This window comes from Chelonia mydas, chromosome 10 (genome assembly GCF_015237465.2).
Source record: "Chelonia mydas isolate rCheMyd1 chromosome 10, rCheMyd1.pri.v2, whole genome shotgun sequence".
In the NCBI taxonomy this organism is placed as follows: domain Eukaryota; kingdom Metazoa; phylum Chordata; order Testudines; family Cheloniidae; genus Chelonia; species Chelonia mydas.
The window spans coordinates 30,036,927-30,318,515 of NC_051250.2; the positions used below are offsets into that span (position 1 = coordinate 30,036,927).

Consider the following 281,589-nt stretch of genomic DNA (forward strand, 5'->3'; position numbering starts at 1 on the left):
CATCTCACTATCGCGATGCTGCAGGACCTGAAGTCATTGCTCCTGTTTTCTGATGGGACAATGTTTTTTTCGAGGTCAGGAGTGTCATTAACACCATTTTACTGGCCAAATTCCACCTAAGTGACTTCATTCTCCATACCTACGTCCCCCTTGCAGTTTCAGTGGGATACTGCTCATTCTCACTTCCCGCCCGAGACGCCTGAATACTGTAGCCACTTTTGTGGGGGAACGTAGCAGCCGGCTACCTTTCTGCCTACATGATGGTCCAGACCTGGGTCCAATTCCAGCTCTACCCTGGACTTTGTTGCATAGACCCTGATCCACAAAGGGATTTAAGGGCCTCCAGTCCTTTGAGGATCTGGGCCTCAATGCCCTCTCTCTAAAATGGAGAAAATAACCCTTCTAATTCACAGCGGTGTTGTGAGGATAAATACACTCGAGATGTGGGGCGCTCAGGTGCTGTAGCACTGGGGCCATATAAATCGAAGAGGTTGGCTTTTGACACAGCACTCCTGGAGGTGGGATACCCCAGCTTGGGAAGCCAGGGTTTTTCATTGTATGTCCTAGGTCCCAGATTTTGGATGCAAATGTCTGTCTGGTGGGAGCTTGAGCCAAGTGTTTCATTCCATGGGAAGGATGAGGGAAGGAGTGTTCCTGTGGCAGCTGGCCCTGCCTACCGTTGAAACACACGGCAGAAAGGTCACACGTGTTAACATGCTCAATACGGCGCACGTTGGGAGTGTGTTAATGCACCAGGTCTACCTCCCACTGGACCGAACGACATGGTTCATTGGGGTCATATTCTCCTCTCGCCATTCAGTCTGTGCCAGTGCCCTGCCCCCTCGTCCGATTGCCCGTCTGGCACTGCTCAGGTGGGGAACGGTACTAGGAAGTTCTCCCGGCAGTGATATTTTCTGGCTATGTTTTAATAGTCGCCATTTAAAAGGGAAATCTGCCTGTGCCTAAGACATCGGACTCCTTTCCCCTTGTAAGCCAGGCAGCAGTTTGTGCTGCCAAAGAGCTCAGAACAAAACCTGCTAGCCCAGGGCTCCGTGATGGCTTTGGCTGCTGTGCATGGTGGCGGTGCGCGGCTCCACTAGTCGTGACTGGAGTCACGGTGCCCGTGCAGGCTGGGAACTGCTCTTTGCAGCAGTTGTCCCAGGGCCAGTGAGCAGGTAGGGGGATTGCCGGGTTCCCCTTGGGGTGTGTAGTGCCCCAGGCAGCACTGTGGTCTCTGTGCATCTTGCACTTAAAGGGCATGTGAAGAAACATTCCGACCGCCCGTGGCACAAGCGCACAGGAATTAGGGGGCTGGGCTTTACCCCAGTCTTCGTCCTCTGTGCTCGGGGTGCCAGTGGGGTGTGATATGGGCATCTTTATATCGGGCACAAGCCGAGACCACACAACACAGGGAAGCTTTTAGAACTGACTGTCCATTTGTTTACACTGGCATAAATCAGGAATGACTCCACTGAACTCTATGGGCCTGATTCTCCCCCTGTAACTCGGTTGGGTTTGGTGGAGCCACTCCTGAGTTACACCCAGGTAAGTGAAAGGAGAATCAGACCCATGGCATTTACTATATTGGCACCTCCATGTCATAAAGTCAGAGACATCCACTGCACACAAATGCTGGTATATTTCCCTGGCTGCATTTCGGCCTCCTGTGCAGCCAGTGTCTTGTGTAGCATGGGGCTGATGGAAGACACCTTGCAGTGCACACAGCTCCAGTGTCCTGTGTTATCCCACAAGCTGGTTAGATTTACTACACTCCTGTTTGGTAGAACGAGACCAGTCCTAATGTGCGTCTCCTCGGTCTGCTGCTCCCACAGTACAATATGATCATAAATGACACGAAACCCACACGCCAGTGAAAGAGCTCAGGGCTGCTTCTGTATTTTTCTATCCAGGCAGAATTACTGTTGGGCCCAGATGGAGCCCACTTTCTCTGTCAGCCACGAATGATCTCTGTGTCACAAACAGGGCACTGGAGGGATTGTTTTCCCGACTGGTTACTCTCTCTTCCCCTAAGCTTCCAGAGCCTGCTTCTCAGTTATGTCAAAGACCCTTTACCTCACCCTGGCAGCATAAAGGGGCCTCAGATTGAGGGGGAAATGGGACCCTGAGAATACCATGTGCAGAAGGCCTCTCAGGCCAATGTAAAACTGGCCTAAGGAGTTTACCATGGCCCATCTGCTCTCACAGTACTGCACTACAGCTAACCCTTTTAAGAGGCAGCAGGTTTAAAACAAATAAAAGGAAGTATTTCTTCACACAACGCATAGTCAACCTGTGGAACTCCTTGCCAGAGGATGTTGTGAAGACCAAGACCAGGGTTCAAAAAAGAACTAGATAAATTCATGGAGGATAGGTCCATCAATAGCTATTGGACAGGATGGGCAGGAATGGTGTCCCTAGCCTCTGTCTGCCAGAAGCTGGGAATGAGTGACAGGGGATGGATCACATGATGATTCCCTGTTCTCTTCATTCCCTCTGGGGCACCTGGCATTGGCCTCTGTCAGTAGACAGGATACTGGGCTAGATGGACCTTTGGTCTGACCCAGTAGGGCCATTCTTATGTTCTTATTCTCTGCTCCCCACAGCCTGCAGGGGACCATGAGAAGCAGGGTGTGAATTAGAGCAGCTGGAGCCTGGGGCGGGCTCTGTTTGGCCCCAGAATACCAGGAGCACAAAGGTGACTTAAAGTTTGCCCCCTAGTTCCTGCCCCCAGTGCAGTTACTGAGGGTCAGGACCTGTGTCCTCCCAGTATCCATGTCAGGTTTGAAATCCAGGACAGCTAAAACACAGTCACCACAGATCCCTTCATCCACTCCAATGGGGACTCTTGCACCATGGCTGCAGGGGGGTTCTTAACTCTTTGCTCACATAAGGCTTATCTACGCTAGAACGTCTCACTGGCAAAAGTCCTGCCAGCGGACTGCTACTGACAGCTCTTTTGGCTGAGGGCTTTCACGTCTGGCTGCCATCTTGCAGTGTCAGGTTGTACCGGCAAAAGACTGTGTGGCATGGTGGCTAGGCATCCCCGCATCCCCCACACCACGCTCCAGTGCATTGCCTTGAGGGAGATTTTTTTGCCATGCATTGTGGGAGACCAGCGCCGTTCTTGGTTTGGGATCAAATTCCCACCATTCCCTCTGGTCAGTCCCATAATCTGCTTGTTTCCACACCGTTTTGCAACCTCTCCACCATCTTGCCATTGGAAACAGGGATGCTGAATGGCTCAGCAGAGCTCTCTTGTCTGTTTTAGAGACAGGGCAACTCCTGCTTTTGTATTTGCGGAACCATCATCCTGGCTACCGAGGCAGCAGGGAAATGGTGAATGCTGAGGAGGTGTGAATGTTACAGACATGAATGACAGTGGCCAGGCACTGTAGGCATTCACTGACCAGATGCATGCAATGGACAGGGGGCCTTGAGGGTGAGCGATGCGGGGGGGACAAGGGGCGGAGAGGAGCGAGCAGTGGGCCAGGCCTCAGGGGGAAGAGGCAGAGTAGGGGTGGGAAGAGGCAGAGTGAGGCCAGGGCCTCAGGGGAAGAGGCAGAATGGAGGCAGGAAGAGGCTGAGTTAGGGCGGGGCCTCAGGGAAGAGGCTGAGTGGGGGCTGGGCCATGGTCCATGTGCTGGTGGCCCCTCCTTCTAGAGAGCTTCTGGTACTCCTGACAATGGAGTGATGGTTCGGGCCCATGAAATGAGTGACAAATGTTGGCACTGGATCACTAAGCAAATCTGGGTTGATGAGCAGAAGTTTTGTCTACGGAGGCCACGTTTCTGGCGTTGAGTGCAGCACAAGGACACCAACATAAAAGCTACTCTGACTGGAGAAATAGATGGCCATCACGCTCTGGAAGCTGGCAACCCCAGATTGCTATTGGTCAGTGGGCAACCAGTTTGGCATGGGAAAGTCTGCAGTGGGGGCAGTCATCATCCAGGTGTACAAGGGCACCGAGCACCTCCTGCTGCACAGCACTGTGACTGGACAGTGTGCAGGAGATAATAGGTGGAGTCACTGAACTGGGCTTCCTGACTCGGATGGGACAACAGATGGGAAACCCGCCTCCCCACCTTGCCTCTGAGCACATAAACAGAAGGGGAGACCTCTCCCTTTTTATGTAAGTGTTGGAAGCTCATGGGGGGCCATTTCACTACTCTTAGCATTAGGTGGTCAGGAAAGGTCCGGGATGCTGATGTATTTAGGAACACAGGACTTTCTGACAAGCCGCATGCAGGGACATTCTTCCTGGACCAACACATTCCTATCTGTGGGGTTTCTTTCAATGCCTACTGTGATTCCCAGGGAGCCAGCCTCCCCTTTGCTTCCCTGGCTCATGAAGCCATCCACCGGGCACCTGGACAGCAGCGAGTAAAGATGTAACTACCACCTGAACAGGGGCAGGGTGACTGTGGAGAGTGCCTCTGGCAGACTGTAGGGTCGGTGGAGATGCCTCATGAGTAGCCTGGATTTCAGTGAGCCAAATGGTCCTGTTGTTACCGCCACATGTTGTATTTTGCACAACACCTGGTAGTGGGATCCTCCCTCCATGTGGCATTTAGCTCCACATGATAGCAGCAGGTCTGGGAAATGGTATCAGACTTTTTGTCACTGTTCTTTGCCCTTTGATAAGCCTGATGTAGCTCCTTCTCCTTTGCCGAGCAGCAGGACTCATCCTGTCGTACCCCTGCTTCTGCATCTCCTTTGCAATATCGCAATAGACATCTTTATTCCTGTGAGAATCCCGCATCTGGGTCTGCACTGCTCCTTCCCCCCCACAGGATGAAAACATCCAGGGCTGCAGAATGAGGTTGAGCTGGAGTTTTGCCTGGAACCGTATGTGTGCAGTAACAAAGGTGGGCTAGCACTGGCAGGAAAAGAGGTGTTTCCAAAACACACTGGGGGGGGGCGGGGGGGACTTCCAGGCACTGTGACTCCTGGGCAGCCGAATTCAAACATTTGACCAGTGGTCCCTGCCATGGGGACAGCAGTGGGATTGTTGCTGGAGGACTGCTTGTCGTTGTACCTGTACTTCGGTATCCACACAGGCATCGTACTGGGAGAACGGTAGTGGTAAAGGGCTTATGTTGCTTGGGGAACTGGTCTGAATTCACCAGCAGAAGGGCAGGGTTTTATTGGCAGGACTTGTAATTGAGAGTGGATGCAGGCAAGGCTGTCCGGCAAGGCAAGTTTTGCTGGCAAGACTTTGTAGTGTAGCCCAGGCCCTAGGGGAAGGGTGGTGGGAGCCAGGCAAGGAAGGGGTTAACAGCTGCACAGCAAGGGAGAGCACCTGACCTGGAGAAATTAGGGAGGGCCAGTCTTTCAGGTGGGGCTTGTTGTCCTGGGCTGGAGGGAGAGCTGTGGAGCCCAGCTGGCTGCAGGACACTGTGAGTTAAAGGCTTAGATCTAGAAGCTTTTCCTACGGCCCCCGTCCTGCTTTCTCTCCTCTGGGTTTGGGCGGAGGGGGTCCTGGAAGGCTGTGGGTACTGACCAGGCTGGGGAAGGAAGGCTGCCAGGGGGCCGCTCCCACATTCACCAGTGGTTGGAGGGAGGCACCTGGCCAATCCAAGCCCTGATAAACAGGTTGGTTATCTGTTAGCTGCCTGCCAAGAGCTCTTCGGGTGGCTGCACGTAGCTGTGGAAGATTGTCTGCAAAAATGTCTCCTGGGACCGCAGCTAATCCCCCCTTCTCCAGAACAGCAGCGCTGCAGCTGAGCTGTTGTGTGCGGTCCTCAAAGGCAGAGAGGAAAGCTCTATGCCCACGTGCATGGAAATGCAAGATCTGGACCCTCTGGGGTGGCAGGCCTGACTCAAGGGGTGGCAGCCCTCTGGATTTGTACCAGCTGGGAGGATCCAAGCTCTTCGGGGAGTTAGGTCAGTAATTCTACACTTGGCCTACATGGTGCTAGGTGCTGTACATACACATAGTAAGAGCTAGGACTACCCCAAAGAGCTTACAATAGACAAAGGGAGGGGAAACTGAGACACAGAGCTACCAAGGGCCAGATTCACAAAGATACTTTGGCACCTAAAATCTAACATTTTGGCGCTACTGAAATTCTCAAACACCACTGCCCCGCCACTGGCTGACCCCAGAGACACCCAAGACCCCATGGGGTCCAAGTTTCTGCTAGTGGGCATGCACAATGCTGCCTAAATCCTGCTGCTACCACTAATGAGCTGCTCAGTGCCCCAGCATAAGCTGCAGCCCAAACGCCGTGGCCCTAGCCTGTCTCATCAGCGGGGCCCAATCCTGCAGACATGTTCTGAGCACACCTATGGCAGGAGGCCTGATGCGGGTTGCAGAGAGATGGAGGGGCAATGGAGTGCCCCGCTCAGCTTACCGGCTTCTGAGGATCCCATTCTTAGGTACCAAACTCTGCCCAGTCATTGTTTGGGGCACTTAACTTGGCACTGAGACTTCCCCTGGGTGCCCAGGGGTCAGATGTTGCCATGTCTATGTCAGGGGTCGGCAACCTTTCAGAAGTGGTGTGCCAAGGCTTCATTTATTCACTGTAATTTAAGGTTTTGAGTGCCAGTAATACATTTTTATTTACAGGGGCCAGTGGACGGAACCCCAGATGGGCAGTGGGCTAAGCGGGTCCAGCGGACGGAACCCCAGACCAGCAGTGGGCTGAGCCACTCGGCCCGCTGCTGGTCTGGGGTCCCAGCCGCCAGCCCCGCTCAGTCCACTGCCAGTCTGGGGTTCTGTCCGCCGGCCCCTGCCAGCTGCAGTCCTGGCCACCAGCCCTGCTCAGCCTGCTGCTAGCCCGGGGTTCCATCCATCTGCTGGCAGCAGGCTGAGCTGGGCTGGCGGCTGGGACCCCAGGCTGGCAGCAGAGTGCCACTGTAAATCAGCTCGCGTGCTGCCTTTGGCACGTGTGCCATAGGTTGCCGACCCCTGGTCTATGTCTGTTGTGAATCTGGCCCACAAGTGACTTGGCCAAGGTCACCCAGGGAGTCTGTGGCAGAGCCGGAATTGACCCCAGATCTCTGGCCAATACCTTAATTGCAATGCCATCCCTTCTCTCCACTCCCAACAGCCTCTCCAACCCCAGGTGGGAAGGGTAGGAAAGGCTCCCCCTTCCAAGGACCAATCCAGTCTCCCCAACACAGTCTTTCGGTCGGGGAGGAAGACTGGAGCATCCCCATAAGGGCTAATGAAGATTGTGTCACTCCAGCCCGAACTGGAGATCTCTATCACTGTGTGAGGGGGGAAAAAACTTTTAACACCCCCCATCCCCTGCTCTTTGATCTCATTACTGAGGGAGACAAATGAGTTCTCAAAGCCACTCCAGTTCTGGCTGCGGCAGAGCTGTCCTCATCAGCTAACTGCCTTATGCAGCCTCGCTAATGGGGACTTGCTGGTCATTTCAGCTTGTTAAAATTATCTCCCCGTCATTGTGCATGCAATATGGTTACTTTGCTGGGGACACAAGGGCTCACTGATTCCCTCTGTCATAGCCGGGGGCCAGGAATGGTGCGATCTGCTGGAATCACGGGAGCAAGGAGGAACGCTGAGAGCAGCTGGCAATGCACATGAAGGTCCGAGCTGGTCCCAGGGCTGGGACATGGGGATAAAAGCCATCCCTCCCTGTTGGTCAGACCGCTGTCCTGGGGGGCAGGTGCCAGCAGGTTTTAGTCTTTATTGGCTCAGGTTTGCAATGGCAAGAGGCAGGTTTATGGTTGCTACGCAGCTATTTATACTGAACGCTCCTGTCCTTCTGATTCATGGCCCATTGCCACCAGTTGAAGCAAAGTGGCCCTCAAGGTAAAAAGGCCTAAAATGAAAGCCGGGGAGTCTGACCCCGCCTATCTTTGCTGGAAACATGCTCCCAATCTTGCTTTTAAAATATCGGGGAGGGCCCCTGCCTTACTTTAATTTGAAATAATCTGTTTCAGCAGTGGGCCCAGCCTTCCCACAACCGGGGGCACCAAGGAGAGCACACTGGTTCTCCACAAAGTGCCAGGGAGCTAAGGTGAAGGTCAGGAGTTCTGGGTTCAGTTCCTGACTCTGCCACAGACTCCCTGTGTGACCTTGGCCAAGTCACTTTTGGTCTCTCAGTGCTCCAGGTGGGTAGTGGGGGTGGGAATTTGGCCTTGGTTGGGTAGGATGTAAGCTGTCCGGGGCAGGACCCGTATCTTGGAGGGTGTGTGTGTGCAGTGCCCATTGGGGCAATTGTAATTTGTTTTAATCTTTAATATGGGAGGTTAATACAGGAAGCACATGGAGGCAGGTGTCTCAAAGCAGGAGAAAAGGGCTTGGCTGTCTCTAATTCTGGGGGAATCTGTCTATGTGGGAGCCTTGGTATCTCATGCTTGGGAGAGGGCATCGGTGTCTCCAGTTGTTGGGGAGCCCTCTCCTTCAGCACCCCCTACACATGATCCTCCTGTTCCCCCAGGGGGGAGAGTCCACCCATCCTTCAATGGCCCACATCATTACTTTGGGGGGCTGGCAGCGAGGCCCACTTTCCTGCCCTAGACAGTCTCGGGTCTCAGACAGGGCAGCTCCTCCCCGATCCCCCAGCATGCAGCGGAGTTTGCTTTACCCCCACTGGCCCGAAACGGGCAGCTTGGTAGAATCCTAGGCATTCTCGAACAGCCGAAGCCCTGGCTGGGTAGCGAGTGGGATGGACGCAGCGGCTGCCCAATGGGTTGGACTGGAGCATACCTGGGCTCACTTGCGTACCGTGAGCGGTGATGCTCACCAAGCTGGAACTTCTCCCTCAACTGTTTATCTAACTAAGGCTAAGGACTTGCTAGGCATTGCTAAATAGTCACTGACCTGAACCTCCGCGCTGGCTCCTGGCCTGTCTCTGTTAGCCGGCCTGGAGGGATTGCAGAAAAACCACACGTTCGCTGGGATGTACGTTTGACCTAATAATCTACCTGACTGGACTTCAGTGGAGCAGTGCTGCTTTACACCAGGGTCTAGCCCTATAATTTTATTTTCCGGTAACTGATACAAACTGTCAAGTGCTTGTCTGTCTGCTGCAGGAGTGAAATTCACATTGCTGACAGCAACCTGCCTGCAGCAAACACTCGGCTTATCTCTGCACACAGCACAGCTGAGCTTGTGCCAGACTTTTTATTGGTAGAGGCATGGCTCAGTTGCTCCAAAGTCCCAGCCTGGATTCTACCCAGGATATCTTGGCCACGCTGTGAGATAGTTTATAGCCTCTTGCACCTTTTTTCATTGTTCATTATATCCCTGCCATGTGCCCCTTGTGCATTCAGCATTATGAGCGTCTTGTAGAGATTTTCAAAGTAGCTTATTTTAGCCACCCAGCAGCCTTGAGGGTCAAGGCTCCTTTCTCAGCGCTCAGTGGAGCCTGGAAACCCTCGGAAGTAGAAGCAGCGTTCACTCCCTGCAGCAGTCAGAAAGCTGAGAGCCCTTCAGCATCACCTACAAGGACATATCCCTCGAGATGAATCGGTTTCTAGGCATTTGTTTAACCCTCTGCCTGTAGCTGCTTTTTCTTTTTGCCTCTAACCAGAAGTCCAGTTTTTCATTGTGATCTGGCCCCTCTGCGCTACTCAGGGGGTGCAAAGAGGGTGGCCCCCTTCTGGTGGAGGGGAACTTTCTCCATCAAGCTCAGAGAGCTACCACCTATGCCATCTGCCCCATACCCACACGCCCACTAGTGCAGAGAGTGTGTCCGAGCTTTGCTATGCTGATCCTCCACTGCTGTAGGATCTCTTAGGAACCTTAAACCAGTGACATAAATTAGAGCAGCCCATAGACTGCTGTAACTTGTGCCTGATCTGAGCCCGGCCCAGATGGGCCCCCAGGATCATGGAGCAGCAGCTGGCTCCCTGTTGCCATCCTGCCCATCCCGCTGGGCTGAGCAGAGCTCAGATGGAGTGGAGAGCTTAGCCAAAGGCTGTTCCCCAAGAGAACATGCCAAAGAACTGGGGAGAAGGAAGCGTAATCTCTAGCTTTCACGCACTCAGCACCTTCGGTTCCCGAAGCGCTGCACAAGTGCTGGGATTGGTTTGCTTTGGAGGGTGGCAGGGTCCCTCTCTGTGTCACAGTCCGCCCCTCGCTGTGCCCCTCAGGGACGTGTGCCCAGGAGAGAACTCTAGGGAGCAAAGGAGGAGCCGAGCCTTTGAGTAGCAAATATGCCAATGCAAGGCAGCACTTGCCTGGTCGAACTTGTGCTTTCTCTGCCCCTCCCTCCCCAGCCCCCATACGAACGCTCCATCCAGCCCTGTCCTTGTGAACCACAACAGCCCCTGCTTCTGCTGTCCTGCTTCCCAGCCCAGTGTGGTTAATGCATCTGGGTCCTTATCTAGAGACTCCCACTACCCCCGTCCTGCCCCTTCCCCGAGCTGTGCTGCCAGTGCCCCTCAGTCCTGACCGCAGCACCCCCTGCCATTCCAGTCCTCCCCTAGCCCAGCCAATGCGCCTTCCTCTTCTCCTGCAGCTGCCCCTGCTCCCATGGCACGTGTTGCACCAGGAGGGTTTTCAGTGCTTAATTTGTGCCAGTTTGTAGACCCGGCACCTCTGGGACTGGCAGTTCGTAGCCCTGGCACCTCTAGGCTTGCTGCATCAGTTATGAATATTAAAAAAAATTCCTTGAGCCCCGGCACCTCTTTATTACAAATTAAACACTTCTTGGGCCAACTTCTAATTCTTCCCTCATGCAGGAGCCTGGCTGCTGTCAGTTCCCAGGCCAGCATGGCCCTCTGAGCAGGGCATGCCCTGTGCCCTCCAGAGACGCCCCACAGTGGGCCATTTGTTATTGAAAGGTGAGAGTGAGCACCCTGGTCATACACGGCCCCCCGGGGCTGCCTGCCTGCTCCCAGTGGGGGCTGGGAGGGCCCTGCAGAGGTGTGAGGGGAGGGCAGGCTTCCATGCCCTCCAGAGGCTGCATCTCCACCTCCCCTGAGTCAGAGAGAGGGAGCGGGAGACCAGCCCAGGGCTGAGCCCCTCCATCACCCTGCTGAGCCCCATCGGCAGCCTTCGCTGGGGCAGTGGTTTCCATATCCCATTAATGCTGCTGGAGTTTGGCCTCAGCTGGGCTTCCCAAACCTGCCATGGAGCAGTGGGGGGTCCGGGGGACTCTGCTCAAGGGAGCAGGGGCCTGACCCAACACAACACTAATCACTGGGGGCCCCAGTGGAGGAAAGTAGTTCCGGTGCCTCCCCAGCCAGTCAGCTGTCTTGCAGTGCCACTTCCTGGCTTCCCTGGGAACTACAGGGCGAATGCCGTGGTGAGAGAGCCCCACCGGTGTATCTGATGAGCTGCAGTTTTATGGGAAATAACAGGGCTTATTTTCATGTGTGTGTGGGGGCGGCTCTCAGTCTCCAGGATCTATGGATGGAGCAAGTCTCCTCGCCTTCCCCTGGAAACTCCCCCGTGGCAGGGTCCCTCTCTGTGTCGCAATCCGCCCCTCTGTGCCCCAGTGACGTGTGCCCAGGAAAGAGCCCCACGCTGGTGGCATGGTTGACAGACTGGCTATAGAGGGTTGTTACCAGCTGTCCCTGTGCCCCTGTTCATGGCTGTGTCCATAACCCAGCAGGGGCAGGGTGGCCTCGGTGCAGACATGTGGTGTCAAATGGTGGGGAGCTGGTGGCTGTGCGTGGGCTGGGGGAGGTGTCCAGAGGCTCTGCGGTGGCAGAAGGCACTCCCTGGAGAGAGCCCCTGGCTTTGGAGGCAGAGGCTGCTGAGTGTGGCTCTCTGCGTCAGACACGGCATTGGCAGGAGCACAGCAGCCACCTGGCACTAGGGCGTGGGACGCTGCACTAGCCACTGAGGAGCAGGGCAGGGGGCCTCCAGGAGTGTCGCCCCAGGACACCTCAGAGCCCCCTAACTCCCCAAAGGCCCAGTCCCAGGAGAGGTGTCATGCACACTGCCAGGCTGCGGAAAAGCATCCTGCCTCCTGCAGCGATTCAGTGGAAGAGGCCCATGCGGTGCTGGCAAAGGTGCCAGCCTGGAGCCCAGAGCTGCCTAGCTCCCCACCAAACTGCTACCAGGCCCTGCTGCAGAGGCCAGCTGGAAGGACCCACCTCTTGGGACAGGGTTGTTTAGGCCTTGTGGCCCACTTGGTCCTTGGCCTCTGGGAGGTGGAGAATAGGAACATGAAGACCTCTCCTCTGTAACTGGACTGAGCTCCCTCTGTGACTGCCAGACTCTTCCCACCAACCCCGCTGGGCTAGGGGTGCTTTATGGGGCCTGCAGATGGTAGCAGCTTTCTGGCACAGATGGCCTGAGCTGGCCAAACTGATGCTCTAAATGGGAACTGTTCTCTATCCAGAGAGCAATCCCCCAAACCATCCAGATGTTCAGCTGGCCCATGCTAGTACAGCTCCCTTGACTTGCTGAAGGCGTCTGTGGGTGGTGTGGCTCTGTCCCGGTCGGCAGCAGTCTGAAACCTTGGGTGCAGCTCCATTTCCGCACTCTGGCCTTGCCATCCTCTAGGAGGTCCCTGCTGGCCTTAGGATAAGGCAACAGCCTGGGCTCTGATGTCAGGGGAGTTGACAAAGGAGGGTGGGGAGTCACCCTGTATTTAATGTGCTTACACCAGCAGAGGGTGGGATCTGGGATCAATCGACCAGGGTATCTCTACCACCCTTCCCCATGTGCCTTGTGGGCCTGAGCTCTACTCCCCGGTGAGATCACTACACACCTCCTGCTCCACACCAAAGGGAGAAGGAGGGTCGAGTGAGAGGACTTTCCAGTTCAAAGCTCCCCTGGGATGAAGGGGATCCCAAGCCATCTTTCCATGCTGCTTCCCAACTTCTCTCTGCATGGTAGCGCTTCAGGAGTGCAGGACAAAGCCGACCCAGGCATCGGCTCGTAATGAGCAGGGCACTTGGCTGGTGCCACTTTCGTGAGCTCTCCCCCTCTGCATGAACACGGCCTGGGTATTCCTGTCAGCGAGCGGGGTGGGCAGCTGCTGCCTCTCCTGAGGAATGCACCGGAGCAGGACATCCCTCGCAAAGTGCGCTGCTGGGCAGCTGCCAGGCCATTCACCCCCACTGCAAACGGGGCCCTGGCTGAATCTCCTGAAAGTTCTACCTGTTGGAAAGTTCTCACTTCTGCCAACAGGGGGCAATGCGATCTAAGTAGCAGTTCCCCCTGCTGTCCTTTGGCTTCCCGCGGCTGGTGCAGCTCCCATCCCCTGGAGCTGGGCGTGTTAACAGATACCAAGGGAGAAACCTGGCTTAATTCCTTCACCCTCCGACCCTTCCCAGGGGCAGGGGGGAGGAGGGGAACACAGTCTCAGTGACTTAGAGCCTGGTGGCCTTTGGAGCCCATGGAACAGGGCTTCACCAGCCATGGTTAATGGTGGGGCTGGCGTGCGGAGTGGCCAGGAGTTCCCCAGGATGATAAGAGTCCCTGGCTCCAGACCCACAGTGCAGAAGCCTGGTGGGGGACTCAGTCAACGAGTCAGTGGGGCTGTGCTGGCTTCCGGCCGGCGTGCTTCAGGGCTGTCACGCAGGCCTCTTTCAACTGTATGGAGTCAACACCAGCGTGTTTTCCCCTTAAAGTTGGTGGGGAGGGGGAATCACCAGAGATCAGCTCAGAGAGGCCTTCCGGGCTTTTCCAGTCCAAGTTGGGGCTTCGGGGAACCCGCTCAGTTAGCATTTGGGGCCCAGGCCTTCACACTGCTGCTCTACCTCCTTGCTCACAGTGACGGAGCCTTCCTTCTCCTCAGCCCTGAGCCAGCCTGCCACTAGTCTGAGACTCTCCTGCCAACGGGATGATGAGCTCAACAGACTCTTCCTATCCAAACGGGAGTGTGCAGCCTCTGGTCCCTCTGATGCTGGGCCCTGAGCTGCTCCTCCCCCTCCTCACTCAGTGCTCGATGCTTCCCTCTGCTCCTGGTCTCTGCTGCTGAGGGATCAAGACAAGAGGAAGGCTGGGATGGCATTAAATGCTTGCAGATGGGCTGGTCTCTTCTCTCCTAGCTGTGGGAATATGGCCACTGACGCTCCGCCATTCAGCTCGGAGTGCAGGTGTGCTGGTAGTTTTCTTCTGCCCTGAGGGTAGGGGTGTATTTCAGCCCCAGGACCTGCAAAGGGGGAAGCGTTTGGGTTGAGCTGTGTGGAACCTACTAGCACACCTGAACCCGGGCAGGTGTCGCCTGGCTCTGGAGCTGGTTCTGAAGCTGCGATGACTAGATTGGCAACGTGATCCAATGGGCTGGGAACCAGGAGACCTGGCTTCTAGTCCCACGTTGGCCAAATCACTTCCCCTCCCTGTGCCTCTGTTCCTGCGTCTGTAAAGCGAGGGCAACGATACATGCCCATCATGGAGACCTACTGATGGGATGAAGGTCTAGATCTTCAAAGATAGCTCGGTGCCTAACTCCCATTGATTTGAGAAGCTGGGCCTGTGCACGTATGGTCTGGGGTGGAAGCCATTGCCGACGCTGGTAGCTTCAGTGGAGTTGTCCCTCCGAGGTGCGGAGTCTGCAAGTCAAAGCAAAATGCAAATAGAATGAACCCAGACAAACGGCTGGTCCATCACCTCTCCCACTTCATTTGAGCCCCGCCCCGGGGCATCTCACGTCTCTAGCTTTATCTAGACTTTTCAGCCTACCCCTCGTGCGTTAACATCAGGGATGGTTTTGCTATTGATCTGTAACTGGTTTCCTGCAGAGAAATCCTCTACTATTGATGGGGCAGAAGGGGAAGGAGATCTTTAGCCAATGAGCCCCTATTTTCTCTTCTGTGTGAGAGGGGCATGTCTAGCTGGCCCTGCTCTTTGAGTGGCAGGAGCTATATAGGAAATTCCTGGCTGGCCTGTGCTGGCAGCTGGAGGAGAGACACCTCGTTCTGAGGCTGGCTTGTCTGGCCATTGGAAATGCTCCCTGCAGGCAGACAGATGGCTATGCTGGGGTTGTGTTGCCCAAGACAATCCTTCCTGGCCTTGATGCAGAGCCTTTCTCCTTTGAACAGGCGATTGCGTGGGAGCATGAAGCAAAGGAATTGGGAATGAAGCACTGTTGGTAAAGAGGACAAATCTTCCCAGTCTGAAAGGTATTTGGTGACGGGCCATGGAAGGACAAAACAGGGCTGAAAATCAAAGCAGTCGGGGAAAGTGGCTTATTAAAAAGACTTTGCAGGATTCTCCCCTCCCTCAGTGAGGCCCAGACAATGGGCTGCAGCTTATGAGGCGAAAGACGCTGCCAACTCCACCTGGGATGGAAAAATCGGGCTGTGTTTCTGCCTCTTGCATCGTGGCCAGTAGCAAACTGTCTGCAAAGAATTTTGGGGGGAAGATGCCCAAGGCTGAGTAAGGATCCAGCTTCCTGCTGGCTTGGTAAGGCTAGCAGGAGGAGCCATGGTTTAGTTAGGAAAGAAGCAGATGGGCCTTGAAAACAACCAGGAAAGAGTAAAGTCCAAACCACAGTTGCCCTCCCAGCGGAAGGCAGTGGGCATCTGTTGGGGCTGTAATGCTGGTGGAAAAAGCGAGGGTGGGATTGAGGAAATTTACTCTTCCTGGTCTTCAGACCTTGCCCCATTAATGGTCCTGCTCCTATCTATGCGATAGCTGAGCTGAATTGCCCCTCCTCGCTGAGTCTATGTTCCTTTGTTCCACCCTTTTTCCAAACAGTCTTCCATCAGTGCAGGACTGCCTCTAACCTGTTTATCATTGAGAATTAGCTGCCGAACAAGATCAGTGACCAGAGACTGAGCATCTATCTAGAAGTGGCGTGTGAGCAGCCGATACGTGAGCTGTTCTGGCTGGGCTCGTGGGTCATGTGGTGTGTTGTTTACACCCTGTTCTCTGGTGCTGATACTCACGCTGGAGTCCGAAATCATCTGTCTGGGACTGTTTGCTGATGTTTCTGTAGCATTTCTGCCAGAACGCTGGTTTGCTAGAAAGCTGGCAGGAGGTAAATGCAAATGTGGCTGTGCAGCCAGCCAAAGCCAATGGGCATTTCTTTGGATTCGAATGAATATCCTGGGAAATGGTTAAAGACAGAAAGTCCTGGCACCCCTTAGAAGAAAAGGGTATGTTGTTCTGATCCCTGATACAAGATCTTCTGTCCCCTGTGACTGACCTTCCCTCTGTCGTTCTACCAACCACCCAAAATCTGCCTTAGAGGGAACACTGCCTAGTGTGGGTTTCCCCAGACTGCTCTTCCATCATGACGTGAAGAGAGGCCCGCTCCTCTAGAAACTCAAATCAAAACTCCCCCCTGCTGTCCCTTGTCTCAGCCTAAACGTACAGGTCCAAATCCTGCTCTTGATTGCATTACCATGGCTTGCTGCCAGGGCTAGAGTGGAATTTGCCTCACGAGTTGCAGTTCTTGCTGAGCGGGTGGCAGAGGCCATGTTACCAGGCAGAGCTACTTCAGAGAGTGACTTGGGGGGTTGTCTGCTGCTCCATGGCAGGTGTCCCTGGGCCTCTCCTACACGCCCTCAGAGGACATCTGCTCTGCTACCTTACCCTGGCTCAGGTGGGGAAGCAGCGTCTGCGCTGAGAGAATGGGCTGCTTTGTTCCTGCCAACAAAAGCCACGGTGACCAGACAGGAATAGGGCTGAAGGCTGCAGTCCCATAGCAACCAGTGCTCCTGGCCATCCAGGGCTGGGCAGGCCCTATGCTAATGAAGGAGACTGGAGACTTAAATCCTGATCTATACTTTCCTGTTGATTGTGGGCTCTTTAAACGCTGTAAATGTCCTTTGCAGAGACCACCAGAGAGCAGCGCAGCATTGCAGTGAGTTGTAATGAGGTGAAATATACAACTCGACCAGATGTAAACAGCACCTTGTGGGACAGATCCCACTTATTGAGAGAGGGACTGTGGTGCACATCGGTGCCCAGCAAAACCTACAGCCAGAGTTCGCTGACCCTTTAGCTTGGTAACAGAAGACTTCTCAGGAACCCACCTCTGTCCCCCAGTGTTTCATGCTGAGACCACAGTTGCAGAGTCTGCTCACCTTACCCACCAAGCCATCCTCCTTATCTCACTCAGATCCCTCCAATGATCTCTGCATCAGCTGCAAGGAGCGAGTCTCCTGTGCTTGAACAAATCCAAACAAGCAGCAAGTCATTCGTCCTCCTTGTGCTTCCTGATCCCTCTGCATCCACCTCCTAGGTCCTACCAAGATCTCACGTTCCCATGTAAGCTCCTTGGGGTGGAGACTGTCTGTATCATACATACAGGGCCGAGCACACTGCTGGTGCTTAACAAATTAGAACCGTAGTCAGCCACAGCAAAAGGGAATGCTGCATCTGGCCAGAGGCCACATTTCTGTGAGCGCCGTTGTACTGCTCTGGGGGTCCTTTGAGTCCTTGTTACTTCATCAATGCACAGCTGGCTGGGGCCGTCCCTACCTGCCCCCTCGCCCTTTCCTGGGGCATTAGCTGTGTTCTCACAGTCACATTCTCCAGTCTTTTCAGGCAAGAAAAAATCAAGTTAATTATCTATTGGATTAGAGGAGATGAGGATGGAGGGAAAACCAGGAAGCCCCCCAACAGAGCACACTGCTGAGAACTGGCAGCTCATGAGACGAGTGTCCTGAAGACCCTCAAGGGCTTAGACACCTCTGGAGTTAACAAGAGGTTCTGGGTATCTGGACTTCACCCTATCACAGGAGCAGGCTGGATGCATGACAACAGTGTGAGCCTGGAATCAGTGTGTTCGCTGAGCTGGGAGGTGCTCAGTGAGAAGGTGGCCCAGCCAGCAGATCTGTTCGGGGGGCAGGCCGTAGGAGGGCTCACAGCCTCCACTCGGAGGAAGAGTGGGGCATTGCTCTCCAGACAGAGCTTTCCTTGGATTCTGGGGGCAAGACCCTTTTAAATTGCGAGATGAAAAGTCATTTCACATAGGAAACCCAGACTTTTTTGTGTACAAAAGGGTCAGTTTTGACAAGTTTGAAGCTTTTTCCCTCTCTACAAAAAGCCCCCGGTCCCACGGCTCCACTCCCCGTGGAATGGGGCCTCACCTCCCCACCCCAGTGTGGGAGGGGCCCCAGAATCCATTTAAGCCCCTGGCTGTTTACTTTCAGCTGAGCCGCTAGATTAAAAGGTGTCAAGCTGGGTAGTTTGGGGAAAGCCTCTGCAGGGGGATCTTGTGTTTGGAGAAGGGATTTCGCTGCCCCTCCCACATTGGCTGTGAACCCCCTCACCAACAGACACCGCACAAGCCACAAGCCGGCAGGAGAGCTAACCCTTTCCCTGCCGGACACACACTCACTGTGCCTTTGCTGTAGCTCTGGGGAGCAGCGGGAGGCCGGCACTGATTCCTGCTTGCAGTAGCAGCCCTAGTTAGCCTAGTGTGGGCCATCTCACTTGAGCCCGGTGTGGAGTCGTGTGCTAGGGTCCCTGGCGGACCTGGCCAGGCTTCAGCTTTTTGTGGTCGATGGCAATATTCCTCTGGCTAATCGAAGGGAGAGGGAGCCCTTCCGGGGCTCTGAGAGAGACCGGTCCACAGGCAAAGAGAGAGAAGGAGAACGATGCGCCCGCCTGTAGGCCTGTGCTAGCGCCACCTCCTTGAGCCAGCAACTCTCCAGAACTGCCCCACGCTGCAGATGTGGGGGCTGTCGGGCAGAAGAATCCGACGTATCTCTGCTGGGAAGCGCGCTGCTGAGGCCCACCCAGGCAAAGCCAAGCCCCAGGAGCCCAGCAGATCCTGGAAGGGCGGCCAAGACCCAGTGAAGAAGAGCTACGCCCAAGGAGCCCAGCAGGGTGGAGTGATGCTGTGGAGCCCCCTCCCCTCCCCCCCCCGGCCAAAGGGTAGCTGTGCCCGGGAAGCCTGGTAGAGCACAATCAATCCTATTTTGAGCACCTTCACAATCTACTGTGGGGGGAGCTTTGTTCGTGGGGGGAGCATGGAAGAATGCCCCTGCTGTTCCCCACCCCACTGCACCCCATGCTCTGTGCAGTGAGAGGCTAGTGGGGTGTTGTAAATCCTCAGGGAGTGGCAAAAGCTTGTCACCCCGACATCCCTCATTTCTGGTTTGCTGTCAGCTCCTGCAGCAGCTATGCTGGGAGGAGGATTCCCAAACTGCCGGTTACCCCAAAAATCCCCCTTCGGGATTCCAGAGAGGGGGATGTTGGGAATCCCTGATTAACATCTCTCTTCCCATGGCTGCCCCCAGGTCAGGCCCTGTAACTGAGTCTGGCTCTGGGGCGGTAAGGCCAGTCCTACTCCAGTCTGGCTGCAGAGGATGGGCCCGAGCTGAGAACGGGCCCCTCCCTGATGGGGGTGGAGAAGGTCAAGAAACGCTAGGTGATCTTTGACCTGTGGGCTCTGGAGCTGGAAAATACCTGCCTTGTCGAGCCGAGCCTGTCTTCTCTCTCCCTATTGCACCCGATCTCTGCTCCCCCTAAGCCCCTCTGGGACAGTGCACCATGGGGGCCGATTCACCTCGGAGACAGGGCGGCCTGCGTCCTCCGCTATCAGCGCAGGTGGGCGTGCATTGTTGGCAGCCTCCCCAGGAAGGGCTCCAGGAGCTGACCCCCTGGGACGGAAGGGAACATGGGCAGACCGCGCCCCTGTAGCCAGACTGGGCTGGGGGCAGCCATGGGTTGAGCTGGAGCAGAACTCACCCCCCATCCCCCGCTGCTGGAGCGCTCTGCAGAGCCTCCCCCGCCCCTTCTCCCTCTCTCTGACTTCTCTGTGTGCCAAGAGCTGCTCTGACTCTGGGCCCCCCACCCCTCCTTTCTCCTGCTTTCTCCTCCTCTTTGCTTTCCCCTCCTCTCCCTGCACAGGGCAGGGACAGGCAATCCAGTGCAGCCAATGTGATCCCAGCAAGGGCTTAGCTGGGGGTGGGCTGTATGGTGCGGGGATGGAGGGGGGGGTGTCTGTCATTCTTTCTCTGGGCAAGGGGGAGGGGATCTTCTCTCTTCCCCTTTGGTCTCCTCTGCTGCCACTCGTCCCAGAGAGCAGAAGCCCTCTGGGTTCTGGAGGGGGCTGGCTGGCTTGGGGGTGGAAGGCAGTTGGGTCAGACTCCCCCCTTTTCCCTTCCCTAGAGTCTCTCCTCTCCCTCTGGCATGGCGAGGTTCTGCCCAAGCTAGAAGACGTGGAGGGGCATCCCAGGAGCAGAGCAACAGCTGGAGGCAGAGAGGCACCCACCCACCCACACTGCTGTCAGGGTGAAGTGAGCCAGGATGTCCCAGCTGTCTGTCAACGATCACCTGGAGGGGATCCTCTCGGACTTCGAAGGTAGGGCTGGGATGGGGCGCCTGGGCTTTCGACGGCCGGCTCCTGCTTTGTCCAGGCTGGGCACCTTGTCCCACGCAGCATGAGCTACCTACCCCGCTTTGCTCTCTTACATCCCATTTACCCGCCCGGAGCATACATGTTGTGCAGCACACACAAGCCGTGGGGCCAACTACCTCCCCGCTGGCAACAGCAGGCACAGCCACTGAGCTTCACCCCCTCCTGCCAGTGGGGAGCGCCATCCTAGGTCCTTGCCCAAGGGCCTATGGAAACCAGGAAACCATGCCCAGGAGAAGTGACTCCTGGCGTGTGACATAAAACAATAGCCAGAGGAGGGGGGGAGAGGACCGCCCCAAGCCAGGCTGCTCTCTCTAGATTTGGGAGCCCTGGCTCAAGCTTCCTTTGGGACTTGGACCCAACCTGCATGAAGAGGAAATATTATAACACATGTAAATGGCATTGATCGCACGCCTGGGCTGGGCTGGAACGGTGCCTGGGCCTTGTGTGTGCAGAATATAGTGTGCGTGTGTGTGCAGCTGTGCATGTAGTGCAATGCACTTGTGTCAGGGAGTGTGCGTAGGTGTGGTGTATGCAGCACAGCTGTGTGGAGATGGGGGTGGGGGGGGGATGGCAGGGGGTTTGGTCTGGGATTTGAGGCTGTCTGGAGGCCTGAAAGCACTAAGCAGTGCTCAGTGGCCAGGCTGGCTCAGGCATTAGACTGAATGCGGGTAATTAAACCCAACCCGCAGTAGGAGTCAGATACAACTTGAGTTTGGAAAAACTCTGGATCTGGGAGGAAAGCCTGGGAGGCGGGGTTGGGGGGGGAGACTCCTCTAACCAGCTTGCGTCTGTTGAGACTGGAAGGGGAGCAGGGAAAAAGCTTCCAGTTACCAGCTGTTGCTGTGGCATTGATTCCGCTTCAGCATTTCACAGACTGTAATTAAGGAAGAGCTCTCGCCAGCCTGCAGAGTGCCTGTGAGGCAGGGCTCTTCTCCTTGTTTAGATTACAAGGCAAATGTGCAGCCCAGCAAGCCTGAGAACAATCTCCCCTTTGAGAGCACACCCAGGGGCTGGGATTGGGGCCCAGGCCATCACCGCGCTGTCTGTAGTTTCTGTTCGAGGGGGCGGAGAAGGGGCCAGTGCATTGTGGGATTGGAAAAACTTGCCCCAAGCTTTTGAGCCCAGTGGCCAAGTGCTTTTGTAACTCTTGGGGTGATGTGGGGCTCGCTCAGTGCTCCGGGAGCAGCTTGTAAGGGGTTCATGGGGTGTGTGTGGGGGGAATTCTGCATGCTGCAGCAAACAGCAGCTCCAATCCTAAAAGCAATCTGGTAGCTGGCAGAGCTCTCGGGGGGGAATTGGGGAGAAAAGAGGTAAAAAAAGTCAAATATGAGCTTGCTTGGCTTTATTATCTGTATTAGGGTAGTACTCAGGGGCCCTGTTGCACTAGGTGCAACACAAAAATGTGGCCCAAAGAGCCTGCAATCTTGAGAGAAAAATTATGGGAGAAAGGAAGGACTGTTATCCCCTGCTTTGGGGAAACTGAGGCACCAAGACTAATCCCAAAGTCACCCAGGGAGACTGTGGCAGAGCTGGGAGCTGCCAGTAAATGGGAGCCAGTTAGCTCCTAAGGGCTCGTCTACATGGGAAAGTTATACTGGCATAAGGTAGGGTGTGAATTTCAACCAGTGTGATATCAGTGTAGCCCCTGTCCCATGTGTACAAGCTGTGCTCCAAACCTCTGCTGGCACAGCTGTGTAGTCAGGGGGGTGAAGAGGTGACAGAGCTGTCCCAGCAAAAGCCCCGAGTGTAGTGTCCTGACACCACTGCCAGTGCCCTGTGACCTGCCCCCCTTTCAGCTGGGTCCGTGCCAGGATCGCTGGGCCAGTGCGGTGGTGTAGTTACACTGGCCCAGCCCTCCTAGGGGAGACCTGGCTCCTCCTGGTCCAGGAGAGCCTTGTTTGGTGGAGCTTGTGTCCCTTGGGAAGTGGTTTAAACCATGCTGCAAGAAGCCATTCTTAGTCTGGAACAAGAGTGGCCCTGGGGGGGTTATTCCGGGAGAACTAGAGTGGTTCAGTGATAATGGTGTAACCGGAAAAGTCTCCCGTGTAGACAAGCTCTAAGCAGAATCGGTGCAAATCGCCGGACTGCAGCATCTCAGCACCTCCTCACTAGGTCAGGACCAGCCTTTGCACTTTCCTTTTGCTGCAGCCTCCTAGGGGAAGGGACTGGGGCAGTGGTAGATGCAGAAGGCACGGATAGCGGGGGCAGGGGAATGCCACTCCTGCAGAGGATACCCCGGGGAGGAGAGAAAACAGGGCCTAGGACTCCCACTGGCGCCCTTCCCCTACAAGAAACGGAAACTGCCCCCTTCTTATCAGTTCTCTGTTGCTCCCTCTGGCTCTCATGGAAATTCTGAGGACGGCTGGGGACGCAGGAGGTGGAAGAGAAAGCGGGACCCATCCTGAGTCAGGGGTGTGGGAGTTTCACACCACTGCCCCCTCTGGATGGGGATCTGCAGCATCCTACAGGTTCCCTCTGTGCTCTTGGAGAGGATCCAAGGCTGTGCTGCTGAGGGATGAGCCAGGGAACTTCGTTCACGGAGCAGCATTGCTAGTCCATAGGAGAAGCCACTGAACTGAGAGCAAAGCTTCTCCCTTCCCTTCAGCTCTGCTTTGTTCAGGGGGGATGTGGGGGGCTGGTCTCGAAGATCTGACAGTCCCTGGCCACCAATCTGCGCCTAAGAGTGGTGAGGGAACCTGAGAATCAGGAGCCCTGGGTTTGATTTCTGGCTCTGTCCCTGACCCTAGGCAAGTGACTTAGGGCTTCTTTCCATGGGGCAATTGTCTGGAGTGACTACTCCAGAATAGCTCCCCGTGGGGACACTGTTCCTAAATAAAGGTCACTGCCCTCTGGTATAATTAGTGCTCTTTGGAAGCTGAGTAATTACTCTGAAACAAAATCATTTTTATTCTGGAACAGAGGGACCCCATGGGCAGCTATTCCAGGAGAGCTGTCCTGGGCAACTTCCCCCTGTGGACAAGCCCTTGGTGTCTCTGTAAAATGGGGATGCTGGTGCTGATTTACCTACCTCATGGGGGTACCGGCTTAATCCACTGGTGTTTGTGATGTGCTTTGAGATCCGTACGTGGGAGGCGCAAAAGCAGTGCCACGCTTTCACTCACGGTCTCGCTTTCTTGCAGAGGGTTGTTGCTGTGTTTGCAGATGCTGGGAACATTCTAGGAGACAATTCACAGCAGGGTTGCCAGTGCACAATTTCCAGCATGAGTCCTGTGATATTTGGGGATGATCTTAAGGCTCCAGCTCCTGGAGTCAGTTTAATATGGGAGGTTTCAGAGTAGCAGCCGTGTTAGTCTGTATTCGCAAAAAGAAAAGGAGTACTTGTGGCACCTTGGAGACTAACCAATTTATTTGAGCATAAGCTTCCATGAATGCATCCAATGAAGTGAGCTGTAGCTCACAAAAGCTTATGCTCAAATAAATTGGTTAGTCTCTAAGGTGCCACAAGTACTCCTTTTCTTTTTTTGTTAATATGTGAGACTCTCGGCTTCTATTTCTTTGAAGACAGTTTCTGACCCTTCTGGTTAGAGAGAAAAGCGAGGAGCAGCTAGTGCAGTCTGTACAGTGCTCCATGGGGTGAGCACTGTAGTACCTAATCTCTTTGGGATAGGTGTCCAAAGAGGGGTTGGAGGCTGGCATCTATGGGGCTGACATAGGGGCTGGCAGTTCAGGTGGTGTTCAGTGCCTCTCCCCCTTGGGTCCCCGAAGTCCCTCCCCTGGTGGGGATCACATGACCTGGCCTTGCTGAGAGTGGAAATGGAGCATCAGGCTGGAGGGGTTGTATCTGCTTGGCCGCTGCAGGCAGCCAGTGGGTGGGAGGTGGAGGATTTCCCCCCTCTAATTATCCTTCGCTCTTTCCTGGAGCCAGTGGCCTCTGGGATCCTGGAGGTGGCTTGGGAGTGAGGCAGGGCAGGTAAGATCAGAGAGTAACCTGATGCCAGGCTCCTGGAAAGCCGTAGCCTGTTATTGCCTGGAAAAGAATGTGCATACCTAGGATGGCCTGCATTAACCCTTCTGCTCCCAGGGAGCCCCTAGCCCAGAGGGACATGGTCCTGCCATGGGCATCTGGTAATGGGTACAGATTGCAGTCTGGGCCCAGCTCAGCGTGGCAGGATTGGTCCAATCTCTGCTAATAATGCAAAGTAAGCAGTACCCAGAGGCAGAGCCCAGGTTGCAAGCTCTCTCCTGTCCCCCATACCTCCATCTCCTGCCACCCTCCACCTCCTCCTCTCTCCCCCCTTCCTCACCATGTGTCTTCATCCCCATTCCTCACCCCTTTCCTCTCCAGCCTTCCGATTCGTGCCATTGACCTCATGCTCCCCTGCCCACAGCCCTAACCTTTGACCCTTGCTCTTTGCTGGCCCTGCTGCCCCTGCCAAGGTGCCATGGCGGCTCCTTCCCCAGCCTGCTCATTAATTGCTGCGGGACTCTGATCTCTTCTGTCCTTGCGTGTGCAATGCTGCCCGCTAGTCTCTGAGTGCGCAGGCTCGCCTCTGCCTCCTGGAGAACTATCTGCGTGGGCATCGCTTAGAGCAACGTAACATTTTGCTCCTCTGTCGGAAGTCGGAAGCTCTCCGAGCGCTGTGTACACACTGGCTAGGTCTCCTGCTATCCCTCTGGGAGGGGAAAGTAGTGTGTCCTTACTTCACCCCTGGGGAAAGTGAGGCACAGAGAGGCCAAAGATGACACCACAAGTCTGAGCCAGGAAGAGAGGAGAGCTCCCCATGCCTGCCGATCCATGGTGATCACCACTGGACCATGCTGTGGGTCAGTGGCATGGGTACGGACTGTGCCCGTGGGCTCCATATGTGCTCTATCCCTCGTGTGTGTGTGTGTACTTGGGACTGGTTTTAGCCTGTGGGCTCACCCTGCTCCCTGAAGTTCTATTGGAAGGTGTCCCAACCCCACCCCATCCCCTCCGCATTTGATTCCTCACGTGATGCAGCCTCATCAAGTACTGACCCGATCCCCGTATGCCACGGTACCAAAAACCCTCCGTGCACTCAGGCCTTTTTGAAGAAGGCAGCAGCATGGCCTAGTGTGTCGATCAAGGGGTGGAGCTGGGAGAACTGAGTTCTATTTCTCACCCTGCCACTTTCCAGCTATGTGACCTTGGCTGAGTCCCTTTACCCCTCAGTGTATCTGTTACATCGTTTGTTATATGTGAATAATGAAGGTTGCTCACCTTTAATGCAGGGCTTTGCAATCCTCCACTGAAAGGTGTCCACAAGAGCAAAACATTAATACTTCATGTCATTCGTTGCCTGGGGAGTTTCTGGTTATGTGCAACCCAGTCCTAGCTCTGGTGGATCTGTGGGTGCAGAGGACATGCGTAAAGCCAGCCCTGAGGGTGCTGCATGCCCCCAATGAATTGAAGGAGATATGTGAGTGCCCCATGCCCTGGGTCTGTGAAGCTGTAGAATCCCATAGGATGCCTGGAAAAGGGGGCAAGCCATCCACCTGCTGACCCTGATAAATCCCTGCCCTGCTAGAGAGCGTGTAATAAATGAGCTGGGTCCGCGGGCCCCTGACCTCAGTTGTGCACTGGGTGGAGCTAACGGAAGTTGACAGACCAGGTTCTCCAGGGCTGAGAGCAAAGAGTGACCACGACAAGGGAATTAATGTCAGGTGCCCACCTCTGGGCTGGCTGGGGAGCATATCTCCTGCATGGGGAGGCCTCCTGCTCCCATCTCTACTCCACTGCTGGAAGACTTCCTCCTGGTGTACACCCCCCACCAGCTTGGCTCTTTAGGGCTGGCCAAGATTGGACATGACCTAAGTAGAGTGGACCCACGAGTTAACCATATGGGTTTAGCACGTTCTCCCTCCCCCAGTGCTGCTGCTCGGAGAGGGGCCTCTTTGTCGCAGGTGTGCAGGGTGTCTCTGCTGTCCTTGTTCTTACCGCAGCTGGCCAGCAGGGGCCGCTGTGGTAGTAGCGCTGCTGCCTCCACCCATGGGCCTGGGGCAGCACCCAGCCGGGCCATAGAGGAAAAGGCCGAGGTGGGGAGCTCAGACCCAGCTTGGTAGTACTGTGCAGCGGAACACCAGGCCGGCCTCCAAGCAGCGCCCAGGGGAGTTCACTGACCTCCCTGTTAACACAGCGCACCTCAGAGGCTGTGAAATAACAGATAAGGCGCGGAGAGGTGGGAATTTGGGCCTGTGAAGGGGCAGCCAGCAGCCGGTGTGGCTGGGCGGAGAGCGGAGGAGAACTGGGGTCTGCAATGCGGGGTGGATCACCTCATTCTGACAGCACGGCAACCAGGAACCTCCGCCAGCAAGGCCCAGCTGAGTGAGCTTTGCTATGCTACAGCACCGTGTGTGGGGACCTCCAACCCGGAGGCACAACTGGGTCATCTCCTCTTAGAGCATCTCCTCTAGCCTTAAGCTACAACAGCGTCCCCTCGGACATACTGAATGCCCTCAGGGCCGGCCACCTTGCAATACCAGTGTATCACCTTCCCTATAGCCCATCCCCAAGACATGACTGCATCGTCTCCGCCCTAGCACTCAGGAGCCCTCTGCACCCAGAGATCTGCCTGCTTCACCTGCCCTCTATCGCAGGACAGCATCTGCTGTGCTGGGACCTAATCTGCATCACCTCTGCTCTACTATAGCCCTCCCCGGGCTCTGCATGGCTTCCTGCTGGAAATGCTGTTCGCTTCTGACTCAGCAACATCAGACATAGATGCTCCCTCTGCCCTGACGGTGGCTTTAGTTTGGTCCTTCTGTTAGGATCCCAAAAGTCCCTCTCCCCTCTTCTTCCGCAGAAAGAGCAAGTATTCTAACCAGGGTTCATGTACGGAGCACACAGCTGCAAGAGCCTCTGCGCTTCAGAGCCATGATCATCCCCAGGCAGATCTCCCTTCTATACCGACAATAATCATTATTTCCAAGCCTCCAGCCATCTCAGGGAGCAGCACCCGGGTCTTGGAGGACCTCTGGTGGCGGAAGAGCTGTCCTAGTGGTTCAGAGCGGAACTCAGAAGGAGGGGGAGGAGATGAGTCTAATTTCTGTCTTCCCCCAGGAGATCATAGTCCTTCAAGCTAGGGTTATGGTCTGCGTTCAAGCACTGAGGTGCTCAATGAACCAACACTGTGTTCCCAGCCCCTTCTGGGGAACAGCTGATTAGAATACTGTGGGGTTTCTCTAGCACCGCTTGCCTTCCAGATATCCCGTCTGTTGGGGTTTCTCTAGCACCGTGCCTGGGAGCAGGGTGAGGGCGAAGCCATGTAGGCAGCCGTCGCAGCTCCGCTGTGTTCAGCACATGCTGGCTTGCAGCATTGGACGGGAGGAGATGTGTTATTGGAGGCTGGCTGACTCTGATAAGCATTAATATGAGCTGGCGCCGTTCATCTCCTAAGTCACTGATCAGCTGTGCACAGGTTAGCAGTAAGGGGAATTACATTTCAGGGGCCTATGTGAAATGAACTGGTGGTTCAGGCTGGTTCCTTATCCAAAGGTGGCCACATCGTGATAACCACCCTGGCACCCTTGTGGGCATTCTCTGTGCCTGCAAGTGTTGCCACCAGATCAGACTTGAGACTCATTGGCATGGCACTGTCAGGGGAAGGAGATTGCCCTATGTCACTCCAAGTTTTGGCATCTGGATACCTACTAGAGTAGGCAGAAGAGACTTCAGTGTAAAATCTCATGCAGGCGGACTAGCCCCTCTAAAAAAGCAGCAGTTGCCTGAGCATGGGCGAATGGCAAAAGGTGAAACAACCGAAGGTTTGGAAGCCGATTGAAATGATTCTCTGAGCTGTGCGAGTCTGCAGAACTGGGCTGTCGGTTTCAGGAGCACAGACTGCCTGCTACTGCTTGCTCCACGTACCATGGGTGAAATCCTGCCCCACTGAAATCAACAGCAAAACTCCCCTTGACTTTCTCGGGGCCAGGATTTCACCCCGTGTGAAGAGCCTTCCGTCCCCTGTCTTACAAGTTCTGCAGCTGCCCTAGCTGGAATGGGAGGGCAGTGGCCTTGGTCAGGCAGCTTCTCATGCGTGGGTGGTTTCAAGGGGAAACCCCTCTCGCTTCCATCCTTCTGAGTTTAGTCTCCTCTGGTTTCCTAGGACCCTCTGAGAGTCAGGAGCTGGGGAGGTGAAGGGTGAACCCCCTTTCCCACACCTGTCTGCATCTCTGGGACCCTTATTTGGCAGCTAGCGTGAACCATCACGCAGCATTGAACCTGAAGGGTTCTCAGGGAGGGCACTCTGTCCCCTTGCTCCGAGTGGGTACACAGCATGACGCCAGGATGGGGGCTGGCAGTGCACCTGCCCCTCTTGCCCAGCTAGGGTGACCAAATGTCCTGATTTTATAAGGACAGTCCCAATTTTTGGGTCTTTTTCTTATATAGGCTCCTTCCCCTCTCCCCCCCCCGCCACCCTGATCTTTCACACTTGCTGTCTGGTCACCCTATGCTCAGCACTGGGCCATGCACAGCTGGGAATCCTGGGGCACAACCTCACCAAGCCCCATGGGTCCATGGTTTGCCAAGATCTTCACAGACTGTCCAGCTGGGGAAGAGGTTGGATCTCCTTTGTAACCCATGGCACCATGCTTCTGTCCCGTGATTCCCTGCTCTGCATTATCCATTACAGGGCTGGAGGAGGTCACGCTCGCCCAGCTTATACCAGTGCCTGGGCCTTGTGCTGAGCACCGGGAGAGAGCCTGGGAGGAGCGCAAGACCCAGTTCTAGTGAATCCTCGAAAGTGCTGCTCCAGAGCAATGACACTGGTTCAGAATGTGGAGCCAGGAGCACTGCCCCATGCTCACCCGCCCACCCAGTCTTCCCTCGCTGGGCTTGAGCACAGGCCTCCTGCAGCTTGGCCCTTCACAGGAAGGAGGCCCAGGCCCCAGCGCTGTGAAACCTTTTAAGTCAGTGGGAGCTTTGCCATGTGGGCACAGATAGCGCTAAACCCAGCACGTGGTTTGACACAGTAATGCGGATAGTCACCAATACCAGCAAGCAGAGCCGTCTGGGCCCTTCCGAGGGTCAGTCACTGCCTGTGCTCCCTCATCCCTGCAGGGCTGAGAATGGGGCTATTGGCAGATCTGTGGGAAGGGAGAAATGAGAGCCAAAGAGCCCTTTGGTCTAATCACAGAAACAGCTCAACCCCCCAGAGGTGTGTGAAGTGGGGCGCGGGAGGGGGGAATGGGGAAATAGCAAATGGCAAGCAACATGCTGTGGAGTGCTGAGATCAGGGCACCAAATGGATCTGTGCTCAGCAGAGCATGTGTGTGTGTTGGGGGATGGGGGGAGAGCTGATGAGCCTGTATCTCGGGGAGGCCCCCTCGGAGCAGCTCCATTTGGCGTCGTGGGAGGCTGAGGCTTGGCTAATGTGTTTCCTGACCAGATGTGTTTACGAAGGGGTTCCAGCTGTGCGTGCCCACAGCAGTTTGTCTGCCAAGACAGAGACAACCCTGTGACCAGTGCCTTGGGCTGATCATCACACTCTTTACTGTGCAAGTGCCCCGAAGGGCCTTGATTCTGATCTGAAGGGAATCGCCCTCTTCTGCTAGAGACTGGAATTCAGCCCCCTGCCCTGTTTTTCTGATGACGTGCAATGACTGCAAATAACCTCCCCCTCGCAGCTATTCTAACAAGAAGTTTACGCGCTAGCAGACATCTTCCAGCCCTCCCAAATCTCCAGCATCTCAGTGCCTTCAGCTGTTAAACAATCAGGATGTTTTCTCTAGCCCTCTGGCAGCGAGGGAGAATGTCCTTTGGGGAGGGAAGGGATTTACCTGCCAACCGATTCTCCAATTTTCACAACACTCAAAGAATTAAAAATGAACAGCAGGTTCGCTGGGTAGTCGGAGAGGATGTAAATCCATGTCTTGCCTGTGAAAGAATGAGCTAATTTTAGGATAATAACTGTCTCTCTCAATAGCAGAGCAGTCTCTGGAGGCTCAATATAAGCATGTGTCCATTATTCTTATTATTACTTTCTATTCACGAGCACCTAATGCGCTCAGCTAGGATCACACCGCCTTTGTGCTAGGCACTGTCCAAACACACAGCAGAAGACGGTCCCTGCCTCAAAAAAGTTACTGTCTAAAAACAACACAGATGACCAGATATAGACATCAAATAGCGTTTTTTTTCAGAATACAAAAGTTGTAAGTTACAATTGGAATTGGCTGGAGAGCAGAATGTTAATTTCACAAAAAAGAAATCTTTGCGATTGGTTTCATTCCAAACCAGAATGAAAGGGCAAGAGTTGGACACTGTCCATGCAATAACAATTTGAGTGTTTCCGATCTAATCCTGTTGACAGGAAAATGTCGACATTTTAAAAATCAAAACAAACTACATTTTGCAAGTGTGTGAGAGCAAGTGGGGGGTTTCCATTTTTCTTGCTGTTGCGGAAAAAGAGAATTGCAAAGAAAGCTAAATGTTTTCACGAAACAGTCTGCATTCTTTGAAATGCCCCTTTTTGTCAAAATTCGCTGTCTCTGGAAATATTTCGCCCAGTTCTGGTTGCAATGTCTCCTGACTTTGCTCTTCACATAACAGCCTCCAGCATCTCCTCCATCAGCTGTCCTAGCCAGTGTCCTCTGCCATGATGCACCCTCAATGCCCTACTTCCACTCTACTCCAAGAGGAAATAGTAAGCCCCTGCCTTTAGTGGCCCTCATGTCAGTTACAGTCCAATAGCTCCTGGGTGGAGCAGGGCATCTTAGCCACATCTGCTGAGTTGTTCCCAGACCACGCTGCTTTTAGGGACATGAGCAAGCACAGTCCCCGTGTGGATATAGATCTCTGTCCATTAGGTCAGAACAGCTCACCTTCCTGGGCATCAAGCAGAGTAGGAAACCAAGCAGGGTGTCTCTTCCCATGGGCAGTGCAAATCATGAGAAAATGCTCCGGGCCATCACTAAGGAAGTGGTAGTTGTGGTTCTCCTCTGTGGTAGCTGGGCATAGAGCTGAGGTCAGTTGTGTACATATGCCACCCACACCTCTTTCCTGGACTTTGCTGAGAAGCCATCTTCGTATCTAGCAGTTTGTTACACCTGCTTGTTGTATCTCCTCTTAAATTAATGGCAAGCTCTTTGGGGCAAGGATTGTCTCTTACTATGTATTTGTAGAGTGCCTAGCACAAATGGGTCCCCACTGCAGTGACATTGTAATACAAACAATAAGATTTCTGCTGGAATGATCTGCAAAGTCGTTTAAGACATTGACCCTGCGCTGTCATCTTTAGGTTTCAGAGTTAACGACCCAGTAATACAAATGGGGCAGTCAACATCTCTCGAAGCTATTGTTTCAGGCTCTCTGCAGACTCAAGCAGACATCCCTGCATTAGTTATATTCGGGTCATCTTTTCAAGTTTGTCTTCATGTCCATGAGGCTTGGAAACATTTTTTTAAATGAAAGTTTAGATGTGGGGGAAGGGAAGAAGTCTGTGCTGCTGTGGAGTTGGAGAATACAGAGGGTCTTGCTTATCTGGGTCTTTCTGTGTGATTGTAACAGCACCTGGACCAATGGGAGCGGATTCTGATTGGGGCAGCTGCATGTTTCTGTAATAGAGCTATGAACAGTATTCTACACAGCAGTGTTCAAACCAGCCGTGCTCTCCCCCCCTCTTGTCAAATGCTTCTTCTGAAAACATTCCCCATGACTGAACTGGAATAAAGCACGTGCAATGGACTATATTCCTGCCGGGTGGGAATTCACTGGGGCTGGCCAAAGAAGGGAGAGAATCTGGCCCATTGTGACTGTGTGGTCCGTGTATTTGTTGACTTACGTGTGCTCTTCTTCGAGAGGGAACCAGACCAAACCCCCCCGCCACCCAAACATGCGCACTTCGGAACATTGTGGCTTTCTCACTCCAACCCATCTCCTTCACATTTTTACATCTGTTGGAAGTACCTGCCAGCGGAGAGAGTTCTAGCTGCATTCCCCCCAGCCCCTGTGGAAGATGCCCTGCCACACTCTGAGGGGCTAATTTTGCTCTGTGGGTAGCTTTGTCCTCTTCAGCCGTTAGTTAGGCAGAGCAATCGCTGCCCCCTGCCTCAAACAGCTGCAGCACATCCCCCACCAGCTCCTCCTTTTGCTAGGACTTCACACAGCCCAGCAGTGAGGCCATCTCATTTCACAAGCTGTCAGTGGTGGTGACTGATGGCTGGCTCACTACAGGACTCTGCCCTCAGCTTGTCTGGGGTTCCAGTCCCAGGCTCTGCCAGCAGGGGGTGCTGTAAGGAATGGGGTAGGAGCGCTGGCTCTAGGGGAACTCCCCTCTACCCCAGTCCCAGGCTCTGCCAGCAGGGGGTGCTGTAGGGAATGGGGTAGGAGCGCTGGCTGTAGGGGAGCTCCCCTCTACCCCAGTCCCAGGCTCTGCCAGCAGGGGGTGCTGTAAGGAATGGGGTAGGAGCGCTGGCTGTAGGGGAGATCCCCTCTACCCCAGTCCCAGGCTCTGCCAGCAGGGGGTGCTGTAAGGAATGGGGTAGGAGCGCTGGCTGTAGGGGAGCTCCCCTCTACTCCAGTCCCAGGCTCTGTCAGCAGGGAGTGCTGTAAGGAATGGGGTAGGAGCGCTGGCTGTAGGGGAGCTCCCCTCTACCCCAGTCCCAGGCTCTGCCAGCAGGGGGTGCTGTAAGGAATGGGGTAGGAGCGCTGGCTGTAGGAGAGCTCCCCTCTACTCCAGTCCCAGGCTCTGCCAGCAGGGGGTGCTGTAAGGAATGGGGTAGGAGCGCTGGCTGTAGGGGAGATCCCCTCTACCCCAGTCCCAGGCTCTGCCAGCAGGGGGTGCTGTAGGGAATGGGGTAGGAGGGCTGGCTGTAGGGGAGCTCCCCTCTACTCCAGTCCCAGGCTCTGCCAGCAGGGGGTGCTGTAAGGAATGGGGTAGGAGCTCTGGCTGTAGGGGAGCTCCCCTCTACCCCGGTCCCAGGCTCTGCCAGCAGGGGGTGCTGTAGGGAATGGGGTAGGAGCGCTGGCTGTAGGGGAACTCCCCTCTACTCCAGTCCCAGGCTGTGCCAGCAGGAGGTGCTGTAAGGAATGGGGTAGGAGCTCTGGCTGTAGGAGAGCTCTCCTCTACTCCAGTCCCAGGCTCTGCCAGCAGGGGGTGCTGTAGGGAATGGGGTAGGAGAGCTGGCTGTAGGGGAGCTCCCCTCTACTCCAGTCCCAGGCTCTGCCAGCAGGGGGTGCTGTAGGGAATGGGGTAGGAGAGCTGGCTGTAGGGGAGCTCCCCTCTACTCCAGTCCCAGGCTCTGCCAGCAGGGGGTGCTGTAAGGAATGGGGTAGGAGCGCTGGCTGTAGGGGAGCTCCCCTCTACTCCAGTCCCAGGCTCTGCCAGCAGGGGATGCTGTAGGGAATGGGGTAGGAGCGCTGGCTGTAGGAGAGCTCCCCTCTACTCCAGTCTCAGGCTCTGCCAGCAGGGGGTGTTGTAAGGAATGGGGTAGGAGAGCTGGCTGTAGGGGAGCTCCCCTCTACTCCAGTCCCAGGCTCTGCCAGCAGGGGGTGCTGTAGGGAATGGGGTAGGAGCGCTGGCTGTAGGGGAGCTCCCCTCTACCCCAGTTCCAGGCTCTGCCAGCAGGGGGTGTTGTAAGGAATGGGGTAGGAGCGCTGGCTGTAGGGGAGCTCCCCTCTACTCCAGTCCCAGGCTCTGCCAGCAGGGGGTGCTGTAGGGAATGTGCCAGCAGCTGTGGAACTCGTGGCGAATTCAGCCCTGAACTCCCTTTGCAATATTTGATTTGAGCTGGGTGACTCTGTTAGGGTTTGCAATGCCCTGCATTCTCCATGCCGTAGCCCAGACGTAGCCTGTTGAAGCAAAGGGGGGTGCAGGGGCGGCGCAGGGAGCAGATCTGATTACCCAGGGTGCCCCAGGCAGGATCCTTTACATGTGCTGGTTGGAGGCGAAGAAGCAGTTAGCGTGCTGCTCCCGAGGGGCATGTTTGGAGCTCATGACACTGGTACAATCCAGCAAAGAGAGAGATGTGAGAGATTATAGGCCTCAGGAAGGGAGCCAAGAGCACGGCTCCAGTTTCCCATTGGGGAACAGCTAACAAAACCCTCTGTTCCATGCAGGCTGCAAAGAGGGAGCCCGGCCGATCGTCTGCCTCCCCAGCCCAGGCCTAGCCCCTCCACCCCACTAAGTTCAGAGCTGGGGAGCGCTTTGGCTGTGCTCTGCCTCATGGGGGGGCTTGCTGGGCAGAGGATTTGAAAGGCAACGCAGCGGAATGCACCATGTAGCTAGCACGGATGCTGTGGGGAGCAGTGCTGGGTTGATTTCTCAGACCGGGGGTCGTGCCAATCTTTCCCCATTTGGGTCCAGGTGGGTTTCATACCCTCGGAGTTCCACTTTGGATCTGGGCTTCAAATCTACCATATTTCCCCTGGTGCCAGCTCAGAGCCAGATGGGGACCAGACCATAAACTTGGGTCTGGCTCTGCCCAAAGCTGATCCAAGGCTTCTCCAAAACCCAGAGGCTGTTTGTGTGAATGCAGCCCCAGCTTGTACGGCGGGCGAGTTTCCTGTGCTTCCAGCTCTTGTTGGGACGCAGAGATGGTCCCAGACCTGATCCCCAAGGGCCCCAAAGTTCAGGGGAGGGTTTGAGCCCAAGGGGAGTCGTGTGGGCCTTTTGCTTTGATTTCATTGCACAACTCTAGACCCTGCTAGAAGGGCAGGTGGGACTGAACGGGAGGAGGCTGCATGGCCACCGTTGGGGGCAGGAGTCGGCCTGTGAGGAAGGTTCCCGTGGGAGCCACGTGCTGGGTTTGCATGGTGCGGTGTGCGCCCTGGTGTGTATGGGCTGGGGGGTCCTGCTCTAACTCTCCCACCCCTCTCCTCTCTCCCTGCAGCGCTGAAGAGGTCGTTTGATATGGAGGATGCTGAAGAGGCTCCAGCTGTTCCTCCTTCCTGTCCGTTCAGCCCCAGCACGCCTGCAGACAGCCTAGCTGCGGGCAATAGGGAGAGTGGGCAGCTGGCCAGCCTCACACCTCCCACCTATCAATCCCGCATCAGCCTCAGCTCGAGCCCCAGCCCAGCCCAAAGCCCTGTGCTGAAGACCAGGATTAGCACCAGCTTCTCCTTCAACAGAGGAACCATCCACCTGGCCAGGGCCAACGGCGCCGTGAGCTCCAGCCTGACCCGTGTCGCCTCTTTCCAAGCCAGGCTCGATCCCAACGGCTTCTCCTCCTCCTTGGGCCCAGGCAGCGAAAGCCTCCACAGCTCCTCCTCCAGCTTGGAGTGCCCGCCACCCCCCAGCACACCCCAGAGCGCTGCCCGGCAGCCGGAGCCTCGGGGGCTCAAGGCCGCCCCGGTCACCAGCCCGGCACTGAAGAAATTCTCTTCCCACAGTAATGTCTTCCATTCCGAGGCGGAACAGCCCGTCCAGCTGGTGTCCAAGGCCGGAGTGAACCATGGCTCGCTGCCCTCTCTGGACCTGCACATTGCCGAAGATCAGGGCTCCCCCATCCCACTCACTCCTGCCCTGGCTTTTCACTCTGCTGGAGCCTGGAGCAGCAACAGCCAGAACTGTGCCTTGCTCCGAGGGAAGAGCAGCACACCCATTAGTAGGGAGCCTTCCTTCTCTTCCTCTTCCTCCTCTTCTTCCTCCTCCCCACTCTCCGATGCAGCCCAGCGGCCCAGTCTGAGCCCCGCTCCTCCACCCTCCAGGCGGCCACCGAAGCTGCAGAAATTCCCCATCAGCCTGGATGGTTTGATGGGGAAGCCTCTGGATGGCTCTGATCCAGCGCCGAGTGCTGACTCTGTGTCCAGACTGCTGCCAAGGACGCAGCTCCAGCTCAGCCTCAGCACCAGCCCCAGCCTGTCCCGGCAGCCCCCGGGTAGGGCCAAGGAGGATGCAGTCGCAGCCGCTGTGAGTGGTGTCTCTGCAGTGCCCTCTCCAGGGAAGTGCCCAGGTGCCCAGGTCAATGAGAGCCCTTGGCCACCGTCTCTGTCTCCTGCTCAAGCTGCTCCTTTCAGGCTCATGTCTCGGCCTCAGATAATGCAAGTGACTTCTCAACCCTCCTTTCTTGGGGGCCCAGCAGCACCCAACCCAAGGGAACATGTCAGATCCGTGGCTGAAAGAGTCAACTCCTTCTCCAGCTCCGAGGTCTCAGGCCTCGGGGCTCCTGCTCCCAGTTCCTGCTCAAGGGAAACCCCTTACATGGGCCCGGCAGGTTCTCCCAGGGTCTTTTCTATGAGCGAGGAGATGCACGGCCGAGAGAAGACAAAGGAAGGTAGGACTTTTCTCTTTCTTATCTCTCCGGTTGTACTCTGCCCAACACTGCTTGAGGTCAATGAGAGCTGAGCATGAGCATCCAGGGCACAGCATTGTCCTGTGTGTTCAAGGCTGCCCTGTCAGATGTCTCTTCTCCTAACTCTGCTGGTGTTGATGAAAGAAACGGACACCGCATGAGCTGGGATCTGCAGCTGGGAAGCACTGCCAGGCTTGCCAGTCCCAAACAGTCGCTCTCTCTCTTTCCCCGCTTTCTCCAGCTGATGGGAACCTCTGTGCTCGGAGGTAGCAGGCATGAGAAGGGCCTCAGCCAGAGACGTTGCCAAGGCATTTGCCATGCTGGGGCTGTCGTACTCTTTGAGCCAGCCCTCACATCCCTGGATCAGCTGTTCCTCTGGCTTTGGGGGCCAGTTCCGGGGGAGAGCTAGATGTGGAGCCAGATGAAGGAGCGCAGAAGGGGTTACACATGGATGAGTGGGAGTCTGAGTGGGTGTAAGTTACTATCACATTCTGGGGTGCAATCCAGACCAGTAAGAGGCTGTGTCACCCCTCCCATATCCTGGGGTGCCTCCCAATGCCTTGCTGTGGTAGCTCCCCTGGGGGCCGCTTACAAGCAGCCTGCCAGCATTCAAGTCATGCCCTGAGCACCTGTGTGCAGCTGAAACCTGCCAGCCACACTGTGGCTTTCACCAGCCTTGGTTACCACATGCAGGGTGACCCCAACATACTCCCAGTCCTGGATTCTCCCCCAGAAATGTGTGTTCTGTACTGCACTGTCCAGCCCTTTCCTGGACAGTTCAGATAACAAAGGTCCATTGTCTATGTAAGGGAACAATATACAGTAACTTGAGACCTTAAATAGAGTTACCCACACAGTTCACAACACTGGATTAATTTTGATTATAGAACAAAAAATGTTTATTTCCTACAAAGAGAGAGGTTTAGAGTGAGAATAAATCGTAGGACATTAACGTTAGAAATGGTTACAAGGAAAATAACGATGCAACGCTTTCTAAACTTAACAAACTAGACTTGGTTGAAGGTGAAGGTCTTACCGCAGGTTGCCAGTATCATTGCTGACCAAGTTTCAGGTCAGGATCTGCAGTCAGAATCCACAGGCCGTCTTCTTTGGTGGAAAAGAGAGAAATGGCCAGGGAGAGAGAACTTGGGGTGTTTAGTTCAGTCGCCCTTTGAAATGCATTTCCCTGAGAGTGACCCCTCGGTAAAGTTCTTTCCAGCGGAGAGCAAGCAAGGAGACATGGAGTCTTGTGGGGGGAGAGGTTTGCTAAATTGTTTGCTAAGCTGCAGATCTGTTCCTTCCTGGCCAAAGAATGGTCACTTGATAGGTGATTGCCCATCAGCTTCAACCCCTGGCCAGGCGTCAATTTGTCCTTTGTCTTTGAGAAATAGGTACTCTGCTCCAGACTTGTCTAGTAAACACACTTCAGTCATTATTTTAGCTTCTGTTCATAACTTTCCATGTAAATGTTGCTGCGTACATTTTACTATGACATTGCTGGCCAGTGAGTTACTCGTTTTCCAATGAGGCCTCACAAGGCATATTTTGCACAAAGATTATTCCACTAGTGTGCGGGGTGTGAATACAGGGGTGTGTTCCATTGCACTTACACACCGCAGAACTAGGAGGAGGTGTGGCCGAGAGTATGGCTGCACACAGTGATGGCTCGCAGCCATGTTCTGATTGGCCGATCGGGCTTTTCTGGTGTGACAGCTCCCAGCACTGCCTGCTGGGTCCTCATCATGAGTCACAAAAGCAGTTCAAATGGCTGCTGGGCCACCAAGAGCTGGTGAACATGAGGCTGGGGAGAGTGACTGGGGCACTTTACCTTGATGCTGGCCTCCTGGTTAGTCCCTTCAGCCTCCAAGATCTCAGGCCTCGGGGCTCCTGCTCCTGGGCTCCGCCTCGCCCAGACTCAGGGGGCCCGGTTGGGAGGCTAAAGGAGGCATGGTTCTGTTGTGTCTCGGTAAGGGGATGCAAGCCCAAGGGCGTCTGTAAGTGGTGTTATGAGGGGTGATTGTCCAATGGCTCTTATTGCTGGGACTGGGAAGAGGGCCCCGTGAAAGTCCAACAGGTTAGAAAACTGCAGTAGGCCGGAGGTGATGGGGGCCTGAGAGGAGAATGTGCCTGCTGCATATACCCCTGATCCCACACGCTGCAGGGAATTAGACCCTGGGTTTCACACTAGGGGCTCTGTTGAACTATAGCCAGCCTCTTGTCAATAACTCTGTTCTGGGAACCAGAGCAGACTTAATCTAGACAGGCATCCCTGAACTGGATCTGGAGTCAGAGCTGAGCTGGGCCCCATCTCCAGGATGAGCCAAACTAGCCCCTCTGACCCACATCCTCCAACGTTCTGAGGAGCTCACCCCAGATCTTGGTGCATATCGTGGAGACCCCAGTCAGGGTTCCACCTCGCTGGGCGCGTTCTGCACCCCAAACGAAAGACAGCCCTGGCCCCAAGGACCTTACAGCCTGGGTATATAACAAGAGACAACCAGTGGGTACAACAGACAGACAGGGAGCACAAGGCGACCACGAGACCATTGAGATTCAAATAAGTGTTGGGGAAAGGGGTGGGGGAAGATCGAGAGCTCTGTTTGGGCCATGTTGGTCTGGTCTGCCCTGACCTGGTCACAGATATCCCAGCTGGCCCCCATTTCCCTTCTCTCTGCCCCTGGTGATGGGCAGGCCTCCTAGGGCCATTTCTGCTGAGAAGGCAGGTCAAGACACATGGCAGAACCCACGCCAGGGCCATATTTGTAATTTAACACAGGGAACTCGCACCGAAGCCCTGCTCCTTTCTTTGACACAAGGACAGGTGCTGAACTCCAGCATCGTTACCTCATTTTCCTCCTCGGCCCAGGGGCTGGAGAAGGTGGCAGTTGGCCAAGTGCCTTGCCATCTTTCACCTCCCCGAGCAAGCAGGGCGCAGCTGGCAGGGTTGCGGGGAGCTGGGGCCGAACAGTTCTCTTGGCAGTGGTCTCTTTCAAACAGATCCCTGAAGTGGGACCCTCGGTGAAGACTACGTCCTGCAGAGGCCCCCCATCCCTAGGCACTCCCTACTCTGCAGTGCCATTGGCTCTGTAGACCTGCTCACCGCTTCTGCTGATCCCACTTGCCCCCGCTTTATATCGCACTGTACACTTACAAGCTAGTGAGTTTGCTGGAAAAGCGTTTTGGGGCCCTGTGTGACACTAAGTATCTATCCTGCAGTGATGACGGTTTCTGTCTTTCCATCCTGTAGTGTCCTATCTATCCATTTAGGGGAATATCTGGCTACCATTACCCCTCGGGTCAAAGTGCCTGACAATCATATAAGGTATCCAACACGCCTGCAAGAGAGGGCAGTGATAATATCCCCATTTTACAGCTGGGAAACTGAGGCCCAGATCCTCAAAGGCATTTAGGCGCCTAACTCCTCTGGATTTCAGTGGAAGTTAGGCACCTAAATACCTCTGAGGATTTGCGCCTAAGTGACTTGCCCAAGGGCATGCAGGGAGTGTGTGGTGGAGCCGGGAATTGAACCTACGTCTCCTGAGTCTGGCTCCTTCACTGCAAAGATCCTCTTCATCTCGGCTGTTGTCTCCTCCTGACATGGGGCCTGAGCAGTAAGAGTATAACACAAGGATCCCCCCCGCAGGGAAAGCTTTTAAATGTGCCAACCCTACACCCACGGTGGCTTTCTAGCCACGCCCCCCATGACATGTTCCAAGCAAGACCAGTGATGGGCACCATATCCGGGTTTAAAAGAGCTGGCAAATCTCAGCCCACGCCCTTGTCACCAGCAAGGTCAGAGTTCTCCATTACCTGGAGCCTTCCACCCCCTTTGCTTATCACTGTTCATAAACCTGCCACTTACTCTTATCAGCCAGAGACTGGGAACGTTTGTGGTTCCCACTGGAGAGCTCGGCTCTGCTGGGACAAATCCTGAGCAAATCGACCCAGCAAAGCAGAGTGGTTCCTAGGACCTCTGCATCCCCACTGGAAATGGAGCCTGCCCTCTCCCCTCCCTGTGGCAGTAACCAGATCTCAGTCTGCAGAGCGCAGTGTTTGCTCAGGGTAAGGAACGGACTAGGCCTGAAAGTGGCTGATAACACTGTGCGGTTTGAGCTCATCTCTAAGCCTGCATGCCCTGAGAAAGCTCCCTCTGGGAACAGGGGGCATGGGGAACGTGCACAGGCTGCGTGCTCGCTGTTTGGAGCGACAAGCGCTGCACAGCGCTGAGTGTGAACTCCAGTGGACAGGCCGTGGGGCGGAGGAAGAGCCCTGTGGGTATCCCAGAGCTCCCGTGGCTGGCGTCCCAGCTGGCACTGACAGGGCAGTCCTGTGGGAAGCTCACACTGCCAAGGGCCTGGCTAGCACTGGGGATCAGACCCCCGGGGTATGTGGCTGAAGGGTCCCATCTCCCAGGAGCGGACACAGAAGTGGGCAGAATGAGCAGGTTTGCAGGGTGTTCCACTCATCCCTTCTGCTGGCTTTCAGCATAACAGACTATCTTGCAGAGAGTCCCGCTGTAAGTCTGAGCCCAGTAGATGTGTCTGGGGCACAATCCCACAGCCCGCACTCACTCACTCATAGACCTTACTCCGCAGGTCGCTTACTGAAGGCAGTAGGACTATGTGCTGAGTATAAGCAAAGCCGGAGTTTATGGGGGAACTGGCTGAGGCTGATGAGCAGTCCTGGCTGGCTGCCTGCCTTTATATTAAACCAGTTCTTTACCCCACACTTTGGCAAGGGAAGATTTGATACCAGACCCCAGTTCTCTCCGTTCCGTTTATTTCCTTCTGGACAGTTTTTTGGCCCCTGGGAAAAGATCCCGATTCAGCAAGGTGCTTAAGTCACGAACAGCCCACTGCCTGCAACACGATCCCTTGCTGAGTTCAGCAGAACCACTCCGGTGATTTGTGTCAGGGCCTTGCTGAAGCGGGGTCTGTAGCCATTGTCCTGTCTTTATTGTACTGAAGATTCCATTAAAGCTGGTTCTTCGAACAGCTGATTTCAAAGGCAGCAGGTCCCTGGCAGGGGAGAAAGTAAGTTAGAGGACTTACTGGTACGCCCGAGTCCTGAGCAGGGGGCGTGGCCTCAACCAGAAGAGGCATGGCCTCAACTGGAAGAGGCAGGGCCTTAAATCCCCAGACCCTTTAAATCTTGATTTAAAGGGCCAGGGCTCCAGCTGCAGTAGTGGCAGCTGGGAGCCCAGGGCCCTTTAAATAACCCCTTAGCTACCAGCTGCAGAGGCGGCTGGAAGCCCCGGGGCTCGGGGGCGATTTAAAGGGCCCAGGGCTCCAGCTGCCGCTACCGCAGCCGACCCCAGGCCCTTTAAATCACTGAGGAGCCCTGGGGGCTCCCGGCTGCCACTGCTACCCCGGGGCTCTGGGCTCTGGCAGAGCTTTAAAGGGCCTGGGGCTCCGCTGTGGTAGCAGCTGCCAGAGCCCCGAGCCCTTTAAATCCCAGCCTGAGCCCTGCTGCCCGAGTCCTGGGGTAGCAGTGGGCGGCCTCCATCGGGGATTTAAAGGGCCCCAGGGCTCCAGCCGCCGCTACCGCCCAGGCCCTTTAAATGCCCGCCAGAGCCCCGCTGCCGCTACCCCAGGGCTTTGCCAGCGGGGCTCCAGCGGGGATTTAAAGGGCCAGGGCGGTAGCGGTGGCTGGAGCTCTGGGGCTCTTTAAATCCCCGCCAGAGCCCCCCCACCCCTACCCCAGGACTCGGGCAGCAGGGCTCAGGCGGGGATTTAAAGGGCTTGGGGCTCCAGCCGCTGCTACCACCCCGGCCCTTTAAATCCCCTCCGGAGCCCCACGGCCGCTACCCCAGGGCTTGGGCAGCAGGGCTCAGGCCGTGATTTAAAGGGCCCCAGGGCGGTAGCAGCGGCTGGAGCTCTGGGGCCCTTTAAATCCCCGCCAGAGCCCTGCCATTGCTACCCCAGGGCTTTAAATTGCCCTCTGGGAAAGCCAGTCCTGGTACGGCACACTGGCTCTTACCGGTATGCCGTACCGGGGCGTACCGGCTTACTTTCACCTCTGGTCCCTGCGCTCCTCTGGAGGCTGTGAAACTCTTTAAATAAATTCCTGATAAGGGACAACCCCTGATTTTGAAGAAAGGCAAATCCCAGCTGCCTGAACCCTGGAGATAAACAAACCCGCACAATGACAGATGGGCCACATTGGCTCTACAGCAGATTCCTTAGACGCATGCCTGGGTCCAATTCAAATTAGGAATAAGCTTGTTCCTCCCGCGCCAGCCCTCCTAGTCCCTGAGCATACCTGTTCCTGCCCTCTCCCAAACACAGGGCTCACCACAGGACTTTCCAGAGGGAGAGCCTCCAGGCATGGCTCAGTGCATACATTGGGACTGCCTCCTCCCGATTCCTCTGGGACTGGAACAAGCCGGCTTTGAGCTTCAGCAGGAACCTTAGCCCTTCTTTGCATGCACGGGGAACCTCCAGCTGTCCAGCTTAGGTATTGGTAAAACGTCCATGAATTTGGCAAGATGTTTTGGTGTCACTGAATCTGCAATTTTTTATTTTTTTGCCAAAAAAGATTTGTCCTTTCGCCCAGCTGTCTGGGAGTGTGTGGGGCTGGAAGTGTGTCCACTCCGTTTGGGCCAGGTTTGGGATTTCCTGCCCTGGTGCTGCCCATTGACCTTTGTGATGGCTGATTGACACATCCATTGCTGCTAACACATCTCAGCGTTGTTCCTGGGTTTCTTTGATCAGTTGTTGATGAATAACAATTATCTTCCATCCCCTCTTGGTCCTCCAAGCAGGGGAAGCCAGCATTGCAAGCTCCTTACACTTCCTTTCCAAGGTGCCTCAGACCTACCCCAGAGGGCCCTCCTCTATGAGAGAGAGGATAGTGCAGTCTCCATGGCCCATTCCACCCTTAGCCTCCCCCCAATTAGTGACAATGAGGATGGTTTTTGTCATATGGACACATGTCTGCTGAGAATTGGAAGGAAGCAAACAAGCTTATGACAGGTTTCAGAGTAACAGCCGTGTTAATCTGTATTCGCAAAAAGAAAAGGAGTACTTGTGGCACCTTAAGGAGCTGTAGCTCACGAAAGCTCATGCTCAAATAAATTGGTTAGTCTCTAAGGTGCCACAAGTACTCCTTTTCTTTAAACAAGCTTATGTCATCCAGGCCACCAGACAGCCACCACATGAAAGCAACTGTCAGTGACTCTCCCACCTGGATCCCATCCGGGCCAAGCTAGCGTCCTAGAGGAGAGAGACTCTCCAGTCCATTCTGATCCTCCAGGCCACTCAGGTTTCCTGGGCCTTTCAGTTCCCCTGAGACAGACGAAGGAATTTCGTTTCCCAGTAGCCAAGTTCTAGGCACGAGAAAGCTGCTCAGGATGCAGGCTTGGGCCTGCTCATCTCCCCGGGAAGGTAGCACACCGAGCAATGGGGCAGCAGGCTATGTTTCGCTTCCACTTCTTGTGTCAGGGTCGCCCACAAAGATCCTGGGGCTCCCGCGATAGCGGGGGAAGAGGACAAGCGGCTCAGGGCTGGAATTTCCGCTCCCCTCTTGGGAAAACATCTTGTTGGCCAAAGCCCCCATTTTACCCAGTTGACATGAAAGCCCTAACTGCTGAGATCGGAGCTCATGGGCTGTCTGAGGTAGAGGACGATGCCTGCTTCTGCAGTGAGGTGGGGCTATGCTGAGCAGTGGGGGCGGGTCTGTGTTCTTGGAAGGGGGCGATAAAATGATGATGGGACCGAAGGGTTATTTTTATGTCGTTCTTCGGTTCTCCAGTACCGATTCCAACCTCGGATCTTCAGTCTGCCCCCCACCGATAGCAGGGTCTGGAATTGGATTGCTAATGGCTTGCATCCCATTAAGCTGAAGTCTCTCCTGGCCGTCTGAGGTAGCTATCCCATTGGAAGGGGGGAAATCTCTGGGCAAGAAAGGGGATGGTACAGGAGCCTGGTACTTGACTCCCGTGAGTTTTCTCATGGTCCTGCCAGGCCAGCACTGCTTCAAGTGTGGCAGTTTTCTTGGCAGTTTTCACTTCTGCTTTTGCTCCCATCCAGTCCTGCAAAGAGCAGAGTTGCTCAGCTGTGAAAATGGGTGGTGGGGAAGCGAGGGAGTGTGAGCTAAAAACTTTATCAAACCTCCCAAGAGTTCTCCATTTCTCCCGCTGCATACAGAGAGCCATGGGTCTAATACCTCTGTGTATACCAGTGCTTGGAGCATCTATTACCCTGCATTGCCTCTGCACTACCAAAAAATCTTCCTCTCGTGCCAAACTGCTGAGCTGGTCACCATTTTCCTTCTAAACATACGGGAGTTGTCAGCCGCTTTCCTCTGGCTCAGGTTACAAAACCAGGAAAGGCCCAAATATTCCTGGGCTGATGTGGGTGGCTTTGTCCAGCTCCTCATATGCATAAACTGACACCGCCGTCAGAGTGAGAACAGACTAGAAGTGACCAGCAGGCATGGAGCAGGCCCTGCCCCAGTGCGAGTGGGATGATAGAAGGGAGGTGGCTGTTGGCACAGATCACGCCCGGTGGGGTGTGTAAAGGGGACCCCTCCTCTTGATTTACTTAGGCTTGACTGAAGTGGTTTAGGAATGCTTTCTGCTCCTTAGAGGCACCGAGAGGAAGTGGACCCTCAGAGGAGAAGTGTACTTAGCTATTTTGGTGTTTCTTCTTTCTCTTCCTTGCCTCTCTGCTCTGCCTTTCTACCTCTAACCTTCCACTGGCCTCACTTATGGAGCTGGGTGAGCCCTTCTGAAAATGCTGCCCTCTGCCTCCTGGATTCTGAACCAGGCCATGTGGGATGGCTGGATTCTGTGCCAGGCCACATTGGATGATTGGCATCTGTGCCAGGCCGTGCAGGGTGGCTGGTTTCTGACTTATTGATCCTATATAAATAACGTACAAAGCATCTCACCTTCTCAAAGTGCTTTACAAACAGCATGTGATAAAAGTTAATACAATGAGAAGAAAAGAGACTTCATCTAACTGGAAAGTAGCTTGATTGCTGTGATCGTCTCCGCCATTGTTATTAATTAGTAGTATTGCAGTACCACCTAGCCCGTCCTGGACACCGTTGTGCTAGGTGCTGTACAAACAGTTCCTTGCCCCAAAGACCTCACAGTGACAACAGATGGATACAGTCGGGGAGCACAAGGAAACAATGAGACAACACAGGTCAGCATGACAGGCAGGGGTATTGGCGCCTAAGCAGTGGCCAGTTTTGTGTTGGCATCATGGCAAAGGAGAGTTTTAAGGAGGGATTTGCAGGAGGCCAAACGAGGGAGCTCTGTGGAGGCTTACGGTGAGCTCCTCAAAGTGCTTTGGACACACTTGTGGAGCAGTCAGGTCCTGTGGCGCTGCTGGGGAAGGAGTCGTCTTCTCATTTTACAGAGAATGAAACTGATGTCCCAGTGCTGAGGGGCTGACTGGCAGAGGAGCTGAGTTTCTGCAGCACATATTGACTTTAATTGGTGCCATGGATGCTTAGCACTTCTGAGGATCAGGCCCTCGGGGAAGGTCACCCAAGGTGAGCCAGATCTCCTAGCTCCCTGTCCTGTGCTCGGATCACTAGACACTGGATATGGAACAGTGATAAGGATGGCTGGGCTAAACACCCATTTGTGTTCCTATAATCTTAGGGCTTCTGTAGATCACACGCTGATTAAACCTTCATCAGTGATTAAATCATTGTAATAGAATGTGGCCCTGGGATTACTCACCTCCTGCCTGGAAAATAAAACAGCTCGAATGAGTCCCTGAACGGGTCTGTCCATAGGGAACCATTATTTTGCGACATTAGCTCTTAATGAGCAGCTTTTGGATGGATTTGTGTGGGTTCCACAGCTGTTACTCCTTAGTCGCGGTGCTTGCACTAATCAGTTGGGGCTTGGTTTTCTGAGCAGCGACTCTCATGGCGAGCTGGGAGGGCGAGTGGAGAGGTCGGCTGTGGTGGAATAACTAGCCATGTGTTTAGAGCCGGGGTGGGCTGGGCAGAAGCAGGAGTACGTGGCACTAGCTGCAACCAGGGAAAGAGAGTCACCAGTGATGGCCTCAATTTTGCTCCCCTATTAGTCAGCAGGAGTTCTTCCGCGGATTTACAACACCCGTGGAGAACTAATTCACCCCCCAGCAGCAGGGTGACAGGGGGCTGAGGCTGTGATCAGCTCTGGCATCCCATGTTCCCCTCTGAGCCGCGGCTGCTCCTTGCCCCAACCCGGCAGCTTGTGCGTCAGCTTGCTTAAAACAGCCGCTCTCCAGCCTAGTGGGGCGGGGGGCAAAGGAGAACATGCAGCACCCTCCTTAGCCCCATGGCTCCCTTCGTTCTGAGCTCCACTGCCTTTAAGACGGCATTGCCGGAGCGCCGCTGCTCCTGAAGGGTCACCCCACGGTCCATCTGGTCTCAGACGTGCACCGTTATACGAACTAATGTTCCTTTTTTGCCATGGCTCAGCCTTCCCGACAGGCCCCGCCTGCAGTAAAGGGCGGAGCCCCCTATGGTGCCACCTCATGCGGCTGTGGCTTCCCACCTGGCACACCGACAAAGGGGACGCTCTTCTCATTTTCCAGACTCCCGTGTGATTGGCCCAGGTTGCCACCTGGCCAGTCCTGGGAGTTCTTTTCCCAAGTGACCTGGTTTCAGGGGGATCCAGACAGCCTTTTGGCAAGGGCCAGCCTTCAGGGGAGGATGCCAAAAGGCTGTCTGGATCCCCCTGCTTGGTAAAGTTATAGGCACAGCGTTTAAGGCCGTCATCTAGTCTGACCGTCTGTCCATCACAGCCCTCTGAACCCCACACGCAAGCCCAGCAACCAGACGTAGACCAGAGTATTACAGCCCCCAGCAGACTGCACTGTTGTGTTCGAATAACAAGCTGGGGGTGGGGGGTAAAAGAAGCTGACCTTGGCCCTTAGGGGATGTGGTGGTCTGGATGGCCAATGACGATCGGGTGAGTGGGCTATGAACACTGACTCCCCTTCTCACCCCAACACAAAGTGGTCCCTATGGGCCAGGCTCGAAGGCTGCTGGGCAATATGTGGAAACCCAGGGCAGAGTGGATGGAAAGGGCCTCAAATTCCCCTCCCACGCTCTGAGAAGTGGAAGAAGGTCATGATGGAATTCACCAGCGCAGCAGGGAACTCCCTGCTCCGCCAGCCCCTCTGGCTAGTTCTCGTCACCTCGGACTTGTCAGCAGGAGGAGGCTGTTTCTGTGCTGGGATTTACCTGACCAGGGGAAGTTTGGTTGGAGAATTTAGAGCTATGAGTAGCATCGAATGAGAATTCAGCACAGCCCAGTGAGGCGGGGCGAGTGACTCCGAGGCCTGGAATGTAGACCTGGGCACACCTGTGCCAAGCACAGACCTACGCAGCCCCTGTCTGGCTCCTTCCGTTGCCTGAGACCCTGCCCTAAAACACCTCCCTATGCCAGCTTCAGAGCCCAGCGCCCAATTTCCAGTGGTGGTCCTGAATGGGCACCCATCCCACTAGGGGAGCCAGATGAGGCAGAGAAGATCCACCCCAGGGGTGCTCTCCCTAGAGGGATAACGTGAGAGGACTGCGCGAAATGCCAGCTTCTCACACCACTTTTACACCTGTCTCATTCCATGGTCTGCAATGGAGTCACTCCTGAATTGCACCAGTTTGAAGATCCCCCAAGACACACAGAGCTACACACACACACACACAGCTACAGACACACACACAAGCACACAAAGCTGTACTAACGCACCCAGCATACACACAGTTACACACATGCACACAGTTACACACACAACACACACACAGCAACACACACACGCGGCACACACCTCATTTCCTGGCCAAATTGGGCACTTTCAGGACTTTCCCCTGAGCCATGTCTGCAGAGTGCTTAGATGTGAAGCGCCATTAGATGCGAAGGGTCACTATCATCTGTCTGTGTTCAGAGCGTGCCCAGATCCTCTCTCCTCTACACAAAACTGACCAAAGCAGGGTACTTTCTTTGTGGAACGTAGTGAATGAAAGCGGGATTATCCACGCAGGTCTTGCAGGACCGGGTGACACTTATGGGGCTGACCAGAAGATTTTGTTACCTATAATAACCTTCCTGCCTTTGCTCCCATTTCTCACCTCACCCTTCAGACCGAGCTTCCCTGCACAGTGGAGCTGCCTGTGTCTGCCATGTGCTGGATACTCACAATGGGTCAATCTCTAGAAGCTCAGAAACTGCTTCCTCTCAGGTTTCTGCCATTGACCATTGCTGAAGACAGGTTACAGCACTAGGTAACTGGACTGAGCTGATATGGTAATTGCTATATTCCCACATATGGCCCCAACCCATGGGCCGGGATCCAAAATTGGGTCCCCAGAATGCTTCAAAGGGTCGCATGCCAGCTCCTGAGGCTCCTGTCCCACAGGGCTGACTGGGCTCGCCTCCCTGCTCCAGGCACTGCAACCTCCGGGTTCCCAGCACCACGCAGGTTTGGCCCAGCCGTCATGACAACAGGGGTCCAAGTAGGCCAAATCTGAGTGAGTGGCACTGCAACCCTGAGAGCCAGGACACAACTCCACTCTCACAAATTTGGTCCAGTCGGGGGGGCTGGGCCAAACCTGAGCAGTGCTGCAACCCCAGAGTTGCACTATCCAGAGTGGAGAGCCAAGCCCAGCCACACAGCATAGAAGCTGCCACTGTGGGGTGAGTGCTGGGCATGACCCGACCGAAACCCCTGACTATTTACGGGGTCACGACAGGCCATAACAATTTACAAATGGGTTCGGAGCCCAGAAGGGTTGAGAACCATTGGTCTAGAGCAGGGGTGAGCAAACTTTTTGGCCTGAGGGCCACATTGGGGTTCTGAAACTGTATGGAGGGCTGGGTAGGGATGGCTGTGCCTCCCCAAACAGCCTCCCCACCCCCTATCTGCCCCCTTCTCCCACTTCCCACCCCCTGACTGCACCCCTCAGAACCTCCAACCCATCCAACCCCCTCTGCTCCTTGTCCCCTGACCACCCTCTCCCAGGACCCTCCACCCCTAACTGCCCCCCCAGGACCCCACCTCCTATCCAACCCCCCTGCTCCCTGTCCCCTGACTGCCCCAACCCCTATCCACACCCCAGCCCCTTGACAGCCCCCCCCCAGGAGTCCCACACCTATCCAACCGCCCCCTACTCCTTGTCCCCTGACTGCCCCCCAGGATCCCCTGCCCCTTATCCAACCCCCTTGCTCCCCACCCCCTTACCATGCCGCTCAGAGCAGCAGGATTGGCGCCACCCGGCAGGAGCTCGCAACCCCACCGCCCAGAGCGCTGGCAACATGGCGAGCTGAGGCTGTGGGAGAGGGGGGACAGCGGGGGAGGGGCCAGGGTCTAGCCTCCCCGGCCGGGAGCTCAAGGGCCGGGCAGGACGGTCCCGCGGGCAGTAGTTTGCCCACCTCTGGTCTAGAAGATAAGCAAAGAGGCGTATGTAAAGATTTACAGTTGTCTCAAGTTGAGCACCCAAAATTAACATCCACATCTGACTTGCCTGTGGTCACAAAGCAAGCGGCTGGGCTGAGAACCCACATCTCCTACTTCCCACCCCTGTGTTCGTGTATTATTAACCACAGAGCCATGCTACCCCGAGTAGGCATAGCCACTGCTTTTGTCAGGGAGAGGGCGGGGCAGGTAGCCAGTGTTTCCCCTTTCTAAACAGATTGGAATAGAAAGAGACTAACCAGCTTGAGAGTGAGAATTGCTGTTTACTCAGCCCTGGCTCAGATAAAGAGGCTTGCCAGAGCATGTCCTGCTTGCAGAGCAACCCTCCACTACCTGCAATCAACACTTAGCCGATGGAGACCAAACAGCAAGTGGGGCACTAAATTCCTGATGCCAGCATGGTACCCCGTGCCCGCCAAATCCTGCCTGTGCACCAGACCCAAGAAGCAAGAACCTCTAACAGTCACACAGTTCTGGGCAGTGTCAGTTACACTGGCACGTACCTGACTTTTACCCTGATCGCAGCCCCCTTGCAGCCAGTGGGCCCGGTCAAGGCATTTGGAAACTGAAATGGCAACTAAAAGAGGCATCAGTACAATGGCAGAAAAAGGAAGGTGGCTATTCCTTTCTTGCACCCACACCCACACATGCGTGCGTGCTTTTAATGATCCCATTGCTGCAGCTGCAGGACTCCTGCATTTTTACTTCTCAGTCAATCCCGCAAGTTTTTGAACACCCTTACACGTTTGCAAGGTGGTGTCTCCCTTCCCCTGTGCGTGGTTGTTTTGTCACATTGGTGGTGGCGGGTGCTTGGATGCAGCAGAGGTACTGGAGAGGGAGAGAGAGGAGTCCCCTGTGGCACTTGCCGTACAAAGCGTTGCACACGGGCCCTGGGTGGGACTGTTGTGCTTGCAGCTTCTTGGGACTTGGCAGTATCCCTTTAAGAGAGGCCAATGTGACTTCACTGCTTCTTAGCAACCGTTGCATCACCTGTGCTCTGGTCCCGCCCCGGCACCATCTCCAGTCTCCCTGAGTTCAGTTAGTACCAGCTGGGCCCGAGGTTCCATGGCTGTTTGGGCAAGGAAAGAGTGCCACGCTTGGCTTGTGACATAACGTAAGAGAGCGGGGGGTGGGGAGCAGCCGTCTGGTCCTGGGAGCGAGTGTGGGGAAGGCGGGCTTGGGGGAGACAGGGGCAGGGACACACATCCCTGTGGGGGAGAGGGGAGTGAGAGGGGGCATGGGCACCCCTCCCAGCTGGGGGCAGAGGGGCTCAGGGGGAGAGAGGGGCTCGGGGGGACAGACAGGCAGGGAGACAATTCCCCCAGGTAGGATAGAGGGGGACTCTGAAGGATAATCTGCCCTGGTGTGATTGAGGGGTTCTCAGGGGATTAGAGACAAGTTGCCCCTCCCCAGGCTGGGACGAGGGGACCCCGGAGACCACCCGTCCCCTCCCCGTGGGGCCCTGCAGGGGTTCCCATTCAGCTGCTGGTGTTTGGAGCCGGCCTCGCCCCAATACTCCATTTGAACAGTGATTAACCACCTTTGGGACTGAGCAAAGGGTGGGGGTTTTCCCATCCCCATGCCCGCCTCCTCTAAGGTCACAGCCCAGAGGAGTGTGCTGCTCTCCCCTGCTGATGGGCTCAGGTGTCTCCCTGCTGACTCACTGCAGCAGAGGAGATGTGTCCCACACCCGAGACCCCAGCAGACCGAAGGGGCTAATTAAGCCCCTTACTGGGGTGGTGCGTTCAGAAAGGATCCGTGACCTTTAGCTCCGCCATCCCCTCCTCCTCATGCTCTAGGCGAGACTGGGAGCTGCTCTTTGTCTGGATTCTCTCCCTCCCTCCCTTATTGCTGACACCTGTAAGAGTTTGGGGCTGGGTTGTTTTGTTGCCAGCAGTGATCGGCTGTTGGGGGCAAAGGGTGTTGTGGCATGCACAGGCGCTGCAATCTGCGAGCTCCTTGGGTGAGCTGCTCCATGGGTATGAGCGAGTGGGAACGGTTGGGCTCAGTGTCTTTCCCCCTTCATCATCCCCCCCGCATCCTTTGCCCTCTCCCAGTCTTTTCCCCACCTCTGATTTCTCTGCCCTTCTCTCGTCACCCCCCTCCCTGACTTTCTCTCCTTGTGACCATTTAGTCCATCCCAGGACTCGGAAATATGTGCGGTGGTGCTGGGCAGTGGAATAGGTGGGAAGTCTAGGAGAACCACCCGGGGTAAAAAGTAGGGCTGTCAAGCGATTAAAAAAAGTAATTGCGATTAATCGCACTGTTAAACAATAATAGAATACCATTTATTTAAATATTTTTTATGTTTTCTACATTTTCAAATATATTGATTTCAATTACAACACAATACAAGGTGTACAGTGCTCACTTTATATTTATTTTTGATTACAAGTGTTTGCACTGTAAAAAGACAAATAGTATTTTTCAGTTCACCTAATACAATCTCTTTATCATGAAAGTTGAACTTCCAAATATAGGATTAGGTACAAAAATACTGCATTCAGAAATAAAACAATATAAAATTTTAGAGCTTGCAAGTCCACTCAGTCCTACTTCTTGTTCAGCCAATCGCTCAGACAAACAAGTTTGTTTACATTTATGGGAGATACTGCTGCCTGCTTCTTGTTTACAGTGTCACCAGAAAGTGAGAACAAGTGTTCTCATGGCACTGTTGTAGCCGGCCTTGCAAGATATTTATGTGCCAGATGTGCATGCTTCAGCCACCATTCCAGGGGACATGCGTCCATGTTGATGACGGCTTCTGCTCGAAAACCATCCAAAGCAGTGAGGACTGACGCACTTTTGTTTTCATTATCTGAGTCAGATGCCACCAACAGAGGTATCTGTTGGTGGTTTGGGTTCTGTAATTTCCACATCAGAGTGTTGCTCTTTTAAGACTTCAGAAAGCATGCTCCCTACCTTGTCCCTCTCAGATTTTGAAAGGCACTTCAGATTCTTAAATCTTGGGTAGAGTGCTGTAGCTCTCTTTAGAAATCTCACACTGGTACCTTCTTTGCGTTTTGTGAAATCTGCAGTGAAAGTGTTCTTAAAATGAACAACATGTGCTGGGTCATCATCCGAGAGTGCTATAACATGAAATATATGGCAAAATGCAGGAAAACAGAGCAAGGGACATACAATTCTCCGCCAAGGAGTTCAGTCACAAATTTAATTAACACATTATTTTTTTAACGTCACCATGGAAGCATGTCCTCTGGAATGGTGGCCAAAGCATAAAGAGGCATATCAATGTTTAGCATATCTGACACGTAAATACCTTGCAATGCCGGCTACAACAGTGCCATGCGAACACCTGTTCTCACTTTCTGGTGACATTGTAAATAAGAAGAGGGCAGAATTATCTCCTGTAAATGTAAACAAATTTGTTTGTCTTGGCGATTGGCTGAACAAGAAGTAGGACTGAGTGGACTTGTAGCCTCTGAAGTTTTACTTTGTTGTGTTTTTGAGTGCAGTTATATAACAAAAAAAAAATCTACATTTGTAAGTTGCACTTTCAGGACAAAGAGATTGCACTACAGTACTTGCATGAGGTGAATTGAAAAATACTATTTCTTCTGTGTATCGTTTTTACAGGACAAATATTTGTAATCAAAATATACATTTTTGATTTCAATTATAACACAGCATACAAGATATATATGAAAATGTAGAAAAAATCCAAAATATTTAATAAATTTCAATTGGTAGTCTCTTGTTTAACAATGCAATTAAAACTGAAATTAATCGTGATTAATTTTTTTAATCGCGATTAATTTTTTTTAGTTAATCGTGTGAGTTAACTGCTATTAATCGATAGCCCTAGTATAAAGACTCCCCTTGGTGTTCCTTCCAGGTTCCATCGTCCTTGTACCAACAGGGTCACTACTCCTCTGCCCTCATTCCTTCCCCATCTGGCTCCTGGGGTGGTTGACTCTGGCTGCTGTATTGATGAAGCAGGAGTGGGTAGGGGAGTGCGGTTTAGACAGTCCCGGTCTCCTTCAGTGTTGTCACAGCTGGTAGCAGTTACTGCCTGAAGGCACTGGTGTTGAAACTTCCTTCCTGGAAAGGCCACCTTATCCTATCAAGAAGACAGAGGGCACAGGCTTGCTGGATGTATCCTGCATGCACGTGGATGTGTGTGAAATATTCACAACAGCATTCCATTTGGCTTCCAGTTTGTGAAAATGGCCAGATGATTAGTAACCCAGTCCTAATTTTGAGGGAAATCCCTCTTTCTCTGAGCGACAGTGGGAAAGTTTCCCCCACTCAACCATTGCCTTGGCTTCATCTTTGAGTGTCAGCATTAGAAATTACACTTGCCCAAAGATTGCCATCTGCATCGAAATATGGTGTCTTTGCACGTGATGGTGCAAAATCCCCTTCCCTCCCTCCTGTTCGTGGTCATTATGTGAACAGTGACACAGCCTCTGGCAGTGCAGAGACGGAACTTCTCGCACAACACTACTCCGTGCACACACGCTGAGGCTACCCACTGGCCGTGCTCTACAGCCTGCTACCTTTAGCTTGTTTGCTGTCATACTGCATACATGGCTGTCCCTGTAGCCAGTCAGAGACCAGTGTCTTGCACTGTACTTCTGCTCTTACTGCTTTTCCAAGTCTAATGAGGGAAAAAGCCCCTGAATCTACAGGAGGGGGGCGGGTGAGGACTGGGAGATTGGGGCACCTGCAATCCAGGGTAAATACCCATCAACATGATGCCTGTCTGAAGTGCTCTGCAATGAGCTTCACCTGCTTTGTGTCCCAGGGTTGTAATGTTTACTTGGAGCTGTGAGAAAGTGGAGAACTGGAAGCCTTGAGCAAACAGGCCCTTGGCGGAGTGGAATTCCCCTCCTCATGGCCGGGTCTCTCAGCACCCATGGCACAATGGCAGGAATGCAGCCCGTTCCTCTGTTGCGCCTTCCATGCCAGGAGACGCCAGAGGGTGGCTGAACTTGCCTGCCACTTGTTCGCCAGCTCCCCGCCCCCCATCCCCAGCGCTGCCTCTCTTTCTTTAAACCTTTTCCTTGCTCTTTTCTTTCCTTGCCCCTCCCATAAGGCCCTTCTGCACGCTCCCTCCCTTTGCCGCTGCTCACGAAGATGTGTGGCAGGGTCCAAAGTGGGGTGAGCTGAGGTTTAGAGGTTCAGAGGCAGGATGGTTTGGGTTGCAGCTGCAGGGTTTCTGCGGGTGGGGGGGTTAGTGGCTTATCGTTGGCTGAAAAAGTCACCGCGTCTGAGCCCAGCCAGGCAAATGTCAAGCTATAAACACATTCTACAGAAAGCTTCCTGCGCAGAGACCAAACCCGGGCTCTCCCTGCTGTTGTGGTGGGAAGGAAAGGGCCTCTGAAGTCTGACAGAGCAGCTGGGAGAGGCCTAGTGTCCGCCTAGGAGAGGACTTGCCGTCTGCAGAGTGTGCCATCTTCCCCCGGGAGCTGATCCTGAAGAGCTCAGCAGCCTGTTTTCAAACGCAGCTGCCATGGCACGTCGGCGTGCCAAGCTCCAAGTCAGGCTCTTCGGGCTGGAGAAGAGGCTCCTGGTGGGATGATCTCGGAAGCACCTCGGTTGGCCGCAGGCTTGGTGCTGGTCTCTCGCCCTGCCCTGCCTAGCCCTATCCTTGCACCCCTCGCTGCCCTGCCGCTTCCACCGTTCTCCAGCCCCCGTTGGAACCCCTCCTGGTGCCAGTGACGTTCCCCTCCACCCTCGGCTCTCGTTCCCATGACAACGAGCTCAGTACAGCTCAGCACTCTTGATAGGAAGCCGAAACCACCAAGCAGGAAGCGCAGCATCGGTTTTGCCACCACCCGCTCTGGCCTGAGCGTCATACGCACGAGAAGCGGACGGCTCTGCCCCTGGAGCAGCCCACGCGTGCACAGGGGGCTGGAGACACGGCCCTGCTCTGCCTAGGAGGTAACTGTCCTCTCCCTCTTTTTAACCCCGCTGCCTCGGGGGGGGTCGGGGTGGAGGCGGTTGTGGACCACGTGAAACTGGGCTTACGAATAAGTGCATTGGGCTCCCCCCTGAGGCCTCTGCGGGGCTCTGGGGGTTTGGCCCATCTCTGTTTGTGGCATTTCTCCCTCGTGCGGTGGCAAGCTGAAAATGTGGTCTAGGCTACCCCAGCCAAGAAGGCTCTGAGGCATGAAGCCAGTCAGCGAAGAGACCCATTGACTGTGGGTTGCTGCTCGCTGCCTGCCGCCCTGGCTGGTGTGTACAGTGTGATTTCAGTGTGGTCTGAGATCCCTGTAGGACTGTATAGGTAATTCAGGCCTGTTGTTACCTAGCGGTGAACCCGTGCCCTTCGTTCTCCTCTGGGGTCTGGGTAGTTACCAGATCCATCTGCTCTCCACTGTGGTCATGCAGCCAGTTGTGCCTTACTGGGTCTGCACAGGTGCAGTGCATCTTACCTGGCATGGTACTTCCTGGCACATGCAATGTCCAGGTGCAATGAGCCTGCCACGCAGCTGAGGGAGACGGTGTACCCAGGTGCAGTTTGCCTGCTGCACTGCCAGGCGCATAGAGATGCGGCACACCCATCACGCGGTCTGTCCTACCATACTCCACACACCCAGCTGCCACGTGCTCCTGGATGAAGCAGGCGTGTCCTAACATTGCATTCGCTCCAGTGAAACGTGGCAGCCATTGGCAGAGCAACAGGGCAAGTGGCATTCTAGAACTGTCTGGAGGTAGTCGGGGTGGTGGAGGACCAGCGGTGACGGGTTAAACAAGTGCCGCTTTGGGGTGAAGGTGGCACTTGTTGGGGTTTCCTGTTTCCTCAAGTCACTAGAGAGCAGCTCAGCCTTTGATTCTCCAAGTTCCCGCAGCCGGGCCAGCCCAGCTGTGTGCTGTTCTCTGGCGGGGCTGGGGGACTCTCTGGCAGGTGTGATTTCCTTGTTCTTACCTCTTTCACAGTGTCACTTCTCTGGTGTGTCCTCGTCAGTCGCATGTCCTGCTCATGCCCTGTATTTCCGGGATGTGGCTGGGATTGGGGAGTGGTTGGTTGCACAGAAGGTTCATGCTGTTGGAACCAACTGCAAATAGAGGTCCTTAACATCAGCTGCTGGGCACATGCTCCCCTCCCCCATGCCACCACCAGCCCTACCAGCACTGGGGGGAGGCTGGGATAAAGGCAGCTTGCTGGGTGTTTGGAGGTGGGAGAAGTGCTGCTGGCTGCCAGCTGCTCCGGGGATGCTAACAGTGAGCCATCAGAGTCGTGCACCCTTATTAAAAGGGATCAGAGAACTTGGGCTGGTGCAGGGGGAGCTGATGCAGCAGGGAAGGGGTAGAGCAGGACTCTGACTTTCCCCAGCGGCCCCACACGGGACCCTGGAGCCGAAGCATCCGAAGCAGGTGAGGAGCTGAATCTCAGCTAGTCAGCCGTCGAAGTGCCCTGCAGCCTGAGCTCCGCAGTAGGAGACCGACGTGGTCCACGGGCTTCTTTGTTGTGGCACCAAAACTACAAGGCAGCACAGGGGCTGTTTTCTAGTCCAAAGCTCACCTGTCGACATCCTGTATCAGAGAGAATTGGAAGCCACGGAGACTGCATTTCCCCTTGGGAGGAAGGGGGTGGCTGGAAACTTGTGCTCTGCATGGACAGACCAGGCTTGCCTCCCTGTGAGCAGTCATGCCAGGAGCAGGCCCTCGCTGGAGTGGCTGTGACCAATAATACTGGTCAGCTCTTCTCTAAGCCCAGCCGCGCTGCTGCTCCCAGCCAGGCTGGCTCGCGACACTGAGCATGCCTGGGCAGTTGGGCAAACTTCTTGAATGGGTTTGTTGCTGAAGGAGGGAATCCCAGATGGGGGGGAGGAGGGGAGGATTATTACCATGCGGATCATGTGTGACAGCCTTGATCCCTGTGGGGGAGCTGGCGGAGGGGAGGGGACTGTTCTGTGTACTGACAGACCAGATTGGGAGCCCTGCTGCATTCCCAAACCCGCAGAAGAGGGACTGTCCATGCTCCACACACTGCCCATGGAGCTGGGGAGCGGAGAGCGCCCTGCACTGGCTGCCTTGTAGCCCTGGGCTGGGGATCTCGGCACCTCACAGACAGGTAGGACTCAGACAGTGGAAATGTTGGGGGAGGAACTATGGAGGTGGTAGACAAAGAGCTCAGGGAGGAGGAAAGATGCTGAATCTTCTCTCCGTGCTGCTCACCAGCCCCTTTGTCTCTGCCTCCAAGCAGGCAGGGGTACTGGGCCGATCCCTGCTGGGGACGAGGAGCAGCCCTGCTCCATGGGGTGATGGGTTCTAATGGACAGCCCTTGAATAGCTCTGGAGCCGTGATCTCCCGCATGCTGCTACCCTTGGAGTCACAGCTGGGAGACGGGTCCAGTGGGGGAGAGGGGCGGTCTGAAGCTCAGCTTGTAGAGGGGATTACGTTGTGGAAATCTCTGTGCCCCTGTGTGCATACCCAAACAGGTGCCTATGCGGGGTGTGCATTGTGCACAGGTGGCTGATTACAGGCTGGGGATGCTCCCCTGGCAGGCCTTGGAACCGTAGAGCAGCCTAGCAGGGGCACTGCTCTTCTTAGCCCCATGCTGCCTGCCATCTGGTGTCCACAGTGTCCTCTCGGGGCTGTCAGGTCTCTGAATCCCGTGATTGGTGTCAAGGTACAGGGAACGTGTCTGCTCACTCCTGCTGCAGCATGGTTCCCAGCCTCCCCCAGGACCTGGGACACTGGCCTCTCTCCCTTTGGAGATGCTCATTTAAGATGGCTCCACACCTCGGTTCTTATTGCTCTGAATGCCCATCTGTCCTTCTACTGCCTTAAGATCCATGGGGGCGGGGGGGGAGGCAGAACAAGTCCCGCCTGATCTGCAGGTGCGAGCAGATGAGCAGGAGCATCCTGTAGCCTCCCTACAGCCACCTGGCATCCTAGTAATCTAGCCTGCCCCTGGAGACTATGCATTGAGATGGATGCTTTGAATTTTGGTATATGGGTCTTAAGATGAGGACGGGGGCAACATGTTTAGGTAGAGCAAGAAACCCAGACCCTGGGCTGGAATTCCCACCTGGACTGATGGCCTGTGCTGGTCTGCCATACTGGTACTATGGAGCCACCAGGCATTGTGGGCTGGCCTGGTCCTTATTGTCCTTAACCCAAAACTCAGCAACCCTTTAGGTAGCCCCTCTAGCAGCACTGTTTGGCTGAGATCAGAGTATTGGGTGAATGGCGGCTGGGGCTGGTGTGAGGCCCCCAGGAGGGGAGCTGGGCACTCATGGGGGTGAGAGACCAGCAGGTTGCCTGGGTGCAGGTTGGGATGGATGGATTATTTCGTTATTTCTGCTTCTTATCCATGATGGTGAGTGAGGGGCCGTGCTGGGCGCTGGTCTGCATGGAGGGGGTTGGGCAGGACAGTTGTGGGACTGGTGGTTGCTTATGATAGACATTGTTACCTGCCCTGGGGGTTCTTATTCAGGCCCCTAGCTGCCACCCCCCAGTGAGCACCTTTGGGCAACGGAGAAGGCTGAACAAGGCTGCTGTGCACCGGCATATGGAGGACCCAAGGGAATAGTTGGTGTGATGGCTTGTGCCCCTCACTGCTGCGGTGTGCAGGGGAGGGGAGACAGGAAGAAACCATCACACTTGTCAGTGCAAGAGGTGTAAATCAAAGGCAAGATGTTTGGACTCAATTCCTTTGGGGTATCAATTCCCAGAAGTGCAAGGTGCTAGCGAGCAAGGCTCTGGTTCACTGTTCGGGCTGTTGAATGCTGAGTTGCTGGCTAGCACAGTTAATGCCATCCTTGATTTGATAACGGATGAGGCCCCGACTTTGTGTGCATAATCAAGATGACCCTGCAGATGCCTCGTTGGGACGGTAGTCTCTGGCTGGCTACTACGGTAGTGATTAAATAGCCAAGGGCTAGCAGTGCTAGATGATCGTAATGTCCAGGTAGATGGCAATCCGGGCATGGTTCAGATTTCCGTGACTGCCAGGACAGCAATTGGACTGCTTTGAGTGGCTGTCAGCTCCCTTGAAAGACTGTCTGTGTTGGGTCTGGTTTTGAATTGGGAGCGCATGTTGGAGGAGGCATTGATGCTACCCTCCGGCATGGACCATCCGTGGTCTCTTAGTTTTGAGGTTGGGGCACACCACTCCTTACAAAGCCAATGGCCTGTTTTGATGGCCCACCTTGAGAGGTTGAGGACACCATTGAGGACACCATTGACACCACAGATAAGGCTGTTCAATCAGGCCACTCTGTTGATGGTTTAGGATTTCATCATCTGTCTTTCATCCCTCCCCTCGTTGCTCCAGTGGCCCTGAAATACCCTCTGTGCTGGCCTTGCCCTCACAGTCACCATGGTTTCCTGATGAGCTGTAAGAGGGGAGACAGCTAGCACGCTGGTGGCAGCGGTCCTGTGCTAAGTCCAATGGAACATGTGCCCTATGGCTGTACAGGAAGCAATGGCTTCTTCACTTCCATCATAGCAGCCACACAACTGTCCCGAGTGGCAGACAGCTTGGCGAATCCTCGCTGTGTCCACTGGGTTACCCGACTGAGTTTTCCCACCAAGAAAAATTTTGCAGAGAAATGTGTTTGAGTCCAGCTGTCTACGCCGTGGAAACAGCGCTGTGCGTTGAGGGAAGTAAAAGTGCATCGTCTTCTGCCGCGGGTGTCGCTCACTGGGGTGGCGAAAGTGCCAGCATTACAAGTCGTGAGCTGGAGCCTTGTCCTTCCTGCCGGTGAAGGCTCGCGGGGAAGTACGGGATCCACTGTGGGTCAAGGCTGTCAACAAGTGCCCGTAGTTCTTAAGGAATCGACGATGAGGGCCATGCTCAAGAAACCAACTTTTGACACTGACAATCTGGCTGACTACTGACCTATGGCACGTCTCCTACGTTTAGACAAGGAGATGTGTGCGCTGGGGCAACTCTGGTGGCTTCTTGGTATCTCAGACTTGCTAGCCTCAGTTAATCAAGGTATGGGATTGGAACTGTACCAGCTGAATTCATTGATGATCTCCTCCTAGCGATGGAGGAAAACAAGTTGTCTGTGCCAGTTCTCTCAGACTTGTTGTCAGCCTTTGATGCCATTCATAATGAGGTTTTTGCTGACATACTTGCAGACCTGGGGGAGAGGATCCATCATTACCTTTCAGAATAGCAGTGGGAAGTCATTCCTCTGCCCAAGGCGTTCTCTTGTGAGGGATCCCGGTGACCAACGTTGTCACTGCTTCTGCTCCATGTGTATATGAGGCTGCTGGGAGAGTTAATGAACAGGCCTTGGATTGCTGTTGACCCCTAGCTCTGCATCTCTCACCTCTGACCTGAGCAGAAGAATGAAATACCCAATGGCTAGATGAGCTTTTCTTAGAGCTTTTCTAAATACAGAAATTGTTCTGACTTAAACTAAAGTTGTGATGATACACTGAGTTAGTTAAATGTACAGGTGCAAGCTAACCCAATGTAAACCAGGTGTAGACTAACATGAGTGTCCACACACAATGAGGTACCCATTGAAAGTAGCGCCTAGTAGTTAAACCAAAGCAACCCTTCTGTAGGCCAGGCCTTTGATGAGGGCTTACCGGCTGTGACGCAGTCCAGAGAAGAGAAGGCTGGCTTGAGTGAGGCACCGTGTCTGTCAAACAGGTGCCTGAGTTTCGCGCGGTGTTAGATCCTGAGCCCCTCCTGGATGTGCCTTTGGCCAACAGTTCTGGTATTTTCCTCTGCACCTGGCGAAGTGAATGCGACCTCTTGTCTCTGAAGCAGGGTCCTTGCCACTAGTATCCACACCCTTGTCACCTGGAGGCTAGACTGCTGTAATGTGCTCTGCATTGGGCTGCACCTCTAGACCATCCAGAACCTGAAATTAGTGCAGAATCCCACAGCCTGCTCCATACTTTCATTAAATCAGTGCTCTGGGAGGTGTACCGGCTTCCAGGTGGGATTCAAGGCATTGGGTTTAACCTCGGAAGCGCTCTATGGTCTCGGACCTGGAAACCACGCCATGATGTACTGCCACAGTTGAGATCTGCTGTGGTGCTTGAACACTGCCAGTATAAACGAGGGAGCTACCAACAGGATGTTGTCCAAGAGGTGTCCTCAGGTTTGGAATCCGCTCCTTCGATCTGCCAGAGCAAGCCCATCTTTGTTTTGGGAGGGCGTGGGCTGAGGTTTGGAGCGGCTTCATGGCTGCATATGTCTGGCCAGCATTTGTACTGTGCGGCTTGACTTGTGGTAGGCACCCAGAATGTAGGCTGAGATTCAAAGGTCTTAATTCTCTGGCAGGTGAGTGCTCCCAGCACAAAGTGCCATCCATGATGCTGGGTTAAGTGCTCTTGTTGGCACAGGGGCTGACTGGCCCAGAGTTGAGGCCCATCAGTGAGATGGTGGGGGGGAAGCGTGCACTGCTTTTGCCCATGCTGTGTCTTTTCTGAAGGTTATAGATGGGTTCAGAGCTGTTAATTTAGCCTGTTCCATGGAGCTCCCTATGCTCCATGCCAACTTCTTAGAAGTTTGGTGACTCCTGTGCATATGTTTCCCTTCCCCACATGCCAGCCATCTGGTTTCAGTATGACTCTGAAATCCAGTGCAAAGAGCTTTTCACGCAGCATTTGCATCTGAGCCTGAACCGAGCTGTTTAAAAAATCCTGACCCTGCCTCAGTGTGAAATCTCTCCTGACTCCTGCACCAGAGTGCCTGGGCTAAGTTTGCAAGCTTCTCGGCGTGCCCCAAGCCCCTAGCCAGATCTTGCGAGCTTGTCACTACTCAAGAAGCATGTGTTGATGAACTCTGAGCCATTGTCCCAGCCTTGGCTGTGTCTGAGAGGTTGCCAGGGCAGCTGGAAAGAGGCGCTTCTCTCTCCACATCCCCTCTTTCTCCCAGTGTGTACAACCCATCATCTGGGAGGGAGCCAGATCCCACGCTACATCTGGATAACAGTGCAAAGGCTCAGGAGTAAAACTGCAGACGCCGCTCGATCAACCCCATCCCTTCCCCCTCTGCTGCAGCAAACAGCAAAAACTGTGCAAAGTAACTGGGGCCACCGCTGTCCTGTGACATGATCCCTTTGCTGCATTGTCAGTGATCATGCCACATTTGTGCGATGGCTGTTACTCTCTCACCCTATTCTGTATCTGACCCATGCATCATTGTAGACAGAAGGGAGTGAGAAGCACAAGCTGCATCTAAGGGCCACCAAGAAGATAGTCCAAAACAGGAGGCACAGGGCCCTAGGGGGCAGGAGAACACCCAGGTATTATGTGTCCCAGTGATTATCCTTGAGACTCTCCTAGTGGCTCTGGGCGTGAGTGTCAGTCATCTGTGCTGTGCACCAACAAGGAAATATCCTGCCAAAGCGATCTGGTTATTGGTCAGGCAGAGGCTGGCCCAGAAGGCGTTCAGCAGTCTTGCCTCATGCCTGTCTCTGTTGACTTGTAAAAATCTCAGGTCCAGAGCTGGAGACTTGAGCGCTCAGGCATCCTGTCTCCAGGGTACCTTGTGACCTCACCTGCCACCTACAGGAGGAGGCTGCAGCATGAGGGTTTCTTGGCGTATGGGCGGGATCTGGGTCCTGTTGTGCTCTCTCTCTCTCTGCCAGGCAGCGTTTGTAGAATAAAATGTTCACTTGCTATGGCCTGGCATCCTGGGTATAAATTAAAGCTGGGGGGTGTCTTCTAATTCAGCAAAGGCAGGGACTGTCTCTCTGAGTGTGCGAAGTGGGGAGGGGAAGGATGGGCCCGGGGTTAGGGTGCTAGCCCAGCAGTTGGCAGACGGGATTCAATTTTGTGTTCTGCCACAGGCTCCCTGTGTGACCTCGGTCAAGTCCCTTGGCCTCTCTGTGAAAGTTTCCCCATCTGTTGAATGGGGATAATAGCAGTGCCCTATTACCTACACAGGGTAATACATTAACGATTGTGTGGGGCTCAGATACTATGGTGAGGGGGGCATATTAGTGCCTTTGGTAGTCAGACACAGCACCAAGCAAAATGTGAGTGTATTGGAGGCTTCTCAGTACTACTGTAATACAAGTAATATAAGCTCCTCCTCAATCCAATGGTGGCATGTTGTAAAGGTTAATTTGCTTTGCTAGGCGCATTCCTGTGTGCCATTGATGGGAAACCTTTATTGGTCCTGCCACCAACCATCACCGCCCTTCTGCTGGTCACAGAGCCACAGGGGTCTGAGATTGAGCCAGGGTGGGGGAGGTGTGCTCTCTAGTCCGTCGTCTAGCACCAGAGGAACTAGATGCTGCCTATGTTTCTGCTTGGACTTGACGGTAGTGTCTGGGATATTCGCCCTCCCGCTTTGTGTGCGTCACAATGGCACTTCCATGGGACTCTCCGTTATCCTTCATGTGGCTGGAATCCTCAATCTGCGAACCCAGCTGTGGCTGTGTGGCCAGCTGGCCATGTGCCCTGGCAGGGTGAACTCATTCAGACCCTGACCTCCTTGTGTTTGTACAGCACCAAGCGCAGCAGGGCTCCAAGCTTGGTTGGCAGCCCCTACATGCTACCATAAGGCATGTAATAAATGAGTCAGGTTGTGCTTGCTACCTGGTAGCAACGGCCAGGCCCCGGTGAGAATACCAGTCTCCCATGTCGATGTCGGGGCAATCTGTGCTGGGATCCTCAGCCCCCTTCCACCCGTTAACCCAGTCTGCTCCCCGCGCAGTAGCCATTCGGGTTCCACTGCTGACACCCCGTTATCGCCGAGTTGCAAAGTGGGTTCCTGTGGCTTTTGCATCCCCTGGAGAATCTGCCCTTGAGAAACTGCTGCTGCACACAGTGGGCTGGGCTGCTTGCACGTACTGTGGAGGCCTGTCAGGGTAATCACACCAAATCCCAGCCCTGCCCACGGGTTGGAACAATCGGGTACCATGCGCCCAGGCACTTTGGGGTGCAGCCTGTGGTGGGACCGTTGGAACTAGACTGAGCACAGCCCTAGTACGTCACAGCGGGGAGGATGGTCGAGGTGCCGCGCACAACGGAAAGGGTTTACGGCAGGGCGTATTTTGGGACCTTTTGTGGGGGTGGTGACAGAAACAGAGCCTCGTGATTTAAGGCAGTTCTCACTCCAAGCCTCAGCCCCCAACCTCTAGATTTACCTGCTAACCCCCTGCTGTTAGCTCCAGATATGTAAATACATGCTGGCCTCCAGAGACTGTCTCCAACCAGCCACGCCCTGCAGAAAGCGTAAACGGGACCGGGGGAGTTTCACTTCCTCAGCCATTTTTGCAAAATGAATGTTTTCAGACTCCTGAGCTGCAAGCTGGAGCAAGGCCTGACCCGGGGCAGTCTCTGAGCCTCTGCACTTACAGGGCTCTTTGTGATGCCCGTTGGTTCTAGCGTGCCAGTGACAGGGCACGGTGTGTGGAACTGGGAGGATCCTGCCAGACACTGCTGCCCTTCCTGTTTCTCTGCCTGTGGCTGAGCTCAGGTGGATTCCGAGCAGGTGGGAGACTGACAGAGCAAACACACAGGCTGCAGTCAGACCTGTGCTCCCTTCCGGGTGGGTATCTCCTGGAAGCCTTCTGCAGTTTTGGCCTTCTCTTCAGAGGCCTCTTTGCTGTCCTGTAGAATCCCAGATGGTGCAGCACAGCCCCCCTGCTCTGCCATCCTCTCCTTTGCTCTTGGAAGCATGGTAGATGGGGGCCAGATGTACAGCTCCTGGAGGACAGACTGGGAAACTAGCTGCAAAGCTGCAGAGGGGTCCAGGTCATGAGCTCATCAAGAGAGGTGCCCATGGAATTCCCTTCTCCAGTGGTGCTAGACCAGGGTGAATTTCACAACCTAGGCCAGGAGAATGGCTGTGACTTTGAGCTCCCCATACAGTCTGGAAGCCTGATGGCTTTCTTTATTTAGGGAACTGAAATATATTTGCAGCTGAGCATGCTCTAGAACAGTGGTTCTCAACCTTTCCAGACTACTGTACCCCTGAAGCCTGAGCCCGGGGCTAAAGCATGTAACTTAGCTTTGCGGGGCCCCTCGTGGTGTGGGGCCCAGGGCAATTGCCCTGCATGCCACCCCCTAATGCCAGCCCTGCACTTGCAACCCCCTAAACCCATCCTATGACCCTCCCCCAGGTTGAGAAACACTGATCTAGATGAGTTGAGTCCCCCCGGAAGACCTGCCTACCCCCAGGGATACGTGTGCCCCTGGGTGAGAAGCACTGCTCTAGAATCCTTATTAACAAATTTATTTTTGGGCACAGGGGTTGGCTCTAATGATTTTTAGATTATTCCTAACCTCAACGCATTTGTGTGTTTTTGTTTGTATCACTTGGTGAAGCCGCCAAGTATCTAACTCAGGAATCTCCTTCCCCTACCAGGGAGTAGCCCGGAGCCAGGGTGTATCAGCATGGAGGGGCAGCCCGTCCAGCCAGTGCCCGAGGAGACGCCCCGCAATGCTAACCCGGCCAATGTGGGGCTGGAGCTCTTTGGCTACGTGGGCATCGAGGCGGTGCTGGATCAGATGAGGATCAAGACCATGAAAACAGGCTTCGAATTCAACCTCATGGTTGTAGGTGAGCGCTGGGTTTAACTCCCATGGTGAACTGCTCCCCCTCTCCCTGGGCTTTGCAGAGGGATGCTGATGGGGGCGCTGTGGTGGGGAAACCCGCACTGCTGGAGTCCCAGCTGGTCCTGTCACCTGGCCAGGATCTAACAGCATTGCTGTGCTCTGTGAACATGAACCATGGCTCTGTTCTCACCTTGGTCACAGCAGGCCCCTGGCAGAGGGAGGGAGGCACAGGCAGCTGACAGGCATTCCTGGCCTGTGTCACATGGTGCCATGCAGCCCCCAGCTTAGGGCAGCAGTTCTGATGATCCTGCAAAGCTGGCAAAGGGCAGAGAGGATGCCTGGGATGTGGTGTTAACACCTTCTCGGTAAATAAAGGGCCCTGTCCCAGCTCAGGTGCTTCCTCCTGGAGTGAAGGCTGCAGTTTTGCGTGTGGTGGGGCGAGCATTCTTCTCTCTCTGCTGGGAGATGTGTATGTCCCTCGCGCCCGCTGTCTGTGGGGGTCATCCTCTCTGCTGTCTCCCTCTTTCAGCTGCTGGGATGTTGCGTGCTAGCTACCCTCTCCCTCTGCATCCATCACAGCATGACATCCTCTGTCCCTTTCCACCTAGCAGGGACACTTCCTACTAGTTCCTACCCCAGTCCAGGACTTCAGGGTTCCCAGAGCCTTTTCTGGACTCACTAGGCTGATAAAAACACCCAGCACTGTGCCAGGCCCTGCTCAGCTGTTGTCTCATTGTCAGCTGAGCCATGTTCATGTGGTCTTACTTCAGCTTGCATCAATATTGGAAGGGGAGCAAAGGCGTAGGAGAGGAATGATCAGTTTCTTCAGAGATGCAGAGAAATTGGAGCTCAGGGGGTTGGGAGGGGAGAGGAACCTAGACATGGCGCTGGGGTCGTGGTAACCAGGTTGCAGCAGCCTTCCCAGGACAGCAAGTTGTATTTGCAACTTGTTTCCTTAATACTGAGGTGGGGTTGGGGTGCTGGGCAGGAGTGGGGGAGGGGAGAGAGGGAGGGCTTGAGTAAGCGAAGATGTCTATCTCGAGAGGAAAACCCCAATGTGAAATGCTCGCTTTCACTCAGCCTGCCCCCTGCTTCCTTAAAGCCCGGCTCGCAGACAGAGAACCGAGAAGAAACAAGCTGGGATTGCTGAGTTACTGTCTCGGCTCGGATAGTCACGAATGTGCACGTGGTGCTCCGAACCGAATGCCCAGCTCCAGGGAGACTGGCCGTTTTGCATGCACGGCGAGGCCTGTTCAGACTGGTCCGGGGAACTGCCCGGCCCGCTGGCAATGGCGCAGTGTGCGGGAGGCCAATGAACTTGGGGCCAGTAATGTGGTGGTGTCAGAATGAAAGACGTAGCTGAAATCCTGGTGCCTAAATTCAAACCCAGCGTGAGCACCAACGGCTTGGCCTGGCTGGCTCTGGTATTTCAGGGTTTGCTCTCTGCCTATGACAGGCCATGAAAAAGGGAAGCAAGAGTGGGCAGAGTGAAAGCAAATACACAGCGTGGGGAAGATGGCAGAGGGGTGGTCTGATCGGATCTGTCCCATTTCCTGGATTATGAACTCTGGGGGGTTGTGCAACACCTAGCCCAGAAGACCCTGATCTGGCCTGGGACCTTTGGGTCCCAGTGCAATACAAATTAATAGCTTTTGGGAGCTTCTGGCCCAGAGCTTCTGCACTACAATGATTTCAGCCTAGCTTTGACTTAACTTGCTGTAGCTCCATTGATTTCAGAGGAGACAGTGAGTCACTGTCGCTTTACCCCGGCTGAGGATCTTGCCCTCTATGAAGAGAACCCTGGGTGTGCTCCGCAGCTGGAAAAAACATGTCAAGAAAGAATCAGCTGGGGGAAGGGCTGGGATTGGTTAGATAACAGAAGTGTGTGCGCACAGCGGGGTGGGGGAGAAGGGCTGGGAACCTGAGCTACCTCTGGGAACCCAAAAAACAGTTCAAAGAGTTCTCAAAGCTACGAAATTCCATGCGGATTTCTTCTCCGGGAGAGAAGGGCACTTGTATGGAATTCCTGTGGTGCCTGCGTACTCGGAGAGAGACTGCCAGGGGCCAGAGGGGAAGCCAGAAGCATTCACATATCATGGGCTTAAACCAAGGTCAGCGGGCTGCACTTTCCAAGGAGGCGTCTGGATGAAATGGAGCCGGGGATGAGCAGGCTGGGAGCCAGAACAGCTCTCTCTGAGTGGGGCGGAGGGAGTGTTACAGCTCTGCAATGGATCCTAATAACCGGGGGAGTGTGACCATCTGGCTAGAGAGATAGTGAGGCTGGAAATGAGAAGGAAGGGCTGTGAACAGAGCAAGCAATGAGAGAGTCAGATCCCAGGATGGGCGCTGGGACACTGCATCAAGGATGGCTGTAGAAAGTCCAGCTACGGGCTAACTGCAGCCGACACTGCTTGTCTTTAATCCAAAGCTGAGGTCTATAGAGGGTACTGGTCTGAGCGGGCATTGCTTCCTCAACCCACCTAGACGCACTGTATGCTAATCGGGAGTCTGGGCAGGCCACGCCTCTGGAGTAAAGATGAGGTGACTGCAACATGCTGTCATGGGAATGAGGCGCAGCCCTCACGCTCCTTGCAAGGTGTCAGTTTGCCCCTCAGCTGGCCGAAGGTTGACTCTGACTTTAGGTGGAAGGACTAAAAGGCTTCCCCCTGCCAGGTGCTGAGCATCCTTCCTTCCCCTACCATCAGCGAGAGCATCCGGCACAAGGCTGTGGTAATGTCGGGCCCAGACGATAGACTATTAATACTTAATATCTGTATTGTACTAGCACTCAAAGGGCCCAGATTGGCCCTGTTGTGCTTGGCGCTAGATTTGAGGACTTGGGATAGACACACTCTGGCTTTTCTCTGCATGACCTGTAACAGGGAGAGGCAGAGTAGAAACAGGTCAGCCCCACATGCCAAAATCATGAGTCAGGCCTCGAAAATCATGAGATTTCAAAATAATACATTTAGGGAGAGTATTTGCCATCTGGCTTTTGAGTCTTTAGGGGTCACTTTTGCAAGCTTTTCTCTGCCACCCTGAGGTCTAGGAACTTAGTGTTTAATGACAGCTGGGATTCCCATGTGATCCCATGGCTCCAGGAGCTGGAGCTTTAAGAAAAATGAGACTTGTGACAAAATCATGTGTGTTGGCAACACAGGGCCATGGCTGTTGATTTTTGAGACCTGGGAGGAGGCAGAGGCAGTGACCGTAATCCACAGATGTGTGTACTCAGCACCCGAGTGAGACCAGTCAAGGGCCTGATCATTAGGATTCAGCAGAGCCGGTTTTGGACGAATGTGGGGAAATGCAGAGTGAAATACAACTAGATAAAGCAGCAGAATGGGGAGCACGGAGATGAGGCCAGAGAATTGTGTTCAGATACATTCTGTCAGTCCGTGGTATGGAACTGCTTTAAGCTTCTAGAGTTCGGCACATGGAACAGTTGTTTGACAGCTTGTGAAATCTGTATTTAAAGGGGAAAGAACATTAAAATGACCATACTTTAAAAACTAAACCTCTTCACTCTGTTACTATTAACACCTTAGATAATTCTAAGGGCAGCAATTGACAAACCCCTGTTTATTCTTCATGTAGTTTCCTTCTTGCGTTCTACTCACCTCTGGCAATTGAACGAATCCCTTTCACTCTCAGGCAGTGGGGAATGCAACTGGATGCTGCAGTATCTCTATAAGGCATGTTTAAATCCACCCCTAGCGTTTAATGAAAATGCAACAACCACGAAGCAGTTCAGTTTTATATCACCTTGTGTTTACAAAACCTAAACGTTGACCTGAGTGGCCCTTAAAATAACAGGTCCAGATCCCCAGCCGGTGTAAATCAGCAGAGCTCCGTTGACTTTAGTGAAGCCACATTAGCTTAAATCATCTGCTGAGCTGGCCTGAAATATCTATTTTCATTGGAGTTAGAGTTTTGAAAATCTGTTCTTTTAATTTAAAACAACCTCTATTGGTGGGCTACAGTTAGTCAGATTCATCTAACTTTAAACTTACCATCAGTCCTCTTGGCTCTTTCATCTCTGCACCATATTTCACTGATTGTTTTCCTCCAATGGCACAGTTTTGGACCAGCTCCAGCCTCCAGATCCAAACTTCCCCAAAGCTCTGAGGCATTTGGATCTGGAGTCTTGCTTTGCCCACTTTGCTGCCAACCCTTTGCAGTGCTTCATTTCCATTCCCACCCCCAACATATTTAGAATCTTTTCTCTTTGGCCCCGGCTTGGCACTGTACCTCACCAAATCTTTATGGAGCTTTTTCTAAAGCCTTGGGTATGTGCTCTGTCCAGCAATAAATACTCCCAGATCAAGAGAAACAAGCCAACATGGAGATGTCAGAAAGTAATCCAGGGGAAGAAAGATGGCTCTGTGGAGCATAAACTATCAGCTAGAGAGGAGGACGGGGAAGATTACAGGATAATGGTTTTAAAAGAGCTAAGCAATGATAAGAAAAGCAAAGAGAACCAAACCCAAGGGAGTCAGATAAATCACTAAGGATTCCTCCACGCACTGGAGGAGCCAAGAGGCAGGTGAAGGAGACAGTGATAGCTTCAGGAGAATTTAACAGGCAATTTACTTTTTAGCAAAAGAGCTGGGCCCTCACGCGGTGACCTCAGCCGGGCAGAGGAGAGTGAGAGAGAGACATGCTGCCATAGGATCTCTGCATCCCAGTCACTGGAGGGGATAATATTGCTGGGCTTCATCTGATACTCTGGAGGGGGAGGGGGAGGGGAAGGGGGCCCACCGAGCCCACCTCGGCGTCGAATCCCATGCATCCCAGAGACCCCCCTCTGCAGGCCTGGGCCATGTTCCCCTCAGCGGGGAGGGGAGGGCGGAAGCAGATGCAGAGGGCAGATCCCGAAGGAGCTGGAGAGTGAAATCGGAGCAGTGAATGGAAAGGGGGTGGGGCTCCTCGCCAGAGGAGAGGCAGGTTTGCACTCTCCCCCACATCAAACAGCCCCTGCTCTTAGCTCCCCGCCCCCGGTCTGAGGGGCCCCAGGGCTATTGGAGGTGCCAGAAGAGGGAGCAATCTGCCCTCTCTCCCAGCGAGAGAGCCACCCCCGGCCTCTAACCACGAGGGCTCTGTGGCCCGCAGCTGAATGGCGAGCCAGTGTGCATCTGCTAGCATGCCCTGGCTTGCCCAGGAGGGCAGCAGCATCAGGGCCCAGCAGGGCATGTAGAGGGACCCAGGAGGCCAGGCCAAGCCAGCCAATTGCAAATGCGAACATTCAAGCTAAGGGCTTCCAGCTGTGTGCCGGGGCTCTGCACATCTGCTTCTCATCAGCCCAGGGAATTTTTCATATGGACAAATTTGACATTTTGATTTAAAAGGGAGAGGGAGGGAGATTGGAGCTGCCTGGGACAGGGAGAGGAAACCCCCTCCTGCCAGATAAACCCTACCTCGAGAGAGCATGTGCTGAACTAGCAGGCGGCCGGGGGGCGAGGGGGAAGATCTCTATCACCAGGCCCCATGGCTGTCCCATGACCATAGAGCTACTGCATAGCAAGGCTGACTCCATGCCTGCTTCCCCTTGCTCAGTTGCCTGTGACTGCTGCCTCCCCCTCGCAAAGGAAGGGGCATTTTCAAGTGAACTGCAGCTGGCCAGCTTCCAGCGCTGAGTATCTGCAGCCCCCCCAAACCTACTCTAATAAAACAAGCACCTCCAAGTTCCTGGGCGCTGCAGAGTGCTGGACTCTTTAATTAAAACACTTTTGATGATGCCCAGAGCCGGAGAGCATGGGTGGGTTCCCTCTCTGCCTATTTGCATCTGACTGGGGGCCTCCTGTCAGCCCCAAGCTTTCTGGGATGCTCCCAAAGGGCTGTTCCACTCTTTCCTCCTCATTGTATCTGTTTTTTGTTGGTTGTTTCTAACTCCTTCCTCTGAAACATCAGAGATGGCTACGGGTGGTGTGGTGAGTTTGGCAGTCAGATTGGCAGTGACCTTGGGGGATTTTTGCCTTCCCCTGCAAAAGGCAAAAGACAGGTTACTTGCCAGGAGTATCTGGGTCTAGCTCACTCAATCAATTCCCTGCCATTGCCTCAGGGGCCTCAGGCACTGCGCCTCAGTCCCTCTTGTTCTCTGCCTGTGACACACCGTCGTTTAGCCTCCCGAGGGTCAGAGTGCCTTGGCCTGATTCCAGTAGTTGGGTTTTGCGGGTGGGTGCTGGAGGTTGGTGGTGGCCTGTGGTAGCCAGGAGGTCAAGCAAGGTGATCTGGTGGCCCCTTCTGGCCTTGGACTCTGTGGCTACACTGGTTTCATTAAAGTGGTGTCACCTACCTGTATGGGTGCTGTTATTGGATAAAGGTGCTTACACCAGTGTGGCTGTTCCCCACCAGGAAGGGAATAAGCTCTACAGGTATAAGGCTCCTCTTCTCACTGCATGCACACTAGTGGCCGTTCTGGCATAAAATCAACAGCTGTGTGGGGAGCAGGCTCCAGGCCCTGCCCCTCTCAGTGGCTTGCCTCTCCACCTGGGAGAGCTCTGCCATCCCTCTCCCGTCTCTGGCTCCCTCTCTCCACAGAAGCCAGTGGAGAGCCCTATATCGCAGCTGCCCCTCCTGCCTGCCAATCCGCCCTCCCCGTGTCAGGGCCACACTAGCCTTCTCCCTGCCCTGCTCTGCTGCTGCTGCCCTTTCATTGCTGGGAGGCTCAGCACAGCGGGGGAAGCTGAGGCCCATGTGCTCTGGTGCTGCCAGCGCGCACCGAAGCAATTTCACTGCAGGCCCTGCCGCAGCAGCAGGGCGACCGGTGCCGCTGCTTGTCTGCCACGCTGCTGGGAGGGGCCCGGGCGCAGTCAGACTGCTGGGGAATAACTCCCAATAACTCCCATTGACTGTCCCTGGTACTTGCTGCAGGGCTGTAATGCCTCCGAGGCTGGACTTAGGCGGGGTTATTCCTCTCGCCCCTCCCTCACGTGACACCCGTCTGCATTCGCTTTCTCCCAGAGCCAGGTTTAGCGTGGCACCTCGGCCCATGCCCGGCTAGCTCAGGCAGGGAGCTGAGGAGCATTGACAGATGAGCACATACTCTTTCAGCCGTGGAGTAGGTATTAGTGACTCGGGTGCCAGTGATATAGGCACATTGCTTTGGTGGGCAGGCGCTGCCTTTGCCAGTGGCATTGCACCCGGGCGCGGATATGGCCACACGCTTCAGTCTTCGGTGCCGCCGTCTGCTGCTCGTCTGCAGGGGCCGCGCCTGCTGGCGACCCCCAGAGGGAGCGAGTGGAGAGGCCAGCTGCCCACTGAGAGGAAGCTGGGGGTGGGAGAAGAAAGGCTGCTTTGTTCTGGATCTGGGAATCCTGCTTCGGGCTGACCAGTGCGCTGCCTCCTGCAGAGGGAAGGGGACACCCATCTCGCTCTCAGAGCTGGAGGCTGAAATTCCCCGTGGCTTGTGGTGATGTAAAACTGGCCCCTGCCCCCAGCTTTGTGAGCTTTGATCCCCACCCTCGAGCGGCACCGACCCCGCCCCAAATGGTGCTGCTACGACCTCACTGCGGGCAGAGGTCAAGAGGTGACCTGCCCGGAGGAAGGTGATCTCCTCCTAGCACAGATCTGGGGCTGGGAAGCGGAGCTCAAAGCATTCTCGAGCCAGAAGTGCCTCAGAATCCCAGCGTGGACATGGGGGTTTCATTGCAAACTTGCCCTGTTTGCACTCAGCGGTGGAGCCACTTTAGTGCGGAGAGACCTCGGATTGCCGTCGAACCCAGCCATGTAGCACCTTACAAAATGGGGTGGCTATTTCACCCTCCTCCAAAACTGCCCCACTTTTGTGGCTGGGTGGAGAGTTCAATGTCCTCACAGAGTCTGAGTTCCTTGCCTAGGTAGATGACCCAGCATTGTATATCCGTCTTCAAGATCTCGCCATTTCCCTGTGTGGCTCAACTGGCTTTGAGTTATTCACATGGAAATGAAGTGTTCCCACAGGCCCCAATCTGAACTGCTGCTGTGAGCACCACAGACCAGGCACGGCCAGTTCAGGGGACGGGCCAGCTGCATGGCCAGAGGTGGTGTCTTTGCAAAAAAAAAACTCCATGTCAGTGCAAATCAGGACCTTCAAATCTCCAGAACTCCCCTGTGTTAAGGCTGTTCCTGCAATGTTAGCCAAGCCTGGTTGCGCATCCCACATGATTTACTCCCTGATGGCCCATAGGGGGCACTGTGTGGCAGATAGGAGCAAACCGAACCTGTGGACCTTTCCCCTTGCATTGTGCTGCAGTAGCTTTATCCCAGTGGAGTGTGTGGCATGCCTAGGGTCCAGCCCAGACCCCATCAGGAGTGTTAATACTGCCTTCCCCTCCAGTTCTTCTCGAGGAGAGCGTTTCCTTTGCTCTCAGAAGCAGCACTTGCTGGCACGAGACTCACAAGTCCATGTAATGCTGGCTTGAGCCTGCTTGGGATGGAGGCAGGCTAATGCAATAGCTTAGGCAGGAGAGGGGAGGGCCTGGAGGTCTGATCCTCAGGGTGAAATAGCTAAACTCCCTGCAGGCCTGGGTTAGGTAGCAGCAGAGGGACCAGAGTGCATCTGCATTAGCAACAGGAGCTGCTGCAAACTGAATGGTGGCTGGCCCTGGCGTAAGTGTCCCCAGGGCTGCCCGAGCTCTCCAGGGAGCTTTGCCCTGCATTTGTGCTGCACTGCTCCGTTGCAGTTGCCCTCTCTCTAGGTACTGTCCCATAGCTCCCAGCCCAGCCCCCCGAAGGGATGGCTCGAAGGTGATTTGGCAAAGCTTTGGGGGGAGGGGAGCATTGGGGAGCTGTGGGAGAAGAGGCCAAGCTCCTCAGAACACACTTTGGCGAAACAGCCCCCACCCAGGCTCCCCGGGGCTACATAGAACAGTCAGAGGCAGCTGCCAACCTTGCCCCCTGTGCAGCACAATAGTCGACTAAGCTGGCCCTGTCCGTGGTGACCTGAGGAGTATTTGCACCATGGGGGCTATTGCACCAGTGCTTCCTGCCCACGCTCCAGGGGTCCTTGGCACTGCTGAAGGCCTGGGAGTTAGCCTGGTCTGAAGCACATCTAACCGAGCCCGTGCTGTGCCTGACCAGCACCTTGGGAGAGCACGTGTGTACAGACACTAGGTGTGTTACCGGCACGGGGAGGCAAGGTTACCACTTCAGCTATCTGCAGCCCACTGTCAGCACAGCTCAGCATGGAATGGGTGTGGTTTGGGCAGAGGGGAGGGTGCCACTGTTTCACGCCAGCTACTAGGCTTTGTCTTTTGGCTACTAGCTGTCAACTAATCAAGTCAAGCCCTGGTCAACTTGATATGGTACCAGCCTGACCCTGGCTTGGAGACCGATCAGCAACGCACTCTGTACAGGACAGATTTCAGAGTAGCAGCCATGTTAGTCTGTATTCGCAAAAAGAAAAGGAGTACTTGTGGCACCTTAGAGACTAACAAATTTATTTGAGCATAAGCTTTCGTGAGCTACAGCTCACTTCATCGGATGCATTCAGTGGAAAATACAGTGGGGAGATTTATATACAAAGAGAACATGAAACAATGGGTGTTACCATACACACTGTAACGAAAGTGATCACTTGAGGTGAGCTATTACCAGCAGGAGAGCTGGGGGGGACACCTTTTGTAGTGATAATCAAGGTGGGCCATTTCCAGCAGTTGACAAGAACATCTGAGGAACAGCAGGGTGGTGGGGGGGGAATAAACAAGGAGAAATAAGAAAAGGAGTACTTGTGGCACCTTAGAGACTAAACAATTTATTTGAGCATAAGCTTTCGTGAGCTACAGCTCACTTCAGCGGATGCATACTGTGGAAACTGCAGAAGACATTATATACACAGAGACCATGAAACAATACCTCCTGCCACCCCACTCTCCTGCTGGTAATAGCTTATCTAAAGTGATCACTCTCCTTACAATGTGTATGATAATCAAGTTGGGCCATTTCCAGCACAAATCCAAGTTTTCTCACCCTGCGCACCCCCCCACACAAACTCACTCTCCTGCTGGTAATAGCCCATCCAAAGTGACCACTCTCTTTACAATGTGTATGATAATCAAGTTGGGCCATTTCCAGCACAAATCCAGGTGTTCTCACCCCCCCCCTCCAAAAACCACACACACAAACTCACTCTCCTGCTGGTAATAGCTTATCCAAAGTGACCACTCTCCTTACAATGTGTATGAAAATCAAGGTGGGCCATTTCCAGCACAAATCCAGGTTTTCTCACACACACACCCCCAAAACACACACACACACACAAACTCACTCTCCTGCTGGTAATAGCTTATCCAAAGTGACCACTCTCCTTACAATGTGTATGAAAATCAAGGTGGGCCATTTCCAGCACAAATCCAGGTTTTCTCACACACACACCCCCAAAACACACACACACACACAAACTCACTCTCCTGCTGGTAATAGCTTATCCAAAGTGACCACTCTCCTTACAATGTGTATGAAAATCAAGGTGGGCCATTTCCAACACAAATCCAGGTTTTCTCACACACACCCCCCCAAAACACACACACACACAAACTCACTCTCCTGCTGGTAATAGCTTATCCAAAGTGACCACTCTCCCTACAATGTGGATTTCCTACAAAGGGGAAATAGTTTTACTTTGTGTAATGACCCATCCACTCCCAGTCTCTATTCAAGCCTAAGTTAGTTGTATCCAGTTTGCAAATTAATTCCAATTCAGCAGTCTCTCGTTGGAGTCCGTTTTGGAAGTTTTTTTGGTGAAGAATTGCAACTTTTAGGTCTGTAATCGAGTGACCAAAGAGATTGAAGTGTTCTCCAACTGGTTTTTGAATGTTATAATTCTTGACGTCTGATTTGTGTCCATTTATTCTTTTACGTAGAGACTGTCCAGTTTGCAGGTGAACGAGCCTCTGATAGTGTGGCTGATGTGATTAGGCCCTATGATGGTGTCCCCTGAATAGATATGTGGACACAGTTGGCTCGTTCACCTGCACATCTACCAATGTGATATATGCCATCATGTGCTAGCAATGCCCCTCTGCCATGTACATTGGTCAAACTGGACAGTCTCTACGTAAAAGAATAAATGGACACAAATCAGACGTCAAGAATTATAACATTCAAAAACCAGTTGGAGAACACTTCAATCCCTCTGGTCACTCAATTACAGACTTAAAAGTTGCAATTCTTCAACAAAAAAACTTCAAAAACAGACTCCAATGAGAGACTGCTGAATTGGAATTAATTTGCAAACTGGATACAATTAACTTAGGCTTGAATAGAGACTGGAAGTGGATGAGTCATTACACAAAGTAAAACTATTTCCCCTTGTTTATTCCCCACCACCACCCCGCTGTTCCTCAGATGTTCTTGTCAACTGCTGGAAATGGCCCACCTTGATTATCACTACAAAAGGTGTCCCCCCGTACCCCACACTCTCCTGCTGGTAATAGCTCACCTTAAGTGATCACTCTTGTTACAGTGTGTATGGTAACATCCATTGTTTCATGTTCTCTATGTATATAAATCTCCCCACTGTATTTTCCATTGAATGCATCCTATGAAGTGAGCTGTAGCTCACGAAAGCTTATGCTCAAATAAATTTGTTAGTCTCTAAGGTGCCACAAGTTCTCCTTTTCTTTTTGTACAGGACAGAGTGACTCAAGACTGGACTAGTGGGGGGAGTTGCAGGTCTCTGTTCCTTGGCCAAGCTGGGAGAGTCACAGAGCTGGGATGGCAGGGGCTGCTGGACAAGGTGGAGGTGCATTGTCCGAGCTGGGGGAGTCGCAGCTGGGATGGCAGGGGCTGCTGGACAAGGTGGAGGTGCATTGGCCGAGCTGGGGGAGTCGCAGCTGGGATGGCAGGGGCTGCTGGACAAGGTGGAGGTGCATTGGCCGAGCTGGGGGAGTCGCAGCTGGGATGGCAGGGGGCTGCTGGACAAGGCAGAGGTGCATTGGCCAAGCTGGAGGAGTTGCAGGGCTGGGCTAGCAGGTGGGGCTGCAGATCAGGCTTGAGGGGCTTTGGCAGAGGCATGTGGAGGAAGCTTGTTCGTTCCACGCAGAGCCCTTGTCTCAGACACCACCATCCGGATCCATTAGCAGCTTCCTTGCCGGCAGGGCTGTCTCAGCTGGAGCCAGTGTGTCTTGACAAGGGAAGGTAAATCATGCTGAGGAACTTCTGCGCTCCCCAGCTCCGTGCAGCAGGCTGAGGGTTGCGTTCAGCAGGTGTGAAGCTGCTTTGCTCGCTGAAGGGAGCTGTGCAGGGCAAAGCCGCCTCATGCCAGGAAGGTCTAGAAAGGCAGGAAAGTCTCCAACATTCCTGCTGTCCTGGCAGAGGCCTGGGAGTGTCAGGGAGCCAGGGGCTTATTATGGGCCTGGGGGAGACAGGAGCTCGGCCTGGGCGATCACGGTGGGCCCATCTGGCCTGGGAGTCTGCGACTCATCCCCCGCCCCCTGGTTTCCTTTGACAAAGCAGGGGTGGAAGTGACCCTGGTCAGTCGGGCTGTGTCAAGTCCTGGGCCAGCGCGCAATAGCCCTGCAGGGCCTGCATTTTAAGGGCTGGCGTCCCACACCCCTCCAGAGCTCGAAATGGAGACCAGTCAGAGAGGTGGGTGCTCCAGTTAGCTACCAGTGTGTAGCACGTGTGTCCGGGCCTGGGGGGGCCCATCACATCACAGCTCTCTGAGCGCTGTTCGGCCTCCCATCCGCATTGTGCTGCCTGGAGCTAGAACAGACGCTCTGCCCTGTCTGAGAGCAGCTTTAAATCCGCCCACTCACCTGAGTGCAAACACCTGCCCTGCATGCACACCCATCCTCTCCTCCATCTGCAGACCCCACCTGTACACCCTCCCCCCTTCCTCCCTGTGCAAACGCCCGCCCTGCGTGCACACCCACCTCTCCTCCATCTGCCACCCTGTACACACCCCCGCCCCTTCGTCCCTGTGCAAACGCCCGCCCTGCGTGCACACCCACCCTCTCCTCCATCTGCAGACCCCACGTGTACACCCTCCTGCCCCTTCCTCCCTGTGCAAACACCCGCCTTGCGTGCACACCCACCCTCTCCTCCATCTGCAGACCCCACCTGTACACCCTCCCGCCCCTTCCTCCCTGTGCAAACGCCCGCCCTGCGTGCACACCTGCCCCTCCTCCATCTGCAGACCCCACCTATACACCCTCTCGCCCCTTCCTCCCTGTGCAAATGCCCGCTCTGTGTGCACACCCACCCCTCCTCCATCTGCCACCCTGTACACACCCCCACCCCTTCCTCCCTGTGCAAATAAATGCCTGCCCTGCATGCACACCCATGCCCTCTCCATCTGCAGACCCCACTGTGTACGAAACCTACCCCTTCCTCCTTGTGCAAATGCCCACCCTGCATGCACACCCACCCCCTCCTCCATCTGCAGACCCCACCTGTACACAGCCCCACCCCTTCCTGTGTGCAAACTCCACCATGGGCGAATACCATCTGTTGTCCCATGCGTGCAAACTCCATCCTGTGCAAACCCTCCCCTGTATGTGCATACATGTCCCATGCATACAAATCCCACCTTATGTGCATGCCTGCCCCCTGTGTGTGCCAGTCCCAACTCGTGCACAGCCCTCCGCTGTCTGTACAAACCCCACCCATGTGCAGGCTCATCCCTGCTCTCCTCCTTGTGTCAAGTGCCCCTAGCAAAGCACATCAGTGTTGGAATCCCCCTCCCATCTGCACACAGCTGCGGCGGGGGAGGGGGAGGAACCCCTGCAGTTGCATCCTGGGGGTGAGATGTGATGGCAGCGCAGTGTTCCCCACCATGCCCTCTGGCCGCAGTGTTACCCCTGCGTAAGGGCTGAGCCAGCTGGGACAGGGGCCCGGCCGGGTTGGCCGCGGGTTCAGGTGGTGCCGGGGGCTAAGAGAGCACTGGGGCTGGCACGCTGATTTCCTGTGCCAGTAGTGTTTGTTTATGGTGAACAACCAGCCCTGGAAGAAGCAGCCCCACCGCTCATGTGGGCTTCAGTCCCTTCAGGCTAATTCCCCCTGCACCTGCAATCCAACAGCTGCCCCAGCACCGCCTCCTTCTCTGGACACATGACTGACTCCAGCCCCCTCCTTGGCCCACACCCTGGCAGGGTCACAAAGACGAGCCTCTGGGGAAAGCTGTAGCCCGGGAAAGAGGGGAGTGCAGGGCTGCTCGAAGGGTCCTGCATGGGGAGGCAATGGGGAGGTCTAGGATGGGGACTGGACACCTGCTGAGCTGTCCTAAGCCCTGGGAGGAACATACAGAGGGCCCAAGAGTCGAGAGGACAGGTGGGTGGGTGGCCAGCAAGGGCACTGGGAACACCAGCTCCTGCCATTCTCAGGACCCCAACCACAGAAGCAGAAGAGTGGGAGGTGGATACAATGTTCGGGGCTAGACGGACTCTTGCAATGACTCCCCCTCTGTATGCTGGTCACTTTCACTTCTCCTTCCCAGGGGTCTGGCTGCCAGCCCCTCCCTCCAGTGCAGAATCCCCAGGCCTGCTCCCTCCTGCTCTGTGTTACTGACGCTCCGGGGAAGAATCTTCTTTAAAGCACCAGTGACTCCGAGAGCGGCAGGATCCGGGCACTGGGGCTGTGCCAGCCCAGCCTCCCAGGGCAGCAGGGACTGTCCGCTAGCCATCTCCCCAGGTTAGGTTTCCCAGCTGAGGTGACATAAGGGGCCAGCGGAGGTCACTGGTCACCCCATGAGAGTCTCCAGCAGGGAAGAGATCCTAGACCGCAGTGATGGTGGAAGGGGGAGTGGCATACCTGCCATATGCATTTGCTAACACATGGGGAGTCTAAGAAGACAGCAGTAAAATCCCTAGTCCCAAGCCCAGGTGGGAGTGCTGGGACATGTGGGGTATCCGGATTTTTGGATGCCTGGGGGCATGTGGGGCTATCGAGGGAGGTGGGGGCTAGACACCAGGACATCTTGGGGTACATGGGACTATCAGGGGTTCTGCTAAGCTAATGGCTGAAGGGCTGCAGCAGAAAGCCAAGCAGGGGAAGAGAGGAGGGGAAGTGAGCAGTGGCCAGTGCTTTCTGACCCGGGACCTGGGGAGGGGATGGGGGCAGGCTGGTTGTGGTGTCCTCCCATTAGTGAGTGAACCAAGCTTGTGCCCTGCCGATCCTGCACCCCCATGTCTGGGGACCAGAGGCCCCGCCATCTCCCCTGCCTGCTGTCCATTGCTTCCTCTGCGGCTCAGCAATGCTCTGCCGGCCGTGTCCAGGAGCTCAGCGGAGAGATGGGGTGGGGAAGAAGGAGTGGCCAGTTTGGCGAGACAGGGGAGTGTGTCCTGGATCCCACATGCCCATCTGCTGCCTCTGGGCATGGTGGGAGCACAGCTCACACGGCCCTCTCTCTCTATCCCCATGCAGGGCAGAGCGGCCTGGGGAAGTCGACAATGGTGAACACCCTCTTCAAGTCGAAGGTGAGTCGGAAACCTACAGGCCCCGGCTATGAGGAGCACGTCCCAAAGACAGTGCAGCTGCAGTCCGTCACCCACGGTAAGGTCCCCTGCTCCTCAGCCCTCCAGGAGCCGCGGGAAGGACCCCTTCCTCTCCCACCATGTCTTTTCCTCTGGGAGCCCCCATGACATCTGTCTCTCATGCAGCCCCCCCTCCTGCCAGATGCCCCACCCTGACCCCCTCCCCCATCCCTCTGGCAGTTCTGGCATAGCCTTGGACCCTTCCCCCCATAAGTGGCAGAGTGGACTCTTTGGGCCCAGCAAGGCCTTGCCCTTGCCCCATGGGCCCCAGCCCACCCTGCCATCCCCGGCCGGCTGGCACTCGCTAGTCTCTTCCTGACAATTTCAGAAGTGCCTGCTGCCCTGGGAAACAGAGGCTCCTTTGCGAGTCTCCGGCTTGGCCGCTGCCTGTCCAGAGAGCGACCCCCCCAGGGGAAGGCCTGCCTGCCCGTGACTCCTGCCTCTCTGCTCCAGGCAGGGGAGTGAGAGCTCAGCAGGCATGGGGGCACTTCCCTGGCCACGGCAGAGCTCCCATTGACTTCACTGGGGCAGGATCTGGCCCCACAGTCCCCGTCCTCCCAGCCCGGCCTGCCAGGGTGCCCCCAGGGCCGTTGCTGCTGCGCCCTGGCCTGGTCAAGCCTAGTGGATGGGATTCACCACACTGTGCCCCAGGTGCTAGACAGTCACCAAGGTCCCTCTCCAGCCCCCACAGCTGCTAGTTCCAGGCCTGGATGGCTTTGCTGCATGTGTCCGGGGAAATGCCCGAGCGGAGTGTGCCCAGAGAGCAGTGGGAAGCCAGCGGGAGCTGGGGAGGGGCTCTGTGCAAGGGATGCCCAGTGCGGGGTCAGGGGACTCCTAGAGCCAGCCCGTGACCTTGCACCCTCTGCCTCCGCCAGTTATTGAAGAGAAGGGCGTGAAGATGAAGCTGACTGTGACAGACACGCCGGGGTTCGGTGACCAGATCAACAATGAAAACTGGTAGGTTCCACCCGGTTCTGGGGACCCCAAGGGCAACGTGAGCTGGGTGGGAGAGAGCCCAGCATTGCTGGCCAGGGGTGGGCCATAGAAGGAGGGGCACCAGGAAAGGCTTAGTCTGAGCAGCTGGTTGGTAATAACATGACACCCTGGCACCAAAGGGTCATACCCTGGCACTGTGGACTCTGCCTTTCAGCTGTGTGAACTAGATCCATTGAGCTCCGGGCAGTTACTATGGGGGGTTTCAGAGGAGACCCTAAAATCCAGCTCTACTCTGCTCTGCAGGGACACCAAAGTTCTTGGGACACTTCTGTAAGAGTTAGGGATTTGGTTAAAACACCACCCCCTTCCTCCAGCCCCACCTCGCCAAAGGCTTTGTGCCACACTGTCAGATCTGAGCACCTTCTGCTGTGTGCCGGTGCTGCTCTCTGCCCCAGAGGTGGCTGCCTTTCAGTGGTGGGTGGGACAGTTCCTGTGTGTGCAGTGCACACAGTGCCTAGGGGTTGCGGGTGATCAATCTCTTGCCTCCTTTCCCATTGCCCAGCTGGGACCCCATCATCAAGTACATCAACGAGCAGTACGAGAAGTACCTGAGAGAGGAGATCCTCATCAGCCGCAAACAGAAGATCCCAGACACCAGAGTCCACAGCTGTGTGTACTTCGTGCCACCCACTGGCCACTGGTGAGCCGTGATCAGTCTCTGCCTGCTCCTGAGTGTCCAGTGCCCTGCCTGGCTAACCAAATGCCCTGCTGGGCTGACCTCTCCCTAGGGGGGCAGCCTGAGCCCTTTGCAAGGGATTGGCTGGCTCATGGAGCTGCTAGTAGGATGAGGAAGCCGGCTTGTCTCCGGCCGGGGCAGTAACCAGCTCAGCTGGCTGGGGGCCAGTGTGCAGCGTGTGACTCTGTCTTTGGCCAGTTCCTAGCGAAGGAGAGTCCACGTCCTGGCTGGCCTCCTGCTGCCCATCTCAGCGGGCCCCTCAGGGTCAGCCCCACTGCTAGGGCTGTGTGGGTGAACTCACCTCGCTGCTGCTGCTGTCAGTCGCTGGAGGCCTTGGCTCTCCATTCCCATTGGCCTCTCTGCTCTGGATACCTGGTGATGCCACTGGTCTGAGGACAGTGGCTGGCCGTCTCTGCCCCAGTCCGCCAGGGTGGGGCCCATGTCTGGGGGGAGGCGGGGAAAGCAGCCTGAGCATGGAGCGTCTCCAATCTTGTTGCGCCAGTGCCCCCCCCCCGGCCATGCTGAACAGCCAGGGCTTTCCCTCCCAGGCTGCGTCCCTTGGATCTGGAGTTCATGAGGCGGCTGAGTAAGATCGTCAACATGGTGCCAGTGATCGCCAAGGCGGATACCCTGACCCTGGAGGAACGGGCCGAGTTCAAGCAAAGGGTGAGGGGCCTTGTAAGGGAGAGATGGAGCTCTTACCTCCCCTGGGAGGAGGGCAGGCCAGCACAGCTGTGCACGGGAACCCCAGAGCCCTTGGGGCAAGGCTGGGCATAGGCAGCATGGCTTGAGGTGCCTCTCAGGGTGGGTTGGGGGCTGAGCGATGTTAAAGGGACTGGCCAGGACCACAGCACCGAGGGCTGGCCTGGGTAAGATTGCCTCAAACAGCTGGGTGGCCTCCAATAGGGCCAGGGCAACCCAAAAGCCCATGGGTCTCTTGCGGTAAGACAGAGGCGTCTGTGTGTCTCTTCTCACCCCAGCTGAGCAGAGGCACATCAGGGACAGAGAGGAAAGCAGGAGGAGGCCGCAGCTCATGGTCATGGCATCTGACACCCAAGTAAGGGGGTTAACCTGAGTGTCCCAGCCAAATATCAGCTTGTGCAATGACACCCTGCCCACCTGAAATCCCCTCATGCGAGTCAATTGGATACAGGGTTCTAAGCACATAGGTAGTGTTGCTGCGTGCTGTTTAACAAGTTCCCACTCCACCCCAGAGGTGGCCACATTTCAGTGGTAGGAGAGATTATATGCTCTCATGAGGGCTTTAGGATGAACGGTAGCCAACTCCATTGCTAGCACAGAGCAATTTCACAGGCGCTGTCTCCTGCAGATCCAGAAGGACTTGAAGGCCCACGGCATCAGTGTCTATCCCCAGGAGGATTTTGATGACAACCCAGACGACAGGATATTGAATAATAAAATTCGCGTGAGTGCTGGGAGGCTGCGTGTGGGGGGGGAAGAGCTGAGCTGGGCGGTGATTGGCTGTGGTGGGGTACTCTGTGTCCCTCTCTGGCTGGGATAGGCGGACGGGCAGCTGTGCTGGGCAGTGACAGCAGCCCTGAGGAAGGAGCCTGCCCCTAAGTGGCAGTGCCAGGGATCACTGATCAGAGAGGTGGGCCTGTCCCAGTTCTACAGTGACTCTGCCCCCCTCTTCCTATCCAGGACAAAATCCCCTTCGCAGTGGTTGGAGCGGACAAGGAGCATCAGGTGAACGGGAAGAGGGTCCTGGGCCGCAAGACCAAGTGGGGGATCATTGAAGGTAATGGGTCCCTCGAATGTGGGTGGGGCACAGCTCCTAGCGTTGAGATGGATCTGTCCCCCAGCTCCCAGTGGATCCCCGCTAACACTGGCTCTGTCCCCCTGTCATGGCTGGTCTGTGGACGGAGGGTTTGGAGGGCTCCTGAGCCTTGGGCTGGTAGATCCACTGTCCCTCGCAGATGCGACCCAGCCAGGGGCCTGGTTACACCCCGGTGAAGTTGGGTTCTCCGGCATATCGCTCCTCTTGCATCTGCACTCCCAGCCCCTGCTGTTTTCGGCAGGCTTCTGGAGCCCTGTGCCCAATGGTGCCTTTGTGTCCAAAGCCAGCTCCAGCTGTCCTCCCAGCTCCTTCCCAGGCCCACTGAATGGGCCGCCTTTCCAGGCCAGCTCCTCCTGCAGGCCAGAAGGTTTCCTTTGGCCCTGAGAGTAGGCTGCGACCCAGCAGTGAGCAAGGGCTCAGGTAGAGGGCACTCAGCAGCAACAAGCCTGGCTCTTGGTATTGAGGGTTTCTGGTCCTGCCCTGACCCCTGAGGCTGGCTTTGGGGCGGAAGGAGTGGATGAGGGTTAAGGAAAGGTGCCCAAACTTCTTAGAGTGGGGCAAAGGTTCAGACTGGCCCATCCTGCCCGTACATCCCTAGTCTGGCCCTTCAGCCCCCGTCCTGGGGCCTGTGTGTGTGAGTGTTGGGGCAGTGGGCAGAGTGCCAAGCGGCCGGGACCCTCCCCAGAGCTCCGACACGCCGCGCTTGCTCTAGGAACTCTCCTGTGCTGAGCCCCCTTCCGCTCCTGTAACGCTGCCCAGCATCTGTGGGATGCAGCTGTGATCGCGCCACTGCCTTCACCTCTCGCTCCCAGCGATCTGCCAGGCTGCTGTGATACCTGGCACCTGCAGCAAGCGCCCCTCCCAGCATCACACCTGGGCTGCAGTAAACTTGACACGCAGGGCCTCGGCCCCCACCCAGGGAAGTGCAGCAAGCAGGTATCCTCCCAAGCACTGACGCAGCCAGGGCAGCGGGGAGCTCCGCCCCAAGAGACCCGTGGGGTGCAGAGGGGCCCAGTGGGGAGCTGGGGCAGCTGGAGCCTGTCTGGGCCCTGCCCACTCCACTCTGGAGCTGTGCTGCTCCCTGGCGCCAGGGATCCGCAGTCTCTGCTGAGAGCCTGTTGGCAGAGCTGGGGTGAAGCGTGTGCAGCACCAAGCCCATCCCTCGCAGCCAGCACAGACAGGACATACGCTGCCCTCGGGTCACCCTGGGGGCAGCCTCCTGAGCTGGTCACAATGACGCCAGCGGGAACGTGGCCCGTTATATCTGCCAGAGGGCCCTGAGCTTTCCGCCACCCTCCAGCACTGTGTGTGTAGGGCGTGCTGGGCTCCATGGGCCTCATCCCCAGGCAGGGACGCTGTGGTGCTCTGCCATGCCTGTGCTCCTGCAGTCTGAGCGACGGGACCACCCGTCCTCCCCCCTCATCCCAAGCAGTTGCTGTAGCCTCAAGCCCTTTCCCCTTGTGAGCCCTTGCACCTGCGCCTGGCTGGTGCTGGGGGTCAGCTGGGGCCTGGGAAGAGCTTCTCTGGAGTGCGTTACCAAGGGCCTCTTCATTTATCAAAGGCAGCTGGAACCGTGCGGCCACGGCGCTGCCAGGTAACCCGTCAGAACGCTGGCTGAAGGCTCCCAGCTGCTGCTCCGTGCCAGAGGGAGAGCTCGCCAGCGTCTCGCCGTGCGTGGAGGGGACTGGCACGGCTGCAAGGGGGAGCTGGCCTGGCGCTCCCACACCCATGCAAAGCCAGGCTGACACACATGAACCCCTAAGCACGCGCTGTGTGTGTGGAACTGCGCCGGGGGACACACGTAATATGACAGGCATGGGCTGGAAGGGACCTCGAGCGGCCGATTAGTCCAGCCCCCTGCGCTGAGGCAGGACCAAGTAAACCTAGACCCTCCCCGACAGGTGTTTGTCAGCGGGCAGTCCAAGCCTGTATACCCATGTGCAGCCATCATACGTGTGCTACTGTGTATTTATTTGTATTATCGCAGGGCTCCCCCACCTCCCCCCGTGTTCACAACCCCTGTACGTGCACGCACGGTGAGTGCTCCCTGTCACTCACATACCCAGACTCTCACTGCACATGCAAAGTCTCTGAACACCGCTGGACACATAGCTACCCCCAGGAGCAGCCCCACAGACACACGCCTCCACGTACGAACACACGTGCAACCCTCAGACATGACTAGATCCCCAACAGAGACGTGCAAACCAGGGCTGTTCCTGGGTCCCCCTGCAGTGCTTGTTGGGGTCCCGTTGCTGTGCCCAGTTCATCTGGGCAGGCCTCATGGAGCACCATGCTTTGGCCGCTGCCTGGACCTGGCACCCTGGAGTTGGGCTGCTCTTTTGAACACAGGGATGCTGCTGTTCTGTTGAGATTGCAGCTGCCTGGATGTCGCCCCTGCCTTCCCGCCCTCCCCCACCCCTTGCCATTTACCCAGTGCACATACATAGGAGCCTGCTGCCCCCTAGTGACCACCTGCCTCCTTGCAGTTCCCCAGCAGGAGTGAAGGGCTCCGAGGTTCCTCCGAGGGCAGGATCTAGTCTCCCAGTAAGGGACAGAGCGGACAAGATGCAGCTAAAAGACAAGGCGGGGGATGGGATGGTGGCAGGACATGGGGTGCTGCTCTGACCAGGGTGGCTTTGAATGGATTCCTTGGGCATCTGAGTCACTCCCGTTCTCCACCAGGGTGGTAGGGTCTACAGCTAGTCTGTGTCTTGTTTTTCAGTGGAGAACCCAGCGCACTGCGAATTCCCCCTGCTCCGAGACCTGCTCATCCGGTGAGATGCCCGGCTGGGCCCACCCCCCTAACGCACTGGGAGAGGGGTACAGCCCCAGGCACGCAGGGTAGGGTTGGGGAGGGCCTGGCCCCAGCTGGGAGCCCATCCCTGTGCGGGGCTCAGCACTCTCCGCTACCAGGGAAAGCCGTTGGGGTTGGGTCACTCAGCAGGGAGTGGAGGATTGGGCTGGGGTCCTGGAGGGGAAGCCATGGGACAGTGAGGGCAGCCCTTGGGGGACTGGCAGAGGGGGTGGTGCTACTGGAAGGAGAGGGAGGGGGCTGGAGCCCCTCATAGTGGGATGGCTTTTAAAGCACAAGCTTAGCCTATTTGGGGGCCTCTGGCTGCAGGGCCTAGGGCCTGGCTGGAGCTGTTCTTCCTGCCCCTTTACCCCCTAACTCTCACTTTCCACCCGTCACAGTTCCCACCTGCAGGATCTCAAGGACATCACCCACAATGTGCATTATGAGAGCTACCGCGTGCAGCGGCTCAACGAGAGCAACCAGCTGGCGCTGAGCCCCGTCAACGGGCTGCTGGGGAAGGACGAGGTGGAGAGCAACCTCTGAGCAGTGAGAGCAGGGCGTCCTCCTCCCAGACAGCGCCCACAGACTGGCTGAAGGGGGGAGGAGATGAGATCCCCACCCCCTGGACAGAGCTCCTCTGTTCTCACTGCCCTGCCCAAGTGCCCTAGTGCTGGGCCAGACACCGACTCTGCCGATGCACCAACACCTTCCGGCCGTGCAACAGCCTTAAGCAAGGAGCGACTCCTGGGGGGCCTCAAGGGCCCCACTGCTCCCCATCCGTTCCTCCTGCTTCCCCCACGCCTGTCCCCCTTGGCGACTTTGCGTGGAGCTCGTAGGTTTCTGGCACACGCACCCCCTGCACCTCTGCCCCGACAAGCATGCCCCAGTTCTGGAGGGAGCCCTGTCCTACCAAAGAGGCACAGCCTGGAGCCAGTGGGCCTGACCCCCTGCGACGCACCCACAGGAAGGTGTGTTGGCACAGGGCCTTTCCCACCTCATGCCGTTGCCCCCAGGACTGGGGCAGACTCAGGCCTGCGCTGCTGAGAACAGCCTCCCCTCCTGATCTTCCCCACGTGGGCTGCTGCCCTGAGCCTCCAGCTCCTTCGGGAGTCCCTGCGCCTGCATCCCCCAACGAGGGGGGACTGGAGTAGAACACTGCCCCGCATGCTGTGGGGCAGAGGGGGCCTGGGGTGAGAGGGGCAGAGCTAGTCCTTCCTGCTGTGGGGTAGAGGGAGCCCTGGGGCTGGGGAGGCAGAGCCAGCCCTTCCTGCTGGGGACGAGCAAAGCTCTGGGAGATGGAGGTGCCCGGCCAGCCAGCCTCTCCCATGCCCTTAGGGGACAGCCCCGTGGAATCCCTCTGGGGGTTCTGACCCATCCTACAGAGGGCTAGAGCCTGTAGCTGCCCCACAGGGTTAGGGAAAAGGTGGGGTGGGCAGTGCTAAGGTTTGGGGAATAGCAGAGAGGGACGGAGGCCCAACCGACTGCCCACTGGGCAGAGTCACCAGCACTGTGTGTTCAAAACACATGTGGGCTGGGAAAAGCCGGGGGGGGTGGGGTGGGGAGATGGATGCAGGCTGTCCCAGCCAGGGGGAGAGGCATTGGTGGGAGGGCCAGGGCTGGGGCTGAGCTCCAGGCAGCAGGAGGAGCGAGGGGTATCACAGGGGAATCCCCCCAGCCCGCAGGGCGGGCGGTGCTTGGCCATTTACTCTCCTCTGTACAGCTGGGGCTGGGGCTCGTTCTCTCGCTGGAGGCTCTGGTCACACATTAAAGATCCCCCTGCAACCTTGGCCTGGTGTCCCCCCTGTTCATCCCCCCACAGGGAAGGGGGCCATGCAGAGTTGTTCCCACCCCGGCCCCACGTAAAGTACTTCAGCCAGGGTCCCTTTCCTGCCGCCTGATGCGTCTATGCCTGACCCATCCCTGTTTGGACCCCCTTCCCCGCCGGGACCCTTGGCCTTTTCCCAGAGGGGAGCTAGAGGTTAAAAAGGCATGGGTGCCCTGAGCCGTTGCCACTGAGAGGGAATGAGCAGCGGGGCTCTTGAGACTCCTTCCAGTCAGAGAGTCCCCTCTCCCCCCATCCCAACCCAGCTGTGCTCTGCCTGGGGCGTCAGCCAGACTAAGCTCCCCGAGAGGCCAAGTGCCTCTAGCCCGACAGGGAAGGCTGCAGCCAGCCCCTCACAGGGACAGAGGAATAAGCAGTGGTCAGCTGGGGCTATGCCCTGGCCATCCTGGAGCGGCCCACGCTGCCAGCCGCCTTCTCCACAGGGCCCTCCAGCCAGCTCCCCTGGGCCATTCCCCCACCCTGCTCCCTAGCCCCATCCTCCTAGAGGTCTGCTCGGGCACAGATGACCCCACCCAGCCCAAGAGTGAGTCGAGTCCTTTTCACCCCTGCCCCTGTCCCTTGTCCTTGGGGCTCAGCCCCGAGGGGGCTCCCCACACCGCATGCCCATGAACCATCTCCAGCTGCCTTGCCTGTGGGGTCAACACAGCAGGCTGCTGCATGCCCCATTCCTGCCAGCCCCAACCCCCCGCTGCACTGTGGGTGCTGTGGGCTCCTCAGCACGCTCACTCCGCAGGGCATCGGCACAGTGAGTTGGTGGCAGCTGGCAGGAGCAGGACACACGGCTGCTGCCTCCGTGACCCCCTGGGCAGGAAGAGTGAGCAGACCCAATCCGAACCCAACCCTTGCCGGCTGGTCCCTCGGGCTGCAAGGCTCTGCTCCCCACCTCCTGCCAGCAGGGGCCAATGCACCTGTAAGGGCAGCTGGCCGAAAGTATTGGGTCTGGGATAATTGCCCTAGAGTCCCCAGCTGAGAGCAGAGCCCTTGTGGTGGGTACTGTCCAGCTGGCACGGTTGGCCCCAGCTATATGTGCAAGCCGCCAATGCAGAGCTCCACGCAGGACCTGTTTGTCTAGGGGTGGGAAGGAGGGCAGCTCCCTGCATTGCCTGGCAGCTCTTAATACGCTCCCATGGGGCTCTGCAGAGCCTGCCTCCAACCCCAACCCCCCTGCCCGTTTAGGGCTGGCCAGGAGCTGGGGCTGAATGGTGCTGCTGGGAACTCCCCAAATGGTCCCACCACTCCTTTGCCAGCGTGCTGCAGGCCCATTTCACTGCCCATCACTGGTTGCTAAAGAGAGTATAAAATACTGCAGACTGGTTGCCAGGGCATAAAAACACCAGCTCCCACTAGCCCAGCCCCTGCCGCTCCCCCTGAGTACAAGGGCTGCACAGGGTCACCAGGAGCATGCTAGGGGCTCTCCAGCCCCAGCCACTGCGCTGCCTGCCCTGGGGAACAGGCTAGGCTTCCAGGCTAGAGGAGATCCCCAGGAAGGAGGGCATAAGATCCTGCACCACTATTCTCGGGTGAATCCCTGCTCTGGGCTGGGTCCCAATGTGGGGCTGGCCCGCAATTCTGGTAGGTAAGTTAATGCGCGGATGGTGCGAAGTCTGTCCCTGCAAAGCTTGTTTGCTCACTGTGGAGAGGAAACCCCAGGGGTCTGGCACCAAGCAACGGTCCCTGGCTTGGCGACCTTAGCAAGGGGCTTCGTCCCCTCCTTGGACCTAGGCTGTCTATCTGGAAAATGGGGCTACCTCTTCCCAGAGGCTGAATCCACTAGCAAGCGGGAGGTAATATGGGGACAGGGACAAGCCAGGCCTAGCCCTGCCATTCCCTTCATCCAGAGCAGTGGGGCCCTTTACAGAGCTGGATTCCTCCCCATTCCCAGCTCTGGGGGTAGCACCGGCCTCTTCTCTCCAATCACTGCACTGTCCTGCTGGCAGGCCCTGTTAATCATTCGCAAACAGCAGAGAAGGAGTCTGGCCCTGCCCCAGCCTGCGCCCCCACCTGGCTTGCTCCTCATTCCCAGCAGTGTGCCAGCGGGGACGAGCACTGCTTATCACGTCTGCCCTAGCTCTGCGGGCAAGGAGAGGTGCTATGAGCCAGTGGGCCCCTCCACTCACTGGCTGTCTCCATCTCCCCTAGCCAGAGAGAGCTCCCACCCAGGAATGCTACAGCCACTGATTTCATAGAATCATAGAATATCAGGGTTGGAAGGGACCTCAGGAGGTCATCTAGTCCAGCCCCCTGCTCAAAGCAGGACCAATCCCCAGTTTTTGCCCCAGATCCCAAATGGCCCCCTCAAGAATTGAACTCACAACCCTGGGTTTAGCAGGCCAATGCTCAAACCACTGAGCTATCCCTCCCCCCGAGGCCAACCTGTGACCCCCTGTGCCTGGTTTTCAGTGGGGCTGAGTACCTTACCTGCAGCTTGATAGCAAGGTGAGCCACAGCCACACGGCCCCGCCTCTGGAAATCAGGCCCCAGGTGCCCAAGCTGGTCACCCAAGCGCTGAGTTCCCAGGATCGGGGGCATTTTACATGCAATTGCCTGTGCCAGAAGCATGCTGCTCTCCTCCTCCTCTGCCTCCTTTCACCACCCTCCACCCCTCAGGAACCCAAACACAATAACCTCGCACATTCTGGAGCCCTGCCCCCACCAAGGCATGTGCAAACACCACCTGATTCCCGTCATCCAGCAGTGAAATGCAGCCACCTCGGGGTGGAATGCAACAGGTGTTTGACAGAGCCCAGCAATGTTATAATGCACCAGCTGGGAACTCCCAGGATGTGGATGGGGTGGAGGGCAGGCAGGTGGAACCCAGGAGTCCTGCACCCAGGCTTGTGCTTCAATCTCAAGAGCTAGTCTCTTCTCCACTGGGATGCAGGGAGCAGCCAAGAGGACCTTGCTCTGCTGTGAGGAACAAAATTCATCAAGTAGCACGGAGCAAACCAAACCCACAGACAGAGTGCGCCAAAGGGCAGCCTCCTACAGCTTTCCCCCGCAAGGGGCTGGCATGTCAGGTTCTCAGGCCAGCATCCAAAGGAGCGTGAAGCACTAGGTTATGCAAAGAGCCGTTCCCACCAGCTCAGCTCAGGCCAGGTTTCCTTTCACATCACCTGCCAAAGCTGCTGCTGAAGGATGAATGAGGTCCTCACCCAACTCACAGCCTCTGCCCAGTAGCTGAGGCAATAGGCCTCATCCTGCTAGTTCTTACTACATGGGATTACAAGTTGTGGGGGAGAAGGGGTTAATAGTTCCTGATGTGCAATACCCCAGCAGCCCTAGGCCTAGCCCTACAATGAAAGTGCAGGAGGAAGAGAGCCAAGGAGATCTCCCAAGGGTGATAAAGGGGGGCCAGTCAGCACCAACTCAGCCTGGATCGCTCCAGAGCTGAATCCCCTAGGCCACTCCTCCACCCGAACCTCCTCAGTCTCACCTGGAACAGCTACTGCATCATCCAGCCTCCTGCCACATGCACCCCAGGGCCTCGCTCCTGCACCCACAACCCCTGGCACCTACATGGAACCAGCTGCAGGCTCAGGACCTGGCTTGGTAGCACCTCTAGCCTCAAGCACATCCAGCTGCAAAGAACACCAGCTATCTTCACATTCCTGGATGGCACCTCCCGTTCTCTGGGGGCCACAGGCTTTAACGCAGCCTCACCCTGTCTCCACCCCCCTTCAGCGCAGGTGGGAACCTCCTGGCATGCACCCCCCCCTTTGCTTTACAGAGAGAAGGTAAGCACGTGGGCTGCCAGCTGCTAGCCCAGCTCAGGGGAACCGGCTCGCGGGGGAAGCACTGAGGTGAGTAGCCATTATGAACGCATGGCACCTTGTACCACTGACACTTGCTACCAGGTACTAGGGCCTGATTCTCCCTGGCCCCAGCTGTGCAGTGGTGTAGCCCTGTTGACTTCATTGCAGTGCCTCCTCATTTACACCAGCGTGGGTGAAATCTGAATCAGCCCTGTGAGCCCCGCACACACACACGCGCACCTCACCCAGGTGTGAAGGACCCCATGGGGCCGGGGGGCAGCAGGCTCAGGGAGGTGTGAGTCTGTGTGGACAGAAGCTTTGGAGCATGGCCGTGTGAGTGGAGGGGCAGGCGATCTAGTTACACAGAATTCCCAGGAACCAGCCAGCTGCAGCGACACCGCAAGTTGCTCTTTAACCAGCTCCCCTGTGAATGATCTACTCTGCTGCTGCCCTGCCCTGAGCCGAGAGGGAGCACGGGGGCACCTCCTGGAATTCAGCTCCAGGAGCAAGCCAGGCAGCCATTCCCCGCCATGCCACAGAAGCCCTTCACCAGCCAGCACAGTGCAAGGCAGAGCGCCGGGGAGCAGTGCTGTGAGCGGGACCCTCCTGCTCACTCCAGGCTGGGCTCAGGCGGAGCGTCAGATAATCGGCCATTTTATTAAGTGTTTCCTCCCTAGCTCCATCTCCCTGGACCAGGGTCCCACCCCCTTTGCCCAGATAAGAGCAAACTCCAATTGCATCCGCTCTCCCTGGTGCTCCACTTGGTCGGTGCTGCAAGCCGGGCAGGTAGGCTGTGCCCAAGCTTGGCAGCGCACACTCTGTTCTAACAATACAGCCTTCCAGACCCGCTCCAGCCCTTCACATCCAGTGCATGCCAGCCTGGGCCAAGCTTCGTGGGCGAGGGTGCCTGAATTTCTTGCCTTCCCACCTGGCTCTGCAGTTTGAGAGGCAGAGGCCACTGCAGTTGGCACAGGCTGCTGGGGTTCTCTCATGCCCAGAGCATCATGCCAGTCGTCGAGCTGAATTTCCGCTCCTTGATCACCCCTGTGGGGATTGTCCGGTTCTTTGAGATCTTCCTGTCCTGCACGGCCTTCAGTCTGGCGGCTGCTTCCGGCCACTTCCAAGGAACCTATGGGACCTGGTGCATGTTTACCTGGTGCTTCTGCTTCTTGGTGACCATGCTGATCGTGGTGCTGGAGCTGTTTGGCTTTTCTGAGAAGCTGCCGCTGTCCTGGGATGACTTCACCAGCGCCTTCGCCATGCTGGCGGTGCTCATGATCTTCACCTCTTCCATCATATACCCTTCCACCTTCATCACCGACACTTGCTCTGGCAACAAATGTGCTTATCAGGCAGCAACTACAGCCATGTCCTGCGTCTGTTTCATTGCCTACACCATTGAGGTTGGACTGACCCGAGCCAGGCCTGGAGATAGGAGCAGCTTCCTCACCACTGTCCCTGGCCTCCTGAAGGTGTTTGAAGCCTACGTGGCTTGTCTTATCTTCTCCTTGGTGAGTGAACCCATGACATATAAAACCGAACCCGGCCAGCTATGGTGCATAGCTGTCTACAGCATCTGCTTCATTGTCACGCTGTTCATCATCATTCTCACCATCGGCCGGTGTCTCACCTACATTCCCTTCCCTTTGGAGAAAGTCCTGGTGGGTTACAACGCCTTGGCTGTACTCCTGTACCTGACGGCTGCCATCATCTGGCCCGTCTTCAACTTCAGAGGGAACCCCAGACCCAGTTCAGGTGACAAACTTCGCATTTGGAACAGACTGCTGGGCGTGACCTTCCTCACCTTCTTCAACCTCATCGCCTACATCGTCGACCTGGTGTACTCCTCCAAGATGGTCTTCGTGACCAGTGCGGCCTAACAGAGTGTGATCAGCCACGCGCACCCGGGGGGTACGGTGGGAACCATCAGCACTGAAGTGGTTGGAAGGGACCGGGGCCGCCCGTCGTGCAGGGGGGAGCTGCTTTGGCCTCAGCTGTTTTGCATTTCTTCCCCCACATCCTAGCCTTCTTGGCATGTCCATGCAACAGGGGGTTCTGTGTGTATTTGATCTGGCTGCTGCTCCAGGAGCTGCAGGTGGCTACCGCTGGGGCCCATATGCTGCTGCAGGGAATCAGGGCATTCCTTGCAGGACATGTTGGGAGGGGAAGGGACAGAAGGTGCTGCCTGTTGCCCGGGTGTACAGCAACCTGTGAGTGAGCCACAGAAGGGCGGGGAGGTCAGGAATGGGGGGATCCCAATCCAAAGCCCACTGAAGTGAATGGGAGACTTTGCATTGATTTCAGCCTGTGTTGGATTGGGCCCTGGAAGCCCAAGGAGCATCAGGGGGCTGGGGCTGAGGCTGGGTTACTGAGTCCTGGCTAGTTAGTGTGTTATGATGCTGCGACTCGGAGAAACTTTCCTGTGCCACAAACTCTGGTCTGAAGGCAGGTAAACAGCGCACAGGGCTCCCACCCTCCCTCCAGGAAATGAACTTTCAAAGGCTGTGGCTATGCAAACAGAGGTGTGTGTGCTTAGAGGGCTGGGTACCGGGCCGGGGAGGGGAGCATGCCAGGGTCTGCAGCAAGCAGGGTGTGGCAGGTAGGAATGGCTGACTGCAGAGGGGTGACATCGGCATGGCCAGCCCCAAGGTTGTGGAGCTATTTTATGATCAGTCAGGCTAGTGTTCATAGACCTACTATCTGAGGGTCTCACCTTTCCGGGAAAGCTCCCCCCTCACCGGCCCCATTAGGGCTAAAATCCAACCTGCAACACATGACCCCATAAGACACCCTCCATGCACAGCTGGGCCTCCACTTCCCCTCCCGATCCCTGGGGCGTGGGAGCTGCCATTCTATCCTCCTCCCTACCTAATGGGCAGCTTCCGCATTCGTGCTCCCCTCTACTTCCTCACATTCGCCTGATCCACACCCCACCTCAGTCTGGAACCGCACCGTTCCCTCCCTGTTCCCTTTGGCAGCCCCATTCCCGGGTCGCCACATTCTCCAGCCTGACCCTCACATGGCCACTCCCACTCCTGCGGGCAGCTTGGCTTCTTCCCCGCTGGGAGCAATGGGAGGTGGTGGCCATTCCTGCTGGGGGAACTGAAGGCATTTGTTCACCTGCAGTGTCAAAGGGACATGGCAGCCACCTTGCTGAGGGCAGCCTGTGGCTTTGGCCCTGCTGACAGTGATGGGAGATGGCCGCCATTTAGAACAGGGCTAAACTGGAAGGCAAAAATGAAACAAAATTTGTGCAAACCCGTACATGTGTATACAGAACATTGCAAGGCTTGCTGTCAAACCAGGGGGGCTGGCACCGGGCCTGGCTTTAAGCTCTTTGTGTGCACATGTCTATGCACAGCTATATGTGAATCCACCCATATGTTTCTTCCCATTCTTTTTCAGTAAGCAAAAAGTGCATCAGCATGCACGCAGTGTGAGTGCCCCCTGCCAAAGCAGTGCATTGTCTCCAGGGGCAGCTTCACGTTCCAGCTTTATAGTCTTCCTGTAACCTGAGCGAGCTGTCCTCGTTCCCCAGGACAGAAGTTTAAAGATGACGCGCAAAGGAAGTTTTTTAAATGGAGCTTTTGCTCTTTTTTTGGCTGCTTTATGATTGCAAAAAGGGAGAGCGAGAGAGCGAGTTTTCCTGCTTGTTTTGTACTTTAGAAATCTCAGGACGATCATATCTGGTCTCCCTGGTTTTGTTGACAGGTGCGGGGGGCCTCAGGGATATATAGTGTGAGCTCCCACAGCAGAAGTGAAGGGTTGGGTGTGTTGATCTTTAGCAGCAAAGGCAGCCTTTCTTCAGAATGCTAATTTGTCATTGGAGTTAAATATGCCTGAAAACCACCCCCATCCTCCCATCAAACCCCCCCAAAACAATCTGATTAGACATTCCTTCGTCTCACCCGCTCAGGAACTCAGCTTTCACTCTCTTGGCTTTTGCGATCTCATCATTTCGCAAGTTCTCCTGTCACCATCAAATCTTTCCAAGCTAGACAGGACTTGAATTGAATTGTGAAAAGCAGAATTTTTTTTTTTCAATGACAAACCCTTTCAGACCGTCTTTCTCCATCATAAAGAAACAGTAAAAGAACACAAGGCTAATGTATTGTACTCTTTGCCAGGTCACCTTTGGGCTGTGACCTGGAGAGAGGCTGGGGAAGGCTCAGTTCATGGTTTCTCCTTTGGCTAGTATCAGTCCGTCCAAGAAAAACTGAGTCAACATGATGGGGAAAGGGTTACAGAAGTTTCGCCAGGAAACAGTATCCCACCTCTAGTGATTAAACTGATTAAACTCTGTCCAAGCCAAGTGGAGTGAGATCATGAAGACTGCAAACCCCTGGATGGAAAACCCTTCCCTGCCTGCAGCATTCTCAAGGTTCTAGCACAGTCCCGAGCCTTGGACTAAGCCAGCAATCCCAGGCAGCGCGCAGGAAGGGCTCAATCGCAGTGGGATCCTTACCGTGTATGGAGCCGTAACTAGGCCTGGGACGAGCAAGCCTATTTGTGCCCTGTATCGTTTTGTTTTGTCATTTTTCTGACACATTTTTCTGGCCCCACCCTGGCTTTGCACCCTGGGCAGCTGCCCCACTTGGCCCGCCCTGGTTACGGCCCAGACCGTGCACATCACATGTGTGTGTGGATTGTTTCTGGGGTCAGGTGCACACTGTAAATAAAGTTTACTAGCACGGACTGACAGTTTTAATGTCTTGCTTTGTTTTTTGTCTGAGCATGTGTTTCAGCCCAAGCTGTTACGGAATCCCTGGGCCCACAGCACTTTAAAGAGGACATTGTGCTTACGGTACTCAAGTGGGCTGAGTTCAATTCCTGGCTCTGCTACAGACGTCCTGGGAGATGTTGGGCAAGTCATTTAACCTCTCAGTGCCTCAATTCACCAGCTGTAAAATGGGGATAATACCAGATTTCTCCCACCCTCTGTCTCATTTATTCCCATTGTAAGGTCTGTGGGGCAGCGTTTGTCTTTCACTATGAGTACACAGAGTGCTTAGCACAAAGATATCCTGTTCTTGGCTGAGGCCTCCAGGTGCTACTGCCAATTTATAATTGTTGCCTTCTTAGTGTGTCCAGAACAATGGCTCTAAGACTGAAACTTCCTGTTTCTCTAATGCCATCACAACTAACAGGCATTCTCCCATTTCAGTCTGGCTGAGCAGAGTGGTGGGTTTAGTGATGTCTGAACTGTAAATTATCTATGGCGATGAGTCCCAGCATGCAGGGATTTCTGTGTTTGTTCCCAAAGGAGACCGATTCAGGGAAACAGGGACATCGGGTCTTGCTGCCGAACTGCAGACCCTGTCCCCGCCGCTGCTGTCACAAGTTCCCCTCATTTCCCATCGGCTGCTGGGTTTAGTGGGTGGGTGTTGGTGGCCTGTGATAGATCCCATGGGATGATCTGGGGGTACCTTCTGGCCTTACGCTCTATGACTATGAGTTGGAATTCAGTGGCCAGAATTGGAGAGGACCCTGCATTCACCACTTCGGGGGAGATGTCGCTCATCCATTGGCTCTCCCATTAGGAGAGATGCTGGGGCTCTGCCTTGAATTACCCCGTGACCGGGACTCCAGTGTGGGGCAATGCCTGCCCAGGGTAGTCTAGTCCCAAGGAGTCACCTGCCCCCAGCCAGCCCTTGTGTGTGGGGCAGCGAAGCAGAACATCCTGGGGGTGGAGCAAGACCTTGGGAGTAGTATGGAGTGGGACTTCTCCAGCGACAGCTGGGACTGGGAGCTGCAGCAATGGGCCAGGAAGAGGCTCCAAATTGCAGATCATGGCAGATACTGTCAGGTCCCCAGAGCACATGGCATGCTATTGGAGAGATACTGTGTATGCTGGGAATGGGAGCTCCCTAGAGGTCTGGTTGGGAGAGTCCAGCAGGGCGTAGGTCGGGTAGGTGTCTCTGGAAGGCACAGGGGCTCCGTAATGGTGCCCTTGAAATGGTAGGCAGCTTTTACTGGACTAACCGATCTGGCTTTGCACTTTACTTTCAGACCCTCATGAGGCGTTATTCCCATTCATCAGATGGGGAAACCGAGGCACAGATGAATGACATGACCTGCCCAAGCTGAAGGTGGGAGCTAGTGGGAAAGTTGGGATCAGAGTTCAGCAGTCCTTGCTTTAGCCCAGCGGTTCTCAAACTGTGGGTCAGGACCCCATTTTAATGGGGTCACCAGGGCTGGCTTAGACTTGCTGGGGCCCAGGGCTGAAGCCCAAGCTGCACCGCTTGGGGCCCAAGCCCAAGCCCGAGGGCTTCAGTCCTGGGTGGCAGAATTCAAGTTACAGCCCCCCTGCCTGGGGCTGAAGCCCTTGGGCTTCAGCTTTGGCACCCCTGCCCGGAGTGGTGGGGCTCAGGCTCCCTCCCCCCAAGGGCAGCAGGGTTTAAGTAGGTGGCTCAGGCTTCTTTCCCCCCTCCTCTAGTAATTTTTGTTGTCAGAAGGAGGTCTTGGTGCAATGAAGTCTGAGAACCCCTGCTCTAGCCAATAGATGCAAACACCAGTAATAAAAGCCCCAGGCAGGCTTTCCAGAACTTTCTTTATCAGTGTGTGGGAAGCAAAGCAAAGTGCTGCCAATGCACTGGAAGGGCGGCAGGTGGCATAGTGCAAAGAGGTACAGATCAAAGGAAGGAGGAGCCAGGAATGGGTCAGGGCTGGAGTGTCTTGAAGATCTCTCCATTGCAGTGTGAGAGGAAGGGAATGCTGAGTACACCGTGTGCGTTGGCAGCTTCCCAAGTTCCCACCTAGTTCGCATGAAATAGAGGATGTTGTTTAAGGATGTGTGAGCGTCAGCCGTACAATGAAGGTGCAGCCTGTGAAGACTACAAGTCCCAGAATGCAATGCTACATGTGCTCCACGCCCTTGCAGGATACATTGCAGAAGTCTGTCAGCTGCAGTTTGGCCAGGCCCTCATTTGGACTTAAATGGTAAGAGCTTTGGGGCAGGGAGTCTGTACGTACAGCGCCTAGCACAGCGGGGTCCTGATTTATGGGTGGCATCTAGTAGTACAGTACAAATAATTGCTCTTGAGCTGCCATCTAGTGGTAAAACTTGGGGATATCAGTACAGACCAGGCCAAAAATGTGTCCTGGCTTGACCCTGCAAGTATCTGATTTATAATGCCAGCCTGTTCCAGCCCTGCCTGTTCTGGGAGTTGTGGTGGTACAGCATGGAAGGGGGCACTTGCATTGTGAACACCAGCTCAGATCCAACGTGGGTCATTGTGACCTGCTGGCTGGTCTGTAGAAAGTATGTGTGTGTTGTGTTATGTACCGGGAGGTGTCAGCCCAGTCCCTAATGCAGAAGTGTCCACACTGGCCAATCACAGCTGACCCGTGGCCTGGTTGGGTTTGCAGAGGGCTCCCCTAGGGCCATGTGGGGAAGTCTGCCCTGCCTGCGCTGGGCCTGTCCTGTGGATAAACACTGCGATTCGCTCTCCAGGGCTGTGTGCCCCGTGCCTCTCAGCAGCACAAGGGGTGAAACCCCTCTCTGGGCAGAGGGGCCTGCCCAGGCCCTGTTCTCTGGAAAGGGAAGACCAGCGTGAGGAATAGAGAGCTGCTCCGTGATAATCTGTTTGCACCATATGTTGGCCTGGTGTTTTCTGTAGCTCAGTGCCTCTCCCTAGGGGAGCCGTGGGGCAGGATGGAGCTGGCTCAAGCGGTGGTATGGGGATCGTGCTGCCAGCACTTAGTTCTGGGGACTCTTGCTCCATCACTTGCTGAGCCTACAAAACTGGTTTGACCAGGCAGGACAAAGCCTGCTGAGACTAACAAAGAACGGGGCAGGATTTAAAAGCTGCTCTCGGGACAGTGCAGGGGGAGGGGGAAGCAGATGGAAAAGACATGCAGACACAGGAGCCTGGGGGAGGGCTGGCTGGAGAAGCTGGGCTGTCTAGCTCCAGCTGGGGACGGTTACAGTAGGGCTCTAGGTCAGACACGTGCACGTACACTAGTTGTTCGAAAATCCTTCTCCCTCTAGTTCTTTGTCCCTGCTGTTAGACAATCTGCTGTTTGCAGAAAGCACCGTATTCCTGGTCACAAGTTCCCATAGGGAAGAAATGCAGGTGCCCCAAGTGCCCCCGCTCTGTCAGAGTTACAGGGCCAGCTGCACCTTTGGCCCCTTTCCGGGCTCAGGCCCCCTGCCCCTCTCCGGGCTGGGAACGTGTTTGTAACAGCGACAGACCCCAGTTGTCAGTGGGCAGGATTGAACCTGGGGTCTCTGGAGCCTGGGGTCTTTGGAGCTTGGTGCATGAGCCTCTACCGCAAGAATTAAAAGCCAGCTGGCTGTTAGCTAAGGCTGTAGAGCAGACTCATTAATCTCTCTCTCTAAGTTGTCTCGGTGCCACGAGATGGGACAGAACACCACACCCTGAAGGTGTTTGGGTCACAAACGCACCCCTCAGGGATCAGGCCCCCTCCCCTTCTCTGGCCTAGGCACGCACCCCTCTGGCGTCAGGCCCCCTCCCCCTCTCCGGCTTGGGAATGCACCCCTCAGGCATCAGGCCCCCTGCCCTTCTCTGGGCTGGAAATGCACCCCTTGGGCATCAGGCCCTCTGCCCCTCTTCAGCCTGGACACGCACCCCTCCAGTGTCAGGCCCCCTTCCCCTCTCTGGGCTGGGAATGCAGCCCTCGTGGGTCAGGCCCCCTGCCCCTCACCGGGCTGGGAACGCACCCCTCCGGCATAAGGCCCCTTGCCCCTCTCCGGCCTGGGAAGCATCCCTTGGGCATCATGTCCCCTGCCCCTCTCCAGCCTGGGCACTCACTCCTCCTGCATCAGGCCCCCTGCCCCTCTCCAGCCTGGGAATGCACCCCTCCGGGGTCAGGCCCCCTGCCCCTCGATGGGGCTCAGGCAACCCTCTGAGAGCAGGAGCCTTTGCTACCACCTGCGTGTCACCCTGCAGGGCCGATGGGGGTTTGGACTCCGCAGACAACCCAGCCAGAGGTGTCAGAACTCCTTGCCTGAGGAGGTTGTGAAGGCTTGGACTATAACAGTGTTTAAAAGAGCATTGGATAAATTCATGGAGGTTAAGTCCATGAATGGCTCTTAGCCGGGACAGGTAAGGAATGGTATCCCTAGCCTCTGTTTGTCAGAGGGTGGAGATGGATGGCAGGAGAGAGATCACTTGATCATTACCTGTTAGGTTCACTCCCTCTGGGGCACCTGGCATTGGCCACTGTTGGCAGACAGGATCCTGGGCTGGATGGACCTTTGGTCTGACCCAGTATGGCCGTTTTTATGTTCTAACCGTCCCAGCACTTCCCTTAAGGCCTATGAAGGGGAAGCTGCCTGCTGGCCATCGTGCATCTCCGACCAACCCCAAACAGCCCCCTAGTGTGATGGCGTCTGCAGCCCCCCTCTGGCCAGGAAGGGGTTCGGGAGAGCTTGCGGGCTCAATCAGCCATGCCCCGTTACACCTGTGAGCGGTGCCAAGTCTGGAGAGAGGAGTTCAAAGAGGAAAAGCCCAGCTCAGTGGGGGGAAGGGGTAGATCTACTGGAGGGAGGCCAGGGCAAGCCTGAGACTGCGGGATGCCAGAGCCTCCTTGAGGTAGGTGGGCCTGGCATAGGCTTTGTCCCCTGTGACTAATCCACCCTCCTTCGGGGATCTGTGGAGGAGTGAGCATTGGAAGGGGCTGAGAGGGAGGCCTAGAGACAGGCTGAGCTAGGAGGTAGCCAAGGGAGGAAGCAGTGGGGTTGAATAGACAGAGTTTAGCTGCTTGCTACAGGGTCCTGGGTTCCCTGTTGGCTCCCAGGGGATGGGGGCATGAAGGCCCCCGGTGACAAGGGCTGGAGAGCCAATAAATTTTGAGGTGAGGCTGAAGGCCCAGCGAGAAGCCAGGAGGCTGCTGTTGAGCTGGACTCAGTTTACGCCCAGAGAGGTGGGACTCGCTGGCCAAGTCGTAAGAAGCAATGAATGACTGTAGGGCTGGAGCAGCCGTTGGCTGGGGGCACCCATAGAGAAGACCCTCCTATGCCACACTCAGCCAGGAAGGTGCACGTCCATGGTAAGTTCCTCTTCTACACTGTGTGAGAGGCACATACACAGATATCCAGACAGAAAACACCGGCTCAAAGGCAGGCCAATGGACAGGAGTAAATCCTGTGAGAGCAGCGCCACATTTGTCCCGGGGAGCGCTGGCTGGGTGTGTTCTGGGTGTCACAACTTCTGGCAGGCCCCAGCCATGCCTTCGGCTCCACTCTTAGAGCCCTGCGTGGCCACAGGCGAGTGGAAGTCCGGTACCAGCGTTTGTGGGGACAGCAGTACAGACAGGGCCTCTGCCAGGGATCTGCCCAGTGCCCACGCTACAAATGCAGCCCTGGCAGGGACCCTGCTCTCACCATGGGCTAACCTGGCCCCACCTGTAGGACAATCCAGAACGTATCTGTGTCTCAGAGCAAGACTCCATCCTGGTTCTGGATCTGGCCTGAGAACTGCATCCCTGCTCCAGACTGGAACTGCTTCGAGCTGGTTCCCCAGTGGGGTTGCATTTGTAGCCTAGTCAAGCTGGGGTGGAGGGATGGACCACAGGGAGCCACCACCCCCACGAGCTGGGACTCAGCCTGCAATGCCAGCCACATGCCCACAGATCTCCTGGCATAGGCAGGGGATTCTGAATACTTAAACAGTTAGGGGTTGGGCGCGTGCACGAAAGGAACACCGGTACTGGAGCCAGCACAGAATGACTCCAGCGTGCGGGGTACCAGAGAGGACCAAAAGCTGCAGTTTCATGCAGGGACGTACACGGCCCCGGGCCAGGTGGGGAGATGGGAGACATATCTGTATCCCAGGGGGATCCTGCCCCCTGCAGCCAGCAGAAGGAAATTGGGAGGCACAGGGATGTAGCTGGACAACACGCCCGTGTCCAGCAGGGCAGCCCCCACTCCCTCTCCCCCCTCCTGCCAGGCACACAGGCAGCCCCCGCCAAAAAAGCAGCAGGACAGGCACCGCTGCAGGAAGTGGGAGACATCCTGCTGGAGGGGGCCCTGTTCGGAGGCCAGGCCACCAGGGCGAAGCGCAGGAGGCCAGCACCCGTCTGGACACAAGCTGTGAACCTCAGTGGGGGCTCTGCCCCCTGGGCTCCCCCTCCTGCTGCATTATGGCCTCCACTGCCGCCTTTTCCTCCTCCAGGGAACCAGCCTCCTGCTCTGCGTCCAGCTGGGGGCCGCCTAGGTGCCACCCCCGGTGCCACTCAGCGCCCCTGCAGCTCTCGCTCTCCTCCTCCTCTGGTGCTGGCCCCTCCGTTCCTGGCCTCTTCTTGGCTGGGGAAACGGGGGGTAGGGAGACTCGTACAGGGCGCGCTTGGACACTGCTGTGGGCCCCCCCCATGCCCTCTGCCCCTCACCACTCCTGCCTCGCACGCTGGGCTCTATTTCTGACATGGCCGAGCATCGCTCCGTCCTGGATTTCAGGCACTGGCACCACGCCTTGAACCACTCCGGCAGCACTAACAGGAGACCCACCTAAGCATGGGCACAGCACAGGCTTTGGCTGCTGGCCAGGGAGCTGGTAGGTAGATTGGGGGTGGCTGAGCCAGTTTACACCTGTTATAGGCATTTCAGATGCTTAGCTAAGAAACCTATGAAGAGGTGTCACCATGCCCCCCCCCCCCGCCCCCGCACAAGGTCCTGCATCAAAGCCTGGCAGGGTGGGATGCCCTTTCATTCACCAGCCAGCCCAAACTGAGGCGTGACCAAGCGACTGGCTGAAAAGCCCAGCACACTCAGAGATGCAGGGCTCGGCTCTGCCCTTCACACTGCGACTGCTCGGGGCTGGAACTCCAAGAACGGTGCCAAGGCCGCAGACGTGAGGATGCCTCCAGGGGACGCACGCCTGCCCTTGACGCAAGCACCGCGCCAGTGAGCTGCTCTAATTGTGTCTACGAGGAGCCGCGCTCCGTAGAACCTCTGTCTCCCAGGATTGATACGTTGCTATAAAAAGCAACCTGCAATCCTTCAGCTTGCTCTATTCTGGGCTCCGTTTACCAAGTCGCACGCTCGCAGGCTCTTCATCCAGCAGAGCGTCAGGATGTGTGTGTGTCAGCACACAAGTGTGGCTGTGCCGCTCAGCTGGGACGGTGTGATGGTGTGTGGATATGACTCACTCAGCATGTGTAATCTGCTTTGCTGGGGGGAACCGAGGGGGGTGGGTGGGCACGTGACTTTCTGCTTCAGTTTGTGTTGTATCTCCATGTGACTTTGCTTTTGTGTGTATCTCACCTGTGAGTTCCTGCTTGGGTAGGGTCCCAGCGCAAAGGTGGATCCGTGAGCTTCTGCCATCCCGCTCACTGGGCATGAGTTGTGAGTGCACCTCAGTGCCAGGGGGCATCTGTGTGTGTGTGTTTCTTGGCCAATGTCTGATTCTCCCCCTGTGTGTGCCATGCCATGTCAACATGGGTGAGGCTCAGCCTTTCTGTGTCCGAATCTGCAGGGAGAGAGGAGGCTCATTGGGTAGGAATCGCCAGGTTCAGGCATAGAGAGACCTAAGGGATGGGGGGCTCAGTGGGTGGGAATCAGCCACTGAGCTATGTGGGGGAAGGGGCAGCTCAGTGGATGGCATCATAGCGTTTGTAGGTGTCTTTGCAGAGCTGCATAGAAATGCTCAGAGGTGACTTCCCAAGCAGCATAGAGGAGGGCAGCGCTCCATGGAACTGACCCTGCTCCTAGGGGAGTCGGTGGCACAACTCACTGACATCGGTGGGCACAGACCGTACCTGAGGAATGAGACCACAGGGCACAGATGTTCAGCAAACGCCAAGGTGGAGAAGGTTTTCCAAGGGAATTGGGAGAGCCGCACACAAGGAAGTGAGCAGATCCCAGTGGCCACAGCACACCAATGAAATGTTCTGTGGGATTCTTTAGCACCTTGGGGCTATAGCAGAAGTCAAGTATAGAAACCTTCCACCATCTCACAGACCAAGATGTGTGTGGGTGGGGGGGGGGGGGGTTGACCATAGATTGGTAGGTGAGATGAGTCAAGAAGAAAGCAGATAGAAGGTAGGTTTACAAGTCATGAAGTTTCATGTAAGCGGGGGAATAGTCCCACTCTTGTGGGGAACTTTCCTGGCTTCTGCACTACCTCGGTGAAGTGGGCTAGCGAAAGGATCCGAGTCCTCGCTCCCACTTCCTTTACCCAGTGGCCTCTGCCCTTGAGGACTGGCAGAGTCCTCGTAACCCCAACAAGGCTGGGCCCAGGATTCCTGGGGGGCTCGACCCCCAACCCTGCTGTGGTCATGTAGGTCAGTAGCTAGGGTGTCCCCACTCCGGGGTACTCTCTCTGCACTGGGCACTTCTCTGACCCACTGACCATTACATACAAGTTAAAGCACATGCAAGTTATTTAATCAACAATTAATTTTAAAAAGAATAAGGAAAAATGGGAAAGGTTAAAGGAAACACATCACCCCGCTCTGTGGCAGGGAACATCACAAACAGTGTCTCTGGAATGTCAGGGCAGTTCACAGTCTGTTCCTTGTAAGTCCCAGGCCTTCTTCTCAGGCCCTGGCTGTGCTGCAGGGATGCTGTGGGTTGGACACTTGCTCTGTTGGTGGCCACACGCTCTCAGGCTCTAGGTGGTAGGACCCTTCTTCCCAGAGTCGCCCCCGCCTTGTCGGGGTTACAATCCAAGCCTGGCCTGCAGAGCCTCTCACCGCACCCAGCTCCGGACTGCTCCAGCTCCAGCTCCACCCCTCTGTCTCTGCTGCTCTGCCTCCAGCTCCCTGGGCTGCTTCTTTGGCCCCTCTGCCTCTGGTTGCTACAGCTCTGCTCCCAGGACAGGGTCTGCTCTGCAGGCTGCTTCTGTGACTCTGCTCCCAGCACTGACCTGCTTCGTGGGCTGCTTTTCTGGCCCCTCTGGCTTTGGGGCTGCAGCTCTGCTCCCAGGGCAAGTCTGCTCTCTCTGGGCTGTGCCTCTGGCTTTGGGGCTGCAGTTCTGCTCCCAGGACAGGGTCTGCTCTCTCTGGGCTGCTTTTCTGGTCCCTCTGGATCTGGCACAGCTCTGCTTCCAGCTTAGCTTGGGCCCCTGCTTTCTCCTTAGCTCTGCCCGACTCTGTCTGACCCAGGCAATTCCAGCTCACACGGAGGACGGGGCCTCCCTGGCCTCCTGACTCCCTGATTAGCCTGCCCGCCCTGTCATTCAGGCTGACCTGGAGCATTGGCCTCTCCCCATTGTACCTGGGGGCTGTCAGTCTCAGGGTCCTGATTCGCCATCGACCCTTCCCCCTTTTTAGTACTGGGAGCTAGCCACCCAGAACACCCCCACTGAATGTTAGTAAGAGGGCAACAGTCCCCTTACATTCAGTTTGATGCAGGCAGGAAGGCAAAGCCAATGAAAAGATCTGAAGAAGGTCTGGACACAGTCAGAGCAGCATGCCCAGTGGACAACTTCTGCAGCAGCATTCTGGACTGGTTGAAGAGGGGATGGAGGTGAGAGTGCAGGGGACCTCAGAGAAGGGAGCTGCAGGGGTTGAGGTGAGAAATAGTCAAGGCCGGAGGGGGTTTATTGGCAGTGGGAATGGAGAGTAACAGGCAGATGTTACAAAGGAAACAGCAGCATGGTTTAGTGACAAACATCAGTGCAGTGGGGAGATAAGTCAAAAATGACACCAAGGTTGTGAGTCTGCTGGACAGGGTGTAGTGGAATTGCCAGTGGTGATAGAGAAGAGAGGGCAACCTTTGGGCGGAAAGCAGGGGTTAGTTCTTCCCATGCAACAACCAACCCTGGAGTTAAATCCTAACTCAAGGGAAAGGAATGGAGAGAATAATGCAACCTACATTTTGGGGCAATGGGACAGTGGTGGAGATAGGGAGGTGGAGAATTGGGAGGAGAAGGAGGGTTCAAGGTTAGGGTGTGATGCCAGGGTCAGACAATGAGGGCCAAGCGCAAGTCTGAGTTCAGCAGGAGAGAGAGGAGCTGGAGTTGGCCTCAGGGAGATTTAGGCCTAAATTCTCACAAAGGTCCTCTGATTCTGGGCACTGCCGTTTTTGGGTTCCCAGCTTGGGACAACGAGGTGTGGGTGCTCAGTGCCTCTGAAAATCAGGACCTAAGTGGAATACCCAGCATGAAATGAGTGCAGAGTGTTACAGGAGAGGTGGCTGGGGAGGTGGGAAAAGACCACGGCCTCATGTACTCTGCTGAAAGGCAAGGTCACAGATAGCGCAGACGAGACACGTTGGGATGGATTGATGGTCACAGGGGGTGTCAGTTCCGACTAGCACCAGGGGCTAACACGTGTGATTTCAGAGCATTTCAGGAAGGTGTTGCAGAAACATAAGAGACTTCCACATTGCATCTCCATAGCAATGTCTGGATGCACATTCCATGTAGCCTTTGCCTAGGGACTAATTATTCCCTGGTGCGGAATCGGAGGTTGCATCAAGAGGGTGCCTGATTGCTCGGACCCACTGGGGTAGGGGACTGAGTGCTAAGTTCAAGGGGCATGCAGCCCACCTGGGGTTTTCTAACCTCTGTGCTCCTTCCCCAAACCCAGCCCATGGCATTCTATGGGAGGTTGGAGAATATTCATCTTAAACTCAACACTTTCCTGCACCAGGCACTTGCTGCTTCTGGTGCAAACTCAGGAAGCATGTAAGTGGCTAAGCACATGAGTGCTCCCATTGTCACCCAGACTGTAGCCCTACTGAAGTCACTGGGACTGCTCATGTGCTCACGTACCTTGCTGAATCAGGTCTATGACTTTAAGGGACAGTGCTTCCCTCCCTGCTGAAATTAATCTTGTGCGACTGCCCTTGGCCCACACTGCTGTAATAGTACAGAGAGAAAAGAGATCACTCCCTGCCCTGAGGAGTGGGACGCTTGCATCTGGGCAGCTTGGGGTCAGCATGTCTGGTTTGGTGATCTCCCTCTGAAAATGTCAGCTTCCCTTGTCGCAGCTGGGTTCTGGGCCGGGGCTCTAGTCCAGACATGGGACCCAGTAGCAGGTAAAGGTCAGTATGGGGACATAAAGTTCTGGCACACAGTATGTGGGACAAAATGAATGGGGTTAATGAAGAAGCTCTGCCCGGAGGATGGCAGGAGAGGTCACCCCATTTACCCTGGCCTGGTGCAGAGAGGCTTTGGCAAGTGAGGATTCCCCACTCCATCGAGTGTAGATCAATTGTAGGGTCTTCACCAGTGGTGCTCCAATATGTCCATCAAGATGAACAGGGGCAGGAGAAGCCCCAAAAGGGGAAGGTGGGCTAGAGGGGTACAGAGCTTGGCCTCTGTGATTATGTTATGCTCCTCGTTAAATACTGGTTCCAATACCAACTCCCACACAGATGTTGCTTGGTGCCGTTCATCTGGGTCAGTGCTATTTCATGGATTCCTAGGGTAAAATCCTGTCCCGGTTGAAGTCAATGGGAGTTTTTCCATTGATTCAATGGGGGCCAGGTTTTCACCCAGAGATTTTTCAGGTCAGAAGGGATCGTTCTGATCATCTGGTCTGATGTCCTGCATAGCGCAGGCCAGAGAACTTACGTGCTTTCGGCCTCTGAAAATCTCCATGGAATATTTTAGGAGAAATGTCAGTATTCATCCCTTCTCCAGTCATCCTGAGACTTCTGCATGTGGCCAACTATCAGTCCTTTTTCTCCAGTTGGAATCAATGGGGGTGGAGCGCCAATAACTTGTCTGATCTGCTCTTCAATCTCCACTCTCCTACAAAGGGAAGTGCAGGTGTGTTTATTTAGCGCCGGGGCTCAGCAGGTTGTGGGGTGGGGCGTTCGGGCCAAGGGGAGGGCATTATAGGAGTGTTTGTGCACCGGGGTGGGGAAATGGGGTAAGGGTTTCCAGCCACGGGGAGGGGATTATAGGAGTGTTTGCATGAGAGATGAGGCCACTGGCTTGCTGGCATGAGGTGTGTGTGTTGTGAGGAGGGTTGCTGAGCAGAATCATACTTGAGCATAAGATATTGCTGAGCTCTTCTTCCTCCGCTGGCAGGCACCCTACCACCCCAGGGGCTACTCAAGTTCCTCCCTAGCTGACAGGCCAATGTGATGCTGAGCTCTCACCTTCCCAGGCCTGTTTTGCTACATCAGCGCCTGCTCCCGGTGTCCTTGGCACTATTTTTAAGAGCATGTGTTTGCCGCAAGGAAAGCTGATATCCATCTTGTCCATTCATCAGTGTTGCTTCCCTGGAAAGACAAAGGCTAAATTTATCCCCCTCCTCATCAGCCAAGCGAGGCGAGAGAAATGCTCCCCGCCCCAGCCTGGTCACACACACTGACGTTGGTGGTCCAGGGGATCTCGCATGTCCAACATCCACAAACACAAGCCTGGGGCCAAATCCACTTACACAGATGGCAGTTCACAGACCAGCTTCAGGGCTTAGCTACACTTGAATGCTACAGTGGCACAGCTAGTATAGACGTTACCTATGCCAATAGGAGGGAAGATTTCTTCTGTTGACCTAGCATTGTCTACAGGGAGACTTAGGTTGGCTTAACTACATCGCTCAGGGGTATGGATTTTTCACACTCCTGAGAGCTGTAACTGGATCGATCTAACCTAGTGTAGACCAACCCTCACACAGCCCTATTACCTAGGGGACACAGACTCCAGGATGCAAACACCACCACGTGTACAAAACACACACCCACCTGATCCACATGCCCTCCATCACTCTGATCAGTGCATCTTGAGTGAATCAGATCTGGGGCTAAATTCCCTGCTGGTGCAAACTGGTACAACTTCATTGGCTTCTGTGGATTTGGGCTAGTTCACACCGCAACCTGTCTGGCCCCTGGGGTTCTCAGCTCTTCCTGACTTCATTAATGCTTTAAAATTTGTGAAACTTGTGCCAAGACACAATGGTGTTGGACCCACTAAAAATGCCTCAGAGGCACATAAACGATGCCACGCTGGGTGTTGACAGGAACTCCCCTGAATTGACATCAGTCTGTCTCATGGCCATAACAGGCCTGATGCTTCCATCTTCCCCCCTCCCTGCCTCCCTATGTGGCAGGTTCAGAAATGGATGGCTGTTAGCCCCTGATTTCCAAAGAAATCTGGGATATTAGGCTGAACGCTACGGTGCACAAAGTCCTTTCCCAAGGATTTCACATTCAACGGTTCCCATCACCACTAGGTGGTGTAGGTCTGCTGCTGAATTTTCTCCATGGCAAAAGTAGATGGATGTTTTCTTGTTTTAACAGAGAAAAATCAGGGACTGTGGTTAAATACTCTCCTTTCTTCCTCCCTGCCTGGATGCATCAAGACAGGGTCAGGTCATGACAGCAATAGAGGAAAAGGCCATTCCTGAAACCTTACAGAAGTCCCAGCAGCCACCTCTTCCAACTGGCTTGGAAAGGTTCCTACAAACAAACTTTCTGTCCCATGAGACTGAAGCCAGCTCATCATCTCATGTTGGGCATGCCCAAACTTTGCCTAGCTGGGAGCCACACATTAGCAACTTCCAGAAAGCCAAGGGATCAATTTGTATAAAATCGTGTGATCCCTGGAGACTACACATCCTGGCATGCAATGTGCTACTTTGATCTAATCAACCCTTTCTTATGCATCAAGATGGAGTACTGCATGTAAAGTTTCAAGGGCCATGCTTTGTGTATTAAAGACCAGGTCAGCTGCAGGCTACATTGTAGAACCTGGGGGATGGCATTCAACCCACAGGCCACCCCACGTCCACCCCTGTGTGAAGCAGGGTTTGAATTGACAACGCTGAGCCATTCTAGTGGCCCTGGTCTTTCATCTGGTCTCAGCATGGGTGTCATTAGAGGGGTCCTGGAACTGTCAAGTCATCTGTTTCCGAAAACAAACACAGCTCTTGCTTCACGTGGTGATGCCAGAAGGTTTGCCCTTGCAGGTGCAGCTGGTCATGAGTTACTGTTCCCTGGGTCTGGTTGTTTGTAGGTTTTCCTGCTGAGTTCCATTAGAGTTCATCCATTCCAGCCCCTCCGCCCTCCTGGCACGCACCCTATTCCAAAGGGATCAGTCAGGATCAGGTGAGGGAGAGTGATACTAGGCAGCACTTGTGTGTTTGCAAACAGACTGTGGTATGTGCTGTCTCCAGGGAAGATCTGGCTTGTACTTTATACTGTTTGGAAAACTTGGGCCCAATCCTGTGAGGTTGTGAATGCTCTCAACTCCTTTTGAGGTCAGCAGGAGCACAGACTGTTGGGTTAAATGTGGCCCCAAAGTGAGGGTTCATTAATGCTGTGTAAAACTTAAAACTATTACAGATGTTTCTATTAAAAAAAATAAATGTTACAAGAAATCAAATGAACAAAAGTGTTTGCAAGCTAAATATTTCAAGGGCATGTTAGTTCATGAAAGCCCTCAAGTGAAACTCACCAAAAACTAACTGGAAACAAAAAGTAAAAGGAACTGATCTATGTTTAATGACCAGGTTGACATGAAAGTGCATTGGGGAAACAGGCACATTAAATCTTACTTGTTTATTAATGATCATTATTATTGCTTTGTGCTGATAATCTGTGTAAAACATACATAAAGACAGCCCCTGTTCATTACAATCTAAGGCCCTGATGCTGTAACTGGATCCGTACCAGCAGCTTCACTGAAGTCTGTGGGACTTTGCATGGGTGTTAGAATGTGCGTACCTGGATCTGACTGCAGAACTGGACCCATAGGCCAGAGACACTTGGAAGGAAAAACATGCGAGGACAGAGACGGGGTTGTTTAGGGTATTAGTGAGATTCCACTCCAAAGGGTCAGAGTTTTAAGTGGGTCTTAAATGAGGTGAGCATGAGCAGGGGGAAGTAAATTGCATTTGTAAAACTTCCTGGTCCATTTGTGCTTTAGAATCATAGAAGATTAGGGTTGGAAGAGACCTCAGGATGTCATCTAGTCCAATCCCCTGCTCAAAGCAGGACCAACACCCACTAAATCATCCCAGCCAGGGCTTTGTCAAGCTGGGCCTTAAAAACCTCTAAGGATGGAGATTCCACCACCTCCCTAGGTAACCCATTCCAGTGCTTCACCACCCTCCTAGTGAAACAGTGTTTCCTAATATCCAGCCTAGATGTGCCCCACTGCAACTTGAGACCATTGCTTCTTGTTCTGTCAAGAAGGGCCATGTTTAGGTCTTATCTAGTGGGCATGCTTCTTGGAGCAGCAGCCTTGCTCCAGTGGTGGGGAGCTGTATAAGGCAGGATTTCAGACTCACTAATGTATAATAGGTTTCAGAGTAACAGCCGTGTTAGTCTGTATTCGCAAAAAGAAAAGGAGTACTTGTGGCACCTTAGAGACTAACCAATTTATTTGAGCATAAGCTTTCGTGAGCTACAGCATCCGATGAAGTGAGCTGTAGCTCACGAAAGCTTATGCTCAGATAAATTGGTTAATCTATAATAGTGTTGGTAACCCAGCTGCCAGGCCCAGATCCTGCAAGGCCTTACTCCTGGGCTTAGCTTTAGGCTGTGCAAACAGGACAATGACTTCAGCGGGCTAAGAAAAGGGAAGAGACTGCCTGGAAGGTTTTCCTGAATTGAGGTGGGTTGAGTGTGAGTGGGGGGGGGGGGGGGGGGGGAGGGGGAGGCAGTGTTTAAAGATGTGGGATAACATTTGCAAAGGTACCTAAAGTTAGCCTCCCAAACCCATATTTAGGCACCTCAAAGAGGCCTAAATATTTGCAGAGGTGCCAAGCAGCGCCCCTGACAGTGCGGTGCGCTTTAGTCTGGCTGCAGGACCCAAGCCTTGAGCAAGCTCGGCAGGCGGGTTTGCAAATGTCAGTATCCGAGTTTAACCTGGCGATGCCCCTCTCCTGGGCAAACAGGCGGGAACCTCCCTTCTCTCTCTCCAAGTCCCACAGCCAGCCGGAGCCAGGCACCCCGCCCCCTGGCCGAGCCAGTCACAGCGGCGGATGGGCTCCGGCTGGCTCCCCGCTCGCGGTGGTTGCGGGTAAGGTTTCTCTCGCTGCGCTGCCCCGGCTGGCTCCCTGGCGGCGGGCAGGTATTTCCACGCTCCGCACGCCCCCCCCGGGGCAGGGCCGGCCGGGCTGCCTGCGCTGACAGATGCTTTCCCCTAGGGGTCGGCGTGAGCCAGGGCTCGGCAGCAGGATGCGGCGAGCGGCGGCACCGGAGTGAGGGAGCCGCACTCTCAGCCCAGGGGCAGCGGCGTGGGCAGCGCGGATCGCTGGCTCCCGGCCCTCCTGGGGCGCAGGCAGCCCGGCTGCTGGCGGGGGAGAGGCGGCGGGTCCCTCGGCCTAGCGGGGCTCGGGAGTTGGAGGCAAACTCCCGTGAGCGGCCGCCGCGGGGGCGGACAGATGTGAAGGAGAATCCCGCCGCTCCGGGTCCGGGTGAGCTGAGGGCGGGGGGAGGATGGAGAGCGCGCGGGGGGGGGCAGAGGAACCACGTGTGGGAGGATGGGGAAGGGCGAGGGGGCGCTGGGGTTACGGGAGGGAGGATGGGGCAAGGAGGGGGCTCTGGGGGCACGGAAGGGAGGGAGGAGGGGGCAGGGAGGGAGTGCTGGGGTTACGGGAGGGAGGATGGGGCAAAGAGGGGATGCTGGGGGCACGGAGGGAGAGAGGAGGGGGCGCTGGGGGCACTAGAGGGAGGGAGGAGGGGCAGGGAGGGGGTGCTGGGGGCACTGGAGGGAGGGAGGAGGGGGCAGGGAGGGGGTGCTGGGGTTACGGGAGGGAGGATGGGGCAAGGAGGGGGCGCTGGGGGCACGGAAGGGAGGGAGGAGGGGCAAGGAGGGGGTGCTGGGGGCACTGGAGGGAGGGAGGAGGGGGCAGGGAGGGGGCGCTGGTGTTACGGGAGGGAGGATGGGGCAAGGAGGGGGCGCTGGGGGCACGGAAGGGAGGAGGAGGGGGCAGGGAGGGGGTGCTGGGGGCACTGGAGGGAGGGAGGAGGGGGCAGGGAGGGGGCACTGGTGTTACGGGAGGGAGGATGGGGCAAGGAGGGGGCGCTGGGGGCACGGAAGGGAGGGAGGAGGGGCAGGGAGGGGGCGCTGGGGGCACGGGAGGGAGGATGGGGCAAGGTGGGGGCGCTGGGGGCACGGAAGGGAGGGAGGAGGGGCAGGGAGGGGGCGCTGGGGGCACGGGAGGGAGGTAGGAGGGCGCTGGGAGGGGTGCTGGGGGCACGGGAGGGAGGGGGGGGAGGCAGACATCTCCTTGCCAGCCGAGCTGTGGCTCTGTAAAGTTTCTGCCCTGCCGTGCGGCGCCGCGAGCGCGGATTCCCTCTTCGGGCGCCCATCCCATCGCCTCGGGCCCCCGCGTCAGTGCTGGGCCCGGGCAAGTGCGGACCTGGGCGGGAGCGGGTGGGGCGAGGCGCCGCGGGACTCCGCTTTCTCTGGTGAGTTTTGGCCTCCGGCGCTAGCCGCTGGGCAGGGCAGCCACCCCCAGGTCAAGCCTCAGTGAAAACGGCGTCATTAATAGGTAACCTATCCGCCCGCAGCACCTGATCTCCGGGTCCCGGGCATGTGACGGCTGGCCGAGCCCTAGGGCCCGGGGTCGGGGGATGTCTTTGTCTGCGAGCTCCGTGTGCCGGGCCCGCGAGCTGTTCTCCTGGCCGGGGGGGCTGGCAAACAAAGAAAAGGCAAAGCAGAGCTCAGGGCTCACTGGCGCCTGAGGACCTGGCACCTTCCCCCAGCACAGGGCGGGCCTGGAGCCCGACAAGGAGAATCCCTGTTTGCTGTAGGTTTAACTGGGCAGCTTGGAGGTTACCTTAGTGACACATTTACTACAAAACCAGTATTTGCTGGGGATTAGCAGCTGCGTTATAAATAAATTGGCCTTTGGGTGAAGACAAAGTGTAGTGTCAATTTATCAGATGGGAGAGGCTCTGTCCTGTCCTAGGGAGCTGGGCTCAGCCAGATGGTTTTATTACTCAGAGGGCACCAGACGGGGTGTTTCAGAAACAACAGAATGAATCGCCATAGAGTTGACATCTCTCCCACTGCTGATCAAAGGCCACAATGATGGACAGGGAGCGAGAACCCAAGTAGAATGGAGTCCCCACTCACTCTATTCCTATGGTACTAAGGGCTGGGCAAAGGAACATGGGACGGGTCTGCCTTACTCAGTTCCCGTCCCCCAGACAAGCCTTGTGGGTTAGCTCCGGCAGATCCCAATACCCCATTTGGTTTTGGTTCTGGTCCATCTCTTCCCAACTAATTATTTCCATAATCCACAATGTACTCCCTCTGTCCCCACCTCCACCCCCAGATGTGTTGTTGCATGGCTGGGGCATGGCATTTAAATGTTTCCATTAGCTAGATAGTGCACATCTAATAAAATTTACTGTGGATCTGATAAGATTATTATGGCATGGCTGATAAGGTTGTTATTACCAGTCTGTGAATGCTTAATAAGCGTCCCGGTGTAATATACTAATTGATTTTCCAAACTGGGGTCCCAATGCTGCTCACCATGCCCATGTCAGAGGTCCTACCAAAGCCGATGGGGCTGTCACGTGAACAAATGCTGCCGGATCAGTCCAGTGCATGTGGTGCTGGAACAAATCCACAGCTCTTTCAAAGGGTCAGGTTCGGCTCCCATTTACGCTGGAGGAAATCCAGAGCCACTCCACAGGAGTCAGTTTCCTCAGAGGAGCTGAGATCAGCATCTCCACTGAAGGCAGCTCACAAATCAATAAGTGTTTACTGGAGGTGAAACAATTGGCCTCCTCAGCCTCTCCTGGGGACGTAGCACTGCCATAGCATGCAAACATGTTTTGTCTCACTCTTGCCTGGTTTTGTCTCACTGGTCCTTTCTGCTTCCCCCATCTGTTTGTGGTGTCTCCCTGTTGTCTCCGTAGGGCAGGGGCCAGGTCTTTGCTAGAAGTGTGTATAGTGCTTAGCTCACTGCGGTTGGGCCCTCTACCACAATCCAAATCATAAGCTGAAGGGACCTGATCTCCTCTTGCTTGGTGTCCCCCTCTCTCTGTGCTCTCTCCAAGTCCCTGTGCTGAGATTGTGGTGAACGGGCTGGAGGCTCACAGATCAGGCCCCTGAGCTTACCAGCCTGGCTGTAGCATCCCTCCTTGGGTGAATGCTGCATCTGTTTCTTCCATCCCGCCACCTGCCCTCTTTAATTCTGCAGTGAGCTGGCATGTAGTGCCCTGAGAGCAGAATATGCATTAGGGCACCTGACAGGGCTTCTCCGGCTCTGATTTCCTCGTCACCCTAAGCAGTCGGTCTGCCCAGCCATCCAGGGGGTATGGGCTCTCTGTCTTGCCACCAGCATAGGGACATGGGGGCATTCTGTCTGCTGGATATGGGCTCATACACTCTCTTTCTCTACTCTCAGTCCAATGGACACAGGATGTCTGTCTGGCCACCTGGCTGCTCTCTCTGCCTGCCCATCGATCCTTGGGTAGGAGTTACATCTGCCCACTTCTCTACAGCTGGATCTGGGCTAGCCCCTATCCAGCCCAAGCCTATGCGGCAAGGCCTGTCTTCTCATTGTCCTCTGCTCCACTTCCAGTTGGGATCTCAGGAGAAGTGCAGCTTTTGCAGCATGGAGCGTGCCCCTGGATTTTCCTCCAGCCCTTTCCCTCCCCAGCTCCTTCCCCCTGGTTTGTTCTAGCTCTGCTCCCTCTCCTAGCAGAGCTCCTTCCCTAGCCACCTGCATTTCTCGCTGCATTTTCATCCCCCCCAAGTCTTAATGGAGAAGGGTTTTCAGGGAACCAGGGGAGAGGTCTTGCTCCCGCTTCCCAGCTTTGCGTCTCAAGAGGAGACATGTGACTCTTACTGCTTGAAAAGAAAGCTGAGAAGGCGGCTGGGGCGCTCAGCTCTCGCCTGTATGCGTCCCTGAGCAGGGAGAGGGCTTCGCAGGGAGGATGTTGTGTGAAGGGGGTGATTGGCCTCGGAAAGGTGGGACAGCTCAGTACTGAGTGGCAGTGGTAGAATGGATTCCCCCCAGCCCATTCTCCATGGGAGTGCCGAGGGGGCAAGGGCAGTGGAACCCGATCCAGAGGAAGCCCAGTAAGCAGCATGGATTTACGCCCGGAACTATGCCCTCCCGGACACTGGAGAAAGCAACTCCCATATCTGCAGCATAAGGTGTGGTTGGAGCTCAAGCCCTTGCTCAGGTGTGGGGGTGAGGGGAAGGGGGAGAAACCACACAAGCCTTGCTGCCCAGGCTGCTAGTGCCCTGAACAGCCTGCAAGGTGCATATGGGGATCACTCCTCTCCGGGCAGCCCCATGTATGAGCAGCACCCAGAAAACGCTTCTCCATCAGCTGTGGCTGCCTCAGGTCTGAGCCTCTCAGTCAAGGTGCCATCAGACTCTCCCTGCTCCCGGCTGTATCTCTGCTCTCCTTCCTCCTCACCTGCTGTCTGCAACAGCCTCAGCTTGCCCTCCTCAAAGGCCCTTCTGCTCTCTACTCCCATTCTCTTTGCACCTTCCTCCATGGGGCTCTTAAGTGTGGGAAAAGTTTCCTGCTTCTCCTGGGCTGGTTAACCACCCTCACTTCAGCCCTCTTAAATACCTCCCCGGAAGCTGTTCAGTGCTGATAGCACTCACTTATTCCACATACAAATAATTGCCAGTAAATAACTGAGCAAGTGCCTTTCCCAGATGCATTCCACATACCCTGTAGAGCCCAACCTCACCCCCATCCTGGGCCTTGGCATTGTTAGCCAAGGTACTAACCATACAACAGCACAAAGTTCAGGTCAGTCCTTCTCCATAGACTTGGCTGCTCCTGGAGTTCCTCCCTAAGGTGTGCTCAGCCCACACTCATAGTTCTCTGTCCCTGTAGAGCCACTCCCACCTCCTTTTTAGCCACCTGGGATAACAAGTCAGCAGAGCCCACTTAACCCTTTGCCAGCTGGCTCAGCATGAGCTTATAGGGCAGGCTGTTTTAGGCAAACACTGCCAACCTGTTACAGTAGCTGTGTAAGTTTACATGGAAGCGGAAGAGAGGAAGGAAAAGGGAGTTGGATGGTGGAGAGAATCCATTAAAGAAATCTACCTCCCCTGGCAGCTCAGGGATCATGTGTCTGGACTGGGTCTATCTCTCTGGGATTGTAAACTCCTTGAGGTCAAGACTGTGGGACTGGCCTGGTGTAATTGACATTAGGTGTGTATTGTACAGTACTGTGCACTGTGATGGTGTGTAATACCCAGTTAATACTAAGTGCCTCTGAGGCTGCCTGGTCCCAGGGCAAGGCCGGGGACATTGCGGGCAGCCCAATGGCCCCAGTGGATTCAGAACTCAGCAGCTACTTCAGGAGTGTTGGTCAGACACCAGGGGAAGGACTGGCACAGCAGTGCAGCCTACACTGACCGGGTGTTCAGTGGGGACCAACTGCACGTACCATTGGAGTCAAAAGCAACATTCCCATTGGCTGCAGAGAGGCCCAGGGCTGCGCCTGGAGGGTGTGAATCATTGTCACTCACAGGCCGAGGGAGCAGGGGCACCAGCAGCTAGCATGCGTGTAAAACAAGGAGTGTGAGGAGGCAGCCACTTACACCAACCTCTCCTTGTGGCCTCCTCTCCCTCCCCCAGCGTGTGGGTCACCTGGGTGTTTACACACTTGTTAAATCCCACCAAGGGGTTAGCTACACCCTGCGGTGCCACTTCATCCTGTTTTTGGAGCCACTTGTGTAACCTGCACCCCTGTGAACAGCACAGCTGTACTGGCCCAGGGACTCCCAAGGGAGAGGCACCTGCTCCCCTCGGGCTGCACCTGTCCCTGCACCATCAGCTGCTGAGAGGTGCAGACCTTCCCTCAGCAGGGAAGGGGTTAAACCCCAGTTTAGATCCCTCCCTCCCTCCCCTGTGTGGCTGTTTCTTGCCCCGAATGACTGATGTGTGGCGCTGATGTAGCTGGGGGTGCTGGCCTCCCCTCCTTGCCCAGCTCCTGCATCCTCCAGCTCCTTCCCTTGGTACATACCAGGTTGTTACACTCTGGTTTGGTGACCTCACAACCACTGCCATGGCAACGGCTTATGAAGTCACAAGCAGAGCTGTGCCAGTAGCAGGGGAGGAAGGAGAGAGGAGCCTTTGCTCTGACTAAGAAGGGATCGGAGAGTTCCCGGGTGTACGGACTAGAGCCCAGCTGTTGCTCTGCTCTGATCTCTCCTCTCCCCGCGGGCGGGCGGTTCTGTCTCCCTGCAGAATGAGTCCTTCTCCGAAGGAGGCTTGGGTGCCACTCTGCTTTCTCCACACCGACATTTCCACTTGATCCAGCACTCCCGTCTGCCCCCCGCTCTTGGCTTCCTTTCAGAGGGGCTGCCCGTGCACCTTCAGCCCAGCAGCACGAGGGGGCCGCCATGCTGATAAAGGAGTATCGGATCTGCATGCCACTCACCACTGAAGAGGTAAGCGCTCGGCTGCTGTCCTGGGGGGCACTGCGGGTGGAAGGGGCGGTGTGGGCTGGACCCCAGGCGGCTAAAGGATTCGGTGGAACACTCTCCATTTGCTGCGAGGGACGTTGGGGCCCCAGAGACACGAGTCACGAGGGAGTCTGCCCTTCCCGTGAGCCAGGCGACACTGCCCAGCATGAGGGGGTGCAACATAGCTGCCCCCGTGCATGCCAGAGCGCCGCTGCGGGGCAGATAGAGGGGCAGATAGCAGCAAGGGGCAGAGGAGCGGATCAGGGTCGGGAAGAGATACTGTACGGGGGGGGATAGCAGCAGGGGGGGAGAGGGGAGCAGGGTCTGACAGGGGAGGAGGGGTGTGATGGGGCAGAGCAGGTGGGGGGGACAGAGATGGGGAGGGGGGATGAGGGTCTGATGGGGGAGGAGGGGTGTGATGGCAGAATAGGTTGGGGAAGGACAAAGGACATATGGGGTCTAATGGGAGAAGAGAGGAATGATGGGGTGGGATAGCAGCAGGCAGTAAAGGTGGGGAATTGGAGTCTAATGGGGTATAATAGAGAATAGGATCGCAGCAGGTGTGTGGGAGATGTGGGGAGATCTAGGATGGGGTGAGGGGTATGATGGAGCAGGAGACAGCGGGGGATGAGGTGAGGAGCTGAGGGTGAGGGGTACGATGGGGCAGGAGGCAGCGGGGGGTGAGTTGGGAAGCTGGGGCTGTGATGGGGTGACGGATGCGATGGGGCAGGGTGGCAGCGGGGGGGTGAGGTGGGGAGCTGGGGGTGAGGGGTATGATGGGGCAGGGTGGCAGCAGGGGGGTGAGGTGGGGAGCCGGGGGTGAGGGGTATGATGGGGCAGGGTGACAGTGGGGTGGTGAGGCAGGGAGCTGGGGGTGAGAGGTACGATGGGGCAGGGTGGCAGCGGGGGGGTTTGGTGGAGAGCCGGCGGTGAGGGGTACAATGGGGCAGGTGGCAGCAGGGGGTAAAGGTAAGGAGTTGGGGCTGTGAGGTGCAGGAGCTTGGATCTCGTCCCCCTGTACCAAATGGGAGGATCCAGCTTGGAGCACGGGGGAAGGGGAGGAGTGGGGGTGGCTGGGGGCCATCCTAGAGCCAGGGCTGACCAGATCCAGCTGAGGGGCAAAGCTTCCTCCCTGTGATGTGTGTCTGGCTGATGGAGAAAATGCCATGAACGAGGGCGAATAAGCTGGGCAGCAGGGCTCTGGGGCTGCAAGAACTGACAGTAGAGGAGGGAAGATCCCCAGGGCACCAGGCGGGGAGCCCTGTGTGGGTGGAGAGCTGGTGCTAGCACCCCACCCACCTCCCCTCTCTGTGTCTCTCCTGCTCCCTGCCAGTCTCAGACTCCCCAGCCTCGGGATGGGGGGTCCACAGGGAGAGGGGCAGAGGGAGTGGGAGCTGTCTGCACAGCAGAACCGGGGGGGGCTCTGGGCTTCCAGCATCACGTGAGGGAGGAGGGAGCCAGGTAGGAGTGTGCAGCCTTCTGTGCCTGGGGTGGGACCTCCTGGGCATGTCAGCATCCAGCGGGCTCACAGCCGCAAGCCAGTCACGCACTCTAGTCCCTGCTCCAGTATCAGGGCAGCGTTCTCAAACCCAGCCCATTGGCAGTGGGGTTCCAACCTCCACAGTGACACCAGCAGACTTGGGAGCTCCCTGCACTGCTGCTGTGTGGCTCGTCCTGGGGAATTTGTCCCTTGCTTCCAGGGGCTGAGCTGGGCACTAGGCTATAAGAGTGGATTTCTGATCCCAGTTCTGTTAGCAGTGCCATCGAGCGGTTCTTGGTGCGCATTTAGTGAGCAGTTGCTGAGGTCTGGGCTCCTTCCCCACTTTGCTGGAGGGGTCCAGTGCTGCGGGATCTAGCAGGCATGGAGCTGGGAGTAGATGATCTGCCTAGCACTGCGACTGAGTCACCGTGTGGCCGTGGGCACCTGCCTGAGTTTCCCCATCTGTAAAATGGGCTCAGCAATCCTGAGCCTTATTTAAAAAGACATCCACTGCACAGCTTCTCAAGCTGCAGTCTGTGGAGCACCTGCTGGTGTCCACAGAGAACATTTCCAGCTGTCATATTGCATTACATCCCAGCACCAGTACATATACTGCGTTCCCGATGTTACGTTTCCATCAGCGCAATTGCTGGAGTTGTCACAGAGGCGCTGAGCGATAGGGAGAGGGGGTCTGGTGGTGAGAGGGGACAGGCACGGGGTTAAAATGTGACCCACACCATGCAAAAGTTTGGGAGCCCTCTGTTCTGTGCTAAGAGCACTGGTGTAAGCCATAGCCTGCGGGATGCTGACTGTAGAACTGTCTCTTCTCAGGGGACCTGACACTCGGGGCTGCTAGTGGGTATGAAGCGAAAGCGCTAGGCAGGAGCCGGTGGGGGTTTAAGTGTGATGGCTTCCATGTGCGGTGGCAAGTGTGCGCCACCAGGTAAAAAGGCCAGTGACCAGCGGGCGGCATTTCCGAAAGCCTGCTGTAGGGTTATTTTCACTGTGGGAAAAAGCTAAGCAGAGTGGGGCAGTCTCATGACTTGGATGGAAAACCGCAGGGTGCAGTGGGAAGCAGCACTGCTGATTCAGTAACCGGTGCTCCTGGCTGTTCCCTAGCATGACCCCTGGAAGCTGCAGTGATGGATGTGCTAGAGATACCCATGCAGATAGGTACATGTTAAGGGCCACTGGGCTGCTGGACCCAAATCTACCCTTGCTTATGCCACTGTAAATCTGGAGTAGCACCTATGAAGTCAAATGGAGTGACTCTGGTTTTACAGTCTTGTAACTGAGAGCAGAATTTGGTTCATTTCTGTTTGGAAGAAACATGAACTAGGTTCTGAGCACTTGTGAGCATCAAAACTCTGCCATAGCACGCTCTGAGAGAGGCATAGCCCTGGCCATGTTCCAGCGAGGGGTCATTGCACTCTACCAATCATAAATTCCCCCGGCAGTTTCAGTTGGATACAGTATTCATCATCACTCCCTGTCTTTAACTCTTGCGCAGGATTGCTATGCACTGTTAAAACAGCTGCTCTGTTCCACTTCAGAGGTGGCTGCATGTTAGTGGCAGGGGAAGTTCTTCCTGTATGTGTGTGTTGTAAAGCGCTTTGGGATGGATTTGGATGAAATATGCTGTGTGGGGTAATTGTAAGATCACTCTGTCACAGGGCCCATCTCTGTATTGTGCCACAGACCTGCAACAATCCCAACTTCCCTGGCACCATATGTTCCATGGCTGGGCGCTAGCCAGACATGCTGCTCTCCTGTACAAGAAATGGGCACATCATATCTGCCCATGGCCCCATTCACAACCTTTGGTGTCGTGCCACCTATTTGGCACAGGTTTACTGAGGGCAGCTGGAGTCGCTGTGGGAAAAGGGACTTGGTGCCAGTAGCAGATTGAGAGGCGCATGCGAGTGGAAGGCAGCTGCTTGGGTCAATCCTTAGGCTCTATCTCACCAAGCAGATTGAGGGCTGACCTGTATGGCATGAGTGCAGGCGCACGCATGTGCTGAGAGCATATGGTTGATGGACGCAGAGAACTGCATTTGCTGGGAGAAGTGACCTGGAGGGAGAAGGGGTTGGTGCGGGTGGGGGGTTGAAGAGGAGAGCAGTGAGTTAGTGGGGCAGTGACTGGAGTGGGCCCCATGCAGGTAGACTTAGCTTCTAGCACAGCTGCGCCTGGCCCCAATCTCTAGCCAGTTCCACATCCAGATCTGCGTTCTCCCACAGGAGCTGATCTCTAGTTTCCAAACTGGCCAGAAAGTGCGTTGTGAGGAGGGGAGCTCGGGCAGACTCTGCAATGCGGTCGTGGTCTGCGTCGGCCTGCTGTTCAACAGGACAAAGCGACAGCAGCTGTAGGGTGGGGGGACAAAGGCTTCAAGCTGCCGTGCAGGGCTACAGTTTGTGGGCAGGAGGGGCCGGGTGTGTATGAAAGACGGCCGGAGGGGAGGCTGTGGTTTGATAGCAGGCACGGAGCTCAGCATGGGAGCCCAGGGTCAGCTACATGTAAGGCCTCCCCCTGCACGGGAAGTGTCAGGCAGGCAGCTTCCTGCCTCCTGCAAAAGGCCTTCGTTACCGTGGCAGCATGCGTCATGGAAACTTCCTCATCGACAGGTCTTCTGAGAAACTGAACCGAAGGTATGTTAAGATGCTGAGTGCGGAGAGCCCTGGGCAGCAGCCCTGCATGGCGCCCACAGTAATCGTGGCCCTGCTGTCACCCCTCCTGTCTGAGGCGCTCCAAGCGCTCTGCAAACACTCATCAATCAATGCTCGGGGGACCTGGGCACGCGAGAGCATTGCCCTTGTGTTATGTATGGGGAAGCTGAGGCACGGAGCCAGGCAGTGGCTTGCTCAAGCTCACTCAATGAGTGGCAGAGCTCGGAACAGAACCCAGAAGTCCTGACTCCCCAGGCCCCTGCTGTAACCACTGGGTGACACTTCCTGTCCTTATGGGGTTATGCTGGTTTTTGGAGCTGTGGGAAGGGATAGGCATGTTGGATTTGCCATGGCAGATGGACGCATCCCAGCAAACCTACTTAGGCCAGCATCTCCCCTACTTTTCAGGGGATGAGGCAATGCTATTGCCATGAACGGGTGTGTGTGCAGGGGGAGATGGGGGGCTTGCGTTGGCCCATTTCCCCACACACACATTCACATACAGCTTATGCCCAGAAGCCTGAGATTTGACTGCCTTTATAGTGTTCACTTGTTTAGCTCCTCTGCCCAGTGCAAGTCTTCCCTAAGCCTGGCCCCTTTGGGCATGATTTTCTGAGGTGAGCACCTGCAGTTCCCACTGACTGTGGCTGGAGCCGTGGGCACTCAGCCGTCGGAACTCGGCACCTCTGACATCCAATTCAGGTGGGTGGGACTTGTGTGGAGCTTCCCCCAGCTTTCCCGTGGGTCGCATCCTCAGGCCGGGGCAGCCTCCGGCTAACCTTTGGATGGGACTGCATGGCCTCTGAGCACCCACCCACTCCGCAGGAGTGAGGCAGGGAGAGTGATGCAATCTCTGCCATGGTCAGCTGGCACCAGTGAAAGGGGGAACCTCCTGGTGGCTGGATGCATGTGTTCTGGGTGCTCTGGAAGAATGGGGCCCTGTGCAGCATCAGAGGCTGCCTCCGTTGTGTCTGGGTATTGACCCTCCAAACTGAAACCCATGTTTTCGAGTATAGGGGTTGCAAGGCTTTCTCTTGGGCCAGCCGGGGTCACTGCAGCAGAAGCACAAAGCTGCCTGTGCATGTATCCATATATTATTTGTACTGCTATAGCGCCTACAGGCCACAACCGAGATCCAGGCTGTGCTAGGTGCTGTACAGACACCTAGGGGCCTAAGCCCCGGATCTGAATTCGCTATTAGAACTATGACAAAAAGCCTTTAGTAGCCTGCAAGGTGAACCTATGACTTTTCCCTAGTGCTAACAACAGTTGGCTTGTGATTGATTAAATACAGCAGATTGAGGGTTCCTAGCTGTGGCACAAGAGCCCTGGGGTGATCTGGGGAAGCTGGCTGCGGCAATGCATGTGCTGATGGGATATAATTCAAGACAGCATGCGCTCCTCAAGCAATTAGTCTCCTTTAGCACGCAGTATTGTAGGATGAGGAGATCCAAGCTCTGAAGTGTTGTCAATAATTATTCCATGACTAATGCTGTGCATTGTCATTGCTTACAGCTAGCTGTACCTATGCCAGTAGCATAATACGAGCTCCAGAAGGGCTACGAGTATTTACCCCTAGTAACCTACAATATAGTTACAGGCAGCTACTTTTAGAAGCAGATCTTGACCTTATTCATGCTAACTGCTGTAGGAGTGTGCTAGTAGTGATTCCCCACGAGGCTAGCAGCAGTAGCATACAGCACACTGCCCATGCTTGCAGAGAGCTGTGAGGAGACCCATAGTAGGTTACACTGTCTGTGGTACAAAGCCGTGAGTTTATCTGTAGTAAGCTACTGTGCCCATAACTACTGAGACTGTTGATAAGCTTAGTAACATATAGGGAGCAGCAGTGGCATGCTTTAAAACTGAGTATATTGATACTAATCTCAAATATCCATGCTTGCTGAGACCTCCCAAGTATCCGTCTTAGCACTGATGTAATATCAAACCATGTCTATGGAGAACCATGGCTAATCTGCTTACAACACTGGTGCTTCGGGTTCCTCTGAGCTACCCCCTAGTCTCTCAACAGTAAACTAGAGTGTTAATGTTTATGTAGAGGCATAAATTCCCATTGGCGAGCCCCGGTAGTTACAGAAGGTCCCCAGCATCCCTATATAAAGGTTGCTTTGTAGCCTCGATTAGAAAGGGCACATCAGCAATTTATTCAGGATGCCCACTAGCATGGCTTTCTCCAAATGTACTCTGGGGCCTGCAGGGTTGTCTATTTCTAGCGTGCTAAGAGAGCGAAGATTTCATGTTAGCATCTGGAGAACATCTACAGTTAGGTGAAGTGGAGATAAGATCTCTCTGGCCATTAGAATGATGAATAGGATCTTCAGTGGAACAATAAAATCATTATTATGCAGAAGCATCATCAAATATTTTTCTTCTGCTCCCATGTTATTTGTTGAACAAAAAGTCAGTATTCTTTTCAGCAGACGCCTCCAGAAAGGTTTATTGTGCTTGAAAAGTGGCGAACTATCTCCCGGCTCCACTTTATAAAGGGAAACGACAGATAGGCTAAAGATGGCTCCCAGTTGCTGTGATTGGAGCTGTCACTCCTGCCATTCCCTGGTTTCAGTTGGGAGGGATCTGGTACTACAGTTCAGTGGCTAGAGCCCTGGACTGGGATTTGGGAGATCTGGCCTTCTGTGTGACCTTGAGCAGCTCACTTCCCACATGTGTGCCTCAGTTTCCGCTTTGAGCCCTTATCTGTTTAGATTGTAAACTCATTGGGTCAGGGACTGTCTTGCATGATGTATGTACAGTGCCTAGCACAATAGAGCCCTAAATCTCAGCTGGAGTCTATAGGCAATACTGTACTACAGCTGTTTATAAAGGATGATTGTGGCCTGGAGCCATGGCATTCCAAGCAAGCAGCGTCCCTCCCTGAACACCCTGAGAATATCCTGGTTAAAATGAGGTTAAGTCTGACATGGGGCTGAGCAAACAGCCTAGGCAGCCAGTGGAAGAGCACTTGGAAGCTGACCCGCTTGGAGTGGTTCATGTTTGCACAGCAGAAACTAGTCCTTTCTGTGGTGCTGTTTGAGCTTCACCAGCCAGACTGTTTGCAATATCCCATGTGAGCGGGAGGCTCTGCTAAGACACTGAGACTCAGTCTGAGGGGACAGAATTATCAGCTTCCTTGACTCCATCTAGGCTGGCTGGAGGCCTGAGGATGTGCCTGAAAGAGTCTGAGTGTGCTAACCTCCTCTCCTCCCCTGTACCCCGGCTGCTGGATGGAGTGACTTACCATACGTGCCTTTAGAAACAGAACATGCTCTCCCTGCTCTAGACCTCAGGATTGGAGGCGGCTGTGTGGCCTACTGGGATGAGCTTGGACTAGGAGCTGGGATTATCCTTATACGGGTCTGGGGCCACAGGGAGGTTTCCTAGGGTCAGCTCCAGAGACATCAGTTTGCGCACTTGTCCTCCCAGTGAGTCAGTTGCATTATCCACAGGAACCCAGGATTATCCCAGCTTCTGCGCCATGCTCTTCCTAGTAGGCCACACAGCCTCCTCCGATCCCGAGGCCTGGGGCAGGGAACGTGTGTGCTCTTCACTGGCTGCAGGCAATCGACTGAGGCATGATTAGAGGCTTTGAAATGAGATCATTGCGGGGAGAGGCATAGACTCCAGTTACAAAAAGAAATGGGCCTTAGCCCCATGTCATGGGTGATGCCAGCGCTCCCTGCTCAGCCCAGAGGACTGTCAGAACAGCAAACAATGGAGTGTTCCAGCCACAGATCCCCCAGGTCAGAGCTCTCAGTCAGCCCTGGTTGTTTGTCTATGACAGCAGCAGTGCAGGGGTTGCTCTCTGGATGAGCTGGAGAGTTAGCCAGGAAGCCCAGGCCCAAAGGTCATTGTGTGGATGTAGAGCTTTCATTACTCACTGTTATTTGTATTGTAGCAGCAGCTAGAGTCCCTGAGCAAGGTCAGAGTCCCCTCATGCTAGGGGCTGTGAGCCTGAGACCTGACAGGCTAAACAGACAAAGGGCTGGAGGGGAAACTGAGGCACCAGGAGGTGAAATTACTTGCTCAAGGTCGTGCTGCAGTTCAGCAGCAGAGCTGAGAATAGAATCCAAGTCTCTTGAGTCCCAGTCCAGTGCCTCTATTAAGCCCCAAGTCCCTCTGTACAAAGGAAGTGTAGTTTCTCTAAGGCCTTACCCACTCGTTGGGAGAGACGACTGCACCGTGGCTTAGATTTGCAACACCCAGGTGTCTCACCAGGTCTGCCTATATTACCTGTTCCTCAGCCTGACTGAGACCCTGGCGGGGCGCCCTCAGACTGCGTCTCCAGGGAGATCCCCGCCAGGAGGGAACAACTCTATACTCCCCCCCTCGGGGAGGCGGCGGGGGGAAGCGAGCCCCAGCCTGGTGCCGCCGAGGCTCCTGCAGTGGCAGGCAGGTGTGAACGGACATGCTCTCGGCTGATAGCTTATCTGCTCAGCTCTGTTTCCATGTGCCGTGCTCATTATTAATATTTACACAGGCAGCAGTGCTGGGTAATGGATGGGAAGGCAGAGCTGCTGCTGACAATGGAGGCTGACTCAGCCAGCCGCGGGGAGACGGCAGCTAGAACCTTAGTACAACCCCATGGCCTAGTAGGGGGAACTAACAGCCGGGCTCTGCTCCCCAGCCTGTGCTACCAGGGTCCTCTGCTAGGAGAGGCTTGGACAGGAGCAGCTGGGAGCTCCCCTATATCCAGTGCTCCTGTCCTACTCCCTTCAGCACCCCCTGCCAGGAGAGGCCAGGACTGCAGTGGCTATGAGTGGCTGCAACTACTCCTGCTGTGGGAGGATAACACAGGATCCTCCCCTCTTCCTGCTCTCTGCCTGTGCCCAGCTGGGACAGGTTTGGGGCCAAGGCAGGGATCCACTGGGGTCTGTGATATGAACAAAGGCCAGGCAGTTATTCCTGAGGCAGCAGGAGGACCAGGGTGGAGGGGACAGGGAAGCCAGTTGGAGGGCTGAGCTTCAGCCCCACCCTTTTCAGCCTCAGGAAACAATAAAAAATCCAGAGGCCTCTAATGAGGGCTGATTGAGTTCCTCTGAGAGGTCCCACTTGGCCCCCCTCCCCCAGCCCTCCTGGGGGGAAGGAGGAGGGCTGGGGGTTTTGTGGTAGAGTTTGAAGAGCTGCTTGGAAAGTGAGAATAGGGGCAAATACCTCCTCTCCCCCGGTCCCTGGGGGCACAGAGGTCTTTGCCAGCTGCAGGACCACAGCCATCCCCTGTGGAGGTATGGGGGTAGGGGAGTTCAGGGGCTGTACCCCCCTCTGTCTGCAGGATGTGTCAGTGGGCAGGGCTGGTGGATGTACCACAATGCACCCCCCTCCTCGCCACTGAGAGGTCACATGGGGTGCCACTGAGTAACATGAGGTGCTGTCACCCCTTCCTTCTCCTGCAGACAGCCACGCCCCGTTTCTCCTTGCCTTGCTGAATGGGGGTATTCAGCCTGGGTGCTGGGCCCCGTTGTCCACCTCTGCCCCCCCATGCAACTCTGGGTGCTGCCATCCCCAATATGGGCCAGGCTCCCACACGGTGGCACCCTGCATGATTTGGCGCAGCCTCCTTTTGCTTGGGGCTGGAGCACGCTCAGTGGGATGGCAGGAAGGTCTGGGACCCACCTGCTCTAGAGAGGCCTTCAGCTCTGCTAGGCCCTCAGCTTGCATGGAGCGGCCAGGCCTTTTGCTCAGCCATGCCAGCTGGGGCTCACGGTGGGTTGGGGAGGCCGAGGGCAGAGTCAGCCACATGATGCTGTGCTCACAGTCCCCCACTCCAGAGCTTCCTCTACCAGCTGGCTGGTGCTGCCATGGCAACCCAGGGCTGCACTCTCCCCACACCCTGACCCCCAGACTGTGGCAGTGGAGGGGAGCTGGGTGCTGATTTCATCCCCTGAGTGGTGTGCATAGTGGCTGCTCCACACCATATGCTGCCCTCTAACTGGTGAATGAGTGGGGTGGGGCAATAATGAGGGGTGACTGGCCCCTGCTGAGCCACAGCAAAGGTCGGGATACGGGCTGGGTCTGAACCCGTTTCCTCTCGCTGTGGTGCTGGTTCACGCACGGGGCCCTGGAAGGGCGGCGTTCGGGGTGACCGGGGGTGCGAACCCTGGTGGCTCTGGGGGTGAATGACATGAGTGAGGAAACCACAGAGGATCTAAGAAGCAGCCCTGTAGTGCAGAAGCAGAGGCCGTGGTTATTGCTCGTATGTCGCTCTATGCTCCCCCAGAGCTGTCTCGGGTCGGGCTTCCCTGGGCTAGGTGTGCAGCCATATTCCCACCCACCAGGAGGGAGCCTCTTGCTCTTCTCTGCAGCACCCCCTGCTGGTAAGTGCGGGGCACAGTGCCCATGTCCAGCCTTCCCCTGCTAGGAGGTGTTTTCCCTATCAAAACAATGGTCTGCACAAAGCACTGTGCCATGAGCTGCTGTTGCGGGGGGTGCAGAGCTGGGGTAGGGTGCAGATGCCTAGGGCTGGATGTAGACTTTGGAATCCCTCTGTCGCCCCTGGTAACAGCGACCCGTTTAGGCCAAGGCTGGAGCAGGGTGGGAAAGCCTAGGGTTGAATGCATGTTGGCTCCGATGCCGTGTGGTGCTGAGTGCCCTCAAATCCCACTGACTTCACCTGGAGTTGAGGGCTCTCAGCACTTTTCAGGATCAGGCCCTAGGTTTCCAGTGGACCGAGAGAAGGGTGATGACAAGGTTGGGGAATCGGGTGGTGTGGGGCTAAAGCAGTGTGCAGGTGGGAGTTGGAGAGGTGGGAGCAGCCCCAGTGGAGGTGGAGCGTGAACTGCTCTCTCCCCTAGAAAGGGAGGAGCCCTGCAGTGTGGGGGTACGGACCTGCTGCTATGGAGCATGGCCTAATACAAGAACAGGCAGTCTCCGTTCCCCTTTTTGCCCTCAGCGTGATCCGGGGGCGAGGGGTGGGGTGGGAAAGCATGGTGGAGCCTTCCATTCCATGAAGCTACCTACAAGACATGCACGTGCCTCTTCCACCTAGTGTTTGCATCCCTTGACGAAGGGGAGTGCCCGCCAGCAGCGTGCAGCAACGGGGGAGTTGTGAACAGGGTGCCAGCTGCGTTGGGGCCAGTCCCATTTAATATCCTCATTAATGATCTGGCAGGGAGAGTAAACAGCAAGTTAATGAAATTCCCTGATGATTCTAAATTGGGAGGAGCTGCAAATAAGAGCCAGGGCAGAGTATTCATCCAAAGGAAACATGAAGAGAAAAGGAGAACCAAGGATCAGCTTGCAAAATGCACACAAATAACACGGGGAGGGAGAAAAACAAACCATTCTATAGGGAGGGTGGGGGAGCCTAGACAGCCCGGGTAGCCCCAGGGTAGTGTGTACCGTGCACTGGAGTTTGCAGTGTGATATGGCAGGGAAAACAAAGGCTCATACAATGTAGGGTGGCATATGCAGTAGCATCTCAGAGTGAGGAGGCGCTAGGTTCTCTGGCCAGCTCTGGGGTGCTGCGCTGGGCTGAATTCTCCAGTCATTTACCCCAGTGAGAGTGCAATGCTCCCCCAGTCAGCGGCAGCATTTTACCTCTTTTTGTACTGGTGTAAGCGACCCCAGGTGGAGAACTGGGCCCATTGTGTTCATTTCTGGGCTCTGCCTTACTAGAGAGGGATTGACTAATGGGAGCTTTTCAGAGAGGAGGAGCAAAATACCAATTGGGAGAGACTGAACGGTGGGGAAAGTTAAGCGAAGAGTGAGGAGACTGCAGCAAGTCTGTGAGGGGTGTAAATGCCAAGGCAGGAGAGGAATTGTTTGGGGTGGGCTGCAAGCGGGAGTGATGGGAGCAGGTGATAAAAGGGAAAAGGTGGGCAGGACCCCAGGAGAAAGAAGCCTGATGGAGAGGAGAGGTCTGTGGCCAGTCTCCTAAGGAAGGGTTAGCAGCCTTTGGAAATGTCAAGCTCTGCCAGGCAGAATGCTACTCGCTGTAGAGTTGGGAACAATCCTGCATTGGCTGAAGAGGGGCCTCTCTCGCCCTGCACCTTACAGCAGCGTGGAATCCCTGCTCATGTCCCTTCTTGTTGCAGTACCGCATTGGACAGCTCTACATGATCAGTAAGCACAGTCACCAGGAGAGCGAAAAAGGCGAGGGCGTGGAGGTGGTGAAAAATGAGCCGCACGAAGACCCTGTCCACGGGCCTGGCCAGTTCACCGAGAAACGTGTGCACCTGTCCAGGTGAGAGTTCTCCTCTGAGCTATCCCCGGGTGATCATCCACAAAGCACAGGCTACTTCTGCCGTTGTCCCTGGGGGCTGAGCGCCGGGTTAAGGCTTCCCTAATGAACACCGTCTTTCCTGAGTGAGGGGCCCCTGATCGCAACCCTGACATCTTGGAGGGTGTTTTATTAAACCCCATTTGACAGTGGTGGGGCTGCACCTCTCTTTTTGTTCTGTTTGTACAGCACCTTGCACAGTTCACAGTGGGCTCCTAGGTGCTACCACACTGCTAATCATAAATAATAATGTAGTGCTGTGGCTCTAGAATGGCTACAGTACAAGCAGCAGCAGTGCACGCTCCCCCTGCATGTTGCCACCTGAGAGCCCTCACCTCTATGGGCAAGAGGACAGTGCAACTTCTGGGACCCAGTTAGTCTTTGGCCTCTCTGCTGAGACCGGTCCAGTTAGAGCCAGCGGTGATAGAGGGCTTGTGATGTGGACACTTCTCCACAAGACTGAGATCCCCAGCGGATTTCACACAGGGCCACCAAACAGCAAGGATGGGATTAGAACCTGCAGTCTGGTTCTCCTGTCCCCTATGTGCCAGCTCGCTTCTCTCTCCATGCTTTTTGCATCTAGCCTTTGTTCCGGGCTCTCCAAAGACCTGGTCACTGGATCGTACCTGTTCTCTCTGTTGGTTTCTCTTTGAAATCCCTTGGGCTCTCTCCAGCACCGTCTCCCCACCGTTTCTTTCTCTGACTCACCCCTCACCGAAAGCACTAACTCACCTACAACTCAGCCAATCATTTGCATTTGAAAGGTTGCTTTCACCCACCCCCAGGAGCAGAATCCCAAGAAGTATGTGACACATCCGCTACAGTGACACGGACTTCTTAGTAGCAAGAGCTCCTGAGGTTCTTGCTGAGCTGGTCCCTATCCCCAGCCGCTTTGTGTCTTTTCCTCTTGCATTTCAAGATGGTGTTATATCCTCCAGGCAAAGCTCTCCTCTTGTGTTAGGTCCTGGATGGTCCTGATAGGGAATCCCGCTCCCTGCAAATGTAGCTCACAGGAAATCAGTGGTTGCAGAAATAACTCTTGGGGCCCATCCAGGCACCACGTCCCAGCATTGTCTCACACTAGCTGCCACAGATTAATGTTCCCACCTGCCAGCAGGAGGAGCATGTACATCAGTATCCCCTTTACTCCGGCTCAGCTTTGATTCCTACTCCAGCTGGCATGTCCCTTCGGAGCCTCTTCTTGAGTGATTCTTGAGCACGATGGATTAATAGCTTCCCCGATCCGAGAAAAGGCCACTTCAGCTCTGCATCTTGAGAAGCAGCAGCCGGGCCAATTAGCACCTCTCCCTAATTTATTGGCCCTCGTTTAGTAGCGGCCTCCAGGTGTCTGAATCCCAATGAGTTCCTTAAGGCGAACGGCAGCTGCATTGGGACAGCACGAGGAGAGCTGTGCTGGGCACCCAGGTGGCTCAGGGAAGCCACTAGTGCAGGGATCGGCAACCTTTGGCACACGGCCCGTCAGGGAAATCCGCTGGCGGGCCGGGAGGGTTTGTTTACCTGCAGGGTCTGCAGGTTCGGCCAATCGCAGCTCCCACTGGCCACGGTTCACCGTTCCAGGCCAATGGGAGCTGCTGGAAGTGGCGCGGGCCGAGGGATGTGCTGGCTGCCGCTTCCCGCAGACCCCATTGGCCTGGAACAGCAAACCGCGGCCCGTGGGAGCTGCGATCGGCCGAACCTGCAGACGCTGCAGGTAAACAAACTGTCCCGGCCCGCCAGCGGCTTTCCCTGACGGGCCGTATGCCAAAGGTTGCCGATCCCTGCATTAGGGGCTGTGGATGCTGCGGGTCAGGCGTGCTTTGCTCTTGGAGAGCTCTCATCTGAGCATCTAGGTGCTTTGCTAACGTGAGCAGAACCTCGCAGTGGGTCACTCTCCTTTTCCCCACCCCACATATGGAGAGAGAGGGGAAGTGACGTGTCCAAAGCTACCAAGCGGGTCAAAGGCAGCGCTAGCAATAGACCCCAGGAGTCCGAGCTCCCAGCCCTAGATTGCGCTATTGTATAAATCTTCCCAGAGTGCCTGCTGCCAGTTTACAGAATCTGCTGGTAAATGGGCACCATGAGCAGGGCAGGATGGAAAGTGCAGGGGCTCGTCCCTGAGGATTACTAGGCTCTCTTCATGGGGCTTGGCAGTGGGCCATCCCTGCACATTCAGAGAACTCAGCCATCTAAGAACCCCCTGCTCCCCACCATGGTCATGTCAATCCCTAACCCCAGTCAATCTGTTCCAGCTGATCTCATCCCCAGACTCTCTGAATCACCTGGGGTGATGTCTGGAACCCCGCTGCTCCCAGCCCTCCTCTCCAAGGCCCTCTGGGGTGCTGAGTGGCTGCTTGCCCCATCTTCCTTCTTTAACGAGTCCCCAGGTAGGTTACTGCCTTTCCAACTGCAGTGTGTCCTCAAGCAGGGGGTGGTCAGGAGGCAGAGGTCAGCCCCATAGTTAGTGGTGGCGGGGCCAATGGCTGCAGTTGAGAGCACATTTCCCAAGGGGTCCAGAGTGAATAACGACCATCTGCTCCCAGGGAGGGAGCCCTGTCTGTCCCCACTGGGGGGAAACACCCCATCCTTAGCCACCGGCTGCTGGCAACACCAGCACTCCACTCTGGGCTCCAGGAGCTGCGCTCTCCCATTCTGCGCGCTAGTAATGGACAGACCCCACTGGGTTACACGTGAGTGCCCAGTCCCTGGTCTTCTGGACACCTGCAGTGTGCACCGAACCGCTGCCTCCGGGGAAGCAGCGTCCCCCCATTTATGGGTTTCACCTTCGCAAAGTTTGCACAAGGTCCCTAGCCAGTCTGCAGTAAAACCAAACAGAGCTGGAGACAGAGATTCAAACAAAAGCAAGTCAAAGGGTTTGGAAACAAAAGGTTACCAGTAAAAGAGAAACATGAACCCCACTCGATAGCCTGTACTTATTGCCAGGTTACTTTCCCATCTAAGGTATTTTTCACCCAATGGTTAGTCTTTGCAATGCTTGTCCAGTTCAGAAAGTTGGAATCCACCTTTCATGAGACACCCCCTCTGGCAGAATTTCTCCTCTGTAAAGGATAACAGCTCACCCCACCACCAATTCTTCTGCTCCTCTATACTCACAGGCTATTGTCTCTTAGCCCAGGGCCCTACCTCTTCAGAGAACCCTCCTGCAGTTCCTTTGTTTTTGTAAATGCCCAAGTCTCCACCTGGGCCACATAAACACATTGCTGTCTTCTTGGAGGGATCTCCATTACGTCTGCCCTGAGACCCCACCTCAGCTCAGGAGACAAGACTCACTTTGCAACCTAATAGTCTATATTTTGCATATCTCTTAACCTATTAGTCCTGTTCAACCCCCTTGCAGTAACCATGACAATCAGCTAGTTCTTAGCTTTCATCCCCTTCGGTGAAACACAGAGAAGATGGGGTAATATACCTGCCTGGGTAGGTCTGTGTCACACCCCATACGGCAGAGAAGGCGGTCAGGCTGTTTTCTGACCCCCTTTCCCTCCTCACACACCGTAACCTTTTGCCCCAAAGACCCAGTGAGTCTGGAAGGAGCAAAGGCTCTGTCTAGCAGCCCTGCTCAAGAAGGAAAACAGTGTCAGTAAACTGATGCACCATAGAGAGCTCTAGGGAGAAGGCCCCAGGCTGGCTCGGAGTTTGGAAGTCAGACTACAGCCCTATGGGGAGGGTGTTGGTTGTGAGGAGGGGCTTGTGCAGGGATCGCCCCAGCGTGATGGGTTCTGTCCTGTTCGCGCAAGCTAAATGATGATAATGTGCTGAGTGCACCAGCCATGTGCAGGGCACTCCTTAGAGCTGTCAGGAGGCAAGTTCCCTGCTCCCCACATTCTAAATGCTTTCTGGTTAGAAATCCCTTTCAAACCCTGGCCAGGCGCTGGGGCCATATACCTGATCAGACTGTTGGTCCATCTCGCCTGGTGTCTGACTTCTGGCAGTAGCCAGTAGTTGATGTTTCAGCCAACCCCCACGCTGGTTGCATGCTGTCTAGCAGCACAGTGATCAGCTTACTCCTTGGTACCTGCCGAATGGAGCAATTTGCATCTGGCCTGCTCACACCTAGCACTCCTTTCAGTTTGTATTTAATCACGAGCCTCCCTGGGGCTGAACATGTCTTCCCCTGTTCTGCTCAGGTGTCAGTCTGCCCATGACTCCGGAGAGAGTTGCAGTCTCTCTCTCGGAGCCCGTATTGCTGAGACAGGAGATGACTCTGGGGGGCCGCTCCAGGATGAAAAATGCAGACAGCTTGCTAGCGAGCTCAGTGCTGCCACCTAGTCCAGCCGTGCTGCAAAATGCTTGTTACTAAAAGCACACCAGCATGTTAAAAACCCTACCATGCTGCTGCACTGAGCTTTGCCAATTGCCTTGGAAAGCTAAATAAGTATTTGCCAATAGATCAGCTCAATATTTGCAGTATTCAAGCTATTCCCTATGACTCATATAGGGAACTACAAGGAAATAACTCAGCCACTATTTAGCTAAGGTAACAATGGCAAGGTTTTAAGGGCCAGCTCTTATATTTTAAAGTAGCTCCTTATTGAAGTATTAACAATTGTGATTAGAATGGAAAGAGCTTTAGAAACCTCATGTGCCTGCCATCACTGTCACTGGCTGTTCCCTTTTTGCATACCACTGGGCAGGAGCTGGAAAACTGGGTTAGTCAGTTTTGGTCAGTTTCACTTTGAGGTTCTCATTCAGCTAAGGGGGGAAGAGATAATCTGCTTCAAACTTGTATTCCCTTTTTTGACCTGAGGGCTAGCCGGAATTTGGGTCTTGTAGTCTTTTCCAGTTGGGGGGGAAAATTGATGATGGAGTCTGGTAGTGTTAAAGCAATTTTGTTTGTTTCCAAGAAACATACCAAGTCCTGTTTCCCTGAATGCAGGAGGAGCCAAAAGAACAGAAGATCGTATCTTTGCTTACAGCCCCATGCCTCCAGGCTGTGTGTGTCTTTTGCCCCTTCTTATTAGTCTCTCTCTCTCACACACACACACCCCGCCCCCAAGGCAACACCCTGTGGACCCCTGTGCCTTCGTAGTTCAAATTGTTAGGGTGGGCTCTCGTACCCCCTTTGTCTTAGGTGAGTCTGCTCAGCTGTCTCTTACAGCTGTCTTCAATGAGGGGTGGTGGAGGCTCATGCTCACACCTGACAGTGTAAAGGGTTAAGCCAACCCACAACACTTGGAACTGGGAGTGCAGGAGAGCTGAGTTTTCTTGCCACAGTGTCACTGTTTGGGCTAGTCAGTTATGCCCAATTTCCAAAGTTGGGTGACTAACGTTCCCATATACAGGCCTCGATTCCGCAAAAGGGACCCACCCATCCACACCCTTAGGCTCACCTCCAGTCCCTTGGAAAGCAGTGGGACTCCTCACCGGCATTTGCAGAATGGGGACTGTAGGTGCCGAGATCAGTGATCTGATTTACAGAGGTGCTGAGCTCTTGCAGGGAAATGGAGGGTGCAGTGGCTGGGCACCTCTGTGCAGGCGGCACTCGTTTAGGTGCCTGAACATGGATTGAGAAGCTGAGTTTGAGGTGCCCAGCTCTGAAAACGTTGGCCCAAGCCTTTTGGCGTTGGATGAAGCAGGAGAGAAAAATGGGCACTACTGAGGCAGCCGAGGAAGGCAGAGCCTGTCCTCCCGCCCAGTGGCAGTGCAACACTAAAGATCTGTGTGTCCGGCTCGTTACAGCCCCACAGCCTGATCTTGCCACGTACAGAGCTCGCATTGACTCCAGGGGCCATGCCAGACCCATAGAGGGACTGCAGGGACTCCAGCAGAGCCACCAAAGTATTTTATGGGCACAGAGTCCTAGGGTTGGTCCAGGATTCTCTGTCTTTCTCAGGGCATCCCTACAGCTGAGTTGGAGAACCCAATTACATGACCACTGCAAACTGTAGTGTAGACAGGACTCTTTAAACAAGCTGAGACCCAGGGCTGTCCGTGGCTTTAGCCCTGTTCCAAGGACTCAGATGGGTTCTGCCTACACTATAGTGCTTAGTTGTCTGATACCGGGGTGCTTGGCCTGGGTTAGCTGAGTGGGCCTTTGTCTCTGTGTTTCACTGACGCTCACTCTCACTGCCCCTTCCCCTGGCTTTTGTCTCTTTCCCATCCTTGGTTTTCTCTTCCATTTGCTGCGGCACAACCCTCTGGCTTTCCCCTTGCTGATCCGTCAGCAATTGCGAATAGATTGGAGAAGAGCGCCGATGCCTGTGAACTGGCCTTGTGCCCTGGCCCCCTCCATAGACGGAGGGAGGCGATGGACAGCTTGGCTGTGTGAGACAGCCCTGGCTGGGCTGCTCCGTCTCCTCGCAGCGCATTGATCAGCTGCTTACCCACAGAGGGAGCTGCCGGTGCTAGACAGGGTATTTTTAGCCGAGGTGCTCACGATTCCCCTCTTGGGGATGCTATTTATAGAGGCTGAAAATTAATCAAACCACACCTCATCTCTCCCTCCCCCCCTCCAGCTCTCCTCCAATGGGGAGGGAGAGATGAGGTGTCACGGCGAGCTGGCGTGAGCTGACTGTTCATTTCCAGCCCCGGCTGCTGCAGCTCTGCCTGTGAGCGGAGGCTCCTTGCCCAGCCCAGCGACAGTCATCTCCCCCCCAGGGCACACATACACTGGGTCCCTTGCCCCGACACTGCGGGGCCTGCGCTTCCAGTGCCTGGGGGGAAACACTTGGCAAAAGCAGTCGTTGGGAGCCAGGGGCCTGAGCTGGCTCCCCTTGAAATCAAGGGCCCAGCTGCCTTTGCTTTGGTGGGAGCAGGAGCCGACCCTGTGTTCCCTGGAGGGGGAGGAATGCATGAGAGGCTGGGCTCAGGTGGGTGAGCTGGGAGGGTGTGGGGCTGTGGGGGGCTGGATGGCGTTGGAGGGGTGCAGGCTGGCTGGGGAGCATGGCAGTGGACCCACTGGGGAGTGTAATACTGCGGGGGGGGACAGCTGGGAAGCACAGTGTCTCCTAGCTCAGTGCGTATGGAGCTGGGAAGCCGCTGGCTGGTTCGGGGGCTGCAGGACTGGAAAGGTGTGAGGAGCTCAAGCCTGGGCTCAGGGCAGTGAGGGCTAGCTGGGTCCCACAAGGTGGGTGCAGCCCATCTCTCCCCCAGGGGTGGCCCCTGCAGGTCAGCACTGAGGTGCATTTGGCAGGGATTGTGCTGAACCTGCTGTGGGGGTGAGCAGAGGAGTTCAGGTCCAGGGCTGTTGGTCTAGAGGGCTGAAAACCAGCCGAGCTCTGTGTGCTAACGAGAGCCCCCCGCTCTGCTCTTCTCTTCCCCTGCAGCAAGCTGCCCAGCTGGGCCCGTGCAGTGACACCCCGGATATTCTACATCACAGAGAAGGCCTGGAACTATTATCCCTACACCATTACGGGTAAGAGGCCCCCAACCCTGCCCCCCACTCAGCCACTGCTCTCTGGGCACGCTGAGAGGCCCCATTGTTCTCCTCCTCCCCGTCCTCCAGCTGCTTCTCCCACCAGCACTGATCTGACAGGGGAGTGACTCCCGACTCACACCGGCATAGGGGACAGCAGGCCCAGGCCCAGATCCTCCCATTGTTGGGCACATCAATAAATACAAAGCAATTCTCCCTACGCCCTCTGGCCTCCTGAGGCAGGGATTCAAGGTCCTTCATACCAGGTTGGGGGACCCAGTCGTCTGTCCTTCCCCCCCCCAAACACACACACAGGGCTTTGTGTTGCAGTGTGGACAGGCCTAGACCATGTGTTAGCTGTCCCTGGTCCCATCTCCACTGCAGGACTAAGCCTTGCTTGAGCCGTCCCATGGCTGGGCTGCTGGCAGCTCCCCCCCACATGCTGCCAGCAGAGAAAGCCGAGCACAAAGAGTCCTGCCGGGCCACTGCAGAGCTAGGAGTGCAGGGAGCGAGTCCTCAGCCAGAGCAGAGGAATGTGGAACCTCCCGCAGGGTCCTCGCTGCCCTGGCTTGCCAGCAGCTGCCTGAGCCCTCCATAGGGGGCGCTCTTCTCCTGCTGAAAGGGACGAGGGTTGGCATGCCAGGCTGGATCCTGCACAGCAGCCCTCGCCGCCTTTGGATGGGGCCATTCCAGCATCCAGCTGTGTGCCCAGGGATTCCCAGTGACCCATGCCCCACCTGTAGGATTCTGCACAGTATGACAGTGCCAGGTCCCCATCCAGGGCATGGCACTGCCTGTCCATGGTGGTGCCTCCTGCGTAGCCCAGCCAGCTGCACCTCAGATACCTCCCTCAGCAAAATCCAGGCTTGTTGTTTACTGGAAATGCTGGACAATAATCTGCTCTAGAACAGCATGGAGGGGAATCCAACCAGTCAGGCCCCTAGCAGTGCTGAGTGCCAGCAGCGTCTGTGTCCTCTGCCCACAGACATAGGGCCTGAATTCCCCGCTCCACACAGAGCAAGCTGCTTCCCCTCCCAGCAGCACGCTGAGTGTGCATCTGAGGCGGTATTTTCACCCAGCGGTGATCTCACAAATGGGAGGGAGTGGTTCCCACGCAAGGGTGAGGCAAAAAGGGACATGCTGAAACCCAGCCCCATTCATCATCGCCAGCATATTATCCTTGATTTTTGAAGCTCAGGAGTCAATTTCATGAGGGTTTTAGTGGGTTTGACAACTCTCTGCATTGGCAGTGGGGACTCTGCCCCAGAAGCAGGGGGTCTCTCTGGTGGGGTGGAGGTCCTTTGCCCAGGGAGCAGGGGGCTCTCTAGCTGGATTAAGGGTTCTTTGCTCCAGGAGTAGGAGGGTCTCTCTGGTGGAGTTAGGCGGTCCTTCACCCTGGGGAGCAGGGATCTTTCCAGTAGGACTGGGGGTCTTCTGTTGGGGAGTGGGGTTTGTTTCTAGGCCTAAAGAGAAAAGCTGCTCCCCCCTTCCCTTCCCCTGCATTGTGCAATTCTGATGGCGCCAAACTCCCCTCTAGGGAAGATCAGCTCATCACACCTTGTGTCACTAAGCAAGGCAGAGTTTCCTAGTGGTCTGAGCGTGGTGCTGGGAGCCAGGAGTCCCATGTTCGAATCCCAGCTCTGGTACAGTCGGTCTGTCTGCTTGGGCAGATCCCCCACAGATCCTCCCTGCAGTAACTCTGCTGGCATGGGGAGTGGCAGCAGGGGTGCCTTACTCCCCCGCTTGGGGAGCTGTCTCATTGTTTGGCTGGACTGAGTCACAAAGCGACACTTGGTTGCATGAAGACCCGGCAGCCGTTCGTCGGTCTCATCTCTCTCGTCTTTCTCCCTGGCGCCCTGCTCTCCTGCACTGCCGGACCCTGTGATCGCCATGCTGTCGGCACAGAGTACACGGTAAGAACAGTGACTTGACGTTATACTGATCCCAGCACCCCTACGGGGCTCGCCACTGGAGCTGCTGGTTGGCATGGCCCTGCTGCACTGCTAGGCATGGCTGGGGGGCGGGGTGTGTGTGTACAGGAGAGTGAATTCAGAGCAGCCCCATTATTTTCCTGACTGGTAGTTCAGAGGCTAAAGCACCAGTCCCTCTTGTACAGCTAGACTCAGTCCCCTCCGCTCCCTTTCTCCATCTATCACGCTTACAGTGCGCCTGGGGTAGATGGCCCCACGGCTGGTCCCGCCCCACCATCTGGCCAGTCCCTGACCTGAGGGCAACTCAGGGTGGTTCTGCCTCCAGCATCATTCACTCCCAGGGCTCAGGGAGACTGCGATGAGGCTGCGCTAACCCTCTCCTCCCTACATCGGTTCCCTCCAGGGCAGACACAAGCAGGCCAATGAGCGGGGGGGGAGAGCGGGCGGGTGGGCAGCACTGCCCATCCTGTGCCTGGGTAGATAGGGGGCTTTAGTGTGCTGGGCTAGCAAGCTGGCACCAGCACTGAATTGCCCTGACAAGCAATCTGATGAGAGCCTCTGATGATAAGTGGGTCTGACATGGGGTTCACTGGGGGCCATCAACGGAGAGGAGGACTCGACCCTGGGCTGGCCTAGCTAGCGTTGGGTGCCGTTCTCCAGGCTGGCTTGTAACGGCCTGTCCCTCTCTCTGCAGTGCTCCTTCCTGCCAAAGTTCTCCATTTACATTGAGACCAAGTATGAGGATAACTGCGGAGACAACACGAATGTAAGTGGCTCTAACACGCACTCCGCACACTCTGCCACTCCCCTACCATATTTGCTGAACTCCATTGGAACCAGCCATCCCTAGCCCAGACCCGCCCAGTGCCTCTGGCTGGGGTGCTGAAGGGGACGCTTTGGGGTGAGGCCCTCAGGCTCCTTTCCCCTATTGCATGGGGCAGTGGTATGCAGCCCCACACCACTCCAGTGACCTTCCACTAGGTGTGTTTGGGCTCCTGTGTATGCCCAGGGGGCATGTGGCTTCTCCCAGAGGAGGCCAGAGCCTCCAGTCCAATTGCCTAGGCAGCAGGCTCCCTGGGGCCAGTGTGGGCGTGCCACACATGACTGAGGACATCGCTCAGACCCCAGGCGTCAGTCTGTTGGCAGCATCTCTTCTGAGTGAGCCTGAACATAAAAATGGCCATGCTGGGTCAGACTAGTGATCCATGTAGCCCAGGCTCCTGTCCTCCCACAGTGGCCAATGCAGGTGCTTCAGAGAACAGGTAGTCATCAAGTGATCCATCCCCTGTCAACCAGTCCCAGCTTCTGGCAATCAGAGGCTGGGGACACTCAGAGCATGAGGTTGCATCCCTGACCGTCTTGGCTAGTAGCCATTGATGGACCTGTCCTCCAGGAACGTATCTAGTTCTTTGTCAAACCCCGTTATAGTTTTGACCTTCAGAATATCCCCCAGCAGCAAGTTCCACAGGCTGATCTGCGTTGTGCGAAGAAGTGCTTCCTTTTTGTTTGTTTTAAACTGCTGCCCATTAATTTCATTGGGTGACCCCTGGTTCTTGTGTGATGTGAAGGCGTAAATAACACTTCCTTGTTCACTCTCTCCACCCCAGTCATGATTTTATAGACCTCTAGCACATCCCCCCTTAGTCATCTCTTTTCGCAGTCTTTTTAATCTTGCCTCATACAGAAGCTGTTCCATGCCTTTGATTCTTTTTGTTTTCCTTCTCTGTCTGTACCTTTTCCAATTCTAAGATTTTTTTTTTTTTGAGATGGGGGTAACCAGAACTGCCCACAGTATTCAAGATGTGGACGTACCATAGATTTCTATAGTGGCGTTATGATATTTTCTCTCTTATTACGTATCCCTTTCCTAATGGTTCCTAACATTCTGTTCGCTTTTTTGACTGTTGCTGCACATTGAGTGGATGTTTTCAGAGAGCTATCCACAATGACGCCAAGATCTCTGTCTTGAGTGATAATAGTTAATTTAGACCTCATCATTTTGTATGTATAGTTGGGATTATGTTTGCCAATGCGCATTACTTTGCATTTATCAACATTGAATTTCATCTGCCATTTAGTTGCCCAGTCACTCAGTTTTGTGAGATCCCTTTGTAACTCTTCGCAGTCTGCTTTGGACTTAACTATCTTGAGTAATTTTGTATCATCTGCAAATTTTGCCACCTCACTGGTTACCCCTTTTTCCAAACCATTTATGAATGTGTTGAACAGCACTGATCCCAGTACAGCTCCCTGGGAAGAACCGCTATTTACCTCTCTCCGTTCTGAAAACTGACCATATATTCCTATACTTTGTGTCCTATCTGTTAACCAGTTACTGATCCATGAGAGGACCTTCCCTCTTATCCCATGGCTGTTTACTTTGCTTAAGAGCCTTTGGTGAGGGTCCTTGTCCACATGTTTGTTGACTTCCATAAAGAATTCTAATAGACTGGTGAGGCATGATTTCTTTTTACACAAGCCACGTTGACTTTTCCCCAACAAATTGTGTTCATTTATGTGTTTGATAATTCTGTTCTTTACCATAGTTTCAGCCACTTTCCTGGTACTGAAGTTAGGCTTACTGGCCTGTAATTTCCTGGAGCCTTTTCTAAAAATTGGAGTCATGTTAATTATCCTCTAGTCATCTTCAAGGAGCTTTCAGGAGCCCTCCCATCTGGCAATGGCTCTTGCCCATCACAGAGCTAGTTCTAGGGCCCATTTCCCTGCTAACATGTGTTGGCACTGGGTGGGTGTGGATGGGTGCTCAGGGCCAGCTGAAGAGGATGTGTTTCTTACCCTGTCCCTTCCACCCCCAGATCTTCCTCAGTGACAAAATCCTGGGCAATCATGAGGTCACCTTCCTGGACATCGCCTTTGATGAGATTCCTGAGCGCTATTACCAGAGCCCAGAGGTAATGCCAGCCCAGGAGGAGAACAGGGAGTGAGCAGGATGCACATAGGTGTTGCCAGCACATCCTAACGCTTCCACCCACCCTTGTCACTGCTCCGAACACACACTTACAGGGCCTCACACCAACCCGCCAGCCTACCCCTGTACCCACACCCACCTGCCCAACCAGACAGCTACGGACCTGATCCTCTACAAACCTGCTCCTGCACTGCCTGCCCCCTCGGCTCGCCCACCTGGCCTGCTGTGGCCTCCTTGGCCCTCCTACCCGGTCTGCCTGCCCCTGCCTATCCACGTTCCTGCCCATTCATACATTCAAATCCACCCATCCTCAGCTGGGAGGTCCAGTATCAGTGAGGCCTGGGCCAGATGTTCTTGACCACCACTATTAACCATGAGCTGTTCTAAGTGGGGAGGAGACCAACTCTGGGGCTGGAATGAAATAGAGCATTGAAACACCCACAAGCCATGGGGTTGGGCTAATTCCTTTCTAGTTGTGATTGGCATCCAGCCTTGGCATGCTGAGCTGCCCCCTTCTGTCCCTCTCCACGGCAGGACCCACGGTACTTCAGCTCAGTGAAGACGGGCCGGGGGCCCCTGAGAGAAGGTTGGCAGGAGCACACCAAGCCCATCATGTGCTCCTACAAATTGGTCACGGTCAAGTTTGAGGTGTGGGGGCTGCAGACACGAGTGGAGCAGTTTGTCCACAAGGTGCGTGCATGGTGGTCTGGCATTGTGGGCGGGGTGCTTCTGCCCCTCCCATGAGACAAGACCTCTGGGTCCCCAGGCGCTGTGGGGAGACAGGCAGCAAGATCCCAACGTTCCCATGTTCCAGCCAGGGTCCCTGTCTGACAAGGGGAGGTCAGGCCCACACAGCTCATTGCCTGGTGGCAGAAGAGACCCCCAGAGCACCGCAGCTCCAGACCTAGATGAGCACATGCCCAACCCATGTGAAGACTTGAGAACCCTGCAGTCATTAGCACCTGATCTGGGATTATAAGTAGACCCTGCTGGCTGTGGCTATGTTTTAATGAGCTGGTTAAAGAATGAGTGTGCGTACCTCTATGTGTGTGTGTGTACACAAGTATACATACAGAGGTACCACTGCCCTCTACTAGATGGAACCTGAACCTCTCCATTGTGTGTCATAGCCCCTATACTGCTAACCCTTAATGGAGATTATCCTTGAGCTCAAGTGACCTGTGCTTTTGGTGCAGGAGGGCGGGAGTCTTGTCGCCATTGTTGCAGTTATGGTCCAGGTGGACATGGGCTGCGCAGCACAGTGACAGCTGTGAAGTCCTGCATGGCCACAGATTTCTTACCATGTATCATATTGTATCTGGATGCTGACTCTTGCCCCAGCCCTGCGCACTGAGAGTGGGCACAGGCTCTTGCTGCTGCATGCAGGAGCTCAGCATGACAGACCCTACTTCTTCTCTCTGCCATGAGGAGCTTTCGGGGCTAATTCAAAGCTGTCAGTTCCAGGACTCTGCCCACCTCTGGCAGAGCCGGGCGGGACTCAGGGCTCAGAGCAGAGGGATCTGAGGTGGGCGGAGCCCTGGCAGTGCCTGCTGGGGTATAACTGTGCTGTGGTTGCAGGTGATCCGGGACATCCTGTTGATAGGACACCGGCAAGCCTTCGCCTGGATAGACGAGTGGTGTGGTGAGTAAGCAGTAGATGAAACCCACTGTGCAGCGGAATGCAGGAGCCTCCTGCCCTGGTCCCTTCTGCCCCCCCAGCCCTGGTCCTTGCCCTGTGTCTGGGCTGGGCTACAATGCCAGGGTTTCCCAGCAGCCCCTCCCTGCCACAGTGAAAGGGGCCGTTCACATTGGAACATGGGGCCCAGCCATCAGAATGCTCGTCCCTTCCCAAGGCAAACCCACTCTCCCCAGACCTGCCCTTCCAGGTGCCCTCTCTCTCTCTGCTCCTGGCTCCATCTAATGCAGGCAAAGCACTGGTGTGAGCACTCTCCTGGTGCTGGGAGCAGAGCTGCCCATGGCAGGGTCACTGCCAGTGCTGGACTGGGGGTCAGTCCCTCCCACTGATAAAGGCATGTGACCCGTCTCATGCCCCAGGGAAGGTTGGCGCTTCCTCCAGGGCTGAACTTGGCCCTGCAGATTGTGAAGTGTCACTGCTGTGGGCTGGGAAGCCGTATTTGTGGCGCATAAGGCAGCAGAGACAGGGGGCTCCTCCAGCCCCCTCGAGGGGGCGCTGTCCCTTTCAGGGTGTCAGTGACTGTTGAACATGAAAATGCTTTAGAGATCATCTCAAAGGGGCAGAGTCCTCTCCCCTTTGCTAACCCCACTAATTTCTCCCCCCTCCACACTCCAGCTGCTGTCACCATTTCCTGGCTTTTCCTCTGAGTCTCATTGCTGCTGGGGCTTTTCATTTCGCTGACTCAACTTCTGAGCCCCCCACACCTGCACCTCCCCTCCAGTCCCACACGAGCCCTTTCCCTTCTGGCTGGCACAGCTGCACTGCTCTCCCCCCTCTTACACCACCCCCCCCGGAGTCCTTCACTGCATGTCCAGCTGGCGACAGCCACGCGGTGCTGGGGGGCTAACCTGGGGTTGGCGTTATGTTCGGGGTGCTGGGGTGGGACAGCAGGAGACGTGCCCAGGTAGGATCAGGAATAACCTCTGCTCCCAGCCAGAAGACTCTGGAGCCCCTGGTCTGCTTCCTCTGCCAGCCTGCAAGCCACTCTGCGTTTCGGGCTGTGGCTACCGCAGGGATGGAGCTGTGGGTTGACACCCGAGGGCTGCTCTTCGGCGGGGCTGGCAGAGACACAGCTGTGTTCCACCCCCAGTGCTGAAAGCTTATGGGCTTTGACGCCCAGCGGCGGGAATGGAGCGAGGGGAAGGCTGTGTCTGGACAGACAGACAGGGCACGGAGGGAGCATAACTCAGTGCTAGCGCTGGGCTGCTGTGTGCTGGGCTGTACTGCCCCCTGGTGCTCAGCAGGGGAAGAGGTATTGAGAAGGGGAACAACCCAGTGGTTCTGAGTTAGTTGAGCCAGCCCGTCTCCCCAGTTCTCTTGGAAACTCCCAGGGAATCCTGCCAGTGAGGGTCCCACAGCCAGCACATGCAGCCAGAGCCAGTTAGATCTTCCCTCCCCTCTGGGCCTGCCGGCACCCCTCTCTTCTTGGAATTGGCAGAAGAAGCTATTCCTGTCACTGCGTCTTTGGGGTATCTGCCCTGCGGACAGTCACTCCCTGCCCAGAGGCCAGGCACAATCCAAGTTGGCCAGCGACAGGGCCCCAGAAAGGCCCCTCTGCAGGGCGCTCTCTTCAGTGAACAGATGGGGGACGCTGCTGGATGAAGTGTGTCACCGTCGGGGCAGGGGTCAAGGCTGGTGCAAGGGGATCTCTGTGGGGAAGGGGAGGGCAGACCCCCTGCAGTAAGGAGATGGGGAGGGCTAGCCCATGAGCAGAATGAGCTGCATCCCAATGACCCAGGCAAACACAAAGCAGGAAAGGAGCAGTGGCTGTGACACCAGTAGAGGAGACATTAGGACTGGAGTAGGTGGGAAATCTCTATCCAGAGCTTCTACCCCGTTCCCTACAGGAACTTCCACTTGGAGAGAGTGCGGCTGATCTAGCTGTGAGCTCACCCAGCCAGCGCTGCTAGGCCATTGCCTATGGCGACTGCTGCTAGGAGAGGACCTGGGAGTGCCCCGCAGCTGGCGTTCCTACGTAAGTCCTGGCAGAAGGAAATCACCCCACTCTCAGAGCTCCTATCCGTTCTGTACAGCTGCTCTTGTTGGGAGTGGAGGACGTGGGAGCTCCCCCATAGCCAGTACTCCCACACCATTCCCTACAGTGCCTCCTGCTGGGAGAGGCTGGGACTGGAGAAACCCTTCAACCACTGCACAGGGAGGGAGGAGCGTGTGTTGGGCCCCTCGGAGGTTGCTAGTGTTTGCACTGGGCTTGGAAGGTGATGCTTTAACTGGCCAGAGCTGGTGGTTCAAGGTGCCCAGCAGAGAGGTGTAGTCTGAGAAACGATGGCTGTGCAATTTGCTGGTGCTTTCTTTTCCTTCCCCTTCAGTCTTCCTGGGCTGGGTTACCGATCTGTCTCCTGGGTAACAGTACTAACAACTCGGACCCTGTCTGCTGCTCTCGCTGGGTCTCAACTGCGCTGACCACACAGGGCACCATCTCTCCAGCTCACAGCCTGGGTGATCACAGCAGAGGCTAGGCACCAGGGCTGCCATCCATCTGGCTCCTGGGGCTCCCTGAGGCTGGGGGCTCTTTGGCAGCTCTTGGGGTCAGCCTGAGGTTTGGCAAAGGAAGTTTAGCTTGGCTGCCGGGCGATGTGGAGTGGAGCTGCCTCCCATCATGTGGATGGGATTGGCTGGTCTTTGGGGGCACAGGGGTGTCCTCTTGTGAAGCAGGTGCCTTGAAAGGGAAGGGTCTTTCTTCTCCTCACTTTCCTGGTGGTAGCCTGTTGCAGTCTGTCCAAATGTCTCTGTCTTGTGCATGATTGTTTCTGTGACTTTCTTTGTGCTGGGTTCTCTGTGTTATGCTCTTCATGAGCACGTGGCTGAGAATGCCTGAGCGTGCGGCAAGCAGAGAGAGAGAGAGACTGTGTGTGTATGTGTGTGTGTTCGTGCATAGAGAGAGAGAGACTGTGTGTGTGTGTGTCCTGAGTTCCTCGTGGAGAAGGAGGGAGGCATTGGCTAAGGAGGAGCCTGGCCTGAGCAGATTGGCCAGCCTGATGGAGATGCTCGTAAGAGGGACAGTGACATGGCCTCCCTTGGAATTCCAGTGTGACAGATGCATGGGATGGAGACAGTCTCATCATTCCCACCATCACCTTGGTCCCAGCCGTTACAAGCAAAGCTTTATAAGCTGTGTGCACAGAGCACAGGTGCAGGGCACATAGCAGAGGGTGTCTGGCTATGTCTGTTTCAGACAGACCCTGGCCTGAATGCACTGTGTGTGTGTGTTCATATAGGGATATTGCACTGGGGAAAGCATGCATGCTTCTGGAGGGGCAGTGTGCAGCGGTTTCTATATAGCATGGGGGAGGGAGCAGCCAGTATGGAGACACAAGTGATGGGTACATGGGGGGGAGGAGGGGGTGCCTGCAAAGACAGACTGGAGACTCAAGTGATGTGTGCGTGCACACTCAGAATGGAGACATGCATTTTGTGTTTGTGTGTGTGCGTTTATCCAGAATGGAGAAAAAGTGATGGGTACATGTGTATGCGTACATCCAGAATAGATACACAAGTGATGGGTACAGAGGGGGGGGTGTGTGTTTGGGTGTGTGTGCATGCAAAGACAGAGGATACTCAAGTGGTGGGTGTGTGCGTGTGTGTGTGCATGCACACTCAGAAGGGAGACGTGCATTGTGTGTGGGGTGTACATCCAGACTGCAGACACAAGTGATGGGTAAGGGGGTGTGTGTGCATGCACATCCAGAATGGAGTCGAAAGTGATGGGGGGGGGGGGTGTGCGTGTGTACATACATCCAGCATAGAGACCCAAGTGGTAGCCAGCTGGATGCATTTGTGACTGTCTGGGGGCTCCCTTCCTGAGAAGTGCCTTGGCTGTTGAGCCAGCTGGCCCCATTGCGGCTCCCTGGGCTGGATGTGTGAGGAGCTCCCCGGAGGCGCTCTTCTTGCTAACGGAGCAGTGAGAGGGTCTCTGCATGTTACAGACATGTCCCTGGAAGAGGTTCGCGCCTTCGAGACTCAGATGCAAGTGGCCACAAACCAAAAGTTCGGAAACCAGGACCCCTAGCTTCCCACCCGCCCCGCCCAGGACTTTCTTTTGTATGTATGTTCCTTTTTGGTTTCTCTCTGTCTTCAGTTCTTGCAGCCTTTGTTGTTCAGGTTTCCTCCCAGCCCCACCCCGTGCGGTAGGGCATGGCATGGAAGCAGCTCCTTCCCCGATTGTCAGTCTGAAATCAGCTGTCGGGCAGCAGCACAGCCAGTCTGGAGAGCGTGCGCGTTATTGTGGGCCCCCCACTGCTAAAGTGGGGTGAGGAGTTGGAGCCGGGTGGCCTGGCAGGCCCTCTCCTGTGCCAACGCTCTTTAGATCTGATCGTCAGGAAGTTGGCGTAGAAATGCGCGAGCAGGGAGCGCTCAGACCTAGCAGCCGTGGGGAGGGGAGCAGCAGGTGCTTGGGGCTGTGAGACTGTCCTCCTTTCCTGTGTTGTTTGGTTACGCTGCCATGTCTTCGTCAGGCCAGGGCTTTCCTTTCGCTCTGCTGGCAAACTAGGCACAGAGTTCCCCTCTCACATCCCAGCCCCATGGAGATTGGAGACACACACATATTCACCTCCAGGCAGATTGCACGCAGACACCTACACCCCAGTCCCCCTGAGATTATACACACACGGTGTCCCCCCCACCCCCCTCCGAAGCTAGGGCAGCACAGTGGTTTCAGAGGGACACATTCACAACTGCACCAGAGTCCTGTTTCCCATTCACAGCTCATGCAGTCTCTTCCATTGGCATCTTCCCCTGGTGTCCTGGATCCTGAGCATGCAGCACAACGACCTGCTTTTTCGGAGCTGCTTGCTTGGGTCCCCTTGCCCTTCGCTTTTCTGGGCTGGGTGGAAGTAGCCAGAGAAATGTGACCAATGAGCACTGGGAGCTCTTGGTGAATGAGATGGATTTCCCAGTACCAGACAGGTGCCTTGCGCATCTCCAGAGGGTCTGGATCAGCCCAGCCCTTAACTTGCGTCCGTCAGGTGAGTATTTAGTGAGTACTCACAGAAGAGGCAGAGGCTGACAGCAGGGTGGGCAGAGCAGAGGCTGTGCCAGCTTCCCCAGTACAGCTCTGCTGATGCACCTCGCCCCTCACCTACATCCCCTGCTGTTCCACAAGATAACAGCCCAGAATGGAAACCTGGGCCCTGGCCCCTGGCAGAGGTACGCAGGCAGTCCCCAGGCTGTTGCTGGACCTGACGCAGCTGGCTTGCCCAAGAGGCAAGAAGCAAGTCAGTTCACCTGCTGGCTCTGTCGATCCAGCCATGTACGGGAGCTGCCCTGTGGTGGTCACAGCTGAGTCGACTCATTCCCACATCCCTCGGCTTCATGGGAGGGGAGGTGTTGGTGGGGCAACTTCTCTTAAGGTGAGGGCCGTACTAGGGACGAGTCAGAGACCTCAGGGAAACGATTGTTGCTTAGGTTGGAAAAGTGCGCCCCTCTGGCACGCTCCTGTGGGGAATAGCAGGGGGCTTCAAGCACCATATCCTGGCTGTGGCTCCCTTTTACAGCCCTTTTGGGCATAGTTTGCTCTGCCTGGCCTCATCCAGTCTCTGTTTTAGCCACAGCAGTGATGGCCCTCTGTAAACACGCAGAGGGATGGGATGGGCTTAGGTCGGCTTATAGATAGATAGAACAGTGGTCCCCAACTTTACCTCATGCCCCCCCATCTGTGCTCCCCCAGGACAGAGGCAAGGGGGCCGAGGCTGGGGTCACAACTGGGGGCGGGTGTGGGGCGGGCAGCCAGGGCCAGGAGCAGAACTGGCTGGCGCTCCCTCCCTGCCCCCTGTGGGGGCTGGCCTGGGCCCCAGCCGTGCCCCCAAATGTTAGGGGGTGCACTCCACAGTTTGGGGACCTCTGAGATAGAGGGAGCGGGATTGTTCCACAGATGGCGGAAATTACCTTGGGCAGCCTTATCCTCAGCAAACCCAGGTTTATGGGACAGCTGGCCCTCAACTTGACAGAGGCTTAAGAGGAAGAGGCCACTCTTAGTTACTCTGGCTGTGGAGGCAGAAGCTGGTTTTTGCTTGGCACTCGGAGAGCGAAGGGAGCAGGTGCCACCCGCTCTGCTCTCTCCGGGACAGGCCTGTGAACTCTCTTTCTCTTTGCTCTTGTCAGAGATGACGATGGACGAAGTGCGCCAGTATGAGAGGGAAACTCAGGAAGCCACCAACGAGATCATCGGCAGGGTAACGCCCTCCATTTCCATCAGTGAGGTGGGGCAGCCCTCGGCCACTCACAGCGCCCCTGCCAGTGCCCCCTCCACGCCACTGAGCGGCGACCCCCCAGAATTCCTCAGCGCCCCCAAGGACAGGGCCCGGAAGAAATCCGCTCCAGAAATGCTGACGCTGCCAGCACTGAGGGAGCGCGCCAATGCTGAGTAATAGCTACCCTTGGGCCAAGCCCATCGGATGGACGCAGAGCCCCGATTCCTTCCCCCACGACTTGGGGACAACGCCACCCACCTAACCTGCCTTGAGACACCTAAACTGTACCGTTGTCCTTCAGAATGTTGGTCCCTCCCTCCCCAATAAAAGAGACCCCAGATCGGTTCGAGAGCTGGACGGCGGAAGCCCCGTTGTGAGGTTGCAGACTTCCCTGCTGCCACAGACGGCCTGAGACTGCCGTCTCCCTACTCCCCTGTGGTCGTCTCTCTCTTCTCAGCATTCCAGCACGGGCTCTGCTTTTCCAGTCATCAACTCAGGGAGGGCTCCTGGTCCAGCCAGCACATGGGTGCCGCTTCTTGGGGGAGATGCGCTGCACCAGACTGTGTTGGCGGCGCTGCTCAGCCACCCCTCATTTGTCCTGGTGGGTGATGCTCCTCCAAGCACCCTCCGCTGGAGCCAGGCTGGGGAAGGAGGCCGACATGCCAACCTCTCCCTACGGAAGTCAGAAGCACCTTAGAAATGACAGTGGATTCTGCTGATTAGCAACCTCTTGGTTGCCATTATCTCAAGTTACCAGTGAGCAGGAGGCAGGTGCACGGGGCTGCTGCTAGGGAAAGAAGTGTTGGGATATGCTTGGTGGGGTCCTTGGTGCCAGGGCAGGACACAGCCTGGAGAGTGCAGGGAAAGGTACCTTGCAACCCCAGCGCTTCCTTCCTGTGCAGCCCCGCAAACCTCCCTGCAGCTGTGGCCAAGCTGTCAGTAAGCAGCAGGCCATTGGCAGTGTGCGAATGCCATTAACATTACAGTCAAGGGGGCAGGATCAGCTGGCCAAACACTACTATTAGCCAGAAGTTGTTAGCATCAGGATTACTCGTAAGTGGAATCTACGATATCCAGAAAAACTGCCAGGCATTGGCTGCCCCTCATCCCCACTGGGGCCTGACAGGACTGTTAGCTGATGTCCCTGCCTCCTCCTCCTGTGATTTCTGGCTGCATGCCTGGCTTCCATATAAAACAGTGGCCCCGACTATCCACCTAACCTCACTGTAGTCTCCTCCCAGCTGCAAAGCAACAGTGAGGTTGCCTGCTTCCTTCCCATGCTAAATAGGAGAGCCAGGTATTAGACTGAAGGGAGGCGCTGCCGACAGCCCTGTCCAGACTGCTTTGGGGACAATCCCCTGTGGCCAGATGAGATTCCTCAGGGCACTGGTGAAAAGCCAGGCTGGGGCCTTATCTATGCTAGGGACAGTTTACTACCCGTCAGTAGCCCTGGTTCTCTGGCACTAGCTATGTTAGGAGCCCCAGTGTAGAAAAGGCCCCACCAGATTGTACACTCGCTCTGAGTAGGGGGTTAGGCGACACGGGCCTGATTGTCATTTACGCTCAGGGCCCCGCCCTGCCCTGTCAGTAGCGCAAAGCAGCTGTGGTGTGTATTGGCGGCTGGCAGACAGCAAGACGGATTTGCCAGACCCCAGTGTTGCTAAGCGGTGGGTATGTCTCAATGTTAGGAATGGGGGAGGGGGCGGCAGCTTCAGCCATTGTCTCTAGTGTAGACAGGTCCCTGAAGCCTGAATTGCTGCTTCTGCTGTCCCAGCTGAACTGCCCCGTGTCCATGAGCCCTGCCAGGGGAATGTGCGGGAGGGCCCTGCCTGGTGCCCTTTTGTTTCACCAGTCCCCTCTGGTGACACTGGCAAGAATGGAGCCCATCACGCCTGACCACCCCGCCCTTCAGCCAACCAGCGCTCTCTCCATTGGTGCCTTCAGGAGCAGGACTATCGCCACGCATGCTTCCTAGTGCCCTATTGGGCCCTTGGTGAGGCTGGCGTGCACTGCTCCCTCTCCCCCCATGCACCTTGTTACCACCTGTTCCAACTGCGCCTCGGACTTCAGCAGCCTTGAAACTGCCTCTTGCTAATCCAGCTCCCCGCTGGAGCGGGGTCTTATTGCCAGCAGGACCCCAGCCCCTGCAGAGGGGATGCTGGAAATGTGCAGACTCTGGGACCAGGGGTGTCAACCACCAACCGTAACAGCCATAACGCTGGTTTTGAACCGCCCATACTAAGCACATGTTGAATTGCACTTATTCCTAAACAGGAATCTCCCCAACTCCCCTCTGCTAGGGCCTCCTGGCTGGGCTCTGTTTGTCTGGGTTGTAATTATCCTTGTTACAGATTGTGTCCCAGACCAGCAGAAATGAAATAGTCAGCATTTGCTTCAAGAAAGTGCATGGGCCTGCTGCAGGAATAGGGATGGTCTAAGCCAGTGGTCCCCAACCTTGTGGGAATAGCAATATGCAGAAGACTGTGGCAGGCGCCAGACACCCCACCACCGAGATGCGGCAGTAAGTGCCGCCGCCGAAATGCCACCAAGAAATGACAACGCATTTTGGCGGCGGGATGTCCTGCGGGCGCACAAAAATGCCCCGGCAGGTGCCATGGCACTCACGGGCACCGCGTTGGGGACCCCTGGTCTAAGCCAAGGTGAACCTGAGGAACAAGGCCCTGATCCTGTGAGGAGCCGAGAACCTCTTCCGTAGCTCTGTGTGCCTTCCCTTGAGGTTTAGGGGCCTCAGCAGCGAGCAGGGTCAAGCTTGTCGTGTGTTACATGAGGCCACTGGAAGAGTAGATTGGCCCCTGCTTGGGATTCATAGCTGCCAGCTGAGAAGCACTGGGGCGTGATGGGAGGAGGCTGGGTTTGGAGATGCACCCACATTTGGATGTTTTTCCCAACCTTCTACAAACTATCCCAAACCCTGAGTCTGCAAAGCTGGACTGGGATTTGATGAGACAAGCTCTCGTGGCATTTTGTCACTCCTGGAGGCCACGTGAAAATGGGGAACATTAACCAAGTGTTTTGGACAAGTTGAGTTTGAGCTGAAGGTTTGGGTTTATTTTTAATTTGATCTAAGCTGGTTTGTCTGCCCCAGGGGCAGTGCAAAGGGCTGATCCAGTTGTGCAGAAAATCCATTCACTCCCTGGCAGTGCTGAATGTGCAATGGAAGGAAGTGTTTTTATATGTGCTATAGAAGGTTGGATATTAGAGATGGGCTAGACTGAGAGACTCCAATTCAAACCCTTCCCAAGAGTGAGGAGTTGGATTTGAATCCTCTGAGCGTGGTTCAGGTTCTGGATCAAATCCAGAATTGGGAGGGATCTATTTGCTGCTTCCAGGATGCAGCTGAAATCTCACAAAGCCACATGGCAAGATTTTGCACCCTTGGATTTACACTGAAGACCAGAATTCCAAGTCAGAGCCATGCCCTGGAGGATCTGAGCCTATCTCTGGGGTAGATCATTGTCACTGGGTGGATGAATTTTACAAAGCCCCCTCTGGTGTCACTGAGTTTTATGTACCTCACTTAAATTTTGGGCAGCATGGACTAAGCTTTTTAATGTGTCTGGTGCTTCCTGGGTCTCAGGGCCTTGTGCGGCTGGGATTTGGTCTGTGTTCTGCCCGGATGCAACATTCCAGTCTGGACTTCTCTGCTTTGTGTCTTTAATTGTGAGCCCTCACGGGTTCGTGCTTTGTGCCCGTGGAAAATGTGTGTGTGAGCATGTGGGTGTGCAGACCACTAGCCTCATGTGGCCACGAGCGTGTGTTCCCCCTGCAGCCAACGTGGAGGTGTTTGGGTTGCTTCAGTTTTGGTCCCTAGAGGCCCTGAACTGGGGTTCTGTCTCTCGTGGGTGTCCCGGGCCTTGGCTTCCTGAGGTGCCACCTGGGTGAGTGTGCAGTAGCTGGCAATGGCAGGGGCTCTGCAGGGAGCACACAGGAGACTGGCTCTTGATTTATGCCCTGTGAGTGAGTGCCAACCACCATGCACGGTGGTTGGAGGCAAGTGCTGGAGCTGAAGGACCATTCTCTTATAAATAGCACCTGGCCATACGTGTGTGTCCAAGAGCCACTCCCCTCCTCCTCCACCCCATTCCCATTCCGAGTCCATGGGTGTGTTTGTGCAGAGCTCCTGTCCCCCATGCTTTGAATGGGGCCAGGGCTGCCGCTGCCAGCCTGTAAATAGGGATTTGCTGAAGACAAAACCCAAATGTGAGACGGGAGGGTCTGCATCACAGTGGGATCTGGAGGATCGGTGGGAATGTATCTCACATGCAGGTGTCATGATGTAGCCCTCCCCGTGCAGCTCCCAACTGCTCTCACCCCCTTCCCTCCCTGTCCTGTGCTCCGTCCTCCTCTCACACCCTCAATAATTTCTTTATTTCTCTTCCACCCCGCTCCCCTCACAGGCAGCCAGGGCACTCTGTGTCTGTGACCTGCAGGCTGAGGGAGACCCTGGGTGCAGGTCACCAGGTGTGCACTGAGCTGGTAGCTGTGGGCGCTTCCTTTCAGCAGATCCTGGGGGGACAGGGGAGAGGGGAGCATAGATCTTCCCTGCTGAGAGGCTTAGATCAGCTCCTGAAGGATGGGGACACCCCAACCCCACATTCCCTTCAGGGCCCAGGGACACCCCTTGGATATACAGGGGGCTCAGCCTGGGCCGAGGGAAGCAGGGTTGTCCTGGTGACACCAGCACCCCCTTCTGTCTATTCCAGGCAGGCAAAGTGAAACGTTTTTCTCTTTTGAATTTGTTCCTGCGGCTCCGTGCTCCTCGCATGTGAGAGGCTATTTCGGTGTAGGCCAGCTAAAGAGGGAGCAGGGGCTGGCTTCCTTTCTTACAATGAAGCCCTTTTCAGAAATAAAGCTGTTGCTACTGGCTTCTCTCGGGTGTTTTTTAATCTCTGCTGCTTCTCCCGTCCCTTCTCTGTGCCCCTCCTGGGTGTGTGTCACCTGCAGGGAAAGGGGTGGCAGAGAGGGGTGTCTGGCCATGAGCCCGCTCCTGGGCTGCAGCCCCCGCCCTTTCTCCACTATGCACATAGCTCAGGAGCGTGGCCATCACTGGTCCTGGAAGGCGACCACCACAGAGGAAGGCAAATGGCTCTTTACTGGACAGAAAGGATGCTTCTCCAGTGCTGCACACAGCACCTAGCTGCAACAGCAATTGGGTCCATGCGAGAGAGTGAGCTGCATTCGCTGAGGCAGGCACCGCCGTGATGAGAGCCTGTCTGTGTACTGAGGTCACCAGCATCTCCCATGGCTGTGGCCCTCTGGGGTCACCAAGGCAGAGGGCAACACGAGAGTAGCAGGCTCACGGGGGGTGGATCTAACTGTGCTCAAGGAGGGTTGCAGGCTGGGTCTAATGAAAAGCCTGCCTTTCAGTAATGCACAAGCCAGGGTCACAAATATCACTCCAGGGTTTCCCTCCCCGCAAACTCCCAATCCAGATGTGTTCACTGCATGGCAATACCATCTCCGGTCTCATTCCAGTTGTACTCAGTACCCCAGCCCGGGGGAGATAACTGCCTGCCCCTTCCACACTCCAGATGTTCTTCTGGCCTAAGGGGACAACACCTTCCCCATGCATCAAGTGGAGCTGCTGTAGCCCTGGAAATGAAGGGGCAGAATAAACATGGTGGGGCTGTAACTTGGGCCCGGGTCCCAGAGATGGTGGCTCTTGGCTGGTTGCCCTGCCCTTGGTTGAGTGGGAGCAAGTGCCTGTTTGCACGTTGGGTGCCGGGGCAGGTTGGGAACCTTTTCCCAGAGCCCCCCGCTGAGCTGAGATGGGCGTTCTCACTTGTGGGCTAAGGTAGCCGCTGGGGAGCTGACACCAGACACGCGGCCCCCCAAACGCTGGCACCGGCAGTCTGGAGCAGCCACCCTGGATGCTGCCCTAGTAACTACATGCTTTATGATCCTGGCCTCCTCTGAGACTTGCTACTAGCTAGCGCTATAGGAGAGCAAGGCCTTGGTGATATTTATTAACTGTAAAGATCCTCTTCCATGATGCTGATGCGTCACTGTAACACACAGGCCTGTCCAGCAGAGGGCACTAGCTGAAGTATGCTTTGCAGCCCCCCGGAAAAGGCCCACCCACCTCCCAGGTCCCCAGCACTGCACAGCCCAAGCAAGCAGCTCTCCCGCCTGGGCTCGAGGAAGAGCCACTAAGCATGGCTTAGCTGGGAGCCTGGGGAGGAGGAGCTCAGGAGGAGCCCTGCACTCTGGCTGGGGAGGTGGCAGTAGCTGATAACGTGTATAGCGACGGTGTCTCCTCTCTATTCCCCTCTGTCCTCAGCCCCGTCTAGCCCCCCCATGTCTGGCTCATCCGGGGTGCCAGCCAGCCCGTGGCACATGATGTAGTAGGCATTGCAGTAGACGGGTGACTTGTTGGGGTTGGAATAGACCTGCTCTGGCTTGAGGGAGGAGAAGGGATTGGCTCCGTAGCCTGTGATCTGAGTCTCCAGCTCCATCAGGATTTTCAGGGAGTACTTCAGCTCCTGCTCGCTGTTGGGAGGGGATGGGGCATGGTTACCACACTGCCAACCTCACCCCACCCCCGCACCTCGAGACACCTCCTGGGACTTGACCCCTGCCAGAGTAAAACACCAGGGCCCTGACACTGCTCCAGGAGACTTGCAGCGTGAGCTTCCCCACAGCAGTGCCACGTCCGTGCCAGCTGGGACTCCAGCATCGTGAGCACCCCCACAGCAGTGCCCTGTCACTGCTCGCCAGGGCTCCAGCAGCAGCACCTTCACTGCAGTGCTCTGATAGTGGCAGCTGCCGAACTGCTCCCTTGGCAGTCAGGCGCTAATAGCCAAATACACCCTGTGGTTACAAGGTGACTGGTTCAGAGAGCAGACATCTCATACAAATGACTGTCTGGAGGACTCTGGGGCACAGGACAGCGGAGCCCCACATGTACTCAGCCCCACAAGGGAAAGCACGGGGCAGGGGGAAGGGCCTTTCTTACTTGTAGATGGTGAAGAGGGTGGGGATCTTGTAGTCCCGCAGCAGCAGCAGTGTGGGGAGCCAGCCATCCATCACATCCAGGCAGGCATGTAATCCTGCAGAGGGAAGGACACCAGAAAGCTTTGGAGCCTGATCCCCTGCCCAGTGAGGCCAACAGCAGTCCTGCCTCTGGTGTCACTGGGAGCAAGTTGAGGCCCTTGCTGTGGTAGGCGCTGAAGCTGCATGTGCACTAACGCTCAGGCACACACGCACTGCCACCCCATTGTCCCATGCCCTGCATAGCATCATGTTTCCAGGAGGCCCTATTCTCCCTGCCTTGCAAACAAGCAGCTCACATGACTTCAATGTCTCCCATGAGGAGGGGCAGGCGCAACAAGCCCCTGGAGTTTTCCCAGAAGGGAGGGGTGACAAGGAATGCTGTTTATGCAGCTGCCTCGCCTGCCCCCAGCTCGGGCACCCTGGATGGAATGAGCTGACTGGAGCGTGCAGTGTTTTGGGAGTGGGAGCTTGAGAAGCATTCCCAGCTTGCGAGCCATTGGGGATTTCACGGGCTCCCTCTGGCTCTACCAGGCCAGCCCTCTGCTTGCAATGTTATTGTCCTAGTGCTAGCATATGTCCAGCAAAATGCCGTCACGGCACACCGGCATGCTGACTGTCTTCCTCCTCTAGGAACACTGGATCCCAACATGATGCCAACAAGTTGGTCCTGAAAGACATGGCGGGTCAGTCAATCCACAGTACCCTCAAACTGCTGGCAACGGGCTAATAAGCCTTTGCACTGATATACTTTTCCTTGCAGGGCCCCAAAGCACATTACAAATGTTAAACAACACCTGTGAGGTAGGCAAGTAGCATTATCCCCATTTTACAGCTGGGGAAGCTGAGGCACAGAGCCATGGACCTTGCCCAGAGCCAAGACTAAAAGCCTGGGCTCTTGACTCCCAGTTCTCTGTTCCAGCCAATAGCAATGATCTACATAACTGAAAACAGAGAAAACCACAGGTATTTTTCATTGCTTGCAACTGATGCTTTTGTGTTTTGGTATAATTGTTGAGTTTGTTTATTAACAACACTAGGTGCCTGCTTGATGCTTTGCGGACAGGTAGAATATGGCAGTTCGCTACTCCATGGAGTTTACAGTCTAGCCCAGGCATGAGGCTCAGTCCACCCTGAAACATTATATTGGCATAACTCCATCGGTCAGGGGTGTGAAAATCACACCTCTGACTGACATAGCTATGCTGACAAAACCCCCAGTGGAGATGCAGCTGTGTCGACCATACAGGGCTTCTGTTGACAGAGCTGACTTCATTTGGGGAGGTGGTATTCCTAGATTGACAGAATCTCCTTCTGTCAGTGGAGGCTGCGTCTACACCAGGAGGCTAGGCCAACATAGCTATCGTCTCTGTAGTGTAGACATACCAGCAAGGGATGACCATGAACAGAGGGCCATAGGCCCAGATCCTCAAAGATACTTAGGCACCTTTGATTTCAGTCAGGTGCTTAAATACCTTTGAGGATCTGGGCCTTAATACTGAAAAACCAAGGGCTACAACAGAATAACGTGCATGTGTGGGCGCGTGCATGTGTGTGTGCGCACACACGCCACCAAACCAGAATCTTTGGTAAAAGCCACCAGAGGTTGCCTAAATTCACAGCTTATAAACACAACCCCAAAACCCAGAAGCACACCAGTTACATTCTCACCCAACCTTTGTAACCTACATCTAGGATTTTCCCCTTCCTCCACCTTACGACATCCACACCCACCTCCCATAACGCACGTCTCTGCCCTCCACAAAGCATGCCCCAGTCAGAAATGGCTGATTTGGATTGTTCTGAGTGTTGACCCAGTGCCATGTTGAAGAAGAGCGTGCTTGTGCAGTGCGGGTTCTTTAGTGGATGGTTTGAATGGGTAACACTGGACACTCTTTGTTTTCTTAGCAATCTATAGCAGTGTTGATCATTCTGGACAGTTATCGATCACAGTCTTGTTATTTAGGTGTGGTAATGGGGGAGCTCCGAGATTGTGTTTTGTTCTTCCAGCAGTTGATGTTTGAGTTAAGGATGGTTCAGTAGTTAGGGCGCTAGTCTGGGACTTGGAAGATCTGAATTCAGTTCCCTGCTTTTCCACATACTCCCTGTGTGACCTTGGGACACCTTGCTTAGTCTATACTAGAAAGGCTTTGTCAATACAGCTATACCAGTCAATCCTTCTAGTGAAAGACACAGCTTCCACTGACAAAAGAGTGCTTTTGCCAGTATAGCTAATCCTGGTTCCCCAAATGAAATAAGCTGCAACTATGTTTGCACTAGGGTTTTTGCCACCCTAGGAAGACCATAAATAAAATCGCACCCCTAACCAACATTATTATACCAGCTAAATTTCTAGTCTAGACCTGGCCTCATTCTCGCTGTGCCTCAGTTCCCCTCTATAAAATGGGGATAATAGCACTTCCCTGCCTCACAGGGTGTGGGGCAGATAAAGCCATCCAGATACCATGGCAATAGAGGCTGCATAACTAGATGGTTACGGTTGCATGTTTTGGGCTGAGGTACAGAGAAGAGGTTTCTGGCTAGTGGACATGGTTGTAGATGGCAAAAGCAGAGAGAGGACTTCACTAAAGTTTCCCTGGCTTGTTTTGGTTGGGTTGGTGATAGATCCAACTGAGCAACACAGTTCTTTTTGGTGGAACATGTAAGAGAGTTGTTTAGGTCTGGTGTGATGGGGCATCTACCCCACACTCACCCTGCAGGGTTTAATGCAGGCCAGATGGGCCAATTAACCAATTAGGCAGTTAATTAAGGAGGTTCAACTGGGCAGGAATAGGCGGGACCTATAAAGCCCAGGAGCTGGAAGGAGAAGAGGCTGCTGGGAAAAGGCAGAGACACTGCCAGAAGAATGGGAGAAGCCAGTGTGGTGGGCAGGTTGCAGTCACTCCCTGGGAAAAGGGGAGGAGGCGGCTTTGGGAACTGGTAGGCCCAGGAATAAAAGGGGAACCAGTAGTTGGAAGCAGCCCAGGGACAGAGCAGTGAGGCCAGGAAGAGAAAGCCCAGACTGCTGAGCTGAGGGTCTCTGGGCTGGAACCCACAGTAGATGGTGGGCCTGGGTTCCCCTTCCAGCCACTGGGAGAGTGGCACTACGGGAGTGACTATTGAGTAGCTTTCTCTTTCTTTTAAATAAAAGTGCTGATATGTTACAAACCCTTGTAATTCTCTGGCCATTTCTACATGCTTGCTACAAGTATTTCTTGCCCTTTCCAGCTACGATGGGCCAGTGCAGTGATGCAGGCCTCAGCTAGGCTTTGCCTACTGTGAGGAGAGAACCTTAAACTTTGAAAAGGAAATCCCCGAAATTAGGCAAGAACATAAATACTACAAAGTAACATCAAATACTTGGTTAGGAAAGTAATAAACTGTAAATAATCATTGCAAGGAAAGAAACTTTGCCAACATGCTGTGTCACCCCCAGTAAGGACTCAACTCTTCCTCCCTCGGGCTGCAAAGTCTAGTTTCACCCCGGCTGTCCTGACTTCTCCTCTCCCTCTGGCTTGCGATGCTCCTTTGATCCGATGCTGCTACGACCGTACCACTTTCCAGCAGGTTCGCCCACAAGTGATAGTGCCTCACCCAGAGAGCCATGCCCGTTCCCCAGGTGCCTAAACTGTATTCCCTCTTTCAGTGTCCCAGTGGTCAACCTCATCAGTCACACGGTCTGTGCCCCGCCCGGCCCTTCATATCCAGTTTCCTTGGCAAATCTCCTTTTTACCCCAGTGCTGCTGCCTTCTTTAATCACCTTCCAACGGCCTCTTCTCGGGCGGAATCCAAGCCCTCTCCGCAACTCGAGCTGCCCTCTCTCCGGGGGTCTCTTTCCCCACCCAGGACAGCATTCTGTGCTGCTGCATCACAGAGGCAGCAGGCTCTAACGCTATGCCCAACTGCAGCAGGAGCTAGTGCTCGGGCCAGGGTAACTACACCTACAAACTTCCTAACCACTTGCAAACTTCCCCCCTGGGCTGGGTTCTCAGTTCAGAGGCTGGGCTGATCCACAGGATTCAGAGTGAGATGCGCCAGGCAGGAGAAGAGTTCCAATCTGATGATCTGATTCAGGTCTGTCTCCGCTTTCCAATAGACGGGGCTCTTGGTGACTTCCCAAGGTATCTAAAAAGCACACAGTGGGTCTGGCATACGCAGAGGGGGAAAGCACACACCATTTTTGGCTGTGCTTGCTAGGGGGCAGCAGACACCCAGACTGAAATCTTGACAGCCTGTCTGAGCTGTGATATTAGGCCTATGGGATCCTGGCTATGTAGCACTTCCTCTGGCAGCCAGTCCCTAATGGCATGTGGCAACAAGGTTAAAAAGCAATCTGATTAGGAGCTAACAAAGTACCTGGGTTTGACTCCTCCTTTCCCAGGATATAGGCTACCACAGCCAGTGTCTGCAGTGTTGCTGAGCTCTTGGTTCATGTCATTGTCCCAGCAGAAGGCATATGCAAGTCACAAGGAACTTGGTTGATGATAAGAGAGCACTGGCTCTCAAAAATCATATACTGTGGCATATATGAGTCAGCAATATCTAGTGGTTAGGGCAGGGCAATGGGAATCAGGACTCCAGGTTTCCATTCCCAATTCTGCCACTGACTTGCTGTGTGCCCTTGGGAAAGTCAGTTGACGGGGGAGGGGGGAAAAAATCATGTTGTGCCACAGTTTCCCCATCTATACAATTCCTGCATTTTTAACGTACTTTGAAATCATCAGATCCAAGTCTCTCTATACGTGTAAGCCATTATAAAGATGTTGTGTTGAAATCTTCCAATCCTGGTTAAACACACGAAGGATCCAGCGAGTATGGTGCATTAAATACTAAAGGCTGGGGCACGATGCTTAGGAGGAGAGACAAGAAAAAGCAAGCCACGCTCTAGGAGGAATATACCCTAAGCAAGGCCATCATTTCCTGGCACTGTCCTCTGGTACAAAAATGCTCCCAGCACATTGACACCTTGATGCTGAGTCACCATGTTGCCACATGAGCCTCAGTATCTCATTGACAATGGGTCAGTGCAACGACATCATGTTGTGTAAACCCAGGAGTCTCTAACTGTTCTGCTAAGCTGGGGTTGCAGGATGCAAGCTGACCCATGCAAAGCTGGACTATGCCATCAATTCCCAGCCCACAGAGCCTGGTGGGAATTCGTGCATGGCAGAAAGGCACAGTTGAAATCTTGTCAGCCTTTCTGGCCTTTAACTCCCAGAGCCTCCTTGGTATTACCATTGATAAGAGGTTGTCTCGGTGCCTCTCCCTTCTTTTTGCTTTATGTTGTCTCCAGTCCTTGTCACCCTGAGTGTCCCCTGCCCTCCGGAAGTGGAGAAAGTACAGCAGGAGGAAACCCAACTGCGGGGTGGGGTGATAACAGAGGGTGCAGAAACAAGCCTCAGGAGAGGAGATTGAGGGGGGAGCGCTGTCAGGGAGAAGCAGGAAATCTGAAGGGTACCATTGGTTGGGCCTGGAAGGAGGGACCCGAGGAGCACTGCCCCAGATGGGCAGTATCAGAGGGGAGGGCAGCACCATTTGAGACAGTGGTTAGCCTCTATCTGTGCACTCACCTGGATGAAAGCCCACCACAAGGTCTGGGCGGGCAGCCTGATGAGTCTCCACCTGGGATTCCCAGAAGTCAGGATAAAGGGCCTTGTAGCTGCTGAGATAGACTCTTCCCCTGGGCCCGAATGCTGTCAGCGGAGGCCTCATGATGGGTCCATCTACCACATTGACTCCCACCATTACTACCTCAATGCCCTGGTGCCTAGGAAACACCCGCGTCAGCTCATCATAATCGGTCACCCGGGTGTTGAGGGTCTCGATATGGGAAGCCCCTACGATATGCACTGTGACAGGCTTGGTATAGAGATCAATGGCGAAAGCATGCAGTGCCATGGCGATGGTGATTGGCCTGGACTGGAAGTCTGTGGTCAGCCGTTTGACAGACTCCAGCAGTTCTCCCTCCTCTGGTTTTGGCTTCCCCACGTTGGCCCAGAGGATGTTCATATAACGCCCAGTCAGTATAGAGCTCAGCTTTTCTTCCAGGAGCTCCTGCAAAGAGAATCAGTCTTCCCAGCTTTTCACCTCCTGTATACGCTTTGTCCAGGTTGCCGTGGGGAATGGGATGTCACCTAGAAGGAGAACCCCAGAATTCTCAGCTCATACTGTGCTGATCTTTTCCCTGGATAAGGAACTCTGCCATTCAGCTCAACGGGAGATGCTGAGCCCAGAGCAGCCCTGCCAGTGAACAAGGATATGTTGTGTGGTAATGAAGGGGAAACAATAGGGAGATGGAGGAGCTGACTATATAACAGAAGTCTGAGCCATTAACTCTGTGAAGGACGTTGGAACCCCAGAGACCCCAGGAGTCAAGCCAAACTAGGAGAGCAGCTGCAGGTATCCACGACTCCACAAATCCCCTGAACAGTTGAGTGTATGAGGCCTAATGAGGAAACTGGAAGCCCCTGCAGGGGGGTGGGGTGGGGTGTGTGCGTGAGTGTATGTGCGTGTGTGTGTGTGCGCAATTCCTGGATTCCCCCTAGCTAACACTCAGTGGTATCCAGACACTGCCTTGCTTGGCTTCACAGCATGAGAGGGCTCTGTCAGGCTTCAAAGACAGCCCTCAGTGCTTGTCACTGATATCATGGAAACCCAGGCAGGCCACATAGGTCTGGGAGCTGGGGAGGGAACGTGAGCAGGTCTGGATAGGATCCACCATGAGACCCCGGCCCAATTCCCTTCTTGGTACAATCTTCTTACTGTCTGCTTGGAGCCTTGCTTCCTGCATGAGGCAGCAGACAGATGAATCTACACTAAGGCAGCCAAATGGCCTCTGGCTGCAGGTGGCCCAGCCAGCTTTAACCCAGTCAAAGAGGAGCCCTTGTCCCCTTCTGTTGGATGTAGGCTGCAAACCTACCTGTGAAGACGAGCCATTCTACCAGCCGGTCAAGAGCTACCAACTTCAGCTTCTTACACAACTTCTTGTGCATAGGCCAGTTGGCCCGTTGGCACTCTGAGTTGCAGTAATACACATTCTGGCACCTAGAGGGAGCAGGACAGAGGATAAAGAATATGGTGCTACACCAGGCAGCAAATTCAAGATACATCCTAGCACCTGATGGGACAGGACCATCAGGAGTGAGCCTGAGAGAGCTGCCCCAAGGAGACCAAACTCATCAGTTGATGGGCCCCCTCTGGACTGCACGGCATTCTTGCCCTCACCTATCCCTGCATGTGAACATGAGACACAAACACATGAATTCGTTCCTGGGGTAGCTTCACTGATCCATTGGGGTTACACCAGGGATTAGTTTGGCCTTGGTGCTGTTGCAGTGTCTTTCAAAGGGGCTGGTCAGAACAGAGAGCTCCTCACTTAGCAGGTGTCGCCCACTGCGTTGGTACTGCTGCCTTCATGCAGAAGGCAGCCAGGCAGCATTGTTGGCATGTACAAGCTACTCACCAAGGGGCAGCTATGCCCCTGTCCTCAGTTATACCCCCTGCAACAGGTCATCCTCCATTCATGATAGCCAGAGAGCGCAGAGGTTTAGACACTGAGGGCCTGGTCTCACTGAAGTTAATGGAATGACTCCCATTGACTTTGGATCAGGTCCTGAGAAATTACAAGAAAACAGATGCACACAGCCGCTATTCAGAAGAGTAACCTCTATTATGGGGCCCCATTCAGAAGCCTAGTTAAGCCTCTGTATGTTAGAGGGAACTGTCCTCCTGTTCCCTAGACATTCTGGGAATGTTTCCACTGGGAACAAAGGAAGGATCTTGCCTTGTGCTATGGCTCAGTCCTTTATAGCTGTCCTCAGCCACACACTAGGCGCTATTGAGTACCTTTTGCATCGCCGGAGGCTTCTGGGGTCAGGGAGAGCATCAGGGAGTTTCTTGCACTCAGCACAGAATTTGAAGGTGTCCTCCATTTTTTGAAACATGTCGAAATAAGTCCGGATCCCGAAATCTATCCCCAGCTTCTTTCCGTCCATCGCAGACCTGCAGGAAAACAGCCAAAGTAGCAAAGTTGATGAGAGGCGAGCAGGGCACAACCCAACCTTGCCCTCCTTTCATAGCAACAAGAAGAGCCCAAAGATGCTGTGTAATGGGAGATGTTAGCATCAGCTCAGCTTGCACAGGGGTACTGTGTGCTGCTTCCTCACTGCTGCAGTATGAATTCATTACCACCGCTTTGATGAGGGCTTCTGTAGGGGCCAGCCCGAATGTTATCAATACCCTGATGGCAGCTAGCAGAGACTGTCCTGAGCGGATGCCTTTATGCATGCTTGTTATGTTCAGGGACTGTTCTGAACTGAAGGGAAGTTATAGCCACATGTTGATGTGAAATGGCAGGGCCAGGCCTCATCTGAGGACCCCTTAGGAGAGAGAACTTTATCCCTACTAGGGTCTGAATCAACAGGACATGATGTTCTGATCCTTTCAGAACAAGGGAGTTTAACTTTCTTTTCACTGGAAGTGGCCCTATCAGTCCAGCAAGCTCACTTCTAGCCCAGGGGGACATAGCATTTGTTTTGCTCTTTTCCCCCAGGCCATCCAGAAGTCTAATGCTCCCAGTGACTAGTGGAGACAGAGTCCTAGAGGTGTCTGAGGTCGTGTGCCATGCAGATGTTCAGATGGCAGCATGCACCTTGTGCAGAAGCCACTGGGCACTCTGGCATTACTCACTTGTATTCATCATAGCTCTTCATGTTGAGCTTCTTCAGGATGACCTGCGACAGACCAGGGACGTTGCTATCCATAGCCTGGAAGCCCAGGGAGTCAATGTTGGGGCTTGTAATTACTGACTCCTTTGCAGGCTTCTTCTTGGAGTGGCTGGACTTGGAAGTCACGCCCTTGTTTCTGTGGGCCATCTCTGTCAGTGCTGGAAATTAGGCAGGCTGGAAATAAGGAAAACGAATAAAGGAGAATAACTGCGGAGGTCTTGAACAGGCTCCCCCCCATCTATCCCAGGCCTGAGACGCCTTCTCTTAGTATGCTGGAGAAGTCCTCCCCACTAACAACCTCCAGGGAAAGTAGCAGGGTCTAGCACGCACATGGCTGGGAGCCTAGTAATCTGGGATCCAGTGCCTGCTCTGCTCTGTGTGAACTGGGGCAAGTCACTTCAGGTCTCTGTTCCTCCGTTTCTCTGACTAAAATGGAGAAGTACTAATATCTCCTCACTTCCCCAGCAAGTTGAGGCTGAATTAATTCACGTACGCAAAGTCGTTTTAGATCCCACCTGGTATGGAAGTTTGGAGAAACCTGAGATGCAAAATATAGATCTGGATGCTGAATATGGGAGGCTCTGACTCACACCCATGTCTAAATGGAATGTGCATAATATTAGAAGCCGCTTCTACTGCGTGGTTTTCAACACTCCTCTCTACAATAGCTGTCTACCTCCCCTCTCTCTCCCCCTGCCCACCTCTGACTTCCATCAGCTCCCCTTCCCACTAGTGATTTGGATCCAGTTTGTTTCTGTTATCCTGGCTGAGTCTGGAACGCTGCCATGGCACAGCAGGAATGTCCAAGACTGGCCACAATCCCATTGTTCTCCGCCTGCAAATGGACTTTCCCTGCCCTCTTGGCTTGTGTACCTGGTCAGAGGAATCATTTGACTATGTAGCACGTTGCGGGGGGTCTCTCTGGGAGGCACCGGGCTGAGAACCAGAAAATGTGGCTTCGTTCACAGCTAAAAGCATCCCAGTGGGCTAAGTAATATTGTGTATTGGGCCTTTCACCCCTAGGTGTGTTGCAGACAGGTGAGGGAGGCTGGTTTTGCTGGCTTGCAGATGCATGAGACCTCCACAAGGGGGTGTGTTGGTGCTCTGCTCTGTGCATATTCTCAGACCACAGGCTTTTTGAGTCCACCCACTCCCTCAGGCGTTTGCCCTGACTGGCATCATACACTAGTTTCGCTACCTACCGCTCCAACAATGACTCGGCCACGTTCTCATTTGTGAAGGGAGCTGCTGTCCTCCCTTCTTTGCCATGTTGCCCGTCTATTCTCTTGCCCCCTTGACAGATGGCTGTAGATGCACTGCTTGCCTCTTGGCCGCTGGCAGAAATCAGCGTGGTGGCGCATCTGTCATCGCTTAGCACAAGCTGCCAGTGCTGACTGACTCAGCCTCTCAGACAGCTCTTGCTCTGGTTCCCCCGCAGCTGCTGTGACCTCTCCTCTGAAGAGGATGCCAGCAGCAGGAGGAGAGAGAAGGAAGCACTTTTATCCTCTGGTTTTGACTAGTCCTTTAACAGCAGCCCCCCAGATCTGCTCTGGGCTGTGCGCAGGAGGCTCCCATGGCAGTCAATGAGATCCATGTGTGTCTCTGACCAGCACTAAAGGGTAGCTCAGCAGGTGTCTTGACTAGCCAGTGGCACGAGACGATGTCAAATGTTCTCCAAGCTGGCATGCTGGTGAATGCAGTAGTGTTATTATCGCAGCTGCACGCTGTGTGGACAGACAGAGGCAGGGTGGGGTGACCCATGGTGTAAAGAACTGGTCCCACAAGAGGAGACACCGAAGGTGGAGGAGGACACAGGGTAGGAGGTCCTCAGGCTGGTTCTAACTGGCACTGTTGGAAGGAAGTCTGCGCTAACGGTCTAGTTATCAGACAGGTTCAGGGAAGGATAAGCTTGTGGCCAAAACATGGGGGTTGGGAATCAAGAGACCTGAGTTCTCTTCACATCTCTACCATGAAGTGAGCTGTAGCTCACGAAAGCTTATGCTCAAATAAATTGGTTAGTCTCTAAGGTGCCACAAGTACTCCTTTTCTTTTTATCTCTACCATGGACTCACTGAGCACAGGATGGCCCCTCTCTGTGCTTCACTTTCCCCATTTGTACAATGCGGGCGTGGTAATGATCTATCTCTCAGGAGTGGTTTTTAAGATTAATTTACTAACATTTCCTGTGAGGTGCTTTGAGATCCTCAGCTCAGAAAAGGATGGTGTGTTTTTACTTCTAGATCAAAGGTTCAAATTTGGCCCAGCTCAGTAGTACAAAAGTTACCACCAGTTTCATACAGACCACTCATCAGATGGTAGTGTCCGTGGAAAGGTGCTCCTAGCACCCAAGACACCACCATAATTGGCTCTTACAGTATTTGCCCCCTTCTGTGCAGTCCCAGCAGAGAAGACAAAGATTGAATGGATAGAGTGAGCTCTCCTTGTTGGAACAGGTCCCTGCAGAGCAACACTGGGGAGTGAACTTCCACTCTCCCTGCCTGTGTTGTACCTCCTCTGTTAGTAGAGAGAGGACTCCAGCTCCAGGGCTGGCAATCCGGCACATTTTCCCAGCACTGAACTTGCATAGACTAAGAAAAGGTGATCTGTACAGCAGGCTGGTTTCTCTTTATGATAAGCAAGTTCATTGCTGTTTCTCAGCAGGGCCTGGAGATGCATGAGGAGGTCTGGCCTAGGGGAATAACTGCTAACAGGTGGACGGTGCCTGCCTTGCTTGCAAAGCTGGTTGAAACCCAGGAAAACGCTTTCAGCCCAGCCAGCTGACCTGGTTGGCAAAGAGCTGAGCCCTGCTGTCAGCCTTACAAGGGCCTGATCATGGTTCCTTCTCTGGCTGTGGACAAGTCTGGTACCCCCTGGTGTCCATTTGATGAGTATTAAATTCTAGCCTATTGTTATTCCGGCTTTATGCTCTACCCCTAACCATGGCCTCTGAGCACCTACCACGTTGCTCTTACAAAGTCAATCGCCTAATTAGGAAATGGAAAGGGAAAACATTGATGCCACCATCAGCCAGTCCATGTTTGGTTTGTCTCCGGGAGGGATAGATCATACTTGAACTCCATGGGCACATGGGCATTGGTGGTGCTAGACACCGCGAAGGGAAGGGTGTTGGTGATGGGCACGGTCTCACCCCTTTTCCACACTAGCGGCAGTTAGCCCATGAGGGAGCATATGGTGGACCTGCAAAAAGGAGGTCTAGCTGCTGCCTCTGAGCATGCTCTCCCCCCCGCCCCACGTACATACATATACCAGCAGTGACATTCTCTCTACCTATGTGCTCCACAGACAGAATTCCTCCTGCATGTGTGTGTGTACCAATGCGCATGTTGCCAGGGTTTTTAAAATAATAGTTTTCTGTGCCAGCTCCAGGGACCTGAACCTTGTGGCATATTATAACCCAGGCTCAACAGAAGCCAGTGGCTGTGGAATGGTAAAAATCACTCACCCAAGGCAACAGGGCATGGATTCTATGTGAGAGCTGGGTGCGGGGGGCAGGAGGAGTTTGCCAGCTGGATCACTCTGACTGCCTTCCACACCACCTGACAGATGCTTGATCTATTCCTGTCCCGGTATGATTGCTTTTCCAACCCCGAGTAAGAAAAGGCACTGCTGGAGCTATGGAGATAGGCTGATGAGGAATAAAGGAGGAAAAGCAAAGGCAGACATGCTCAAATATCATGGGGCAAGAAGATAAACCCAGGAGAAAAAACAACCACTACCAACACAAATCTGATAGCAGTGCTATTCTGGTCCTGGGTCACCATGTGGAGCCAGCCAGTTGTCTATAGCACAGGCTAGAGACCTCCTAGGAATCAAGCCAAAAGCAATTATAATGGCAGGAGTGATTTCCATTAACTGTTTGCCCTGGAACTTTTCAGATCTTTTCAGTCCCTATTCTGCTCCCCAACCATCCAAACATAGCTCCTCGAGCTAGCCACAGCTGGTCCCAAGATCCTGTTCCCCCCAGGAAATCAGTGGGTACATTAATACTCAAAGCACTCTTCCAACCCAGATCAACGAAATGGTTAAAAATGCTTATTTCACTGAAACCCTCCTCACCTGGTCCTCAGCCCCACGCCAGCCAGGAGTTTGAGGTGTCCAAGCAGAGAAAAAATTGTGCTCTGCCCCTGAATATAGGGACCAGAGAAAGTTATTTCCCCTCCTGTTTGAATCCTCTTAGCCTGTTTCTTGATACATCTGTAGCTCCATTTGTCAGAAGGGACAAACAGGGACAGATTTAATGTGTCTAAAAACTGCTTCAGCACGGGGAATGTAAGAGAATACTAAATGGAGATGATGACAGGGGAGGAAGAAAGCAGTGCAGGGAGGGAATCTAAGGACCACAGTAAACTTTGAGAAGTTAAACCATCCATTCCCTGAAACGATACCATTTACAAGACAGACTAACCTTCTAGGTGCTCTTTCTTTCTTTCTTTCTTTCTTTCTTTCTTTCTTTCTTTCTTTCTTTCTTTCTTTCTTTCTCTTTCTTTCTTTCTTTCTTTCTTTCTTTCTTTCTTTCTTTCTTTCTTTCTTTCTCCCTCTGTTGCTCTCTTCTTTGCTGTGGATTTGTCTCAGTGCTGCAGCTGCCTGCCTTCTCCTGGATCGTTTTCTGCTTCTAACTGCAGAAATGTTAGGCAGAACTTTGTGGTCTAAGAATATCCTGCCTACTCAGACCCTGTCAGGAATTACTTCTCATTGGGTAGAGTGACTGAGACGCTGGGGCTTGGCTCCTAGGAGGCACACGTGCAAAATTCTTATCAGGTCCTGACTACAGGAGCTCCAGGATCCTATGTCTCACCTGCCACCTGCTGGAAAATATGGTGGTATCCACTAACCCCATGCCAGGCGATACTGTGAATCACCCACTTCACCCCTATGCTGGATGATAGTATCACCTATCTGATCCCATCACTTCCCCGTGCCTGTAGTGTGTGTCTCCCACCTCACCTCTCTGGAAGAGGATAGCGCATATCATATACCCCATCCCACCCTTTCCCCATGGCCAAGGATACTGTGCATCACTCGCACCCCCACATCCCTCCATGCGTGAGGATGAGACTTGTAGGGCACCTGTGGCTCAGGAACTGCGTGTGCCTGTTAATTTGTTACTGTGTTTCCAGTGCAATATGGACACTAAAAATATTGTAGATGAGGAGGACATTCAGAGCCACGGATTTCCTTCTCCCTTGCTTTGGGATACTGCCCCTATAAGATGCTATCCACTCTGCTTTTGAGGATTCTTGTTTCTCACAGCTGTGTCACATGTCCTGCAAGTCAGGTAGGGTGATCACCTATGTGTCATGGAAATAAAGGATTATCATCTATCTATCAATCTAAATGCCAATAGTTCCATTCCTGGACCAAAGCCCTACATTTGTATGGCACTGTTTGATACTTCATGTGATTGTTGCTGAAATGGGGAACAAAATGCATTCTACTGTTGTAATAAATATAGAGGGAAGGATAGCATAAAATCCCTGCTTGGCAGACATACTGAATCACCTTACCTGTAAGGGGTTAAGCAGTTCAAATAACCTAGTTGGTACTGTGGAAGTATAACATTGTATAAGTATAATGTTGTATAAGGGGACATGCTGGATACATTGTATATGAGAGGGCATGCCAAAACATGTTACAAAGTATCTGAGGGAGCACACGTAGGGACAGTTAGCTTTTGAATGGAGAAGCAATTAAGATAGAGCCAGCACGTCTAAGAAGCAGGCATCAGAATGGAAGGTGTGAAGGGCAATTAGTTAAGTTAACTGGAAGCTGTTAAAGGAGATTGTTAAGGGTGGCAGGTAATTGAAGATATGTGACTGGTCTCAGGGACCTCGAAGGGTGGTGACTAAAATCTTTTTCTTCTTTTGTCTGTAACTTCTCTGTAACTTGTTCTCCAAAAAACTTTATAAATTAAAAGACACAAGCCCCACTCGGGGGGCTCACTTCTAAATGTATTAGCAGAGCAGCTTTGCTAATAAAACAGAGTGGTCTGATAAATTGTGAGTCTGAGTCAAACTTTGACAGTACCTGACCAGAAGGACCAATGAGGAAAGAAGATACTTTCAAATTGGGGGGGAGGAAGGAGGGAAGGATTTGTTTTTTGGTCTTTTGTTGTTCCCTCTCTGGACAGAGGGAGAAATCAAGCAGGTACAACATCTCCTGAAAATATACCTGGAATAATCCATCTAAAACCACAGAAATTGTAAGAAGGGTAAGGAAATGCGTTGTTATCTTTTGTTTTGGCTTGTGAATTTTTCTATGCTACAGGGTAGTTTTATTCCTATTTTTGTAACTGTGAAGCTGAGCCCAGAGGGGAATCCTCTGTGTTTTAGATCTTTTCATTAGGTGTGATTCTTGAACTTTATTATAAAGAAAAAAGTAATTCTTTTAAGAACCTGATTGATTTCAGTGTTCTGAAGACAAAGGGTCTGGTCTGTGCTCACATTGCTCAGGCAATTAGTTGGTATATTATTTCAAGCCTCCCTGGGGGTAGGGATTCCAAGTGACCTTTCCCTGAATTTTTGAGTAAATCACTTGGTGGTGGCAGCAATACCGCCCAAGGACAAGGAAAGGAATTTGTGCCTTGGGGAAGTTTTAATCTAAGCTGGTAGACAATAAGCTTAGAGGGTCTTTCATGCGGGTCCCCACATCTGTACTCCAGAGTTCAGAGTGTGTGTGTGTGTGTCGGGGAACCCTTACAACTGTGTTACAAACTCTCATGAGTCTTGCAATAGTTGATATTTTTCTTAAGCTGCAACTCATGGGGTAATTTCATTATGTGAGCATCTCAGCTTTCTTTCTTTCTTTCTTTCAATTAAGCTTTAAACCCTCATGGTTGAAGAGAAAAGCTTGAAAGTGTGACCCTAAAGGTCAAATAAAAAGAATCCCAAATGTATTATTTGTTAAAATCTTGTGACTTTTAAGGCAATCTCATGATTTTCAGGACCTAATGAGGTTTGAATGCCTGGGGCAGGCTATAACGCTCTCAATGGTGACTTGATATGGGATACAGCGCATTGGACTCAACGTAAGGGAATTCCTTAGAATCATAGAATATCAGGGTTGGAAGGGACCTCAGGAGGTCATCGAGTCCACCCCCCGTCCAAAGCAGGACCAATCCCCAACAAAATCGTTCAAAAGAACGTGCTCCAAGTGAGGCACAAACTCACAACTTCAGCATTATAAGTCCTTAAACAATAGGGTCCATGGCAGTGAAAGAGCCCCAGATTGACTGGGAGCCTTGCAGACCCATGTGTCGATAGGCGAGGCTGTGTGCCAAGCAAGGTCCCAGGGCATTCCCACGGCAGAGCCATGCGACCTCATACCTGTTCCCACAATGTCACTGTGTGAGGTCACAGCATGTTCCCATGGCACTGCCAGGTGAGGACACAGGCATGTCAGAGGGGTTATGTCCCTGGCACCCTAGGCTGCATGAGGTTATACCCCTCGGGGCCCCACGCAGCTAGAACCAAGGTCCTGTTCTGCGCCAACGAAGGCACTGGCCAGTCAGTCCAGGGCTCTGGTGCCCGCCTGCGCCAGTAACGAAAATGGCCGCCTGGGCCTCAGCCCCAGCTCAGGAGAGAGGCTCCCCGCCCCCTGCTGCCCACAACAAGCGTGGTGGCTGGAGAGTTGACGAGCGAACACCGTCACGTGCCCTACGGGTCGGGCAAGGGGCGAAGCACGCGCAGGAGTAGGGACGGTTGCTACGGTTACGGAGGACGCGCCCCTGAAAGGCATCGTGTCACTGACTCGCTCCTCCCCGTCCCAGCCGTACGCGGTGAGCACCCCCCGCTCACGTCCCCGTACACCCGGGACCAGGGGTGGCCCCTTACCCTGCCCTGGGGTCTGCCTCCGTCATGTGCACCCGGCGGGGACCCCCCGGGAACTGCCCCCTCTGGGTATCCCCCTGCCCCGGGAACCGGCCTCCACCGGGTATCCCCACCCCCACCCCGCCTATCTCCTGCCCTGGAAACTGCCCCCCCCCCAGCTGTCCCCTGCCCCCTCCTCCGGGAACTGCCCCCTCTGGGTATCCCCCTGCCCCGGGAACCGGCCTCCACTGGGTATCCCCACCCCCACCCCACCTATCCCCTGCCCTGGGAACTGCCCCCCCCAGCTGTCCCCTGCCCCCTCCTCCTGGGAACTGCCCCCTCTGGGTATCCCCCTGCCCCGGGAACTGGCCTCCACCGGGTATCCCCACCCCCCCAGCTGTCCCCCGCCCCCTCCTCCCGGGAACTGCCGCCTCTGGGTATCCCCTGCCCTGGGAACTGCCCCCCCCCGCAGCTGTCCCCCACCCCTCTCCTTCTGGGAACTGCCCTCTCTGGGTAGCCTCACCCGTCTATCCCCTGTCCTGGGAACTGCGCCCCCCACCAGGTATCCACTCCGCTCCTCCCCTTCCCCCGGGAACTCCCCCCCCGGCTATCCCCATCCCTGGGAACTGCTGCGTTCTTCCCCCCTCCTCCGCCCGCGGTTGTCCCCTCTCCATCCCACCCTCGGCCCTGCGAACTGCCTCTGGGTATCCCCTCCCTCCCTGCCTCACTGGCTATCCCCTGCCACAGGAACTTACCCTCCAACGCACTCTGGGTATCCCTTTCCTTGGGAACTGCCCCTGCTCTGGGTATCTCTTTCTCTGGGACCTGCCCTTCTTTGGGGATCCCTTCATCCCACTCTCCCTCCACAGCTAGATCCATCACACAAACGTTTGACATGCTCCCCGTCCTGTACCATACTGGGTTTATGCTTTCCATAAGATGTTTTTCACTTTGAGCTTCACACTGAAGGAAACTGAACTGTAAAAAGTGTTTGTGTGATCAGTAAAACCCTGTGCCTTTTGTGATGTTTCAACATCCAGGTCTTGAATCTTGTTCGAACGTGTTGCTTCTGTGTATCATTTACATTATTTTGAATTTGATTAGCTGGGAGAGGGGGTACTTTTAGAGAAGGTAGAAGAGCTCACAACACAAGGAATAGTGCCTGTGAGAGCATAACAAGAGGCTGTGCTGAATTACTGCAAAACAGAGCCCAGAAGAAAGAGTATTGGTATGTTTAATTTTTTTCATTCCTTATTTCTGCAGAGACATGGCTCTTCTTTCTGGACAGGCTAGTAAAAGAGGATCCCTTATACTGGCTCCACCTTTTGCCACTGAGGCATCTCTGTCCCCAATCAAACCGGTACAGATCACAGTGTTCGAGGGATGTGACCTGGTAAAGGCTTTTGAAATGTCTCAGCTTGTCTGTCATTAAATATATCTGATTTAGTAAATGGGGCAGGCATGAATTTTTATACTGTAAACCCTTCAAAAACTTGGTATGAGAACACAACACTGAGCAATCTGTAATGACACCAGGACCTCAGCATAACCCATAGTTACACAGCATACCTCTCTGTCCCCTGTAGTGGCTAGTCCATATGTAGAGTAAAGGAGCTTGTTTTTTGGTCCAAAAATCTTGGGTTCAATCCCCATCGACAGCCCATCCAGGAATATTGCATTGCGTGAACATTAATTTGAAATGTGGCCTGCCATGGCTCCTCCTGTATTACTATCAGTATCTTTACAACAGAGTTTTCTAAGCAATGCACGATATAGGTTATACTCCTGTTTTGCTAACATGTTCTTTTCTTTTTTGAATTCCACACCCTTCTTCCGTCACCAACAAAATACAGAGACAAATACTTATAAAAAATTTTTTTAAATCCCCTCCATTGTTTCCTGATATGTGGGAAGATTCTGATCTCAGTTACAGTAATGTAAATCTCAAATAACTCAATTGAAATTTGTGCCAGTTTGCTAAAATCAAAATCTGACCATTAGTGAACTCTGTGTCACATTACATTCCTGGCTGTCCTTACTCTGGGGTTCTCACAACGTATTTTTTGGTGGCCTCAGAGTGCAGCCACCAACTCTTGCTGGTGGCAGCACTGACACTTTTTCCTAACATTATTTATTTTTCCTAAAGTTAATGAAGTAATATGCACATATATACATCCAAATCTTTGTAATTTATTTATGTAAGGTTTTGGGGTTTTGTTTTCAGACTCAATAATAAAAATAATGCAGTTATCTCTGTTCTTTATTGGACCTAACAGAATAGAAACATAAATAAGGTGCTTTGCACGTTCTTGTCTTTTTATTATTGTTTCTTTTGCTTTTTTGGTAAAAGTGGTTGTCTGTATAACAATTCTGAAGTGAATTTAAAAATGCTTTGACACAATAGAAGTCCAAATAATAATGAAAAACATATTTGGGTGGCTTGGGTCTGAGGAGGGGAGGGAAGGCATGGCTGCGGCTGGCCGGGGCTTTTCTGGGCAGGTGGGGGGACTCGGGGCTTTGGCCAGCCTGGAGCGCCTCTGGATGAGGGGTGCTCTGGGCTTCGGTCAGCCCAGGGCTCCTCTGGGCAGGTGTGGGGGGGAAGACACTCAGGGCTTCTCCAGGTGGGGGCTTGTGGCTCCAGCTGCAGGGGGCGCAGGGAGTCTTGGGGTTCTGGCTGCCGTGGGGTGGGGACGCGGTGGAAGGGGTGCAGTCGGCAGCTAGCCTCCACAAAGGGGGGGCTCCGCCCGCTGCCCATGCACCCGCCGCTTTCCTCCTCACCCCCCGCCTGCCGCTTGCCTTCTGTGTCCCTCCTCAGTCCACCACCCGCCACTCACCTCCTCTCACCCCCACACCCGCCACTCACCTCCTTACTCCCCTGCCACAGACACCCCTCTGCCTGCCGTGAGAACACCCCACTCACTCATGGCTCACTGCTCACCTCCTCCCTCCACCGCTCGCAGCCAGATTTCCCCCCCTCCACACACACACACCTGCCTCCTCACCCTGCTGCTGGCTCGCCACTCGCCTCTTTACTCCCCCGCAGGCCCGCAGCTCGCCTCCTCCCCCCCCCCGCCGCCTGCCTCTTGCCTCCTCATTCCCCCACTTGCAGCCACTTCTCACCCCCACCCCTTGCCTCCTCTCCTAGCTCCTTAAGCCTTGTGTGTCCCACCTGTGTCTCTAGAGAGGCGGTGCATGCAGGAGCAACAGGGAGGAAGGGGATGGGGCTGATGCTCTCCCCCTCCCCCCCGAAACTGCCATTGCCACAGGGAAACCCCCTGGTGGCCACATGAGGCCACGGTGGCCACAGTTGAGAAACAGTGGTCTAGAGTAATTGTAACAACTCAAGAAAAAGACCTGGGTGCCACAGTGGACAGCATAATGAAAATCTCTGCTCATTATGTAGCAGCAGTCAGAAAAGCAAATAAAATGTTGGAATGCATCTAGCTATCTGTCTAGGCATTTATACCATAGTATCAAAATACCTCTCATGCATTCATTGATTTATCCTTGCTAAGTCTTTGTGCAGTAGGGAAGTATAAAAAGGAATGAGATGGGAAATAATACTGAAAATATTATAATGTTATTTTATAAATCAGTGGTACAACCTGAACTGGAATACTTCAGTTCTGGTCACCCCCTCTCAGAAAGAAAATAGCAAGTATAGAAAGGGCTAAGAGATGGGCAAAAAAACCCAAAACGTTAAGAGATATGTAAAAACTTCCAGATGAAGGTACATAGAAGAAATTTGGGAATGTGTAATTAGAGAGGAGATGAATAAGAGAGGACATGAGAAAGGAATACAGAATAATGAATGGTATAGAAAAGGTCATTTCTATTTAGGCTTTCTCTTAATGGATTAATAGGGAGACATTTAATGAAACTGAAAAACAGCAAATTTAAAACTGATAAAATGATATATTGATTACACAATAAAATCATGGAACTCATTACCACGAGGTATCATTAGGCAAAATTGCTTAGCAGAATTCAAATAAAGATTTGGGTTATATGGATAAGCATTAAAGAAAAGTTTGGTGAGGATATCAACTTTTGTGTTTTAGGGCATAAGCCAACCTCTATCTTGAGAGGGTTAGGAAATTTTTTCCCCCTGTGTTGAGGTTATGTCATAATTGCCCACCTCATCATTTCTTGCACTGTCTTTGGAGGCATCTGCTCATGGCCACTGTCAGAGAAAGGTTAGCAAGGTAGGTGGACTATTGGTCTGATATATTTTAGAATTTCCTATATTCCTGTGTTTAAGAACACTGGTAAACACATGCTAAAAACTGTACCCTTCTTGAAAGCTACTAAGGTAGAGTTAATGAATCCATAGAATCCAAATATTTCCAAAAAGCTTGCTAAAATTCTCACTAGATTTCAAGGAGTTCTTTAGCTATATAGTATTCTAGAATTTCATATTAACACAGTCATGCCATTTGTGAGCTACCTCCTCAGTTGTTTACAAAAATCAGAACCTTTCTTGAAATTATTATTATTATGTTGCCCCTTTGGATGAAAGTCAGTGTAGTTATGCTTATCTCTCTTCCTCCATGTTGATGAAGACTATTACTTCTAAATGCCCCTTCCACAGCTGGGTGCTAGTAACCTCTGGGGCGCTGCAGAGGGATAGAATGGAGAAAAGAGGGTGAAATCTCAGTGAGACTAGAACTTTTCATCATAAACCCATTCTTGTATGTGGAGTAACTGAAAAAAACCCTTTCTTTCCCAAACAAGCATTCCTTAGCTCAACCACCTTCTGTGGACAGCTCTGGTTGTGAGCAGTTTGAAATCTGCCTTTTGCTTTAGAATAAAATAATTAACCTATTGTTGGTTTGTGTTTGACAGAAAGGTGTCAAAGGAGACACTCCAGTGACCTATGTGCGTGCAGAGTATAACGGTGTTATCCTGGGTGACTCCCTGAAAATTGATGTTTCTTCAGATGGGACAGTGAAATATAACTTCACCACTAGCTTTGAATATAACTCTGATGGGCCAAACTCTCTAGATGACATCGCACACAAACCCTTATTCTGTAAGTAACTGTCACTCTAACTATCCATTCATATTTTCCCAGAATGAATCACTAGAGAATTGAAAGGAGCTCTGGCCGTGGGGAGTTCTCACTATTCCATCCCATCTGCTCCTAGCAGGAGTCACTCATTAGAGAATGGAGTAGAAGCATTGCTGTGGGGAACTCTCAGCGACAGTACTCTATTCTCATCCTCGTCCAGCAGGACTTGCTTGAGAATGAAGTCTGAGCACTGGCTGTGGGAAACGCTCAGCTACTCTATCCCCGTCAGTCACTGGGGAATCAAGTAGGAGTTCTGGTTAAGAGCTAATACACTTTTTAAGCACCCTGAATGATCTCACTGTTTCCAGCTGCTGTTTTAAGGGTGATTGAGAAACATCTCCAGATTCTATGTTTTTTTCCCCCCACAGTGACTGTGATTGAAGTTTTACCAAAGGAGAAGAAGCAGAAGGAGGAAAAGACTGTGGCTCTTGGTCAGGCTGTTGTGGACCTTCTACCTCTGCTGGAAGGTGCAATGTAGAATTCGTACTGTGTCCACATCCACCTCTTGCTCTCACAAAGCTTCTTCATTGTAGCTTCACTTCTGTTGACAAATAATACTTAGTGCTGTCTTTAGAAAGTTGGATTATATGGGGGGCAGATAGCACAGTTTTTCCATTCAGGGAGTGATTTCACTACAGGAAGGCTTCAGACTTTATGCTGATTCTGTCTTTGTTTCTTCACAGGACAGTGTTCATTTAGAGCAACAGTTCCACTGCATCCAGTTCCTGGCTCTCCACTAGAGAGCTTTCACCCAGATGCCAAGGTATTTGGAATTTCCCAGGGCCATTCACTCAATAATTCAACTATGCAGCTACATGGTGCAATTTAAACCAAAAGCTATGAATATTTCTGGAACTATGACTCAGCCATATTGCAAATTATGTATACATTATGGCAAAACATATAAAAATTTGGGGCCCTGTCCTTCTCCCATTGATTACAATAGGAGCAGGATTGGGTCCATAAACCCTAATATATGCTGTACAAAAAACTACATTGAAAGATCATTAATGTTGCAAAGTGAAGCACTGACAAATCAGAAAATGGCCTCATTTAAAATGCCTGCATAACCTTAACTCTGTCCCTTTGTGCAAACAAAATATTACATGGTCTTTTATTACTTTATCGTATACTATTTTTACTACAGGATCCTTGCCTTATTCAGCACACTGGTTGAACAATGTTCAGTGAATGAAGCAATGATACATAGTGAATGAGGAAGTGTGTCTAATTTTAATCCAAATTCTGTTTACAATTACAAGTGTAAATTCACTGAAATCAATGGACTTTAAATTTACACTGGTGTATCTAAAAACATATTTCTGCCATCAGTAGACAGGTCAATTGGTATGTAATAAATGAGGCAAGTGTCCACTCACACTGAACAGTGAAGATAACAAATATTCAAAATTTACTTCATTCACTGAATGCCATCCATCCTATATGTGATCTTGTGATTAAATACTGTGTAATAATGTATATAGATAAAGGGCTCAGTTGAGGTTGCTTGTGTTAACTTTGGCATCTCCTGAATATTGAGTGCTTCATTTTGCATCCTTAATGATCTTTCAACACAGCTAAGTTTTATTTAACTTTTCATTTGTTTGTTAAGCAGTGACTGTGAGAGACATGGTCCCTGTCCTGAGAAGCTTACATTCTAAATAGAGAAACATTACAATTTGGACACAAATCATTTAATTGCCATAAGATTCATTTAGCACACAGTAATGCCCATTTTTTCTTCATTTGAATCAATGAATAAAATAATATTATAGATTTCTAGCTTAAGCAGACCTCTACTCATTTCCTCTGCAAAGACAGATGCATGTAACTGTTTAATAACTTCGCTGTTTCCAGTGGAATGTCACTTCAGTTTGCTCTTGTTTTGCAGTGTAGCCTTGAAGTGTCAGTGTCCATCCAAGAGCCCCTGCTTTCTGTATCGAAACTTTCAGGTGGCAACCTCCTCAGGGTTACACTGGAGGCTGCTTATTCTGTCCCTGAAGTGTTTGTTCCCACAGGACCCCAGCAAAACTACATGGTTTGCTTGCAAGTACCAACTGTTGGAGAGGTGGGGAACTGTCAATGAACTCTTTGTACATGTCCCAGATAGATCTTTGCTTCTGTGGTTGTGGTTTCTAAGATGTTAATCTGCATGAGTAATGAATGCCTATGCCTATTATGTGAGTATGTCCAACCGTTTCTGTGGCCACATAACTATATTGATATTTGTCAGTGATTTTTCAGCTGTTTGTGTATGTATATTTCTGTGACTTAGATCAAGCCCGTTGCTGCCTGGTCTATGCATCTCCATGGCAACTCCCATGTGCATGTGTGTTGAAATGGGTGGGATTTTCCTGTCTCTGTCAGTTCATGCAGTTTGATGCTTGTACTTTGTAGCTTCTATACCTGTGTGGGCTGGAGCATGTTTTCCCAGCTGTGTCGCTATAATGCTGCTTTTTACTTGTTGGTCACACTTCACTATAGTGTTTACTTGCTTTTGCTCAGACCTCTGAATGAAAATCCCCTTCCTCTCTATCTCTCTAGAAAGAGTACCCTTTGATGTTCAAGAACGGTATCCTGAAGCTTGGTGGGGAAAAAGAGCCAATACCCCGGCCAAAAAAATGGCCCATTAGCAACATCCTGGCACCAGGAGCTCAAAACATTCCAGACTCTTTTATTGTTGGTGGCCCCTATGAGGAGGAGGATGGAGAGCTCAACAAAACAGAGGTGAGGAAGAAATGACCTTGAAGCAGCCGGGAGAGAGCCAGAGTGCGTAGCAAAACTAATGACTGAAGACCTACTTTAAAAGATACAAAACAGGAGAAATGGGAAGCAAGGTCTGGAGGAGGAGACCTGATGCTTGTCCAAGCACCATCACAAGCTAGGCTGCTGATGACACAAGTAAATCTAACTTTAATTGGCCCCAGAACTGTAGTAACCGTTACTAACTCATTTTGTTCACCTGCTGATTGTTTCTGAGTGGAGTTGAATTCTGCAATAAGTTCTCCCCTTGGAAGAGATAAGCATTTCACTGCTAGGTTAGGCACTGCCCATCCGTTGGAACACAGTGTACTCTGTCAGGGTGTGATCTGAACATCTGACTCTTTCTCCTAGGACAGGGAATTTAGGATTCAGGCAGAGAGCATAAAGAAGAGAATTGTTTGGGACTTGGAAAGGCGCTGTTACCTGGACCCTCCAGCAGTACTCAGGTAAGAAAACAAAGGAAAATTCCCTGGGCAAAAAGTGATGGGGATGGGGAAGACCATATGAATTTCCAGACTGTGTCAGCCCTATGATTCATCTATTTCAGTATCTGTCTCTGACAGTGACCAGCACCAAGTGCTTTCGAGGAAGGCACAATAGACCCCACCATAGATGTGGGGTAATCTGCCTAATCCCTCATAGAGCTTCTTTTAAATCCTGAAGCATGAGGTTTTATATCCCTTCCAGTACTTATAATAGTGAATGCTAAAAAAATTAAAAGTCTGGATATTTCTATTTATCCATATAAATATCCAGTCCCACTGAATCTTGCTAAGTTTTTGACCTCAGTGTCATACTGTCACAATGAGTTCCATAGTCCAGTTATACATTATGTGTAGAAGTATTTTCTTGTATCTGTTTTGAATTTGCTACTTTCAATTTCATTGAATGTTCCCTTTGTTTTTGAGCTATAAGACAGGAAGAATGGACATGCTCACTCTACCTTCTCTATAATTCATTATTTTAAACTTTTGTCATGTCCGCTCTTATTAATCTCCTTTCTAAGGTAAAGGGGAGAAAAGAAAGAAAAACTCCAACATGTTTCAGACTGATTGACAATTAATAATAGATCTATATCAAATGTGCCATAGATGCAGATGGCATTGTACAGTGAATAAAATGTGCCAAACAAATGAGAGTCACAGCCCCAAAATGCTTATTTTCTAAAGTCACAAAATGGTTTGTTCTGTCCAGTTCACAGGGTCCCGAACAAACAGAGTGGAGTTTGGTCTTTATAGTTGGATGCTTTTCAGGAGCGGGAAGGTGGTTATCTTCAGGAGTGTTTTGAAAGAGAGGGAGGACTTGGCTCACATTAAATGGAAGGCTATTCCAGGCATAACAAATAGCATTAAAGAAGACATAAGATGTGATCTGTTATACTGAACTTTCCTCTTTAAACCTGACTAGCTCTCTCCCTGCCCTAAGTGATCATCCTAGCTTATCAACAGAAAACTATCCTGATGCAAAGATAGGAGGAATAGTAAGAGGCCATCATGGCTGCATTGGGAGTTCTTTAATGACCTGAAAATCAAAAAGGAATCCTACAAAAAGTGGAAACCTGGACCAATTGCTAAAGATGAGTGTAAAAGAATAGCAGAAGCATGTAGGGACAAAATCAGAAAGGCTAAGGCACAAATTGAGTTATGCCTAGCAAAGGTCATAAAAGGCAAGAAGAGGTTCTATAATACATTAGAGGCAAGAGAAAGATGAAGGAAAGTGTAGGTCCACTACTTGGTGGGGAAGGAGAGCTAATGGACAGCACCAAAAAAGCTGAGGTGTTTAATGTTTTTTTGCTTCAGTCTTCCCTAAAACATTAATTATGACCAGATGCTTAACACAGTTAATATTAACAACAAGGGGGAAGGAACACAAGACAGAATAGGGAAAGAACAGGTTAAAGAATATTTAGGTAAATTAGATCTATTCAAATAATCAGGGCCTGACAAAATGCACCCCTAAGGTACTCGAGGAACTAGATGGAGCCATAGGCGCCGACTTTCCCTCTGCCCCGTGAGTGCTCGACACCCCCCCTCTCCCCAGTCCCATCCCTGCCGCCCCTGCAACACCCTCCCCCCGCCCCAATTCCACCCCCTTCCCCCAAGTCCCCACCCCTGCCCCACCTCTTTACCACCTCCTCCCCTGAGCATGCCACGTCCCCACTCCTCCCCCTCCCTCCCGGAAAGTCCTAGGCGCCACCAACCAACTGTTAAGTGGTGGGCGGGAAGCACTGGGGGGGGAAGGGTGGGGCGCTGCACGCTTGGGGGAGGAAGAGGCGAGGAGGGGGTGGAGGCGGGGAGAGCTTGGCTGCCGGTGGGTGCGGAGCCCCTGCTAATTTTTCCCCATGGGTGCTGCAGCCCCACAGCACCCATGGAGTCGGCACCTATGGGTGAAGCAGTCTCGGAATCATTAACAATTATCCTCAAGAACTCATGGAGAATGTGTGAGATCCCAGAGGAGTGGAGAAGGACAAACATAGTACCTATCTTTAAAAAGAGGAAGAAAAAGGACCCAGGGAATTATAAACCAGTCAGCCTAACTTTGATACCAGGAAAGATACTGGAAAAAATTATTAAATAATCCATTTATAAGCACCTAGAAATTGTGGATGACACTAGGCTGGCAGGGGTTGCAAGCACTTTGGAGGACAGGATTAGACTTAAAAACAGTCTTGAGAATTGTTCAGAATCAACAAGATGAAATTCAATAAAGACAAGTGCATGGTGCTACACTTACACACAACTACAAAATGGGGAATAGCTGGCTAGGCAGTAGTGCTGCTGAAAAGGATCTGGGGGTTATACTGGGTCACGTTGACTGTGAGCCAACTATAGATGCAGTTGTAAAAAAACTTAATGTCATGCTGGGCTGTATTAACCACAGTGTCATAAGTATGACCTGGGAAGTAACTGTTCTATTCTACTCAATGCTGGTGAGGCCTCTCCTGGAGTACTGTGGCCAGTTCTGGGTGCCACACTTTAAGAAGGACAGGGACAAGTTGGAGAAGGTCCAGAGGACAGTAACAAAAATGATAAAAGGTTTAGAAAACCTGACCTGTGAGGAACAGTTTAAAAAAACCTGGGCATGTTTAATCTTAAGAAAAGAAGACTGAGAGGGAGCCTGATAACAGTCTTCAAGTATATTAAGGACTGGTGTAAAGAGGCCAGTGAGCAATTGTTCTCCATATCCATTTGAAGGTAGGACAAGAAGTAATGGGCTTAATCTGCAACAAAGGAGGTTTAGATTAGATAGTAGCAAAAACTTTCAACTATAAGGATAGTTAAGTACAGGAATAGGCTACCAAGAGAGTTTGTGGAATCCCTAGAAGTTAGACAAACACCTTTCAGGGATGGCTTAGGTATACCTGGTCCTGCCTCAGCTCGGGATGATGGACTAGGCGACCTCTCAAGGTCCCTTCCAGCCCTACATTTCTGCGATTCTATCCTGTGATTCTATTCTTTGTGATTTTTACAGTTGAATGCTGTGATATCACAGCCAAAGCACTGTGATTTACGATGGAGAATGAGCCATAGGGGCTGATGAACTCTTAAGGAATAACATTCCTGTTTTCATGCAGCTGTCCCTGCTAATAAAAACTGAAAGTTAGAATAGAACATTTCACTGGGGGCATTGGTAGATTTTTTTTTTTAAAGAAAAGTATTCTACCAGTTTTTCTTTCCATAGAGCTTACTGTAAATGTGTAGCCTCACTTTCCCTAAGTGGTACAAGCTAATCTCTGGACTGTTTTTCTATATGTCTCAATTGTCTCCTTTGGTGTGGCAGCTTACAGAAGCGCATTGCAGAATGCCGGTACTGGCCAGTGGAGATTACCAGGGTCCCTATGGTTACTTCCACCAAAGGGAAATCTAGCAAATTAGACAAGGTAAATATGCCTAGAGATTTGTGTATGTGCGTATGATTGTATTTTGGTGCTATTTTCCATCAGTGGCTCTGCTAAGCTAAGAACAGTTTCCAAATGGCAGAGGTGAGTTAGGGAGGGCTAGAGGCTTTGGTAATGGAGTAATAAGCCTTACAGAGCTGTCAAACAAATAGCAAGGTTTCAAGTTACAACACAGAACTATCTTGTTAGTGCTCTTTAGTACCATGACCGGTTTCAGAGTAGCAGCCGTGTTAGTCTGTATCCACAAAAAGAAAAGGAGTACTTGTGGCACCTTAGAGACTAACAAATTTATTTGAGCATAAGCTTTCATGCGCTACAGCTCACTTCATCAGATGCATGCAGTGGAAAATACAGTGGGGAGATTGATATACACAGAGAACATGAACCAATGGGTGTTACTATACACACTGTAACAAGAGTGATCAGGTAAGGTGAGCTATTTTACCAGCAGGAGAGCGGGGGGTGGGGAGGGGGAAGAAACCTTTTGTAGTGATAATCAAGATGGGCCATTTCCAGCAGTTGACAAGAACTCAGACGTCCTCCTTTTCTTTTTTTAGTACCATGGCAACTGAAGAGGGATTACTTGAGAAAGTAACTGCTTGGGAAAGTGATTAGCTGATCTTTCCTTTGGCCAAGATGTTCCTTGAGCACCTCTCAGATGTTCAGGATCCTAAACTGGCCATATGATTTTGCAGCAATGACTATGTTCTCCTTGTCCCATACAGGACACTAAGCTCCTCATAACTCTAGCAGGACATTCTGTTTCCTAGTCAGGTGGTGAGTGCCTTTAGAGGCTTATATTTTTGGGTGCCACGGTACAGCCCAGCAGGAACAGAGCACTTGGCTTCACTAAGAAAATGTGTCCTTGACCTGCAGAGATTGGAATAATATTGGGTATGGAAGGACTACAGCATATTCTTTCAAGCTGACACAGCTTTATGCCAGCTGGGGAAACTTCATTGACAGGACACCATTGATATAACTTTATTTTATTAGGAATTGGTGCAGTACGCAGAAGCCTGCAGTGATGGCCTAAAAACCTTGCAAAGAACAGTCCTGATAAGTCATTTAGCTAACTCATGCCTGGTCTTGTTTGCCTTTCCAGGGAGAAGATGATGGACAGATTTTCTTCCATGGCGTGGCATACGTCAACATGGTGCCTTTGCTGTACCCTGGTGTGAAGCGCATACGAGGGGCTTTCCGTGTATTTGCATATCAAGACAGTGAGGTGTTTGGGAAGGTGAGAATGGGCTTGTACTGTACACTGCAGTACAATCTCCTTGTCCATCTATGTTCATGTGTCACATGTTTGGGAGCAGTCAGGGCTATCAGAATGGTACTTTAGGTTTGTCTTTACAATAAAACTGGCTCTGAGACTTCACTGGATTTCCAAGTGCTCCAGGGAGAAGTAATAAGACAAGCTTATTGGAGCAGTTTCCTAAAAGAGCAGATTTATTTCCTAAGCCATAGTATGAGGCAGGCACCCTGAGCAATGGGGTTTGGGGATTGAAGGGACCCTTAGGACATGACTTTTCTGCACTCCTTTCTCTGGCAGCAGCTAATCAGTGTTGTAAAAATCCTCCTTCCCCCTTATGGTAGGTGTTTTCCCACCACTTCCTAGTGAGGCAGGTCCTCCCTAGGAAAATATAGTGGTTACTGTATCAGTGTAGTTACCACTGAGGATGCTCAAAAGATTTTAATTTAAATAAAAGGACCACATTGAGGTTGTAATTCATACAGTTTTTTCTGTTTTAGTTTCTCTTCTCCCCTTCACCCCAACCATGTTATTTAGGCAATATTAACATTCATGTTTCCCACAGTAATAATAGAATGTTGAACTTGTTTCCATCTTTGTCCCAAAGCAGGAGAGACGCACACACAGGAAAGTAGTTTGGTTTTACTGGTCCCCTCATTCACCTTAACTGTTGACTGAGGATCACAAATATCCCAGGTGCAGTCTAGTAGCTGGACCTGGATGAAAACACCAGCCCTTTCCTGTGTGAGTCACACAAACTTCGTCCTTCTAGGAGATGTATTATTGAAAAGCAGGTCCAGGCAGACAGCTTTCCTTTAGTCTCTGCTCTCCACAATATCCCAGCAGTGCTTTGGTGATGTCTTCTTTCCCATATGGTACTCCCCCCCCCCCCCCCCCCCCGGTCACAATTATAAAAATACATTGTAACTTGCAAATAAAACAACACATGCTCTCTCTGTCTCTCTTACATTCTCATTTCCTGGTCTCCTTAATGCCATGGGCTGGACCTTATGCTTGATGAGAGCTGTTGTCCAGATGATGTAGCTAATTCAAACCAACCTAAGTTATTGCACTAACCATAGTTTTTAAATAGGTGCTAAATTGCACGTGATGTAACCCTCCTATGCAGAGATAAAGTGTTATTTAAAAAGGCAACCTCTGAAAAATGTTTAGTGATAATTTAATGATTCATTGCTGTGCTCTAGCATGTGAAGGGTTGAGGCAAGAAAGATGGTGATGTCCAGTCCCTCAATCTGCATTTCTTTTTTTGCCTCAATTTTATAATTTCCTTCTTTTTCAGACTAAGTGTCTATTCAGCATTTTACGTGATCTTGGGCATCAAGCCAATCTGAACAAATTAGGGCCAGTGACCGCAGCAGCCAGCTCCCCTCATTCAAAAGCTATTCCCAGTAGGAACCAGAAAGAGGATAAAATGACCAAAGAGAAGGATGTTCTAAGAAAGGTAAGGGTTAGAGAGAAATTCACCCATGGTTATAAAGCTCTTGGGCCTTGCCATGCTTATGTGGCCTGGGGCAGACCTCACTGAAAATGCCAAGGTCAGGGCAGGCTGCAAAAGGGAGAGCAAATACACCCAAAACTGGTGGTTAACACTGAAGTTAAGCTCATCAACCAGTCACAAACTGTGCTTCTGATCCCCCGACACTGGTTATCAAGAAGCTAAAAAAGAAATCACACAGCCCCCTTTACTGCATCCCAGTTCTCTGGCTCCCAATCAGCACCTAGGTCCAGTATAGTGAGAAGTTATTTAAAAAACTCCACTCACTATATAAAATGTTCTTCTGACCCCAAAGGGTCAGCCACTTTACCAGGTCAGTATAGGTTTGGGTCTTACCCGAAATACCACGCTGCCAGCCAATCCTTTAGTGTCTAAAACTAAAGGTTTATCATAAAGAAAAAAGAAAGAACAAGAAGAGAGTTGTTAACTGGTAAAGCACTCAGATACATATAGAGACTTCAAAGTCCATATATCAGGTTCTTAGCAATATTGATGAGATTGCTGGCTTGAAAGTCCCTCTGGAACACATCCACAGCTGGATGGGTCATTCAGTCCTTTGTTCAGAGCTTCATTTGTAGAAAAGTTACTCGAGGGTAAGAAGCAGGAATGAAGACAAAATGGAGAAGATGCAGCTGCCTTTTATATTCTTTTGCCATGTGGCTTGTACTTCTTGTATCCCAAACACAAGCTTCACAGCACATGGCATGGAAAAGCCTCAGAGTTTTCTGTCTACCGGCGTGCCCCTACATGCCTTGCTATCTCATAAGGTGTATCCATTGCCTTCTCTCAATGGGTCAGTTGTATAGCTGATGACCCTTGATGGGCCATTGAACAAGCTGGGCAGTGCTGATGCCAATCTGTCTGGGAGTGTTACCCAGAAACACAGCACAAGTTTGGAAATAACAGATATACCTTACATATCTATAACTCGCCATACAAAGGTGATGCAAACATATAAACAAGATTATCTACTTGGCAAATTATAGTATTTTCACAGATACCTTACATTGCATATCTGGTCAGATTCCTTGCAATTTTATAATATGGTATCAGTAATATTTTATAATATGCTATCAGTAATAATCAGTAATACATTAATCTTGAGCACTACACATTTGAGAATTATTAGATTCAAGACGCTTTGTCATTTCCAGTGTATGCAGCAGATAAATCTGCAGGAAAATATTACCACTTTTAAATCACATCTTTCTTCATTGTTTTTATATTCTGTGCTAAAAGTAAACCCTATGATGACTGTTACAGGCTAATCATTTTTGTGCATTTGGTAGCACATTGTGTAAAGTCAGTTTAATGGTTTTTCCCATTAAAAAAATGCTGCAAACTGTCTGGTCTGCTGTGCTGGGTGCTGCTGAATCTAGGCTGTCTGGCACAGCAGACCACTGAGTACAGGGGTCAAGGTGGGAGGGGGACACCCTGATATAAGCCATCCTCTAGGTCTCTGTAGGCTCTTGTGCTAGTCTCCAGAGAACTAAAATCTCAAAATATGTAAAGAATATGAATTTTTTTTTCATACATTGAGCCTAGCATATCGCAGGGACATTTGTCTTGCAGGCTGTTGTCTCCACCGCTGGGCAATGAAGTTAAAGCAAATTTCTCTTTCATCTCAGGCCACAAATACAGTGTTTGTTGTCAAAAATGTCCATTTGGGGTCTCTTGCTTGTCCATCTATAAACACGTTTGACTAACAAATAAAAAAAACCCAAACAAAAAAATTTGATTTAGTTGGGGATTGGTCCTGCTTTGAGCAGGGGGTTGGACTAGATGACCTCCTGAGGTCCCTTCTAACCCTGATATTCTATGATTCTATGATATCACAAAGTGTCCCACATATTAGATACTGCGTCACAGTTTGTATAAGAGAAAGCAGGTTTGCGGAGCTCAGAAACTTGGAAACGTTGCGTATTATAGGACAGAAGGGAGGCAGGGGTCCAGCTAGTATTCCTTCTTCCTGAATGAAAAATCGTCATCACTTTGAATTTCCTAATACATGATGCATGAACCAAATCTAACATTGAGAATGGCATGGCTGTTTAATATTTATGGCTTTCAAAACTGTAGCATGGTAAGCAGGTAATAAACCTCTGTTTTACTGCTCTCTTGGTGTCACAGGGACTGGATTAATTTTGGGAAGTGTGAGGATCTTTGAATACTGAACAATGTAGGCCTTCTTTCTCTTGCTAGATGTCCACTACGCTAAAATCTCAGACGTCAGAGAGTGCTATAGAAACTGAAGCAACAGTGTGTCAGAACCTGGAAGGACAGGTAAGTGTGTGCTTTAAACAGATGGAAAGAATCTGTAGACTGTCATTGTGTAAGTTCCCATAGCCCAGATTCCAACATCATCTACATAATTGACTTCTGCTAGGAGAGCTGAGGACTGGGGACTTTCATCTCTTTTGCAGCTACCACAGTGAGATCTCTCCAGTGACATCTGTGCACACATTATCGTTCAAGTGGGTCAAAAATATCGGGGACTGAATTTAGGAGGGTTCTTCAATAGCTTTCATATTTTGGCTTCCTTCTCAATAAATAAATAAATAAACTGGTTGCACACACTAAATCTCAGAGGAGATTTTCTCCAGACCTGTGCATTTCTCTAACTGGATTTTGCTGTGATATAAAATCTTGAGGGCAGATAAGAAAACGAGCTGTTACTCTATGATTCCAGCAGGGTCCTTGGTAAACATATGACATTGAGCTAAGGGTTTAGTCATGGCAGCAGTGACACTGAAAAATGTGAAACTGAGAGAGCAATGTATGTCTTCACAGCAATATGTAGATGCAGGGACATTCCTGGTGATGGAAATAGAGCTGGCCAAGGCCTTGGTACCAAAACGATTGCCGGAGGAGCTCGCCAGCCGGTGCGTAAAGGCGTGACTGTAACATTGGAGTCAGTGGTTTGACTGTAAGCTCCTCAGGCTAGGGACTGTTTTGTAATGTATCTGTTAAATGTCACGCACACTTGTGGTGCTGTGTAAATAATAATGGGCCTGATCCAAAGTCCACTGAAATCAACAGAAAGAATTGCCTTGACTTCATTGGGCTTTGCATCAGGCTCATTAAGAACAGGGAACTGGTGTGGGCTTGGAAGTCAGGAAGATAGATTCACATTTCACCCAGCCGCGTATGGTTCTTTTTAATGTATAATTTATTGAATAGGAAAGGGAGAATACTGAAAACAGATAAAATCCAACATGTGTGGAAGAAGGGCCTCACAAACTCTCTCGTTGCACAACTGAACCAACAGACCTAAGGGAACAGCACGGGGGGCAGAGAGATAGGAGAGGGTGCGAGAGGAGCCACTTAGACTTGGCTGAGGGGGTGGCAGCCCACTTCAGGCTGGGAAGGGTGGTCCCAGCAGTTCCTATCTGCTCTCCAGGCCTCTGGGTCCCACTGTTGCTTCCACCGCTCTCACTTCCACCACCCCATGCCCCCTTGTCCCCCCATCCCCATGCACAAGGTTACATGGGGGCAGAGCCCATGCAATATTTCCATTGCAGGGGCACTATGCCCCACTGCCCCTGGAACAAAACAGGAATTGCTACAATTCAGTAGGTCATTGGCCTACATAAACTGGTATGCTGTAGCAATGGTCTATGTCTGGTGCATGAGAGGAAGTTGAAACCCCTTTTTAATAGTCTTCAGTGTAACTTTGTTTACACCAGTTCTACTTCTGGGCAACTTTGCTGAATTTGGTGTAATTGGTCCTGATTTATATTGGGGTAAGAGAGACTGGAATTGGGCTGAGGAAGCGCAGCCAGTTGTATAATGTTGAATGTTGGGCAGGAGGGCTTCTGGCCTGTGTTATACAGGAGGTCAGAAGGTGACCACAGTGGCCTTGGGATCTGGGAATCTGGATTTTGGGTTTGAAATTTGAATCTATTCTGGCCCTGGATGGTAATCAGGTTACACCCAGAAGCATGCTCATCTAATTGCAAATGTTATTCCTGTGTATGTCAATACTGAGTCCTTTCTGGACTCATGTTTAAAATACTGTGAATTCCACAGTCAGCTTCTGTGGGCTGAGTTAAAGATTCTCTATCAGTCTAAACTCGTATTTCCAGCTTTATTTGCCTGATCATTGACCCTTAACAATATTTTCACAATGTTTTCTAATAATAAAGTAGATAATGCTGTACGGTTTTCATTCCTGTCAGTAGTCATGGATTCCATGAGACTGGTATTGACAAACATACAAGATCTGACATGTGGGGGTTTCATAGGGCAGCAGGTGGGTAGGTAGTGAGGTAGGGGATGTACTTTGAATATTTGTACTGATGTTGAGCATTTTCAGAGACCAGCCCATGGCAATGCACAGAGGTGGGTGCTAGAGATCAGTTAACCCATTGCAGGAATAGAAAGGGCCAAGAACTAGACACTAGACTAGATAGTACAGGACAGTCAGGTTTGTGAAAAGAGCCTAGGGACTTTATTCGCATTCATACTAAGCCCCCTCTACACCCTTTAATGTAAATGAAAATCAGGCCTTGGGCCTTTAGTGAGGTGTGAGACAAGAACTAGTTAGCCAAGAAGTCATCATGAGCCACGCACACTAAATGTAGAGATTTTTGTCTGCACCAAGTTGTTCTTGGTCTATGGTATGTCTACCCGGCAGCTGGCAGGGTAATTTCCAATTCTACTTGAGCTGGCACACTGAAAATAGCAATGTGGCTGTGATGGCACGGCAGCAGCTCAGACTAGCTGCCCAAGTATTTACCCAGGAGGTCAGGCAGGATTGTACTTGGGCAATTAGCCCAAGCCACCACCCGTGCCATCACGGACACACTACTGCTTTTAGCATGATAGCTCAAGTGCATGTGTGTGTCTGGCTGAGTTGGGAATTGCCCTTCCAGCTGCTGTCTGGACATTTCCTGTGGGGCTTCATAATTTCTCCCATGATCTGATTGTTTCTGTGCCTTATCCCCATAACTATAACAGGCCGATAACCCTAGAAATACAGACTACTTGGGTCCAGGACAGATTGGGGCTGCTTTCTGCACATTGAATAGCTTCCTTCTGCTCTCTCTCACACAGAGTTAAGGAGATGATTCCTCCACGCCCTCAGCTACCACGCCGGAGTGCAGGAGCTAAGAAGGTAGGTTCTTTCTATGATTGTTTTCCACTCCACAGGTGTCTAGTAACCCTCCACGATCCTCATTTTCAAATCAACACTACCAAGAAGTCAGTAGTAGAATGAGCTAATAGGGCTATGTCTATACTACAGCCTGTGTCAACATAATGAATAAACCACCCCCCTGAGTGACATAAGTTACACCGACATAAGCGCTTTTGTGCACAGAGCTATCCAACATAGCTTCGGCTGTTCACAGAGGTGGTTTTACTATGCTGACGGGAGAGCTCTCTCCTGTTGGCATAGAGCATCTTCACCAGATGTGCTGCTGCAGCAGCACTGTACGTGTAGTCATGCCCTAAGATTTGCAGGGAACATGTTCCTTTCTAGAGGAGAAACAGAATGAAGAAAGCGTTTAGGGATGTATTTTGTATATGGTACTTGCATCACACCTTTAAGGAGCTCCTCCCCTAATCTGTGTTAGCTAGACTCATGGAAAATCAGAGAGGGAGGAAACAGCAGTAGTTGGGTTTTAAGTGAATTTAATGCTGGTGAAAGGTGTCAAATTGACAGCTCTAGGTACTGACACCCTCTGTTTATCCCCAGAACAGTCACAGCCTGGGAGAGGCAGGGCCAGCTTCACCTTTCCGACAAAGCAGTGTGCCTCAGCTCAGACCTGGAGGGTCCCACTTCTACCAACAAGAATTGAGTTCAGTTTCACTAAACCCACTCAATCCATGGCCTCTCTGAGATTGCCAACGAGTCCAAGTTTTGTGGGGTTTTGTGTGAGATGTGGCCACTTGTTCTCTGGAAACTGGACTGAGACCACTGACTCATTTCCCATAGGTCACCAAGCAACCTTCAGAAAAAATGGCTTTTGATCACGGTTAGCTAAGATTGAGTTTGAATGTATGCCCTAGAAATGAAAGATGTAAGATAACTGATGCCAAGTGCTGCTATTGAATCGACTTGTACTATTGTGTCTGGTGTACACAGAATGATATGTTTTGATAACAGCAGTAGTTGGAAGCTTCTGCCTTTTATATGCTAGAGATTACAGACTATGCTGCAGAGTCCATGACTTTAAAGTGGTCCTGACAAACAAAATATATTTTATGTAAAGCCTATTATACTACCATGGAAGAGATGATAATGTCTGATATATTAGATTATGCTGGAAAAATAAAACAGGAGGAATATCTAATTATAAAGGAGAAAGCTTATATTTATACACAGACACCTTAGTAGTTATCAATCACTGATGAGAAGGATACGACAGGCTAATTGAGGCTGAGTCAGACGTACTTAGCAGGAGGAGTGGTCTCTGTAACATAAGTCAATTTCAAGCTTTGTACTAGAAGTTACCTTTAAAGTCTGAATCCCAAGGCCTGATTCCTGTTTCAGCTCCAGCTTCTCTGTTTTCTAGGCCGTGGAAGATTACCACAATCAGATCACTAGTATTGCTGGAGCCATCCTGGATGAGTACCATGAGCTGTTTGGGAAGCAAATGGTTGATGGTGGTGTAATAGATCATCACACCCTGGAGGAACAGAAATGTCAACTGAACTATGAGCTCAACAGCTCAGGAAAATACTTTGCTTTTAAGGAACAGCTGAAGGCAAATCCTCCATTTGTATCTCTTTGATTGCCTTGTCATTTCCTTCCTGACTCTTTCTCTTCAGCAGAGAGCTTCTGTACTTCAATAGGAACTTTAAATGACAGGTGCCACCTTACTTCAACTGAGGAATCCCTTTCAAATAGTCAGTACCTGTTCCAGCAGGAGCATAAATTCTGAGGTTTCTGTTCTAACGGGGCAGGCAGTTGTCCAAACTTTGGCTGCATGTCAGGAGAATCTTTTCTGTCAGTGGGGTACAGCTCCAAGCCTGGAGTCACAAAGGGCATGTGTTTGCACCACATTTCTAGGCAGGTTTAGTTTAGTTTAGAGCTAAAGAAAGGAATGGATAATCGGCTTTCCACATGCAGTAATCCTCTATGTACAATTCTGGACCTGAACCATCCTACTAAGATGAAAAAAAGAGTTCACTTCTTTGATTTAGTTAGTCCTGGCCTATGCTTGTACCGCTCTGCCAATTGACCCCAGCTGTTGGAGGAACTGCCCTTTCTTGGGGTAAGAGCAGAATTCAGTCTCCATGTGTATTTATCCAATGCTCCACCATGGACTGCTCCACCAGTGGACTTGGGTCTGTCCAAGAGGGACCATAGTCTGCTAGGCTAAAAGTGGAATTCAGCTGCATCCCCTTAATCAGTGCTATACATGGCCTTCTTTCATTAAATATGTGTTATGGGTTCAGGCTAAATGAAGGTGGTGTTTTTTGGCTCTCTGCTGCTGCCACAGGGGAAAGTGGTAGGTTGAAGGGTGGGGCCCTATTGTCAAGTAGTTGTTTTATGTTCTCTGCAGCATGCAGTGGTGAAGATTGTGAGAGAGAAGTACTTGAGGACAACAGCATTCAACAACTTGGAGCAGCTACAAGCTTTCCTGAGTGAGCTGTATGTGTACCTGGTGGATCAGATGCACATTGCTCTAAACCAGGTAGGAAGACACCCAGTCACATAGTAAGAATATTGTCAAGTGTGACTTGGAATGTATTTATTTCACTATGGAGCTGAGGCCTGACACGGCTTTCTTAGAAATCAGTGGGGGCAGGATCAAGCCCTGAATATGCAATTACTACAATTAGCCTAACATGCAGACCCTGAGACATTTTTAATCTACAGTATCTAGGTACTTCTGTGGTCCCTGAAGGAACAAAATATGGACACCGTGTAGAATCAAGCACGTGGGTTTATTACGAACAGCGCTGGCGGAGTGTCACCTTGCTTATTAGGCTCAGAGACACTGTCAAACAATTGATTACAATGGATTATATGGATTTTCCATGGGCAGAGGGAAATGACGGGGTAGGCAGTCCCAAACCCCTGGATAGGTCTAGCAGCAAGACAAGATAAGCACAGTAGCCAATAGTCAAAGATTACATGATGTCTCCGCCCATGGTTTCAGGTTAACACATGACACATAATTAGTACACAGGTGTTTTCCTTTAAACAATGTATAGAGTGTGTTAGTATAATATATATGTTGAATTCTGATTTGGGGTCCATAGGAATGAAGTAGCTCCTCTGATTGTCCAACAGGTACATACCTAGGGGTTAAAGCAAAGAAACATTGAAAAGTATATGGCAATAGAAATTGTCTTTCAAGTTGCTCATTTGTGCATCTAAGGCAGGGACTGGTATCTAGGGAGGGGAAGAGGATGCCATATCTCATACTGACATGTTTGAACCTTTTCCATAAACTCAAGGTTGGTATGTGGGGAGAGCATGGTTACCTCCTTGCAGAGGAGTATACACACAGATCCAGATATAGGGCCTCTCTCATTCCTTTGGTCTGTTTGCAGCTTTTAGATAAAGCCACCAATTTACAGCTCCCACCTGGCTTTTGCTGACCAAGCTTATTTTAGCAAAAAGCATGGTTGTCTTTTGTTTGTTCTGCTCTCTTAGCTAATATTGTCCACTATTTGCTAGGCCTCTGGCCTCTTGACCAAACGCTGGACTTTGAGCCTGTAAAAAGAGCTGACACAGCCTATATCAGATTTTTACATAAACAGCATATGGATTTCGGCCCTTCAGTCCCATAGCCATAGAGTATGTATGCGTATGAGGTGTCTTTGGGTTGATGTATTTTAGAGGTGGATGAGGAGATGTCAGCTAGCAGACTCCTATATATGATACAGATCTTTCATTGTGTATCAAAGACCCACACTGGTGACATTACACAAATTACTAGAGTAGGAAGCTTGCAATATTCTTGGTCCAAATGGAAGTCCTTAGATGTTTCTTCGGTTTTTAAGATTGTGACCTTCTGATACCACTAGACCACAGGTGTAAATAATGGGGAAGACACCTGGCTTATGTGGTGAAGATAGCTTGAAGTCCAACATGATTTTACATACCTGATAATGAGGTACAGATGAGAGAGATGCAGGAGTGAGTCCCATTTGCCATCAAAAGTCGGAATGATTTATAATTTGTCGCCCCGCCTGTAATGTATTGCATTTTGTATCACACTGGATTTGTACAGTGATGCCACAGAGTGACCTAGTTCATCCTTGCCAAACTTCTGTGTGCTGATTTGACTTCATTTTATCTCCTGTGTCCTTGTCTCTTAACAGATACTGTCACAAGAGAGTACTGTCGTTGCCTCACCCACCTTCACAAGCTGTGAGCAGCTCCGACTCTTTGCTCATGAAGCCGAAGTCAATGAGGACTATGCTCTGGCATCTGTCTACTATCACGAGGTAAGAGAGCTTCTCCCTTCCTTTCCTTCTCTCCAGGCATATTGTTTGGCACACAGTGTGTTATAGGGATGACAGTGGGGCTGAAATCAATGAAGATCTCAAGTTTCTTACTGTAAATCCACTGAAGGCTGGGCACAGTGAAGGAAGAAAGATGCTGCTCAGTAGGCTTAGCACTTAGCATTGTGAGTTGTTTGTCAGGATAATGTTCATCTCAGGCTGAACCATAACAGAGGCTGACCATGTCATTGTGGGCTTTCATCCTGATGGGGAGAGGAAAAGAAAGGATCTGATGAGCTGTCACAAAAGGCAGCTAGAGTGAGAATTGGAAGATTATGTCATCTAACAAGAGGGGAAGGAGAGCTAGAAGGAAAAGCAACGAGACTGGCTAAAGATGGAGAAGTCTCTGCTCCTTACTGCCAGGTGAAGGAGGCAAAAAGACTGAAAGTGGGTAGACTGAAGATTGATACTGGTCATGATCCCTGCTTAGGAGAAACTCTAGCTCATAGCAAATAAAGGCTGACAGTTGGCAGCCAAATGTTGGGGTGAAGGTACAGAAAGGGAAATTAGCATAAAACTGGAACCCCCTCATTCTAAACTTCTTCTGCATCAGCTAAAACTCCAGGAATCCTAACTGTAGCAATGATATCTTATACCTAGAGGCTGGCTCGTGACCGCCAGATTGTCCAGCACTGGCTAGATTATGGGGCATTCTGCCTCCTGATGGAGGAAAATATCAAAGCCCAGGAGTGTTTTCGTGAAGCTCTTTCTCTGAACCCAAGTCACCTGCACAGGTACTGCTGGTTCTGGCCAGGAGGGATGGCAGGGAGAGGGGTCTGTTTAATGTCACTGATTTAATCAGTTGTGGGTCTTTATGGATAACCTGTTTGACACCGTCTCTAGCTTGCTGCTGTGTGGTATCATAGCTGTCATGATGGAGCACTATGAAGAGGCAGAAATCTTCTTTGAGGATGCCACCTGCTTGGAGCCATCCAGCATCGTGTCCTGGACTCTCTTAGGTATGAGATCAACTGAATATGTACTTTTGATAAACTCTGTAGACCTTTTGTTTTGCTCCTTATTTTGGTCCTGATCCCCATTGCTAGCTCTGGTGCTGTAAGAGCAGGAGTGTGGAACCCAGCAGAACAGAGGGAAATAGCTGCAACAACTCCTCATTGTGCAATTCTTTTGTCTCCTCTCAGGTTTGTTCTATGAAATACAGGAAAATGATATTCGGGTGGAGATGGCCTTCCATGAGGCTAACAAACTACTGAAGGCACAACTGGCCAAAGAGAAAAATATCACTGAAGCTGCTGAAGAAGGAGGAAAAAAGCTACACTCTCTTTCTGCCACAGTTCTAAGACCTGTCACTTCTCCCCAGGAAGACACCCTACCAGGTAAGTCAGCAGTGTAACCAGCAGCCAATCAGAGACTGGCGAGAAGGGCACTCAGATTTAATGTGGAGGGATGATGTCCAGTGAAACACATGAGAGGAAAATTAGTGTTGGCTCTTTTGACCCAAGCAGTCAATCAAAGTGGGGGCACTGGGGATGTTCCAGTTGGAAGAAGAAATTGATGGAGTCTGGTATATTCTTTATTGTAATCTTGTTTATTTAAAAAGAATATGCAAAGTCCTGTTTCTCTGACCGCAGAAGGAACCAAAAACAAAAGGAGCAGCTTCTTAGCTTACCACCCCCAAGTCTGCCAGCACCAGACCTGAAAGTTCTAGCTCTCTCTTCTAAGGGCATATCTACACTTGCAAAGTTACAGCGCCACTCAGAGAGCCCAGAAGGGAAACCGCTGTTGTGTGTTCACACTGACAGCTGCCTAAGCAATAGCGTGTTCACACTTGCAGCACTATTCAGAGTGATGCACTCTAGGCAGCTATTCCACAGAGCACCTCTTTCTCTTCTGCCGCTAAGACTTGTGGGAAGGCGGAGGGGGTCACAGAGCATCCTGGGTCCACTCCCAATGCCCCGTGATTCATTGCTTTGCATTCCATCAATCCCTGTGCTTCCGTCCGCATTTGGCGCCATCTTTCAACCGTTTGTGTACTGCGCGCCCTGCCTCTTTCAGGCTGCACGAATGGATCCCGAACTGCTGACCAGTATGCTGCTCGCTCTGACCAACATGTCACGAGTGGTAGTGGAGTTATTCCTTACACTCCTCTTGCCTTTGTAGTTTAACATGGATTTCGCCACATGTAGTAGCTACGACACAAGATTGCTTGTGGCATTCACAGAGGTGCCGACCACAGTGGAATGCCACTTTTGGGCTCGGGAAACCAGCACTGAGTGGTGGGATCAAATCGTGATGGGTCTGGGATGACGAGCAGTGGCTGCAGAACTTTCGCAGGAGGAAAGCCACATTCTTTGGACTGTGTGATGAGCTCGCCCCAGCCCTGCGGCGCAAGGACATGAGAATGAGAGCTGCCCTGTCACTGGAGAAGTATGTGGCGATAGCACTGTGGAAGCTGGCTACTCCAGACTGCTACCGATCAGTCGCTAACTAGTTTGGAGTGGGAAAGTCGACCATTGGAGTCGTGTTGATAGAAGTGTGCAGGACCATTAATCGCATCCTGCTCCGAAAGACTGTGACTTTGGGCAACGTGTGTGACATTGTGGATGGCTTTGCACAAATGGGCTTCCCTAATTGTGGCACGCACATTCCAATTCTGGCACCAGACCACCTAGCCACCAAGTACATTAATTGCAAGGGGTATTTCTCAATGGTTCTCCAGGCGCTTGTGGATCATTACAGACATTAACGCAGGCTGGTCCAGAAAGGTGCATGACGCACGCATCTTTTGAAACACTGGCCTGTTCAAGAAGCTGCAAGCAGGGACTTTCTTCCCGGACCAGAAGATCACCGTAAGGGAAGTCGAAAGCCCATTGTGATTCTGGGAGACCCCGCCCACCCCTTAGTGCTATGGCTCATGAAGCCATACACGGGGCAATTTGACAGCAGCAAGGAGCAGTTCAACAACAGGCTGAGCAAGTGCAGAATGGAGTGTGCATTTGGCCGTTTAAAAGCCCACTGACACTGCCTTGATGGGAAGCTGGACCTGGCCGATGACAATATTCCTATGCTTATAGCTGCATGCTGTACACTTCATAATATTTGTGAAGGGAAGGGTGAAAGCTTCACTCAGGGCTGGACTGCTGAGATCAGCGCCTGGAGGCTGAGTTTGGACAGCCAGAGACCAGGGCTATTAGAGGGGTGCAGTGCGGGGCCATAAGGATCAGGGATGCCTTGAGGCAGCAATTTGAAGCTGAAAGCCACTAATATTTGTTGCTATGCACGGGAGTGCAGTGCTTGTAATGCTAGGAGGTGATTGTGATTGGTGCAGACGATGCAATATGAAGGTTTAACATAATTGTCTGTTGCTTTGCAGGGCTCTGTTTGCTTTCAATTAATAGAATAAAGATTGCTTTCAAACCAACACAATTCTTTTATTAAAAAATAACAACCGGAGGACAGAGTCAAACAAAAAAAAACATCAGCAGTGAGGGGGATGAGGGAAGGAAAGGTCACAGGAGGAGGTGGGATCCCGGGATGGCTAAAGATTTCTATATGTCCAGGGATCATATCCAGTCTTCTCCTTTGGAGTACAATGCAGTGGGTACTGTACTTCAGCAGGGCCAAACTGCAGAGGGATTGGTGTTGAATGCAGTGGGTAGTGGGAGTCCGGAGTGCTGGACTGTGACGGAAGAGGAGTGGAATGCCGCGGGTATAGACTGGAGCCAGGAGGTAGATAAGAGTGTGTTGGCAGTGTCTGCAGGGAGCATGGGAAAGAGTTTTGTAACAGTGGCTGTAGGAGAGGGCGGGCGCGGAGCGGCTTGGTTTGCAGTGCTAGTATCGCCTGGAGAATGAGCCGCTCCATGGCTTCCTTCTGGCTTGCTACGTTCTCCTTTCAGTCCCCTTCTCGCTGTCCTGCCACTCCTTCAATTCCTGTTTCTCAGCGGTGGAATACATCATAACATCATGCAGAAAGTCCTCAGTTCTTTGTGGCTGCTTTCTAATTCTGCGTAGCCATTCAGCCACCCATAAGAAAGAGGGAGGCTGGGCTCCCAAGGTAAAATGCGACATTTTACAGAAGCAGTATTGTTTGCAACACACAGACAACAGTGATTCAGTGATTTAAAACACAGCCAGTACTCACACATGTCACTAACTGGCTGACCCCAGGCAAGCACACATGAGCCACAAGACCCCCAAAATGGTGAGTAGCCACAGGGGCAGGGTAAATCACTCTTCCCAGACCCTGCTGTACACTGGGCACGTGGCTCTTGGGGAGAGCCGGTACTGTAGGGGGGCCTGATAATCATTTCTGTCCCCACATTTTCCACAGAATGTGATCATTATGGAAGATATCTCACTGCAGAGGGTGAGCAGGGAGTCAAGGGAGGGTCTTCTCCAAGACTATGGCTTCTGCCCTGGCACTTATGCAGCTTGCCTGTGTGCAGCAATGGTGTCCCCCATCCCCCTCTGGTGATGGCACAGTGGCGCGGGAAAGTTACTGTTAATGGGGCAAGAAACAAAGCAACTCTGCCGAAGAACCTGCGGCAGCGGATTGTCCAGTGTCTCCATGAGAGTTTCCTGGAGATCTCTGAGGCAGATTCCTGTGAAGTGAGGGAGTCAATCAACAGCCTGTTCTGCAGCTCAGACGAGGCATGCAGTGGAAGGCAAACCCTGCTTTCTGCCCCCAACAACTCGCTTTAGTGAGTCCCAAAATCAAATCCACTCACCAGGGGCCTCCTCTCTTGTTTGCGTTTCGCAAACATCCAACAGCTGTGACTGGCTAGCCTCCTCTGGGGTAGAAAAGAGCTCCTGGCTGCATGCATCTCTGGCCTCCGAGTCTTTCTCTGCCTCTGGGTCCCCCTCCCCGTCCATATCCTTGTCCAAGATTTCCTCCTCCTGGCTCGGTCCACTCTTGACTGACACGCGAGCCACCAAAGTATCCGCAGTGGTCTTTGCAGTGGAGGTGGGGTCGCCGCCGAGTATTGCGACCAGCTCTTTGTAGAACTGGCAGCTCGTGGGCACAGCACTGGAGCGGCGGTTTGCCTCCCATGCCTTGTGGTAGGCGTTCCGCAACTCCTTCACTTTGACCCTGCACTGCAGTGTGTCCTGGTCACGGCCCCTTTCTGTCATGCATCGTGAAATCTGTCTGTAGGTATCATATTTCCTATGGCTGGAGCGCAGCTGGGACTGGACAGCCTCCTCTCCCCAAATGCTGATGAGGTCCAGCAGCTCGGCAATGCTCCAAGCGGGGGATCACCTGATGCGTGGAGTAGGCATGGCCACCTGGAAAGATGCGCTGAGACCACTGCACGTATCACCAAGAAAACAGGAAGGGGACTTTCAAAATTCCAAAGGAATTTATGGGGTGGGGGATGATGGTTGGTCACCTAAGGGCAGGGCAGTAGAGTTCAAACCGATGACAAGAGACGTGAGAACAGGCATTGTGGGACACCTCCCGGAGGCCAATCGCAGCACGGTAATCAACCAGGGTGTCTATGCTGGCACTGCAGTGCTGTAGTCCCGGTGCAGAAAACTCAACGCCTCTTGTTGGGGTGGTTTTTTTACAGCGCTGCAACTGCGCAATTTCTGCGCACTAAGTGGCTTGGCCGTGTGGACACAACTTCGGAGTAACAATGCAGAAAGCTGCTTTACTGTGCAGAAACTTGTCAGTGTAGACAGGGCCTTATTGATACTTCATTATAACTTTGCAAGGTATTAATGTAACGAAAAATCCATTCCCAGTGATTTGCATCCAGTGCAGTATTTTCCCAGCAGACCTGGAACTGTGCTAGTTCTGCAGTTTTCTGAGTTCTCTTGGGTACAGCGTCTTGCTAAGAAGTGACCAGTTTATGGAGAACTTTTCATTGCACTTAATTCATTGTGGGGTTTAGATCCAGATGAGGCTCCAGATGGCTCCCCGAAAGTACAGCCAGATTCTGTAGAGCCTGTTGTAACTATCCACCTGCCAGAAGATGACCCTGCAGTTAAACTGACCAAGAAGCTTTCTCCCACTCTCAATAAGAACAGGGAGACATCCCAGAAAGGTTAGAAAGTGGGGTCCGTGGCTTAGAGTATCGGGGCAGAGGGTTGGGACTTCACAGCAACCAGTGGCAAAGATATGGTGAGATTAAGTACAGATAATATGGGAGATAGTCAGTAAAAGCTAATTTACTTGCCGTTCAGTTCATCCAGATAGGGTAGAAAGCAGCAGGGTTTGCTCTCCAACCCAGGTTAGGAATCTTCAGCAAAGTGGATTATCTTGTAGACGGTCCAGCCAGAGCCCCGCAATTAAACAGCGCCTGAACCAAGCCCCGCAAGCCTGAGTCAACTGTCACAGGCCAGCCCTGGGTTTTTAATTGTACTATAGACATACCCTTTGTGACAATGGTGTAGCTTCCTTTTGCATCATTTATCAAAACTTAAGCACTTAAAAAATCAAAGAAATGACTAGTTAAGGTCAGCTGAGGCCTATCCGGCTCACATAATAAACAAATACTTGATTTGGTTTTGGATTATCACTGTTATTCTGAACCTCTGGTCTTTACAGCACCCATGAGCCTCTCTCTCTTGCTGTTATTTCAGTAATGAAGAAACCTAGTGGAGGAGCACTTGATCCATCACATGCGGTGGCTCCTGTCCCCATTTCTGGACTTTCACAGCCCTCCCACACAATCTTCATGGAGACCATACACTTCTTGATGGAGGTCAATGCTCTACAGGTCTGTGCAGCGTGAACTGGGGAAGGAAAGTGGCATTAGGATTTTGAACTCATTTCCATGGGTGACAGTTACTTCCCTGTGGTATTAAAATAGTGAGATCATGGCAGCTTCCAGTAGGATGTTCTTATGGGTTTAAAGAGTGAGCTATGCAGACTCAACTCATCGAATGTCAGTCAAGTCAACATTACTGTCAAGTGCTGATAAGATATGGCTGTTTAGAGAATTCAGAACTGAAATGATCCTAAGATGCATCAAAATAACCTTAGCTAGGCAAAGTAATAGGAGTGTTCAAACCCACCACTGGCTTGTTGCAGGAAGAACAAGTAATCCAATTTTTGTCCATAACACGGCCTCTTTCAAGGATAGTTTTGAGAGGAAACACCTATTATTTTGATGCATCCTACAGACCAGGTGGTCACTTCTTGGATCAGAATAGCCATCCAGGCACTTCTGTGTGCATCTGAGTAACCCTTCACATGCATGTGGAGTAGGCCCTTCCAAAACAATGGCTCCCTGTGGGTTTCATCAGCTGGAACTCCCCCTGTGACCTTGGATTTCACAATAGCCAACATATGTTGCATTTAATCGTAGCAGTACAGAATAACTAAAAGAGTTGTGAAGAGGACTCCTGGCACATATATTGTTCCATAGACTTTCACCTGTCCACATCATTCTGATGTATAAGCATACACTTTTGACCTTAGTGCTCCTCTATCACTGATGCTCTGGGCAGTCTAGTTCCTCCTTTGATTACGGTCACTCACTACTTGTAGTATTTCTTCCCAGGTGATGCCAGTGCATTCACTATCTTCTGACACTGTCTTCTGCCATTCTTCCTTTGCCTTCCTTGTTTTCGCTTTCCTCTCTCAGGCACCCAATTCAATGCTTTCTTATCATATTGCCTCATGCATTAAAACCATGCAATGTTAATATCCCAAAGGAGCAAAAAACACTTTCCAAACCAATATACAATAAAAACAGCAGCTCTAGGAAAGGGTGTGCAGTGGGAGGCCATGGAGGTACCTGGGAGACTCACTGCCCAGACCTCCTCCTCAGTCCCAGTGCCAACTTGTATGTGCCCCACATCCCCTAATCCACATTCTGTCTCTTACACATTCATCCTCCCTTCAAGTTCAAACCAGCAGCACCAGTATCAGTCTATTGGACAACCCTTGTCCATTAGACCAGAGACACTCTGAGCAATCACTGGAGGTTTGTCAGAGGAACCAGTTGCCTTCATAACAGCACTCCAAGCTCCTCTTGTCTGGCAACTTGTCTTTCAGTTCTGTCCCCACTATCTCCTAGCCTGTATTGACAGGGACCTCCTCGAATGCCATGACTTCCACATTGTGCTGTATGATGTTAACCTGACAGAGAAAGGACAGAAAATTTTCTGAGTGTTAACAGCAAACAAAGAAAACTAAAAGCAACTGAAACTAAAATTTCAAAGGAAAAAATGTATCTGTCCAGTGTTTGAACTGCTAATGAGACACCCTATCATTAAATCAGAGGGTGCCTTGAGGGAACATGTAAAGTCATCTTGAGACATTTCCTGTGTGTTCCGATATGTACAGTGCATGGTGAGCATTCAGACTGTCTGTCACAGAGGAGGTTGCACGTTATCCCTTTTCTCCATGCTGGGAGCAGAACAGCGGTTGGGATGTCCATGGCTGGTGTTAGTTTCATTACAATGCCTGTGTGTGGCTTTCTCTTTCAGTTTGTTCACAGGGCGCTAGCACATGAGCTACTGTGCCAGCAGGAAGGACCCAGCTGTGAGTATTACCTAGTGCTGGCACAAACACACTTGCTCAAGAAGGACTTCTCTGAGGCTGAAGAATGTCTCCGAGAGGCTATCCAGACTGACTACCTGGTAACTATGTTTTTTAGCACTGTGCTGCCCTGAGCGGTCACCATGCTGTCTCAGAACACGATGAGCTTTGCAGAACAATACAGTATATCCCCTGCTATGTTCGTTCCAATGGGTCAGATCCTGAGGTCTTGACTCAATCTTTATTCAATCAAATTCCCATTGCAGTCAGTAGGAGTTTGCCTAAGCAAGGATTACATAAAAGTTGAGCCAAGTATCAGGGGGTAGCCATGTTAGTCTGTATCCCCAAAAACAACAAGGAGTCCGGTGGCACCTTAAAGACTAACAGATTTATTTGGGCATACGCTTTCGTGGGTAAAAAAACCACTTCTTCGGATGCACCATAAAAGTTGATTAAGAACATCAGGATTTGGCCTGTTTCACTTCTCTCCCCCTTTATTTAGTTCATTATTTTGCATTCTAGTTGATCTTCTACATGAGGCACACAGCAGGGTGAAGACGCATATCTCTGTCTTTCTTTCCCCTCGGTGTATATGTTACTCTTGGGGGAATTCTGCGCCACTATGCAATGCAGAATTTTGCAGAAATTAACATTGTGCATGCAGAATTTCCTCTCCCCCACAGAAATGGGTTGCAGTGCTGCTGGCCGCAGAGCCCAGCTTGCACATTGAAGGTGGGGGGCGGGAAGGTGGGGGAGCTAAAGGGTTCCTGACAGCTGCAGTTCCCAGCATGCCCTGTGGGAAGGAAAGGGCAGCACACAGCAAACGCCATGCAAGCCTGGGATTGAGCATCAGGCTGTTTGTCCCTCTGGATCCCTGTGCTCTGGGGGCCAGGTATCTAGGCCGGGTGGGGGGAATGGACCACAGCTGGGCTCTGGTGTGGAGGGGGGCAGATATCTGGGCTAGGGGGAACCCGTGTCTGGGCTGGGTGGAGAGGGGGTTCAGGTGTACTGGCTGAGGCCCCCTCCCCAGCTGGGCTGTGGAGGGGAGGGGTTGTGGGTGGCTGAGCTCTGTGGGGTGGGGGGGAAGGGGACAGAGAAACAGAAGTTGGGTTGTCATAGGGCTTTCTTTAACTCTCTAACCTGGGGGGAATTTTTGTGTGTGTCTGTATTGTTACAGACATACTTGCTGACAGGCATTTTGAAATAAATTACAAAAATAATTGAAACTGGCGTGATTATGCAGTGTTATTTTCACAAATAAAATTTGCAGAATTTTGCAGAATTTAAAATATTGTGTGCAGAATTTTTAATTTTTTGGTGCATAATGTCCCCAGGAGTAATATGTCTCTTTCTCCCTGTGTTTCACATTCATTATATATATGAATGAAATAGAGAAGTGCAGATATTGGGATGAAAGGGAGATGGATCTTTTGTGAATGTCAGGTTGAATGGAGCACGCAGACAGCAGCAGAACTAATATCGCTACATGTTTTTTAATATTTGTGTTTGTCACGGATTAGGCCCCCATTGTGCTAGGTGCAGTAGTTGTTGTGCAAGTACTCCTTGCTACAAACTCAAACTTGCTTGTATGTAAAATACGTATCTGTAAGCAAATAGCCTTCATCATCTCCCTTACTTCTGAGCTTAGATGCTATCCAATTAATCTCTTGCCCACTTTGCCCTATCTGTCTCACTTTGTCTAACTACTGGGTTTGTTTACATAGAATCCAAATGTTTGGGCACAGAAAGGGCACCTGTGCTACCTGCGTGGAAATCTTAGTGAGGCAAAGGAATGCTATGAGCGAACCATCAGCTTTGTAACAGATGCTTCTGAGATGCACTTTGTTTACCTGCGATTGGGGTCGATCTATCTGAAAGAGAAAGAGGTGAGGAGCTGAACATGGGATCTAAGAATGGGAGATAAACCAAGGCAGGGAAAGTAACTATTCTGGGTGAATAAGGTGAATTGCAACTTTTATTTTCCTAGCTGCAGATCAGACAATACAATTAAGTCTTTTAATGAACTCAACTCTTTGGAGCGGAGATCTGTTTTACTTCTCATGGGGGGGAGGGATAGCTCAGGGGTTTGAGCATTGGCCTGCTAAACCCAGAGCTGTCAGTTCAATCCTTGAGGGGGCCATTTAGGGATCTGGGGCAAAAACTGGGCATTGGTCCTGCTTTGAGCAGGGGGTTGGACTAGATGATCTCCTGAGGTCCCTTCCAACCCTGATATTCTATGATTCTTTGTGTGTACAGTGCCTAGCGCCAATCCTGATCAGGATCTACAGGTGCTGCTGTAATAATAACCCCAATAATTTTTCTAGCACTAGATAAACATTTCTTGTTAGCTTGTTAATCTGAGGCTCTCAGGGGCTATACAGGCAGAACTGCCTGCTGTGGGAAATGTGAGTAGGTTCTTGGACACAACCAACAGCAGTTGGATGGTAGTGTCCCCTCTCATATGAGCCCTGTTGGAAATATGGTGGTTTTAGAATGCCTGTGGAGGAAGAGCAGCCAGGGTGCAGAGTGAATGGTTACCTTAGAGAGAGCAACTTACTGATCTCTTCTCTTGGCAGTATGATAAGGCAAAGCGCACCTACATGCTGGCCTGTAAGAAGTCCTCATCCTGCCTGACCTGGCTGGGAGTAGGAATCGCTTGCTACAGGGTAAGAGGGTGAAAAGCATCTGTGCTTGTCCAGTCTTTAGATAATTGCATGGATCTTGGGAAGATGAGACTATGACTTGACTTTCCACTGTTCCCCTTTCCTTAGGTAAAAGCTTTTCACCCAAACTATCTGGGGGACCAGAGTTCTCTACAGCTGTTCTTAGGGTAAAGACCACATTGCAGTGAGTGCCATCATGGTTACAAGCATGAGACTCACTGATGCTAGAATGGAAAGTGTGTGAGAGAAAAATGACTCTAACCAGCTGTACAACAGACAATCACTGTATAGCAATTAACTCCTTCTGGGGCTAAAGTCTCTTTTCCTGGTGTGCCGTCCTGCTTGGGGTACCCAGATCTGTGAGACACTGTCTTACCCCTCAGCCTCAGCAAGTGAGAGCTTTGGTCTCTGATACTAGCTCATCTGCCTTCCCAGCAAACTCTCCAGGATTCTGCCAGTCCAACCTTTGCCTTGCAGGTAACAGTCAATGAACCTCAATTCCCGAGTTCCCCGGAAACATCTCTCTGTGATGTCCAGTCCTTCTCACTGGACACTCACAGAAGTTAAGTTTACTGCCTCTAAAGAGACAGAACACACACCAGCCAGTTAGGTCATCTCAAGACTTACACTTTACTGTAATACACAGCACTGAGATGGCTTTGTAATAAAACAAGAATAAGTTTATTAACAAGGAGAAGACATAAGTGTTAATAAATAAGAATAAAAGAAACAGGTATGATTACAATTGAAACCAAACACAGCACACTTTCAAATGACTAAAACTTAATTTCACAAGTTACTATCTTTGTCTAAGCAAGTTAGACACCTGTAGTTAGTTTCTAGTGACTCTTGCCTTTCAGGCCAAGCAAATCCAGCTTTCATAGGCTCGGAAGATGCTGAACACTAAGTCCCCTCCGTGATGGATAACCAAAATGGGATTTTGCTTGTCTTTATATCCCCTAAAGTTAATTGTCTCTGGAGCCAGGAAGGCTTCCTGGGGTGCAGATTCCATCCCCCATCATGATTGTTAAGCAGTTTCCTCCCCTTCTTGTTAGCTTGATGGCTTTGTTTAGTTTAAATATATATATATTTGCATTGTCCTCTGCTTGTGATCAAGCTGGTGAGACAAATAAATACACATTCCTTTGTCTAGGGAAGGCTGGGCTTATGTGCTGCCTCCCAAACATATCTTAACATATTTCCAGCACACATCTATAACTTTTTGTATACATACATACATACATACGTACATACACACACTATGCAATGATTTTGGGGACCAGCATGTTACCAGTTTGCATACGATACCTTATGTAACACCTATTAGATACAGGTTATGACAACAATGTGTCGGGGCACTGAGTGTGTCAGGCCTGCTGTGAATTACAGTACGACATGCCCTCTACCAGTTGGTATTGAGGGCTCCCAGAGTCACACTCAGTACGTTGTCACATAGGCATGCAATCACTGTGCTGGACTTCATTCTAAATGAGCACCTACCTGTATGCAACCTAAGTGTCAACAGGAAGGATCCTTTTTCTTTTGGCTCACCTTGCTTTCTCCCTTGGAAGGAATGTAGGGAAGTCAGCAGATGGGAAGGGCTACCAAGAATATCCCTTTCTTTATTAAAGATGTGAGGATTTTCAGAATAGTTTAATAAAGACAGAGACACAGGCCTGAGATTCCTGCAGCCATAAAGAGTGTAGCATCTCCCAAGGGGCTGCTTTGCAAGGTTCCCTCATCTGAAGAAAGTGAATGGGAGGGGTCAGGGTGACTCTACTTTCCTCCTCAACCATCGTAAGGGTTCCCCAGTAGTTTCCAAACTCTAGACACATGGAGGTGGAAGAGTGATTGTTGCTTTCTTCGGTGAGAATAGTCCATGGGTAATTTGTAAGAGGACTGGGCTCCATTACTGGCTGGCTAAATCAGTAAATGAGGGGCTTGCCCTCCAGTCAGGAGAGCTGGAGAGTCTGACATTGCAGTTGTCTCACTCCCTCTGCTCTAAATTTGTTACACTGTGTCATTATTACTGTATAATTCAAAGGAGCCTAGAGTGAGGATCGTTTCTGAAGGTTTTTGTCACACTGATTTCTTTAGCTGTTGTATACCAGGTGCGTGTTAAACTCTGGGCAATATTTCACCTGCTGTTCGGTTTTTGCTCTCATCTCTCTCTCTCTCTCTCTCTGTAAAGCTGAAAGAAATGGCGGAGGCAGAAGATGCCCTCTCTGAGGCCAATGCGCTGAATAACAACAATGCCGAAGTGTGGGCATATCTAGCGCTAGTCTGCATGCAAGTGAGTGTCCTATCTCAAGATCAAATGTGAGGAAACATGTTCTGCTTTATCTACATCAACATCTGTCTATATGTCTACAAGGTGCCTCATAGATTCCATTGGTAAATATAGATAGGTTTGGGGTTTGTTTTCTGGAAAAACAAAATGTGGAAGCATTTTAATGCCAAAAGAAACAATCTTCCCCTTTGTTTCTCATTACCCTTTCTCCAACTGAATATTGCACAGCTGAGGTATTCCTGTCACCCAGCCTTGTTAAAATGTGTCTCTTGACAGTAGCTGAAACACCTGATTTTGTCCTGTCAAACAAGCTTCTCACTGACTACTGGTGTTTTTCAGGGAGGAAGGCAGTTGGAGGCAGAGCAGTCTTACAAATACGCATTGAAGGTTTGTATTTTTCTCATCCCTTCTAGTTTGGGGGAAAAAAGCAGGATGCAGAGGTCAGATCATGGTCTGATGTCAATTAAAAAGGAAGACATCTATTTTTCTCATCAGAGGGTTCTGAATATTCCTATGGTGAGACGTACTTGCCCTTTTTCAGGTGTGAATTATATTTGAAAACAAGATACTTAATTAAAGGTGACTGAGGCTTCTGCTGTCAGCTGCTATCATCTTGCTGGCATGTGATATCACTTCTGATATCAGCAGTAGGAAAATATTTGGTACGATCACAAAGAGGCTATTTCTATTTCCTTTACAGTCTCTAAGTGGGATTAGTTGGTTGAATCCTCTTTCAAGGCCCAGAGTATTCTAGGAAGATGTATCTTAGGTGCTTTAAGACTTGTTAATGTGTCCCTGTTTGAGCCTCTTCTTTTCTATACAGTTAGAGCTGAAGAATGAGGAACTGCTCCAGGAAATCCATGAGGTACAGCGAATGGTTGGCTTCGGTAATCCATCATTCTGAGCACTTCCTCTTCTCTGATCTACGGTCTCTTCTGTTCAGTCAGGGGATGGGTGAACATCATGGTCTTGGCTCTCATTCAGTAATGAAACATTCCAAACTTCCAAACTCCTGCTGCTATAGTGGATCATCAGGTGGTCTGGAGAAATTAAACCCCTCAATGGTGCTGGGGGAAAGGGGGAACCCCTAGATAGAAGACCATGGGAATTAATTCCCCTTTTATGATGTATTGGTTATGTTCAGTTCCTTAATACATTCATCAGCCCAGTTCACATGCTTTATGAAAAATAACTCTCATGTATAAAATAAGAAATAAAATAGCTTAGAAGCAATTAAACATGGGGTGAGACTCGGAAAATTAACTCTAAAAATGGTATCATGAGGTTACAAGTGGATAGTTTGTTGTTAATTTTTCAGATCCCATTCTCTTAGTTTAGAAGTAAAAATATTTTCCTCCTAACTGCCAGTTCTGTAAATTCCATCTGAGATCCGAAAGTCAAACTGAGTTCTTTCAGGGTTACACATCTTCACCAGTATTAAAGCTTCTGCAGTTGACATGTAGTTAACAGTTTGGTTGATAATGCATGAGCCAGAATGGATTCCAGCTCTCTCTCCCATAGTTGTGTTGTGTAAGCAGTGGCAGAAAATGTATAAAATAGTAAAAACTTCTTATTGTCGGTAAGCAGATATGACTTGAAATAATTACAGTGAGCAGATTTATTGAGTAAGAAGGTACCATTTTTACAGTCACTTTTCAGAGTAGAACCATATTTTAAGGACCATTATCAGAAAGGTATCTTAGGAAGTGATTATAGTCAAAAAGTAAGTAAGTGAGTGGTTTTATTATAATACACTGACACCTGACCATTGGATAGCCAACCACCATCGTTTTCTGTTAGGGTGGGGTTGGTAAAAGAAAACTACTCCTAAACCAGCAGTTAACCACTGATATTTCCATCATTCAGAACTGAAGCCTGGTTTCATCAGGATTATACCTTTAAAAATTATTATACATCTTTTCCTTATTTGGAGTCTTGTTCTTATTGTAGCAGTTTTGGCAGACATATGGAAGGGAGGGTAGGAGAGATTATAATGCTGTGTTAATTTTATTCCTAATAAAATTATGTTTCTGTACTTGAAAAAATCTTTGTATGCTTCTTGTTTGTAAAGCCTCCAGCTTTGTCCTGATGGGCTTCTGTGCTCATATGCTACCCGCCTTTACCGATATATCACCAGCAGGTCTTAAATCAGCAAGGGGCTGTGCTTTTGTTTTAGGGCCTCCCCAAGGGTGGGATTCTATTTGCACCTGAAATTAATCTTAGTCCATTTTTTATGCTCTAAAAACACCAAAAACCTTTTCCCCAAAGAGTTTATGTGGGTGTTCAAAAAACAAAAGGACACAAGCCCCGTATGTATTATCTTTCCCTCCCATCCCCTTATAAAAAAATCTACTCTCTTGTTTGGGTTTGACTTTTAAGAGGGCTGGTTTTGATTAATTTCTTTGTACTATGTTGTACAGCACTTACTGGTATGTTTTACAACCTAGAGGTTGAGATGGCACTTCATAAACAAACATTATTATTATTTGTATCATTGTAGTGGTTGGGGGCCAAGTCATCGACCAGGACCCCATTGTGCTAGGCACTGTACAAAACACAGAACAAAAAAGACAGTCCCTGCCCACAAAGCTTACAATTACTGATTTTTTAAAATTATTTGAATTCTTGCTATCCTAAGATAGGCAGGACTTTTATACTATTTAATGTCTAAAATGATGATTTTCCATCCTTTAGTCAGATTGATACTTCTCAAAAGAGACGTATGTGTGTTTCTTTTTCCCACTTATTTTTGTTTGATTTTTAAAACAGTTCAGTAATTATGAGAACTGCTTATGGTACCAGCACCATAAAAACAGAGACCAATGTGTATTGAAGAAGAGTCCACCTCACCTAGAAAATTACCAAAGAAAGATACAAAATCAACACAAAAAACAGAGATGCTTTGTAAGTCAGCTGGTTGGGTGGTGTAGTTCACCTATCAAGCTGAAGAGGGCTTTGCAAACTACAACAGATGCAACAGTGATTGAAACTGCTGGAGGTTTGTCCTCCTGCATTGTTATGATTAATAAACATTTATGTAGTGCCATAATTCTGCCACAAAGAATTTTCCATCTAAATTAGCAAGCATAGACCATGAAGTTAGATAGTGGAAAGGGGGTTAGAGAAAGGAGAGATGAGGGTTAATTATTATACAAAAAGAACGAGGAGTACTTGTGGCACCTTAGAGACTAACAAATTTATTTGAGATTAAGCTTTCGTGGGTTAAAGCCCACTTCATCAGATGCATGCAGTGGAAAATACAGTAGAAAGATAGATAGATATACAGAGAACATGAAAAAATGGGGGTTGCCATTCCAACTCTAACGAGACTAATCAATTAAGGTGGGCTATTATTGGCAGGAGGAAAAAAAACTTTTGTAGTGATAATCAGGATGGCCCATTTCAAACAGTTGACAAGAAGGTGTGAGTAACAGTAGGGGGGAAATTAGCATGAGTAAATAGTTTTTAGTCTGTGTAATGACTCATCCACTCCCAGTCTTTATTCAAGCCTAATTTAATGGTGTCCAGTTTGCAAACTAATTCCAGTTCTGCAGTTTCTCATTGGAGTCTGTTTTTGAAGTTTTTCTGTTGAATAATTGTGACTTTCAGGTCTGTAATTGAGTGTCCAGGGAGGTTGAAGCATTCTCCGACTGGTTTTTGAATGTTATAATTCTTGACATCTGATTTGTGTCCATTTATTCTTTTGCATAGAGACTGTTCGGTTTGGCCAATGTACATGACAGAGGGGCAATGCTGGCACATGATGGCATATATCACATGGTATGTGTGTGTGTGTGTATATAATCTAATCTACATCTATATAGATTTTATATATATATATATATATCTGATCCCCAATCAGTTGTCATTCTGGGGCAGCGCCCTGCCTCCCGAAAGTGTGCTGAAAGGAACCGAGGGGCTCGAAGCCTACTGTATTTTCCACTGCATGCATCTGATGAAGTGGGCTTTAGCCCATGAAAGCTTATGCTCAAATACATTTGTTAGTCTCTATGGTGCCACAAGTACTCCTCATTCTTTTTGGTGATACAGACTAACATGGCTACCACTCTGAAATTATTATACAGCAAGTGAATCTCATAACTTCTGATGCTTTTAAGTAGAGACTGAGTGAGACAGGAGAAAGAGAAGAGTAGAGAGTACAGGAGTAGAGCTCTCTGGTAAAAAGTAAGGCAAATGCTATGTGTTTTGAGGAGGGAGGATGGCAAAGATGCTTGATACACAGGAAGACGGATACTGTATGGGGTAAGGCGGGAAACAATAGCAGGCAAGAGATGAAACATGGGCAGGGCGCAGAGCTGTGCAGAACCATAAGTGAAGATGATTTTGATCTTGACACAAAAAGAGACAGGAACTCAATGAAAGTACTCTGGGGGTGACATTACCAGAGAGTTGGGAAAGCAAGTATATTTGAGCTACTGAATGGTGGATAGACTGATGAGGAGAAAATCAGGGACACTGGAAAGGAGGAGATTAGTTATCCAGGCAAGATACAACAACGGTGTGAACCAAGATTTTGGCAGTAGGGATAGAAAGGAAAAAGCAGATTTTAGAAATGTTAGTGTGAGAGGTTTGGCAAGAAGCTGGCTCTTAGGACAGAAGGAAAGGGAGGAGTGAAAGATAGGATGTGGTACAAGCAAGTGATTTGTTAGTTCTCCGAATCCTTTTGTGCCACTAATTGTCAGTGAAGCATCAGCAGTCTGTTTCCCAGAAGAGCATACAACCTTCCCCACACAGCAATATTAGCTATTGGACTAAAGATTTACTTCCTGTTTCCAACATTAACCCTATTTTGGAGGAGGTTTGTTTTAATCTGCAGTGAATAGGCAGAATTGCCTGTTTAAATAATGGAGGAGTGAATCATGTTGGAAAATTGTAACACATTGAGAACAGAACTGTATTACTAGGTCCCTACCAAATTCATGGCCCTGAAAAACACATCAGAGACCATGAAATCTGGTCTTCCCTGGTGAAATCTGGTCTTGTGTGTCCTTTTACCCTATACTATGCAGATTTCACAGGGGAGACCATTGTTTCTCATATTGGGGGTACTGACCCAAAAGGAAGTTGCAGCGGGATTGCAAGGTTATTTTAGGGGGGGTTGCAGTATTGCCACCATTACTTCTACACTGCCTTCAGAGCTGGGTGGCGGGAGAGCGGCGGCTATTGTCCGGATGCCCAGCTCTGAAGGCAGCAACCCGCCAGCAGCAGCACAGAAATAAGCTTGGCAATACCATACGATGCCACCCTTATTGCTGCCTTCAGAACTGGGTGGCTGGAGAGTGGCAGCTGCTGAAGGCCTAACTCTGCAGACAGCAGCACAAAAGTAAAGGTGGCAATACCATACCATGTCATCCTTACTTTTGCGCTGCTGCTGGTGGCAGCTCTGCCTTGAGAGCTGGGCTCCCCGCCAGCAGCCACTGCTGCCCAACTCTGAAGGCAGTGCCACCACCAGCAGAAGCGCAGAAGTAAGGGTGGCAATACCGCAATCCCCCCCCTACAATAACCTTGCAACTCCTCCCCACCACAACTCCTTTTTGGGTCAGGATCCCTACAATTACAACACCATAAAATTTCAGATTTAAATAGCTGAAATCATGAAATTTACAATTTTTAAAAGCCTGTGACTGTGAAATTGACCAAAGTGGACCTTGAATTTGGTAGGGCCCTATGTATTACTGATGCTCATTTAACAGGCCAGCTGCACTACAAGAGCGATCCTGCGTACATGTGTTCTGTGATGAGAGGGATACACATGGGGCTTTTTTCTCCAAGAATCTATATTTTGCAGATTCTTGATTGAGCACTTTTGCTATTGTCTCATTCTCTGATTAAATACACTTCAAAGTAGAAGGCAGTAGCACTTCCGTGTAAGAGCAGAGTGATCTGCGCTTCAGGACTATTAAATCTTCTGTGAGTAGCTAAAAAGTGTCTTGACGAATAGGTCTCATGTCCACTGTGTTGATGCTGGTGTGTGTCTCTGGGCAAGCCCTTAAACTCAGCTTCCCCTTGTGAGTGGTGTAGTGAGGCTTAATTCACTAAGTGCTTTGAGATCCTTGGATGGAAGGTATGTTGTTTTATTGTTATAGTGGTGTTCTGGTAGAAAATCCCTACATAATATTCCACCTATCTCACGAGTTTTTCAGGGTTTGCAGGTGTTCCCTTGGCTCTGATGTAATGGGATGGTTCCTGAGTGTGGGACTTGGGACATACCCCAGTACCCACTGACATTTTTAAGCCCACATGCAGATAGCATTCTGTGCTACACCCCCAATTGCTTGGTGACATTCCCAGGCCCACCCTCAGGTGACCAGCCCGGACCCACCAATGCCACCCTGTTGTTGCCACAGGCTGATGTGCTGCCAGACCATCCTAGGTACGATGCCCGCAGCCAAGGGTATAAGGATCCTTATGAAGGTGGCGAGCCTTGCAAAGGTGGGCGGGTACAGGGAGCTGGGGGACAAAGTGGCACCCGGACTGCCCAGTGAGGGGTGACAGAGGGACTCTGTGCTGCCAGGCTGCCAGCTTGGGGGGGGCTGGACCCAGCCAGGAGGCGGTCACACCGCCAGCCAGAGCATAGGCATCCCCACCTGGAGCGCCCCAAGGCGGCCATGACACTTACCGTGGCAGAAGCGCGACAGTGGCCTTGGAGGGAAACACTCGCCTCCTAAGGGGCGCTCCGTGCGCGCTCGCCGGCAGGCTCGCGGCACATCGGTCACGTGGCTCATGGGTTCGTGCCGCGCTAGCCGAGTGAGCTCTATGGTTACCGGCGGGCCGGGTGGCGCGGGTTGGCGGGGCTGGCAGCGGCGGGGCGGTTGAGCCGCGGGCTGTAGCGGCAGGAGAGAGCGGGGGAGCCATGGCCAAAGGTACCCGGGGCTTCGCCGGGCGGGGCTGGGGCAGTGGGACCCGGTGGCGGGCCGAGGGGTAATGGACTCCCGGTGCGGGGAGGCGGGGCTGAGGGGCCAGGCCCCCGGGCGGGGAGTCCGAAGTAGCTGTGGGGTTCCTGTGGGGGGAGGCGGGGCTGAGGGGCCAGGCCCCCGGGCGGGGAGTCCGAGGGAGCTGGGGGGTTCCTGTGGGGGGAGGCGGGGCTGAGGGGCCAGGCCCCCGGGCGGGGAGTCCGAAGTAGCTGTGGGGTTCCTGTGGGGGGAGGCGGGGCTGAGGGGCCAGGCCCCCGGGTGGGGAGTCCGAGGGAGCTGGGGGGTTCCTGTGGGGGGAGGCGGGGCTGAGGGGCCAGGCCCCCGGGCGGGGAGTCCGAAGTAGCTGTGGGGTTCCTGTGGGGGGAGGCGGGGCTGAGGGGCCAGGCCCCCGGGTGGGGAGTCCGAGGGAGCTGGGGGGTTCCTGTGGGGGGAGGCGGGGCTGAGAGGCCAGGCCCCCGGGTGGGGAGTCCGAGGGATCCCTGGGGGGAGTCTGACTGGGGCCCTGTGGGGCGGGGCTGAGGGGTAGGACCTGGAGGAGGGGGCTCTGTGGAGCCGTGCGGCTGGGGGCACCTGCTGGTGGGCAGGGATCTTTCTGACACAGGCCCGCCCCCCATCGCAGCCTTGTGCTAGGGCATGACTGCCTGACAGGCCTTGGGAGCTGGTTATAAACACTGTGAAACTGACTAATCTGCTCTCCATGTTCCACTGGAGGAAGGGGCAAAAGTCACACCAGCAGCATCACTAGTGGAAAGACCCCTGGCTGGAGGTCTGGGATTTACCTGCCCCCAGGGTATTACACTGGTCTTCTTAAAGGACTGCTTGGCATTGTTTTATGCTGTGAGGTACCAGCTTCTGCATTTCAGAATAATTTCTGTCCTGGCCTCGTGGAACAAATAGTGCATGTGCCAATAAAACAGGCTCAGAGGCCAGTACAGTCTGGCAAGTGTGCCAATGGATTGCTTTAACTCCCTGCTGTGTGCTGATGAATCAGTATAACTGGACACATTGATGGTCATGGATATCCTAGCATCTTCACTTTCTTCTGATTCTCTGCAGTGTGGCAGCATCCATATCTGAATGTCTTCAAGCACTTCAAAGTGGAGGAGTGGAAAAGATCAACTAAGGAGGGAGATGTGACAACATTTATGGTAACACATTGTATTCCTAATGTTTCCTGATTGGACCAGCTGTACTGCAGAGAGAGACAGACACTCTGTGATGCTGAGAGAGAGAGGGATTTCCCAGTCCCCCTGCTTTGTGATGTCAAAAAAAGAGGAAGATTTCAGATTCCCTTGCTCTGTGTCATCAAAAGAGAAAACAATGAAATCTTTCCATCCTGCCTCCTGCTTGTTGCAACAGAGGTGCCTAAAGAGGTCCAGAGAGCACTTGCTGGTGGTCCCCAGAGAACGATTGGTCAAATGGTGCTGGCTGTCATTTCTCACTTCTACATCACATTCAAGACAACTAAAAAATACATTACATCCCTAATGTTACCTTTCCATTTAGGCAATCACTGTAGTTGCCACAGGGGATGTAATGTAATCACAAATGGGAAGACAGGTCGTCACGGGGTAATGTCTCTGTTAAGATGTGATCCACCCAGAAAATGTTTGAGAACCTCGATGTATGGCACCAGAACTTTCTACCCCTCATTCTCCAGAGCTTTATTAGGCTAATCTTTTCATACACTTGACTTGGAGCCAGTGATGGAATGTGTAATTGCATGAGTCGAGTGAACAAGCAGTAAGACTTCCACAACTGGATCTCCTCTCTTACTTTACTGTAGGGCAGAACTTTGCATCAATGCATATTCTCTTTTTTAGGACAAGACATTGAAGGGAACAGTATATCGCATCCGTGGCTCCATTCCTGCCAGTAACTACATCCAACTTCCCAAAACCAGCACACAGACATTGGGGCTCACTGGTCATTACCTCTACCTGCTCTTCAAGCCCATGCCTGGCAAATGTTTTGTGGTGCACCTGGATGTTACCACGGAGGTATGTGAGAGAGTCTGTTGCATGGCCCTTGGTGTAACTGGTTTTCTAATATGAATAGAGGAGTAGGGATTGAAATACTACTCTGAACATAGCTTGAACATAGAGCTTGAACATAGAGAACTGAACTGTGTCGCCTGAGTGTTGTAGAGCAAGATAATCATCTGCCATAAATATCCCATGCTGAAGTCCCATAGACTGCTATAGCAGCTGTTAAATGAAGTTAAAAGAGAGGATTGCTGCCTTTCTTGATCACCTTTGTGCCTCACTTCTTAGAGTTTGAGAGCTCCAGTCATTTCTCCCTTGGCTCTTAATTTACTTACTAGAAGGCTTGCCTCATTATCAGTGGTGATTGCCCTGAACCTCATATGATTCGCATTTTGATCTAACATCTGTGGACTCGAGGTAAAAATCTCAAACCCACTCTTCTACGACCTTACTGTGTGTTTTCTTCTCACTTCACTCTTCCCTGTTTAGGGCCACATTGTGTGGGGTAGACCATATAGAAGGCAAGCTGGCAGTAGTCCCTTAGCCTTGGTGGGTATCCAAGCTCGACAGAGTAGTGTCAACCAAGAAACTATATCCTCCGTTATCTGCAGCATTTCCCTAGTGGTCTGCCAGGTGGATAACATTGTGTGTGTCTTTGTTCTCAGGATAGCCAGGTTGTCCGCATCTCTTTCTCCAACCTTTTTAAGGAGTTCAAGTCCACAGCCACTTGGCTTCAGTTTCCCTTCATCTGTGGAGCAGCCAAAGGGTCGGTATATGAGTGCACAGCCAGAACTTCAAAGCAAGGTAAAGAAATAGTGTGAATAGTGTGGCTGGTCCCTCAGTGTGGGAATTAGCGCTATAGTAAAGAGAAAATAACGTATCATACACCAGTATTACTATAGTCACATGTGACCTGAGCTTTGAAGTCATGGATTTAATCAGTTAATTTTAGGGTGGCTGACAACGAGGGGTGGATTATTAAATCCATGTTTCATTAAGTATTTTTAACACTAGACTTTACAGGGTTTTTTCATTTTACACAATGTAGAATTAACCTGTGGAACTCACTGGCTCAGGAGACTGAATTAAAAAAGGATTACACACGTTATATGAATAACAGTAGCATCAGCAACTGCGCTAGCTAGAATAAAAATTACTAGGATGATCAAGCCACATAAACATCTCAGTCAACCACCAGTTGGCATCAGGAAGAAATTCCCTCAATGTATAGTAAGAAATAGTGATGCATTGTGGTTATATGACACACAACTCAGAAGTCTCAGGCATTGGCTGGCATTGGACACAAGATACCGGATTAGATGGGCTTTTAGTTTGTGATGGAAATTATGTTCCTAAAAGGATAGTCAGTTTGGACAAAAAAATTGACCTGTTTTGGAAGATGTTAAAATGTGAGGAATCGTAACTAGAGTCTAAATGTTCAGGAATGAAGGCCATGGGATCCATGCATAAAAATGTTTGTGCAATTAATTGTCTTTATTCGCATGCAACTACCACGGTTGTGCTGCAAATCAACATACGGACTCAAATGATCACTAGAAACCTAGCTATCCATTTTCCTAGTGTGGCAATTGTCTCTAAATGTGCATGTGCACAAGTGTGCACACACACATCAACCTCATGCCTCCCTTTCTGTAAGGATTTCAGTACATGTGTAAAGCTGGGTTTCTGATATTTTTAAAGTAACTTGTCAGTGTTTAATGCTGGTTTTGACAGTGGTTTTTCTGGTCCTCAGATTTGGTGGGTGTGGCCCCTGCCAATGTGCGCTGGACCTGCCTGATGCTTGACCTCCACTACATCCTCTCCATGTACCTGAATAGACGTTACAGCCATCTGAAGAGCATCAAACTCTGCTCCAACTTGTTGGTGAAAAACCTCTATACCAGTGACTTACTGTTTGAGCCAGGTAAGGAGCTGAAGCTTTGTATGATATTTAAATCAAACCTGTCTGCTAGGATGCGCTAGGCCTAATCCATTCTTACTGCTGCATTTCAAGACATAATTCCACCAGGACCATTTGGCCATGTCTATTGCTGTTTGACACTGTTTTCAGCCAATAATAACAAGGCACTGTCAACAAAACCCTTACCTTAAAAACAACACTAATAATTATGACAGTAATTTACCCTTGTTTGGTGCCTTCAATCTGACGATGTCAAAGGGCCTCATAATTTCTCCCATTCTGTAGCTGGAAAAACTGAGGGACAGAGAAAGATTAGGTGACTTGCCCAACATCACACATCAAATCAGTGGCAGATGAGAAAATGGACCCCAAATTTCCTGTCTCTCAGTCCTATCACTAGACCATCCTTCCCAAAAAGCTTCTTTTCCTTGTCACTCTGAAATCCAGATTTCCTCCGGTGTTTCTTTATCCAACTGCCCAGTGCAGCAGAGAAACTTCAGTCAAGACCTTTATTACTAACACATTATTCTTTGTTTGAAATCTGCCCAACTACAGCACATCACAAGAAAGGAATCTTACAGACATCGTAGTGGACCACTAAACAGGTCTCAAATGTGCTGTTGCACATGAAAAGCACTTTAGTTCCATAAAGTTGCATATGCATCAAATGAAAAAAGAAAACAGAAAAACTTAGATCACATAGAACTTCAAAAAGAATCACCAGCTGATCCACTTAGCAACCTGTTATGATCATCAATATTAAGTTCCAAATCCTCTCGTAGAGCGTTTAAGCTACATTTTAAGGAAGAAAAAGATAATCTTTCATAACAAAGCTGTAAACTTCCAGGTCTTATTGGAAGCTGAGAGTTTCAAGGATATTCCCATGGAAAGGCTTATGCACTTGCTACAATAATCTTTGTTCTTTTTTCATGTTGTAGCCTTTCTTTTTCAGACTTACAGAAAACTCTGTTCTTAAAGTATTTGTTTGCACGTGGTCTGCTAAGAGTGCATGGTTCCAGCCACCTCTGTAAACATCTTCAGATGTTTTGGAGTGCTTTATGTCCTTATCTGTCTACTTTTGTGCTTTTAGGGGTGATGTTCTCTGAGGCTCGACAAGCTAAGCTGGCATTTCATGGCATTTCCCCCATGCCACGAGAAATGGCATTTCCTGTGCCAAAGGGAGAGAACTGGCATGACCGCTATGACTATATCAGGTATGTTTACGAAATGCTGCTTTTCAAGGAGGAAACCTGGAGTGCTTTTAGATCTTCCTTAGTCTGATTATTTTGTATACGTAACATACTTTGTCAAAACACTTCTGTCTGAGAATATGAAGGCTGCAGAATTAAGCATGCAAAAGTAAGGAAATGCAATAGTTTGCATAAAACTGGGATTATAGCGGAAACACTTTGGCCACTTTTAATGCTGTAGTTGTAATGATGGGGACCAAGGCACAACTCACATCTTCAGCACTTAATTGTTGGCAACTAATATTTTGGGTAGGTAAAGGGCTGTTTAAGGTATCAACCATAGAAACTGCCAGTTCCTAATCAACAGGTCAGTAAGAACATACAGTTCACACCATACTTCTAATATCACAGCCATGCCCTGGAAATGATCCAAATTTCCCTCCTCTGTGGGGTTTGCTTGTATTGCTAACTTAACCGCACATGAACCTTTCTCCCAAGCTTGGTTATTCCTAGGGAGTGCTAAGGCCCTGCCCTTAGTTCTCTTTGCCTTAGAGGCTTGGTCTACATTGACTGCTAGATTGTGGTCAGCATTACGTCAGTTAATGAATGTTCAGACACAGAAAAATGTCATAGTATAAATCAGACCAGAGAGAGACTCCAACCCTTATCCTGAGTTGGAGCTTATAGGACCTATCCAGATGTCAGGTTGAGTCAGCCAAATAATTCTGTTTCTGTGTGAATGAAGCCTTTTAGCACCAACAGTAAGTCAGCAAAATAGAGCCCTGCATACCTGTGAAGGGTCCTAGAACCTGCCACCCGTTTATGAGGTGATTTTTCTCTGATCTTGTTGTTCAGGTTTCCCTCTGATGGATCCAAGCTGCCATATGACTCAATTCAAAAAGGCTGTTCCAATCCTGCAGAAGGTAGGGAGTCTGAAGTAAATGACCATAGGCTGTGGTACCCATTTGGTGTCTGACTGAGCAATGTACCAAGCTGGCTTCCAGATTATCTAGGTTATTGTCCTACTTAAAACAAAGTATGACATGGTACAAAGCCACCTGCACCATTTACTGCTGCTGTTAACCAAATAAAACTCAAAGTACAACTTCGGTACAGCATGGTGTAGAAGATCCATCCATTCACTCATATGATAAGTTAGCAACTGTTGACTAGTCTTCCCTACGTCAGTGTTCTGCTCCTAGCGTATGTCATCAATCTGTTGCTGTGTCCTGTTAGAGATCACTCCTGCAGCAATAGGGGATTGGGTGATGAAGGTCCCCTTTTTGATATTCCCCTCCTGCCATCATTAGAAACACTCAGCCCAAGGAGTGTGGAGCGTCTACCAAGGATTAGGAAGAACTTGTGAAAGTTCTCCAGTTATTTTGTGGGTGGTAGCTCTCCCAGCTCAGGCTAACTGGCTTTCTGCAGGCTATGGGCTACCCAAATGAACTGGATAGTTTTGCAAGGAGAAAATCAGTGTGCATGGGCTGCTGAGAAACAAATGCAGGATCTCTAAAGTGCTGCTGAATTTTTAGAAGGTAATTGTAGTAAATACCTTAGTTGGCAAGTAAACTTCAATCGGCATTTCAGGAAGCTGCTCCACAGAGCCCTTGTACAGCACAATGGTATAGCAAGCAGACCTGCAGTGATCCTTCTGGGAACTCTCCTCTTCTGCCCTGCTTCATCTACATCTTTGTCAGAGCCATGAGGATTCCCCGTCTGTTGCTTATCTGTTATGACATCTTGTTGCAGCCATTACCCTAGTCAAGGGATCTGATGGAGCTCCCACTCGAGTCCATTAACACCACTTCTTCAAGGGTAGAATGGTTGCTGTTGAGTGTCACAAAGCACTTCCTTCTCCCTGAGCACAGCATGCTGCCTTGGCAGCACATCCAATCCCTGTTGACACTGGGGCAAAAGGAACAGGATTTGAACTTGATCTCCCATGTGACTAGCATCAGGCCAGCCCCTTTGGGTTTTGTGCAGTGTGTGCCCAATAGATCATGTGTCCTTTGTTTTCCTCTGTTGCGACATGGCCTGTGTTTCCAAATTGTTCCTTGAGTTCTTTAAGGAAGGAATAAGTAGTAGAATGAAGTAGCTGTTCAGCTACATCATCTGCAGCTGTGTGATCAGCAGGAGGGGAAGCAGATTGCAGGAAAGAGCCAAACACTTTGCTGTTGTAATCTAGGTGTTCAAGTGCTAGAAGACCCAATCCGTCATCTTCCACGGCCAGTGACGCTTACCAAAGCTGTCCGGGACCGAGTGTCACTCATCCAACAGATAACCAGTCCCAAGGATGTGAGTATGGCCTTAGGCTGTAAGTGTAGCTTCCTGTACCATCTCTAGCCAGAGGGTTTCCACATGTCCTGCTTTGTGTTTGAGATGTTTTGGGGTTTTGTAGTGGCTACTTTTTGTGTTCTATGGCCTGGGCTGTGCTCCGTCCTACAGTCAATAAACTCTGGAGTTTAATGACTTTTGGGGGTCAGTCTGTCAGTCTATCCAAGATGCTTATCTGGCCCCCATTACCGTAATATATGAACACCTCACAGTCTTTTAATGTAATTTTGCTCCTGCCACCCCTGGGAGATAGGGAAGTGTTATTGTCTGCATTTTACAGATGGGGAACTGAGGCACTGAAAAATAGTGAAGTTCTCAGGGGCATGATGGATCTGTTTCCGGGGTAGGATGGGGGAGGGAGAGTCTGTGTTTTAGATATTTTTGTTGGCTATCATACAGTGGAGAGAGAGAAGTTGCATTGCAAACCTAGTAAAAGCAGTGATTCTGCCATTCCAAATCAGAAAGTCACACAGAGCTCTCTATTTTATTCTCCTGCATCACTTGGCACGCCTGAATGTTTTTGACATGTTGGATGTCTTGAGTATTAGGTGACTGAGTAAGAGTCAGTCAAAACGCAAAATTAATTTCTCCCTTTCTCTCCAATCACAGCAATCGTAGGGAGCTGTGGGGCAGGCCTGATCTGTTGTCATTTGTTTACTCTTTTTCAGATGCCTCGCTGGTCTCCCCTAGTTACAAAGAGCATCCCTGAGGTTCACTTAGCAACCTCTGGGCCTCTGGAAGAAGCGTACTCTGGGGATCAGGAGTTCAGCAGGGTAGAAGGACTACAAGCTGCCGGGGATTCCACTGTACCGTTACATGCAACAACTGATGGTGGTATTCATGTGTATGCTCACAGAATGGGTAATGTCGCCATCCATTCTGTTGGCATTAGCTCAGATGAGGTAAGTGAGAGAGCATCGCTGGACTCTGACAACCTGATCTTATTGGCTATCCTCTGTGTAGCTCCACATCCCCTCTCTAACTTGTACAGAATCTTCTTAACTCTTTCCCCAAGTCTGCCCCTGTGATGGCTCTGAGAACGCATGATGCTGTCATTAGAAGAAAAGTGTGCCTTGCGCTGAACTCTACAGCCTAATGACTCAGGCTTCCTTTTCCACTACTCCCATAAGTTCCTCACACCAGATCCTCAGCTGGTGTAAATTGGTGTCGCTCTGTTGACTTCAGTGTAACAATGCCAATTTACACCAGCCTCCATCTGTAAATACCTTCTCAAGGAAGAATTCAGGTAGAACAGATCAGTTGCCTTTCAGATCCACACGCTACTGCCCTGTGCATTGGGATGCGGAAACATGATTATCCCAATTCTTGGGGCTTGACTGGTTAGAGAGCATTAGGCCAAGACTTCATATGGAAACAGAGCTCCTGAACCCAGACTTCTTGCTCAAACTCTTACTGACCATAGGAGAAGATATATAGAGGTAAGGGACTCCAATGTACTAGGAACAAACAAGTTAAACTGCAAGTTTGTTCCTATAGGATGGGTCTGGAATGCTTGTTGCTGGTGCTCAATAACTTGGCAGAAAGAGCAACAGGAATACCCACTCCTGGTTGGAGCTGGCAGAGATGATTGTTTAATACTAAGGGCAGTTGTGAGCCATCTTACCTGGAATTCTCTCTTGATCTTGTTTCTTTATTTCACGTATATGTTAAGCTTCTCCAGGCAGAGCTAATGTGTTTTTTATAGAGATGATCATGCTATTAGCATTTCACAAATAACACCTATGTATTGATTTGCCCAGACTGTGTACACAAAGATTACTGGACCAGAAGTGCTCTCCAGCAAGAAAGCATCTCCCTGCAGGGTAAGAAGAAAGATTCCCCCCTCTCCAACTTTACAGATGCTCCCTTGAATTTTCATGGCATTTGTATGTAACCATGGGGAAGACTTGGCTGCCCTTTTGGAAAAGTGATTCAGGTTAACCGAGTCATTCCATTGCTGAGATTATTCCATTTAGCACTATCCACTGTGGGCTTTGGTCCTGGAGGAGACGGAACTCCTGAAAACAAGACTTCAGTCGATTCCTGCTCTTACTGCCTTTTGGATTTGCTTTAATGATAATTTCCTACTGAATAAACTCCTCCCTTAATGTGAAGAAGTTGAGGTAGAGAGACAGCCCTCTCACTTCTGGGAGAAACATGAAACCGGTCCAGAGGGACACAGATTAATGTGGGGCAGAGGGAACTTGGTAGATCACTGGGATGTAAGTTGCAGTTAGTGCTGATACAGTTTAGGGCTCACATGCTTTATTCACGCTGGTACTTTTGACAATATCTTCTTCTTTCAGAGACTCTTACCAGATCCAATCCTGAAACTGAGGACAATTATTGGCTTTGGGGGTTGCAGCACCAAATGGGTCAGTAACGAAGAAGCTTTTCAGAATGTAGTTGCAATAGGGGGAGATTTTCAAAGGCACCGGGGGCAGTTAGGTGCCTAACTCCCTTTGACTTTCATGCTTAACTCCCTTTGCCTTTGGAAATCACCCCACACCACCCGGTTTCTTTCGACTACAAATTTTTTGGGGTGAAAAGCTCATTTCCCGACACGGAATTTGCCCCAGTAAAATTCTGAAACTGTGTGCCCCATGCCAGATCTTCTTACAGATTCCAGACTGATCAATGTATCACACATCTAGAATTTCTTTGGAATCCAAAAATGCATTGGTGCCTTAGGCTGGTGTCTCAGTTTGTCCTCCTGTGGTATTGCCTTCGGATCCTTCCAACCGTCCTCTTAATGATCCATGTTACAGTTTAAAAAAAAAAATCCTGTTGGGTCATCTAGTCCATTTCCTGTGAACAAAGGATTGTCCCCTTCTTATATATTGCATATATGATGTTAAACATGACTGGGATGGAAGATCAGCTGAATTAATTGGGATGTACTATAAGCTGACCACTCAGTTTTCCTTTGATAGTTATAAATTTGCATCTGTGTTTGTGTGAAACAGCAATCATCTAGATAACACACACCTGCATATTTGCACCAGATATCCAAATGTTTCCAAGTGTCTTAATTCTATGCATGTCCATCTGTGCAAGCACAGGGGGCTCTCCTCTCAGTTTGTAGACAGGGTCACATTTGTAGTATCCTCTCTTCTGCCCTGCTCTGATTCTTGCCTTTGTCCTGCAGGCTCTGTGGACTAAGAACAGCTCTGCAGTGGTTTACCCCTGTCATGCTATTATAATAACCATGCAGATTGAAACTGGAGAGCAAAGGTTCTTCATTGGACATACAGATAAGGTAAAAGTGGATTTCTTTGCATAAACAGATATGACAACCCCGCAGAGAAAATGCAACAACTGTAAATATTTGATGTGTGAGAGAATACAAGACTACTCCTATCGCAAGCCTCGTTCATTCTAGGGAATTGTATCAGCTCACTGGCTGGGGGGAAGTCACAAGAACTCCAGCTCCTAGCAAGAGTCATTCTAAGGAATGATATTGGATCGACAACAGTGGGAGTTTCAGCTACTCCAGTGCTAGCCTCTCCCAGCAGCTGGGGGTTATTTTTGCTAACATGATGTTTCCTGCAGGTATCCGCACTGACATTTAATGGAAATAGCGCATTGCTGGCTTCTGCACAGATGGGTCACCTGAGCATGGTGCGGCTTTGGGATTTTCAGAAGGGGAAATGCCTATCCATGTTTAAAACCCATGTCCATTCAGTCTCATCCCTCAGGTACATTGCAGGCATGTTCTGGGCAGTGTGTGTTGGGGAGGAGTTGAGAGTGGGCTTTTAATTTTTCCCATTGAGATCCAGGCAGGGTGTAGGATACTTCATTTCACCCTGGGTTTTCTCCTCTTGTAGCCTTTCCTACAGTGGAACTGTTCTCTGTGGCATTGGGAAAGATGGACATGGCAAAACAGTGAGTAATAAAGCTCTTGGGCTATTTGGGTTCCACTTACCCAACAACATGCATGACTTTGGACAAAAACAAGTGAAATAATTATGTTTGTTTTTCTTCTGCACATAGAACCAATCATATGTCTGTTCCAAGACACAGTGGCTAAATGCTAGTTTCCTTAAATGTCCTTAGGCAATACCATTCATTGTAGATCACGTAAAATCCTCTTATCACCAAACTGGTTAGAAAATATTTGAATATTTACTTTCTTACTTGATATTTATACATCCGTGAACACACACGTTTGTGAGTAAATCCTGGTTCTTGTAGCTAGTCACGACTTTTTGTTGGTGTGGAAGCCTGTTCATCCTGAATCTCAAGAACTTCCCTGCTTCACATCGTTTATTAACTAACTTCACAGTTAATGAATGGGTGGGACTGCCTTTAGAGCCTTTTTGGTTCCACTTACATCCTACCGGGGTCACTACAAGTGACACAAGGCATTTCCTTCTGAAGGTGCTGAGCACATTCCTCTACAGTTCTCCTAGCTCCTACTCTTACACACCTTTGCTGCTCTAGCACTCCCTGTAATTAGTTACACACTGGTTTTCATTCTTTCTCAGTTTGCAAGTACTGTATCTTAGTCCCACATTCAAGCCCTCTCCAGGCAACCCTGCAGGTAGGGAAACTGATTATCAGACAGGCTAGCCTATTAAAATGAAAATCACCAGGCTCTCTGGGGTTGTCCTGAATCCTCCTTTCCGTGAGAGATTTTTCTCCACTCTGTTCACAGCAATGTGGGTAAAAGCCCCAGTGCACAGTACCAGCATCCTGGCAATTGGGAGCAGTATCTGCAGTTTCACCTGTTGTGAGAAGGCTAGCAATCTTCTCAATTGCTTCTATGGTCTAAGTCCTAAGGTGTTATGTTTCCAGCAGTTCTACTCTTGCTGTCCTATCTCTGCAGATGGTGGTGGTGTGGAATACTGCTCAGGTGAACCAGGGCGGAGAGGTGGTTGTGCTGGCCAAAGCTCACACAGATGTGGACATCCAAACCTTGAAGATTGCTTTTTTTGATGACACCAGGTAATGTGCGAATAGGTGAATGTGAGAATAAGGTAAAATAACCTAGATCAGGGGTAGCCAAACTACGGCTCGCGGGCCGGATCTGGCCCGCGAGCTGTTTTAAGCCAGCCTGTGAGCCACACCACGCGGCTCAGCCCCACTCCAGTGCTCCGGCCGGGGCGCTGGGTCAGGGGCCGCACTACGTGGCTCGGCCCTGCCCTGGTGCTCCGGCCAGGGCGCTGGGTCAGGGGCCGCACCACGTGACTCGGCCCCGCCCTGGTGCTGCGGCTGGGGCACTGGGTCGGGGGCCATACCACACGGCTCCTGGAAGCCACAGCATGGCCCTGCTCCGACTCCTGCGTGCTCCAGTGGGAGCTCAGGGGGCAGTGCCAGTGAATAGGGCAGCGTGCAGAGCTGCCTGGCCACGCCTCCGTGTAGGAGCCGGAGAAGGGACATGCCACTGCTTCCAGGAGCCACTTGAGGTAAACAGCACTCGGAGCCTGCATCCCCTGAGCCTCTCCCCACGCCCCTACCCCACCCATGCTCCAAACCCCTAGCTCTCAGCCCAGAGCACAATTCTGCACCCCAAACCTCTCATCCCCAGCCCCACCCCAGAGCCCGCACCCCCTCCCGCACCCCAACCCCAATTTTGTGAGCATTCATGGCCCGCCATACAATTTCTATATCCCCATGTGGCCCCCAGGACAAAAAGTTTGCCCACCCCTGGCCTAGATAAAGGCAGGGGTAGTCAACAGGTGGACCGTGGGCGAAATCCAGATGCCAGACACTTGAACGGACCCCAAAATCTTTTTATTTACTTATCATTGTTGTTGTTTTTTGATTATTTTCTCTGGAGTCTGGACTTGACTATATCTTGATCAAGAAATTTGAGCCTTGACAAAAAATAATTGACTACCCCTGTATTAAGGCATTGCTGGGAGGAACCTCACTGCATTGCAGGAATTCCAGCTTGCAGACAAAAGGTACTTTTGGAAGGAAGCTGCTGTTAGCCTTCCTCTTCTCTCCCCTGGTGTCAGTGTGTCCATTTCAGCTGCTTTCAGGGAGCAGGCCTTTTGTCAGTATAGAATGAGTCTTCCCCGGTTCCTTACTCAGCCTCTCGTGTAACAGGATGGTGTCGTGCGGCAGAGATAATGTGAGGCTGTGGCGAGTGCGGAGTGGAGCACTGCGCTCGTGCCCAGTGAATTTGGGGGAGTACCATTCCTTGGAGTTCACCGACCTGGCCTTCGAGAAAGGGCATTCCGCTGAGCGGGAACCTGAGGACCGGACACTGTAAGGATGGAGCCACTTTTTCTTTCCTTAAATCACTTTCCTTAAGTTAATTTTTTAGGGACACTGTGATTCACTCTGCCTCTGTTCCTGGGAGCTGTCTGCACTAGCATGCTGAGCTTTCGATTAGTAAGCATAAGAAAAAGGTTGAACAGTCATTGTTTTGACTTGCTCATCCCTGTCCTTAACTTGAGCATTCTACAGTCCTTTGTCTGCATTCTCTCTGCAGAAACAAAGGTGTCCTACAAAGCCAGCCTACCCTTTAGTCTCCTCCTTTCTAAGATTTCAGATCCTAAAAGAAGCTTAAAATACCTTGTAGAGTTGCACAAGAAATCTGCCCATGGATTTGCTGTTAATGTTCATTTGGCAGTGGGAGGGGTGTGGTGTAATAACATTCCCCGTGACTTTTTTACACTTCAGCTTAATCACTCAACCAAGACTGCTGCTACCAGAGAGATATTACAAAAACAAAGAATTGCCAGGTCTGTTCATTTTCACCTTCTCTCTGTGGTCTGAGCCCTGTGGGTGTAGATTTGCCCACTATTGCTTCATTTCTGGTTCATGGGTGTGCTGTGGGAAAAATCACTTTCCCGTAATGTTTTATTCAGTGCTTTCGATCAAAGGCACTGTATACATAAATAAAATGTAATGTATTTAATCACAAACTAAACTATCTACCAATATTGTGAACAAAAAGTTCAAAACTCAGAAGTGAAAAAGTCTTCCCCAAAATCATGCATTCATCTTATTTGTACATTTTACATCCAGATCTCCTATATGGGGAAAATCTTTGCCTTTCCAGAACAATTTATCTGAAGCAATAATAATTTTCCTGAAATATTGCAATTTATTCCCCTCCAAAAATTTAACAGTCACTTCCATTAAACATAAGCAAATGTGGCTTTGATTTCCAGGGCTCATTTCTGTTAAGCCTCTCTGGCTCCATTTATTTCAATTCAGTTCAGGATAGCAATTGTGCCAAACTTGCTTGGAACCCCATTATTTCCCATAGGGTCATGACTTATGGTTACATCCATTTCTCAGTCTGAGCTAGTGAAAGAGGTATTGGGCAAAAGTTGCCAGAGATCTTGTTTCTGCGAACTGATCCTAATCTCCTTTTGATACAGGTTAGTAATACTTCCATCTTTAGTCTCCAGCTGGTTTCGGGATGGATACCTGAGAGTCAGCAGTCCTCCTTACTGATTCTTGATGGAGGGGTCTGTGTCCTACAATAATAGAAATAATAATAATCCAACATTTGTATATTTTCTTTTAAGTTTTGCTACACTTTGGGAAGCAGGTCTCTGCCTCTTTACTTCTATTTTTTCCTCCTAAATTAGAAAAGATGGGGGGGAAAAATCTTTCTAATGATTCCTCCATAACAGGCTGGTAGAGTTTACTTCTTTTTATTCCTTCACAAAGGAAAAAATATGATCTCTTAGTAAGAAGTAGCAACATCCTGATTAAAATTTTCAGTTGTTTCCAGACTTCCGAGTCTGAAGTCTATAGTTTATATAGACATACAGGATAACTGAAGATCATTTTTGAGACTGACTGGGCACTTACAGACTCAAAGCTCACTAGTTTTGCTTTTTCCCTTATCTTTTATATTGGCTGAATTAACTCTTGAGATTTTTCTCTAAATTGCTCTTTCAAAGGGGAAAGGAAAAGAAGGATGGAGAGGTCTAACTCCATCTACCAGTTATAGATTCCCAAGTTAGCTCGTGCTGAAAATCAAATGTTTGAATCCTGTCATCCAGTCAAGCTATCATTGCATTACAAACTAGAATTGCTAAAGTTTTTAGACAAACAGCATATTTAAAGTTATTTCAAGCTTGTTTACAAAAGTGTGGTATAAAGTTAACATTGAAACAAAATGCAGAATACAGTTCTTCTGCTAAATAATGTCTCTGAAGTTCCTATTGTGGTCATTAGTGTCTAATGGTGGTGTCCTTTCCCTTTCAGCTTTGTTTGCAGCAGGAGCGGCCACATCTTGGAAATTGACTACAAGAATGTCACTATCAGAAATGCCCGGCGCCTCCTGCCTTCTCAGATTCAGCACTCTCACCGGCGGGAGAAGCAAACCTTCAACTCGGGTATGGGCTTTGGTGGGGGATGGATAGATGACCAAGAGGAAGTAGGACATGCTACATTATGAACTTTCACTAGAAAAGTTTTTGCTGAAATTTTGCTAAGTTTGAAGGAAGAGCCCTGTGAGGGAACACCAGACAGAAGCAAACCGAGGACCCAAGTTTCATAAGACTAGGTGCAAAATAGGCAGAATTGCAGGGGACCCTCTGTAGGCTGAGATAATCTGACATCACATTAGAAGTAAGGTTTTGGGGAGCACAGGTGGGGCTTCAGCCACTTTCTTCTCCAGTGAAATCTCCTATGCATTGAAGGGGGAGAAAGCGAGACTATACGTAACCCAAATGTACCCTATTTTGGGGTTACATTAGATGACCCTTGCAGTCGCTTCTAACCCTATGATTCTATTACCCATATACCCATTACCCATTAATTTACATAATCCCAACTACTGGGCTCAGTGCTGGAGTAACGGGATGTAATTCTCTGGCTGTGTTATACAGCAGGTCAGACTAAATGATCTGATAGTCCCTCCTGGCCTTAATCTATGAATCTGAATTTGGGAGAAAGGATTGTAACTGTGTATAACTATTTAAAGATTATAATATATTGGGAAATGCTCTTTTTACTGGACAATAGGGTCACATTTTCAGAAGCAGTCTTTAAATGTGTGAGCGTTAGTTTTTGCACATATATTTTTTGAGTCCTAAAGATTTTTGCATATGCAAAATCTCATGTAGATACACAAGCTGTACTTATGTATGCAAACCGAGCAGTTGAGTATCTATATGATTTTTCATTCACATTCACATCTGAGGTTTTGCTAATGTAAAACATCATGCTCCAGAAAGTATATATGCAGAAGTGTAGGTGTGCAGATTTGGAGGGCAGATGGATGCCTTTGAAACTTTGTCCCTAGGGGCTTAATTAAAAACAATGAGTGTAAATAAATTCAGCTGGGAGGGAAAAGTTTTGCTTGTGAAGACAATAAGAATGGAGTGGCCTCATTAAATAATTAAGATAAAATCTATTAGAGGGATTGAAGTTGAAATAAATAAAGCAAATTCTTTGAAAATAAAGCAATGCTCTGCCTAACACAGATGACTGGTTTCGATCAGATAAGTGGTGACAAACTTCCTACCAAAAATAATCCTATCAAAAAAAAACTTCCTACCAAATAAAATGGCTAAGTACCATTTTAAGAAGAATTTTCGTGTTTTGATTGATGAATGTTTAGAATAAACACCCTTTTTAGTAACATAAAGCAATGTTTTAATCAGCCAATAGGAATCCTGTGCCCAGTAGCATGTAAAAAGCTAAACATACAAAATGAAACAACTGGCCTGTTCTTTCATTGGTGAGAAAGATCTCAACAGTATTTAGAATTCTTTAATGCTACAGAAGTCAAAGTATTATGACTTTCAGCAAGTCTTGTATTGCTGTTATGACATTAGTTAGAATTTGTTTTCAAGTGCTACTGCTACTCGTATTGTAAGACAGCACATATTTTGCTTTATTCTATAGAATTATAGACATGTAGGGCCAGAAGGGACTTCAAGAGGTCATCAAGTCCAGCCCCTTGCACTGAGGCAGGACCAAGTAAACCTAGGCCATCCCTTACAGGTGTTTATCTAGCCTGGTCTTAAAATCCTCCAAAAATGGTAATTCCACAACCTCCCTTAGAAGCTTTGTCCACAACTTAACTACCCTTATAGTTAGAAAGTTTTTCCTAATATCTAACCTAAATCTCCCTTGCTGCAGATTAAACCCATTTCTTTTTGTCCTACCTTCAGTGCACATAGAGGACAATTGATCACCATACTCTTTATAACAGCCCTGAACTTATTTAAAGACTGTTACCAGGTCCCCCCTCAGTCTTCTTTTCTCAGAACTAAATATGCCCAGTTTTTTTAACCTTTCCTCACTGGTGAGGTTTTCTAAACCTTTTATCATTTTTGTTGCTGTCCTCTGGGCTCTCTTCAGTTTATCCACATCTTTCCTAAAGTGTGGCATCCAGAATTGGATAAAGTACTTGAGGTAAGGCCTCATCAGTCCCAAGTAGAGTGGGACAGTTACCTACCATGTCTTACATACGACACTCCTGTGATGCAGTTGCAAAAAAGTCTAATATCCTGTTAATATATCTCAGAATGATATTTGACTCTTTTGTAACTGCATCACATTGTTGACTCAAATTCAGTTTGTGATTCACTATAGTCTCCAGATCCTTTACAGCAGTACTACCACCTAGACAGTTATTCCCCGGTTTGTATTAATGCATTTGATTTTCCCTTCCCACTTGTCTTTATGGACTTTCATCTTGTTGATTTCAGACCAATTCTCTAATTTGTCAAGGTCATTTTGAATTCTAATCCTGACCCTCCATATGCGTCCCAGCTTTTTGTCATCCGCATATGTTATAGGCATACTCTCCACTCTGTTATCCAAGCTGTTAATGAAAATATTGAACAATACCTGACCCAGGACTGGCCCCTTGAGGATCTCACTAGATTGCCCTCCCAGTTTGACAGTGAACAATTGATACCCTCTCTGAGTACAGTCTTTCAACCAGCTGTGCACCCACCTTTATAATAATTTCATCTAGACCACATTTGCCTAGTTTGCTTACGAGAATGTCATGTAGGACTGTGTCAAAAGCCTTAAGAAAATAAAGATATATCACATCTATTGTTTCCCCTCCATTTACTAGGCTAGTAACCCTGTCAAAGAAGGAAATTAGGTTGATTTAGCATGATTTGTTCTTGACAAATCCATGTTGTTATTCCATAACACTATTATGCTCTAGGTGCTTATAAATTGATTGTTTTATAATTTGTTCCAGTATCTTTCCATGTATCGAAGTTAGATTGACTGGTATATAATTCCCCAGGTGCTCTTTGACTTTGTTCCCCTTTTTAAAGATAAGTACTCATTGTTCCTTCTCCAGTCCTCTGGGATCTCATCCATCCTCCAGGAGTGTTTGAAGAGACTTGCTAATGGTTCTGAGATTGCTTCAACTAATTCCTTTAATACCCGGCCTAGGTATTTCATCAGGCTCTAGTGACTTGAGTACACCTAACTTAGCTAAATGTTCCTTAACCTGTTCTTTCCCTATTTTGATTTGCATTCTTTCCCCCTTGTTAATTTTAATCATGTCGAGTATCTGGTAATCATTAACCTTTTTAGGTTTCAGAGTAGCAGCCGTGTTTAGTCTGTATTCGCAAAAAGAAAAGGAGTACTTGTGGCATCTTAGAGACTAACAAATTTATTTGAGCATAAGCTTTTGTGAGCTACAGCTCACTTCATCAGATGCATTCAGTGGAAAATACAGTGGGGAGATTTATATATAGAGAGAACATGAAACAATGGGTGTTACCATACACACTGTAACGAGAGTGATCTCTTAAGGTGAGCTATTACCAGCAGGAGAGGAGTGGGGAAAAACCTTTTGTAGTGATAATCAAGGTGGGCCATTTCCAGCAGTTGACAAGAACATCTGAGGAACAGTGGGGAGTGGAGGGGGGGAATAAACATGGGGAAATAGTTTTACTTTGTGTAATGACCCATCCACTCCCAGTCTCTATTCAAGCCTAAGTTAATTGTATCCAGTTTGCAAATTAATTCCAATTCAGCAGTGAAGACTGAAGCAAGATAGGCATTAAACACCTCAGCCTACTTCTTGTCGTCAATTATTAGCTCTCCTTCCCCGCTAAGCAGAGGACCTGCACTTTCCTTCATCTTTCTCTTGCTCCTAACATATTTATAGAACCTCTTCTTTTTTCCTTTTATGTCCCTTGCTAAGTGTAACTCAGTTTGTGCCTTAGCCTTTCTGTTTAGTCCCTACATGCTAGTGCTGTTCTTTTTGTACACATGTTTCCACTTTTTGTAGGATTCCTTTTTAATTTTTAGTTTATTAAATAGCCCCTGATGCAGCCAGATTGGCCTCCTACTATTGTTCCTATCTTTCCTTCAGTTTGGGATACTTTGCGGTTGTGCCTTTAATACTGTCTCCCTGAGAAACTGCCAGCACTTGTGAACTCCTTTATCCCTTAGATTTTCTTCCAAGGGGACCTTACTTACCAATTCTCTGAGTCTGTTAAAGTCTGCTTTTTTGAAGTCCATTTGTGATGGGTTCGGTCACAGAGACCCTGTTAGGACTGTCACCTGATGTGCTGAAATTACCCCTGAGCCCATTTTCCCTGCCAGCTTGGGACTCCAGAACCCTGCCTTGTTGAGCCAGACATGTTAGCCTGCTGCAACACAGACCCAGGTCTGAACCATACCCCCAAAGCTGCAGGCTTTAACTGAAAACCACTCAACAGGTTACCTATCTCCAGCACCCAGACACCTAGTTCCCAATGGGATCCAAACCCCAAATAAATCCGTTTTACTCTATATAAAGCTTATACAGGGTAAACTCATAAATTGTCCGCCCTCTATAACACTGAAAGAGAGATATGCACAGCTGTTTGCTCCCCAGGTATTACTCACTCACTCTGGGTTTATTAATAAACAAAAGTGATTTTATTAAGTATAAAAAGTAGGATTTAAGTGGTTTCAAGTAATAGCAGACAGAACAAAGTAAGTTACCGAGCAAAATAAAACAAAACACGCAAGTCTAAGCCTAATACATTAAGAAACTGAATACAGGTAAATCTCACTCTCAGAGATGTTCCAATAAGCTTCTTTCACAGACTAGACTCCTTCCTAGTCTGGGCCCAATCCTTTCCTTGTTAGTTCCAGCTCAGGTGGTAACTAGGGGATTTCTCATGACTGGCAGCGCCCTTTGTTCTGTTCCACCTCCTTTTATAGCTTTGGCCCAAGGTGGGAATCTTTTGTCTCTCTTGCTCCCTACCCCTCCTTCTAAATGGAAAAGCACCAGGTTTAAGATGGATTCCAGTATCATGTGACGTGGTCACATGTCCTGTGAGACCCCAGCCTTCATTCTTCCATGGCTGGCCCACACCTACGCAGGAAGGTCTGCAAGTAAACATAGCAATTCACAACCAATTGTCCTAGTCAATGGGAGCCATCAAGATTCCAAGCCACCATTAATGGCCCACACTTTGCATAAGTACAATAGGACTAGTAATACTTCATATTCCTAGCTTCAGGTACAAGAATGATACGTTCATACAAATAGGTTGAACACACTCAGTAGATTATAAGCTTTGTAATGATACCTTACAAGAGACCTTTTGCATAAAGCATATTCCAGTTAGATTATAATTACACTCATAGGCATATTTCCATAAAACATATGGAGTGCAACATCACACCATTATCCTTATCCTGCTGCTCTCACTCCTTCCTGTACTTAGAATAATGAAAGCTATCATTTCATGGTCACTTTCATCCAAATTGCATTCTGCCTTCTGATTTGCAATCAGTTCCTCCCTCTTGGTCAGAATCAAGTCTAAAATGGCTGTCACCCTGGTTACTTCCTCCACTTTCTGAAACAAGAAGTTGTCCCCAGTACATTCCATGAACTCACTGGAAATTGTGTTTTGATGTATTACTTTTCCAACAGATGTCTGGGTAGTTAAAGTCCCACATTAATTCCAGGGGTCTTGTGATTTAGATATTTCTGTTGTTTGTCCTAGAAATGCCTCATCCACCTTCTTTTTCTGATTTGCTGATCTCTAATAGACCCCACCACTACCATGATCCCTGCCATTTTCACTTTATAAGGCTTTAATATAATGTATATTAATTAAGCTTCCCAACCCCTTTTTGAGGAGGGTAGATATCATTCTCATTTTATATATGGGGAAATTGAGGCATAGAATTTACGACTTGACCATGGTCACAAGTTGTATTAGGGTCAGAGTTTCTGGCTCCCAGTGCTTTTAATTAGACTAGACTTCACTGATATTGTCGTAAGCATTAGATGTCTCAGCCATTTCTTAACGCACACAGTCTCCTTTGCTACATTCCCATCCCCTTTCCCTCTCTCCTCTTTCTCTTTACTCTCTCTTGTTGCTCTCTCCATAGATGAACCAATTTGAAAAGATAAAGGAAACACTTTTTCACACCATTAGCCTGTGACTCTCATTGCCACGATGTATTGTTAAGGTCAAGAGCATGGCAGTCTTTGAAAAGTGATTGGTCGTTTCTATGGATAACAAGAATACCCATATCAGAAGGGTAGCCGTGTTAGTCTGGATCTGTAAAAGCAGCAGAATCCTGTGGCACCTTATAGACTAACAGACGTATTGGAGCATAATTTTCCACTACATGCATCTGACGAAGTAGGTATTCACCTACGAAAGCTTATGCTCCAATACGTCTATTAGTCTGTAAGGTGCCACAGGACTCTTTGCCGCTTTTAAGTATACCCATAGTTATAATATTAATATTAAATATGAACAAGAGTTCTGGTTATAATAAAAACCCTTCTGATTTGGGGCATGATCCGTCATCTAGCAATTGGAGGTTAGGAGGAGGTGTTCAAAAAAGAACTAGATAAATTCATGGAGGATAGGTCCATCAATGGCTATTAGCCATGATGGGCAGGGATGGTGTCTCTAGCCTCTCTTTGCGAGAGGCTGGGAGTGGACAGCAGGGGATGGATCACTTGGTGATTGCCTGTTCTGTTCATTCCCTCTGGGGTACCTGGCATTGGCCACAGTCGGAAGACGGGATACTGGGCAAGATGGACCTTTGGTCTGACCCAGTATGGATGTTCTTATTTTCCCTGGGGACAACTTATCCCATAACTGCTACTGCAGGGTTTCTTGCACCTTCCTCTGAATCGCTCAGCATTGGACTAGATGGATCATTGGTCTGATCCAGTCTGGTAATTTTTTGGTTCCTTACGTTGTGCCAATTGGTAATGTTTGTCCTTTCAGGCCCTGGGATTGCTATAAACAGTATTAGTGTCTCCTCTACCTTCTGTGCCACAGCCTCAGAGGATGGCTACGTGCGGCTGTGGCCTCTGGATTTCTCGGCAATCTTCTTGGAGGCTGGTGAGTAGACCTTGGATCTCTCTCACTCATTCCTCACTCAGTTCTGCATTCATATCAACCTAGCCCTATGGGGCCAAAGCTTTCCTGGAGCAAAAAGGGAATGGAGCAAAAAGGGAATGCAGCCTAGGGTTCCACTACACTGCTCTTCTGATCCATTCCCAAACCTGAGCTCTTGTGAAGAGCAACAGAAATTCATTCTTAGGCTTCTCTTGTGGTGCTCTCTCAGTGGGCTAGACCCTGGTGTGGAGTAACTGCCACCTCCTGCAGTGAAAAGTTAGACAAGTCTGTACAGAATGAATCTTGGGTTTTATCTCTTCAAGAGTGTTCCTTGTTTTTCTGGAATTCTAGAGAAAGACAGGAGTCTTCTGAGTAAGGTAAACATTAGTCCTTAATGCTTATTGCATATCTGTCCAATGAAAATCTATGGGAGAAGCACAGGAGTTCTTCATCCATCCTGGAATGAAATGCAGTGATACTGAAAAATAAAGACTTTTTAGAAATGACACTGGCTTGATTATGTGGCTAGACTAAAACCTGAGAACAGTTAGTCTCAAAGCACTCAGGAAAGTACAGGACATAGAAATGAAAGTGCAGAAATAAAAGGGTGGTCACTTAGCTATAGTCTAGATGTACCACTTTTTTGCATCCTGGGATAATTTATCAACTGGTACGTCTGTTTCCCCAGAGCATGAAGGTCCAATGAGTTCTGTCAGCATCAGTCCAGATAGTCTCAAAGTTCTGTGCACCACCTCCACTGGGAACCTGGGTTACCTGGATGTACAGTCCCGGGGCTACAATACCCTCATGCGCTCTCACACTGACTCTGTTCTGGCATTCTCTGTGGATGGGCTCCGGAAGCAGATGGCTACGGTGTCCCAGGATAACACCATCCGGATCTGGGACCTTGTGTCCATGCAGCAGGTAGTATAAGCTCACTTTCTTGATGAAGATAGAGGTAGTAGAAGTCAAAACTCAGCTTTGCTGGCAGAGCTGTAAAAGGAAATCTGCACAATCTTTGCTTATTCCAACTGACTGCAGCTGGTGCTAACAACATATCTCACTTTAAAATCACTTAAATCTACCTCAAACAACAACAGATCCCTCCAGAACTACTGCATGAAGTTCAAGATTTTTCTGTGTAGTTTGGCTTTAGCTCCAAAAGTCAAATATTTAAAATACCACTTGCTTTTCTTCCTCTATTAAATATTGTAGGTTAATTTAGGCCATAATGGTGAGGTCTCTGTGGGTACGTGTACGCTGCAATAAAGCACTCATGGCTGGCCCATGTCAGCTGACCTACGCTCAGGCTGTGGGACTGTAAAATTGCATTGTAAACGTTCAGGCTCAGACTGGAGCCCAGGCTCTGAGATCCAGCAAGGGGGGAAGGTCCCCGTGCCTGGGCTTCAGCCCAAGCCCGAATGTCTACAATGCAGTTTTATAGCTCCGCAGCCCAAAAGCCCTTTGAAGTCCATAGAAAGACTCCTACTGATTTCACTGAGCTTTGGATCAGGCCCCAAGGGGTTACACAGCTTCACTGTAATGATAGGCTTGTAACAGGGAATTGGGGTATGGGGTTATCTCATTCTGCCACATACTGCTGCCAGATTTTGCATATCCCCAAGTGGTGCTTCTGTGTGTCCCTTTCCCACAGCTATATGACTTCACTGCCTCTGATGAGATGCCATGTACTGTGGCCTTTCATCCTGCACAACAGATCTTTGCATGTGGGTTCAGCAGTGGAGTGGTGAGAACCTTCAGCCTGGCTGGCTCTGATCTACTAATGGAACACAAGTACGTTTGACAAATGGATATTGTATATTCACATGTACAAATCTAAATGGTGGGAGTCATGGCAGTGATATAAGTAAGATGTCCATCCTCATGAGAGACATATCAGGAGCTAACATTAGTGTTGGGCAATAATGGAAGAGACATTCCTTAGAACTTAGCCTCTCATCAAGTGAGTTACAATGAGCTGGTTTTCAGAGAGGAAAAGCCTACTGGGGTCATGGCTGTGGGGTGTGTAGTTTTGGGTTTGTTTTAGGAGTCAGGCCTGACTGGGACTCTCCATCGTGGAGGGAGGTGGCCAAGAATAGGGGAGGCAGATCAAGCTTGTTGGGGGTCAACCAGACAGGACGCACTTGAGAACATTTTTGTTGGGGAGTGGAGGATGATCAAAAATGCATGTCAGTGTGTGGATATGCCATCCTGGAAGCTGTTGGCAACAAGAGCACTGCACTTGTTGATTAATCTCCCCCAGCACTCTTGGGAATAAAGACAACCAACCATCCTATACTACGGTAGGGGAAAAATAGGGTGGGCTTCTCACTGTCCCTGACACTGTTTCTGATCTCCTTCCTGATTCAGAGACCCCTCACTGCGCTTCACATCAGTCTGCTCTGCTTTTTTGCCCCACTGTCTCCTGTGTTTTCTGTGTTATGTAGGCAGCACCGTGGTGCAGTCACTGGTCTGACCTTCTCCCCAGATGGCAATTTGATGTTCAGTTCCTGCTCCCATGGGACTCTGGCTCTTTATAACTGTGCAGCCCAGAAGAGTCACGTCCTCAGAGTTCTGGGTAAGGGTTCTGCATCCCTCTTTCTGGTATTATCTCTAGGGCTAACAGGCTCAAAATTCCATGAAGTAATTTTCAGAGGGCAACCTATGATTCTTTTGAGACAAAAAGAAAAGGAGTACTTGTGGCACCTTAGAGACTAACCAATTTATTTGAGCATAAGCTTTCGTGAGCTACAGCTCACTTCATCGGATGCACAAAGTGGAAAACACAGTGAGGATGTTTTTATACACACAGACCATGAGAAAATGGGTGTTTATCACTTCAAAAGGTTTTCTCTCCCCCCACCCCACTCTCCTGCTGTCTAGATCTAATAGCTTATCTAAAGTGATCACTTTAGATAAGCTGTTACCAGCAGGAGAGTGGGGTGGGGGGAGAGAAAACCTTTTGCAGTGATAAACACCCATTTTTTCATGGTCTGTGTGTATAAAAACATCCTCACTGTGTTTTCCACTTTGTGCATCCGATGAAGTGAGCTGTAGCTCACGAAAGCTTATGCTCAAATAAATTGGTTAGTCTCTAAGGTGCCACAAGTACTCCTTTTCTTTTTGCGAATACAGACTAACACGGCTGCTACTCTGAAACCTTTTGAGACAAGTTAGCTGTATTTCTCTCATGCCTGTTAACACTGCTCTCACTGAGGGTCTGTTAAAACTTCCATTGTAACTCTGGTTTCCAAAGGTTTGTAACTGGATTGACGTATTTTAACGTTGCAGATGGGCTCAGATTGCATGTATATCCTCTTTCAGATTTAATGCACACTTATTTTTTAAAAAAAGTGATGGTAGAATTACAGTAGCACATAGAGGCCTCAACTGAGGTAGGGGGCCCCATTCTCTTAGGCACCATACAAACAGTGAGAGATGACACCTGCCCCAAAGAGCCTCCAATCTAAACAGGCAAGACAGACAAAAGGTGGGAGGGAAAGCAGAGGCACAGAGAGAGGATGGGACTTGTCCAGGGTCACACAACATGCCAGTGTGAGAACTGGGGATAGCAACCACAGCTTCTTGACTCTGATCTGAAGCCAATGCCTTAGCCACACTGCCTCCCTTTTTTTCCTGCCCACCCCCAGAAATAACACATGGTCTTAAATCTAGACTGGCCTTTTTCAGCAATAGGCTAAATATAGAGCAGTCATCTTGATTTTTATGATAAAAGACGTTCTTTGAGTTCATCTACTAGCTAAAAATTACTTCACTGTACTGCAGTTTTTTGCAGCCATTTATCTCTATGGATTTAAGCTGTTTAAACCCTCGCTGAGATCCATATGCAGTAACTGCTTGTCACAATCCCCTGCCTATGCTAAAAAACTACAATAAAATCCAACTTCCTCCACTGATATTGCACTGTGGTACTGTGTGCCACAAATATAATCCATTTGCTCAAATTTCCAGGCCTCCCCAAATTTGGGGCTGTTCCAGATCTTGGTGTGAATGTTCTGATTCAGATCTGTCTTTAATGTGTGTATAATATCTGTTCAAGTCTGGCACCTTCCACAGCACAGATTGATCCTTAGCACCATGCTGGGGTACTGGTTCAGTGCTGATTCAGAGAGAGGAGCACCCCCTAAAACCTTAATAGCATGAATTTTATCTCAGCTGCAGTATATAATCAGTCATTCTCCCTTTAAGCTTTCTCTCCTTCCCATTTATCTCATTTACCCTGTGTTTTGTCATATCCAGCCAATGTGGTGTCCCAAGATGCTGAGCATGGTCCCAACACTTTGGCCGTTAGTGGGGATGGACGTTTCCTCGCCTTTGTGGGCCCCTCTAAGTACACTGTGACCGTTATGGACGCCCATTCTCTAGATGAGGTAACCAGAAGGAAGTTGCCTTGATCTAAAGGGAGAATAGAGTAGGAGGGAGGGCATTCCTGGCGTGTCACACTGCAGAATGCTTTGCAGGAAAAGGAAAAGAGATTTCTTCCCAGATGGTTAGAGAACTCCATAGACTCCACCAAATAGGATCTGACATAGCCCCTTTACGCGTCCTTCGCCATGTGGAAAACACTTGATGGTCCTTGGGATATGGTTCTGATTTCCTCCTTTTTGATGCTGCTGTGGGATGGAAACACCAAATCAGGCTGTCTTCCTTCCAAAATCACATGCAGCCCTTATGGAACGAGAGGTGAAGTTGCTGAAAAGCAATAGGGAATCTTACAGCATCTGTACCTTTTTGAGGAAATGTCTTCTTGAGTAATGCACTCTTACAATGCCTGCCCAGAGCCACCACTTAATCAGGTAGCTTGAGAAGATTAAAGGGGAAAGAGAGTGAGGTACATTTTCCTCCTCCTCTAGCAGCCTCAGACAATAAAGCAGTGGGGAAAATGGTCTAAAAATATCCTCAGATTGTGTAGAAGTTCCTTAGGATTCCCTGCCATCTGGATGATTTCATTTGGAACTGTTCACTTCAGGAAGCTAGTGTTCAATAGCATCTTGTTTCACAGTTACTGAGGATAGACGTCAGCATCCTGGACTTGGACAGCACCAACTTGGACTCTGCTCTGAGAATCTGCTTCGCTCCCATGCCTGTTGGTCACCTCCTGGTGTCCACTTCCTCCAACAAGGTCCTTGTTCTTGATGCCAAAACTGGCCGCTTGGTCCGAGAGGTAAGGAATTTGTGAAGCAAATGCTCTGTGGTCTCTGGGATATCATAGAATCATAGACTTTTAGGTCAGAAGGGACCATTATGATCATCTAGTCTGACCTCCTGCACAACGCAGGCCACGGAATATCACCCACTAACTCCTGTAACAAACCCCTAACTTATGTCTGAGCTATTGAAGTCCTCAAATTGTGGTTTAAAGACTTCAAGGTGCAGAGAATCCTCCAGCAAGTGACCTGTGCCCCACGCTTCAGAGGTAGGCGAAAAACCCCCAGGGCCTCTGCCAATCTGCCCTGGGGGAAAATTACTTCCCGACCCCAAATATGGCGATCAGCTAAACCCTGAGAATGTGGGCAAGACTCACCAGCCAGACACCAAGGAAAGCATTCTCTGCAGTAACTCGGATCCCACCCTATCTAACATCCCATCACAGGCCATATCTACCGCTAATAGTCAAAGATCAATTAATTGCCAAAATTAGGCTATCCCATCATATTATCTCCTCCATAAAATTATCAAGCTTTGTCTTAAAGCCAGATATGTCTTTTGCCCCCACTGCTTCCCTTGGAAGGCTGTTCCAGAACTTCACTCCTCTGATGATTAGAAACCTTCGTCTAATTTAAAGTCTAAACTTCCTGATGGCGAGTTTATATCCATTCGTTCTTGTGTCCATATTGGTACTGAGCTTAAATAATTCTTCTCCCTCCATGGTATTTATCCCTCTGATATATTTATAGATAGCAATCATATCTCCTCTCAGCCTTCTTTCAGTTAGGCTAAACAAGACAAGCTCCTTGAGTCTCCTTTCATAAGACAGGTTTTCCATTCCTCGGATCATCCTAGTAGCCCTTCTCGTTACCCGTTGCAGTTTGAATTCATCCTTCTTAAACATGGGAGACCAAAACTGCACACAATATTCCAGATGAGGTCTCACCAGTGCCTTGTATAACGGTACTAACACCTCCTTATCTCAACTGGAAATACCTCACCTGATGCATCCCAAGACCGCATTAGCTTTTTTCACAGCCATATCACATTGGCGGCTCATAGTCATCCTGTGATCAACCAATACTCCGAGGTCCCTCTCCTCCTCTGTTACTTCCAAGTAATGCGTCCCCAGTTTATAATAGAAATTCTTGTTATTAATCCCTAAATGCATGACCTTACACTTTTCACTATTAAATTTCATCCTATTACTATTACTCCAGTTTACAAGGTCATCCAGATCTTCTCTGTATGATATCCCTCAGCTTCCACACCTCTTGACAGTGAACACATGTGGACATGGGACTCCGTGATGAAGTCCTGGCAGTCACAGGCTTCTAAGAAAAACTGAGTCACCTGATGTACATAGCTAATATGGTTATTCCCCAGATGAGGTTAAATCTGTTCTCTTCTGCTTTGCTCCCTCACACTCCTGTCACCCGGCTGAAGAGTACCACGTTTATCCAGATTCGTTGTGTCTAACAAACTTTGCAGTCTATGCATAGTTACAGAGTGATGTAGAACTGGAAGCAATCACAGACCTTCCATGTCTGGAACAGCTGGGCATCTTTGCCCCCTGTCTCCTACTGTTTGAAACTTTTTTTTTATCAGAAGAGGGCAAAAATATTCCCTTGCATAAACCCCTTTTCCTCCCATTTCCAATTGGACACCTTAGACAATCTGTCCTTATGTTTCTCTCTCTGATCAAGCTGGAAACAGCCATTTCAGCTAGCAATGATGATGTCTTGTCTTATTCACAGGTGTCTCGTGTGCACAAGCTGTCCTGTTCTTCATTGGCACTGAGCGAGGATGCCAGGTACCTGCTGACGGCCGGTGACAGGGTTGTCAAAGTGTGGGACTATCAGATGAGGTTCGACATCAACTTTCAGGTACTGGACACAAGGGAAAAATCAGTGGCACCTTACATTTTTCCACTATGAATGCCACTTAGCTGTTCTGAGCAGAAAGCAATAGTGCAGCTAACCTCCTCCACGTGGGTTTGCCAATGGCCCTCAACCTTGATTTGTCCAGTACTGATCCATGGTTCCCCGTCATAACTGTGATAGTTTTGTCCAATGGGGCATGGATGGAGAACACCAAACTCATTTCACTTAATAATAATACTTAGTATTTCTGTAGCACTTTACCATCATTAAGTAATCCTAATCACACCACTATCCAGGACATAGATAGGTAGGCGTTACGCCTTTTACAGATGGAACAACAGAGAGCAGTGAAGTGGCTTGTTCAAGGTCACACAGGAGTTGGGCAGAGTCAGGATGAGGACTCAGGTTCTTCCAGTTTCCAATCCCATGTTCATTCCTCCAGACCATTGCAACCTCATTAAAGAATGACCCCAGAACTCAGCAGTGCAGGCCTGGTGTATGCACCCTCAGGAGGTACATAAGAGAACCTCTGTTAGGTAGTTTTGGACAGAATTCCCCCATACTGTATATCCAATATGGTACGATAACTATATAGAAAAATACTAAAGAGCCTTTTCTGGGAAGGCCCTTTACCACCTTTTCTGTGCTGAGGGGAACCATGAATGGTCCTGAGAACATGCAAAGGTGTAGCAGTTGAGCATTGGAAGTACAAGACATGCCCCTCCACTCTTACTTTCTCCCAGGTATATATTGGCCACTCGGAGCCAGTGCGACAGGTGGCCTTCACCCCTGACCAACAGCACGTCATCAGCATTGGAGATGCCATCTTCCTTTGGGACTTCCTAGCTGTGTCCAGAGCAGAGTCACCCAAGGCTGAGTAAGAGCACTACAATCCTTCATCAAATCTCATTGGCTTGGGAACACTTTCCATTGTTCCCCTCTCTCTCCTGTTCTCACCCCCATTGTTGTAATTCTTGTCTCATTACCTTTCCAGCATTCATCCCTATGTTGAGTCCCTTGTGCCTCCGAGAGCTGGTGAGTTTGCCTCTTTCATTTTGTTGCACGTTCAGACACATTTTTCAAATCTGTTTTCAGGACACAGGAGAGCCTTGAATTGGTTATAAATGGATTTTTACTCTTTGGCCAAGGATGCCAGGGCGCTAAGAGCTAATTTCCTGTTAGTGCTAGGGATTAATCTGCAGTTTGAAATCTCCAACTGATTATTGTTTCCCCTTGTCACAGAGACCACTGCTGGGGAGGGCAAGGGCAAAGTGTGTCAGCCATGGGCTAGCTGATAAACTTCTTCCTCATCTCTTCTATCTCTTACTCTTCTTCCTCCTCTGCTCTGTTACCTTAATTTCTCCTGCTTTTCTCTCTCTCTGCTGTCTCTTGCTTCTCACCTCTCCCTGTCTCCCTTTTCTCTCCTCCTGAGGACAAAGGATAAGGCATCTGTAAATTACTTCATCTGGGTATGAGGAAGCTGGAGAGCTGAGCATATTGGTACTGTATTGCCATTGCCTCAGCCTGTCTTCAGAGGACATCAGAGGGAATTACCCAGTCCCCTTTTCTGTTCACAGAAACTAGCTCTGAGAAGCTAAAGGATTTTACATCCAGTGCCAATGAGATACCCCGCCAGTCAGCTCCTCTTCCATCTCTGGCCTCACCACCATGTCTGGACATCAGTTCTATCCACCAAGCAGGACGTGATGGTGAGAAGAGGAATCACCTGTAGAGAAGGGGAATTAAAGTTTCGTTGGGGAAAACTCCCTCTATAATTCAACAGTTGCCCCGGCACCTCTTCCCTCCACCTCCACTTCTTCCTGTAGGTTGAGATGAGCAGCTCTGCACCTTCCCTTCCCAGCCTAGTACTGTCTAGTAATTCTTGGTGCCACTTTTTCCCTTGCCCCCTGGTTCCATCTACTGAACTGCTGGCCAAGCATTTCCAGGGGTTCTGTGAATATCTCTGACCTTTGGTGAATGCCCACATTCTCCCCACAGGCAACAGGAAAATCCTACTTTGTTTTGTAACCTCTCTGTAACTGAAGGGTCAGCCACTCATAAAATAAACCCTGAGAAGCACAGAATAACTCTCCCCTTATTTCTACCAATGTTCCTCTGCAGATATTTTCTCTGAGTCAGATGAAGGGGAGGAAGCAGGTCTGAAAGGTAGCAGCAGAGAGGCTGCAGATGGATACAAAGACCACTCAACCCTTGTCATGGAGGAACCAGTCGAGAATGAGGAGACTCTTGTTGTGAGGCCCAAAGTGAGTCAGGAGTGTTCGAGGTCTCCCAGTCACTCAGGAAATGGTAAATCAAGGGGTGTTCTGGGCCTTTGAAGAGCTTCGCTCCTTTGGGGAGCAAATAGAGCATTCACCTGCAAGGCAGTGTGCTTCTAGTAATAAAATAAATGAGGGAAAATCCATGAAAATATAGACACAAGTGGAAAGTGTATGTTGCATTCTGTATGGTGTCTGTAGAAATACTAATGGCCTGCCATGGGTTTCTGGGAGGGATGTGATTTAAGCCACAAGATCAAATGCAGTATGCGTTCCTAGAATTCCCAGGTGATATTTTCCTTCTTTTGGATATCATTTGCCAAAAAGAATAGAGTAAGGGAAATTTGTTTTGGTCTCTGTGACCATTTGTTGTTTCTCTGTCTCCCTCCCTGGTCCATCTCCATCTGTGCTGCTGCTGCTGCTTCTAAGCACACAGGATTCCTTTCCACCATGTAACCTGTCTCTGCTTTGAAGTTGTGCTTTCTGTTAAGGCTCTCAATGTGTCTATTAATAGAAATACAACCTCAACGCTGCAGCACCTCATGGCTAGCTTCCAGAGGCATGAAGCTGCCAGGGCACAAAGCCTCAGGCAAGATCTGTCAGAGAGCTTCCGTTTAAAAGTAAGGCTTGTCTCACTATAAAGTCGTGGCTTTCTGTTTGCTTGGCTTGTCTCCTCAGGTACTGAGACCCATAGTGCACAGTGGGGTAGTACTTTGAGTTTGTGGAGTATCTGTCACCCTGACAAAATGACAGAAATAGGATATTGAATTATAGTCTGTCTTTACACCTGGTATGCTGGCATTTTCTAACCAGAGAGGAGATTGTGTAGGAAAATATGTATATGACCCTGCACCTGGTGCAGCCATTTGCACCTGGGCAGAGTGGGTGTGAATGTTATATTCTGATTGGGTCATTTTACACCCCCTTTGTACTGGTATAAATGACTGCACAAGGTGCAGGACAGTGGAGAATCCAGCCTGTGTGCGCGCCCATGTGTACACACCTCCTCAACATCCAGAAGGCTAATAGACCAGAACATTAACTGGCAAAGTTGCTCAAGATGCACCATTACCATAAGCAAAGTTAGGCTTATTTTATGTTTTGTGCTAGAACCTAGAAAGGAGACCAAGGGTCCTGAACCCCAGCACTATATCCGCCCAGATTCCTACAGGCACTTTACTCCTCGCTTCAAAGCATCTGTGCTCCCCAAGGTAAGAATTGCTGCAGTGCTAAGAGTCTGGCCAGATAAAGAGCAGGAAAGGTTGGTTTTGGTTTGGTTCTTTCCTAATGTAGCTTCCTTTTTATATCTCAGGCAGTGCAAAGGATTTTGTGAAATGCACTCCCATGTTTTAGAAACCCTTAGCATTAGTCTCACTTTCTGTTATGACCACAGATGAGTTGACTATGATCTTTCCATAAGTGGTTTTGGGTCACTTATTTTTCTGTGCACATCTGTATATTCTTTGTTCAAAAGATACTGAGAGTGCCAGAGAAGTACTTAGAGTGCTTCAGAGAGTCTGTAGGCACGTGTTTGAGAGCAGATGCCTTTCCCAGTCTGCTGTACCAACACAATTCACACCATGTAGAAAGTCCAAACTTACCCCTTCCTGGGATTCAGCTTTATTGGCAAACAAATCAATGAGAACATACATTTCAGCTCAATCCTTCTTCCCTGGTTTCGCAGCTCCTAGACTTCCTCCCTCGGGACTGCTCACTCACACTCTAGATCCCCTGTTCTGCAGAGAGCTGCTCCCACCTCCCTTATCTCCAAGTGGGGTAAATAAGCATCCCTGTCAGTGAGTCAGCAGCATCCATTTAAACCTTTCCCAGCAGCACTAGCAACTACTCCCCAGGTGGGGTGTTTTGGGGAAACACTGCCAGTCTGTTACAGGATGCTGGTATATATATGTATCTGGAAGAGCATATATGTCTAGTTTGGGTTTCACTTTTTGTATGTATAACTACAGAAATGGGTGGGCATGTGTTTGACTGTTAAACTTTGTGTGTGTGTGTGTGGTAGTTCCTGTGCAACTATTTAGAATTGAACTGACATGGAGTATCCTGACAAAAGTGGTCTTGAACCAGTGTCTGTTTTCCTTGCAGCGTGTCTTGTATCCTCCAGCTGGTAACGAGGGCCTGAAATTAAAGGCAGTCATTGGCTACAATGGGAATGGAAGGGGGAATATGGTCTGGAACCCAGACACAGGTACTCTAGGGCTTAGTCTTCAGGGAAGTGTGTGTGTGTGTATCCCAATACTTCTGTAATGGTGCATTAAATGTGCAAACGTTGCACAGTTAGACAAGTTAAATCAGGGGTTCTCAAACTGGGGGTGGGACCCCTCAGGGGGTCACAAGGTTATTAGCTGGGGGATCGCGAGCTGTCAGCCTCCACCCCAAACCCCGCTTTGCCTCCGGCATTTATAATGTTACATATATTAAAAAGTGTTTTTAATATATAAGGGGGTCGCACTCAGAGGCTTGTTATGTGAAAGGGGTCACCAGTACAAAAGTTTGAGAACTACTGAGTTAAATAGTCTTGTTGCCATCCACATGAGAGCTTCACTCTGCTGCAGTGAGTTTATTTTGTACATTAAGGGACCCTTTTTATGTTGGAGCGATACATCAGCGATACAGGCATGTTGGAGAATCCTATTAGCAAAGTAATTTCCAGCCTTTAGTTGTTCATCTCACATGATGGCAGGGAAGAGAGCTTGTTGTTTTATAGGCCCTCTCACCTCTTTGTGTCAGCGCTGAAGATGCAGAAGAGCTTTTCTTTATCAAAGTGGGAGGAACAGAGATTTCTACATCTGCCCATTCCCTGATTGGAAGGACACCCCATGGCCTGTAATGAAAAGGCAGTTAACTCTAAAGCACTCTAGACAGAAGAGTTAGTTTCACTTCTCTAATTATGCTGTGTAGGTTAGATGCAGCAGTGTATGGGCCTGTACACAAGGCCTCCATACAGACCTCTCCTGATGTCATATCTCTCTTCTTCACACTGCACCTAGGTTTTTTTGCCTATACCTGTGGCTGCGTGATTGTGGTTGAAGACCTGCACTCAGGATCGCAGCAGCATTGGATTGGCCACCCTGAAGAGATCTCTACTTTAGCAGTCAGCCATGATGCCCAGGTATGAATGTCTCCTGTCCTCCTGGAGAAGCTTTGGTTTGGCTATATGTACTATTTGCTCTTGACTGGATGGACTTTGCTGAATGAGCTCCTATGTGTATCTGTTTCCTCTTCTGCCTGAGCTGCTTCTCTAGCCCACTGCATAGAGACTCTGGTTTTTGGAGTTAAAGCATGCATGTGCTAATCCACATGCCACATCTGCAACTAGCTCTGGCACTTAATGCTGTGTGTATGTGGCCATGAAGCTTTCACTCTTCTCTTGTGTGTTTTTTCATCAGGTGCCTCCATCCTTATGAATCTGCAGAGCTTTCCTCTTGCCATCTGTATGAGTTCACTTCTGGTTTAGTACATAGGGCTTGTTGACTCTCCTAGAACACCCATATCGTTTTTTATTGAGTTCCCAATGGTGATATATTATTGTTTTGCCAGGTTCTCGCCTCTGCCTCTGGCCAGGGGAATGGAGACTCACGCTGTCAGATCCGGATCTGGAACGTACAGGATGGGACTTGCCAAAAAGTTATTTTCCATCATGAGACCCAAGTACAGGCCATGGCATACTCTCGTGACGATAGGCTCCTTGTTACACTAGGTTAGTCGTCTGAACCTGTAAGCTATGAGCTTGTGTAGGATGTCTCCAGGACAGCCAGCTGGTATAAAGAGGTCACTGAGGGTATGGTATCCACAGGGTATTTAGGTGTAATAAGGTCACTTGGGGCATAGAGTTAGGATGTCAAGTTGCTGTTACATGGTCACCTGGGTCACTGGATGTCTACAGAATGCACACACGATGTGATAGGGTCATTTTTGGTGTCTCTTCTGTATAAGATCACTAGGTTGGTATAGGACTTGACATAAGGGAAGCTGGTAGTACATGTTTAAGCAAAGAGAGTTGAAGTTTAAGTTGTGTCTACGTTAAACTGGGGGGAATTCTGATTAATTTAATATGGAAATGTACAACATGTATATGAAATTAAAGTGATATCCTAAAGTTCTTACTGTCTTTCACGTCATATATAGGGGACTACAGTGACCGGACCCTCGCCCTGTGGAACACCCATACTTATGACCTAATGTCGTCCACCCATTTCTTAGAACCAGTTCATGAGGTGGCCTTTAACCCTCTTTTTGATGGTGAACTTGCCTGTGTAGGCAGGGGAGCAGTGGCTTTCTGGCTAATTGAGCAGCGGGGAGCTGACATCAGCCTCAAGGTACATAGAATCATAGAACTGTAGGACTGGAAGGGACCTCAAGAGGTCATCTAGTCCAATCCCCTGCACTCAAGGCAGGACTAAGTATTATCTAGATCATCCCTGACAGGTGTTTGTCCAACCTGCTCTTAAAAATCTCCAATGATGGAGATTCCACAGCCTCCCTAGGCTATTTGTTCCAGTGCTTAACCACCCTGACAGGAAGTTTTTCCCAATGTCCAACCTAAAACTCTCTTGCTGCAGTTTAAGCCCATTGCTTCTTGTCTTATCCCCAGAACAGGACACAATACTCCAGCTGAGGCCTAATTAGCACGGAGTAGAGCGGAAGAATTACTTCTAGTGTCTTGCTTACAACAATCCGGCTAATAAATCCAAGAATTATGTTTGCTTTTTTTGCAACAGTGTTATGCTGTTGACTCATATTTAGGTTGTGACCCACTGTAACCCCCAGTACTCCTTCCTAGGTAGTCATTTCCCATTTTGTATGTGTACCACTGGTTGTTCCTTCCTAAATGGAGTACTTTGCATTTATCCTTATTGAATTTCATCCTATTTACTTCAGACCATTTCTCCAGTTTGTTCAGATCATTTTGAATTTTAATCTTATCCTCCAAAGCACTTGCAACCTCTCCCAGCTTGGTATCGTTCGCAAACTTTATAAGTGTACTCTCTATGCCATTATCTAAATCATTGATGAAGATATTAAAGAGAACTGGACCCAGAACTGATCCCTGCAGGACCTCAATTTTGACTGTGAACCACTGATAACTACTCTCTGGGAACGGTTTTCCAGCCGGTTATGCCCCCACCTTATAGTAGCTCCATCTAGGCTTGTATTTCCCTAGTTTATTTATGAGAGGGTCATGCGAGACAGTATCAAAAGCCTTACTAAAGTCAAAATATACCACATCTTCTGCTTCCCCCCATCCACAAGGCTTGTTACCCTGTCAAAGAAACCTATTACCACAAGGCTTGTTACCTTGTCAAAGAAAGCTATTAGGTTGGTTTGACATGATTTGTTCTTGACAAATCCATACTGACTGTTACTTATCACCCTATTATCTTCTAGGTGTTTGCAGATTGAACATCTGAACTTGTCCTTTCTATTTGTCAGACTTTGCCTTGTCTCCTTTTAAAGCCCACACAGTAATTGATATGAAAGGCTCTGCCATTTCTAGTCTGTGCCAGCGGGTGGGGGCGATTGGTTTCTCTTAGGCTATGTCTACACTACCACGGGATCAAGGCTCTGGCGATCGATGCACCGGGGGTCAATTTAATGGGTCCACTGAAGACCCGCTTTATCGATGGCAGAGCACTCTCCAGTTGACCCCTGTACTCCATCCGGAATGAGAAGAGTAAGGTAAGTCGACAGGAGAGTGTCTCCTGTCGATCCAGCGCGGTGTAGACACTGCAGTAGGTTGACCTAAGATATGTCGACTCCAGCTACGTTTTTCACGTAGCTGGAGTTGCATAACTTAGGTCGACTTACCATGGTAGTGTACACATAGCCTCAGTGATGCAACACCTACTGATGGTGACTGGTTTTCAGTTAATGCTAAAGTATTGGGTGAATTAACTTAATTTGGGGGTGGTTTTTAAAAATAAACTATCATGATCTCTCTGACCCTGCTGCTTTTTGTTATGTGGCAGGTTCATAGAGCTGCCATCCCTGATATGGTAGGACTGGTGGAACTGACATCTCTCTGCTACAGCACCAACTACCTTCTTTATAGTGGGACCAACACAGGACAGATCTGTGTGTGGGACACACAGACCAATCGCTGTTTCATGACTTGGGAGGCTGATGAGGGTGAGATTGGTAAGTACAGATGCTGCTGGCTTCTGACGGGATTGCGTCTTAAATTCCACAGAGACTTGAGAGGAAAGAAGAATCTTGGCCCTGCTGGACCCGGATTCCAGCTGTTTCTCAGTGCTTAATGCTAAGTCACTGGCAGATGCTAGAATTGATTGGAGCTAGATTCATGCCATATCTGGTGCAAGTATGCATGCATACTTCCTGTGCAATTGCTAAGAGGCCTGGGTTCAGCCTCCAAATTCTAGAAACCTCTGGATAGCAAACCAGAGGCCTTGGGTTCAGACCCCTGCTGGTATAGCCACTCCTCCTCCTCCCAAACATTTACCAGCAAACTTAGTTGGTAGAGTCTATCAATCCCTTTATAATGATCAACAAGTATGGGTATTAACGTTGCATTAAAGCATTTCCTTTCTGTTGTCCTAGGTGTGCTTCTGTGTTGTGGCAACAGGCTGGTCAGTGGCAGCAACACAAAGAGAATTCGACTGTGGTCAGTGGCAGCGGTGCAGGAGCTGAGGCTGAAAGGTTCCGATGCCAGGTGAGGTGGCTTGTGTATGCAGTGTCTAACTCATGTTTGCACAAACCTGAAGAGAGAGGTTTGTGCTGAGATACATAGCTACTCAGTCCACTCTCTGGACATACCTTCTCCTTCCTCTTGTACTCCCTGAACACAGTAGGTGGCATCTTTTCATTGGCAGAGGTAGGCTTTTGACTAGCCTATGCAATTGTTTCCCTTGTCCTTTAATTCTTAGCTCCTCCTCTAAATTCTTGTGACTCTTGGTTCATTGGGTCTGGATTCTCATGGAATTCAAGGTGGAAATTTCTGGCTGTTCCTTTCTTATCCTTGTCCGAAGGAGTTGGGGTTTAGAACACCTACAATTCTTTTTGTGTATGTCTGTGACAAGCCCAAGTATCACATTTTTTGAACCAGACACAATTTGCATTTTCTTCATTGGCGTATTTTAGCATGTCCAGATAGGTATTTAATCCTGGGCAGGCTTAAAGAATGTTCCATCTCCTTACTGATCATGTCACTAGTGGTAGACATTCTTGGTACTAAAAATATTTGGGTTTACCTCACCTGATCTCTGTCTTGGTGATTTATAAAACCTCTTTTAGCAGGAAAGAGAATTGAATTTGCTTATTCTGTCTTGGAAAATTGCATCCCTTGCTTCCCCTTTAACAACTGTGACTCCCTCTCTTCTCAGCGAAGTCTATCCCAGCACAATGTGGGGCCACCATCATCTTTACTACAGGAGTTCAGCCTGTGGAGACTACAGATCTTAGCATGCAATACGCCATCCTGATCTGAGCAGCCTTCTGGTCTCCTTGGGATGTACTTCTGCTTTGTCTTAAGTTTTTATAAGGCACCTGTCACCATGGTATCTAAGCATCCTAAAGGCAAGCTCAGCTTGCAATATGCTATATTGTGTTCAAGTTAAGTGTGGTCTTCGAATGCACTGTGAACTGCTAATGTATCCCTTAGCTGAGCCAAGCTTTGATGCCCCACTCTAACTCTGAAATTCCAAGGAGAAGGAAATCTTCCCCGAATTCCTTTCCCCAGATTTCCTGTCAAGACTTGTAACTCCTGCAGAATGACTCCAGTTCATTACAGGAAGCCTGCTATTCAGTCAGTCTTTTGCCATGTAGTCATTTGTCCCAGCCTTACATAAAGCTGCTTATTTTACTGTTCCACTTACATGTTACGTTGAACAAGGCAATACTGAGGTAATGTGTCTGCTCTACAATTCAGAACCCTTGCATGTGCTTTTGGCTTGTTGGAAAGCTAAGTAAGCCTTAGTTGTCTTGTTAAACTAAACTATTTAGACAGCTAAGCCTTTTACAGCACAAGTATTTGATAAATATCTTTGTACATGTCAACTCTTCTCTTTTTCTAACTTTTTTTTTTTTAACCTGTGGAATATATTGGATCAAATTAAGGAGGCATAGTGGGTGATCAAAATAATCCTTTTAGAGCTTCTTTCCTAATTCCCCCAGAAAGATGGTTACACTGTATGGTTAAGGTAGTCACTAGCTGCAGTTCTAATGAGCCCATCACTGTAGTATCTATGTAGTTAAAGATAACCGTATTGTCCTTACGACACTCCCAGACAATTTTCCCATGAAGGTGGGATAATGGTTGTCTTCTACCAGCTTGAGGATGTAGCTAGTTATTTTGTATATTCCACTCTGGACTCCACTTTCCCCCAGGTCTAGCTCAGTCCTTTTGGAACACGAGATGACCCTGGATGGGACAATAGTTGGTGCAACCTTTGATGACTCTCTGGATATGGGAATTGTGGGCACCACTGCAGGAACACTGTGGTACATAAACTGGGCAGAGAGCACCAGCATCCGACTAATCAGCGGACATAAGAACAAGGTGAGAGGGATTGGAAGGGGTGTTCCTGTGCTGTAAGGAAGCACGTGTTCCAAGTGCCACCTGAGCCTGAGGTGCAACGCACTTTGAGGATGCTTACATCGCAGAACGGCTGGTTGGCCCTACTGAGAGAAATTGCACTACTGGAGCCTTGACTAATACTGATAGGGCACTGGTGAAAGAGCTGTCACTGCAATCTAGGCAGTGTTGCCTAATGAATAGAGCACTGCACTGTGACTTGAGAGACTATTCCAAGCTCTGCCACTGGCCTGTTGAGCAAGTGACTTCACTTCTGTGCCTCAGTTTCCCCATCTGTAAAATGTGGATGATGATACTGACCTCCTTTGTAAAGCACTGTGAGATCTATGGATGCAAAGTGCTATAGAAGAGCTAGGTAATATTATCTCCTCCAAGAGCGAAAGATGGTCTTGTGGCTAAAGCTGAGGACTTGAAAGCCAGGAAATCTGGGTTCTCTTTTCTGTTTTGCCACAGACCTCCTTTATGGCCTTGGTCAAGTCAGTTAACTGCTCTGTGTCTATCTCTTGTAGTAAAAAAGGGGGAAATCCTGAGGCATCTCACAGAACCATTGGGGCTTAATTTGTGTACAACATTGGGACCTTGGATAAAAGGCACTCTAGAAGTGCAGTGTTATTAGCTAGACTTCTCAAATGGATAAAGTGGTCTTCTGTCCAGAATACTGGAAAATGTGTCTGACGGGTGTCAGTCTTGATGCTACATTGCACTACATTTGTGCCACTAAAAAGGGCTGGAAGAGAGGGTAACTAGATTGGTAATGGGATATGGAGACTTCCCTTCTGAGACCTTCATTATGGAACAAACAGTCAGAACTTTGCTATTATGGTTCTAAATTTCCATTATAGCCCTCACTAATTTTAATTAGCACCATCCCCCGGCATCCTTTAAAAAAATCTTCCTTTCCTTTCTTGTGTGCTGTCTCCTACCAGAGGAGAACTTGATGGGGGCAGGGGAAGCTATGGGTAAGGAATAGGGGCAGATGTGCAACTTGCTTTGGCATTTGTGGAGTGTCAGTCCCTTTTGTTGCTGCAGGTGAATGAAGTGACCTTCAGCCCTGGTGAGTCTCACTGTGCCACATGTGGGGAGGATGGCAGTGTGAGGGTTTGGTCTCTGGCCAGCATGGAGCTGGTGGTACAGTTTCAAGTGCTGAATCAGGTAATCATTTAGAGTGTGTCAATGTCCTATGTTGTCTTGATAGCAGCCACTACCTGTTGTGGATGAGATCTCTTTGACTTTACTGAATGAACTAGAGTTGGGAGAAATATTTGTAACTGAAGGCTTTAGGTATGAAATCTATGTAGATTAGCAGCATTCTCATGTCTTCATTGTGTGGGAGTGGAGAAGTAACCCACACGCACCTCCTTGGAACATACTGCTCCTTCTTCCCATGTCTCTAATCTTGTTCCTTTGCAGAGCTGCCAGTGTCTGGCCTGGAGCCCTATCCCCATCTCCCGTAGTGGGGCTGAGGGTCAGCATGTTGTGGCAGGGTACAGCGATGGCACCATCCGTGTGTTCAGCATTTCAAGGACAGAGATGGAACTGAAAATGCACCCACACTCGGTTGCGCTGACTGCAATTGCCTACTCTGCAGATGGTGAGATCACATGCTGCTTTTCATAACCAATCCATTGGTGCTGCTTCAAGGAGCATAGTTTAGCCTTGCAGCTCCGTTTCTCTGTGCTTGGAGGAGACAGCTCTAACCTCCAGCCACTCCAAATACTGGTGATCCTCCCAAGGTCCCGGGCCAGATTCTAAGATGGAGAATGGAAGTCAATGAAACTATGCCAGTTCTCACCAGCTATATATCTGGCACCATGCCATGGTACAGTAGCTTTGGTACAGCTCAGGGACTTGGCACATAATGAAGCTTGCTTCTGCTCAAAACTCATGCTAGCTATTTTTCTGAAGCAGTGTTTTAAACTGAAGTAAATGTTCCTGTGTCCTTTCATCTCACTTCTCCTCTCTCACCCCCAGGACCAGATTGTTCCAGCTCCGGCATGCGCTCGGAAAGCTTGCGTCAGGCATTCCTGTAGGCTTCCCCTTTTTGCCTTTTCTCCATCTGCAGGAAGTTGATTAGCTCTCTCCTCTCCCCTATCTGCAGGAGAAATCATCTTGTCTGGAGGCAAGGATGGGCTAATGGCTGTCAGCAGCCCTCGGACTGGAATGACCATTCGTGTGCTCATTGACCACAAAGGATCTCCCATCACTGTCATCCAGTGCACAAGGAAACAGGTGAGGCCTGAGTCCAGCTGCTGTAGCACTCTTATGCTAGAGCAAGGTGTCCATTGTACTGTTACTCCACAGCCATAGAAAGCTGCAGATACCGGGACAGATGAATTACTGAGCTGCTTCGTTTACTGTCCCTCTACATGATTTCCTTCTCTAGCCTATGCCACCTCCACTGAATCTTGTTTGGTTTGTTTAGGAGTATCTTCAACAGAGTAAAGTCAAGTATGACAGGGTGCAGTAGTAGTATGATGCATGCAGAGTGGGTGGGTCCTCAGCTTCCCACCACCCAGGGGAGCTAAATGTCTAATCAGCTGCTGCTGTTCCCTTGCTATCAAAAGTAGCACTTGAAGCTCCAAAGAACTTGAGGAGTTCTGCTGCAAGACCAGGAAGTATCCACCACTAACTGTGCCGATGGAGTGGGAGAGGGAATTTGGGACTTTTATATAAAGGAGACCATGACCGCGCTGGCTAGAGCCAGCACAGTGAAGTTAGACGCTACAGTCTCTTGCCACATACTCTCTGCCAGTGAACAGTTTGAAGCAACCCTGTTCCTTCAACCCTGAGCCTAGAGAAAATTATGCCACAAACTGCTGTATTGTTTTGATGTGTACAGACATCTACCGAGTGCCAGTCTGAGGCACCAAGCCTGTTTCACTTGTGATAAAATAGACTTAAGCACTATTCTCCAGATGGGAAAAGCTTGCGCATTAATCCTCTGTCATTAATCTCCCACTCTCTAAGATTTTAGTGCAGATAAGCTTTTGCCCTGTGATAGTCTATTAGGCCACATCTACACTACCCGCTGGATTGGCGGGTAGTGATCTATCGGGGATCGATTTATCGCGTCTAGTGTATACGCGATAAATCGATCCCCGATCGCTCTGCTGTCGACTCCGGAACTCCACCAGGGCGAGAGGTGGAAGCGGAGTCGATGGGGGAGCGGCAGCTGTAGATCCCGCGACGCAAGGACGTGAAGTAAGTGATTCTAAGTCTATCTAAGATACGTCAACTTCAGCTACGCTATTCTCGTAGCTGAAGTTGCGTATCTTAGATCGATCTCCCCCCCCGCCCCCCCCCCCAGTGTAGACCAGGCCTTAGTGTTCAGTTTTATTTGAAAGCTTTGCTGTGTTATTGCTTTATGTCTGTACAATCATAACAGTGCTTTCATATTCTGTAGTACCATGACTTTGGCATTGAAGGTGGTGAACTCTGGTTGGCTGCAAGTTCAGATCGACGTGTCAGTGTCTGGGTCTCTGCCTGGCTGAAGGATAAATGTGAGCTCATCGATTGGCTAAGCTTCCCAGCTCCTGCAAGCCTGGAGGTAAGATTAAACCTTACTGACTATATAATATGTACATTCAGCATTACAGCCAAAGCCAGGAGTAGAGCAGATCCCTCCAACACATGTGCACTATTACCTATTTCTACTTGCGAAAGGTTTACCTAGGAACCCTTAACAATCAAGGTGTGTGTATGTAAACAGAACAGTGTGGGGTTTTGAATCTTCCTTTAAGATGTAGATTTTCAATGTGAATGCAGCACTGCATAATTCCTGAGAGGGTATTTGCTCTGTAAGCATTTCAAGTCAAAACATTAAATTTGCAAATAGTTGGTACCTCTGTGCTATACAAAACACAGGGACAGGATTTTTCTGAGTATATGAACCAGGAGTCAGCAAGGTCAGTATACAAAGAGAGAACTAACTTGGCTGCTCAGAAATAGCATTAATGTTCTGATCGAGTAGCCTCATGGTTACATAGGTTACTACAGTCCAGGTATATCCATTCCAAATCTGTCTTACGCATGGAACATCCTAAGTGTATGGCACTTCACAGAACACTTAGGCAGGGTCCCTGACCAGAACTTCTGCCCCAAATTAGATACAAGACCTAGAACAACAGTTGAGACATGAAACAGTGAGGAGATTGATGTAAGAAGGCTTTGGGAAAGAAGTGGGTTTGGGGGAAGAGGAGGATCCTTATTGCACAGGAAGTGGAGTGGTATGTGGAAGAAAGTAAGTGGTAGGTAACTCTTCTGATGTGAAGCAGCGGCTCATCAGATTATCAAGTTTAAGCTTCATCAGTCTTAGATACTGCATTGGCAGATTCAGCAGTAAGTCTGGTGACACCACTTCAAGTTTTTTCTGTTTGTCCTCAAATGTTAAAGAGGTAGTTGTACTCACTGTGCAAGCAATGGGCTGTCCAGCTGAGTTCTCACCACAATGAATTGGAATGAGTTTTACTGTTTCAACTAGATTGGCATCCAGTACCAGGGATTTGAACTTTTTGAAACTATTTTCACTCCCTGAGAAATTAATCACCCCATCAATATCCATGACTTACTCTAGTATTTTCTCCTAACAGTGTAAATGATGCTGAGTGGTGTTTAGTATGTTAAATCCTGCTTATGTCATATGATCCTACTACAGTATACAGTGGAGACTCATGTTACGTGCCCAGGTCGATATACATTTGTTCTTCATTCGTTAGCAGTGAGCACATCTGTGTTGGAGTGCAGCATAAGAACAGGGGAAAGTTCCTCCATAATATTAGCTGCATAGTGTAGTGGGTCACAAGCTTCTGCTACTGACAGATCCAAAGAGGAAATGCTGACACACCTAACCACTCTCCTTTCTTTTTCCCAGCATGCCTGGCCTTGCTGAAATAAGTGGGGAGAAGTTAGCGCTAATTCTGCTCCTTTTTTGTTTCCCTTCCTAGGCCCCTAGCAGTCTCCCTCCTAGCCTGGCGGCTTTCTGTCCATGGGACAATGGTGTTTTGGTGTACGTAGGCTTTGGGATGCAGAAGGAGATCCTCTTTTACAGCTTGCGCCAGAAACAGGTACACTGTGTCTTCCCTCTCCAATCTGCCATCATCAATGGGGCAAGTTCACGAGAGGAGTTACAAATTGCTACAAACTCCTCTGTGCTGATATTGGAAAACTGTGTCATTCACCCTGGTCACTGAGTCCGGCTTTAGCTCATGGCGAGTGACACACAACAAAAATAATATAGAGGATAATGTGGTGCTCCTCTGCCATGGCTTTGGAAACCTAAAGGCCAAACAGATGTAGCATGGGAATGCTGCAGTGAAAGATAGCCATGATGCTTGAGTGTCAGTATTCTCTGTGGCATCCCAATATACAGAGCAGCACCCAGTGTAACTGATGTGGGCCAGCAGTTGAAATAGAATGAAACATGGTGCATGTGTGTGGTGGGGTTGGGGATGGTAGATTCTGCCTAACAGACAGCTAATGGTACAGCTTTTCACTCCCACAAACCTTTTAAAGTCTGACATGGGTCACCAGTGAATAGCTGGGTGTGCTGAGGCTCAAGGTAGAGCTGCATGCATGAAGCTTGCAAAGCACCTAACTGCTGCCACTGCTCTGTTTTTTGCTTTCATGAAGATTAATATTCTCAGAGGTAACATCTTTTATTGGACCAGTTTCTGTTGGTGAAAGAGACAAGCTTGAAACTCTTAAGACTGCTCTGGAAATGAAGAGCTTGGCAACTTCCTGAGCTCAGAGGGGCTGAACGATAAATGTGCAGCTGTCAGTGCTGGTGACCGTCTGTCAGCTGGCCTCCAGCAGAGTATCAGTTAACGGCTCTGTTCTGCTGCACATTCATTTTGAGGCGCTGGTGTCAGGGTTTCTCTTGCTTTCATGCAGGTAGTTGAGAAGATCCCCTTGTTGCACTTTGCCACATCTTTGAGCCTGTCTCCAGCAGCACACTTCCTGGCTGTAGGCTTCAATGGTAAGTGTCCAGAGGATATGCTCAAGTCAAACACTGCCACACATGGATCCCCTCCTTCCTGGCATACTGTTAGCGGTGGCTGCACCAGGAACAATAGTTCACCTGTGATTCTGAGGGTGTCTTCCATTCCCCATCTCTGCATGAACAGCCAAGTCTTTCTTTCTTTGTTAGCAACCCAAAAAAAACCCCTTCTTTATGTGGAGGTACTGCCTGTGGGGTGCAGGGAGTTTCCTCCAGCTCCATGAGCAGGATGTGCTTTAATCAGGCAGAAAAAGGCATGAGATCTCGTGGTTGAAAGCTGAAGTTAGACAAATTCAGACTAGAAAAAAAGCACAATTTTGTTTTCAGTGCAGGTAATTAACCACTGTAACAACTTACCGAGGGATGTGGTGAATTCTCCATCTCTCTAAATCAAGACTGGGTGTCTTTGTGAAACAGATGCTCTAGCTCTGGTTCTCAAACTTCATTGCACTGCAGCCCCCTTCTGACAACAAAAATTACTACATGACCCCAGGAGGCAGGACCCAAGCCTGACCCCCACTGCCCCAGGACGGGGGCTAAAGCCCAAGCACGAGCCCTACTGCCCAAAGCCAAAACGCTCCATCCCCGGCCAGGGGGCCTGTAACCTAAGCCCCGATACCCAGGGCTGAAGCTCTCAGGCTTCGACTTTGGTACCTGGTGGTGGGACTTGGGTTTCAGCCCTGGGCTCCAGCAAGTCCTAAGCCAGTCCTGGCAACCCCATTAAAATGAGGCCGTGACCCACTTTGGGGTCCCGACCCACAGTTTGAGAACGGCTGCTCTAGCACAAACAGAAGTTATAAGCTACATGCAGGAATCACTGGCTGAGGTTTTCTGCGCTGTATTATGCAGGAAGTTGGGCTAGATGAGCATATTGGTTCCTTCTGGCTTTAAAATTTATGCAGCTATGTCCTCCTCCTTTTTGAGAACACTTCATTAAATTGTCTCCTTGTCTATAGGTTTGCCAGGAAAGCTCTAAATGACGCAGAATCTCTACGTGCATGTTCTGCAGCGTATGTTCTGTGGCCTGACAGTCTGACACACAGCATGGCACTGCCATTGTCACACCCCCTCATACTGATTACCAGCCACTAATTGCCTGCTTGCTTCTGTTAGCAACCCTTTCACATCTCTCAGCTAATCAAGGAGCAATTTCAGTGTGTGGGGGAAGGTTTCCTACAACTCAGGGCAAGATGGTAATTATCAGTAAACAGCTAAACAGAATAAAACGGATGAAGGTGGGAGCTTTTGCTTTATCAGGGGGCTTCGGGCACAAAGAAACTGCCTTCAACTCTTAATCCCGCTGGCTCCCCCATCCCACCAGCATTGCTGTTTCTAGTGCAGAGCTAGGGAACAAGAGGCACCCGTGTGTCTTTATGCACATCCATGGGTGCAAGGAAAGTGACTCATCTCTGCAGTTCTTGAACCCTGAGTCATAGATTCATAGATACTAAGGTCAGACGGGACCATTATGATCATCTAGTCCGACCTCCTGCACAATGCTGGCCACAGAATTTCACCCACCACTCCTGCGAAAAACCTCTCACCTATGTCTGAGCTATTGAAGTCTTCAAACTGTGGTTTAAAGACTTCAAGGAGCAGAGAATCCTCCAGCAATTGACCCGTGCCCCATGCTACAGAGAAAGGTAAAAAACCTCCAGGGCCTCTTCCAATCTGCCCTGGAGGAAAATTCCTTCCCGACCCCAAATATGGCGATCAGCCAAACCCTGCGCATATGGGCAAGATTTACCAGCCAGATACCCAGGGGTATCACAAGTGGGGAGATATGTCCACGGAATTGTGAAAGAATCTCTTTCCCTTTCCCATCAAGGTGATTGATTCTAATCCTGGCCAGATCAGCAGTGACCTAAAGTCATTATCATCTGATGTATGTTTGACCCAGTGAAAGGAACTGGGTGGCTTGTGGGAGAGAAAAACTGTGTCCTGTCAGTTCCTCTCAGACAGGAGCACGCAGCACAAAAACTGCAGTTGAGGTGTGACGGGGCAAGGGCAGATGGCTATAGAAAAGTAGTGGGAGATAGATATATTAGCTCCAGGCTAAACAAATCCCTGGTACCAGGATAAGTTAAATGGAAGCTGCTCCAGGTCAATTAAGACACCTGGGGCCAATTAAGAACTTTCCAGAGGCAGGGAGAATGCTAGGTTGATTGGGACACCTGAAGCCAATCAGGGGCTGGCTGAAACTAGTTAAATGCCTCCCAGTCAGTTAGGTGGGTGTGCATGTCAGGAGCTGTGGGAGGAAGTTGCGCTGTTGGAGAGGCTGAATAGTACACACCATATCAGGCACAAGGAAGGAGGCCCTGAGGTAAGGGTGAAGTGGAGCTTGAGGAAGTGAGGGCTGCTGTGGGGGAAGTAGCCCAGGGAATTGTACATGTCATGTTTCTAAAAGGTCAGCTACCATAGCTGATACTATTAGGGTCCCTGGGCTGGAGCCTGAAGTAGAGGGTGGGCCCGGGCTCCCCCCCCCCACCTTTGCCCCCTGATTAATCATTGAGACTGTGAGACAACAGAGACTGTGCAAGGAAGGATAACTTCTCCTCACCTCCCTCGCTGGCTTATGATGAAAATGGCTCAGTAGACTGTGACCTTTGTCTGTAGAGAAAGAAGGGTTACGTGGAGGGTCACAGTGAGCCTCTGAGGCTAGCAAAATCTGCCAGGAAACGCGGGACCCACGGAGGCAAGGACAGAGCTTTGTCACAGAGGTTGGCTCTAGTTGCCAGCAAGGATGCCAGTCTCTAATGAATAAACATGGAGACTGAATTATCCTTAAAGATGGCCCCTCTCACTCTTAGATGAGACGTGACCAGAAGCAGGGGATTGTTGTAAGAGAGGTTGTCCCTGTTCTGTGGATAGAGATATTTGATCTCCATTGCTGTCATGCCCTTCACAAAACGGAATGTACTTTACTTCTAAAACTGGAGAGGGCTGCAAGGGGACTCTGATATACCAAGTAGCATCCCAGATGTGCTGGCCTTTCTATGTGGCAAAGGGAGTGGGTCGGTTTCTGAGTCTGGTATGTGGCTGTGTTTGCTCCACAGAGCGTGTACTGAGTCTGATTGACTGCACGACAAGAACAGAACAAGACTTTGTGGGGCACGATGACTCCATTCACCTCTGCAGATTCACCCCTTCGGGCAAACGCCTCTTCACGGCTTCCTACAATGAAATCCTGGTGTGGGAGATAACGAGCACATGAACTGAGCTAGCTTGGCTCCTATCAGAGTTGAGAGAGGTTTTCTAAACAGCTGTTTTACTCCGGCATGAATTGAGGAAGATAATGTGAGAAGAGAAACGTTTCTATCTGTCTCAGGCTGTTAGCAACTGAATAAATCTGATCCAGACCCTTTCAATCCTCAGTCACTGCTGGGTAGTAGTCCCCTTTCAGAGTCTCTACGAGCCATTGTGTTCCAGTTCACAAGGCACAGCGCCCAAACTAACCAGAAATTGGGGTTGGACGGTATTTAATCATAAATCTAATTCTGCTTTAACACGCAACCTGACTTACAGGATGTGAAATGAATTTGGGGTCTTAGTGGGCAGTATCCAAATCAGAAAAGGAACCCCCACAGTTGGTACCTTCTTGGCAGTCTAAGCAGAGGCTGAGAATTGAATGGGGGCAAGAAGACTGGATTCCCCTCTCCCCCACTAGAAGTGGTCCACCAGGTCAGGACTAAGGAACACTGTAGTGTCAGGGAAGGGAAGTTTTTCCTGCCACTGCCTGTGCCGTGTTCTGTGGTTAAACAGAGGACAATCTCCAGGGCTGTCAAGCCAGGGTCTTTCACTCACACTAACATCCCTTGCAAAAGAAAACACGCCACACGCTCGTGAAAGACATGGCTGTACCTTGACCTTTTTCTGTTTTCATGCTCCTTTAGGGTTTTCATTCCTAGGCTCTTCATGGGGAAGAGTCTGGCCTGCCCCACCTTCTGCAGACACGTGGCATTTTTATTTGTAAATTATCAGGACCCAATGGCTCCGGGTGTCATTTTGTATGTAACATAGCATCGATTTTTATTGGGAAGAGTTTTGTATTGGTTTTTATAAGCTGTATAGTTCTTAAATAAAGGTGTTGGGTTGATTTTCTGTCTGGTTGGTTCACCCTAGTTTCTTTAATTGTCAGTAGCATTTCTAGTGGGATCTGTATGTGACAATGTAGAGCTTATTTCAAAAAGGGTGCCCGTTCAGTCTGCCTGCAGATACGTCTTTCACACCACAGCAAGGAACTGAAATAGGAAGAACCCTTTCCCAGATTCAAATCTAATGAAGTAGAGCCTCTGTCATTCTCTCTCGCTGCTCCTTTGCAGCTGCAGTCTTGGATATTAAGTCTAAATTCTGTTGCTCTGTGTATTGACAGGAGGCATAACTGTGTTACTTACCTGAAGAAATTAGTTGAATGAGCTATAATTCTGCATTACAATGCTGCTCTGTTTCACCGGAGTTAATAGAGAGTAACTTTATTGTCTCTGGATTTACACTGGTGTAACTGACATCAGAATCTGGCCTAAAGGCTCCTGCTTTGGTGCAAGGCGTGTTTAGCTGGCTGAGCTGTTTTTAAATCATACAAATGGTGACTGAGGAGCGTTGAGAACACTAGACAGTAATACTCTGCTTTGGGAGTGTTCCTCTTTAGTGGTCCACTGTGCTCTTCTCTGCACTTACTCACTTGGGCCAGATTCTGCAATGCAGCTCCAGAATTGGACCTCCTGGATCGTTATTGGATCAGTGATACTGGTCTTGCAGTGTCTGAGGAGATCATCTTGCTGTTACAAACCATACATGCAGGACAAAAAATAGTACCAGCTTCAAACTTCTGCAGTATAATTCTGGAAACGGGGAGTTTTAGAGAGGCAGCGGGAGCACCAGCTAGGAGGTAGAAAGTGGCATGATGAGCACATCAAGGGACTGCTTTGGCACTTAAACACATCTAAGACAAATGGTGCCTGTCTGAAACTCCAGTTATATGATGAACCTGCTTGGTTTCAGGGGAGGAGCTACTGTCCTGCTTTGGGATATCGGGGTGGAAACTAGAAGGCTGTCTTCTAACTGCACAACATGGCATGTATGTCTTGGCACCTAATCTTAATCAATCAAGCTTAATGTTTCAGGCTGCATGTTGATCAACAGCTGTGATCAAGAGCACCCCTGCCACCTACCAGATTTAAGTAAGTACACAGGTAAGTGTATTTAGTGGGTGAATGTGGAGTTCGCACCCAACACTGGATGCTGTCAGAGATGGGATATTCGAACAGAAGAACTGCTGGTTTGTTGCAGCATGGCAAATCTTAAGTACCTGAACAAGTGGCAACCATAGCTTTGCCATAACCTGGCAACAAGAAGGGACAATCTTCTGACACCATCATGAGCTGATGGATCAGGAGTATGTGTACTGGCAAAGGAAATATGGTGTTAAAATCAAGCAACTATTCTAAGGGGCCAAGCTGCCCTACCAGGAAAACCTGCATTATCTCTTTGAGAGAGTGCCAGTCTGGTCTGTGTGTGTAGGTGCTGCATGTTTTAACAGCAGAAATTCTAAAGTAGTTAAACAAATTGTGGGTGTGTACTCCTTTCTGCAGTTTTCCATTAGGTTGGACTGCAAACACTACAAAACAGGCATGTGGGACAAGTAGGTAGTGATGGGGTGGGGTGTATGGGATGGTGGAGTTCATCAGATTGTGACTGCAAAACGAGCTCAAATTTTAGCAACTGTGCAACACAGAGGATTGCATTGGCAACTTCCCAGGGTTCTGAGAGTTGCCCTTAATTTGCATTGGTCCCATTATGCACTGAGTGCTTGACTGCAGTTATCAGGATGTTTTAGCTTGCAATGTGCCATCCCTATCTGCATGCAGGAACCTGAGATTCCTATTATCTGCACCCACGTGTTTTGGTTCAGAACAGAGCACTGTCTACTGAGATCTGTATCTAGGGGCTACGACAGAAGCATGCTGGCCCTCTCGTCATTGTGGACCAGGTTGTGTATGAAAGAAGTGGTTGTGTTGCCCAGGGTTCGAACTCAGGCTCAAGCCTAACCCTCCTTCCATCTCCACACAAATCTTGCTAATCAAGGGCTCAGACCCAAGGTCCCAGAGGGTGGAGGGTCTGGGTCTGAGTCAACCGCAGGGTTCAAGTTCAGATCCTACTGTTTGATAGTGTAAATGCAGCCCCAGTGCACTTGTGCTCTGGGAATCCACCCCTAGCATCCCACAGGCTGACTTTCTTTGTACTCTGGACAGCCAAGTTAGGTGGCAGTCAAATTTTCCGACAGTGCATCCTGAACAAGGGCCTAGAGTGCCCAAATTTTGAGAGGGCGCTACGAAGTCTGGGATCAGGTGGCTGGAATCGGGCCCAGGTTGGGAACCAGGGTTCAACACTTCCTAACGTGGGGTTCCGTGTAGATGCTCAAGCCAGGGTCTGCTAACTGGAGTTCTCCTACCTAGCCTTTCCTTGCAGGGCAGCCAGACCTGTTGTGCCCTAAATACACCAACCCAGGCTAGGGCTAGTTGTAATTAACCAGGAGGCCATTCCCCCCCAACGCGCTCTGGGTGCTGACTCGGGTGTCACCCCCTCCCTGAGAATCGAGGGCTGGGGCACAAGGAGCCCACCGCCCAGGCTAACGTCACTGGCAGCAGGGGTCGGGCGCTATACAAGCACAGCCAAGCCCCGATCTCGCCCCCAGCCCAGGAGGGCGGGGCAGCCTCCTCAAGTCGGTCCCTCGCTGTGCGCTGGGCGGGTAGGTGCGGCCGTGCCCCGACTCGCCGCATGGCGGCGCTGCCGGCCCCAGCCCGCACCGTGGCTCCGCCAGCGACGCTCGTGCCCCACGTCCCCGGCCCGCGTGCTCTGTGCCGAGGCGGGCAGTCCGGAAGTGGGGGCGGGACTCGGGACGGCGGCAGGCTGAGGGGGAGGGGGCAGCGCCGCGGCCTGGCACCCCGGGCGCGGGAGAGGCGGCGGCGGCGATGAAGCGAGACGTGCGCATCCTCCTGGTGGGGGAGGGTAAGAGCCGGGCCCTGGCTGCCGGGAGCCGGGGATACGCTGGGTAAAGGAGGGCAACTGAGGGGAGTGGGAGGGGCCTCGGCTCCCCCTGCAGGGTCAGCTTGGGTAAGGGGGACAGACCCCCCCCCCCGAGAGATCAGCCCCCCCGGGGCACGCTGGGTAATGGGGGCAGATTCCCCCGCCTGCAGAGAGATCAGCCCCCCTGGGGCACGCTGGGTAATGGGGGCAGAACTCCCCGCAGAGAGATCAGCCCCCCCGGGGCACGCTGGGTAATGGGGGCAGGACCCCCCCCCACTCAGAGAGCTCAGCCCCCCGGGGCACGCTGGGTAATGGGGGCAGACCCCTTGCCTGCAGAGAGATCAGCCCCCCGGGGCACGCTGGGTAATGGGGGCAGACCCCCTGCCTGCAGAGAGATCAGCCCCCCCCCGGGGCACGCTGGGTAATGGGGGCAGATCCCCCCACGCAGAGAGATCAGCCCCCACGAGGCACGCTGGGTAATGGGGGCATACCCCCTGCCTGCAGAGAGATCAGCCCCCCCCCCCCCCCCGGCACGCTGGGTAGTGGGGGCAGAACTCCCCGCAGAGAGATTGGGTAATGGAGAGTGAACCCTTCCCCCCTCGTGCAGAGAGATCAAATCCCTGCAGTTCATACTGGGTGTAGGCAATCTCCTCTCCCTCCTCCCGCTTCCTGCAGGGCAGGAGGCTGGAATTGAAGAAACGGTGGGCTGGCAGAGAGGAAAGAGACCCTCTCTTCTTGGACGGAGGGGAGTTGGGTGACTGGGCTCAGGGCTGTTCCTAGCGAGCCCTTCTGCCCCTGTACCACACTCCACACACTGATGAACACTTCCCCGAGAGTGGGATGTGGGAGTTGTCATCCCTGTTGACCTGTTGGGGAAACTGAGGCAGAGGTAGGGGAGGGGCTCACCCAAGGTCATGCGGCTCATCAGCCCCAGAGCTGGGAGTGGAGCCTGGCTCTCCTGCACCCCAGGCCTGTGTTGTAACCACTAGACCATTCCGCCTACTTTGGCCTATATCTGGAAGGAATTAGCTGATAGAAATTAACTTACCATTGCCTTGTGAATTAGGGCAGAGGAGCCTGGCCTGCCAGGAGCAGAATTTTCTGTAAAATTAGCCCCAGTTGTGAAACATAGCAACATCCAAAGTCCCTCCTGTTCCCTCCATGACTGCCAGGGTGTCTGGGATGTCCCATTGACCAACCCCAAGGAGGGGGCTGCTGCTGTGCTGGGTCTGCATTGCTGAATTCAGTGGGAAAACACTTACAATGTACAAATTTGGTAACCGGAAAAGTTGGGGGACCAGATCCTGAGTTAGTGTAAACTGGCCTCATTTCATTGAAGTCAGTGGTGGGACACAGACTTACACTGACTAGGGATCTGGCCCTGTTTCTGCTTTTATCAATAACTGACACCACATACACTGGATTTTCCATTAATGCTTAGATTACTTAATGTGTCCCTTCCCTATTATAAAGTGTGGCACGTTTGTGATCAGCAGAGGTGCTTTAGCAGGGATCCCCCCGCGCTTTTAAAGATGGGAGGCTGGTGGTAGAACATGCTCTGCAAGGCACATTTCTTTATGTGGTGTTGTGGAGGGTGGCTTTGGATGGAGTTGTTAGGTTGCACACCAGGACCGGGCAGGTTTTGCGCCACTGGCGGTTTGTATTTACTTTTGTCACGTGGGACAACAGCACTTAGAGCCCTGGACAGGTGCCCCCTTTTTATTGTTATACTGATCCAAAGAAAAGAAAGATCTCTAATGTGTGAAGTGGGGTGGATGGACATGACTTTAAGAATCTTACGTTCCCTCTTTGAAATGTACGTCAGTGGGGTTCCATTGGGTTTTGGCATTGCATTTCCCTCTTTTAGAAAGAGGGGCAGGGAGCAGGGGAAATAATCGCAGCATCTCAGCATTCTGCTTGTACATGTGCCCTTCACAGAGGCGGTATTAACAAGAATGGTTCTTGCTTATAGGGCTTCAGCCATGGGATCCATTGCCAGCCGGGGACTGGGTTAGGGAAAGGAATGGCAGAAGGATTCAATCCTTGCCCATAATCCTTGAGCCAGCGTGTTCTAGGATGTAGACTCCTACCACATAGGAGACTTAAAATGGTCAAAAGTCCCTTGTTTTAAAAATATGACCTTAGGTGTGGGGAGGCAAGAGGGCTTTGAGAGCCTGGCCAGATGTGAAGGCCAGGAGAAGGCTCGAGCCAAGAGATGTCTTTTAACCTTGGTTTCAGAGCTGCACCTCAGGGCTTGTCTACATGGGGGCGTTCCCTGGTATAATTGTACTGGTAATACAATTGTACTGCTATGCAGCTGCAGTTCTACCCGTCTAACTCCCCATGAGGAGACTCTTATTCCAGAAAGAGTGCTTTTCCAGTTTATTTTATGTCACTCTGAAAGTGTTGTAAATTAATCTGGAGAAAGACACTGTCTTCTTCAGAATAAGTGTGTCCACGTGGGAAGTCAGATCAGTATAAGTGGACCACTCTAGCTCTGCTGGTAAATTCCCCATGCGGACCAGCCCCCAGAGCTGTGTGCGCACAGGCATCTCAGCTGGGACGTGTGCAATTACAACGTAGACATTCCCCACTGTTCCGGCTCCATGCAGCTTTTTCCAATATGAATAATTTTATTCCTTTTTTCCACACTTAGCTCTTCAATCTTGCAAGGTGCAGTGCTCTGGTTCGGTTTTTATTGTTTGTTCGGAGCTTCTTTTTAAAGAAGTGCGGTCTGTTCAGGAGGCGATTGCGTTCTAGTGGTGTTAGCACAAAGCTAACTATCAGGAAACCTAGGTTTGATTCCTGACTGCCCCAACTTGCAGTATAATGTCAGGCAAGTCCCTTGACCTTTTTGTTTCTTGGTGACCCCATTTGTAATCCCCCACCTTCGTAAAGCTCTCTCCCATCTAGTTCTTTCCATCCATATAAATTCCCCTTCTTATTAAGGAGATGAACAAGAAGTGGGACAAAGTAACAGCAATTTATAAACAGAGCAGTGAAGCCTGGCTAGGCTACAGGCAGAAGAGAAGGAAGGAGAGGATCACGCCCAGCACATGGAATGCCATAGAAACCGGACGAGCCCTGAAGAAAAAAGTTTTAGACACAAAATCCCAGAAGCTAAAGGACAAATACCACAAAAAGTATAGCAAGGCACACTGGGAGGTCAAACGCCTTGTGAGAGCGGACCAACGGCATTATATTGATAATCTGGCAACACAAGCAGAGGATGCAGCTGCTTGTGGTGAACTAGGAACTGTCTACAAAATGACACGACTTATCAGTGGTAAACGGCAGACACCAACAAACACACTCATCAGGAACAAACAAGGACACGTACGAACAACCGAAAAAGAACAAGAAATGTGCTGGACAGAGCATTTCAAAGAATTGCTGAACAGGGAGCCACCTAAAGAGGAAGCAAACATCCAGGAGGCAGAAGATCTTGATATCAACACAGACACCCCTAACGAAGAGATCATTCAAGCCATCAAATCCTTAAAAAATGGGAAAGCTCCTGGCAAGGGTAACTTGAACCCAGAATTGTTCAAGGTAAATCCTAAATTAGCAGCATCTGTCCTGGCCCCTCTATTTACATCAGTCTGGGAAAGGGGAAAAGTGCCATATAAGTGGACCAATGGGGTTATAGTGAAGATACCAAAGAAAGGAATTCTCAGTGATTGTAATAACTGGCATGGTATCACACTTTTATCTGTGTATTATCACGGTGAGCTCAGTTTTGAAGTCAAAACAGGAGTACGTCATGTCTGCAATGCTCTTCAGCATTGCCATCAACTGGGTAATGCGGCATACAATAGAAGACATGCCAAGAGGCATTAAATGGACACCCTTCTCATCCCTTGAAGACCTGGACTTCACAGATGATGTCACTCTCTTATCACATACCCAACCCCATATATACAAGAAAAAACAACTCGACGCAACGCATTCAGCCAGTAAATTGGACTGAAAATCAACCGCAATAAGACAGATATCATGACCGTTAATATTGCCTCACCATCACCAGTACAGATAGAGGATTATTATTTTCTCACCAGTGTAGAAACATTCACATACTTGGACAGCACCATCAGCCAGGACGGTGGAACAAGCCAGGACATCCAGAACAAAATCAGTAAAGCCAGGAACACCTTCAGGAGCTTAAATACAGTCTGGAAATCCTCAAAATACACCACCAAAACCAAACTCAAAATTTATCAGAGCTGCGTACTTTCAACACTACTTTATAGTGCAGAATGCTGGGGAATGAGAAAGTAGAACATGTCCAAACTGTCTTCATTCCATACAGCCTGCCTCAGAAAAATCCTCTATATCTTTTGTCCCAGAACAATCTCAAACCAAGATCTATTGACACAGTGCAGCCAAGAGGATCTGAGCACCATCATTGCCAGGAGGCGTTGGAGCTGGATTGGTCATGTGCTTTGAATGGAAACTGATTCCATCACCAGAGTAGCAATAAGATGGACATCTGAAGGCAATGGCCAACCAAAAACAACATGGCGAAGAGCTGTGGAACCCGAGCTGAAAAACCTGGGGCACAGCTGGGGAACCGTTGAAAGACTTGCCAGAAACAGTGAGGAGTAGAGAAGCTTCATCCCTGCCCTAACCGCCAGAGGCGTAATAGGAACATGATGATGATGATGAAGGAACTACCTTTGTCATGCTCTCAGAACTCAAAAAATAGCTGGTGGGATTGTCCTCAAGCTTTCCAAACGGATTCCCCGTAGACTGAGCTTGAGCAGAGAAAATTGCACCCCAAAGAGCAAATGCTCTGGGAAGTTAGGAGTGTGTGAAAGGGAGGTTAGCTTCTGAACCGTTTACTGATAGGAAACTATGGTATTTACTGGTGGGAGGCCCTGGTGGTAATGTGGTACTGATTTCCCTCTCTGCTTCACAAAATAGTTGGGACTTCAGGTTTAAGGATGGGTATGAATGTTAAAGGGAGCCTGTGACCTTCAGTGGTTGTAGGAAATTTCACCCTTAGCTTCTGGGCTTGGAATGAATTTTCCTTCATCTCTTTGCCCCAACCTCCCACCCCTTTGCTTTGCCACCTGGACAGATTTCAGTCCCTAGTATCTGATGGCTCTGCCACCTCCATTCCCAAATGCCAGGCCTGCAAAGGTCCAGCCTGAACCTCTTGCCTTTCTTTCTCTCACAGCCCGGGTGGGGAAGACATCGCTGATTATGGCTCTGGTGGGCGAGGAGTTCCCTGAGGAGGTGAGCGAGGGGTGGTTTGCCTTTCCTGTGTTTTTAATGTGTCCTGGTCTTCCTGGGAGGGTGAATGTCTGTCTGCCTATCTGTCATGGGCCAGAGACCAGCAGAGCCTCTAGATGTGAGACCAGCGTTAACAGGCTCATTTCTACTATCCAGGGCAGAATGATCTTGGAGCAGCAAAATCTTCATTGCCTTTCTGGGGGTGTGACTGCGTTTGAGAGGCAGGCTTCTCCACTTGGTTTTCTTACCGCAGTCCTGCTTTGGAGAGCAGCCTGCCCTTGTGCTCTAGGGTGCCTGGGCCTTTCTCTGTAGCCTGCTGCTGTTGGGCCTTTGGAATGAGCAGCCCACCTGAACAGCTGTCTGCTCTGTTCCATGCATTGGCCACTAGAAGATGCTTCCCTGGTCAGCACAAAGCAGTGTCCCTGTCCCCGCCTCCACCTCCTAACTGCAATGTGTCCTCTCTAGCAAGGCAGTTCAGGCTGCTGTCTCTGGCCCAGCTGGGAAAGTCCCTTGAAGTGGTCAGTGTTCTCTGCTCTTCTGTGTACATGCAGAGATCCCTGAGCTGCAGCCATCTGTGTGAAATGCAGAGTAGCCAACCTGCCCACATGCACTGCAGAGCTCTTTCCAGCTCCAGGGCATGGGCTGCTTTAGAAAGGGAAAACACAATTAGCCCAAATGGCCAGCGTCTCCCCCTGCCAGGGAACAGATGGTGTAAGTCCCTCAGCCCCTTGCTGGCCCTCAGTGACACTTGCACTGCTGCAGCTCGGTGGGATAGATCTAAATGCCTGCCCCATTTCCACAGCAAAGCCCAGCTAATCAGCTTAATGCTCTTCCCTGGCTGCTGGAAGGTCAGTGCTTCAAGTCAATGTTTGTGTAAGGTTTAAGGGGTGATGGAAGTGCTTAGGGGTTTATCTGCAGGCCAGGAAGGGGGAGGTTTGCCCTTCCATGTCCCCTCTTCTCCTGGGCAAGAGAAGGTAGAATTGCCCCGTTTGGGGCTCCCCTGGGCATTAAGTGTAATGCCATTTCAGCCTCTCCCTCCACGTTACACCGCCAAGGCTGGAGATTATTTTAATGCAGAGTCAGTGGGGTGCACAGTGCAGTCTGATAGTGAGTTGTGCCAGAACATCGACTGGCCCCTGCCCTGGAGCCACAGCAGAACTTGGGCTGAGATGTGAGCACTGGAGTAGCCCTGAGTAAGAAGTCAGGCATTACTCCTGCTAGCTGATCAACAGGCTGGGAAGTAACGCCCACTCTCCATGTCCATTCACTCCTGGGCTAGCTTCCTCCTGAGCCTCTCTGTGCTGATGGGCCCAGATCTGCCCAGGAGGGAGCACCTCCTGGAGGAGAGCAAGGCTGATCCCGTGTCTCCCACTCCTGAGCTGTGGCTGTTTTGAGGCATGTGCTGTGGCCTCAGAGGGGATAGTGCTGAGCCTCAAAAGCTCATGTAGTCCCTGACCCCTCCTCTTTTGCGTCTTTAG

At 51.4% G+C, this 281,589-nt stretch overlaps 6 protein-coding genes and 2 long non-coding RNA genes across 25 annotated transcripts in view; 5 read left to right on the forward strand and 3 right to left on the reverse strand.

Moving 5' to 3' along the window:
• The first annotated feature begins 5,320 nt into the window (after positions 1 to 5,320).
• On the forward strand, positions 5,321 to 89,802 carry SEPTIN12 (septin 12). Of its 7 annotated transcripts, none has more exons than XM_007055834.4 (12): positions 5,321 to 5,396; positions 19,978 to 20,141; positions 35,013 to 36,395; positions 66,106 to 66,300; positions 81,639 to 81,767; positions 82,624 to 82,705; positions 83,247 to 83,384; positions 83,969 to 84,086; positions 84,751 to 84,846; positions 85,083 to 85,179; positions 87,944 to 87,995; positions 88,414 to 89,802. In XM_007055834.4, exons 2-12 carry the CDS (start codon positions 20,087 to 20,089, stop codon positions 88,556 to 88,558), a joined length of 2,490 nt encoding a protein of 829 aa, XP_007055896.2. In that variant the 5' UTR covers positions 5,321 to 5,396; positions 19,978 to 20,086; the 3' UTR covers positions 88,559 to 89,802. The 7 variants fall into 7 exon arrangements, with proteins under 7 accessions (XP_007055896.2, XP_043379743.1, XP_043379745.1 ...); XM_043523808.1 differs by having other exon boundaries at positions 5,335 to 5,396; positions 19,949 to 20,141; XM_043523809.1 differs by lacking the exon at positions 5,321 to 5,396 and adding an exon at positions 14,914 to 15,000 and having other exon boundaries at positions 19,949 to 20,141.
• A 139-nt stretch (positions 89,803 to 89,941) lies between these two features.
• On the forward strand, positions 89,942 to 98,311 carry LOC102944661 (myeloid-associated differentiation marker). The gene has a single exon (XM_037911100.2). It carries the CDS (start codon positions 94,615 to 94,617, stop codon positions 95,488 to 95,490), a length of 876 nt encoding a protein of 291 aa, XP_037767028.1. The 5' UTR covers positions 89,942 to 94,614; the 3' UTR covers positions 95,491 to 98,311.
• Positions 98,312 to 107,830: 9,519 nt separating this feature from the next.
• Positions 107,831 to 115,836, reverse strand: LOC122461998. The gene is made up of 3 exons (XR_006284315.1): positions 115,703 to 115,836; positions 110,628 to 110,750; positions 107,831 to 110,274 (listed from the first exon to the last, which is right to left on the reverse strand). It is a non-coding gene; the product is annotated as an uncharacterized LOC122461998 (long non-coding RNA).
• LOC102944430 (cytoplasmic phosphatidylinositol transfer protein 1) lies at positions 114,564 to 158,278 on the forward strand. Of its 4 annotated transcripts, XM_037911128.2 has the most exons (11): positions 114,564 to 114,892; positions 120,663 to 120,865; positions 133,073 to 133,221; positions 140,541 to 140,629; positions 142,535 to 142,542; positions 143,255 to 143,326; positions 145,377 to 145,472; positions 146,024 to 146,179; positions 147,068 to 147,131; positions 151,130 to 151,248; positions 153,303 to 153,435. In XM_037911128.2, the coding sequence occupies exons 2-10, from the start codon at positions 120,818 to 120,820 to the stop codon at positions 151,210 to 151,212; spliced, it is 765 nt and encodes a 254-aa protein (XP_037767056.1). In that variant the 5' UTR covers positions 114,564 to 114,892; positions 120,663 to 120,817; the 3' UTR covers positions 151,213 to 151,248; positions 153,303 to 153,435. The 4 variants fall into 4 exon arrangements, with proteins under 4 accessions (XP_037767056.1, XP_037767052.1, XP_037767054.1 ...); XM_037911124.2 differs by lacking the exon at positions 151,130 to 151,248 and having other exon boundaries at positions 114,566 to 114,892; positions 153,303 to 158,278; XM_037911126.2 differs by lacking the exons at positions 114,564 to 114,892; positions 151,130 to 151,248 and adding an exon at positions 115,762 to 115,889 and having other exon boundaries at positions 153,303 to 158,278.
• MSS51 (MSS51 mitochondrial translational activator) lies at positions 156,950 to 170,841 on the reverse strand. The gene is given in 7 exon segments (XM_043524008.1): positions 156,950 to 159,901; positions 160,368 to 160,461; positions 165,973 to 166,536; positions 167,322 to 167,446; positions 168,248 to 168,403; positions 169,091 to 169,302; positions 170,331 to 170,841. Coding segments are annotated over 6 exon segments (1,353 nt in total). The 5' UTR covers positions 169,276 to 169,302; positions 170,331 to 170,841; the 3' UTR covers positions 156,950 to 159,672.
• A 5,941-nt stretch (positions 170,842 to 176,782) lies between these two features.
• WDR90 (WD repeat domain 90) lies at positions 176,783 to 271,946 on the forward strand. Of its 5 annotated transcripts, XM_043523551.1 has the most exons (69): positions 176,783 to 176,923; positions 178,218 to 178,347; positions 181,800 to 181,986; positions 182,394 to 182,492; positions 182,709 to 182,788; positions 183,917 to 184,093; positions 184,570 to 184,752; positions 185,140 to 185,234; positions 188,569 to 188,668; positions 189,792 to 189,926; positions 191,242 to 191,403; positions 193,660 to 193,740; positions 194,248 to 194,339; positions 196,513 to 196,573; positions 197,976 to 198,167; positions 198,969 to 199,100; positions 200,740 to 200,865; positions 201,523 to 201,656; positions 201,766 to 201,881; positions 202,065 to 202,259; positions 207,466 to 207,602; positions 209,320 to 209,472; positions 211,096 to 211,257; positions 211,948 to 212,037; positions 214,226 to 214,327; positions 214,664 to 214,711; positions 215,148 to 215,211; positions 222,316 to 222,407; positions 223,083 to 223,259; positions 223,910 to 224,048; positions 224,998 to 225,168; positions 226,256 to 226,379; positions 227,211 to 227,278; positions 228,544 to 228,653; positions 229,361 to 229,594; positions 230,453 to 230,515; positions 230,999 to 231,067; positions 231,841 to 231,951; positions 232,245 to 232,390; positions 232,520 to 232,577; positions 233,521 to 233,639; positions 234,747 to 234,908; positions 236,871 to 237,001; positions 243,845 to 243,961; positions 244,647 to 244,882; positions 245,613 to 245,752; positions 246,406 to 246,536; positions 248,219 to 248,349; positions 248,982 to 249,143; positions 250,885 to 251,013; positions 251,754 to 251,887; positions 252,005 to 252,045; positions 252,588 to 252,719; positions 253,132 to 253,317; positions 254,397 to 254,497; positions 255,390 to 255,492; positions 256,295 to 256,416; positions 256,845 to 257,004; positions 257,433 to 257,623; positions 259,274 to 259,442; positions 259,863 to 259,974; positions 261,648 to 261,819; positions 262,885 to 263,007; positions 263,266 to 263,446; positions 263,954 to 264,084; positions 265,259 to 265,402; positions 266,799 to 266,918; positions 267,745 to 267,829; positions 270,907 to 271,946. In XM_043523551.1, the coding sequence occupies exons 2-69, from the start codon at positions 178,222 to 178,224 to the stop codon at positions 271,062 to 271,064; spliced, it is 8,814 nt and encodes a 2,937-aa protein (XP_043379486.1). In that variant the 5' UTR covers positions 176,783 to 176,923; positions 178,218 to 178,221; the 3' UTR covers positions 271,065 to 271,946. The 5 variants fall into 5 exon arrangements, with proteins under 5 accessions (XP_043379486.1, XP_037766356.1, XP_037766355.1 ...); XM_037910428.2 differs by lacking the exons at positions 176,783 to 176,923; positions 178,218 to 178,347; positions 181,800 to 181,986; ... (22 more) ...; positions 214,664 to 214,711; positions 215,148 to 215,211 and adding an exon at positions 220,945 to 221,072; XM_037910427.2 differs by lacking the exons at positions 176,783 to 176,923; positions 178,218 to 178,347; positions 181,800 to 181,986; ... (22 more) ...; positions 214,664 to 214,711; positions 215,148 to 215,211 and adding an exon at positions 221,070 to 221,208.
• Positions 213,901 to 221,109, reverse strand: LOC122461917. Its single transcript, XR_006284181.1, has 2 exons — positions 220,965 to 221,109; positions 213,901 to 215,411 (listed from the first exon to the last, which is right to left on the reverse strand). It is a non-coding gene; the product is annotated as an uncharacterized LOC122461917 (long non-coding RNA).
• A 2,784-nt stretch (positions 271,947 to 274,730) lies between the features above and the next one.
• Positions 274,731 to 281,589, forward strand: part of RHOT2 (ras homolog family member T2) — a 27,044-nt gene continuing 20,185 nt past the window's right edge. For 2 of the 5 annotated variants that reach the window (XM_037910528.2, XM_037910525.2), the window contains exons 1-2: positions 274,731 to 274,858; positions 280,056 to 280,114. In XM_037910528.2, the coding sequence (XP_037766456.1) occupies positions 274,822 to 274,858; positions 280,056 to 280,114 (96 nt within the window). In that variant the 5' untranslated portion in view covers positions 274,731 to 274,821. Of the gene's footprint in view, positions 274,902 to 280,055; positions 280,115 to 281,589 lie in introns of all 5 variants that reach the window. The other 3 variants (XM_037910526.2, XM_037910527.2, XM_043523597.1) reach the window with 2 other exon arrangements.

Coding starts and splice junctions, on each gene's coding strand:
- WDR90 (XM_043523551.1), top strand. CDS start 178,222: ATGGCTCTTCTTTCTGGACAGGCTAGTAAAAGAGGATCCCTTATACTG. Junction 215,212..222,315: donor ACAGCGAATGGTTGGCTTCG/GTAATCCATCAT, acceptor GATTCTCTGCAG/TGTGGCAGCATCCATATCTG. Junction 232,578..233,520: donor AAGATGGACATGGCAAAACA/GTGAGTAATAAA, acceptor CTATCTCTGCAG/ATGGTGGTGGTGTGGAATAC.
- LOC102944661 (XM_037911100.2), top strand. CDS start 94,615: ATGCCAGTCGTCGAGCTGAATTTCCGCTCCTTGATCACCCCTGTGGGG.
- SEPTIN12 (XM_007055834.4), top strand. CDS start 20,087: ATGTCCCAGCTGTCTGTCAACGATCACCTGGAGGGGATCCTCTCGGAC. Junction 20,142..35,012: donor GATCCTCTCGGACTTCGAAG/GTAGGGCTGGGA, acceptor CTCTCCCTGCAG/CGCTGAAGAGGTCGTTTGAT. Junction 81,768..82,623: donor GCTGCAGTCCGTCACCCACG/GTAAGGTCCCCT, acceptor TGCCTCCGCCAG/TTATTGAAGAGAAGGGCGTG.
- LOC102944430 (XM_037911124.2), top strand. CDS start 120,818: ATGCTGATAAAGGAGTATCGGATCTGCATGCCACTCACCACTGAAGAG. Junction 143,327..145,376: donor ACTGCGGAGACAACACGAAT/GTAAGTGGCTCT, acceptor TTCCACCCCCAG/ATCTTCCTCAGTGACAAAAT. Junction 146,180..147,067: donor TGGAGCAGTTTGTCCACAAG/GTGCGTGCATGG, acceptor CTGTGGTTGCAG/GTGATCCGGGACATCCTGTT.